This window comes from Rana temporaria, chromosome 2 (assembly GCF_905171775.1).
Source record: "Rana temporaria chromosome 2, aRanTem1.1, whole genome shotgun sequence".
Classification (NCBI taxonomy): Eukaryota; Metazoa; Chordata; class Amphibia; order Anura; family Ranidae; genus Rana; species Rana temporaria.
In genome coordinates, this window is record NC_053490.1 from 390,447,115 (window position 1) to 390,735,472 (window position 288,358).

Genomic DNA, 288,358 nt, shown 5'->3' on the forward strand with positions numbered 1-288,358 from the left:
AATCTGGCCGGGAGACCTGCTCAGTTTCTGAAGAACCCGCGGAATAAGCGTCACAGGCGGGAAGGCGTAAGCCAACCTGAAACGCCAGGACTGGGATAGTGCATCCAGACCCTCCGACTGTGGTTCTTGCGAAAATCGAGAAATACCTCTTTACCTTCCTGTTTTGCGGGTTGGCAAACAAGTCTATTTCCGGAATTCCGAAGCAAACTCTCCAAAAGGACAGGAAAAAGAAATGAAGTGTCCTGGCATGAAGTTGGGCCCAGATTACCGCCGGTATGCTTGCTGACATGAGGCCTAAGACTTTCAGAACATCTCTTCTGGAGAGCCAGGGGTTCTTTATCAGGTCCCCTGCCGCTGAGGCTAGTTTTACTACTTTGTCTTCTGGTAAGAAGAGCCTCTGCTGTCTGGTGTCCACTATGTATCCCAGAAAGGTCTTGACCTGTTCTGGTATGAGGGAGGATTTTTCTGTGTTGATTATCCACCCTAGCCTCTTCAGGACTGACACTGCTTTGTTGGCATCCTCCGTGGCCTGGATGGTCGACTGACCTGAGATCAGTAAATCGTCCTGCTTCCGCTAGGATTTTTGTAAATATCCTTGGGCTGGATGATAGCTTGAACGGGAGCACCCTGAACTGCCAGTGGAGGATTTCTCCTTCCACCACGACTGCAAACCTCAGAAATGCCTGATGATCTACATGAATTGGCACATGAAGGTAGGCATCTTTGAGATCCAGAGTCACCATGAAGGCTTCCTTCATGAGATTCTTCCTTACCGAATAGATACTTTCCATAGTAAACCTCTTGTATGCCAGAAACTTGTTCAGGTTTCTTAGGTTTACTATTAGACGGTATTTTCCGGACGGCTTGCGGACTACAAATACATGGGAATAAAATCCCTGGAAATGCTGATCTTTTGGTACTGGTACTACCACTAGCTGTTCGGCTAGTTCCTGTATACCCTCTAGGAGGGCAGATCTTTTCAGGGCATCCCTGGGAAGATGTGTAAGGGTGATCATAGAGGGGGGTGTTGCCAAGAATTCTAGACGGTAGCCTTCTCGAACAATTTGGAAAATGTAAGGGCTGTTCGACATCTTTACCCATTGAGGTAAGAACTGGGACAGCCGACCCCCCACTCTGATCTTGGCGTCACTTAGTCTGTTTGTCGCTGTTTTTGGTAGAAGGGAAAAGCAAGTTATTCTTTTTGTTCCCTTTACCAAAGTTCCAACGCCTGTAGGGTTCTTTCTTGGTTTTCTGTTTAGCTTGCCCCTGGGGGCCTCGAAAAGTTTTCCTGAAATTTTTTTTAGGTTTAACTGGAAACTTCTTGCCTTTTTCTGATGACCTAGCCAGGACATCATCTAGGCCCTTGCCAAACAGAAGAGAACCCTGAAAGGGGATGCCACATAGTTTACCTTTAGATGTCGCATCACCCTCCCAGGCCTTGATCCAGACAGCCCTCCTAGCTGAGTTAATCAAGGCCGCCGTTTTGGCTGAAGCTCTAGCCGATTCAATTGCTGCATCTGCTAGGTAGGCAATGGCTTTCCTAATTACTGTTAAAGACTCTACCACCTCCTCTGAATCTGAGTTCTGAGACAGGTGCTCGGTGAGTGTCTCCACCCAGATATCAGTGTTCCTGGCTACACAAGCTGCTGCTAAAGCCGGACTCATAGCAGCTGAATTAGCTTCCCAAGCCTTCCTAAGGAGAGATTCTGCTTTGCGGTCCATCAAGTCTTTGATATTTCCCGCATCCTCAAAGGAGAGGTCAGACAATTTAGTGACTTGCGACAAAGCCGCATCAAGTCTAGGGAGATTAAAAAAGATCTCCTCGTCCTCCTGGGAAAAGGGAAACCTTCTTTTCCAGGTTTTTTGTTTGACAATTCTCCTTTCAGGATCTCTCCACTCCTGTAGGACTAATTCCTTAAAGTGGAGTTCCACCCATAAATATAACATTACATCAGTAGTTTTAAAAAAATGTCATTAGTCCTTTACAAATTTTTTTTTTTTTTTTTAGATGCCTTCAAAGTGTTGTTGCTAGGCAGAATAGTTAATCTTCCCACTTCCTGCACCTAGGTGCTTAATGCTTCCTAACCTACACCGCACAGACTCCTGGGAATGTAGTGGGTGTAACTTTCCAGGAGTCTGTGCACTCCCCAGTCTCAAAGAATCATGTGACTTGGACAGCACAGGTGCTGAAACCTGATCTGACACTGCTTGTGCAGCACTAAGCATGTGCGAGATTTGCAAGGCTGAAATCCAGGAAGTCATACAGTCTGGCTTCATGATGCCCACACTTAAGATGGCCCCAATCAATTTCTATTTTATAAAGTGTCTAAATGCTGTAACAACCTAACAAAACGGACCTTAGTTTACAGACTAACTTTACTAGAATACATTAAGCTTGTGTATTACAGGGGTATTTATATTTAAAAAGTGAAATTGTGGCCGGAACTCCGCTTTAAGGGACTGGTGTAGAGGGAATACCCTAGACTGGGTGTCACCCAGGCCCCTATAAACTTTATCCTGTGCTGAGGTTGGTTTAGGGGTCTCTGGGATCTCCTCTGTGGCGTAGATAGCCTGGAGGAGACTCAAGATCTTCTACAGCAAAGAGGACTTTCTTGGGAAGAAGTACCTTCCCTGGGGGTGAGTTCCTCTATGTCAGTCTGTACTGACTGCCCAGCTGCCTCCCGGAAAGCTTTGACAGTTGCTAGCATTTCCGACTGCATGGATGCAAGAAAACTCTTCATCATTGCCGCAGCCTCTTTTCCTGCTAAAGTATTAATACATTTATAGCAGAAGGGTTTAGAATAGGATTTGGGGAGCTTCCTTACAATTCCCACACCTCTTATAGGAACTATGCCCAGTAGCGGCAGGAGACTGAGCTGAGGCCTCCTGGGCTCCGCTGGGGGATTCTGAAAAGACATGAGATGCACCATTACTCCGTCTTCCCCCTAAGACTGCTGGATTGTACTGGGGAGGAAGGATGCAAGCAAGAAGGGATCCAGATCCTGCTCTGGCCGTTCCCTAAAAGTCGGGAACACTCGCTATTCTGAATCGGTTACAAAGGCTATGAATGTATTTTTCAGTAGCACATGGAGCTCATTGCCCTGAAGAGATTATCCATCCCAAATCACCTTTCCAGATAGCTTACTCAGTCACAACTCACATGAAAGAAGATCTGGCGATGTTTATTCGTCGTATGATCCGTAGAATGCAAGTTACAACAGGTAAAAGAACGATTCTTTCATGCAGGTAGAAGAAACATACAGGTCACATGAAGTACAGCATTGAAATGACTGATACAGAAAAGAGGGGGAGGAGACTGAGCAGCATGCAAACTAAGGAATGCCACAAGAGTCAAACTAGATAGGGATTAAAGAGACAGTACATAATAAAAATAATATCATGTAACATGACACTCCCCGCCTGAAATCTTTAGATTTCAAAGTCTATTACATATATAAAGATAAGTCCAACTTGAACCTGTAGGGAAAGAAACGTTAAAGGTAAGACTGGTGTGTAAACCATAGATACGAGATACCCGCAAACACAAGAAGGTATGCAGTAAATGAACAATGAAACATGACGTCCAAAAAACAGATGGCTTGAGTCCTGCAGTCTATCGTTTATAATCGTGGGACTTCAACAGTAGCACAGTCAATAGTGATAGTGATATTCTCCCCGCCATAGCGGGTATAGCCGGTACTCCTGCCTAAGTCACTCATTATGACTTCAGCTATTTCCACTGCTAGCACAGCTGCACAAAGTTCAAGTCTGGGTATGGTATGTGCGGGTTTTGGTGTTAGCTTTGTCTTGCCTAGAACAAAGTTGCAGTGTATGTCTCCATTAACTCCTGAGGTCTTCAAATAGGCCACTGCAGCTATAGCTTCAACTGATGCATCAGAGAAAATATGGATTTCCCTCTGGACAGCGGCTGAGATGGAGACTGGGGCATAGCAACGTGGAATTTGGAGCTGTTCTAATGTCTTCAGAGAACCTCTCCATTTCTCCCATCTTTGTTGTTTCTCAATAGGTAACGGAGTGTCCCAATCTAGGTTATCGGTAGTAAGCTGTCTTAATAACATCTTACCTTGGATGGTGACTGGGGCTATAAATCCCAGTGGGTCGTAGATGCTGTTCACTACGGACAAGACTCCTCTCTTGGTGAAGGGTTTGTCACAGGTTGACACCTGGAAGGTGAATGTGTCTGCCTTGATGTTCCACAGCAGACCTAGACTTCTCTGTATAGGGGGTGTGTCTGACCCAAGGTCAAGGTCTTTCACACTGGCGGCATAGTCCTCAGGGTGAAATGCATTCATTAGCTCTTGGCTGTTAGATATAATTTTGTGAAGTCTCAAGTTTGCTACAGCTAGCATCTCCTTTGTTCTGGTAAGAAGATTAATTGCTTCTTTAGCAGTAGGAAAGGATTTGAGCCCGTCATCTACGTAAAAGTTCCTTTCAACAAATTGACGAGCATCGGATCCATACTCAGCTTCTCCAAGCTGAGCTGTCTTTTTTAGTCCATAGATTGCTACAGCTGGGGAAGGGCTGTTCCCAAAGACATGTACCCTCATTCGGTAATCAATTACCTCTTTGTTGATGTCGTTGTCCTTGTGCCATAGAAACCTGAGGTAATTCCTGTTATCTTCCTTGACGATGAAGCAGTGGAACATTTGTTGAATGTCGGCCATCACCGCTACAGGTTCTTGACGAAAGCGAATTAGGACTCCAATGAGGTTGTTGTTCAAGTTGGGCCCTGTGAGGAGCATGTCGTTAAGTGAGAAGCCTTCATGTTGGGCACTGGAGTCAAAGACAACTCTGATTTGGTCTGGCTTTCGTGGGTGATACACACCGAAGGAAGGGAGGTACCAGCATTCTTCTCCTTCTTTCAATGGGGGTGCGGGTTCGGCATGACCCCTGTCAAAGATATTCTGTATGAAGTCCACAAAATGTCTTTCCATCTCTGGCTTCCTGCTTAAGGTACGCTTTAAGGAGGAGAATCTTTTGACTGCTTGATGTAGATTGTTTGGTAGCTTCTCTCTCGGGAGGCGAAAGGGTAGGGGTGCTACCCAGCTATTGGAATCTTCCTGAAAGAACTCATTGTCCATTACTTTAAGGAATTCTTTGTCTTCTGCCGAAGGAGCCAACTTGTCGTCTTCACTGCTTACGTTGAAAACTGTAGAACCAAAGCTGTCATCGTAGGTGCGGGAAAGGTTTGTGTTGCAATGTCGCAACTTGCAGCTAGTTACCTTCTCCTTTACCCAGTAGTGATGTGGGCATGGCTCAAAGTGAGTATTACGACCATTTGGCAATACATTTGTCTTGAATGAAGAAATGTTAGTAGGCCTTTTCATTTTGCCTATACAGACGTTGCCTATGATGACCCAGCCTAAGTCCAGGTACTGGGCGAATGGGGCCTCTGGAGGTCCGCTGACCTGCCTGTGTACCTTGTGGATCCTTAGAATATCTCTTCCCAGCAGAAGAAGGATTTTAGCATCTTTGTCAAGTGGTGGGATTTCACTGGCTATTGACCTTAGATGAGGGTGGTAGAAGGCAACTTCTGGTGTAGGTATTTCTTCTTTGTTGGCTGGTATCTGGTTACACTCTACAAGTGTAGGTAAGGGTAATTGTAGGTTATTTTCTAGGGAGGACACAATAAATCCATGAGCCCTTCTTCCAAAAACCTCTGTAGTTCCACTACAAGTGCCTAAGGTGTAAGGGTGAACCTCTCCTTTTGTGCAAAATAGATCGAACAGTTCGGATCGTGCAAGCGATCGATTGCTTTGATCGTCTAAGATAGCATACACCCTTAAAGTCCTTTCTGGCTGATCCTTGTGATGAATATTCACTAGGCATATTTTAGCGCAAGATTTGTCACGGTGGTCTTCCCCACAGACTTCAGTGCACGAAGAAAATACCATGGTGGAATTAGGTACGTGATCTGTACTCTTCCCGCTGTGGTTCTGCCCAGGAGGAAGGTCTGCATGTTGTGAAGGATTGGACTCAAGGGGATGGAGTGCTTGCACATGGTCCTCGGAACCGCACTCTATGCACTTGATAGGAGTTTTACATTCCTTGGCAAAGTGATCGGTGGAAGCACAGCATCTATAACATACCCCAAAAGTCTTTAGGAGTTCCTTTCGTTCTTGTAGGGGCTTCTTTCTGAAACCGATACATTTTTTGAGGGGATGAGGCTTCTTGTGGATGGGACATAATCGGTTTGGGTTTTCGATCTTGCCGCTCTTGTTTGGGGCGGGAGTGGGAATAATGTCTGTCTTCCTAACAGACACGGGACCTCTGCGGTTCCTGTAGCTAGTATGTAGGTTGTCACCTTTAGGTGAGGGAGTATTGAACTCGCTGAATGCAAAACTAGGATCGTTCTTGGTGTCAGCAATGTTCCTGACGAAATTGCAGAAGTAGGAGAACGGGGGAAAGGAAACCTTGTTTTCCCGTTTGTATGATGACCCAACTTGGATCCACTTTTCTTGTAGGCCATGCGGAAGCTTGCAAACGATAGGGTTAACTCCTCGAGCAGTGTCCAGGTAACTGAGGCCAGGTAGCTTAGGGTCAGTTTTGGCAAGCTGGACTTCGAGAAGAAGGTCGCTGAGTCTCTGGAACTCTATATTGTCCTTACCAGATATCCTTGGGAAATTTTCCAATCGTTTGAGCAATGCATTCTCTATGGCTTCAGGACTACCGTAAGTCTGTTCTAGACGCTCCCATGCTGCGGTGAGACCTGCAGTTGGATTGTCGATGTAAACTGACCTGAGGCTCTTGACACGTTCTGTTGACTGTGGGCCAAGCAACCCGATCAGCAGATCCAGCTCACGATCGGCAGTAAAACCGATACCGCCTAATGTAGTTTTGAAAGCGGCTTTCCAGCTTCTATAATTTTCAGGATGGTCGTCGAAGTTTACTAGGCCTGACTTGGCGAGCTCATGTCGAAGTAAGTACTTTACTACCTCTGTTGCCTCTGACTTTACATAGGAGGTTGCTGGTTGATTGTTGTGGATAGCATTGTTTATGGTATCGTTGCAAAGAGACGTGGGAAGATATGGTGCAGCAAGGGCATTCAGCTGAATTGTTGGGTGAAGGTCTGGAACAGTACTGTTAGCAGGAGGCTGGCGACTTGCTTGCGGATTAGTGTGCCGTTTTGTGACATATGCGGGATCAGCATGACAGTCGGGAGCTGCACTGGGGTGGGTTTGCATGTAGGAAGTGGCTGGAACAGCTTTTACCTGATGATGTGGTGAAGTCCTTGCGTTGCCGTGAAACGTGGAGGTAATTGAGTGTTCACTGCTGTGGTTTAGAACATAGTTCTTAGTGCGTTCAAAAGGATCTTCTACATCTGCCTTGACGCTGACCCTTTCGCTAGCATCTTCATCTGCACCGATAGCTTGTTCCAAAACCTTTAGTTTTGCTGCAGCTGCCTCGTAGTTGCTCTGTTCCTTTAAAGCTTCAATTGCTGCCCTTTGACGTGCCGTTTGAGCTTCTATTGCTGCCTTTTGATGCGCTGCCTCGGCTTCCATTACTGCCTTTTGATGCGCTGCCTCGGTTTCCATTACTGCCTTTTGATGCGCTGCCTCGGTTTCCATTACTGCCTTTTGATGCGCTGCCTCGGTTTCCATTTCTGCTCTCTTTTTTGCATATGCGGCCCGTACCTTGATAGCCTCTGCTTCGGCGCGGGCATTTATTAGCTGTTCACTAAGCGTTGAGTGCCTTGAACTTCGGGATCTAGAGGAACCTTTAGAACGTCTGGTGGATACAGATTTGTGAGATACAGTGTCCCGTGGCAGCATTAATTTTGCTTCTGCCTTTGCTTTAGTTCGCTGGATAAAGCTTTCTCTTTCCTCATTAAGAAGCTGGGCATTGTTAAGTTGCTCTAAGGACTCCTCAGTGTTGATGCTTTGCAGAATAGTTTTATATTTGTTGCTTGTAGTCTGGTACAGTTCGTATGAGGCAGAGAGATGCTTTATGGCGCCCTCTAGTTGCAGTACCTCATGGCTGGGACATGAAATCACATCAATGTGGGTGAGGATTTTATCCCAAATCTGCTTCAAACTGGTTGCTAGTTCAGTTCTCATGGATTCATAGTTCTCTTTAACCTTCCAAGTGGGTTTCACAGAGCATTTGGTCAATGCAGTGGACTCTGGGTCCTCATCCTGGCTTTCTCTGTGTGAAGCATGCTGTGGTGTTTCATCACACACTGAGCCCTTTCCACTCATGATGGCCTGCAGTACACAGGCTTGGCTGTAGCAGTGAAGAGTGTCTGTATACTGTGAGGAGCTGTAACAAGCTGTGCTGGGGTTGTATGCAGAATTCTCATGCAATACACACAGTTACACTTCCCTATGATCTGTCCTGTGACGCAGTTATCTCTGTGCAGGCTGCTGGATACGTTCTTTTACTATTCTGAATCGGTTACAAAGGCTATGAATGTATTTTTCAGTAGCACATGGAGCTCATTGCCCTGAAGAGATTATCCATCCCAAATCACCTTTCCAGATAGCTTACTCAGTCACAACTCACATGAAAGAAGATCTGGCGATGTTTATTCGTCGTATGATCCGTAGAATGCAAGTTACAACAGGTAAAAGAACGATTCTTTCATGCAGGTAGAAGAAACATACAGGTCACATGAAGTACAGCATTGAAATGACTGATACAGAAAAGAGGGGGAGGAGACTGAGCAGCATGCAAACTAAGGAATGCCACAAGAGTCAAACTAGATAGGGATTAAAGAGACAGTACATAATAAAAATAATATCATGTAACATGACACTCGCTGTCTCCTTCCTCCCTTTCCAGGGGGATAAGTACTCACCGACCCCCGATCTGGATCTGCCAGCAGTCGATTCCGTCTTCCCCTCCTCTTACATGATGGGGGGTTGACTGGGTCCTGGCTGCTGGTACCTCTGCTAGGCTGTCTGCAAGCCGACCCTCCACCGCCAACGCTGCTCTCCACGCTGCCTATGGGTACTTCCAGGTTGCGCCGCCGGGAACCGCCCACTTCCTGTGACGCGGTTCCTGCTCCTTCTCAGAGCGAGGCTTGGAGCGCAGCGTTTCATCCCCAGGAAAAGAGAGAGCGATTTGAAATGGCGGCGGTTTACAGCACTCAGCGATGGCTCGCCTCCCCGCAGCTCAGAGAGCTGGTGCACGCCTGGGGCGACCTGTGAGTTGGACCAAAAGGTCTACAGGTTAGTTCAGCCCTCCCCGGCCTCCCTAGAACCTGTCTCAACAGGGGTACCTTCGACCCTCCCCGGTCTCTAGGTTTTTTGGAAAAAAACAAACATGTCGCTGTGTTCGGAGAAACACAATCAATACTGGGGAACAAGGGGAAGGGTGGGGCTTTTTAATCTGTCATGCGATTGTGTTTCCTGCAGGGAGGAGCCATCATCTCTCAGGTGCCGTCCTGGAAGGTGATAGAGGAAAATCCTATTTTCTTGATCATACATCACGGGACACAGAGCCTTAATTACCTAATGGGATGTCCCATAGCAATGCTAAAATTTGAGGGGAGGAATACACAGATCAGAAAAACACCGCCATTGAGCCAGAGGATCTATACTGCTGCCTGCAGCACACTAAGCCCGAAGGCGGCATCCTCGTGACCTCTCACATCTACCTGGTAGAATTTAGTAAATGTGTGGACTGAGACCAAGTAGCATTCTTACAGATCTGAGGCATGGAAGCCTGGTGATGCACTGCCCATGAAGCACCAACTGCTCTAGTCGAGTGCGCTTTCACCTGAAAAGGATCGATCTTTTCTAAACCATAGGCCTGAATAATGACTTGTCAAATCCACCTTGCAAAAGTGGATTTTGACGCTGCCTGGCCCTTCGTTGGTCCTTGTGGCAGAATGAATAGACAATCAGTCTTCCTTATGAGCCGTAGCTTGCAGATAAACCTTTACCACTCTTACAACATCTAGAGTAGTGTTTCCCAACTCCAGTCCTCAAGGCACACCAACAGGTCATGTTTTTAGGATTTCCCTCAGATGAAACGGCTGTGGTAATTACTTAGGCAGTGAAACTGATCAAATCACCTGTGCAAAATAATGGAAAGCCTGAAAACATGACCTGTTGGTGTGCCATGAGGACTGGAGTTGGGAAACACTGATCTAGAGAGTGTAGACTCTCTTCCTCCGCAGACTGCGGATCTGAAAAAAAAAAAAAAAAAAGGACGGTAGGACTATATCTTGGTTTAGATGAAAACCTGAAACCACCTTAGGTAAGAAATTTGGGTGAGGCCACAGCACGACCCTGTCTTCATGAATAATCATATACGGTTCTTTACACAAAAGAGCCGCCAATTCCTATACCCTCCTAGCCAAGGATATGGCTACAAGAAAAATCTGTTTCTGTGTCAGACTTGTAGAAACCTGGTGTAAAGGTTCAAAAGGTAGCTTCTGTAAAACAGACAACACCAAATTCAAATCCCAAGGGCACACGGGAGACTTAATCGGCAGATTCAACCGCTGAGCACCCTGAACAAAAGGCCCCGACTAGGGAATGAGCAGGGCTGGCGCTAGCAATAGGCGGGTTGGGTGGCTGCCTAGGGTGCCAGAGTAGGGGAGGGGGCATCAAAATCCGGATCCCCAGCCACACGCTGGGGATTCAGATTATTAAAATACCACCAGGACCGGCATTTTTTAAAATACATGCCGTATGGCGCCAGCCGCCAGGCTAGGGGGCGGTTGCGCCTGTGAATAAATCCCAGACGGACCGCTCTATCCCCAGCCTGCAGTGCCGCCCTAGTAGCGGTGGCAGTGAGAAGATGAGGGAAGAGAGCGAGGATGAGAAGCAGCCGGCCGGAAGTGCCGCATGATCAGTGGAGGCAGATGATGAGATGGAAGCCCTGCATGTAGTGTAAGTATGGTGGGCTTGCCGTGATATCCGATCCCCCCTCCTCCTGGGCGCTCTGGGATCTGGTGTGCTAGGACAGGCAGGCGCAGCGCCACTCTCCTGGACCTGGAATAAAGTAATCACCCGTCGCTGGCTCAGGTATAATGAAAGCACAGGCAGCACTCCGTGCTGTAGCCTGCACCCAGTCACAAAAGAGAAGACATTGGCCCGGATTCACATACATCGGCGCAAATTTATGCGGGCGTAGCATATATAATATACGCTACGCTGACGCAGCGCACAGAGGCAAGCAACGCACTTGCCCCCAAATCTACGCTGGGTTTCCTCGGTGTAAGCCAGTGTAGGTGGAAGTGGGCGTGAGCCATACTAATGAGGCATGACCCCATGTAAATGATGGACTGAGCGCCATAAAGATACGAATAACGTATAGTGCATGTGCCGTCCCGTGGACGCATCCCAGTGCGCATGCGCAGAATCACGTCGGAACTACTCCCTAAGATACGACGGATCACTGCCTACGACGTGAACGTAACCTACGGCCAGCCCTATTCACTTAACTACATAAACTACGTAAAATACGACGGCTCTGTTCCCTGGTCCATACCTTTGCATGAGTTGCGCCTCCTATATGGGGAATAACTTTACGCCGGACGTACGACTTAAGCAAACCGCGTATATTATGCGCCGGGCGCAACTACGTTTGTGAATCGGCATATCTCCCTCATTTGCATATGTGCATAGAAAATCAATGGGAGCGGCAAATGCGCCCAGCGTAAATATGCGCCCATGATACGACGGAATAGGGAAGTTACGTCGGTCGTAGGAAGCCTATTTTCAGGCGTATCTCAGATTGTGGGCACGGCACACAGATACTAGGGCGTATCTCGAGATACGTCAGCGTAAGTGCTTTGTGAATCCGGGCCATGGACTCTGCTAAGTTAATAGTGCATTGCACTGTGTACAGAGGGGGAACCAATATGTGGGGGGGGGGGCAGACGTGCAGGGGGGTACCGACGTGTGTGGGGGGGGACAGACATGCAGGGGGGGTACTGATATGTGGGGGGGGACAGACGTGCATGGGGGTACTGATGTGTGTGTGTGGGGGGGGGGACAGACATGCAGGGGGGGTACTGATATGTGGGGGGGGACAGACGTGCATGGGGGTACTGATGTGTGTGTGTGGGGGGGGACAGACATGCAGGGGGTACTGATATGTTTGTGGGGGGCAGATATGCAGGGGGGGTACTGATATGTGGGGGCAGATATGCAGGGGGGTACTGATATGTGGGGGGGACAGACGTGCAGGGGGGGTACCGATGTGTGTGTGGGGGACAGACGTGCAGGTGGGGGTACTGATGTGTTTCGGGGGCGGACGTGCAGGGGGGTACTGAATGTGTGTGGGGGGGAAGGATGGACAGATGTGTGTGTGGGGGGGGACAGATGTGCAGGGGGGTACAGGGGTGTGTGTGGGGGGGCAGATGTGCAGGGGGTACAGATGTGTGTGTGGGGGGGGACAGATGTGCAGGGGGCTACAGATCTGTGTGTGTAGGAGGGACAGGTGTGCAGGGGGAGGGGACAGATGTGCAGGGGGTACAGAGAGGAACAGATGTGTGGGGGGGCAGATGTGCAAGGGTGTTACAGAGGGGTAGCAGATGTGTGTGGGGGACAGATGTACAGGGTGGGAGGGGTGTGTGCAGAGGGGAACAGGCATGCAGAGTGATAAAGTGATGGGGTGAGAAGGTGGAAGAATAGTGGTGATCTGAGACCTGATAATACAGGAATTGGGGCCATTTGAGGTGTAAAGGTTCAAATCCACCTTTCTAAAAAAAAAAAAAAAAAAAAAAATATGCAGATTTTTTTGCAGGTACAAAAATGTGCATTTATTGTTTCTAGTAAGAACCTGTAAACTGTGTCAGTGTATCTGTATGCTCGTACAGACAGGCAGTTACACAGTTGGCCTGTCTGTATATAGCCAGATTCAGGTATAGTCAGTGCTTTAACTGGGCCGGAACGCGGCGGTACTCAGTACCGCCACTTCCAAAAATGGCCCTGGAGAGTACCAGCACCTCTCCGTGCGCCCAGTACGTGGGTTTCCCGTACCGGGACACAGCCCCAGGCCAGGAATATGATGATCAGTGGCGGAACTACCGCCATAGCGACCCACGCGGGCGCTATGGGGCCCGCAGCCGAGTGGGGCCCGCTGATGGGGAGGCAGATCGGTGCGCTTTGACAGTTACAGAACCGATGCTGTGTATCTCTCCCTCCTGTCGGCATCATTTCTGTAACTGTCACAGCGCACCGATCTGCCTCCCTGTTCTAGCCACATGTGATCCTCCTATAGGTGCCTGGTCTCCCCCCAGCGCTGCCTGCTTTCCTCTCCCTAAAAGCTGGGGGACACTGAGAGCGGGGGAGGGCTTTCCTGTCTTAATGCACAGGCACTTCTGTGAACTGCCCAGGGGTCCTGGGTGCATGGGGGGCCTGTGAAGTTTCCTCCCAGCAGGTTCGGGCAGCAGTGGTAACAGGTCTCCTCACGTTGGCTTTACAGGTCAGTTCTGGCTGTGTCTGCAATGCTCTCTCTCTCTCCCTGGCATCTTCCTCCCTTCCTCAGCCACTATCTGGCCGGCCGTCCTGCTCCCTGTCGTCCTCACACAGATCCATTCATCTTCGCCTGTCACACTGCTCCTCTCAGATGGTTGTTATCTCTCCCCCTCCCTTCCCTGACTTTTCCCCTGCAGACACTTTACCTTCACAGGTGCGTGTGTCCCAGGATCTACAAACATTACAAATGTCTGGAACAGTGGCGGCTGGTTCTCAAAATTGGTGGGGGGGGGGGGCGCAAAAAAAAAATTGAAGCCTCACTGTGCCCATCACATGCAACCACTGTGCCATGCCACCAAATGCAGCCACTGTGCCATCAATTGTCACCACTGTGCCATGCCATCAAACGCAGCTACTGTGCCATCAAACGCAGCCACTGTGCCATCAATTGTCACCACTGTGCCATGCCATCAAACGCAGTCACTGTGCCATGCCATCAAACGCAGCCACTGTGCCATCAATTGTCACCACTGTGCCATGCCATTAAATGCAGCCACTGTGCCCCTCAATTGTTGCCACTGTGCCAATTGTCACCACTGTGCCCCATGATGCCACTGTGCCCATTGTCACCACTGTGCCCCATGATGCCACTGTGCCCATTGTCACCACTGTGCCCCATGATGCCACTGTGCCCATTGTCACCACTGTGCCCCATGATGCCACTGTGCCAATTGTCACCTCTGTGCCCTTTGTCACCACTGTGCCCCATGATGCCACATTGTCGCCCCTTTCCCTGTAAAAAGCACTTACCTGAATTTAGCATTTATGTACAGTAGCTCTTTCTACAGTAGCTTTTTTTCAGGGTACTTTCTAAGGGTATTTTCATGTTCAGTATTGGGGGGGGGGGGGGAGCACCGGCGCCTAATAGAGTACCGGCACCTCTTTTGGCCCACTTAAAGCACTGGGTATAGTTACGACGGCGTATCAGTAGATACGCCGTCTTAACTCCGAATCCGCGCCGTCGTACATTTAAGCGTATGCTCAAACTGAGATACGCTTAAATGTTGCCAAGATACGACCGGCGTAAGTCTCCTATGCCATCGTATCTTAGCTGCATATTTACGCTGGCCGCTAGGGGCGTGTACGCTGATTTATGCCTAGAATATGGAAATCCACAAGATACGCCTATTCACGAACGTACGCTCGACCGTCGCAGTAAAGATATGCCGTTTACGTAAGGCATTTTCAGGCGTAAAATAAACCACCAAAAAGATGGCGCAGCCAATGTTAAGTATGGACGTCGGACCAGCGTTGTATTTTTCACGTTTTACGTCATTTGCGTAAGTCGATTCAGAATAGGGCTGGGCGTAGGTTACGTTCATGTCGAAAGCATTGAGTATTTGCAATGTGATTTGGAGCATGCGCACTGGGATACGTCCACGGACAGCGCATGCGCCGTTCGTTCGAAGCATCATTTACGCAAGGTCACGATTAATTTCCATAAAACACGCCCACCTCTTTCACATTTGAATTAGGCGGGCTTACTCCGGCCAATTTACGCTACGCCGCCGCAACTTACGGAGCAAGTGCTTTGAGAATACTGCACTTGCCTAACTTGCGGCAGCGTAACGTAAATAACATACGTTACGCCCGCACAATGTTAAGCCGCCGTATGTGAATCTACCTAATACTGTCCTAGCCTGTGGACCACGGATGGCGTGAGGAAGCGAACTGGTACCATCCACCATTTGTGCTTGGGCCGGGTCCAGAGGCACAGGTGCAAACCTGTGGACCACGACTGAAAAATAGGTGCCGCAAATTTTTTAGTGAGGGGCGGAGCCAATGTGTGTGTGTGTGTGGGGGGGGGGGCAGCAAAATGAGGTTTCGCCTAGGGTGTCAAAAATCCTTGCACCAGCCCTGGGAATGAGGCAAGTGATTTTTGAAAAAATACAGACAAAGCCAAGATTTGGCCCCTGATAGTGCTCAAGGCCAACTTCATATTTAAGCCCAACTGAAGAAAGGCAAGAATCCTTTTAATGGCAAACTTCCTAGGATGCCACTTTCTGGGTTCACACCAGGAAACATATGCCTTCCAGATTCTGTAGTAGATGAGCCTGGAGGCCGGCTTCCTAGCATTAACCAGGGTGGATAGGACTGGCCCCTGGGAGCCCACGTTTCCTCTGAATGTGGGTCTCAACAGCCAAACCGTCAAATTTTTACTTTTTAAAGGCAGAATGGAATACTGGACCTTTCGATAGTAGGTCTGGGCGTAATGGAAGAACCCAAGGTCTTCCTACTGCCATGCTTACGACTTCTGCGTACCAGGGTCTCCTGGGCCAAGCCAGGCGACTAAGATCACCGACCTGCCGTCCTTCTTGACTCTTTGAAGGAATCATGGGAGGAGCGGTACTGGAGGGAACGCATACATCAGGGAATACTGATCCCATGAGATTGTCAGGGCATCTGAGCCTTGAACATAGGGAGCTCTTGTTCTTGACACAAAGCTGTCCAGTTTTGCGTTGAACCTGGTAACCAACAGGTCCACATCTGGGGTTCCCCATTTCTGACATATGATTTGAAACATGTTAGGGTGTAGAGACCATTCTCCTGGACTCAGTTGCCGGCGGCTTAAAAAATACGCCTGCCAATTTTCTACCCCTGGAATGAACACTGCAGACAGGCGAGGAATATGCCTTTCTGCCCAGGCCAACAGGTGATTCACCTCTTTTTGGGCATCCAGACTTCTGGTGCCTCCTTGGTGATTGATATAGGCTATGGCCGTAGCATTGTCGGACTGAGCCCGAACAGGCCAGCTTTGCAGTCTGAAAGACCAAACTTTGATAGCTAAATTAATTGCCCGAATCTCCAGAATGTTGATGGGTAGGAGCTTTTCGGCCCCAGACCACTTGCCCTGGGCAGATGCTTCTTCCAGCACTGCTCCCCAGCCCAGAAGGCTGGCATCCTTGGTCACCACTTTCCAGGTAACTGGAGTGAAGGATTTTCCTTCTGACAGACTTTGGGGGAGCAACCCCCAATTGAGGCTCTGGCGAACCCCTGGAGATAAGATCATAGGAAGATCCAGGGCCTGAACATCTGTCTTCCAAGCTGACAGAAATCAGCACTGTAACGGTCTTGAGTGAAACTGGGCGTAAGGACAGCCTCGAATGAGGCTACCATCTTTCCCAACAATCTCATGCATAGACGGATGGAAGGCCTTCTTTTTGCCTTTACCACTCGGACCAAGTCTCCTATTGCTTTTGCATTCGGCTTGGAAAGGAATACTTTGTTTAGGGACGTGTCTATAATCATGCCCAAGTACTCTAGCCTTTTTTGAGGCTGCAAGGAAGATTTCTAAAGATTGAGGACCCAGCCCATTTACTCTAAATATTCCACTGTGCTGTGGCCCAAGCGTGCGACGGACTGACCTATGATCAACAGATCGTCCAGGTAGGCTGTTATTTCTATGCCTCGTGCACTTAGCCTTGCCAGGGCTGGGGCCAGTTTTTTTTTTGTGAACACTCAAGGTGCAGTAGCCAGCCCGAAAAGTTAGGGCCACAAACTGAAAGTGGCGCTGATTCCTTAGAAACCTTTGGTGAGTGGGAAATATTGGCACATGTAGATATGCACCTCTGATGTCTATTGATGCCAGGAATTCTCCTCCCTGAAGGGTGGAAACAACTGAACAGACAGACTCCATGCGGAAGGAGCGAATGTTCAGAAACTGATTCAGACTTTTTAGATCTAGGTTACGGTTCCAAAACCCGTTTGGTTTTGGAACCGTAAACCGGTATGAATAGAATCCTGACCCCTGATCCTCTGGGGCTAACTCCAAGATTACCCCTTGGGACAACAGGTGTTCCAAGGCCAATAGTAAAGGCCTTATTTTTTCTTGATCTTTGGCAATTCTTGATCTCAGAAAATGGGGTGGCAGAAGTTCTCTGAACTCTAGCTTGTAGCCTGAGGACACTGGCGATGACCCACTTGTCCTTAACCCTCGTTCCGCCAGGAGTTTGCAAAATGCAGCAGCCTTCCCCCCCACTCAGCCAAGCGGGGGCATCCCTTCATAGGGAAGTTTTGGGGGGCTGTGTAGACCTTGAACCCCAAGTTCTTTTCTGCCCTTGGGCTTGGCTCTGGGCTTTTCCCCTAGTGTTAGACTGGGGTGGCCTGTAGGAGATTCAAGCAAAATGCTTGTTGAACAGAGTCCATAATCGCATCAATCGCAAAGCACAAGGCCTTAGGAAGGCTTAATTTGTTCCTTGAGGAACTGACATACACCAATGGTTGTAACTGTAGGTTGTACTACAGCCCCAGCCATGGCAGAGGAGGCTTTTAATATGGACTCCAGCTTTTTATCAGTTGGATCCTTAAACCCCTGTGCATTCTCTAAAGCATAGGTCAGATTTTTGTTTGCACAAGAAATAGCTGCATCAATAGCAGGTACCCCCCATTTCTTGGTGAAACCTTCCTCCATAGGATAAAGGAGGGAGAACTGCTTAGGAGGAGAAAACAGTTTATCTGGGTGAACCCAGTCATCATACATCAGTTTATCCAGCAAGGGATGAACTGGAAAGGCGCATTCAGCCTGTGGGGATTTCCGGGATCCCAAAGAGGAAACAGAGGGCCTAGAAGCTCCTTTGTAAGTGGCACGCACCATCTCTGCATAATATTGCACCTGCATCTTTAGCGACTGAGAAGTCGCAGGAAACCTCTCATCCTCTAAATCATCATCTCTAGAGAGGGATTTTTCACCCTCAGAATGCTCATCTGATGAGAACCAAAGCAGATGAAGGTGATATACCCCATTTTCTGCCATCTTTCAAGGAGGTTGCGACAATATTAGCAATCCTTCCTGCAAGGCCATCTAAAGCAACTTTTAAAGCATCTTCAGTGACGTATACAGGAGCTGTCATAGGAGAGGCTGCTATAAGGCTGACAGAGGGGGATGGTAAACTGCAGGCAAGCTCAGAATCCTTAGCCGTACGTGGGGATTTTCTGGTGCCTCTTTTACTCGCCCTAGACCCTCTTCTCTGGGACATAGTCCTTACTGCAAAGCAAAGGTACTATCCACAAATATAAATGCAATCACTGTTGTGCTATGGTCTTACAATACACAAAAATATCAGCTCACTGCACAACCTGAAGCCGAGTAGGAGTCTTAGGTTTGCCTGGTTCAATCCACAGGGATGCTTACAGTCCACAGCTCTGTGTCCATACCGCTTACAGAAGGCTCTTGCATGCTGGGCTTTTGAACCAGCCTCTTGGCGACTGCACACAGGTGTCTTGCATTGCACACGGGCACTAGCAACCACTTTTGGCCCTCCCCATCCATGTCTTTATTCTGACAGAAAAACGCGCTCCCGACACACGCGCCACTGTCATGGCGGAGCCCAGGAGACGAGGAAGAGGGGGGAGAGATTACTGGGGGGCATCTTGTGGACCCCTGTATGCGTATTGCGGCAGAGCCTGCAGCAGAAGGAGGTGAGTGGTGTTATATTTGACCGACTTCACTGAGAAGGTTATCCTGGAAGGCTATGTAAGAAAACACCAGGTTGCACTTACTCCCACCAGTGGTGAGAACCAGGAAAGACATCCCACTCCAAAGAATATAATACATAAATAAAAATCATCTTCTTACCTGATCCACACTGCAGGAAAGCTACTAAAAGTAGTTCCAGCTTTCACCCATCATAGCGGGGCAAGTTGTGCCAACCTTCAGGTTTACCAAGGGTTTTATTAGAGAAAACCTCATAGCTGGACCTGTAGAAGACTCTGCCAGAAACTTTTAGTGCCACCAAATTAGTACACAAGTCTAGATCCTAGAGCCCAGACCTCCGCAGAGAGACATTACAGGCAAACCTTGTTTCTTCTTTCACGAGGCCCGGGTACCAACCATCTTAGGTCTTTGACATCGGCCCGAGGAATGGATCCGGTTATAGCTCCTAGGTCTCCGCAGCCAGACCATCAAAAGAGCATTTTTCTTCTTAGCACATGTTGAACGTGACCAACACTGGTGAAAAAACTGAGGTACTCTCCATTTGGGAGGGGTTATATATGGGAGGAACTCAATTTTAATTGTGTTTGCCAGTGTCCAATCACCTGTGGTGACTACATAACCCATTAATTAAGGCTCTGTGTCACATGACGTATGATCAAGAAACAGATGTCCCCCCACTCTTAGGAGTGAAGGTGCCCCTTCATTGGAGAGAGATATTTGGAGAAAATTTTGTGGCTTGCGTGGGCTTAGTCTTTTGCCAAATGGAAGGGCTGAACTTGGGCTTTGAGCTTTAAAGGATAAGTTCACCTTTTTGGGCAGAATTTCACTTTTCATAATAAATAGAAGCGTTTTTTTTCCCAATGCCATTTCTGACCCAGGCCTGTCAATGTGCTTGTCTCACTTACCCCATTCACATGATATATAAATAATCTTGTCAGTCTTGTTGTATATTTGAATGATTACATTACTTCCTCTGTAGCTTGTATCATCATTCATTCCTGTTAAGTCATCTCCCAGAAGCCATCACTTCCTTGTTACATCACAAAAGAGGGCATGATAGGATGTGTTCACCACTCTGGACCACACCTCCCTCATTACAATACCACCTTCCAACCACTTCCTATACAATCGGAATGTACAATCTCCTTTAGATCTTCCATCAACCATGTATTGCTGCAAATTGAATGGATTGTTCAGGTGTGTCCTCTACTCCATAGTTCTGGTAAATCTAAAGGCAATTGTACAGAGACTTTACAATTAGATTGCATAGTGTATGGCATCTTTATACAAGTACATAGGAGGGAGTGGACCGAGACACTCAGTCATAAGGCCTCTTTCACATCTCCACCTAACAAAAACTCACATTAGTTGGACTCCAGAGAGAGATATCATTTTGCCCCTGTACAAATCATTAGTAAGACCTCATCTGGAATATGCAGTTCAGTTTTGGGCCCCAGTTCTCAAAAAGGATATCGGAGAACTGGAGAAAGTGCAGAGAAGGGCAAACAAACTGATAAGAGGAATGGAGGACCTCAGCTATGAGAAAAGATTAGAGGAACTGAATTTATTCACTCTTGAGAAGAGGAGAATAAGGGGGGATATGATCAACATGTACAAATATATAAGGGGTCCATATAGTGAACTTGGTGTTGAGTTATTTACTTTACGGTCAACACTGAGGACAAGGGGGCACTCTTTACGTCTAGAGGAAAAGAGATTATCTCCAAATACGGAAAGGTTTCTTCACAGTAAGAGCTGTGAAAATGTGGAACAGACTCCCTCCAGACGTGGTTCTGGCCAGCTCAGTAGATTGCTTTAAGAAAGGCCTGGATTCTTTCCTAAATGTACAGAATATAACTGAGTACTAACATTTATAGGTAAAGTTGATCCAGGGTAAATCCGATTGCCTCTCGGGGGATCAGGAAGGAATTTTTTTTCCCCCTGCTGTAGCAAATTGGATCATGCTCTGCTGGTTTTTTTTTGCCTTGCTCTGGATCAACTGTGGGTATGGAGTTGGGTGTATGGGATTGTATTGTGTTTTTGTATTTTGTTTATTTTTTGTGGTTGAACTGGATGGACTTGTGTCTTTTTTCAACCTATGTAGTTTGTTTTGTGCATTTTCACTCATAATGCATTCACTTGAATAGATTGCCCTACGCACAATCACCCCAGAGATGCTCCAGAACAATTTTTGGAGCACCGTATGGTGCTTTACTACAGTTTTTAGTGTGTTTGCCGCATTTGGGGAGCCTTTAACATGTGATGACAACAGAAACACAATGCACATTTGTCAAAGGTATGGCAAAGCGCACAATTTCTGTGCAATTTTCTACGCATTTGGAAACACAGATGTGCATGAAGCCTCATTGTTCTTCTGTAAACGCACCAATTTCACTTTCAGGCCCCATTCACACCTAGAGTAGTGGGAGCACATGTTTTTTGGCTTGTTTTTCCAGTGACACACATAGGGCAGCCAGTCGATTTCAATGGGCCACCACCTGGCAAAGTAGCTCATAGTAAATATTTGTAAACTTGTTACTGCATTTGTCACCTGTTTTTTCACATGGCAAAAATAGGATTTTTTGTACTCACCGTAAAATCCCTTTCTCTGGAGTCCATGGACAGACACAGCTCCTTAAATCTTGACAAGTGGGTTATGTTCCCTGTTTACAGGAGAGGACTAGGCAGAAACATGTTAAATAGTTAAATACATGTTACATTAACAGAGTTGAACAGCCCCGCCCAGGGGGCGGCCCCTCCAGACATAACCCTCCTCACTGCAGCTTGCAGCCTCAGTTCGTAACAAGCAGTACAAACCTATAAAGGAGGAGTGGGAGCTGTGTCCGTCCATGGACTCCAGAGAAAAGGATTTTACGGTGAGTACAAAAAATCCTATTTTCTCTTATCGTCCATGGACGGACACAGCTCCTTAAATCTTGACAAGTGGGACGTCCCCAAGCAGTGTAAAAAAAATGAGGGGTGGGAAATACGTCAGTAAAACCATATTTAATTTCACCCCAAAAACAAGCAGAGCTCCTCAACGGAGGAGGTGCAACTTCAAACAGCCGCCTGCAAAAAACTGGCAGGCGAAAGAAGCATCAGATGATGCACTCATAGTAACCACGTAAATTCTGGAAGTGAACGGACGACCAAGTCGCCTCCTCGCTTAGCCGTGAACACTGACGCATGATGTTGGAAAAAAAAACCCAGGAAACACCAATTTCCCTGGTCGAAAGTGCCGTGACCGGAAAGGGAGCCCGCCCCTAAAGAGCATAGGCCTGTGTAACAGTCTACCCGATCCACCAAGATATGGTGGTCGACGAGACCGTCAGGCCCTTTTGTGGACCAGACACCGACATAAAAGAGAGTCAGAACTCAGAAACGGAGTCGTAGCAGGCTGGTACACCCACGAAGCATGTACCACGCCTAAAGTATGAAAGACAACCTCCATAGGATGTGCCGGCCGTGGACAGAAGGATGGAAGAACAATGTCCTTATTCCTGCGAAAAGCCGAAACCACCTTCGGAAGAAGGGAAGGTCGCGGGTGAACCACCACCTAATCCGTATGGAGGATCAAGCATGGCGGCCTGCAAGACAAGAACGCCACCTCAGAACCCCTCAAACAGAGGTAAAGACCACTAAAGGGACCACCTTCTGAGATAGTGTCAGAGAATCTCTCTGAGGTTACCAAAAGGAAGGTTCCAGAAGAACTGAGGGCACCAGAGTCAAAACTCATGGGAGGAGAGACGAGCCAAGAGGGGAAGTATATGACAACCCCCCAGCACAAACAAGGGGCCCACCAGGGAACGGGCCGTAAACAATGGCCACTGACAGAACACAGCCAAGGCTGAAATCTGCCCCCAAACGGTGCTTTAAGCAACTCTTAGATCCCCTCCAAGCTGTAAAAACAGCAGGACCCTGGACACCGAGTACGTCCGTAGACGCCACTTCATCTCCTCGCGCCAAGAGATGAAAGCCTGCCAGGCGCGACGGTAGATTCCCCGGAAGAAGACTACTGTGCCCTCAGCATTGTGGGGATGACCGAATCTGACAGACCCTGGTCTCTTAAAGTCCGGCTTCCAATAGTCATATTGAGCAAGTCAGTGACTGTAAGACAGGATGAACCATGGGACCTTGGAATAGAGGTGCCAACCGCCAGGGTAGATACGCCAAGGCCAAACTGGAGCGATTAGAGACATCGGGATCTCCTAAACCTCCACTCAGTGGAGCAGCCGAGGAAACACTACAATGGCGGGGTGGCAAAAAATTGCCGATACAGGCCCCGCAGGATCACCAGCGTGACTGACGTGTCTGTACAGACCTGGCCACTAGCTTGACACCCCTGCGGTGGGGGTGAGCGGCCAGGAGCCCTGTGAGGCTCACCTGCAAGGGAGCTCTGCACGCAAGACCAGAAATTCTGGTCCAGCATCTGGCGAGTCCATTAGCCCGCCTGCTGGTATACCTGAAGGTAGACCAAAGTCACTGCCTGGCATTGTCTGGCCGAAACCAGTTCGGACGACCTTGCAAACTCCTCGACCACGAGGAGCGACATAGTCTGATTGCCAAAAATAGGACAAAGACTAGTAGACAGGGTCCACAACACCTGGTGGATCCAGGCAGACACCCCCCCCAGGCACTAGCCAGGGTTGACCCTGGGTAACAACTGAGAGCGGGCACCTACAGAGAGGTGTGACCGCAGATCCGCGCAAGTCCAGCGATTCAGACCCAACGGGGCCCACAACCCTTGAGGCTGGCATCCGTCGTAAATACCAACCACTGGAAGGAAGTTGGAATCTGAAGATTTCAGAAACAAGCGATCTTTAACACCTGGATAATACTTCCCCCGGAAAATCCGAGTGCGGAGCTGGGCATACGGTACCGCCTCGAAAGAGGCTACCCACAGGCCCGGACCAGCAGGAAGACCGATTGCGTGATGCCTTCACTGCAGACTGAAGAGTCTGCAATTTCTCCAGGGAGAAAAGAACCTTCGCCGCTGAGGAGTCCGGACCAACCCCAGATACCCGAATGCTGAGTCGGAACCTAGGATGCCCAGAATTTGAATCCTGGGTTGCACACATGGAAGGCGGACTTGCCGCCACTGAGCTACACCTTCCGGTGTTTAACGCCCACCCGAGTCTTCGGAGGGACCAAATGGGAATAACACATCCACTAGGTCTGAGACAGAAGTTACTCTCAGAAAAAGGTCGTCCAAGTGGCCAACGAGGCAAAACCTTGCTGTCCCAACAGAGTTAGGACAAGTGCAAGGTCCTAGCTGGTGACCCATGGTGCTGATGCCAGATCGACAGGGAGGGACACAGGCTGACAGAGACCCTCTCTCACCATAAAGCACAGGAAGAACACTGACATGTGCAAAAAAAGGGACATGCATGCATGTATCCCTGATGTCAGAGGGCGCCAGGGCGACCCCCAGATGGAGCGCAACTACCAAACAAATGGTTCCGTGCGGAATCACCCGATGTTCAAAGGTATTCAGGGCCTGAGGCCCCTAGAAAACACCCCCAACCTCTCGTCCTGCAGGAAAATTAAAATTACCCTGCAGTTTAACAACACTGCCCAAGGCAGACCGATGGGCCGGGAGAGGAAGACACGAAGAAAGAACTTAGTTCTGTGGATAGGAGAAAACCCTATCTAGTACTCCGAAGACACCACCTCACAGACCCACCGGTCGGAGAGCAGAAAGGTTTTACCGAATTGTGAACCTGCCAGCTGTCCCCTCACCTAGAGACAGGGAGGGAAGGCTACATACATTGGCCGGCTACAGGGTGCCGGCGTGGTCGCATACGCACCCAGGGACAGATTAGACCTCCAGCTGGGCCCTTGACGGGCTGGGAGGGTTGCCCCTCATCAATACACACACATAGTGCGTATGAATATTATGTAGGTGCATGCACACACCCTTGGAGGAAACCGGAGTGCCCGTAGGAAACACACGCAGATACAGGGAGCGACAATGCAAGCTCCAGGCAGATTGGTGTCAGTGTCCGATTCGAACGAATGGCTCACTTGCTGCCAAGTAATGAAATTAACCACTACACTGCCGTGTGCGTAAAACCATTCTGAAACAGACCTATATGAAGGCCCTGGACCAGCTGGTCCGCTACCCTAATCACTTCGGGAGAGAATCGCTCTCCTCCCCTGTCCAGTGCAAAATGCCACATAGTGATCATCAGTGATTAGCATCAGAATTACACCACCCTGAGTTGTCATTCAAGGCAGTGGGAGAGATAACCAGCACTCATCCTCCTCCATTTATCATTTCTGTTTCTCCAAAAGGGGGAACAGGTCTGTGAGTAAATGAGACCCCAGAGTAGTGGCCCAATAGGCCGCTGGTCAGACCCCAGCAAGAAAACATGGAAAGGGTCAATACTTCGGATCTGCCATCAGTCAGATCCATATAAGTGGGGGTCACGTGCAATAGGGAAAGTATCACCTATACATGCCCGGAGGGTCCACCACCAGAGGGAAGGCCCACCTCTGGAAAGGGCTCCCCTTCTTAACGGAGGGAAAAAAGGAGCAGGGAAGAGGATACTTAAACCCCAGGAATGCTCAGCCATACTACCCCCCCTAAGAGGGAGGGACTGTACTTACCCGTCCACGCGACGACACGCTGACGCATTCCAGACAGGCATACAACCGCAATGGATGTAGCAGTCGACCCGGTCCGCTGTGAATGAGACAACACCACAGCCCAGTCATGTGCGGACCTTGGAGCAAAGCTCACTGGCCTTCCCAGGAGTCATGGGGCATGTCGTGGCAGACCCAGCCTCTTTGCAAGGGTGTGCTCAGGCTCGCTGGCCGAACTGAGAAGACTACAAGGATCTATAATATCCAGCCTTTCTCTCAGCCGACAGAAGTCAAAAGACAAAATAAAAATTAAATCTTTTCCTCAGGGCGCTGGGCCCAAAGGGAGCCATACGTCCTTCTCCTTTGCTAGGCAGAACGAAACTGAGGCTGCAAGCTGCAGTGAGGAGGGTTATGTCTGGAGGGATCGCCCCCTGGGCGGGGCTGTTCAACTCTGTTAATGTAACATGTATTTAACTATTTAACATGTTTCTGCCTAGTCCTCTCCTGTAAACAGGGAACATAACCCACTTGTCAAGATTTATGGAGCTGTGTCCGTCCATGGACGATAAGAGAAATGTCTGTTTTCTTCTGTGTTGGTGTGTCATTAACAATTAATGACACTGAAAGCACAATCAGGTAATTTTAGGTGTATAAATGAGTTCATGCTCTATACAATCTGATTGTACAATCTCCTTTAGGGTTACCAAAACTAATAGGAGGAGACACCCAGGGCCATCTTAATAGCATCATGGGCCCCTGGGCAAAGTAATGCTATGGGGCCCCTACAAGGTTTCCCCAATTTACACACCTAGGGCCAGATTCAGGTACAGCGGGCGTATCTGTGGGGCGGCGTAACGTATCCGATTTACTTTATTCAAATTCGGCGGGTAGGGGGCGTGTATCATTTAAATGAAGCGCGTCCCCGCGCCGAACGAACGGCGCATGCGCTGTCCCTAAAATATCATGTGCATTGCTTCAAATGACGTTGCAAGGACGTCATTGGTTTTGACGTGAACGTAAATGACGTCCAGCCCCATTCAGGGACGACTTACGCAAACGACGTAACTTTTTACGACGACGACAGCCATACTTAACATTGGCTGCGCCTCATATAGCAGGGGCAACTTTACGCAGGGAAAAGCCCAACGTAAACGTCGTAACTTTACTGCGTCGGCCGCGCGTACGTTCGGGAATTCGCGCATCTAGCTAATTTGCATACTCAACGGGGAATTCGACGAAGCGCCACCTAGCGGGCAAAAAAAAATTGCAGTTTAGATCCGACGGCGTAAGAGACTTACGCCTGTCGGATCTAATGCTTATCTATGCGTAATTGATTCTAAGAATCAGGCGCATAGATACGACGGCCCAGATTAGGACTTACGACAGCGTACATGGCGCTGCGCCGTCGTAAGTCCTTTGTGAATCTGGGCCCTACTCTCAAGAATGGAAGTACAATATTTATACTTTACAGTGTGTCACTTGCCCCCGTCCCGTCACCAGATTCAGCGTGTCACTTGCCACCAAATATTGTGTGTTACTCGCCACCTTGTCAACAAATTCAGCGTGTCAATTGCCACCCATCCCCTGCCACCAAATTCAGCGTGTCACTTGCCACTGCTACCTGTCACCAGATTCAGCGTGTCACTTGCCACCGTCACCAGATTCAGCATTTCAATTGCCACCCATCCCCTGCCACCAGATTCAGCATTTCAGTTGCCACTGTCACCAGATTCAGCGTGTTACTTGCCATAGTCACCTGTCACCAGATTCAGCGTGTTACTTGCCATAGTCACCTGTCACCAGATTCAGCGTGTCACTTGCCATAGTCAACTGTCACCAGATTCAGCGTGTCACTTGCCACTGTCACCAGATTCAGCGTGTTACTTGCCATAGTCACCTGTCACCAGATTCAGCGTGTCTGGAAGGGGGGGGGGGAGGAGGGGGAGAAGGATGGAGGGAGGTAGAAGGAAGGGGGGAGGAGAGGGAGAGAAGGAAAGCGGGAAAAAAGAGGAGCGAGGAGGAGGGAGGAGAGAGAGGAGGAAGGGGGAGAAGGAGGGGGGAGAGGAGGAAGGGGGAGAAGGAGGGGGGAAAGAAAGAAGGGGGGAGTGAAGGAAGATGGGGAGAAGGAAGGGGGGAGTGAAGGAAGATGGGGAGAAGGAAGGGGGGAGTGAAGGAAGATGGGGAGAAGAAAGGGGGGAGAGAGAAGGAAGGCGAGGGAGAAGGAAGGGGTAGAAGGAGGGGGAGAAGGAAGGGGAGAGAAGGAAGAGGGGGAGAAGGAAGGAGGGATGTGGGGGGGAGAGAAGGAAAGCGAGGGAGAAGGAAGGGGTAGAAGGAGGGAGAGAAGGAAGGGGAGAGAAGGAAGAGGGGGAGAAGGAAGGGGGGAGAGAAGGAAGGCGAGGGAGAAGGAAGGGGGGGAAGGGGGAAAGAAAGGGGGGAGAGAATGAGGGGGAGAAGGAAGGTGAAGGGGAGAGAAGGGGGGAGGTGGGGGAGAGAAGGAAGGCGATGGAGAAGGAAGAGGGGAGAGAAAGAAGGGGGGGAGAAAGAAGACGAGGGAGAAGGAAGGGGAGGGGGGAGAAGGAAGGGGGAGAGAAGGGGGGGTGGGGGAGAGAAGGAAGGCGAGGGAGAAGGAAGGGGAGGGGGGAGAAGGAAGGGGGAGAGAAGGAAGGCGAGGGAGAAGGAAGGGGAGGGGGAAGAAAGGAAGGGGGAGAGAAGGGGGGTGGGGGAGAGAAGGAAGGCGAGGGAGAAGGAAGGCGAGGGAGAAGGAAGAGGGGAGGTGGGGGGGAGAGAAGGAAGGCGAGGGAGAAGGAAGAGGGGAGAGAAGGAAGGGGGGGAAGGGAGAAGGAAGGGGGGAAGGGGGAAAGAAAGGGGGGAGAATGAGGGGGAGAAGGAAGGTGAAGGGGAGAGAAGGAAGGCGAGGGAGAAGGAAGAGGGGAGAGAAGGAACGGGGGGAGAAGGAAGGAGGGAGGTGGGGGGGGAGAGAAGGAAAGCGAGGGAGAAGGAAGGGGTAGAAGGAGGGAGAGAAGGAAGGGGAGAGAAGGAAGAGGGGGAGAAGGAAGAGGGGGAGAAGGAAGGGGGGAGAGAAGGAAGGCGAGGGAGAAGGAAGGGGGGAGAGAAGGAAGGCGAGGGAGAAGGAAGGGGGGGAAGGGGGAAAGAAAGGGGGGAGAGAATGAGGGGGAGAAGGAAGGTGAAGGGGAGAGAAGGAAGGCGAGGGAGAAGGAAGAGGGGAGAGAAGGAACGGGGGGAGAAGGAAGGAGGGATGTGGGGGGGAGAGAAGGAAAGCGAGGGAGAAGGAAGGGGTAGAAGGAGGGAGAGAAGGAAGGGGAGAGAAGGAAGAGGGGGAGAAGGAAGAGGGGGAGAAGGAAGGGGGGAGAGAAGGAAGGCGAGGGAGAAGGAAGGGGGGAGAGAAGGAAGGCGAGGGAGAAGGAAGGGGGGGAAGGGGGAAAGAAAGGGGGGAGAGAATGAGGGGGAGAAGGAAGGTGAAGGGGAGAGAAGGGGGGAGGTGGGGGAGAGAAGGGGGGAGGTGGGGGAGAGAAGGAAGGCGATGGAGAAGGAAGGGGAGGGGGGAGAAGGAAGGGGGAGAGAAGGAAGGCGAGGGAGAAGGAAGGGGAGGGGGAAGAAAGGAAGGGGGAGAGAAGGAAGGCGAGGGAGAAGGAAGGCGAGGGAGAAGGAAGAGGGGAGGTGGGGGGGAGAGAAGGAAGGCGAGGGAGAAGGAAGAGAAGGAAGGGGGGGAAGGGAGAAGGAAGGGGGGGAAGGGGGGAGAGAATGAGGGGGAGAAGGAAGGTGAAGGGGAGAGAAGGAAGGCGAGGGAGAAGGAAGAGGGGAGAGAAGGAAGGTTGAGGGAGAAGGAAGAGGGGAGAGAAGGAAGGTGAGGAGAGAAGGAAGGTGAGGGAGAAGGAAGAGGGGAGAGAAGGAAGGTGAGGGAGAAGGAAGAGGGGAGAGAAGGAAGGTGAGGGAGAAGGAAGAGGGGAGAGAAGGAAGGGGAGGGAGAAGGAAGAGGGGAGAGAAAGCAGGGGGGAGAAGGAGGGGGAGAGAAGGGGGGGTGGGGAGAGAAAGAAGACAGGGGAGAGAAGGAAGAGGGGAGAGAAGGAAGAGGGGAGAGAAGGAAGAGGGGAGAGAAGGAAGAGGGGAGAGAAGGAAGAGGGGAGAGAAGGAAGAGGGGAGAGAAGGAAGAGGGGAGAGAAGGAAGAGGGGAGAGAAGGAAGAGGGGAGAGAAGGAAGAGGGGAGAGAAGGAAGAGGGGAGAAGGAAGAGGGGGGAGAAGGAAGAGGGGGAGAAGGAAGAGGGGGAGAAGGAAGGGGGGAGAGAAGGAAGGCGAGGGAGAAGGAAGGGGGGAGAGAAGGAAGGCGAGGGAGAAGGAAGGGGGGAAGGGGGAAAGAAAGGGGGGAGAGAATGAGGGGGAGAAGGAAGGTGAAGGGGAGAGAAGGGGGGAGGTGGGGGAGAGAAGGGGGGAGGGGGGGGAGAGAAGGAAGGCGATGGAGAAGGAAGAGGTGAGAGAAAGAAGGGGGGGAGAAAGAAGAGGGGAGAGAAGGAAGAGGGGGGGAAAGAAAGGGGGAGAGAACGGGGGAGAAGGAAGGGGGGAGAAGGAAGAGGGGGAGAAGGAAGAGGGGGATAAGGAAGAGGGGGATAAGGAAGAGGGGGAGAAGGAAGGGAGAGAAGGAAGAGGGGGAGAAGGAAGGGAGAGAAGGAAGAGGGGGAGAAGGAAGGGAGAGAAGGAAGGGGAGGGGGAGAAGGAAGGGAGAGAAGGAAGGGGAGGGGGAGAAGGTGGGGGAGAAAGAAGGGGGAGGTGGGGGAGAGAAGGAAGGCGAGGGAGAAGGAAGCGGGGAGAGAAGGAAGGGGGGGGAGAATGAGGGGGAGAAGGAAGGTGAGGGGGAGAGAAGGAAGGCGAGGGAGAAAGAAGACGAGGGAGAAGGAAGGGGGGAGAGAAAGAAGACGAGGGAGAAGGAAGGGGGGAGAGAAAGAAGACGAGGGAGAAGGAAGGGGGGAGAGAAAGAAGACGAGGGAGAAGGAAGGGGAGGGGGGAGAAGGAAGGGGGAGGGGAGAGGGAAGGCGAGGGAGAAGGAAGAGGGGGGGGAGAGGGAAGGCGAGGGAGAAGGAAGAGGGGGAGAAGGAAGGGAGAGAAGGAAGAGGGGGAGAAGGAAAAGGAAAAGGAAGGGGAGGGGGAGAAGGAAGGGAGAGAAGGAAGAGGGGGACAAGGAAAAGGAAAAGGAAGGGGAGGGGGGAGAAGGAAGGGAGAGAAGGAAGAGGGGGAGAAGGAAAAGGAAAAGGAAGGGGAGGGGGGGAAGGAAGGGAGAGAAGGAAGAGGGGGAGAAGGGAGGGGGAGAAGGAAGAGGGGGAGAGCGAAGGAAGGCGAGGGAGAAGGAAGCGGGGAGAGAAGGAAGGGGGGGGAGAGAATGAGGGGGAGAAGGAAGGTGAGGGGGAGAGAAGGAAGGCGAGGGAGAAGGAAGCAAGGGGGAGAAGGAAGGGGGGAAGAAGGAAGGTGAGGGAGAAGGAAGAGGGGAGAGAAAGAAGGGGGGGGAGAAGAAGGTGGAGAGAAGGGGGGTGGGGAAAAAAAGAAGGCGAGGGAGAAGGAAGGGGAGGGGGGGAGAAGGAAGGGGGGGAGGTTGGTGAGAGAAGGAAGGCTAGGGAGAAGGAAGGGGAGATAAGGAGGGGGAGAAGGAAGGGGGAGAAGGAAGAGGGGAGAGAGGGAAGGCGAGGGACAAGGAAGGGAAGGGGGAAAAGGGGAGAAGGAAGGGGGAGGTAGGGGAGAGAAGGGGGGAGGTGGGGGAGAGAAGGAAGGCGAGGGAGAAGGAAGGGGGGGGGGGGAGAAGGAAGGGGGGGGAGAAGAAGGAGGGGGGGTCTGGTCACAGTGCTCACTTACTTGAATGGTCCCTGGGGGCTCTCAGTCAGTGACTTCTCTTAGTCTTGTAGTCTTTGACTCTAATCTTCCCGCCCCCTCATCCCCTTCACAGACATGCAGGGAGATAGGGGCGGGAGAAGGGGACAGAGCAGCGTGGGGGATCCCTTCTAGGACAGCCACACCTCCCGAACGCTTGTCACTGTACATTGAGCAGTAAGGATGGAGCGGCTCAGCAGGCAGCCTGGAAATGAGGGGGAGGAGAGGAGGAGCTACGGGTTTCCTGGCCATTCCCGGGTGTGCTACGGATGATTCTGAAATTTCTGGTGCTGTGGAGAGCCTTAGTTAGCTGGTATCTTCCAGCTAACTAAGGCTCTCCACAGCACCAGAAACACCTTCCTCCGCTCGCGGAACATCCGCAGCACACTAGTCATTCAGCGCGCACCAACTGACATTCCCCCGGGGGCCCCGGCTAGTGCAATTTGTCCAGTTCTGCTGGGACCCCAGGTGAAGTGGGGCCCCCGGGCTGTGCCCAGGGGTGCCCGCTCAGTAAGACGGCCCTGGAGACACCATTAATCCAATCACTCTGTATCCAATCAGGCAGGCACTTGCACTACATCAGGGATATCCCATTGGCTGCATGTGGCCCCAGGGAATTTAGCATACACCCTGAGCCTGTCTAAAAGGACGCTGGGGAAGTCAGGTAAATTCACACATGGAAGAATGCCAGGGGTGCTGTGAAAACTTAGTTGATGGGGAAGTTGTACTAATGAGGACAGCTGGTAAACTCTTTCCTAGGTCATACTGGTTGGTCTGTCCTGTGTGCCTCAGGGCTCAAGTCCTGCGGGAACGGAGTTCCTGCACTTTTTTCACAGCAGGAACGCAGTTCCCTTTGCAGGACTAGAGCAGCCAAGCCGCCCAAGCCAATCCTTCACTGTCAGGATTTAGAAAGAATTTGCTTCTTTCTAAATCCCGCGATAACTCGCGGCAGACCGCCGCAATGTCTCCTGGAAACAATGACAAAAGCTTCCAGGAGACATTGTGGCATCGAGGAAGTGACGGAATACCCGCACACTACGCGATGAATCCATATACAGGAAGCGGCCAGTAACAAAGGATTACGAAGGTACAGTGGATCGGAAAAAACAAAACCATACGGTTTAGTAATTATGCATATGTGCGTATCTTTTTTTTTTTTTGGTGGGGGAGTGGATCTTGGGTGGGAGTTCCCACACTTTTTTTCCCCCAGGACTTGACCCCTGGTGTGCCTGTACCATGAACATTTTGAAGTGATCTGCAAACTGCAGCCATGGATGGAGGTGAGACCTGGTCTTCAAAACCAAAGAAAACTTGGATTCTGAGGGGAAAAAAAGCCTAGTTAGAGTGGGCAGGTGCTTTGAGCTTCTGGTAGGCTCCATTGTTGGAAGTAAAATCTTACTTCCAATGACCTGTCAAACTGGTCTCACCATACAGGTGTCTTCCTTGGAAGGTCATACATTCTTTGAAGTTTTTTACATACAGTTCACCTGTCCAATATTTAAGACATATTATTCTGGGAACATGAAAATTAGAGCCATTCTGGAAATTTGATATTTCCTAGGGCACGGGGTCTCCAAACTTTCTAAACAAAGGGACAATTTATTGTCCGTCAGAGTTTAGGAGTACCAGACTATGGTTAGCAAGGAGTGTAAACATTCCTGGCATCAGTGGGCATAAACTTTGCCACATTTGGTTATAGGGGGAGAAATAGTGCCCCATCATTGGCATATGAAGGAATAGTGACCCATTACTGGTAGCAGTTGGCAGAATACCATCTCAAAAGAATAGGAGGAATAGTACTCTAAGGGCTGGATAAAGGCAAGCAAAGGGCCACAGTTTAGAAACAACTGTTCTAGGGTATCTACATAAAAGCAAAAGCAGTAGGCAACTTCTATATACAGTACAGACCAAAAGTTTGGACACACCTTCTCATTCAAAGAGTTTTCGTTATTTTCTTGACTATGAAAATTGTAGATTCACACTGAAGGCATCAAAACTATGAATTAACATGTGGAATTATACATAACAAAAAAGTGTGAAACAACTGAAAATATATTACATATTCTAGGTTCTTCAAAGTAGCCCCCTTTTGCTTTGATTACTGCTTGGCACACTCTTGGCATTCTCTTGATGAGCTTCAAGAGGTAGTCACCAGGCGCAGCACCCCATCACTCGCCTTCTTGGTCAAATAGCCCTTACACAGCCTGGAGGTGTGTTTGGGGTCATTGTCCTGTTGAAAAATAAATGATGGTCCAACTAAATGCAAACCGGATGGAATAGCATGCCTTCAATTTTGATTAAATCCCCAACAGTGTCACCAGCAAAGCACCCCCACACCATCACACCTCCTCCTCCATGCTTCACGATGGGAACCAGGCATGTAGAGTCCATCCGTTCACCTTTTCTGTGTCGCACAAAGACACGGGGGTTGGAACCAAAGATCTCAAGTTTGGACTCATCAGACCAAAGCACAGATTTCCACTGGTCTAATGTCCATTCCTTGTGTTATTTAGCCCAAACAAGTCTCTTCTGCTTGTTGCCTTTTTTAGCAGTGGTTTCCTAGCAGATATTCTACCATGAAGGCCTGATTCACACAGTCTCCTCTTAACAGTTCTAGAGATGTGTCTGCTGCAAAAGGTGGCTACTTTGAAGAACCTAGAATATGAAATATATTTTCAGTTGTTTCACACCTTTTTTGTTATGTATAATTCCACATGTGTTCATTCATAGTTTTGATGCCTTCAGTGTGAATCTACAATTTTCATAGTCATGAAAATAAAGAAAACTCTTTGAATGAGAAGGTGCGTCCAAACTTTTGGTCTGTACTGTATACATACACACACACATATACATATTACATATATACACACACACACACACACATATATATATATATATACACAAAGCTGCACAATTCTGGCTAAAATGAGAATCGCGATTCCTTTGCTTAGAGGCTAGATCACGATTCTCATGGCGTAACATCTTTCACATTAAACAAAAAAAATTGGGCTAACTTTACCGTTTTTTCTTTCTTCATTGAAATTTATTTTTCCCCAAAAATTGCGTTTGAAAGACCACTGTGCAAATACAGTGCAACATAAAATATTGCAACAATCGTCATTTTAGTCCCTAGGGCAGTGATGGCGAACATTGGCACCCCCGATGTTTTGGAACTACATTTCTCATGATGCTCAACTACACTGTAGAGTGCATGAGCATCCTGGGAAATGTAGTTCCAAAACATCTGGGGTGCCAAGGTTCGCCATCACTGCCCTAGGGTCTCTGCTAAAAAAATATATATATAATGTTTGGGGGTTCCAAGTAATTTTCTAGCAAAAAAATAAATTTGATTTTAACTTGTAAGAAACAAGTGTCAGAATCCTTTGATCAAAGAAGGAAGAGATACAAGGTTTACACTTATCTACTAGCACAGACGATGTTAAAAACTTGGCAGACTGCCAGAGTGAGCAGAGAACTCTCTATGCCTGTCACATGAAAGATTTAGGAAACTCTGCAATAGAGCTTATTGGGGGGGGGGGGGGGTAGGGGGTTGAATCAAGATCGCAATTTATTAACAATTGTGCAGCTCTAATATATAAATAAACACACACCCGCTAGAACCAAATTTTGACAGGGGCAAATTTAGACAGGAGCCAATTAACATACCAGCATGTCTTTGAAGTGTGGGAATCTTCCACAATTCCCTTCTATACTGCTTCAGTATCCTTTCTATTACCTTATGTGTCTACATCCTTTAGGTCCAGGATATTGGGATACAACTCAGGTTAGGAAACAAAAGTAGGACCCCTGGATAAAGAGGGCTATAATCTTTGCAAGGAGTACGGATGCAGACAACAATTCCTGCTCTCGTCAGGTAGATGGAGCTAGAATCGGATTTAGACATTGGCGTTAGAACCAGGTCCTGCTTTGCTACAAGGCATGCATCACCACTCTGAGGTTGAGTGTTCTGCTGGCCTTTGGCAAAGCGAAGGTTTGCATATTCTAAATTGCCTCCCCTTCACTTGGTCTCCACTATAAGCTACAAGTGAGGGTATGCCCCTGGGGGCTACTCATTGAGCAGAATGCAGGAAATGGGGTAAGCATGTCCAGGAGGAACATGCGGTAACCAAAGTGTAGACTTGCTCTGTAACAAATTCATGTGGCAAAAGGGCAGGAACAAGCATCAAAAGTACCTTACAAAGACTCTAGTTGAAACTAGCTTTAAACTGTGCTACCAGGGGTGTGATTAACACCTAATCAAGTGGTTTAAAGGCTAAAGTTCACTTTTGGGTGGTCCAATATGGACTGTGGTCAGACAGTAACCTGGGGCAAAAATGCAGTTTCCAGGATCCGTGTTGCCAGGGTGTGGGACACAAGAATAAAATCTATTCGGGACAGAGTTGTGTGTAGAGGAGAAGCAGGAGTATGCTCCAGTATGCGGGAAGTTGTGCCTCCATGCGTCCACAAGGCGAAAGGTGGAGATAAGTCTAGAGAATTTAGTCGCATCAGCGCTAATGCCCGATATCTGTGCCGTTTGCAGTCTATCGAGGGACGGGCATAGTGTAGTATTAAAATCGCCCAACCATATTGCCGGTACTGTGGGGTTACGAGACATGAAGGCGAAGCCCTCCAGAACCACAGTGGCGCTAAAAGGGAGGAGGCATGTAAAAAGCCATGAGAAGAAACTGTTCACCATATAACTTAGCATGGAGAAATACATACCGGCCGTTGGGGTCAGTGATGAGGTCACACAATTCAAAATGTACACATTTGGCGATTAATACAGAAACACCCCTAGCGTAAGTCGTGTGGGTGGAACGATACGCCCACCCAACCCAAGGGCGGCGGAGGGCCATTTGAAGTCTGCCCTCAATGTGTGTCTCAACCAACACATCTGCACGTTGCTTTTTGAGGAATGCAAGGGCTGTCGAGCATTTAATTTTCTCGTGCAGGCCCCTCATATTCCATGTTAGGAATTTTATAGTTGCCATAGTTCCGTACAAGGGACATAACCTCGCCTTAGTAAAACATAAATCCCAAGGCCCAGTGAAAAATTATGTATGTAACATGACTGAAATACTTTAAACATTGTGCAAGGTATCCCCTCAACATATACACAATCCCCCTCGATCGGCTCCCGAAACACTGTATGCACACTTAAAAGTTGTAAAAATAACTGTTCAACACTCCCCTCCCCACCTTACACCCACCCCAACTTGTGTAGGCATGATCCCTTAACAACTCTGGACAGCCATCTGAGAAAAACAGGAACAGTCTTAGCCGCTGGGTCAAGTAGTGGTTCCGAGCCAGCTCCCACCAACAAAGATGAAGGGGGGGGTCTAGGTGTGACCCCAGTGTATTAACGGAGGAAAAAAGCATTAAGACCCAGTTTCTCTGTTCATCTGCATAGTCATGTTTCCCAGTGGTTAGTGGGGCGTAAATTCGCTGCACTGTGCATGCGGCTTGTAGGACCAACATGTCCTCGCCGCTCCGTGTGGTAATTCAATTCAAGGGTATGAAAGAGACCCCCATGGAGGGGGCAATGAAATGCATCAAGTCGACTCAACATATACCAGAAGGGGGAAAAGGGAAAAAAAAAAAAATCGAGAAAAAAATAAAAATAAAAAAGGGGCGGTTCACTGAAAGACATGTAGTAGGTTGCCGAACAGCAGTTGTGGCGGTGTGGTTTGCGGAGATACAGGATTCCACCTGCCCCCTTAGACCAGGAAGGGTATATTGACGTGGACTCATCAACACGTGATGTAGGTCAGGGTAGCAATGTCACACGGGTAGTTAAGGCAGGCCAAGTAGTAGTGTAAACCGGGGATAAAAGGTATCTTGCCATATGGCTCACCTGGTGCACAGTCAGTCATCCCTCCCGGGCGCAGGCCTGCGCTCTAGCCAGGAGATGATCTCTGCAGGATCCTCAAAGAACGATACTCGGCCATCATGTTCCACTCTCAGGCACACCGGGAAAAGCATAGAATACTTCAGATGAATGCTGTGCAGCCTGCGTTTGGCCTCCACGAAGCTCTGCCGTCGTTTCTGTATCTCGGCCGAAAAATCTGGGAATATTGGCACTTTGACGTTGCTTACTGGGATGTTACCCTTCTCTCTCACCAGCCTCAGCGGTGCATCCCGGTCTTTGTAATTTAAAAGCTTTGCAATTAAGGTAGGGCGGGGAGCCCCTTGAGGAGGTTTAGCAGGCATCCTATGCGCCCTCTCCACCGTCAGCATGGGGGAGAAGGCCTCCCGACCAAGAGCTGTTCCAGGAATGACATCGGGTACCTACACTCCGCCCCCTCCGGGAGACAGACGAAGCAGAGATTGCACCTCCTGAGGCGATTTTCCATGTCATTTTGCTTGGCGATCAGCTGGTTAATCTGCCTCTGCATATGTTCAGACCCGGCCTGTAGTGGCGGCAGGACGTCTTCCACCGTGCTGATGCGGGTTTCCATCTCCGTGACCCGGTCGCAAAGTTTCTGGAAATCCTGTCTAATTAAAGAAATGTCCACCTTAACCTCCTTGATCTGGGCAGTGAGAGAGGTCCTGCAGAGTGTAATCGCCTCCAACAGTTTGTGTCCCCCTGCCCGCGATCTCCGCCCGATTTCTCATTTCTCAGCGCCGCCATCTTCCTCAGCCTCCTCACCATCATTCCGGCGGTACTGTGCGAGCTTCGCCGCGGCGGATTTTTGACACTTGGGGGGGGGGGGGGGGGGACATGGTATCGGGTGTGAGGAGCGGGAGTCAGCCAATCAAAGTGGGTTAGACAGGGCGGGAAGAGGGTCTTCAGGCTGGTTGGGGTTTAGGAAGTCCGCGGGCCTCTGTGTATAGGCCGAAGCCACCAACTTGCCCGAGTGCTGCTGCCATGCGAGATGGTCACCGTGCTGGATAGCCAGATATCTCAGGAGGCCAGGCAGGCCCAATACAAGAACGGGGCCCAGCAATGGATCCGGAGCTGGGAGGACCAAGATGGCCGCGGGTAGGTCGAAGCTGCAGACTTTCCCACACCCGGCCCCAGGCAGGGTGCGAGGCAGGGCTCCAGACCCGAAGGAAGGCTCCCAGCGCTGGCTCTGGGATCGGGAGGACCAAGATGGCCACAGACCTCCGCGTGTAGGCCGAAGCCGGACTTTACTAGATGCGGTCGCCGCGGGGGTGGATCGCGGCTCCGCTCAGGCCGCCGATTTTCCGGGTAGCCAGGAAGATTAGGCAGGGTACACAGAGGGGCCCTAGGTAGGTAGTCAACTTGATTTCCAGCGTAATTAGCACAGGATCAATCTTTTAACCGGAGTACTGGAAGGACCGTAGAGACCACACATCCTACTCCATGCTGCCTCGGACAACACCCCCCGGCTAAAGTTCACTTTTAACTGTTTACTAAATGTCAGCTCCCCGATGTAACAAATATACCATTAATGAACTTTTGCATAAATAAAAAAGCTATTTATCCTACTATAGTGTATGGTCACACACACCTAAAATTAACTAGTTGCACTTTCAGTGCCATTAATTGTTAATGGCACACTAACAGAAGCAAACATTTTGCCACAGGAAAAAAAGTGACAAAAGTAGCAATTTCCTTTAGTTTTTCCAAAACTATGGAACAGGAGGACCCACCTGAACAATCTTATAAAGTTGTATCAAATTAGGCAGGCCCTTGCACTGCAGCCGATGGGAGATCTAAAAGAGCTTGTACGATCAGACTGCAATGTGTATGGTCACCTTAAGTAGGAAAGTGGGTAGAAATAAAACAAGAGGTGGTAAAGTAATGAGAGGTGTGGTCCAGACTGGTAATAAAAGCCCCATCACACCCTTTTCTGTGATGCAACACAGTGCGAGATGACCTACAGGACGTGATGCAAATACATTTTTTTAAGACTCAGAATATTTCAAACCTTCTCAGGATTAGGCAAGAGACAAGAATGTTGGGCCAGAAATTATATTACAAACGAATTCTATTTTTTATGAAAAGTGAAATTTTGCCCAAAGAGGTGAACTTGGCCATTACGTTTTAGTGGCAAGTTTAAAAAGTTCTCACTGTGTAGTGAATACCGTTCAAACATAGCTAAGTTTTTACAGTAATGGTTAGATACAGGGTGACCCCATCTACGATGCTGGGCTGTATATGAAGGTCAGGCTTCACAAATCAAGATGGGCATGTCCCCGAATTGGTCTTCAGGGACTGGTTACATAGCAAAGGACCACGGTTCTGGACCTGTATAGCACTCTTTGTCTCAATGCGTTCTACAAAGTGAGCACCAATGCAGGATCCAATGCCTGAAGCAGACATAGGCCATGCCTACATAAGGAGTCTAAACAAGTAATCATTGACCACAGTCCAGAAAGTAGAGGATAAAAATGTCTTTATTCCAAATAATCTAAAGTGCAACACTGAATGCAACATTAAAATAGTATGGACTCAGCTGAAAGATCTCAAAGATCTTTGGAGATGGAAACCCCTTCAGGAGCCATATCGTCCTGTTTTTTAGATATATAGATGATCTGATCTTTTTATGCAATAGCAGCATTGATCTTGATTCCTTTTTGAGTTATCTTTATTCTTGTAATCTCCATTTTACTGGATATGAATGTTGATACAGTAAGCTTCTTAAATGTATACTTAATCCACAATAATGGCAAAGTCTCCACTCATTTACATGAAAACCCCAAGTGGCCAATATTCTCTGTGCTTACTCTAGACACCCACACCAAAGGCATCCCGGTGGGTCTATTTCTTAGTCACATTCACAGCGAGCAATCTGCTTTTGAGAGAATCTGTACAGCTGTACAATCGTTTTGTAGCAAGAGGTTATCCAAGGTGGTCTTTGGATAGAGCATACTCTAGCTTCCAATAAGGATAGGAGGGATTTGTTATCTAGACCAGTGGTCATCAACCCTGTCCTCAGGGCCCACCAACTGGCCAGGATTGCAAGATAACTGAAATACATCACAGGTGATCTCATTTGCTGTATTCCAGTCTGCATCTCCCCAAGGTACTACATAAAACCTGGCCTGTTAGGGTTGATGACCACTGATCTAGATGGAGCAAGTGTTGAATAATACAACAAAACGCCCTTCATTAGTACTTGCATACAGTCTGTAATCCAACATTGTTAATAAATATTAGCCTATTATTTACAATGACCAGATTTGTGCCTAAATTATGGATAGTGGCAAAGAAAGCAAAATCTTTGGCCAATTATCTAGTTTAAGATCTATGGATAATCGTGACTCAGTATTTAACTTGGCTGCATTTTAACCCTCCTCTTGTGTTAGGGTCAGAACCGACCCGTTTTCAGGTTTTGAAGGTCTATAAGTATCTCATAAATGTTTATTGCATCAAGATTTTTTTACTTTGTCAGGAACCTCTATTTAAACAATGTATTAGAAAAAGAATTCTTTTCACTAAATTATAAAATACTGTGGTGAAAATTAAGACGTTTATGGTGTTAGGGTCAATTCTGACCCAGTTATAATATAGGATTATAGGACACTAATAAGTGCCAAAACTGAAATCATAAACACTCTCTCTGCTTAGTAACACTGACAGCCAATCACCTCTCAACCCTGTGAGCTGTAGTTAGGGAGGGACCTATCTCTTTGCCTGCTTGTCTGCTTCTCTAAATAAAGTAAAGAAACATAGGACCAATTTATAATATTCTATTATTTATTTTAACATTTAACAAGAAAGATCTAAGGGGGTCACACCAAAAATATTAAAACCAATCTTTTCAAGGATAAAGAAGCCTAACAAGGTAACCAAGAGGTAAGAAACAAATTGGATGATAAATAATTGTTCAGAGGGTATTTTATGGCTGATTTAAGACACGGGTCAAAACCGACCCGTTAACATCATGGATAGTAACAGAAAGCTAACATAAGAGGAGGGTTAAAGGCAATTTCAGATGTGGCTCTCGGAACTGTCAGTGTTGTCCTCACGTGTTGTGTGGTAATACAGTGCATTCCACTGTTGATGACAGAACATACAATATTGATAGTTTTTACAGTTGTAACAAACAATGTGGTTTATGTCATCACTTGTGGAGCGTGCTCTATCCAATATGTGGGGATAACCACTTGCAGGCTCAGGAACAGGTTCCGTGAGCATTTGGGAGACATAAGAGGATGCAAATCTACCAATGTGGCATGCCACTTTAACGCCATGCATGGAGAGGACCCGTCTTTGGTACAGGTACAAGTGATTGAAAAGGTGAGGGTCCCTCTAAGGGGAGAGGGAACTATTTTGGATTTTTAAGTTGCAGAGTAGGATACCAAAGTGGTTAAAGAGTGGGATGTCACACATTATTATGAATACTGATGTGATATCCCACTTGTTTCCTCTTCATAATAGTACACTGCAATTGGTTTACTACATCAGGGTCGTCATGTGCATGAGGGTATTTTTCTTCCTTTCTGCAATTCTTCCTGGTTATGACCATGCTTATTTTAGGTTTTGGTAAACCACAATAGGCATTATATACATTGACTATATCAATTATTTTCATTTATACGTGCTTTTTCTTATGCCTGTGATATGGTTGTTTGCCACAGATCTATGAATACATTAACATTTAATACGGTTGTTATGCGTTTGTTTCAATTAGTATATGGTTCATACACCAGTGGCAAATATACAAAAGGGTTTTTTCTTTTTAAGTACACGTACATTGTTAAATACATGCATTGTATGTCTTTTTTGGTTGAGTAATTGTCTGGTTGATTGCAGAAGCCTAAGACAAGGGTTAATCAGCATAATCAAACACTCACTATGTTCAGCTGAGTCTATACTATTTTAAGTTTACATTCAGTGACGCACTTTAGATTATGATTAAGTGAACCTGATTTGTGAAACGCATCAATCTCAGCTGTTGTCCATTGGTATTACAGTGATGCGTTTATATTTGGAAGAAATATTTCTATCCTCTACATCCTGAAGTGTGGTCAACAATTACTTGTTCTTTTGGTTATCCACGGACTGGACTGGACCTGCACCCGGTCGTTAAGAGGGAGGATTGTTCTCACCTGGAGAGTTACAACCCTGCTTCTCTGCCAGATTACATAAGTCGTTGGCCATGTCCTTAAAAGCTTGCCAGTGTCTAATCACCTAAAAAGGTATGCATGCGCCTATATACCATGGTGTACGACTAGGTTGCCTGTGTCTTGCACAGTATTAGGATAGGTATTTTAATAAACCTGTGTTCTGACTTGTACTCCAAGATATGGAATTTAAAAGAATGTTAAAATTCTTCTCAACTTTACTGTATAGTACAAGCCAAAGGAATCAATTTGTAGACCACTGGAGGTCTCTAAGCAATAAGCAAAGGGTGAGCAACAAGACAGCTACAGCAACAGGCCCACAGTAAAAAAAAACGAAATAAAGTCAAACAAACTTGGCAGTAGAAGTAACTGTTTGGGAGAATCATTAAACAGAAATCCGCTCTAGAAGTGAAAATCTGTGCTGTACAAGCCACAGAACCCGAATTTAAAACAGAAGAATGGGCAACTCATTCCCAGAGGACAAAAGCCCTGTGAAGGGGGGGCAGACTGACCACTTAGGTGGGTGGAAGTGGAGAGCGGAAACCCAAGGGGACCTCTCGGTAAGAAATTGAGAAAAAAGGGGGCAGGTCCTAAGGGAGACATGGCACATAAAAGGGGAGCAAAACTAGCCCCCCAAACAGAAGAATCCAAGAAAAAGTTCTGCTGATGATAGGAGCAGGAGAATTCATGCATATAGGGTGAACCCTTTTACTCTAGGGCTCAACTTGGCCATGAGATCCTGCAGGAATCCCAGCAGGTGACACGGTAGAGCCCCCTTCAGCAGGACGTTGCACAAGAGGTGCAAGATCTCATGAGATAGGGAGGGTGATTTACAAGTTCAACCAGGACTATCATGGTCCTAACAAATGCCAAAGCCAGGGTAAAAGATGTACAGAATGAGTAACAAGTAGAGAACCCGGGATGAGATTTCCTATCAGACCACTGAGTGGAACAGTCGTACTGCAGATTATAGAGCAGAGGGAATCAACATACCTGAATGCAGATGTAATGGGCATTTAAACCAAGGATGGAATGTGCCAATGTAGAGAACATCCTGGAGGTAGGGATCGCAAGAATTTACCTAGCAAGGCTGCTGCACATCGATGGCTTAAGAAATAAGGCTTAAAGTGGTTGTAAAGGCTTGTTAAAAAAAAAAAAACACACACACGTACATTATACTTAATGCCTCTGTGCCATTGGTTTTGCACAGAGCAGGCCAGATTCTCTTCTCGGGTCCCTCTTTGCTGCTTCTGGCCCCTCCCATTCAGACACTGAGCCCCAAATTGGCCCCACCCCCTCTCCCCTGATTGGCTGACTGACAGCCGTGGGAGTCAATGGCGCTGCTGCGGTCTCTCAGTCAATCAGGAGTGTCCCGGAAAATGCTGGATAGAGATGGGGGCTCAGCCAATTAGGGGGGTACTGGGGTGGCCACTACATAAGTTTTGCATAATGCATCAAGATAAAAAAACTTCTGCCTTTACAACTCCTTTGAAGCTATTGTAAACCCATATTTTTTTTAAACAAAACATGTCAAATATTTACTCTGTGTAATGGTCCCCTCCGCTCAGCTAAGTGCATCCTAAAGGAAGTCGCTTGCTTTGGGGCACTCATGCGGGCTCGCTCCCAGGTCACGCTGTGTGTCCGACCTACCAAGACTGGCTGTGATTGACAGCAACGGGAGTCAAGGGCTCCCATTGCTGTATGAGCCTACGAGGAGGGAGAGATGCAGAGAGCAGCTGCTTTCATGCACAGCCCTGAACCAAGATCAGACTCAAGCAATAGGAGGGTAATTTACCCCAATGCAGAAAATATATTAAGGGAAACATACCTTCAGAAGATACCCTTCAAAAGAGGTCTTCAGGGTCTGGGTGCTAGAGAAATAGGACCAAATCCCTAGATCTGTATAGCACCAGGTGACTAACTACACATTTCATCAAGTGCCAGTGTAAAGCGACAAATGTGCCAGAAACCAACATTACAGATGGGGCCTGTTTTGCAGTGGGGTCAAGGAACGGTTCCAAAGGTGTTACAAGAGTTACCAATCTAGAAACTGCTAGTGAGCCAAGAGGACATTAAGCAGTCAGGTAAAAAAAAAAAAAATTGGTAAAAACAGGGTTTTTCTACAAGGAACGGAAACCATCATCCAAGACAAAAAAAAAATAGAGCTTCAGAGTGGGCAAGGTTATATAGGGACACCAAGGGGCAGATAGCAATGCTTTTTGCCAGTGTCCAATCACCTGACGGTAGCAGCTTATAACCCATGGTCTATGATCAGATTCCTGTGTCCTGTACGATAAAGATAATCTTTGTCTCTATTAAGGAACAGAGGAGGAGTACATACACAGGAGGTACAAAAAGCAATCCTAATAAGCAACTGCTACTGACAGGCCAAAATTATTAGACATGTGCATTAGTTTTCGTCCGAATGCATTTTCGTCCAAATTTCAGGTATTTTCCTTATCGTTTTAACCAACGAAAACGAACGCACAGAGTACGAAAACAGAAAGATTCGACAAACAAATGCTTTATTTTCGTTTGACGGTCGAATGTGCCCAACCTTAACTATTAGTCCAAGATTCAACATTATAGAGACAAAAGATTCGACATTATAGAGAGAAAAGATTCGCTGCTGGAATAGGGTGGGGGAAGTAAAATAAAAATAACGATGATGAATGTTATTGGCTGATTGTAACCAAAGAGGAGGAGCAGTAAAATAGCTAGAACTAACTTGACATTTCAACATGGACGAAGATTCAAGAAAGCATCGAAAAACTTATCTGTCATTGAAGGCTTATGGTGTATGTTGATAGTTCCAAGAAGATTTGTCTGAGCAGCTAAACTGTATGACGCTGCAATCATACATTTCCAGTCAAATGCTCGGCCCATAGGCTATAGAAAAATTCTATTGTTGGTTGACTAATAAAATATAATTATTACTAGTCATACATTAGAATTCTACTATAGCTTGTAGGCGGAACATTTAACCGGAAAAGTATGATTGCAGCGTCGTATAGTTTCGCTGCTCCGTCGAATCTTCTTTGGACAGACACCATAAGCCTTCAAGGACAGATTCAACCTTAATTTGTTTGGATTTTTGGACGAATACAATTTCTAACGAAAAATAAATGAAAACGAATTTCGGGAGTAACTAAATTTATTTTTCCGACAAAAACAAAAATCCGAAACAATTTCACATGGATAATTTTTAGACAAATTCTAGAGGTATCTGAAAGACCAACACCCAGTTCAAGGTTAGATGGGGCAATGGCCCTCTGCAAGACAGTAACTGCCAAAACTAAAGTGAGGGCACAGGGGATCAAGATGTTATGGTGTGCTCCTACTCCTTTAAGGAGGGTTGGGCTCCCTCCAGTCATCTGCCCTTCATCTATCCATCAGCATACATGTGCTTCCACTGAGGAGACTTTACATTTTAGAGTTAGGACTGCAGTACACAGGGAGCCTTGATGGGGCCTGCAGCTTACGAATGCATTTGCAAATGCGTGCAACTAAACCCGTTTTTAATGCACTGTTAGACAGGTAAATTTGGTTGGTTGCTGATTGGTTAGTAAGTTGAGCTTGGATATTCTGTGTGTTTTTTTACATGCCTTTGCCCTTTCAGTGCTCCATGCTGTGAAGACCAATCATAGGTAGGGGCAGTGACAGTTTGATTAAGATGGTGCGCCAGAACAGAAAAGAGAATCACGGGCCAAGGAGAAGCTACTACTTGAACAATGGGCTCCCACTGGCGGGCCAACCAACAATACACAAAACACAGGTAGGAAAAATCCACCCAAAGAAACTAAACCAAATAATGAGATGTGGTCAAGAGCAAAAATAACTGGCCCAATAAAAAAAGGTCCCTAAAGGGAAGTTTGGATAAACAAAAATGTTTAAAGACCACCAGCTGGTTAAACAGCAGAAGGCTCAAGGCTAGCATTTGCAGCCCTTGGTAATCAGGGAAAGGAGGATCCATGAAAGAGGTTGCAGATCAGGCAACCAATTTAGCAAGGCGAGTGCAGCGCTATATGTAAACATATTATCAAACAATTGTAAGTAAAACTTGAAAAGTAATGATAAAAATAACAAAAGAAAAAAATGAAAAAAGAAAACTAAGGCAAAGTCCCATTCAGATTCCAAACAGTAAGTCTATGAAAAGTTGATATCCAGAAATTGCAGAAAAAAAAAAACGTTGACACAAATCTTCCCAAAAGATCAAAAAAGAGTGTTAAGGTTGAAAGCAGTGGCTGCCGAAAACAGTCTCACCCAACACAGGGAAATAATGGTCTCCCCAAAACCAATAAGATATCCGGAGCAGCAGTCAATGCTCTAGTACTCAAAGATAAAAAAAGAAAGCTCCCAAAATCCAATATGTTGATACAAATGGTTTAATAAAATAATGGTTTACACTTACAGAAACAATGTGTGAGTCAGCAGTAGTTTGAGTCCTCCTAATTGATATTTACTAGTACTAGCTATATGCCAAGTCTTGGATTATGCTCAAATGTGGTAAATGTGTGTGTGGAATGCGCAGCTGCGATTCCTCAGTTTTTAATATATTCTCCCTTTCTTTGTTATATGCCCATTAGGGCAACCAGGACTGCGTCCGGTGTGTGTTTATGTGGACGAAGATTGATTGAGAATAGCCAATCTCAGTTTATAAGAATTGGCTGATCCAGGCATTCATTTACTTTTACATATGTTCTTTGGCTCTACCGATCCATTTCTTTGCCTTTAGTGATCTCGTGACAACGCTGATTGTCTAGACAATTTTGGTTTAAGACTGAAGGTGTACACCACAGACTATGCTTTGAGTGCACAGATGGCATACATGATCAATAATGATCTGGATAAAAAAAGAGATACAGTCCTGATCAAAAGTTTAAGACCACTTGAAAAATGGCAAAATATCATATTTTACATTGTTGGAGCTTAACAAGGTTCCAAGTAGAGCATCAACATGCAACAAGAAGAAATTAGAGTGAGACAAAACATTTTTTGAGCATTCAATTGAATGAAAACGAATAAACTCAAACAGGCTGTTTTTCGGCTGATCAAAAGTTTAGGACCACACCTCCAAAAAAAAAAAAAAAAAACTAAACCCCCCCAAAACAGAAATCCAACTTTCAAATATGAACTCAGTAATGAGTAGCTCCGCCGTTATTGTTGATCTTCAAAAATTTGTTTCGGCATGCTTGATGCAAGCAATTCCAAAGGTGAGTGGGAACATTTCTCCAAGTGGTGAAGACCATCTACTGTCTGGAACTCATGTCCATTTTTGTAAACTTCCCTTGACATCCATCCACAAAGGTTCTCAATTGGATTTAAATCAGGGGAACACGCAGGATGGACCAAAAGAGTGATGTTATTCTCCTGGAAGACCCTTGTCCTGCGGGCATTGTGTACTGTAGCGTTGTCCTGTTGAAAAACCCAGTCGTTGCCACACAGACGAGGGCCCTCAGTCATGAGGAATGCTCTCTGCAACATCTGGACATAGCCAGTGGCCGTTTGACGCCCCTGCACTTCCTGAAGCTCCATTGTTCCACTGAAGGAAAAAGCACCCCAGACCATTGTTGGGCCCCCTCCACTGTGACGCGTAGAAAACATCTCAGGTTGGATCTGCCAGTAACGTTGGAAACCATCAGGACCATCAAGGTTACATTTTTTCTTATCAGAGAATAAAACTTTCTTCCACCTTTGAATGTCCCATGTTTGGTGCTCTCTTGCAAAGTCCATACGAGCAGTTCTGTGGCGTTCAAGGAGACAAGGTTTTTGAAGATTTTTTTTTGTTTTTGAAGCCCTTCAGTCTCAGATGCCGTCTGATGGTTCGGGGGCTGCAGTCAGCACCAGTAAGGGCCTTAATTTGAGTCGAGGATCGTCCAGTGTCTTGACGGACAGCCAATCCGGCTCAGTGCTGGTGAATTTTTTTTGGGTCTTCCACTTGACTTTTGTTCCATAACCCTCAGGATCATTTAAGAAATTCCAAATGACTGTCTTACTGCGTCCCACCTCAGCAGCGATGGCGCGCTGTGAGAGACCCTGCTTATGAAGTTCAGCAACCCGACCACGTTCAAAAAAGGGAGAGTTTTTTTGCCTTTGCCATCACAACGTGTGACTACCTGACAGAAAATGACAATGAATGCACATCTTTGCACAGATTTGGCCTTTTAAAGGCATGTGGTCCTAAACTTTTGATCAGCTGAAAAACAGTCTGTTTCAGTTTATTCGTTGTTTTCATTAAATTTAATGTTCAAAAAATGTTTTGTCTCACTCTTTCTTCTTGATGCATGTTGAAGCTCTACTTGGAACCTTGTTAAGATCCAACAATGTAAAATATGATTTTTTGCCTTTTTTCAAGTGGTCTTAAACTTTTGATCAGGACTGTAGAAACAGCTTTTTCCAGAGGTGGAGAAAACCTAGACAGAGAGGGAACCTATTAAAAAAACTTTAAAAACCACAAAAACATTTAACAGAAAATGGGACATCTCATCCTTGAATTCACATAACAAATAAATTATTAATGCACAGAAAATTAACTCTAGTGGCTTGAAACTTTAAGCAACAGTACAATGGTAATGCAATATTGTGAAAAACAACCATAACAATAGTCCCAATAGTGGCTGGGTGTGTGCTCATTCACTACACTCCCTGTGTAGGAAAACAAACAATACTGTTTGTACTGACTTGAGTGGGATCAGCCTTCCTGGTCTCAATTCGCTGCCTCACAAGCAGGTATAGGATCCTCCACGCTATCACAGCTCATGCAAAACAAGCAGAAACACAGAAACCCTCCTAGCACAATAATGTAAACACCATTGGGAGACAAATGACAGGTATCTGATAAGAGCACACTCACGAATCCCCCGGACACAACAGGCAACAACAATCCTCCTTTAGCCGCTCAGGTTAGATGTTCTCCTCATTCGGATATGCGATCCGTCATTCCCGTTCGGAGGAGCTACGAACGGGAATGATGGATCGCACATCCGAATGGGGAGAACATCTAACCTGAGCGGCTAAAGGAGGATTGTTGTTGCCTGTTGTGTCCAGGGGGATTCGTGAGTGTGCTCTTATCAGATACCTGTCATTTGTCTCCCAATGGTGTTTACATTATTGTGCTATTAGGGTTTCTGTGTTTGCTTGTTTTGCATGAGCTGCGATAGCGTGGAGGCTCCTATACCTGCTTGTGAGGCAGCTAATTGAGACCAGGAAGGCTGATCCCACTCAAGTCACTACAAACAGTATTGTGTTTGTTTTCCTACACAGGGAGTGTAGTGAATGAGCACACACCCAGCCACTATTGGGACTATTGTTATGGTTGTTTTTCACAATATTGCATTACCGTTGTACTGTTGCTTAAAGTTTCACGCCACTAGAGTTAATTTTCTGCGCATTAATAATTCATCTAATATTCACTATTTTGGTTGGTTCACCTTTTTCATATGCAGTGATTATTATTTGGTTATTTTTTTGGTGTCATATAAATAATTATTTAGCAGCGCTGTAGTATATTATTTTTATACATAACAAATAGTCATACCTAGAAGAGAGAGACACACACAGAGACACAGACAGTCTCAGTCTCTGTGAGAGAGACACACACACACACACACACACACACACACACACACACACAGAGACAGAGAGAGACCCCAGCTGAGCATTTCCATACTCCCAGATTTTTGGAACTATGGAAAGAATGCCTAAATCGATAGAGGTTTAACTTTAATGCGACTAATTGTCTCTGAACAAGAAAAACTACAATTAATCCATGAGGAACTCGAAACTAGTGCCAAACAGCTTGGACCCTACAAAGATGAACCCGAGTTTGAAAAAAAAAAAAAAAAAAAAAGTTTCTCAAAAAAGAATAAAAAAAAAAAATTATACAAAAACAAGAGAAATCTACTTGATTGGGAAAGTGGAGACGTGTTTGATCCAACCAAACAAAACAGAAGTAGGATCCAACAAAACAGAAGTAGGAGCCAATCAAGGTTTCAGACAAAAGACAAGACTGGAAAAAACAAAAAACAAAAAAAAACTGGACGGCCTCATCCTCTGACAGTGACCGAGAAAGAGAAAACATGTAACATCGGTCCCCCCTTTTTTTTTTTTTTTTTTTTTTTTAAGAGTAACTCGAGGGGAAAGCACTAGCCTTAGACCCCAAACAAATATTAAACAAAAAGGTGAGGGAAGGAGGAAAATGCACCACAGAAGAAAAAGGAATGGACAACGAGATCGAAAAAAGCCAGAGTGGGAGATTAAGGAGTCAAAAAAGACATTAAAGAAACTATAGACCAAACACAGGACCTCAAAAAATTGTGAACCTTAGTTCCAATTAAGTAAAGACCATATAAAAAAAAAAAAAAGGGACTATCCTCCCCTGATAAATGAATTTGAGGTCTTTAACGATATTAACCTATTTTTGAGAAAGGTACTATTTAAGCTTTGGCATTCAAAGAAACCAAGCAATTAACAAGACCCTGAAGAAAATCTAGATAGGGAAGAAAAAGAGGCCCTGGAAAATCATCTCTGTTAGATTAGAATATGTGTCGCGATTCTGAGGGTGAGATAAGCCACCCAGTTAGAAGAAATGCCAATTTAAGGATTAGGTCAACTAAAATACCAACGTTATCTAAACATAATGGGCTTAAAGTCTTTCTGGATTTGGTGCAAAAATGACCTCGAGAGAGTTAACTGGGACTGGGTGGGCCTTAACAATTTAACGAACACAGTGAGGAAGGCTCTATGTGAACTAGAAGAAGCGCCCGACCTGGTAATCAAAAAAAGGTGTCAAGGGGGGGCAATGTGGTCTTATTAAAGCAAGGCCCTCTATCCTTCTATGAGGAAGAAGCCCTAAGACTACTTGGTGATAGTTTTGCTTACCAAAAACTCGCCCTGACCCCATTCCCCGCCCTTGTCAAGACATTGACTAGTAAATTGAAACTAGGCCTGCTTACTATTAAAAAAAATTAAAAATAGGATTTTATGCTCACCGTAAAATCTTTTTCTCCAAGTTCATGGACGGACACGGCCTTAATCTTGATAACGTGGGAAATAGCCTTCCTTTAGGAGTGACTAGGCAGGAATTGTGAACTTCAAAGCTTAACCGCCCGCCCAGGGTGCGGTCCCACTGACTTTATCCCCTCAGCCTGCACCAAGCAGTTCAGTTCGTAGTAAGCAGTACAAACCTAAAAAAAAAAAAAAAAGGAGGGGTGGGTGCTGTGTCCGTCTATGAACTCAGAGAAAAAGATTTTACGATGAGCATAAAATCCTATTTTCTCTTTCGTTCATGGATGGACACAGCCTTAATCTTGACAACGTGGGACGTCCCAAAGCAGTGTCAAAATGAGGGGTGGGAACAGCATAAATTTAAACTTCACCCCAAAACAAAAACAGAGCTCCTCAACTGAGGAGTTGAAACTCTAAACAGCCGCCTGCAAAACTTTTCAGCCTAAGAAGCATCCGAAGATGCACTCGCATCAACTTATAAAGTTTAGTGAAAGTGTGACCGGGCGATCAGGTCGCCGCCTTACACACCTGGGAGACAGACACTTGATGTCAGAAAGCCCAAGAGGCACCATTGCCCTGGTCGAATGCATCGTGACAGGGAGGCGCCCGACCCTTTATGGCGTAAGCCTAATCGGGATCTGTCGGATCCACCTCAAAATGGCGGCCGATGAGACTGCTGGGCCCTTCTTGAGACCAGCCACTGAAACAGAGTCTGAACTCCAGAACGGAGCAGTAACAGACAAGTATAGTCATGGAGCTCGGACAACGTCCAAGGAATGCCACGTTGTCTCCTTAGGATTCGACGGATGAGGACACAAGGATGGCAGTACAATGTCTCGAGATGGAAGGTCGAAATGACCTTAGGAAGAAAAGAAGGCTGCGGCCGCAGCACCACCTTATCCTTGTGGAAGATCAGATGGGGAGCCTTTCATGACAAGGCTGCCAGCTCAGAACTTTATCTGACCTAACAGCCACCAAAAGAACCACTTTCTAAGAAATTGTCAACAAGGGAACTTCCCTAATGTTTCCAAACGGTGGTTTCTGAGGCACCTAGAGGTCATGCCGTTAAAGCCATTGACTGTAAAGCAGGATGACCTATGGGACCTTGCGACAGGAGGTCCTCTCATAGCGGTAGATGCCAAGGGACGTCTGCTATTCAAATCCCCACGGAGGTAGTGGAGGACGGACCGAAGGGGCCACATGCCGAACCCCCTGTACAAATGCTCTCACTAGAGAGTGAGTCGCCAGGGGTCGCTGAAAGAAAAACAGCCAGGGAAGATATCTGCCCCTTAATCGTGCTTAAAGCAAGCTGTTGGTCCACCCCGCGCTGTAAGAACAGCAGGACTCTGGACACCAAATAAGTCAGTGGATTCCACTTCAGTTCCTCGCAAAGGGCTAAGTAAGCTTTCCAAATGCGATAGATAACTTCCCAGCCTTTCTCATTGTAGGAATCACAGAATCCGATAGGCCCCGGTCTCTTAGTACCTGGCTTTCAATAGCCATACCGTTAAAGCCAGCGACTGTAAAGCAGGATGGAGTATGGGACCTTGTGACAGCAGGTCCTCTCTCAGCGGTGGACGCCAAGGGACGTCTGCTACTAGCCGCACTATATCGGCGTACCAAGAACGCAGAGGCCAATCCAGAGCAATTAGGATCATAGGAATCCCCTCTGCCTCCACTCTGCGAAGCAGAAGAGGCAGGAGCTTTAGAGGAGGGAAGGCATAGATTAGCCAGTACTGACTTCACGGCACCACTAGGGCATCCGTCGCGTCCGCCCATGGGTCTCTTGACCTGGCCACAAACCTCAATACCTTCCGATTGAGTTGAGATGCCAGGAGATCTACGTCTGGCGTGCCCCATCTTGGGCAAAGGAGCTAAAACACCTCCGGGTGCAGAGACCATTCTCCTTGGTCCAGCATCTGGCGACTCAGGTAGTCCGCCTGTGGAGTGACGACCAATTCTGGGATGTCAACTGCCGCACCGCAGCCTGAAGGGTCTGCAACTTATCCACAGGGAAAAAGATCTTTGCCTCTGAGGAGTCCAGAATCAATCCCAGATATCCTAGGCGTTGAGTCGGTACCATTACTGACTTCTGAATGTTCAGTAGCCGCCCAAAGTGTCTGAGGGTCTGAAAGGTTATAGACACGCTCACCTCTAATTCTGAGGCTGAAGCGGCCCTCAGAAGCAGGTCGTCCAAGTAGCCCACGATAGCGATGCCACGTAGTCTTAGTAGGGCGAGAGTTGGGGCAAGCACCTTGGTGAACACCCTTGGTGCCGATGCCAGGCCAAAGGGGAGAGCCACAAATTGATAGTGGTCTTCCCCGACCGCAAAGCGCAGAAGTCTTTGATGCTTTGTACATATGGGGACATGTAAATAGGCATCCCTGATGTCCAAGGATGCCAGAAAGTCCCCCGGCTGGAGGGCAGTGACGAAAGAGCAAACCGATTCCATCCGGAATCTTTGTACCTTCACAAAGCAATTGAGGGCCCTGAGGTCAAGAATTGGGCGAACGCCCTCCTTCTTTGGTACTATGAACAGATTGGAGTAAAACCCCTGAAACCGATCCTGTACTGGGACAGGAATAACCAACCCACGCTTCAGCAGGTCTTGAACTGCCCAAATAGGGCTTCCCAACGAGTCGGTTGTAGCTGGAATTTGCAGGGAAAAAAATCTGTTTGTGGGCAAGATAGAAATTCTATCTTGTACCCTAAAGACACTACTTTGCAAAGCCACCGGTCGGGGAGCCAAGATGTCCACCGGGTCGCGAATTCGTCCCCCCCACCTGAGAGATGGGTGGGGGCAAACCTTCATGCGGACGTAGCTTTGTCTGCAGGTTTGCGAAACCGGGGACGTCTCTGTCCCTGAGCAGGCGCTTTATCAGCCTGTGGTCTTTTACCCGCCGTACTGGGCAGACGGAAAATACGCTTGTGTGCAGTAAAGAAGGGCCCTTGCGCTTTTACCTCCTGTAGCATCTTTAATTATGTCATCCAGGGAAGTTCCAAAAAGTCTGACGCCCTTAAAGGGCAAGTCCATCAGGGTTTTCTTGGAAGATTGGTTGCCAGACCAACTCTTTAACCAAAGTAGACGGGGTAACATCACCGCCTGACTTGAAGCTCTGGCCAGCAGAGGAATAGTGTCCAAGGCGGATTCACAAATGAATTTTAGGCCTTGTACTAGTTGGTCAGCTGGGGCTACCTCGTTCGAGGAAGCCTGACGTGCTTGTAACCCATTGAGCAGCATCTTTGCCCATTCCGTGAGTGTCAGACACCAGGGCCCCAACTATGGTTGGGCGTGCCGCCGAACCCACTACCGTGCACAGGTTGCGGTTGATCGCCTCAGCCTTTTTGTCCGCAGGGTCTTTGAAGGCAGGAGCCCCCTCTACTGGTATGGTGGTTGGCTTGTTTAATCTGGACACAGGAGGGTCCACTATCGGGGGCGAGGTCCGTCTTTTCAAGGAACTCTTTAAAGAGGGTAACGCACCGCTAGATTTTTAGGGACTGGAAAAACCTTCTGTGGTTTATTCTACTCCTTGTATAAAAGTTTGTCTAAAGACACACAAGGAGACACTTTAGCAGTGCGGGTTGCCCTACGGAACCCAAAGGGGACCGGCGCGTCTGCTGTTTCTGCAGACCACTCTATTTGAGTATCTCGCACTGCATTTATAGGTTACTTACTAGAGCCCTATCGCGTGCTGACCTAAAAAATCCAAAAAATACATTTGAACTAAAAGCCTCCAAGCCTATGGGCCTGAAGGGAGCCATGTCTTCTCCTTAACTAGGCAGAAAAAAACTGAATTGTTTGGTGCAGGCTGAGGGGATATAGTCAGTGGGACCGCACCCTGGGCAGGGCGGTTCAGCTTTGAAGTTGCTAACACTTTCTGCCTAGTCACTCCCAGTGGCGGCTGGTGCTCAACATTTTTGGGGGGGCGCAAACAAAAATAAAAATTGCAGCCTCACTGTGCCCATCAAATGCAGCCACTGTGCCATCAATTGTCACCACTGTGCCATGCCATCAAACGCAGCCACTGTGCCATGCCATCAAACGAAGCCACTGTGCCATCAATTGTCACCACTGTGCCATGCCATCAAATGCAGTCACTATGCCATCAATTCGCACCACTGTGCCATGCCAAACACAGCTACTGTGCCATCAATTGTCACCACTGTGCCATGCCATCAAACGCAGCCACTGTGCCCATCAATTGTCACCACTGTGCCAATTGTCACCACTGTGCCCTTTAATTGTCGCCACTGTGCCCTGTAAAATGCACTTACCTTTCTGCTTCCACGTCCCTCGATGTTCTCTTCCGCCCTCGATGGCGCTTTTGCCAATCAGGTTACCGATAACCAGAATCGGTGAACCTGATTGGCTGAGACGGCTGTCAGTCTTATCCAAGGGACGCACTCCCCGTACGTTCCGAGGACAAGACATCTGGGAGCCGAGGGCTGTACCCGATAGGCACTTCCACACAGCCAACCAGCTGCCGTTATTCAGGTAGCCAGCGCCCTATGTCTGGCCATCTGAATAGACCAGCTATATTATTTGCGAGAGCCAGAGGGGGCGGCGCTGCAGAACGACATTCTTAAAGGGCCTGTTTTTTTTTATGACTACAGGAAAGGGGGGGCGGCGCCCCCTATGGACAGGCCACCACTGGTCACTTCTAAAAGGAAGGCTTTTTCCCACGTTGTCAAGATTAAGGCTGTGTCCGTCCATGAACGAAAGAAAAAAAAAAAGAAGTGTACGTGTCCCCTTAAAGCCGATATTGCATACAAGATGAGATTACTATTTAAAGTAATCTCCTTAACCCCTCCTTGCTCTGAGGAAACTAGCATCCAATGGCTGAAACGCGACAGCATGTCACAGGAGAAATCGCCTGCCTACTGCACGAGTGAAGCACGATTGATACAGCAAGCTGGTGGTGGACCAGCGGCTATTTGTTGCAAAAGAAGTCTGCATGCATGGCACCGTACACACAGTGAGGAAATCTCCAAATGTCAGGAATACCGGTATTCACAGAGAGTGGCTCTTAACCGGATAATCGATGGGTAGAGAATGAAGTGAGTACATCCGATACCGCGGACGTGGTGAGAGTACCTTAATTCCTCTACTTAACTGTATGGATGTGATTATCCTGTCCCTGAAATACCTCCCTACCTGACATCTTTGGGTAATGCACCTGTGCATGTTAATGACTGTATGCAAAGCTGGATCCTGTGAACACACAAACACCAGGCTCATTTAAATATTGGTTTTAAGTAGTGCAACTTGCCCGATCATTACATTTACACTTAAGGGCTCTGAAATCATCCATCATTGGACCTTCTAATTATCCCCTTCAGATGTTAAAAGGACAATATCTTTACACTCTTTCGCCCACGTCCAGATGAGCCATCTGACAGTCTTTATTCTAATCAGGAGCTCGACAGATACTGCATGACTACCTTGATTGCTTTTTCGTGAGTTTGAGTCCTCCTAATTGATATTTACTAGTACTAGCTATATGCCAAGTCTTAGATTATGCTCGAATGTGGTAAATGGGGTGTGTATGTGGTATGCGCAGCTGTGATTCCCCTGCGATGCATACTAGCCCATTATGCTTTTCATTTGCAGGCTTTGCAGCGGGCTAAAGAGGAAGTAAAACCCATCAGGATTTACCTCCTCTTTAAGAGCATTAATAAAAAAAAGGGATAGCAACGGGAGCCAAGTTTGCTCCGAATTTAGCAAACTTATTTATGGCTCGGTGGGAGCAAGAATGTATAGACGCTGACCCCCCCCCCACCCCTAGAGAGTTACGCCTCTGGAAAATATATATTGATGACGTGATCCTTCTATGGGAGGGAGATTTAGAGGCGTTCCTTCTAAAATTAAAATCAGAATGACAGGCATCTCTTTGCAATATGAGGCAAGCCACACTCGCATCCATTTTTTGGATTTGAATATAGCTGTCAAAGATGGTCGTCTTACTACTAGTACTTATTTCAAAGAGACAGACCGTAATGCTTTTATTCCCCCTAACCAGCTGTCATCACAAATCATGGTGAGCTGCTGTCCCTAAAGGACAATTTCAACGTATAAGGCGGAATTGTAGTGAGATTCCAGATTTTTATGAACAGGCATTAGTTCTGAAACAGATTTTTAACCACTTCAGCCCCGAACCATTTGGGTGGTTTAAAGACCTGGCCACTTTTGCGATTCGGCACTATGTCGCTTTAACTGACAATTGCGCGGTCATGCGACGTGGCTCCCAAACAAAATCAATGTCCTTTTTCCCCCCACAAATAGAGCTTTCGTTTGGTGGCATTTGATCACCTCTGCGGTTTTTATTTTTTGCTCTATAAACAAAAATAGAGCGACAATTTAGAAAAAATTCAATATTTTTTACTTTTTGCTATAATAAATATCACCCAAAAATATATAAAAACTAAAAAAAAAATTCCCTCAGTTTAGGCCGATACGTAATCTTCTACATATTTTTGGTCAAAAATAAAATCGCAAAAGCGTTTGATTGGTTTGCTCAAAATTTATAGCGTTTAAAAAATAGGGGATGGTTTTATGGCATTTTTATAAAAAAAAATTTACTAGTTATCAGTGATTTTTTTCGTGACTAAGACATTTTTGGGACCATTGTCATTTTCACAGCGATCAGCGCTATAAAAATGCACTGTTTACTGAAAATGACACTGGCAGTGAAGGGTGCCACGAGGTGGCGCTGTAGGGGTTAAGTGTTCCCTGCCTTGTGTTTCTAACTGTAGGGGGAATGGGCTCTGTCACATGACACTGATCTCCGCTCTGAGTACACAGAGCCGAGATCAGGGTCATTCTCACTAGGCAGAGCAAGGAGATGCTTGTTTACACAAGCATCTCCCCACTATACCTCCGTGAGATTATCGCGGTCCAACTCACGGGGAAGGCGGCAGGGTCACAAGCGTGCCACATGGTAGGCATTTAAAGGGCCACGTACAGGTACGTAATAATGCCTGTCCGTACCATTCTGCGGACGTGTATATATACAGTGGGCAGTCCTTAAAGGGGTTGTAAAGGTAAAAATTCCCTAAATAGCTTCCTTTACCTTAGTGTAGTCCTCCATCACTTACCTCATCCTTCTATTTTGATTTTAAATGTCCTTATTTCTTCTGAGAAATCCTCACTTTCTGTTCTTCTGTCTGCAACTACACACAGTAATGCGAGTCGTTCTCCCTGGTGTGGAGAAAGCCTCTTGAGGGGGCGAGCAGGAGTGTCAGGACGCCCACTAACACAGCTCTTTTCTCCATCTGCAAAGTAGAGTGTCCTGACTTGCCTGCTCACCCCCTCAAGAGGCTTTCTCTACACCAGGGAGAAGGCCTCGCATTACTGTGTGTAGTTAGACAGAACAGGAAGCGAGGATTTCTCAGAAGAAATAAGGACATTTAAAAGCAAGTGAAAAAGGACTACACTAAGGTAAAGGAAGCGATTTGTGAAAATAATCCGTTACCTGAGAATACATTTGGATGGTTTCGATGGTTACTCGATATTCCAATCAGCATTTTTCTATAAGGAAAATTCTTAAACATTGCGGTGTTTTGCGAAATGACAAAGTTCTCAGTCCTTTAGCCCAGATCGGACCGTTATAATATACAGGGGTGCCCCCTCTGTGAGACATAACATTGCCCCTAATGTTATCGACCCTCCAAGGACTAGATCATTCTTTCAGTCCATGAAGGGTTTTCCCCCCCATGTGGCAAATGCAATATTTGCCAAATTTATTTTTTTCAGAGGACGCAAGTGTGAGACCTTCCAATCTACTGTGACAAATATATCATACGACATTGAGTTATTCATAACCTGTTCTACTCAATATGTTGTTAATATGATTCAATGTCCTTGCTCCAAAACACTACATAGGACGTACTAAAAGAGTTGCATGTGCGACTAGCTGAACATATGGGCAATATTAAGCAAGGTTTTAACCACTTCAGCCACGGACCATTTTGCTGGTCAATGACTGGGCCACTTTTTGCGATTCGGTACTGCGTCGCTTTAACTGACATTTGCACGGTCATACGACGTGGCTCCCTAACAAAATGTACTTATTTTTTCCCACAAATAGGGCTTTCTTTTGGTGGTATTTGATCACCTCTACGGTTTTTATTTTTTGCGCTATAAACAAAAATAGAGTGACAATTTTGAAAAAAATATTAACTTTTTGCTATAATATCCCCCAAAAATAAATAATTATATATATATATATATATATATATATATATATATATATATATATATATATATATATATATATATATATATATATATATATATATATATATATATATATATATATATATATATATATATATATATATATATATATAAAAATTTCCTCAGTTTAGGCCGATACGTATTCCTCGATTTTTTTTTTTTTTACAAAAAATATCGCAATAAGCATTTGATTAGTTTGCGCAAAAGTTATAGCGTCTACAAAATAGGGGGTAGTTTTATGGCATTTTTAGTAATTTTTTTTTACTAGTAATGTTGATGATCTGCATTTTTTATCGGTACTGCAACCTTATGGCGGACACAGACAGACACTTTTGACACATTGTTGGGACCATTGCCATTTTTATAGCGATCAGTGCTATAAAAATTCACTGATTGCTGTAAAAAGGTCACTGGCAGTGAAGGGGTTAAAACTAGGGGGCGATCAAGGGGTTAATTATGTTCCCTAAAGTGTGTTCTAACTGAAGGGGGGTGGGACTGACCAGGGGAAATTACAGATCGCTGTTCATACATTGTATGAACATACGATCAGTCATTTCTCCCCCTGAAAGAACCGGGAGCTGTGTTTACACACACATCTCCCGATTCTCGCTCTGTCACGAGCGATTGCGGGTGCCCGCTGGGCACTCGCATCAGTGGCGAGCAGGGGGCGTGCGCGCGCCCCTATTGCCGCAGAGCAACATCACGTTATATTACGTGATCTTGCGCAGCCAAGCGGTTAAAAAACAATCTGTACAGACACTACGATAAAAATCACGACAGACAACTGAAGAGGGTCACTATTTATGGCTCTTGACACTATTCGTCCACACTGGAGGGGGAAAAATATGGTGAGCTCTATTTCGAGACCAGATGTATTTTCAATATGAAATCTTTTGTACCCTTTGGCCTCAACATTGATTGGGAGATTTTTATTAATAATTCTTAAAATTGCCCCCTTTTTATTAATGCTCTTAATTTATTTTATGTATTTTTTATACATACATTTTTATATATTTTTTTACAAATGTGTTTTCATAAAATAATTTTAAGTTTCATTATTGTTGAATTATGAGCACTACAATGCTCTCAAGCAGTATATATCATGGTTATATTTGTATTAAGCTGCTGGCGTCTATTATTCCAATGCTTCTCCTTTTCCATCATCCACTTTAGTTATATTTGCTTCCTCTATTTTGCCACTAGATGGCATGGATACAAATTTAGCCATTTCCCCTATTTTTATTGGTGACCAAACACCAAAAATGGTGGCGCCGACCTATTCATCCATCGTAAATCCTCAGCTGCCAATAGTCAAAATAGCGCTGAGGACATAAAACCACCAGACGTGATGACGCATCCATTCGACCAATCCCCAGACGTTCTCTTGTGACAAAACGTGTAGGTTGGAGCCTCCGATGGTGACGTCATCACGAGACGGTGGTGAGACGAATCATACAGGAAATAGGGAGACGCTAATAGTGACGCCGCAGCTCTATTATGACACTACTGCTGACTAACACATCGCTCCTGTAAGTGTAAACCATTTGAATCAACATATTGCACTATGGGAGCTTTTTTTTTTTATCTTTGAGTAATAGAGCATTGACTGCCACTCTGGATATCTTATTGGTCTTGGGGAGACTATTTTTTCCCTGTGCTGGGAGAAACTGTTTTCGGCAGTCATGACTTTCTGGTAAGCCAGCTACCTTCACTTGGGCGTCGACCTGAACGCACTTTTTTGATCTTTTGGGAAGATTTGTGTCACAACTTTTTCTACAATTTATCTGTATTCGACTGGATATCAACTTTTCAGACTCTTACCGATTGGAATCTGAATGGGACTTTGCCTTTGTTTTCTTTTTTAATTTTCTCTTTGTTGATATTTATCATTACTTTTTTAAAGTTTCACTTACACTTGTTTGATAATACGTTTACATATAGCACTTGTAAATGTATCCCGTTTAAGATTTTTGTAATGAACTTAACTGGCTGCTTTTTTCAATTTCATATGTTTCACTTGAATATTTCACAATTTTTTTTGGATAAAAAAAAAAAATGACCCCCAAAACTGGTGGAAAACTAAAAACGTACCAACCGAAACGTTCACCTAAAGGGGGTAGGGTGAGTGAGCTTTACTTGCACAAAAGGGTGGTAGAGGATAGGATATACTGTAACAAACTGGCACACAAAAATTCCAGAGTCAGCCACTAGATACAGGAGACATTATAATGCTTTGCTAAAACAAAAAGGACGAATTAGCTGCCCTACTCAAAAGAACAGAAACAAAGCCCTCACCTAGATTTACGCAGTCGGATAGAGTCAGTGTGCCTCGAACTGAATGTTTGCCTCACTACCAAGGCAGAAAAACTGCATTGGACGTAGGCCAAATTCTATTCACAAACAGGTAAAGTCCTAGCAACCAAATTGCACTGCCCCCCCCCCCCCGACACCCACCTCCACACGTCCCTAGAATTAGGAAACTGGATGGTACACCAACCCAAAATCTTACCTCCATTCTACAGGAATTCCAACACTTCTGTGAAAATGTATATAGGGCCAAGGTAGCTGCCACTAGCCAATCTGACTGTTTTACAGAACACTTCCCCATCCAAATTTTTAATGATGGAACATAGAGATCTTTTGGACAGACATTACAGTTGAGGAAGTGCTGACGATGGGAAGGGTTTACGATGTGATACTATAAAACATTTGCACCAATTTTAGCTCTCCTTGATACAATGTCTTAGAGCCATACAAAGAGGGAGCCCAATAGACATTCTAATAGAGCCTTTATTACCATTATCCCCCAAACCTCAAAGACCATGGCCAACTTCCAATCTCTTAAACACAGATTTGAAACTATTGACCAAAATCCTTCAGACTGTTAATTCTTAGCGGGTTACATACATTCAGATCAGGTGGCCTTTTTGCCACAGACATGCAGCAGATCACATTCGGAGGGCGATTGATTTAATATCAATTATGCATTCATCTTGGGATAGGGGGACAGCTAGGACTGAGATGCTGTTGTCCATTGACATTCGCAGAGCTTTTGACTCGTTCTGGCCCTTCTTTTCGGGTCCTGGAGAGGTGGGGCTTTGGTCATAAATTTATAAGCTTCGTTACACTCCCTATATAGCTCTCCGCGTCCCAGATTGTATTGCGCGGTCACAAATCAGACCCATTCCCCATCTTTTCGGGGGCTCTTCGGGGATGCCCTCCACCCCTCCTCCTTTTCGTTATAGCCATTGAAACCCTAGTAACAGCATCCTAGAATTCAAGAGAGTGGTGGTAGGAACTACAAGTGCGCCTTATTCTCAGATGACCTACTGTTCATCACCTCCCCTATATCACTCTACCAAATTAACTGTCCCACTTGGGCCACGTCGGGAAAATTTCAGGCTTGCTAGTAAATCAAGATAAATCAGAAGCCATTAATGGTAACCTACCAGAGAGGTCACTGCCGAGTCTTCAGAGTCAATATCCCTTCCTCTGGCAACAAACATCCCTGGCATATCTAGGAATACACCCAACTCCTAACATTTCATTACTCTTTTTGGCACCAGTTCTCAAAAAGGATATTGGGGAACTGGAGAAAGTGCAGGAAGAAGGGCAACCAAACTGATAAGAGGCATGGAGGAGCTCGGCTATGAGGAAAGATTAGAGGAACTGAATTTATTCACTCTTGAGATTAAGGGGGGGGGGGGGGTAAACTTAACATGTACAAATATATGAGGGCCATATAGTGAACTTGGTGTTGAGTTATTCACTTTACGGTCAACACAAAAAACAAGGGGGCACTCATTACATCTAGAGGAAAAGAGATTATCACCAAATACGGAAAGGTTTCTTCAAAGTAAGCTGTGAAAATGTGGAATAGACTCCATGCAGAGGTGGTTCTAGCCAGCTCAGTAGATTACTTTAAGGCCTGGATTCTTTCCTAAATGTACATAATATAACTGGGTACTAATATTTAAGTTATTGATTCAGGGAAAATCTGATTGCCATCTCGGGTGATCAGGAAGGTATTTCTTCCCCTGCTGTAGCAAATTGGATCATGCTCTGCTGGGTTTTTTCCAGGGCTGTGGAGTCTGTAGATAAATGTTCCGACTCCTCAGTTTTATGTACTTCCGACTCCGACTCCTCTGTATTAATATGCGAATGTATTTTATACATTCCTTGAGGGAAAGAAACGCAACCTACCACAGGACTACTGGCTGGGAAGCCAACAGTCTACTGCAGGGGTCTCAAACTCAAATTACCTGAGGGCCACAAGACAAGTTTCCATATCCCATGGGGGGCCGCATGCAAACTTTCAAACTTCAAAAACAGTACTGGTGTCAGCGAACGCATTATTAACCCTGACCACTACACTGCACACTGACCACTACACTACACACTGACCACTCACCATCAGGGTACAGCACATCAGGGCACAGCACACATGAGTGCACATCAGGGTACAAAGCCCAGCACATCAGGGTACAAAGCCCAGCACATCAGGGTACAGGGCACATCAGAGGACAGCACATAGGGGTACAGCACAACAGGCCACATCAGGGTGCACGGCACATTAGGGCACGGCATATCAGGACAGGGCACATGGCACAGTGCAGGACATGGCACATCAGGGCACAGCACATCAGGACAGGGCACATGGCACATCAGGGTACATGAAACAGCACATCAGGGTACAAAGCCCAGCACATCAGGGTACATGGGGCACATCAGGGTACATGGGCCACATCAGGGTACATGGGGCACAATCAGAGCACATCAGGGCACATGGGGCATATCAGGGCACATGGGGCACATACGAGCACACCAGGGCACATGAGAGCATATCAGGGCACAATCAGGGAACATGGGGCACATGAGAGCACATCAGGGCACAGCACATGGCACATCAGGGTACAGGACATGGCACATCAGGGCACAGCACATCAGGACAGGGCACATGGCACATCAGGGTACAGGGCACATGAAACAGCACATCAGGGTACAAAGCCCAGCACATCAGGGTACCCCATGTACCCTGATTTGCTGGGCTTTGTACCCTGATGTGCTGTTTCATGTGCCCTGTACCCTGATGTGCCATGTGCCCTGATGTGCTGGGCTTTGTACCCTGATGTGCCGTTTCATGTGCCCTGTACCCTGATGTGCTACTCCCCGGCAGCCCCCCTCTTCTCGTCCATCTCAGATGATGTCACAAGCAAATGGGGATGGACGAGAAGAGAGGAGGGGCCACCGGGGAGTAGCAGTGTGACATGAGACAAGTGAACTTATGACAGACACTTCCTGCGCTACTCTTCATGCACCTCGATCTACACTTCCGCGGGACACGCCCTGCCTGCGGGCCATTTAAAACCGGTCCGCGGGCCGGTACTTTGAGACCCCTGGTCTACTGTATTGCACAGTTTAAGCAAAAGACAAACACAATGAAAACAAAGTTTTTTATTCTAAAACATGATTTTCCTAGGAGAATCCCATAGTCATGTTTAAAGTTTAAGCTAACAATCGGAGTTTACAAGTTTTTATAGCCTTAGCTAAATGACAGCAGTTTTTCCAATGGTTTACAGCTTCAGTCTTGAACTATTGGCCCTCCATTCCCTTCACTTATACAAGTTTCTCACTCTCTAGTCCTGCAAAAAACATATTTATTTAATCCCTTATCAGTGAGAGGCTAGGTTACACACGGACGCTGCGTTCCCTGTAAAAGCAGAACACAACACTATGGAAAGTATAAGTACTGCAGCTCCTAATTGTGCGTTGCGTGAAGCACATGAAAAGCATGCTTCTTCACGGTCACTTAACGTGTTCGTTTTGCGGTTACGTGAGGCACTGCATGCAATGGTCTTTATTCTTACAGTAGAGAAGTCATTAATTATAACTTTTTGTGAATTGGGACATTTAAACTTGCTTTTTTTTTTTTATTCCAATCTAAATTTAGTCGGAGTCGGTGCATTGTTTGCCGACTCCAGGTACACAAAATTTCCCCCGACTCCTCGACTCCGACTCCACAGCCCTGTTTTTTTCGCCATCCTCTGGATCAATTGTGGGTATAGAACTGGGTATATGGAATCATATGCTTTTTTTTATGGTTGAACTAGATGTGTCGTTTTTCAACCTATTTTACCATGTTATAAGGCAAACAACCCACCATTATTCACTAAACTTTTGGAGGATGTGAAGGCATGGTCTGATAGGAGTTTGTTTTAGATGGGGAGAATTTCCGCAGTAAAGACAACGGTCTTGCCCAGGCTATTGTACCATTTCAAAAGTTAGTCCAGCCAGGTCCCTGTTGACGCAACGCTGTAATTTCAAATCAAAAATCTTCCGGTGGGGTTCTAAGGGCAGCAGAAGAGCTCAGCCCACAATGTTATGCTTCTAAGGAATTGGGAGGTTTGGGAATGCCAGACTTTAATATCATATAGCAGCACAACTCAACTGTATCAACTACACGGCAAACATAGGCCAAATTGGGTGTCCTTAGAGGCCCAGGCTTGTTCCCTACTAGCAATAAACGCAACGTACAGTGGACTCCCTCCCGCTATCGTAAAGCAATATATGCCATACGCTTTTCCACTCTATTCGTCTATGGGACATGGCTTGTAAAAGATGGCCTTGATGTTTGTCACACACACCAGCAGCTCCTCTTTTTGGCAACCCATTGATTCCACCAGGGCTGTAGGCTTTGACTGGTGGTTAAATAAGGGTCGTTACCGCATTGGAGGCTAAATTGATTACATCCTCTATCACACTTTAACAGTCTAGCGATGCCCCACCCTGAAAAATTACATCTACAGCAAATCTTTTTCCATAAATCGCTACAGCAATCCAGCCCAGACCCAGCAAGATGCACCATGTTTGAAAATAGGTGCATGTGGGAGATCTCTATGTGGGGGGGGGGGGGGGGTTCTCAGTGAGTAACAAGTCATGAAAAGTAAAAGCTCAAAGCAGCAGACATTTTCTCCACCAGCTCTATAAAACTAGGACCTACCCCAGTAATGGAGGGAACCCTCTAAAGACAGCGGTCGCCAAACAGTGGTCCGTGGACCACTTATTGTTCACAAGAAAAATTTGTGGTCCCCAGGCGTTGCGCCACTATTAAACATTGTGACAAATACTGTCAGCGTGCATCGATAGCCCATGCCTCCTCTGTAGTTCTGGCTCCTGTGAACACAGGAGGCACCAGGAGTAGTGCAGATGGTGAAGGAGGGAACTTCTAATGGCACGATCACATGGCTGGATAAAGAGGCAAGAGCCAATGAAGAGTCTGCAAGGCAGCAGTGTAGTGTGGGGGGTAGGTAGAGAGCCAGAGCTACCAATTGCGACACAAAACTGACATCTGAAAATCACCAACACGTTCATTGCATTTAATTTAAACAAGGATTAAAAGATCTCTCACACACACACACTCTAATCTCATTGTGTACACACACACACTAATCTCATTGTACAATCACCTTTAGATCTACCAACTACTATGTAGTTCAAGGGTCTGCTTGAATGGATAGAAATTGAATACATTAGATTAGGTCTAATATTACATAATGTGTGTAATTGCCAAGATGCAGTGGTAAAATTTAACAAAATGTGGGACAATTGTGTGTGTCATTATAAACACCAATCCTACTGAAGTGAACCTAAATTTACACAAAACGTTATGAGAATAAAATCGGTTATAAAGTGCAATAATAAAAAAACTAAAGTGCCCCAATTGTACTGAAATGTTAACATGCATGTCACCTTATTTTGTAAACCTGTTACAAAGTGCCATAGTGCTAATAAAACCAACCTTAAAGGGGTTGTAAAGGTATTTTTTTTTTTACCTTAATGCATCCTATGCATTAAGGTAAAAAAAAAAAAAAAAAACTTACAGCACCGCCCCCCCCCCCCCGTTTTACTTAACTCACCCCTCGAAAGTCCCAGGCACGTTCGTCATCCTGTTCAGTTTCCAGCCTGGCCGTTGATTGGCTAGGCTGGGCGGATTGATAGCAACGCAACCATTGGCTGGCGCTGCTGTCAATCACAGCGGAGGACGCTGCTCGCCGGGGCCGAGTGATACAGTTGGCGGCTATGGCCGACGCTGTATCACGGGAGCGAGCTCGCAAAAGCTTTCCACCATGCGAGGGAGCTCGCATGAATGTACAAAGCTTTTGCGAGGAGGCAGAGCCAGCCGCCGAGGGACTCCAGAAGACACGGATCGGGGCCACTCTGTGCAAAACAAACTGCACAGTGGAGGTAAATATAACGTGTTTGTTATTTTTAAACAAAAAAAATCTTGCCTTTAGTGTTTCTTTAAAGTGGTTGTAAACCTCAGACATGAAATATGAATTAAGCATATCACACTATAGTGTGTACTTGCCTCAATTAGGGAGCACTTAGAAGAAAGAAACTGAAGACAAATGACAGTATCAGAATAAATCACCTGACAAGTTTTCCTGACACTGAGAAAAAAGGTAACAGGGAGGGATCTCCAGCTGATTGTCAGCCTATGCTCTGTTCTTGTGTACTGTGTGAAGGGAGGGGGTCTCTTCTCTCCAACCGGCTCGCAGAGCTCTTTACTGAGCTCTGCAGATAACTTCAGCTCTGCCCCTTTTCTGAAAGCTTAGACAAGCTTTATAATTTCTGGACTTTGAATGGATGCAAGGAAGAGAAACTACAGATAAACCGGTACAACTTATGTAGGTGGATTTCCATCTCTGTAAAATCACCTGAGGCTAGTCACCACACTGGGTAGATTAACAGCCACGTTGAGTTTTTTTTTTGTAAATTAATGATGTGCACCCATTATAAAGCACTGAACTGCCAATACAGTGCGCTAAATCTAACAAACGTGGTAGCATTAAAGACTAGTGAATACACTAAGAATAATTTTCATTGCAAACAAGTCCAGTGAACAGATGCCCAATATAAGCAGGTCCAGTGACTAGTGTGCTTTCCAAAGAGTGGAAATGTCACAATCCAAAGCCTTGCTCAATATATTTTAGCCTGCAGCTTGGATGGCATAGGCCCGATTCCACAGGTCACAGCAAGTACCCAAGGGGTGGCCTCTGGAAGATGGGCCTCAAGGCTCGTCTATGTGTTATCCGCTGAATTGTAGAATTGCATTCCCAAGGCTGTGCTCTTACTATGTATCGTATAATGCGGATGTCTACCTATGTTGGTCTTTGGACATTCACTTGTACTAATATATGTATAACTACAACATGTTTTCCATGTATGTTTATATCTTATAAAACAATAAAAAACTATTGAAATTAATATATTTTAGCCCTGGATTTAATTTGGTCCCACAATTTCACGTGCAACATCGTGGATTTGATCTCAACCTTCTGTTTGCACATCTGGCACTTTCCCTACTGTCTCCACAAACCAAAGTCAGCCCAACATCTCTGGAAGAGATGTCATTTATGCCCTTTAGAATGCATGCTCTCCCCTGCATCAAAATGGTGGAGCAGCATTCTCAAAGTAAAGGTTATCCTGGGTGCCAGGCACTAGAATTTGCGAGTAATGCTTGTAGAATTTTATGCAAATTTAACCACGGTAAGCAATGAACGTTCTGTCTGCTTACATATTAAAATGGTTGTAAACCCTATAATTAGGCTTACCTGTAGCTGCACTGGATATCTCCTAAACCTACACGGTTTAGGAGATATCCCTGTATTTGCATGTGCAGATGTCATGCGGCACATGCGCACTTAAGGCAACTGAAGCAATGGCACGTACGTGCCGTTGTACTGTGCCGTTCCGGGGGCCCCCGCGCGCATTCGCGGTAGTGATGACATTGCTACTTCGGCCAATCACAGCGCCGGAGCCGCGATACCCGGAAGTAACCTCCGGAATAGATGTCGCCAGCCGGAGGAGACGAGGATAGCTGCAGGGGCTTTGTTCTCGGGAAAGTAATTTATAATGAGCTAGTATGCTATCCATACTAGCTCATTATGCCTTTATCTTGCAGGGTGTTTACCCCCCCCCCCCCCAGGATTTATAATCACTTTAACCAGTGTAGAGAGGAGCAGACAGAGGGACTCAAACATCCTGTCTATAACCACAAGTGCATGTATAGACCTACTTATTAATTTAAATTGTCAACATATTTGGGGAGTACATGTAGAACAAGAAAGCATCAGATACTGGCACTTGAGTGTGGATTGCAAACACAAATGTTAACCATTTTGTCCCTAGTGCAACCGTGCGGAGTGGAAATGACATTAACGTGCCACCCAGCATCTTTAGAGTAGGCACAATGAGGAAAGCACAAGACGTGCCAAAAAATAGGATTTTTGTACTCACCGTAAAATCCATTTCTCTGAGTTCATAGACGGACACAGCCTTCATTGACATTAGGGTTATGCTTCTTCCTACCAGGAGAGTTTAGGCAGAATTTAACAGCACTTAAAGTGTTAAAACCTTTCCTTCGTGCCGCTCCTCCCAGGGGGCGTGGCTCCCCCAGGCATAACCAACACCCTGCTCTAGGAGCCTCAGTCCGTAACAAGCAGTACAAACCAAGGAGGGGTGGGTGCTGTGTCCGTCTATGAACTCAGAGAAACGGATTTTACGGTGAGTACAAAAATCCTATTTTCTCTTCCGTTCATAGACGGACACAGCCTTCATTGACATTAGGGACGTCGCCAAGCAGTGTCAAAAAATTAGAGGGGTGGGAAAGTAACACAGCAAACCAGGTTACACCCCAAACAAAAAACGGAGTTGCTCAACGGAGAAACTCCAAACAAACAGCCGCCCGTAACACCTGCGGCTGAGGAAGGCATCAAAAGATGCACACACATCCACCTCGTAAAAGTTTGAAACAGCGTGGATTGACGACCAGGATGCATCCGAACACCGCTGTAACACAGAGGCATGATGCCGGAAAGCCCAAGAGGCCCCGATCGTCAAATGTGACATTAACCCGAAAGGGGGGCGCACGCCCCTTCAGGGCATAGGCCTGAAGCACAATCCGTTGGAACCACCTAGGAACGGTGGCCAACTAAACTGCCAGGCCCTCTTGTAGGGCCAGCCACCGACACGAACAGTGAGCCAGATTTCCGGAACGGAACCGTAACATATAAGTACACTCGTAGGGCCCGAACCACATCCAGAGGATGCAAAGTGGCCTCCTCTTGGCATTTCGGCCGAGGACATAAGGATGGAAGAACAATGTCCACATCCAAGTGAAAAGCAAAAACAACCTTCGGGAGAAAAAAACGACTGCGGCCGCAGCACCACCTTACGGATGACCAAGCAGGGAGCCTTGCAAGACAAGGCCGCCAGAACAGACAGACACCCGTCTGATCGAGGCAATTGCTACCAGAAATAAAATCACCTTTTGTGACAACAAAAAACCTCCCGAATGTCCTCAAAGGGAGCATCCCGAAGCACTGAAAGGACTAAATTCAAGTCCCATGGGGGTAATCGAGGGCGCACCGGAGGGGCCACCTGCCAGACCCCGTGACCCAACGTTGGCACCCAGGAGTGCGATGTCAAGGGTCGCTGCAAGTAAAAAAAAGCCAGAGCAGAAATCTGGCTCCTAACCGTACGTAAGGCGAGAGCCTGAACCACTCCCTGCGGCAAAGACAGCAGAATCCTGTACACAACGCATGTACGAGAGTGCCAGTTCTTCTCCCCACACACAGAGAAGTAGGCCTTCCATGTATGAGGAAAAAACCTACGTGAGGTAGACTTCCGTGCAGGCAGCACGGTAGAGACCACCGAGCCCAATAGGCCTCGGTCCTTAAGCCCCTGGCTCTCAACAGCCACGCCGCTAAGGCCGGTGGCTGTGAAACAGGGTGGAAGATTGGACCCTGTAACAGAAAATCAATTCCCAGGGGAAGACGCTAGGAGGCGTCTGCCACCAGACGCATCAGGTCCGCGTACCAGAAGCGACGCGGCCAATCTGGGGCAATCAGGACTGATAGAATTCCTACAGCTTCCACTCTGCGCAGCAGGCGAGGAAGAAGCTTCCGAGGAGGGAAGGTGTAAAGTAGGCGACAGTGACCCCTAGGAGCCACCAACGCGCCCGCCCACGGGTCCTTAAACCTGGCCACGAACCGTGGCACCTACCGATAGAGACGGGACGCTAGAAGGTCCACGTCCGGAGTGCCCCACTTTCGGAACAGACCCCAAAACACCTGCGGGTGGAGAGACCACTCTCCTTGGCCCAGTGCAGTGCGACTTAGGTAGTCGGCTAGCCAATTCCGTATTCCCGGAATGTACCCGGCCGATAGAGCCGGAACGGACCCTTCGGCCCACCGAAAGGATGTGCGCGACCCCCGTCGCTGCAACAGAACTCCGTGTGCCTCCCTGATGATCAACCTACGCCACGGCCGTGGTGTTATCGGACAGGATCCTGACCGGTCGGCCCTGTAGATCCAGGGACCACCTGGCAAGGCAAAGCTTGATTGCTCGGAGCTCCAGAACGTTGATCAATAGGCAGGACTCCACCTGAGTCCAGTGCCCCTGGGCATCCGTCGTGACCACTGTCCAGTGGCCTGCAGAAAAATTACTTTCCGGCCCGAAGCACCGGAAACGCCAGCCACCACACCAGGGGAGACATGATCAGATGACTCAATTGAATCTGGTAATCCAGAGATGACGGAAGCTAGTCCCATCGTGACAGCAGTTCCCTCCGTAGTACCCTGGCGTGGAATTGGGCATACGGAACCGCCTCGAAAGAGGCTACCAACTGACCCAGAACCTTCCTGCAGAATCGCAGAGATGACCGCTTCTGGGTCGGCAACTGCTGCACAGCAGATAGCAGAGTCTGACGTTTTTCCGTTAGGAGAAAAACACTCCCGCCCTGGCGGAACCCAGGACTAGTCCCAGGTATTCCAGTCCCTGAGACAGAATCAACCCTGATTTCAGGACAATCCAGAAACCAGCCGAACACTCGGAGAGCCTGACACGTGATAGACACGGCTCCACCAATGCAGAGCTCGAAGAAGCTCGTAGGAGAATGTCATCCAGACATCCCATGATAACAAACCCCCGCTGTCACAGCCGGGCCAGTATCGGGAAGAGCACCTTGGCGAAAACCCGCCGAATGGGAAGGACACCAATTGAAAATGGTCCCCCCCCCCGACCGCAAAGCACAGAATCTCCGGTGGTTTGAGGATATGCAGGTACACGTTCATGATATCCAAGGATGCCAGAAAATCCCCCTGATGGAGTGCCGCTATTACCAAGCGAATCGACACCACCTAAAAGTTTGCACCTTGACAAAACAAACGAGGGACTTGAGGCCCAGGATTGACCGGGCCCCATCCTCCATGGGGACACAAACAGAATGGAGTAAAAACCCTGAGACCGTTCCAACGAGGGAACTGGCACAATCACTCCCCTGACCAGAAGATCCTGGACAGCCCCTGACAGAGCCAACCGGCGAACTGGAGGAGGCCAGAGGCCAGGAGGGAAAAAACCTGTTTGGCAGACAAGAGAGAAACTCAATCTTGTACCCCAAGGAAAACACTTCGCAATGCGAAACCAGTCTCCCACCCGAGACACGGGCGGGAGCAGACCTTCAGGTGGAAGCAGGTATGTCCGCAGACTTGTTAGGCATGCGGTATCAGGTGCGCTGCTACCCCGCAGCGGGGATTCAAGCACCATGTAGACCTACCCCCACCGCACAGGGCGGGCGAAAAAACGCTCGGAGGTAGGCAAGGAGGATCCTTGCAGAGGGCGAGGTCCCTAGCCCTTCCCAGACCGTGGGAACAGCATGCGCTTCCCACCCGTGGCATCCTCAATGATGCCATTCAGGGAAGTCCCAAAAGGACCGTTCACCCTTAACGGCCATCACCAAGGCCACCTTAGAGGACTAGTCCGCAGACCAGCTCTTCAGCCACACAAGGCGGCGCAGAACCACTGCATAGATGGAAGCCCCGGATCGTATCCATGGCCGCCTCGCAGAGAAAATTCTGACCCTGAACCAATTGTTCAGCCAGGTCCCTAGAGGATTCGGAAGCCCCTTCTTCCAGCTCCTGCAGCAGGAGCTTTGCCCTTTTAGTCGGGGCCTGACCAGGGCCCCGGCCAGAGCCGGCCTCACCACCGAACCCACCACCGTGAATAGGGAGCGGGCCACGGCCTCCACTCTCCTATCAGCGGGATCCTGAAATGCAGGAGCCCCTTCCACAGGCAACGTGGTGGCCTTGCGCAGTCTGGACACAGGGGGGTCCACTGGCGGAAGAGAGCCCTACTTTTTTTTGTTCTTTTTTTTTTTAAAAGCCCCCCTCAAGGGGGTAACGGGTTGCAAAGTTTTTTGACAAACTTTATGCGGTGCATCCCATTCCTTGTAAAACATATTGACCAAATAAGGAACACAAGGAAACACTTTAGCGGTGCGTGGTAGTCTGCTGGTACTGACACGGAGGTGTCACCGCCACATCCTCAATTTTTAGAGTCTCACGCACCGCAGAAACAAGAGCTCCAACAAATTCTTGCCAGCAACTGACTGCAGCAGAGTCATCCTCACTATCCATAAGGGTTAAACCCGCAGCCTCTGACATAACAGAACCAGAAAAAAACAGCGATTCTGTGTCAGAGACATCCCCAGAAGCAGGCTCAAGGAGGGGGCGCTTTTTACCCCCCATCCAGGCACTAGCTGCTTCAAACCTGGCAAGAAACCCAGGACAGCCAACATAACAGATGTGGCAGGGGAAGGGGCGTTAAGGGTTAACTCAGGCATAGCTTGAGAGGGAGACCTGGCTCAGGTTCCATAGTGTCAGCGCTGATTCACCCACCCTGCAAGGCAGGACAAAAAAAAAAAAAAACCCCACTGGTCACCTCCTTGCTGCTATTGCAGAGCATGGGGGCCCCTGGTATTCACCACCCCACCCAGCTGCAGAGAGAGCTGAAAAACCTGAGGCGTGCTCTGATATGTCCGTCACCTCAAGGAAGATTCACAGCACTAAAACTGTTACAGCACTAAAACTGGTACAAGATAACAGAGGCTGTGCTGTGTCTGTCACCTCATGGAAGAATCACAGTGTTACCAAGGAGATTTCCAAGATGGCCGCCGTCTGAGGTAAAAATTACCTCATAGAACACAGCAGCACCCCCCAGAGTAACAACACAGTCCCCCAACAACACACGGGTACCCTCAGTCGACCTCCCCAGGGAAACATTCCAGCCAGACCACTTACCTGAGTAAGGGGCCACTACTTACCCATCCTGCGACTACCCGGCTGGAGGTATCCCAGACAGAACCAACGTCCGTAAACGGCATGGCTGTCGGCCAGACACACTGACAAAGCCATAGAGACCGGTCATATGTGTGCCCTAGAACCAAAGTTCCCCGGCCGCCCCTGGAGCAACGGGGCCTGTCGTGGACGTCCCAAAGCTGAGCTAAGGGCCGGCACACGCTCGATGGCCGAACATGGGGGGACTACAAGAGTCAAGACCCAGCCTGTCACCCAGTCGGCTGTTGATAGAAGAATCATAGGATTCAAAAATGCAGGAACAAAATAAAAGCGAGAAAAATCGCAAGAAAAAAACTCCAGAGTACAGGACTCCAGAAGCACCTGACTCCTCTCCTGTCGTTAGGCAGAAAAAGACTGAGGCTCCTAGAGCAGGGTGTGGGTTATGCCTGGGGGAGCCACGCCCCCTGGGAGGAGCGGCACAAAGGAAAGGTTTTAACACTTTAAGTGCTGTTAAATTCTGCCTAAACTCTCCTGGTAGGAAGAAGCATAACCCTAATGTCAATGAAGGCTGTGTCCGTCTATGAACAGAAGAGAAATGTTGCTTGGGCTAAAACACATTGGGGGGTATTTAATAAAACTGGAGTGCAAAATCTAGTGCAGATCTACATAGAAACCAATCAACTTTCAGGTTTTATTGCCAAAGCTTAATTGAACAAGCTGAAGTTAGAAGCCAACTGGCTACCATGCACAGCTTCTCCAGTTTTAGTAAATCTCCATGGGGCGGGGCTTTGGCTCATAACATATCTGTTCTTTTGGAATGCACACTGGTCACTGGAAATGCTTACATTGAACATCCATTCACTGGACTTGTCTTATAGTATATTCACTAATGTAGAAGTATTTTTATTGGACCAAAAAAAAAAATGGGGATATGTTTGGGGTTCTTGCACCCTAGAGAGAATAAAATGGCAGTTGTTGAAATACTTTGTCACACCGTATTTGCGCAGCGGTCTTACAAGCAGACTTTTTTGGAAAAAAATATTTTTTTAAATTGAAAAATAAAACCGTAAAGTTAGCCCAATTGTTTTTTAGATTGTGAAACATGATGTTATACTGAGTAAATTGATAACCAACATGTCACGCTTCAAATTTGCACCGCTCGCAGAATGGCGATAAACTTACTCTTAAAAATCACCATAGGCCAAAAAAATTCTAAATGTTGCATGTTTTGAGTTCCAGAGGAGGTCTAGGGCTAGAATTATTGCTCTCACTCCAAAAATCACAGGGATACCTCACGTGTGGTTTGAACACCGTTTTCATATGCGGGCGCTACTCAAAAATGCGTTAGCTTCTGCACGTGAGCTCGGCGAGACAGGACGCTTAAAAATAAAAAGGTTTGTACCCCCGTAAAATCCTTTTCTCTGAAGTTCGTTGACGGACAAAGCAACTTAAATCTTGACCTTAGGGTTATATCGCCACCTTCATGAGAGGACTAGGCAGAACATGTTAAAACTGCACAGTACCGCCCAGGGGGCAGTCCTACTGGCTATAACCCCTCACACAGCATCCAGCAACTCAGTTTGTCAAAAAGCAGTACAAACATAAAAAAGGAGGGGTGGGTGCCGTGTCCGTCAGTGAACTTCAGAGAAAAGGATTTTACGGTGAGTACAAAAATACTATTTTCTCTTTCGTTCATTGACCGACAGCAACTTAAATCTTGACCTTGGGGACATCCCCAAGCAGTGTCAAAAAACAATGGGTGGGAACAGAAAACAAACTCAACCCATAACCAGCGCACCTCAACGGAGGAGTTGCAACCTTAAAGTGGAGGTTCCACCAGAGAAAATAAATAAATGGAAAAATAAAAAAAATGTTACTTACCCTAAATAGCTGTTGCTATGCGGAAGTGCCGAATCTGCCTCTTCATCCTCCGTGGTGGATTCTCTTCCTCCTCCTACACTCGGTGTCTTCTTGTGAATGGGGCGCGCTGCATTCTGGGAACTGTGTGTCCCAGAAAGCAGCCGGTCCATTCACGCTCGCGCAGTAGGAAACGGGCAGTACGGCTTCACTGCCCGTTTCCCTTACTGTGGATGGCAGCGATTGGAGCTGCCAGGATCGGCCTCGGCGGGGGCCGACATCGCTGGCGGCTAGGACAGGTAAGTGTTATTAAAAGTCAGCAGCTCCAGTGTTAGTAGCAATTAGTAGAATTTTTATTTTTAAATGGAACCTCCGCTTTAAACAGCCACTTGCAAAACCTTGTGCCCGAAGGAAGCAGATGCGCTCACATCAACCTTGTAAAACTTAGTGAAAGTGTGAACGGACAACTTGCACACCTGGGAAACTGACACTATGTCGGAAAGCCCAGGAGGCACCAATTGCCCTGGTCGAATGTGCTGTGACAGGAAAGGGAGGCGCCTGCTTTTTTTTCCCCAAATAACGTTTTATTGAATAGATGAAAAAATTAGGTAGCATACAGGAACATATGTCACAGCATAAGGGTAGACAGTAATATAAGGCACGCATCTGCCTGTGTGGCATGTATTTAAATAATGAGCAACACAGGTCTTTTTCATGTGTTTAGGCAATAGCCAACACAAAGCCGAAGGCGAAAATACCATAACACATCAATATGCTTATATGTACTGCAAAACATAGAGCATGGAAGGGGCCTCAGGGGTACCCCCAGAAGAGAGGAAGAAGAAAAGAAAGGATAGAAAGGAAGTAAGGGGGGGGGGGTAGAGGCAAGAAGAGGGAAGGGTCATCGAGTTAGCTCAATTACCTGATCACGGTGGATCCTCCCGAAGACGCCCAGGTCATGTCGTGGGCTTCCAACCTGTCCTGTATCCTGGCCGTCATCCTCTCCATCAGCTCCACTTTTTTAATTCTAGCGTACAAGGCCCCCGGGTCAGGGGGAGAGCGTTTTTTCCAATTTAGAGCTACTAGGCATCGGGCAGCTGTGAGGATATGGTGCGTTAGCTTTCTACAAGGCAGCGGGGTTCTCAGGGGAGACAGGCCCAGGAGGAAGAAGTTGGGGGACATGGGGATCTGTGTTTCCAGGAGGCGGCCCAACAGTTGTTGCACCTCAGTCCAGTAAGGGAACAATCAGTGGGCAGTTCCAGTAAATATGGAAAAGGGAGCCTATGTCTCCCTGACACCTCCAACACCGATCGGAGCTAGCAGGGTATATAGAATGAAGCACATCGGGGGTCATATACCAAAACAGGAGAACCTTATATGCATTTTCCTTGTATAATGTACATAGTGAACTCTTTGCTGCCTGAGACCAAATAGTCCGCCATTGCTCTATGGATAGTACCTCATTGAGGGCCTTTTCCCATCGAATCATATAAGTGTTTACCTAGAGATTCCAGGGGATAAGCATTCAATATTTTGTAAATATCAGAGCTCAAGCCTTTTTGGGCCGATACGGCCAGGACCAGCCTTTCAAAGCTCCTGCCTTTTTAAAGGCATAAGCCTGGATCACAATCTGTCTAATTCACCGAGAAATGGTGGCCGACAGGCCCTGCTAGGCCCTTATTCAGGCCAGCTACCGACACCAAGTCTGACCTCCGAAACAGAGCCGTAGCAGACAGCTACACCTACAGAGCCCTGACCACGTCCAAGGAATGTAAAGTAACCTCCTTCGGGTGCGAAGGGCCGAGGACACAAGGACGGAAGCACAAAGTCCTCACTTAGATGAAAAGCCGAAACAACCTTGAGAAGAAATGAAGGCTGCAGGCGCAGCACCACCTTATCCTTGGAGGATCAAGTAGGGAGACTTGCAAGACAAGGCCGCCAACTCAGAAACCCTCCTGGCAGATGTAATAGCCACCAGAAAGGCTACCTTCTGAGAGTGTCAATAAGGGGATCTCCCTAATGTTTTCAAACAGCAGTTTCTGAAGCACAGAGCACTAAATTCAAATCCCATGGAGGCAGCGGTGGCCACACCTGAAGGGCCACATGTCGAACCCCTTGCACAAACGTACTCACCAATGAATGAGCCGCCAGGGGCCGCTGACAGAAGACAGCCAAGGCTGAAATCTGCCTCTTAACGGTGCTCAAGGCAAGTTTTTGATCCACTCCGCTGCAAAAATAGCAGGATCCTGGAAACCGAAAAGGTACGCGGACGCCACCCCATCTCCTCACACAGATGTAGGCATTCCACGTGCGATGACAACTCTGAGATGATGACTTGCGCACCCTCAGCATGGTTGAGATTACTGAATCAGACAGGCCTTGGTCCCTTAGCACCGGACCTTCAACAGCCATGCCGTTAAAGCCAGCGACTGTAAAGCATGATGAAGTATAGGGCCTTGCGACAGGAGGAACATCCACCACCATCTGAACTATGTCGGCGTACCAGGGACGCCGAGGCCATTCTGGGGCAATTAGAATCACCTCGGTCACCACTCTACAAAGCAGACAAGGGAGAAGTTTTAGCGGGTGGGAAGGCATAAATCAGCCAATAATGCCCCCATGGGGCTACCAACGCGTCTGCCGTGTCCGCCCAGGGATCTTTGGACCTGGCCACAAATCAATACCTTCCGATTGAGTTGAGAAGCCAGGAGGTCCACGTCTGACGAGCCCCATCTCGGGCAAAGGAGTCCAAATACATCCAGATGTAGCGACCATTTCCCTTGGTCCAGCATCTGACGACTTAGGTAGTCTGCTTGCCATTTTTCCACGCCCGGAATGTACACAGCCGATAGAGCCAGCACGCGCCGCTCTGCGCACCGCAGGATGTGAGCTACCGCCAATGCTGCAGCCAAACTCCTCGATGGTTGAAACATGCCACCATCGTGGCGCTGACTGGGTGTCCCTGCAGCCTCTGTGACCATGTGGAGAGGCACCGCCTGATCCCATGAAGTTCCAGCACATCGGCAGGCGGGATTCTTCCTGCATCCAGCAACCCTGTGCCGACTTAACGTCCCAAACACCCCCCAACCGGTCAGGCTGGCATCCGTCGTGATCACTGTCCAATGAAAAAGGAAGGAACGACCTCCCGGACTGAAGGGCCGGAGACCTCAGCCACCAGACCAGGGATTCCCTGACTAGGTGGCTCACCCAAATCGGACAATCCAGAGACAACAGAGACTTGTCCCATTTGGACAGGATTCTCTTTTGCAAGACTCGAGTGTGGAACGGAGCATACGGTACCACCTCGAAAGTGGCTACCATGAGACCCAGGACTTGCATTCAAAAGCACAGCGACGACCACTTGTGGGATGCCAACAGCTTCACCGCAGCCTGAAGGGAGAAAAACTCTTGCCTCTGGAGGAGTCTAGAATCAAGTCCAGGTACTCCAGGCGTTGAGTCGGCGCAAACATCGACTTCTGGAGGTTTAGTACCCAACCAAACTCCCGAAGAGTCTGACTGGTGATCGCCACATCCTCCTCTAATTCTGAGGCGGAAGCTGCTCTCAGAAGGAGGTCGTCCAGATAGCCCACAATTACGATTCCTCGCTGTCTCAGCAAGGGCAGAATCGGGGCGAGCACCTAGGTGAAAACTCTTGGTGCCGACGGCAGGCCAAAAAGGGAGAGCTACAAAATGGTAGTGTTGTCCCCGACCGCAGAAACTTCTGATGCCTGTCGCATATGGGGACATGCAAGTATGCATCCTCGATGTCCAAGGACGCGAGAAAATCCTAGATGGAGTGCAGCGACCACAGAGCAAACTGATTCCATCCTGAACCTTTGTAACTTTACAAAGCAGTTGAGGGCCTTGAGGTCCAGGACTGGACGGACCCCGTCCTTCTTTGGGACTACAGATTAGAATAGAAACCCTGAAACCCTTCCGGCGGTGGTACAGGTACTATCACCCAGCATCTCAGCAGGTCTTGCACTGCCCCAAATAGCTTAATCTTCTTCCGGCGCGCCTAGATGCCCTATCTTGTATCCAGATGACAACAGTTTGCAAACCCACTGGTCGGAAAGGAGGGAGGTCCACCGAGCTGCAAACTCCCGAAGGCGATCCCCCCACCCGAGAGTTGGGCGGGGGCAAACCTTCATGCAGTCGTAGATTTGCTCGCAGGCTTGCGAAACCATGGACGCTTCTGTCCCTCAGCTGGCGCCTTGTCGGCCTGAGAACGCTTACCTGCGGACCCTGTCGGGTGAAAAAAATAAAAGTGGAAAAAGGAGGGCCCTGGCCTATGGCGTGGCTCTTTACCTTTTCTGGATTGTGGGAGCAGCGTACATTAATAATGTTGTATAGTAAGGCTCCAAATAGCCTCTCTCCCAGGAAGGGCAAATCTGCCAGAGCCTTTTTAGATGCCTGGTCCGCACAGCAGCATTTTAGCCTAATCAGACGCCGAAGCACCACAGCAGATACTGAGGCTCTAGAAAGCAAAGGAGCCGTATACAAGGCCGTATCACACACATACCCAAGGCCCTGCACCAACTGGTCTGCCAGTTCTACGCAGATTGGGGAAGCCTGTTGCTTTTCCAACTCACGGTGCAACAATTTTGCCACGACTGGCTGCAATGCTGACCCCACCACCGTAAACATGGCCCGGCAATCACCTCGGCCCTCCTATCGGCGGGGTCCCCTCCACCGGAATCGGTTGCCTTATTTAACCTGGAAACCAGGGGTCCACAATCAGGGGAGATGTCCATTTTTTCAGGAAATTCTCCTCGTTTTGGGACCGAAAAGGCAGGCAGGCGTTCCCATTCTTTGTAAATAAACTTATCAAAGTAAGTTAGGTAGGGAAACGCCTTAGCCGTGCGCGCCGGCTTGTGGGACCCAAAAGGGACAGACACCTCAGTAGATGCCCTCGCCTTATCCTCCATTTTCAGGGTATCCCGCACTGCTGTGATAAGTACTCCTACAAGCGCCCTTTTCTGTGCTGACCCGGAGTCATTTTCACTGCCCGAACGGCCCTGGTCCGCATCCTCTGAAACAGCAGAAAAGGGGTCGTTTGCCACAGCAAGGCCCGAGTCTGAATCAGAGCTTTCCCCAGAAGACGGCGGGGGCGTTTACGCCGCTTGCACCCACACACCGCTAAGGTACACAAAAAGTCCACCCTCCTGGCTGCCACAGACTGAGGGGCCCCCCCGCAGGACCCAGGTACCGCTCTATGCTGCTGTCCGCTCTCCCTCACAAGGTGCTCTGTGTGAATTTGCGCCATTCAGATACTAGTCTCCCAGCGCTAGAGGCAAAACATGCTGAGACTACTAGAAAATGGGCGCCGCTAGAGGCAAAAACCAGCCAAGACTACAAGAAAATGGCCGCCCCAGCAAAGAAAACACCTGAGGGCGCTGGGAAAATGGTCGCTGCACTCCCTGGCCACGAACACTGGGAGAAGGCCGCTACGTGGCGCCCCCCACAGCGCACCTTACCAAACACCCCACAGTGCTCAAGACAGACAGATGGGGACAGACGAGCAGACCAGCACACCCAGTGCAGCCCCGTCAGGACTCTGAGCCCACCAGAAAATCCCCAGCCAGGTAGGCTCCAGTCACACAGCGCACATAGCATGGGGAGGAGGGAAGGGATGGGGAGAGAGGAAAGGGAGAGTAGAGACCCCCTAGACAACCTCCCAGGGAATGCCCAGCTGTTCCATCCTGCCAGAACAGGTGGAACCATACTTACCCCTCCTGTGGGGACTGCTGGACGCATTCCAGACAGTCCCATCACCCAAAACGGTAAGGGGTGGCTGATGGCCACGGCACACTGACACGGACAGCAGCAGCCCAGTCATATGCGTGCCCCAGAGCATATAGCTCACTGGCCACCCCTGGATCAGACTGGGTATGTCGTGGCCGACCCAGCGTGTAGCTGGGGCCTGCTTAAGCTCAATGGCCAGGCTGGGGAGACTACAGGATCTCTATTAACAGCCAGGCTGGATAATATAAGATCACAGGAATCAAAAATCTGAAAAAAAAAAAAAAAATCCCCAGGACCAATGGTCCCCACCGGGAGCCAGGTCCTTCTACACTAGGCAGAAAAAAAAACCTGAGTTTCTGGATGCAGTATGAGGGGTTATAGTCAGGACCACCCCCTGGGCAGTACTGTGCAGTTTTGCTGTTTTTAACATGTTCTGCGATATAACCCCAAGGTCAAGATTTAATTTCTGTGTCCGTCAATGAACGATAGAGAAAACAATTTTTACATTTATATCAGAGCTAGATTAACTCTGAGTGCTAATATTACACCTATGTGGCATAAAAGAGCATACAAAAGAAAATTCTTATGTAATAAGTGATTATAAGTGTGAATAAACACAAATAAAAAGTTCTGAAAAGTGGGAAGGGGGGAACTTCCAGAGCTTCCCCAGAGCTGACTGTTCGTCACTTCAGTTGGAAACACTTCAACAAGTGTTTCCAACTGAAGTGACGAACAGTCAGCTCTGGGGAAGCTCTGGAAGTTCCCCCCTCCCCCCTTCCCACTTTTCAGAACTTTTTATTTGTGTTTATTCACACTTATAATCACTTATTACATAAGAATTTTCTTTTGTATGCTCTTTTATGCCACATAGGTGTAATATTAGCACTCAGAGTTAATCTAGCTCTGATATATATGTAAGACTGTTTCACAGAGTTTGTTTCCTTAACACAACTCTCACTATAGAGGTCACATCCTCAAAACCACTCAGTGGTTACCCTTCTTTTTATAGTTTTGGCGCTACATTTATTTTCTTTTTTCTGCTTACACTTATCCACTGGTATGTTGGCTGCCTATTTACACTATATACACACTTAGATTTGTTTAGCGCAATATATTCTTTTATATATAATTTTTACATTTGTTCTTTAAAATTATATGTATTAGAGCTGCACGATTAATCGAGATAAGATCCCGATCGCAATCTCGAGTCTTACCCCCCGATCTCCAGGCTGGATGACCCGCGATTTTCGTATCTCCCCGCCGGTTAAACGTAACCAGCGTGGAACGCAAATGGCGGATTTCGGAACTGACGTTAGCAACCGGAACCGACGTCAGTCATCAGAGCATGATGCGCCGCTAAATGTCGATGATGATGTGGGCGTGCCAGGGTACAGAGTCTCTCGGCCGGGAAACAAGTGCGCAGGATCTGATTTCCAACACGTGAGTGAGCTTCCTTCCTTGTGCCACCAACTGACTGTACAACAGAGAACATAATATATACACGTCATATTATGAACACCACACACCGCGTCAGCTTCCCCCAGGCCCAGCTTGTAGCAGATGACAGTCACGGCTATTAAATGGCTGCATGTGAGCCTGTGAGAGTGAGCCGAGCGAGGAGTGAACCACTTTCAATATTACCAGACCAGTCTGAGTCAGCTACCCCATATTATGAATATTACCAGAGTCAGCTAGTGCTACTACCCAGAGTCTGGGGTAGCTGACTGGTAATATTCACAATATGGGTAGCTGACCCAGACTGTGGTAATATTCCTAATATAAGGGACAGTGGTTGCCACACTTGCCAGTATTTTAAGTCCACGCCAGCCCTCGCATGCCCCCCTTTAATAGACTGACAGTCAGACAGGCTGTTAAAGGGGGGCATGCAAGGATTTGGAGTGGACCTAAAATCAAAGCACTGTCCCTTATATTATGAATATTACCACAGGTAGTGGCACACACAGTCTGAGGCAGCTACCCATATTATGATTACCACAGTCAGCTACAACAGACCTTGCTTGCAGATGACAGTCATGCTATTAAAAGGGAAAAAAAGATGGGAGTTGTGGCGCTACAAAACAGTAACACATTAGTGGAAAAGTCCGCTGTACAGGTTATAAGTCCTTGTTGCAATGAAGAGAAAAATGGATGGGAAATAAAAATAAAAAAAGATATAAATAAAACCTGGGGATGATGAGTGATGAGGAAAGGAACGGAGGGAGGACACTGTTCTATGATAGGCTGATCGTTTCAAACGCTGTTCCGGGGCAAGCCTTCCAAAAGCAGGGGAGACCAGAGCAAAGACTCCAACATGTACAAAAAAGAAGAGAACAGAGGGCGCCTCCTGGTTAAGCGTTATAAAGCTTTAATAATACATAGATGACAGTGTAAACTTGCATATAAAATAGTAGAATCCAATGTAGAGATTCGATCGGTAGGTCCTGAGGGGAATGTGACGTCTAACCGAGCTAGTTGTCAGGAGGTTCACCCAGGAGCACGATCGGCTTAACAACTAGCTCGGCTAGACGTCACATTCCCCTCAGGACCTACCGATCGAATCTCTACATTGGATTCTACCATTATATATGCAAGTTTACACTGTCATCTATGTATTAAAGCTTTACAACGCTTAACCAGGAGGCGCCCTCTGTTCTCTTTTTTGTACATGCTATTAAAAGGGGGGCATGTAAGCTTGTGAGGAGTGGACTTAAAATACCGGCAAGACGGCAACCGTACCCATGTTAATATTACCACTGTCAGCTAGGGGTAGCTGACTGGTAATATTCATAATATGGGTAGGGTTGGGCATGGTAGCCGACTCAGACTGTGGTAATATTCATAATATATTATAAGGGACAGTGGTTGGTATTTTAGGTCCACTCCTCACATGCCCCCCTTTAATAGCCTGACAAGTCAGGCACTCAGACAGGCTATTAAAGGGGGGCATTGTAAGGAGGACTTGTCTCGGAGTGGACCTAAAATACCAACCACCGTCAGTGTTCCTTATATTATAAAGGGACAGTGGTTGCTGGTATTTAAGGCTGCATTCACACCTAGGCGACAAAACGCCTGAAGCGCGACGCTACAATACGCAGGAGGGGAGAAATAACATGATTCTCTATGGAGATGGTTCACATCTCCACGCCGAACGCCTGAAGCTCAAACAAGTCCCGGACCCTTTTTTGTCGCGGCATATCGGGCGGCTTCGGCGTTCTCCATACCCGACAATGACCTATACAAAACCGTGGTTAAAAATGCAGCGTTTCCACGCGGCAAAAACGCCTGTCTGACTGTCATCTGCAAGGTCTGGGGCCCATGACAGCGCCAGGTTGTGTGCGACCAACAAAAAAAACACCACACTGTTTAGTTGCCTTTTAAATGTCAGTACAAATGTGCATAGACTGCAACTCTCAATTTGTTTCCTCTAGGTACATACATCTGTCTGCTTCAGTCCACCACACCCAGTTGATAACGGAAAGGGCTGCACCAGCACCTTAGTGTCGGTGATTGGAGAATACACACACAGGATTCTTTAGCCCAGCTGGAGTCTTATGTAAGCGCACAATCACTGGTGCCTGCCTGGTCACGGTGCTTGTGTTTGTTGGATTTTCTAATGGAAGTTCAGTCCAGACAATTATATTTAAGGACACTCAGTCTCAGAAGTACTGAGAAGCATACGTCTCATCTGTTCACGATTGCGAGATAAACCACAAACACTCCTTGACAAAGTCACATCGGGTATAGCCGGGCGCGAGCCAGATGTGCTTATGTTAACTGCATCAGAACAGCAGAAGTTGGTTGAGCAGTCAAACAAACTAAACCGAGAAGAATAATGAGTGAGGCAGAGGCCAGTGTAGAGGCTGCCGCAGAGGCAGAGCACTGCGCAAGTGAGTCTGAAAAACCCAGATGTTTTTGTTCCAAAAAGGAGCTTACTCCGAAGTGTCGGCTTATTTCGGATTCAAACCAAATGAGGACACTCCGCAAACCATCTACTGCATTTGTGCACCAAAGAGTAACACCGATAATCTGTTTAATCACCTAAAACGTAATTACATACAATATGAGACCGTACAAAAAAAATAAAATGCTCAATCACAAAGTACCTGCAACCAGACAAAACAAATGTCAATTAAAATAAAATTATTTAATGCAACACACTCAGGAGCAAAGAAATAACAGAAGCAATCACATTCCACCTGGCTAAAGACATGGCTCCTGTGACCACGGTTGAAAAAGACAGGTTTAAAAAAAACAAATTCAAACCCTTGATGAGCGTTTTCAAGTGCCCTCTCGAACTTATTTTTCACATGTTGCAATCCCTGGTCTGTACGTCAAATGTCATGAAACAGTTGCAACAGAATTGCGAGATGTACTAATTTTGCAGCAACTTCAGATTTGTGGTCCAGCAAACAATGGAACCACACATGAGCTTAATCCATTTCATTAATGATGATTTTGAGATGACAAGTCGGTGCCTACAAACTGGGTTTTTCCCTAATGATCACACTGGCGAAGCTTTGGCGCAGGGATCTCATCAACTGGAAATTGGAGAAGAATCTTGTGTGCATCACTACAGACAACGGAAGCAACATTGTAAAGGCCATATCCATAAATCACTGGACACGACTGCAGTGTTTTAGCCATAGGCTTCATCTCGCAATAGAGAATGCAATGAAGGACCCACGGATTGAGCGTACTATGGGTTTGTGCAAAAAGCTTGTCGGGTGTTTTAGCTACAGTTGGAGGAGGAAGAGGGAGCTTTCTGAGGCACAAAAACAACTCTGTTTACCAGACCACAAGCTCAAGAGAGTGCCCAACAAGGTGGGGATCTAGGCAGGCTATGGTGAGGATGATACTTGAGCAGCAAGCTGCCATCACCCATGTCCACTCTTCGGACCACAAGGCTAGGCACCTCTTGCCAACGTGGCAAGACCTAGAGGTCCTGGAGGCTGTGGACAAGACTCTCACCCCACTGGCAGACTTCACAGATGCTCTTTCAGGAAAGCAGTATGTCAGTATCTCTTCTGTGAAACCTGCTCTACACCTATTTCAGTCTTCTGTTTTGGCTGTTAAAGAAGACGACTCTGATCTTATTTGCACAATGAAATCAAAGATCATGGGGTATCTGGAGGAAAAATATCAGGACCAAAAAACACAAGACCTTCGACATAGCCACAACCCTCGTTTCCAGGTTTAAGATGACTTATGTTAAGATAACAAAACTGCTCTCCAGAACAGACAAAGAGGAGATGTCAAAGCTAACAGTTAAGGAAAGCCCCCCTACTACAGCCAATAGTGGTCCTGCAAAGAAGGCTCGAAAGAGCTTGGGTAGCTTTTTCAAATAAGCACAAACTGAAGGGGCACCAGATCCAGCCTCACAGCAACAACAATCCGAAAGCTTGTCCTTGGAGCTACACTCTTATCTGTTCTTAGGCAACACTGACAGTGAAGATGATCCGTTCGTCTGGTGGAAGGTTCACAAGGAGCAGTATCCTAGATTGTCTGCACCGGCCAGAAAATATCTTTACATTCCTGCAACCAGTTCCCCTTCTGAAAGGGTTTTTAGCACAGGGGGCAACATTATCACTTGTCGCCGTTCTGCACTGAAGCCTCAAAATGTGGATAGGCTTGTGTTTCTAGCTAGAAATCTTTAAATCTGTTTATCTTTATCTGACATGATAGTTACTACCTGAATGTTTTTTCATTGCATTAACATTGCGATTTCTTTAAAATGTGTTTGAAGCCAGAGTTCAGTATTATAGCTTATTTTAGAACAAAGGACTGTTCCACAATCCCCCTTGGATGGGACTTTTAAGGCCACAAACACTGAAGTGCTTTAGAAAACATTGATTTTTACATAAAAAGATAGATCGCACAACAATGATCAATGGTTAAAGGCATAAACCACGAGCTGTGGTATAATACAATACACGTAACAAAGCAAAAACGAATTATGCTTTTTAACCATTGATTATTGTATGTGATCTATCTTTATGTAAAAAATTAACCAATTTGCTAACACACTTCAGTGTTTGTGGTCTTAAAAGTCCAATCCAAGGGGTAACAGTCCTTTGTTCTATACAATGAATCCAGGGATGTGGCCACTACATTGCATTCACATTCATGTTTAATCCAGTTGTAATCATAGTGATCATCTCTCTTTTATATATGGCTTATTTTATTGCCATTTGGTTTATATATATATATATATATATATATATATATATATATAGTCACTTATTCCCTATTACAAGGCATGTAAACATGCCTTTTAATAGAAGAAAAAAAGAGCATGGCAGGAGTCTCTTAAATATGACATCTGGGCTCAAAGACCTCAGATGGGGGGGGGGTGTCTCTAAGAGCTTTGGGCGGAAATTACATTTTGATGTGGTATGGAGTTGGGTTGGGGCCATCTTCCCCTCACTCAGCTCCATACCCAACACAAAAGAGGACCCGGCGGAGGGCACCGGAGATTGGCAGGAGCCCCTCTCCTGCTGCCGATAAAAGTGATCTCGTGGCGAATCAGCCGCAGTGACCGATTTTATCGGAAAGCGGACACCAGGGTTATGGCAGCTAGTCTTCCTGTCAAAATGCATCGGCTTCCTCGTACAAGGAAGCCAATACACTGAAATCTGTAGATTGCTTGTGCAATGCTTTACAAGCTCCTGCAAAAAAAAAAAAAAGCAAAAAAAAAAAAAAATGCACTTTATACCTGCAAAATATGTTTGCATTTAATATAACCACTTCGAAACCGGGCCTATTCTGGCACTCCTCTCCTACATGTAAAACATATTTTTTTCTTAGAAAATTACTCAGAACCCCCAAACTTTTTTCCAGGGGACACCCTAGCTGGTTGCTAAAGAGGGGGCCGGGAAGCTGGCCACCGCGTCCTTAACCGATGGGTCATCAGCAGGCTTCCCGATGAATGTATATAAAAAAGCGCAGCGTGCCCCCCACCCCCCGGTCCATACCAGGCCCTTGGGTCTAGTATGGATGCGGAGGGGACCCCCCCAGACCAAAATTTAAAAAATGGTGTGGGGGTCCCCCCAAAATCCATACCAGACCCTTATCAGAGCATGTAGCCGGGCAGGTCAGGAAAGTGATGAGCGAATGCCCCCTCCTGAACCATACCAGGCCGCATGCCATCATCTGCACCCCCCACCCCGAAGCACATTAACGGTGGGGATGTGGCTATCGGATTAAGGCATCCGGTGGCCACGCCCCTTGTGACATGACAGCCCCATCATGCCCCGGGCTGTGACGCCACAAGGGGGCATGGCCACCGGATATCATAATCCGATTGCCACGCCCCCACCGTTATTTAAGTAAGGCAGGACATCGGCGCCAACAGATCGGGACACAGCATTGGAGGAGGAGCGTAGGCTGCAGAGAAGAACACCGGTGGAAGGAAGGAATTTAATAAAAGACTTGTCAAAAACGGTGTCTTAAAATTACACTACTTTGTTTTTTGGTGAATGGGTAGGGGGCTTACTCATTCACATGGGGGGGCGGGATCTGGGGGCCCCCTGTTAAAGGGGGCCCTTCCAGATTACAATAAGGCCCCCGCCCGCAGACCCACGACAACCAAGGGTTGGGTTGTCGGGAAGAGGCCCTTGTCCCCATCAAAATGGGGGCAAGGTGCTTTGGGGTGGGGGGTGCAAAGCCCCCCTGCCCCAAAGCACTCATCCCCCCATGTTGAGGGCATGCGGACTGGTATGGTTCAGGAGGGGGGCCGCTCGCTCGACCCCTCCCTTTCCTGACCTGCATGCTCGGGTTTATATTTTGGGGGGACCCCCCGCCTTTTTTTATTTTGGTGTTGGGGTCCCCTTCGAACCCATACTAGACCCAAGGGCCTGGTATGGACCGGGGGGGAACCCCACGCAGTTTTTTTAGCTAGCAAATCTTTTTTTTACATTTAGCGGGAAGCCTGCCGACAACTGATGACTCATCGGCTGTTAAGGACGCGGCATCCTGCTTCCCGGCCCTCTCCTTAGCAACCAGTTACATACAGTGTTGAAGAAAAAAAAAGAGCAAAATCGCAGTAAAAAAGCGTGTCGAAAAACGCGGCAAGCACCGCAAAAAGCACTGCAGAAACGCTCAAAAGCAACATGCATAGGTATGAATCGAGCCTCAGACCACACATCTCTCCTCCAGGCTGGAAAGCACAAAAAAAGTCCCCTTCCATCACCTGCAAGAACGATTAAGCGGCTGAACTGCCGATATGATCATTCTTACGGATAACAGAATCACCGGCTCTAAAAGATGATATCGTTCAGATGTCTCCAATGAAAGTGAAGGACGTCATATGACATCCTTGGGCTGGAAGTGGTTAAAGTGTGACCTTATCCTTAAAAGTTTAGTTGGCTTTTGACTGGACTTCTCTACTTTGACTGTCAGAGAAATCCCAAAGGGTGAGAGCATCACCACCTTTTCGGTAATATGCCTGTTAACATTGATCACTGGAGCATTTACTGGAGTAATTTTTCCTCTTATAAGGAGAAAGGCTCCAACAACTTAGGAGGGTCCCAGGATCCTAGAGTGTTTCCAATCCTAAAGGCCCATACACACAATCTGACTTTGACAACAAATCCGACACACTTGTTTGGACAATCCGACCGTGTGTATGCTCCAGCGGACAATTGTTTTCGCTTTTTCAAACGGACAAATGTTCGCTGTGAATGTGCTCAAACTGACAACAAATGTCCGATGGATTATAATCCGATCGTGTGTACACAAGTCCATAGGACTTAAGCCCAAAGTTCAAACATGCATGCTCAGAACCAATGCTAAAGATCAGACAAAAGCAAAAGATGCCCAAAGGGTTACGGTAAAGAGCTGAAATACCACGTGATTTGATGAAAGTTGGCTGAAAAAGTCCTGCCGTGTGTATGCAGCACAAGTTCACAGCAAACGCCCATTCAGAGCAAAATCCACAGAAAAGTCAGATGAAGTCCGACCGTGTGTACGAGGCTTTAGAATGACAAACCTGCATGTGTACCAGGTGGTATATGCAGCTGTGGATGTGCTAAAAGACCTCTAGATGCCGTGTACAATGCATACAATCAATCTGACTAGAAACATCCCTTTGTTATGGAAAGACTATCATTGCACTAAAGTACAATGACATTTTATTTATACCACTAAAATCGGTTCTTTAAAACCATTACACAAAAAATATCATAAAATAAAAATAACGTACATAAATTTACCAGCCTACTTCCAAATCTCCTGTATAGAGGATCAACTCAGTTTTGTTATTCCTGAATACATTTATAGCCATGGGTAGCAGGTGTAAAAATGTTTGAAAATAGCTTGGCCGACGACCAATAATTTCAGTGTTAAAGTGCGGTGATAAGCGCGGCTTGCTCTCACTGCCCGCCCACCTCCGACATCCAGAAGCCTGGGATATCACTCCAGGGTTGCTAGCTGCAGTTATGAACTCTCTGCTCTGCGCCTACTCTGTCACACTGCCCAGACCCCGCACCCCCTCCTCGTACGGACACTCAGACAGGATAAAAGAGAGCAGGATCTTCTACTCCTCCTGTGTGTATCAGCAGCCCCGCCCACATTTCAATCCCTGGCAGCTCCGTGCCTCACAAAGGGAAAGTCCAGCAGCCTGCAGCTAGATAGTGGATGAAAGATCAGCGTGTATGTACCATGGATGATGCAAGTTTGCAACCCTCCACAGGGGATACACAGCTCTCCAGGACAGCCTTCCTTCAAACATCACAGTGATTGAAAAGAAAGCAGCACACAGGTGGGCCAGTCATGAAGAGAGTATGTTGTCACCTCCAATGCCCCTCTACCAACACAGCAGCCTGCTGGGATTTCCCTGGTATGGTGCACTACAAGCCCCAGCATGCTGTCAGCCTATGTGTATGTATAGCACAGGCGGGTAGGCCTGCTTGCTGATCACAGTGCACAGTGACAGAACTCCACTGCCCAAGTTATTGGCGGCTGGTGCTTAATTTTTTTTAGGGGGCGCAAACAAAAAAAAAAAAACAAAAACAAAAAAAAAAAAAAACATCAACTGCAGCCTCACTGGGCCCCAAATGCAGCCACTGTTCCCCATCAAATGCAGCCACTGTGCCAACACAGCCACTGCCTGTCAGTGCCAATTAGTGCAGCCTATCAGCGCACATAAGTGGAGAAAAATAACTTATTTGCAAAATCTTATAACAAAAACAAGTTGTCTTTAAGTATTCTGTCTTTTTCGCTCAGGATCAGGCGTGAGCAATTCTTATTGCCCAACGACCCAGACATGCAGTTCTGGGCGCTGGTTTAAAAAACTGGCTTAACATTTTCAGTTGGCTCCTAGATTCTAAGCAAATTTGTCAAGCCCTGCATTAAACCTTTGCTCATGTGAAAAACAAATCGGAAAATGTATGCTTTTAATTAGGGTTGTGCAGATACCGAGCATTTGCCCGAGTACTTGTACTCGGGCAAATGCTCCGATGCCTTAGCCGATACTTGGGCAGTCAGGGGTGCTCCTGTCCCCCTATCAGGATTGAGAACGGAGGAAGGAGCCCTTTTCCAAATGAACAGTCAGTGATCACCGACTGTCGTCTATTCATAACAGGGCATAGTAACTGTGTAACATAGTAAAATGCCTCAGCTGATGAATGGAGAGGAGAATCGGTTTCATTTCCATTCATCTTCAGTGCAGAGAAAAGGGACTGGGGAATCTGAGGCCTTAGTCCCTTTCTCTGTCTCAAAGGGTAGATGTTCGGTGTCACTATTACAATTCTAAAGAATAGGTAATATAACCGTTTTGAAAGGGGAGGGGTTGGGCATTTGAACATTTCTTTCCTTGCTTTAGTGACCCCCCAATTGTAATGCTAAATTACGGTTTCAGACACAAACAGGAAACTTAAAGCCCGTTCCAAACAATTATAAAAAAACAGTAACTAAGCATTTCCAGATTAAAGGCCAGGATCTAAGAAATACCAGGGTACAGCAGTTGGATACACCTGTGAGGAGGTCACACTGATGAAATTAAGCATGCTGGCTGGTCTTAAGTGGGACGCCAACTTTCCATAACTTAGCACATCACAATAAATCTCTTCACAACTCTATTAACAAGATTTAATGTACATTTATTTTTAACACGGGAACATAGAGTATAAAGATTTCATACTGAATAAATGATATATTCATTAAGCAAAATAAAAATAAAACAAATAAAAAGGAATAGGCTGAAATTTACATTTTTTTCAGAGCTACAAATATGCAGAAATCGCTGGAAAAAAAATTGTCAAATTGTTTCTGGAACTGAAACTTAAAAAAAAAAAAAAAAAAAAAATGAAAACCTCACACCTTGATTGGAAATGGAAAAAAATAAGTTGATAGGATTGCTGGATATACAAAGGGACAAAGAGGGAAAGATGGTGGAGAGCCTGTTGCTCTTTGGATCAAACAATCTGCAAAATGTTCCTCCTCCTGGAGGGTAAAGGAGGACTAGGGATAAGTAACCGTGACCCCATTTTTCTTCAGATCCAGGGAAAAGAGCATGTGAAAGTGGTGAAGGTCAAGTGAGGGAAAAAGTTGAGGGAAAATACAAGAGGTGTGTCTTTAATGTACATCATCATATATATACAGACATCGCAGCTTGCAACCTACAAGCTAAAGGTTAAAACCAGTTATAAGAGGCGATCTCCGATTATTACAATCTAAGTTTAAAGAGGTAAGGGTGTTGCTTCACATGAAACTTTGGGGGAAAAGCGACTTCTTTGCGTCTGTCTCTCCTCCGGAAACTAAAAGCGACCTTTGTCGCTCTCTCCATTTAAAAACCTACATCTGGAGTCTCTGAGGTTGTGGGTTTTTTCCAGCTCCAATTGGATTCTGCAGGGTTTCTCAGCACAGTTAAAAAGGTAATGTCTTTTCGGGACTTTTTTTTTTACGTTTTCTTCTCTGTTTAAAGGTACAGGGCACACAAACTATTCTAAAGATTGCAAGGTGAGAAGGGCAAGTTATTTTTTTTTTTTTTTAAGTATAGGGAGGAAATTCTTCTCCTTTCTTGGTGGTTTAAAAGTCTTTAACTCCTTAGAATATGGAGCCCGTCCCTTGGCTGTTGCAGGGGGCCAACAAACAGTAAAGGTGGGGAGGGTAATTAAGTACAGTGGAACCCATTCCCCCAATTTAACAAAAAAAGAAAAAAAAAAAAGGAAAAAAAAATATTCACCGAAATACAGTAGCTTTGGTTCTCACCAAAACAGAGAGAGGAAGAGAAGGGGTAGGGGAGGTCCACGACGGTGACCAGATCTCCTCTCTGGGGCAGACAGTGGATTGAAACAGTTTTTGCATAAATAAAAAGGGAGGATGGGAAGAAAGGGGGAAGGATTCAGTCAGGGAGGATTTCATTCTACTGTGATGAGAGGAGCAAACTATCTGGAAAGATGTCCACTGTAGCCGTCATGACTGACCAATCAAAAAGAGGACATCGCAGATGACCTGTGACACAGAGCAGTTCATTAGTGGAGACACCGAGATGTCCAGCAGACGGGACTCGTACAGCGTGAACTCTGAGTGATTTTCCTCAACCTTGGCCAAAGCCAGCAGGGCACGTGAGGCTCGTCTCATCATGTCCGTACTGGTGGGCTCAAATGGAGCAGAGGGTCCATGTAAATGTGCAGCCTGGCTCTGTTGAAACTGGGTGGCTGCCAGACTATCTTCAAGAAAACCTAATAGGTTACCAATGCTGCCTTTCTGTAAGGCAATAGACCTTGCTGCTAAACTATCCCCCTGTGCCAAGTTTGCCAAAAGCACCACTGCCATTTCCCTGCACACGTGGTTTTTTCTGTCACTTAAGAACCTCACCAAGGTTCCATAGAGCTTCTCAAGACGACTGAACGGTGGTGTAGCTAATATTAGGTCCACATTGCTGTCTTGAATACTCAGTTTGCTCAGTGCTTCCAGTACCAGTCTCTGGGGTGAAAGTACTGCATTAGGACCCAATGTTACAAATGGATCCTGCGCTTCCGCTGATGGACAAACTGCCCAGTGTAGCAGACCATCAAGAATGGGTAGACAAATGCTCTCAGGAAAAGGGGAAAGGTCCAGCTGACCAGAGATGTTGGCAAGAGTGACTAGCGCGTTCTCACGCAACATTTCCAAACAGTCCCACCACCATTCAGCCTTGTTGCTGCTAACTCCTTGATCTCGTTCTTCCTCTTTTTCGTAAGTAAGAGGTGCTTGTTTCCGTTCTGGGTGCTTATGATGGAGCAAAACTAGTTTCCCAAGAATCAGCAACAACCCTGGGTGCTTGGACATTTCCAAGTCATTGCCTGGCACAAAAGACAAGCTGCGCAGGATATTCGATATGCACACGCAACGACGAGAAAGAGCATCTTGCCAATCTTCCAGTGTGCACAAAGGGGTTTCATCTTTACTACGTGGCTCATCTTCCAGAATTTTAAGACATTGTCTGTTGCGCGGTGGGGGACTACCACCTAATGCAAATTCTGGGTCCTCCCCTGGAATCTGCCCCCCTTCGGATGGCAAAGAACTTGACCTGGAACACAGCACATCATCTATTGTAGGAGCAGTGTCCTCTGCCCCAGTTACTTGATGTTCTCGCGATCTGCGTTTTCCCTGGGAGCGTTTACGAACCGGGTGATCAGGGCGTCTCTCAAAGTGAGTCTGGATGTGTTCTGTTGTATCACCCCCTCCTATTTGCCAGTGCAAGAGGCCACTATCAAATTCTTGTCTACGACCCAACCTATGAGAACAGTCCAAAACAAAAGCATCTTCTCGCTGTACAACCTTGATTGGGAGTTTGTCAAACTTGCTGGCATGCCGCTGGTTATCCTCATTGTCTACACAAGGAGCCAAGAAGGCTTTCCTTTCCTCTTCTCCTTCATCCTCACTTTGGAGATCATTAAGTGACTGGCAGCCCTCTCCATCACTATATTCAACATCACTAATAAGTGGACTTTCAGAATTTCGAGAGGAAGGACCGAGCAGATTCTTTTGCCCAGGCTCTCCAACTTCATACTCGCGAAGGATCCCAAAGATCTCAATTAGGCAGCGTCTGAAGTATTCCACCAGCAGCTCTAGCAATCCAGGTAGCTAGAAGTAGAAAAATGTGTGTGTTAGGTTACAAAAAAAAAAAAAAAAAAAAAAGAGTAGGTGGTGAAAAACAAAAATTATTCCGCAGACATGCAATCTCACCTGGCTAAGATTAAATGTCATGATGCTGTTGTCATCATAAAGGAGAATATTAATAGTATCCAGTGCCCAAGAACTTTCTGCAAGAAGACCAGATTTCAGAGACATCATCACACGCCAAGCCTCAGGTGTACCTGAAAAATTATAAAAATATTTCAAAAGATACATCATTGGTCATTGCTGAAATAATTAAAGTGATATTAATCCCACAGCTCCCATTATTTTCACCCGAGGATATAACCAGCATGTTAAAATAAAAAATAGAGAATTTAACAGTCCAAGCTGTGTAGCAAAAGCAGCAATTAGTTGAGACACGCCATACAAGACCGACGGGTATTTACAATGATCAACTTTAAACAATTTTACACCAAAATGGGGGGGGGGGGGGGGGGAGACTGCTGTTGTAATTCCATGTTAAGCTAGATACACATTTGAATATCGTATTTAACCAAGAAAAACTGACAGATTGCCGATGGGTTTAATGCAACTTTAATCTTGCTAGAGTTACAAGATCCTCACATTTAAAGCGTTCGTAAACCACAAAAAATAAAAGTTGGGTCCCTGTAGGATAATGCCATTATGTGCTAGTATGCAATAAATACTAGCACACTGACAGACTTCCCTTATACGAAGCCCGCTTTCAGCAGCGTGCTGTGACCGCTGACATTTTCACTCTGTATTCCTTCCAGGTTAGTGGGGTTCAGCCATTTGAATAGCTGAGCCACGATGACATCACTCCCTCACATGCGAGTCACAGCTCTCAATGGATGGCATGCTGTCCATTGAGAGAGCAGTGTACATTCACAAGTGATGTCACCGGCTACTACAGACGTAAAGGTTTCCTAAATGGTGTATGTTTAGAAGATATTTAGTGTACCTACAGGCAAGCCTTATTGGTCTACCTGGAGGCAAAAATCAAAAAACAGATCTGGAATTTGATTTAGAAGTCTCACCTTAAAGCGGGGGTTCACCCTATCGACGGGAAAAATTTTTTTTTTTTTTTCTTTTACCTTTAAATCAGGCATTGTAGCGCGAGCTACAGTATGCCTGTCCCGAATTTTTTCCCCCCATACTCACCTTGTAGTCGTCCATCGAAGATACCGGGGAATGGGCGTGCCTCTGGAGACGGAGGATGATTGACGGCCGGCTCTGGCGCGTCGCGCTTCTCCGGAAATAGCCGAAATAGGCTTGGTCTTCACGACGCGTGCGCATAGCCTGTGCGCACGCGCCGTGAAGAGCCGAGACCTACTCCGGCTGTCTTCGGGGAGAGTGACGTGCCAGGGCCGGCCGTCAATCATCCTCCCTCTCCATAGGCACGCCCATTCCCCGCGGGAGACGAAATCTACGATGGACGACTACGAGGTGAGTACGGGGTTAAAAAAATCGGGACAGGCATACTGTAGCTCGCGCTACAATGCCTGTCTCGATGGTAACATCAAGTACGAGAGGGTGAACTACCGCTTTAAGGCTAGGCATCTTCATAGTAAAGTTTAATTTAAAGGCAGTGGCGGGAATTAAAATTATATATTAGGGCTGCAACCAACAATTTTTTTCATAATCGATTAGTTGGCCGATTATTGTTTCGATTAATCGAATAATAGCCGTAAAAAAAAAAAAAAAATTGCCGCAAAAACACATTACAAGCTTTTCTGCAGCTTCTCCATTCAAGTATATTGAACCAAAAAAATAAATAAAAAAAATAGCACCGTTTTGCGTTAAAAAGTCCTTGCCCTTTCCAAATACGCAGCAGCTGAAAAAAAAATCATGGATGTGAACGTGCCCCATAGGAAAACATGTAAATGTACTGTAGTGTGTTTCTGCAAAAAGCACCAAAAAAACTGAGGTGTGAACACAGGCCTGAGATGTTTAGTAACATAATGGGGTTAAAAACAAAACAAAAATAAAGTACAAAAAGCGCAAATAATCGCTACTGTTAGTGGTTCATTTTTTTTTTACTGTGGGACAGTGAAAGTAATATTTACAGTAGCGATTTGTTTTGTACTATAAGGCTGCATTCACATCTAGACGGACGAAATCGCAGCGTTTTGTCGCCGCAAATCGCGGTAAAAATAGCGGCGTTTTGTACCGCGATTTGCGGCGTCAAAAAGCCGGTATTGTCCGCCTAGATGTGCCCCAAGATGACACCCTCTATGGAGATGATTGCCATCTCCTAGCCGAACGCTCGAAGACGCCTGAAAAAAAGGTCCGGGACCTTTTTTCACGCGACAGGCGTTCGGCGTGGAGATGTGAACCATCTCCATAGAGGGACATCTGTTTTCAGCCCTCTGGCGGCAGCGGCGTAGCGCTACAGGCGTAAAAACGCCTAGGTGTGAATGGGGTCTAAAGGGCTAATTTTAGTTTTAACCCCATTATGTTACTGCCCGATTAATCGATTATGAAAATTGTAATCGATTAGTTGTTTCGGCCCCAATTATATATACACATACACACAGTTCAGCCAAGGACAGCAAAATGAAAAAACGGGGATGGAGGACCTCCGCTATGAGGATCGATTACATAGATTACAGTTATGACTACATTGTACAAATACTCTGAACAATTATTAGGTAAGTATTTTGACCAAATACTAATTTTTATGCATATTGTCTCCAACAGGGCTCAAGTCCTGCGGGAACGCGTGGGAACGGAGTTCCTGCACTTTTTTCACAGCAGGAACTCAGTTCCCTTTGCAGAACTAGAGCAGCCGAGCAGCCTGAGCCAATCCTTCACTAAGCGGTGATGCCCAGCTCGAGTCACTGTCAGGGGCAGGCAAACCTTAGTAATCCTTTTTGTTACTGGCCGCTTCCTGTATATGGATTCATCAGGTAGTGTGTGGGTATTCCGTCACTTCCTCAATGCCACAATGTCTCCTGGGAGCTTTTGTTATTGTTCCCAGGAGACAATGCGGAGTTCTGCCGTGAGTTATCACGGGATTTAGAAAGAACTTGATTCTAGAAAAAGCATGCGGTTTAGTATTTATGCATATGAGCGTATCATTTGTTTTTGTTTTTTTTGGTGGGGGAGTTGATCTTGGGTGGGAGTTCCCACACTTTTTTCCCCAGGACTTGACCCCTGGTCTCCAACTCCAAGCTGTATAAACGTGAATGCTTATTGGATTTAGCGCATGTTCACACTGAGCTGCGGGAACGAAGCCATGCAAGTTCAGCTGAACTCGCACAATTTCACTCCCGCATGTCGGTTGTGATTTCAAAGACATCTGTGCAGATGTCAATGTAAATAGCAGCCCGAAATTGCAAAAAGTAGTACAGAAACTTTTTTTTTTTTAAATTGAAGTGCCGCAGATGCAACGTCACAGCGATTAGGATGTGCCATTGATGACAATTCCCAGCCGATCTAACATGTCAAAAGCAAGCTTAGCTGCACATGTCAGTAAAAGGCTAACTATACACAATCAGGTTGAACAGGAACAAGTTAAAAAACATTTTTTATGTAATAATAATAATAATAAAAAAAAAAAATGATTACACACACACACACACACACACACACACACACACACACACTCTAATAGGATCTTAGAATTATAATTTTCTTACTTTACATGCTTATATTTTCGAGTAATAAGCTATAAAATGTACACACTGCTACCTAACCACTTACCAATCTCTTTTGAAGTTAATCTCCTTCTTGGCTTCAGTATGGGCTGTGTGGCTTCCACAGAACCAGGAGGGAAAGTTATGTCCCTGCGGATAAGTGGTGGCTGAGAAGGGGTGGGCACAATGTGGGATGCAGGCACAGGTGGTCCAGCTTTCTGCATCTTCAAGAAAGGAGACTTGCTGGGTGAAGTGTGGGCTTCCAAAGGCCGAGGGGTGGCTGGACTTGCTACCTGAGGCAGATGGTTAGGCATGCTTGGGGAGGCCTGGTAACCGGACTGTGGTGGTGGTCTGGTTAGAGGTGGGCCAGCGGCAGGCACATAAGGTGGCTGCTGCCTGTTGACATGAGGTTGCCACTGACCTTCGTGACTAAGTCGCTGTTCTGAAAGCAGCATTTCTTCACCACGGGGTGGTCCAGAATGGTAGTTAGGTCCTTGTGTACTGGATGTAGGTGGACCAGGCCTACCCTGGTAGTTATAACCCATCTCACTTCGACCTTGCCACATGGCCCCAGGTTGTGACGTCTCTGCGGATCCTGCCATTCCACTAGGAGGCAGAGGGGGCTGTGAGTTGCTGCCTGGTGCTGCAGGCACTCTTTCACGACCAAACTGAAAAGGGAATTGATTCTGCCCAGAGGGTGGTGGCCTGCGCTCCCCAGCACCTTGTGGATAATTGCTCCCATATTGCCCATAGGGATCCTGTGTCTGCTGTGAGCTAGGAGCTGGGGAGGGCTGTCCAGGGGTGGGTGGAACTCCAGACCCAGGTGTCTGTTGTTGCTGAGGTTGTGCCTGTGGTTGACCTTGTACACTTTGTGGTCCAGCATATGAAGCACTATATATTTCTCCTTCATGGCGTTTAGACGATGGTCCATAACTACCATCCATTGGCCTCTTGTAGTTCTAAAAAAAATATATTATATATAAATATATCACACACAACCAAGTTGAGCTTAAGGAGAAAAAACAAAAAAACAAAATCAAGAATAAGCTCAAAATGTATTTTTAATAAAAACTAAAAAGTGATAAACAGATTCAGACCCTGGCAAAGTACAGTCACAGTGCAAATAACTTCAAAAATCAGAATCGCAAGCCTTTAAAAAAAGAGAAAAAAAAGCAGTACAATTCAAGGATGGATTCCAGTAAACACTAGATTTTTAAAAAGCATTGGCATAATTTGAAAAAAAAAAAAAGCTGACTAGATTAGAAACCTCTTCCAAAATAGATGCGTTTAAACAAAACTGAACTCCCAAAAACGACTAGTTGGGCAAAAACCGAATCGGGGAATATTCCAGGAAAAACTTGCCAAAAGGCATTAAAAACCAGGTGCTGAATCAGTCCATTAGACCAGTGTTTCCCAACTCCAGTCCTCAAGGCACACCAACAGGTCATGTTTTCAGGATTTCCCTCAGATGAAACGGCTGTGGTAATTACTAAGGCAGTGAAACTGATCAAATCACCTGTGCAAAATAATGGAAAGCCTGAAAACATGACCTGTTGGTGTGCCTTGAGGACTGGAGTTGGGAAACACTGCGATTAGACTATACTTTTAACATCTTGGTGGTGGACTGATATTATATAAAGGGTGGGAGTAACAAAAAAATAAAAAATGTAATAAAAAAAACTTCATACCAATGCATAAGCTGATCAAGGCAGGATGTTAAGTGAAAACACAAACTAACCACCATATGGTAATTACAGAATAAAGTGGTTCTAAAGGCTAAAAGAATGCAGAGAATGCATTAAGGCAAATATTTTTCACTCCCTTATACCTGAGCCCGATCTCAATCTAACAATGTGCTCTTGGCACTCTCCCTCCTCACAGGTTTAGACCGCAGCGCAAGCCACTGGCTCTCAATCATAGCCAGTGAAGAGGGAGCAGGGTCGAGCCGCTCTGTCAATAGACACACAGAGGCAGCTTAGGAACAAGGCCGCATAAGTGCCCCCATAGCAAGCAGCCTGGTACAAGGCACACCAGAAGGAGAATTTTTAAGTAGAAATTACCTGTTGCTGATACATTGGGTTCTGCTGACTTGGATAGGGGCTTCCAGAGGATGTACCCTGTGTTGGATACTGATTACTGTAAGTGTCATGTCTGCTGAAGAGAGAGAGGAAGAAAAAAAAAAAAAAAAAAAAAAAAAAAGAGCTTTACGTACGGTTCCATTTTCCCCCACCACAAATTTCTACAATGTTACCGTTAACCTTTTTCTCACCTCTGCTGTGGGTAACGTCCAGGAGAGTACATGCCACTGTCTGTGTTGGAAGGCATCATATTTGGCTGAGTCCCACCACTTGTCATATTCCCTTCTGGACCAAGACCAGGTTCTGGCCTACAGAAGCAAAAAGGAATTTCAAATGGCTATAATATATTTTTTCCCTTACTGTTAAAATTCCTTTTTCTGAGTTGATTGAGGAACACAGGATTCTTAAAAATGGGACATCCAAAAGCTGTCCAATAATGAAGGGCAGTCAAAACAGGCTAAAAACCTCCAACAAAAAAAGTGAACAACTTAGAACCCCCTATAACGCCTTACAAACAAAACTGGTGCCGGAAGAGGCCAAAGATAACAATCTTAATTTTTTAGAAAAAAGGTGGCAGCCTTTCAGATCTGAGAAAGAGGCCTAATACCAAGATACGGGAAGGGTGCTCACAACCCTAGTGGGAGGAGTGAGCTTTTAAAAAGGAAAGGGGGGCAGTCTGAAAGAGCCAGAGTAACCACACTATTTTTAGTATACCATGCTCTCCTAGGCCAATCTGGGGCTGCAAGTACCATTGGAACATGTGGCACCTTGGGGGGGGGGGAGGAGGAGTGGGTACCTGCTTTTGACAGGTACCTGTCCCCACTTCCAAGGGATCGTGGCACGATCTCCTGGAAGTTTGCCCCCCCCCCCCCCCCTGGACAAAAGCGCAGCACATGGGCAGTAGGGTTCCCTTACTACGAATGGCAGCTACAGCACCTGAGAGCCAATGGAAACAATGGCTCTTGGACAGGCAACTGTCCAAATATTAAAAGTCAGCAGCTACAGCATGTGTAGATGCTGACGACTTAATTTTTTTGCTGGGGGGATGAAGTGGAATGCGCCAGGGGACATGTTACTGAACAAGGTATTGAAATCAAGCCCTGCATGGCCAATTTGGCACTACCAGGAGTGCCAAAATGACCCAGTTTCAACCTCCTGTCCCACTACTACATTTACTATAGAGGCCCAAGGATTCTTTGTTCTGGTGAAAATCTGGGACATTTCTGGTTAGATCTGGAAGGAAACAGGTCCACATCAGGGGTGCCCCAGTAAAGGCAAACCTGATGAACGACCCCCAGATAAAGGGCAAATGCCCCTTGGATATAGGCACAGATTACAGATGGTACACCTGCCAGTTGTCAACTCCCAGAATGTGAACCGCTGACAAGGCTGAACATGCGGTTCTGTCTAATCCAGAATCCAAGCAATCTCTCGTGCGTCAGTAGGGGAGATGCACATGCAGTAGTTATGTTTGGTTAGCATTGCACTGCATATGGAATTCACAATGAGGAAAAAAAGACAGCGTCAAACAGAAGCTTATAAGCAGCAGCCAAGTGTTTGTGGAATACCGCTAGCAAGACTTTAGATTTAGAAAATAGAACATGAACAGTTCAAACTTTGGTGGAAAAAGTGACTTTAGACCACTGCAGGTAAGGCTGAATATTTAAAAAAGGGGAAGAGTAGTGCCTTCATAAACATCCAACGATGCCCTAAAATACAGGAAAAAAGGGCCAGAAGCCAGTAAATAGGGGTAGGAAATGTGCCACTGTTACTTCCCATAAGAGGAGCTGTGAATTGGATCAAATGAAATAGTGATGACTGAGTTTAACTGGTTCCCGATCAGCTCACGCAGATATAACGGCGGCAGAATGGCTCCCCTGGCGAAATCCCGTACATATAATGGCTTCGCCCAGAGAGCCACCAGAGGGCGTGCCCAGTGCACGTCGGGTGCGATCGCCGCCAGCTATGCGCGATCGCGAGCACAAATAAAAATAAAAAGACACGATTTGTCATCTTCTATAGAGTCCCCTTTCCCAGTTAAAACACCATAGGGAACACAATTAACCCCTTGATCGCCCCCTAGTGTTAACTCCTTCCCTTGACATTTACATAGTCATCAGTGCATATTTGTAGCACTTATCGCTCTGAAAATGCCAATTGTCCCAAAAATGTATCAAATGTGTCCGACCTGTCCGCAACACCGCAAATTTAAATAAATAAAAACAATTATATATTTAAAAAAAAAAAGCCATATAAATGCCATAAATCTTTCCCATAGGTTGTAGACGCTATAACTTTGAAAACCAATATACGCTTATTGCGATTTTATTTTTACCAAAAATATGTAGAATACATATCGGCCTAAACTGAGGAAAATGTATTTTTTTTTTTTTACATTTTGATATTTACTAGCGCAAAAAAGTAAGAATTTTTCTCCAAAATTGTCATGCCAAATGTGGCATGTCAGGGGGTCACCTTCACTTAAAGCAGAAGTTCCATTTTTGGGTGGAACTCCGCTTTAAGCGGTAAAGCATGCACTCTTCCCAGTGTCGCCTTCTGACTATAGCCATGTAAAAATTGTCCAAATAAATGTTAATCTTTAAAAGGCAGACTCTCAAATTTCTTCTTGCTTACACAAAGTTATATTGCCTGGCAACTAGATGGACTTGTCTTTTCAACCCAACTATGTAAATGAGTCTTCCTGGTGATAATGTTTTTAGAGCACATGCAACACTTTGCCTTGGATGTCAGTGTCCATTCCTGCTGGGCTAACACTTTTTGCACTTATGCTGGCAGTAATAGGGGACTTAAATACACAAAACATGGTGTGTCTTGGCGGTTGATGAACAAGATGCCCAAAAAGCAAAAAAAAACAAAGTGAACTACCAACAGCACTCAGCCTCCACAGTCCATTCACATAAAAGTAGTGAGTCTTCAGAAAACAGGTCAAGCAAAAGCATACCACAGCTCAGGACCTGGAGAGCAACTCATAGCAAAAGACTAAAAACAGGCATTATGAAGCAGGATTAGGGCACTTTCTTGTCTGGCAGAAATTGCTCAGCAGGGCAGTTTCAGGGAATGGCTGAGCTGGTAGGACTCCTAGACTAGCAGACCTGATTTAAACCAACCCAACGCTGTTAAATTAGTAAAAATAAATAAAATAAATGGGTTTGGTGTCCAAATCCTCCTGAAAGTCACAGTATAACCCAGTTAAGAATCCTGTGACCTTCAATGCACAATAGAGAAATAAACATTTTTTTTATCAGTCAAAATATACGCACCTCACTCGATCATAACCGCTATAGGGATAATGCTGACGCTGTGCCATGTTTGACATAGCAGGACCAGGTGCTCGACTATATGGATCACCCATTGCTCCGCTGGGTCCCTGCCCAGATGACATGAAAGGATCTGTTCCTGAGAGAGGAGATTATTCATAATGCAAAAAAATACTTCTAGTACATGAGTTTAAATAAAATAAAAAAAATGTGTCACCTACCTTTTCTCATTCCCCCATAGGGATCTTTATTGGTCTCATAGGGCATCCTGCCCATCATGTCTGCCTGATATCCAGGATTAGGAGTCATTGAGTTTCGTTTCTGGTAAGAAGGATCTGATCCATCATATGCATCCTGGAGACCCACCGAGTTATTCCTATGAGAGTGAGTATAGAAGAAAAATATTGTAAGAGACTAATAAAATTCTAAAAGGCAAGGAAAGATCATTTGAAGAGGGAATAGATACAGTTTCTGGTGCAATTATGACCTACATTTACAACCATTGTTACGAAGCTCACCTCATGCCTGGCATGGGAGGCATCTGACTATGTGGCGTGGATGCTGGTGTGGGAGGCTTCAGATCTTCTCCTCCTGCCATAGAGCTGCTAGTGGACTGAGGAGTCTGTGGTCCCTGCATAGAGCCTGAGCCAGCTAAATGTAATGAAGATGCAATATTAGGAGACGGTATTTTTCATGGCAACAAAAAAACAAACACACATAAGCAATGACAAATGCCCTTACCAGGAGACGGTGGTTGGATTTTCGCCTGTTTTTTTGCGTCTGCTGAAGAAAATATATCAGGTGGTGGGTCCTCTCCCCTTTCAATTTTGCACTCAAAGGCATAAAGACATTGTATATATTGCTTTTTTAGGGAGCTAGCTGCACTACTTGATGTACCCACATTTAAGTTTGTTGCAAGCTCTCTCCACTTCTTGTTCTTATTAACCTGAGAGGCAAAAAGCAGTTAGCGATGCATCACAATGAAAATTCCAAGTTGAACATGTCCTTTAAAGAAAATATGCCTAACCTGGGTAAGTCCCCCAATGTCTTTGACAGACATGTAAAGACGGTACAAATCAAGGGGTTTCCTGCCCACAGCTGGTAGGTTGGTCATGCCCATTGCCTTCTCCTCTGTGAATGAAAGATAACGATCCACCCACATCTTTCTCTCTGGTTCGCCACCCAATTCATACAGTTTTGTTATCTTTTCGTTTGTAGTAGTAGAGGAACTGGATTTCTGTTAACAGAAAAGTGAAAAAATGCTCAAAAGGTTAGAAATCTGTAACCCAAAATTTTGTAAAGATCACTACCACATCTCAAAACATCAGTTAAATCTCACAAAATTTTGAATATTTAGAAAGCGGTGTTCATGTATACAACCAAGAAGTGCCACTGCCAAAAACATATATACTTAGTTATGAGTTTAAAAAAAAAAAAAAAAAAAAAACACAGGACACCAGCTAACCACTTCAAGACTAGACTGTTTCACCATTTCAGAACACAATTGCTTGTGTTAGTACAGCAATAATTTTTTTGTTCCGCCCGCCAGGTTGGGGGGGGGGGGGGGGACACACATGTGTGTAACCCACAATAGTCATGCAACACTGTACGTAAATTTTATATCATTTCAGGCAAAAAACTTTATTTTGCCGATATTTAAAAATCGTCAGTTTTTTTTTTGCTATAAAAATGAAAAAAATCCAGAATTTCTTTCCGTTTTAAACCACTTCCCTTCCGAGTCATTGTAAAGTGACGTCGGCGGGAACCTTTCCCATTTCAGACTGGACATCATATGACATCCTTGCATACCCGGCCGCTAGGGGGCGCGCGGTCGACGGCTATCGCTGCATTGTTTGGGACCCGGTGCGCATGCCCGGCGGCCGCGATGTCCGCCGGGCACCCGCGATTGCCCACAATCACGGCAGAACCATGGATCTGTGTGTGTAAACACACAGATCCATGTCCTGTCAGCGGTGAGGAGACTGATGTGTGTTCCCAGCACAGGGGGAACACACATCGATCTCCTCCCCTTGTGAGTCCCCCTACAGTTAGAACACACTTTAGGGAACATATTTAACACCTTCAGCGCCCCCTAGTGTTAACCCCTTCCCTGCCAGTCACATTTACACAGTAAGCAGTGCAGTTTTATAGCACTAATCGCTGTGTAAATGTGAATGGTCCCAAAAATGTGCCAAAAGTGTCCGATATGTCCGCCGCAATGTCACGGTCACAATAAAAAAAAAAAATAAATAAAAAAAAAAAAAAAACACACGCAGATCGCCGGCATTACTAGTAAAAAAAAAAAAAAAAAAAAAAAAAAAAGCCATAATTCTATTCCCTATTTTGTAGACGCTAGAACTATCAAATACCCTTATTGCGATTTTTTATTTTTTTTGTAAAATTATTTTTATTGATTTTTTCAAGACACATATACAATAACAGACCACAAACGCGACCAACAGTTACCGGTCAAAACACAGGGACCGGTGTACAAAACAAAAAACGCAACCAAAAGAAAAAAGGGGAAAGAGGGGAAGGGGGGAGGGAAAGGGGGGGGGGAGAGATGAGGGGGGGGGAGACAAATGTTTGTAGTAGACATATTCAACATTGGTCAAATGTAATGAGATGGACCGTAATGAAATGAAGTCCAAGCATGACTGGTCCCCCCTACACAATATAAATAAAACCTTCTTGCCGACTCCCGACCCCAGTGCTGAGCTAAGAGACGGGTGCTCTCACTCCCTCCCAAAGGACCCAACCACAGTATAATAGACAACAACTAGTACCCCTTCCAAAATGGACAATTATCATGAGGCATGCCGTGCAGTGCTCGGTCATCCCCTCCAAAGATTTTCCTGACCCTCTCAGCTGTCGGACCACATATGCCTCCACCTACCTAACTTAATCTGACACCGTATCCACGGAGGCCATCCAGCCCCCCCATACCTTATCAAACTTGGTCAATGCCCCTCTATTCAAGTAAGTTGCCTTATAGAATGGGATGGCTTTGTTGACTAACCTTCCAAGCTGTCACTGTCGGGGCTGAGGAGCTTTTCCATGAAAGGATGATTCTTTTCTTGGCATAAAAAAGCAAAAGAAGAGTCCTTATAGCCCTGGTCGTAGCCAGGGGTTCTATTGCGATTTTTTTTACCAAAAATATGTAGAAGATTACGTATCGGTCTAAACTGAGGAAAAAATACGTTTTAAAAAAACATATTTATTTAATAAAAAAGTAAAGGATAGTGTTTTTTTCAAAATGGTCTCTTGTTTATAGTGCAAAAAATAAAAACCGCAGAGGTGATCAAATACCACCAAAAAGAAAGCTCTATTTGTGGGGAAAAAAGGGCGTCAATTTTGTTTGGGAGCGACGTCGCACGACCGTGCAATTGTCATTCAAATTGCGACAGCGCTGAAAACAAAAAATTGGTCTGGGCAGGAAGGGGGTGAAAATGCCCTGTATGGAAGTGGTTAAAACTTTGCAAATCCTCAGAAATTTAGCTCAAAGGGTATTCTGCTACATTTCTGTGTAAAAGATATAGGATCTACAAAAAATATATAATATATAAATATATATATATATTTTCTCTCAAGTACGGACTTCTCATTTGAGGCCCTAAAATGCCAAGACATTAAAAATACCCCACAGGTGACCCTTTTTGGAAAGTAGACAGGCATTTAGCAAGCCATTTTGTGGGACTTTCACAGCCTGGATGCATAGAGGGGCCCAAAATCCAAGGAACATCTTTGAGCTTCCAAAGAGCATACATTACACATGCAATTTCCTGACTATCTTTCATATTCGAGTCCCTGAAGTTCAAGGAATGGAGAAACCCAACAAAATGACAACATTTTGGCAAGCAAACACCCCAAGGAATATTCTGAAAGGCATAGTGAGTCTTTTGAGACATGTTTTTTGAAAATGCAGGAATTGTTATTTTTTTAATACAAAACTGGCAAAGAGATGGGGAGAAAAACTTTCACCTCTTAGCCACATAGAGGGGCCCAAACAACCAAGGCGCACCTCGTCAGACGTTCCAGGGGCATAAAATTTACACATTAATTTCCAAAACTACCATCACAACCCAAAATACATTCTACTACACCTCTCGAGTATGGCGATACTACATGGGAGACACTTTATAGTTTGGACTGATTATATACTGGACATTGCATCTCATGTACCATACAAATTAACCAATTGTATCAAAATCAATGTACTATAAAAATTGTTGCCTCTGAGTGGTCTGGGAACATGGCTTAATGTAGCGTCACCTATAACAGTCAATCCCCGGTTCAGATGGACTAGTTCAGGCTGCATGCAAAGGCAATATTGTGGCTGTGTGCAAGAACACTGTTGCTGTTTGCATTGATCTGAAGGGGCTTGTGTGGGGTCCAAGCAGACGATGAGGAGGTGATAAAAACACCTCATCAACATCCGATATAAAAACAGCATTACACACGCGAGTCCTCATGGTGACACTGATTGGTGTGTCAATGATCAAGGACATTAGTGTGGGCGCGATAACAGACAGTGACTGGTGGGGGGTGATAAAGGACACTGACTGATGTGGCCTGGAGGAATGGCCTGGAGGAATTGTACTGCTGTGGTGGTGATCAGAGAAAATGGTTAGTGGCACTAAAAGAGTGAGAGCAGGGGGCGTGGCCTGACACCACATGGAGTAGGATGCTTTCACGAGGAGCTCCGTCCATTAATCCTGATTTTTAACACTCCTGTGACCCATAGACTCTGTAGGTCCTGACTTACCTCTCACAACATCCAGGACCACTGGCATCATGTCCCCATCGAAGGTGTAGAAATCTGCCGCCGTGGCAAAGCTTGATAAATACCACCGGCACGACAGTGAGGAGACGGAGTAAGATGGCGGCGCTGTGAAGACGGGGGAGCAAACAGCTGGAGACTATTACATTCTGCTGGACCTCGCCAACAGCTCAAAATCGAGGTGGTCAAGGTGGACATATCCCTGAGAAGACAAGACCTCCACAAGCTCCGAGACCAGATTGAGCAATGTGGAGAATGCCATTCCACCGCCGCCGCTGCAGGAAGGATCGGGCTGCATGCAGCGACAGATACGACTTTTCTCCAAACAGGATAACATGGCGAACAGGCTCAGTATGTGTATAATCCAAAATTCATCAGCCTCCCCGAGGGAGCAGAGGGTAAGGATCCCACCATGCTCCTTGAGCAATTGATCATTACCACCTGTGGCAGAGAGGCCTTCTCCCCCATGCCAACAGTGGAGAGAGCCCATCGCATGCTGGCGAGACCATCCCCGCAGGGGGCTCCAACCCGCACATTTACAGCCAAGCGCCTCAACTACAAGGACCGGGACACGACCCTGAGAATGGCCTGAGAAAAAGGAAATATCTTCCCTGGGGAATATTAAAGTCGCCATCTTCCCGGATTTCTCGTTAGGGGTCCAGCGCCGTCAAGGTTTAATGGAGGCCAAACGCAGGCTGCGTGACCACCTGCTTCTTTGAAGATCCTGAAGAGGTGATTACCTGGTTGGAGCGCCGAGCAGCCCCCAAAAGAGCAGACTGACGCCATTGTGAGCAAGCCTACTGATGCCCTCTTCTCATACACATTGCAGTATATTCTGCCCCTTTACTGTTCCATAGCTGAGTGGGGCCTTTGCACCATGTTCCGGGGGGACCCATTACCCACCTGTAGTTCCTAATGTTCAGTTGTGAAAAGAAAAAAAACTGCGCTAAACCCACGTGCAAAAAATAATAAAAACATAAGTGAACGAGCTGCCAACACTCCAACAAAGTAGATCAATGGTAGAAACAGTTAGTGCAGCGCTAGATAATTCAATCAAATATTGTGTGACTGATACAGTAACATCAAAGCAAATGGCGAGTGAAAAAAAAATCACAATGAAACGGTGGTATGGAAGTCCATATATGTGTAGCGACCACGTGATGTGGAAAAACTCCTTCCAAATAGAGACACTGGATGTTGAATGGCCAATAGCCAAAGGGAATCAAGATTACTTCACACTAAGAGGATGAAATACTCTGACCCTGTGTTGTGGACTCATCCGTTTATAAAACAGTGGGTCTGATGAGCTTGTGGTCTTAAAGGACCTGAATCAACGTAGCAGGATCTCCCAGGAGAGCGATGCAATCTTAGTAACTCCTATGAAATGGATCTCGAGGACTGTAGTGACAAAGCCAGTGGACCCTCTGCTACAGGCCGAGTATGGACCAGTTCATATAAACTCCAAAAAAAAAAAAAAAAAAAAAAAAAGATGCTCCAAATGGTGCAGGTCACGAAAACCACTAAAGGGTTATTATAATAAAAGAAGAGGTCATACAAAAATGACAATAAAAAGTGCTCACATGAATGAAAAAATAAAAGCAGTATGGGGTGCAATGAAGAAAAGACCCAACGCATTTCGGCTCAGAAAGCAGTTACCAGGGGCAAGGCAAGTCCACTGGTGGCGGCTTTGAGCCAAAAAGCGTCAGGTTTTTGCTTCATAGCACCCCATACTGCTTTTATTTTTTCATTCATGTGATCACTTTTTATTCTTGTCATTTTTGTATGACCTTTTATTATAATAAACCTTTAGTGGTTTTCGTGACATGCACCCATTTGGAGCACTCTTGTTTGTTTAATTTTTTTGAGTTTATATGAACTGGTCCATACTCCGCCTGCAGCACAGGGTCCACTGGCTTTGTCGCTTCAGTCCTCGAGGTCATTTCATAGGAGTTACCGAGATTGCATCGCTCTCCTGGGAGATCCTGCTACGTTGATTCAGGTCCTTTAAGACCACAAGCTCATCAGACCCACCGTTTTATAAAACAGATGAGTCCACAACACAGAGTAAGAGTATTTCATCCTCTGTGTGAAGTAATCTTGATTCCCTTGGCTATCGGCCATTCAACATCCAGTGTCTATTTGGAAGGAGTTTTTCCACATCACGTGGTCACTACACATATATGGACTTCCATACCACTGTTTTGTGATTTTTTCACTCAGCATTTGCTTTGATGTTACTGCATCAGTCACACAATATTTGATTGATTCATCTAGCGCTGTACTATTTGTTTCTACCCAATGTAGTTAGTTAACCGTACCTTGGCCCACTGCACTATACCAATCCTTGTAGACCACAAGAGCAGGTGAGGAAGGGGGAAAATGGTCACTTTTTCTACGAGCGTCAAGTTCGCACTTTTTTTTCTACCCACCTGGTGTCTTATGCAGCCCAGCATGTTGCATAGATGGCCAGAGCCTCGTGATCGCAGTAGTCCTACCAACCACGTGCAAAGTGCGGCGAGACTTTCCCCTACTTAGCACAAGGAAGCACGGTTGTAATGGTTAGAGCTTCTGCAGAACATTGCTATATGTCGTTCCCCCATTGAGGAGGGCAACACTACCTTATACTCCAGTGACTTCATCCGTTTAACCTTTTTTCTACACACCAAGCTACTTTTTTTTTCTTGTTTGACTTTTACAATTTGTTCAGGGATTATGCCCACACCAGTTGGAAAGGGTGTAGGGTGGGGAAATGTATTTGTTGAGTAGAATTGTGCATGATGTATTCCAAATACAGGTAACACAGCAAAGTTTAACATTGATTCAGTTCTTATATAATATACATTTTTACTGTCTATGTTGTATGAGACCCGAGAGACCCTTGGGGACCTGCCCGCAAGCACCAGACCATTTAGTATTGATGAAGCATGTTAATTTTGTCAAAAGTGATCTATGGCATCTTTAAAATGTCTCACCTGGAATGTGGGAGGCCTGCGTGAGAAAGTCAAGCACTCTGCAGCTCTTACATTCCTTAACATGCAGACGTGGTGGTGTTGGTTGGAACTCATATTGAAGGGAGACTGCAGATGGCCCTCCGTCCATGGGTGGGGTAAATTGGAAGAAAATAAACTATCTTGAGGCTAATCCAGAGAACCCTTACCACATCCCAAAATACTTGGAGAAAATGGAGGGAGTACCCCAGGGATAGTGCGGGCAAGGGAGTGTCCATGGGTGGGGTGGGCGTTCCTTACTCGCTCTACCTGTACTGAATGTGTCACCCATCTCATCAAGAATGAAGTATGTCATATCTACGAATCCTTTGTTGAACATGTATGCACCTCTTTTACTCAAAAAAATTAAAAATAAAAACTTTGTTCAATGAGAAAGTGAAAGCATCCAGCTTTTGCACATAAATCACTTTCACAGCAGTACAATGTTAAATTTCTTTAACTCTGTACCTTGTGATCGCTGTGAGCAGATACAAAAATCACAATGGTAAAAAAAGGCTTCATAAACGAAAGCTTTTTTCTCCTAAAAAGGATTGCTGCGAATAGTCATATGGTAACAGGGCCAATGATATTGGCCCTATACTCTGGTCCCTCATTTGTCTGATGGCAACTAAAGTTTTGGATTTACCCTTTCATAGGTGCAATTGCAAACTTTGTGAGAAGTTGATTTCCTAGCTTTGAAAAAAATAACATAGTAGAAAACAACCGAATCAGGCAAGCCAGTCTTTTTAGGATCTGGGCTACAACAGCCAGGCCATAAAAGCCAGTAACTAGTCCGATATCTGGATATTAGCCCAGGCAGAAGTACCACTTCTGCCTGGGCCAATTTAGTATGACAAGTATCAATCAATAGGATGCCATCCTCCCTGAACCTACCAGGGTGTTTCAGAGAAGGAAAAGCATAGATCAGATTGAACTGATCCCATCAGTCAGGAAAGCACCTACTGCCATAGCTAGATTCCTGGACATGGAGAAAAACCTGCCCAGTTTGTTAACCTGAAGATGGGATGCCCACGTTTGGCCTGTGACAGAAGTCTCAGGAACACCACTGTGCACCATTTTAATCAGTGTAGATACCGTGGACGGAGAATGCTTTGAAGGTCAATTTTCCACACCTGGAATCTGCATGGCATGCAGCGCTGAAGTGTGAAGGTCTGTCCAAGCCAGAATTTATACATCTTCTCTGAGCTGCATGCAAGACTTCTGGTTCTTTCTTGACGGAAAAATTTCCAACTGAATCTTGGTCAGAGGATCACGATACTGAAAAGTCCAGCATTGAAGGGATAGCCTTATCAATCATCTCCATAATGTTGACTGAGCTTCCTCCTGTGACCAAGTCCTCTGCGCCAAGATGACCAGTTAGGTTGGCAATCATTGTAAAAATTCACGTAGGAGGAAGGGTTTCCCTAATAAAAAGGCAACAAATATGTAATGATGCATGACCACAGCAAAACATGAGCATTGATGCACTAGAAAGATGCTGAAATGAAAGTAAGCATCTTTAATGTCCATGCAGGCCAAAAAGGAGAGAAGCCAAGACTGAGGTTATAAATGAGATTATGTGCTGAAATTTTGTTCCCGGTGTTGAGAACCTTTAGATCCAGAATTGGCTAAATGCTTATTTCACTTTCAGAATAGAGAACAGTTTTGACTAGAAACATTGAAGTCAATTCCTGTTCTGGAAGCAATGGATATGACCCTGGAAAAAACAGCTGTACCAGAGCACTGCAAAGGTACGCTAGTTTTTGTGGTGACCTTGGCAGGTTTGATGAACTGAAGAGGAAGATTTAAAATTTCAGCTTGCGGACCCTGGATAACATATTGACCTAAGCCTCCAAAACATCTGATCCATGCAGTCACAGACGAAAATGCCTACACCAAATAGATGGGGTAGCCACTCATTGACTTAACGACTTGTTTACAGGTTTGAAGGACATAGGAGTCTAGCGCTTGGGAATGGCAGAATATCGATGAATGTGTGGCTGTCCCTGTTCAACAGAAGTTGATTAGACATCTGTTGAACATTCCAAGTTGGAAAACCTTTGCTGTGCAGCAATCTGTAAAAAAAAAAGTAAAAAAAACCCACACACAAAAAAGGTTTCCTTCTCTCACCGCGACATTCTCTTTGAATTCCAGGCATAAAATAGCCAAGCTTAAAACTGCTCACACTCCCCTTCTAACTACCCTCCTGTGAAGGGAATATGCATATACACTACTGTACAAATTTTTTAGGCAGAAGTGGAAAAAATAAAAATTTTGTAAATTAACAATGCAGAAAAAGGCGCGTTGAGAATTATTTTTAATCAACAAAATGGAAAGTAAATTGACCGAAGAGAAATTCAAATAAATTTGGTGTGACCAACCGTTTGCCTTCAAAGCAGCATTAATTGTTCTGGGTACACGTGCAGTTTTTGAAAGAACTCAGCAAGTAGGTTGTTCCAAACATCCTGGAGAACCAACCACATTATCTGGATGTAGGCTGCCTCAAATCTTTCTGCCTTTTCATGTAATCAGACATACTAGATGTTAAGACCAGGGCTATGTGGGGGCCAAACCATCACTTCAAGGACTCCTTGTTCTTTATGCTGAAGATAGTTCTTAATGACATTGGATGTATGTTTGGGACCATTGTCCTGCTGTAGAATAAATTACATGCCTTCTTGATTATATGGTATGATGGATAAGATGAGCGTCTGCCTGCATTTCGGGATTCCATTGACCCTAACAAAATCTCCAACTCCATTTTGAGGAATGCCCAAACCTGCAAGGAACCTCCACCATGCTTCATTGTTGACTGCAGACACCAATAGTACTGCTCCCTAGCCCTTCGGCAAACAAACCGCTTCCTGCTACAGCCAAATTTCACATTTTGGCTCATCAGTTCAGAGCACATGCCCCCATTTTCTGCACCCCAGTTCCTATGTATTCTTGCAGCCTTCTTTCCACGTCAGAAGTACGGCTTTTGGCTGCAAATCTTCCATGAATACCACTGCTGGCCAGACCTCTCCGGACAGTAGACAGGTGTACCTGGGCTCCGCCAGTTCTGTGCCGATGGCACTGCTGGACATCTACTGATGTCGAAGGTAAGTAAGCATGTCGTTTATCTGCTGCATCGAGTTTCCTTGGCTGACCACTGCATCTACAGTACTCAAAGTTCCCATTTCTTTGTGCTTCTTTAACCACTACCCATCCACCCTATAGCAGAATAACGGCCGGGCGGTGGTACAGTTATCCTGACTCGGCGTCATATGACGTCCAACAGAATAACAGCCATCGCACATTAGCGCGGGGGGGGGGGGGGGGTGGGGAAGCATTGCGGTGATCAGTGGTGCGGCGTGTCAGTCTGACACTGATCTATTACCATGTGAAGAGTGTCCAATCATGGCCTCTCGCGTGTCTGACAGACTGAAGGAGAGCCGATCGGCTGCTCTCCTGACAGGGGGTGTTTGTGTTGATTGTTTATGACCCCTGAACCACCAGGTATGCCACCCTAGACAACCAGGCAGCTGCCAATCGGTGCCTATCCCCAATGTCTGCCCGTGCCGCCTATCAGTGCCCACCCCAATGTCTGCCCGTGCCACCTATCAGTGTCTCCCATGAGTACCCATCAGTGCCTATCCCCAATGTCTGCCTGTGCCGCCCACCAGTGCCCAGTGAAGAAAACATACTTAATTTACATTTTAGAACAGAAACAAAAAGAAAAAAAACTTTTTCCTTAAAATTTTTGGTCTTTTTTTATTTATAAAAAAAAAAACCACAGGTGATCAAATACCACCAAAAGAAAGTGGGAACAAATTTTTTTTGGGTACAGTATAGCATGACCACGCAATTGTCAGTTGAACAGCAACAGCACTGAAAATGGGCTTGGGCAGGAAGGGGGTGTAAGTTCCCGGTATTGAAGTGATTAAACCAGTGTTAATTTTGACTATAATGCCATTTTAGTTTTGGTCAATGAAATTATCTTAGACAAGGAAATCAACACGGCTTCAAAACGGGCTTGAACACATCTTGAAACCCCAGTCAGCTTTGAAATCTTTGCTTGGGAGAGACCTCGCTGATGCAGTACAACTACTTTGTGTCTTGTTGTTGTGCTCAGTCTGCAAAAATATAATTATACCTGTGCATTGCATGGGACCTCTCTCCTTGGTTTCTACAAACAAATCTTAGCACATAGTGAATTAAATATTCCACATGGTTTCCTTGGATAAGAGGGTTTGGCTTTGCTTTTGGCCTAGAGTTGGGCTTTAACAAATGCCCTTTCATGGTGGAATCGTTTGAAAACTCTGGCCCGGTACCCTCCAGGATGCTTCCAGATCACATATGGAATACCTTGAATAGAGTGTTCACACAAAGTTCAGTACAGCAGTAGCAGGTCTAAAAGATCAAAGGTTGGAGACGGGCAGCAGATGCTCCAAATACTGGGTATTATACACTGCAAAAATCAACCCCCTATAATTATGGTGTGACAAAAGACTGCAGTGCCACTAAAACAGTGTCTTCAGAGATGCAGTTCAGACTCTGAATCAGAAATGGTCAAAGCAACTGGAGGGCTGGCCTAAGGAGTCAAGAAGTTCAGAAATGGACTCTGAAGGGGTGATGTTGGCTTACAGTGGCTTGAAAAAGTATTCATACCCCTTGAAATTTTCTACATTTTGTCATGTTACAACCAAAAATGTTAATTTATTTTATTGGGATTTTAGGTGATAGGCCAACACAAAGTAGCACAGCATTGTGAAGTGGAAGAAAAAAAGCATCCCACAACATAATGCTGTCACTGCCCATTTAACGGTGGGATGTTCAGGGTGATGTGCAGTGTTAGTTTTCTGCCACACAGTGTTTTGCTTTTAGGCAAAAAAGTTCTATTTTGGGCTCAGACCAGAGCACTTTCTTTCACGTTTGCTTTGACCCCCACATGGCTTCTCCCAAACGGGACTTCCCGGGACAGATTCCCCCACCTGACCTGTGGATCTCTGCAGCGCCTCACCTTATCTGATTCTCTGATTAATGCCCTTTGTCCAACCTGTCAGTTTAGGTGGGCGGCCTTGTCTTGGTAGGTTTGCATTTGTGCCATACGCTTTTTATTTCCATACGTTAAGAGTGCTCTGTGAGATATTCAAAGCTTAGGATTTTTTTTTTATAAATTGAACCCGGCTTTAAACTTCTCCACAACTTTATTCCTGGTCTGTCTGTTGTGTTCCTTGGCCTTTATGATGCTGTGTGTTTTCACTAAGGTTCTCTAACAAACCTCTGAGGGCTTCACAGAACAGCTGTATTTATATCGAGATTAAATTACACTCAAGTAGACGCTATTTACCAATTAGGTGACTTCTGAAGGCAATTTGTTCTACTAGATTTTAGTTAGGGGTATCGGAGTAAAGGGGGCTAAATACAAATGCACCCCTCACTTTTCAGCTAATATCTAAAAAAATATACCCTTTCACTTCACAATTACGCGCCATGTTGTGTTGGTCCATCACAAAAAATCCCAATACATTTACTTTTTTGGGTGCAAAATGAGAAAATTTGGAAAATTTCAAAGGATATGAATACCTTTTCAAGGCACTGTACCCACAGTGAAGGCCTCATGCTCACTGGACATTATAAAAATAGCAGTAGCGTTGGCACATTAAAAACCTGTTTTTCCACTTTTCCCCCATTACTGTTTTGCCAGTTTTTTTTTTAGCAAGAAAACCCAAGCTATGGAATCAAAAACAGCAGTAAGCCACACTTTACAGGCATTAGCTAATTTTTCCAGCTCAAAAACGCCTCTCAAAACCCACTAGTTCTGGGGGGTTTTTCCAGCCACAAAACGCTCCAGCCAAAAAAAAAAAGATAACAGCCCGTGTGTGCATGGACACACAGGATAACATGCTGGGGAGTTCACTGGCTATAGGTGAAGAAAAAAAAAAAAGCCAAAAACGGCAGCTGTAAAAACATCCAGTGTGCATGAGGCCTAAAACCTCTGAAGTCAGTATAAGCAAGAAATTGGGTGAAATTCTAGAGTGACTGTAGTAGAGGTCCCTGCCAGGGAAGGGGACTTTGTCACACGACAGAGCTGAAGGGGAAGCCGATAATGCAGACCATATACCAACAGGGCTGATGAAATCCAGATTTAACCACTTAAGACCCGGACCAAAATGCAGCTAAAGGACCTTGCGACAATTTTGAAAAAAATGCAATATTTTTTATTTTGCTATAATAAATATTCCCCAAAAATATATAAAAAAAATATTTTTTTACTAAGTTTAGGCCGATACATATTTTTCTACCCATTTTTGGTAAAAAAATAAATAAATCGCAATACGCGTTTATCGGTTGGTTTGCGCAAAATTTATAGCGTTTACAAAATAAGGGATAGTTTAATTGCATTTTTATTAAGTATTTTTTAATTACTACTAATGGCGGCGATCAGCGATTTTTTACGTGACTGCGACATTATGGCGGACACTTCAGACAATTTTGACACATTTTTGGAACCATTGTCATTTTCACAGCAAAAAATGCATTTAAAATGCATTATTTATTGTGAAAATGACAGTTGCAGTTTGGGAGTTAACCACAAGGGGGAGCTGATGGGGTTATGTGTTCCCTTTAGTGCGTTTACAACTGTAGGGGGGTGTGGCTGTAGGTGTGACGTCGATTGTGTCCCCCTATAAAAAGGGATGACACGATCGATGCAGCCGCCACAGTGAAGCATGGGGAAGCCGTGTTTACACACGGCTCTGCCCGTTCATCTCCGGGGACCGATTGCGGGTCTCAAGCGGCGATCGGGTCCGCTGGTCCCGCAGTCCTGGAGCTTCGGACCGGGTCGCGGGCGCACGCCCCACGGCTGGGTACTAGTACAGAACATACATGTGCCCAGCCGTGCCATTCTGCTGACGTATATGTGCAGGAAGCGGTCCTTAAGTGGTTACGATAACAAAACAGGGCCCTGCGCCACCCCCTTCCCTCCATAACCATTATGAGTATTGGCAGGGGTCACCCCTAGTTGTGGGCCTGTCCCATCTGTCTATACAAAGAGATGCGGTGGCTGCATATCAGCAATGCAACTGGACCAAGAGGCAAGATAAAGTCTCAGGCACTCGCAAACCCAAGCTGCTAGTGGTGATGAGTTGGACAGCTGGAGTTAGGTTTCAACTTTACTCTAAATTTAAAAAAAAAAAAAAAAAAAATGTATGTATACGTTTTTAACTGGACACAACATTTCCAAAGCTGCAAATACAATCATTAATAATACCAGAACAGCCTGTATCATTTTAACCAAAATATCTTAAACTTGCAAAGTACCTTTGATTTGGTCTCTGTTTTAGGTGTCCCGTCTGCTTTGTTGTTCATTTTGGGAGTCGGAGTCAATTTAACATCAGAAAGTCCCATAAGCTCTGGGCTGCCAGCCATGCCTGAAATATACATATTGACAAACCTCAGCTTAGCAGTCAGAAACAAAGGTGCACACTAGTAACAGCACAATGCCAACATTTCAGACAATGGAACCATAACATACCCGAGTTGTTGGCCATATTGCCTCCCATATATGGGGGTCCCTGCGTGTTCATCATTGCCGCCATGCTATTCATTCCCTGGCCATATGGTGGTCCTGCTCCCATCATCCCTCCCTGGTTCATGCTGGGATATCCTGGAGACCTACAAATTATAGCAAGCATCACAATTTAATAAAAGGTACTAGCTTTTTTTTTACACCTGAAAAGTAAAAGCCATAATGAGCTAGTATGCACTGCATACTAGCTCATTATGAAATGCTTAATTAAAACGAGGTGTAGGGAACTTACCTGGTCCACGCCGAGCGAGATGTCATCTTGCTCCGGCGTGTCTTCCGGGTATCGCCGCTCCAACGCTGTGATTGGCTGGAGCGACGATGTCGTCACTCCCGCGCATGCGTGCGGGGGATTTCATTCCGGCAAGGGCCGGCCCTTTAGCCGAAGATCCCCCCTGCAATCAGCTGCGCATTGCAAGGGGAATATCTCCTAGACCTGTACGGTTATACCTACAGGTAAGCCTTATTATAGGCTTACCTGTAGGTAAAAGTCAAAAAATGGGGTTTACAACCACTTTTACATTTAATGTTTGTGCTAAAACTAAAGTCAGGCATAAATCAGTATACACAAATGTCAAGACACTTAAAGTGGTTCTAAAGGCAGAATGCATTAAGATAAACCTTCAGTGTGCAGCTGCCCCCTAATACTTACCTAAGCCCCACCTCGATCCAGCGATGTTGCACAGAGAGACTCGGCTGTCCGGAACTCTCTCCTTATTGGCACCATTGGCTTACTGATTTTGAAAGCAGAGTGAAAAGGGGGGGCAGATACCATGCGCAAAGAAATACCAATTACAATAAAAATAAAGCAGCAGCTAAAATTGTGAGATGCACACAAAAAGGGAATGGAGGAAATGGTAGCTAGCCACGCTAAAATATACAGTGAATACAGTGAAGATAAACTTAAAAAAAAATACCGTTAAATGTTGAATATCACCATAAATAAGCAATAATGAAGCAATATTGTCTATTGAAAAACCAGGGAAATGGACTCCTGATTTCAAGTGGATAAATCTACAGAATACAGTGAAACATCCAGTCATCAATACAAAAATCGGATTATATAGAGATAGTCCGTAAATCGCACAAATGGGTATATAGGTAAACAATCCTGGAATTGGTGTGTGTGTGTGTGTTCCACCACCAACTGTGAGCCAAACACTGAATAAAATACACGCTTACCAAAAGGCAAGCCGAGTGAGCTTGCGGCTAAAACCCAGCCAGGGCCTTATCCAGGGGGTTCCGGGGCAGCAGCTCCAAGATGATCTAGGCTAGAGGGAAGATATAGAGCAGATGGCTAGATTGAGCCAATCGTGCAGCAGTCACAAATATTGCTCGGATGTCACCCAGTTCTTAGATGTGGTGGCTGCATTGTTTTTTTTTTTTTCGCCCAGCGATTTGACCAGTAGCACACTGTCTTAGCCAATGTTTACACTATTGCGGGTGCGTGTGTAAATCGCACTCATTCCCATATACACCGCTTTAACACACCGCTCTTTAGCAGAAACATCACAGAGACCAAGCTGTCAGACAGCTCCTGCTCCCCACCATCGATAGCTAGTCAGTGGAACTGACTAGCAATCGATAGTGGGGAGCAGGAGCTCCCCCAATATCCAGTCCAGTTGTCAGTCCACTAGCAACCAGTGGACCGACTAGCAATTGATAGTGGGGAGCAGGAGCTGTCTGACAGCTTGGTTACTGATGTGTCTGCTAAAGAGCAGTGGCAAAGCGGTGGATATGGGAATGAGTGCAATTTAAACATGCACCCGCAATACTGTGAACATTGGCTAAGACAGGAAGTGTGCTACTGGTCAAAAATAAAGGAAAAAAAAAAAAAAAACACAACAATGCAGACACCACGTCTAAAGAACGATCAATATTTGTGACTGCTACACAATAGAGCCAATCTAGCCATCCGCTCTATATCTCCCCTCTGTCCTTGGAGCTGCTGCCCGTAACCCCCTGGAAAGGCCCAGGCTGGGTTTCAGCTACAAGTTCACTCGGCTTACCTTTTGGTAAGCGTGTATTTTTATTTATTACTTATTTTTATTTACTTATTTATGGTGATATTCAAAATTTTTGACTTTGACAGAAATGGGAGCCAATGAGGAGAGAGAGGGGGTGGGGCAGAGCCAAAGCTCCCTGACTAAATGGACACAGTGCAGCGGCTCAGGTGCCCCCACAGGAAGCTGCTTGCTGTAGGGGCACTTGGCAGGAGGTAAGGGGCCAGGAGCGCCGGCGAGGGACAGAAGAGGGGGATCTGGGCTGCTCTGTGCAAAAACGATTGCACAGAGCAAGTATAACTTGTTCATAAAACAAAAAAGACAAAGGACTTTAGTATCACCAAGTTTTCTTACCTGTTTTGTATGGAATTTGCAGTGCCATGCATACCAGCAGCATCTTGTGCTTTGCGATTCATACCGCCAGGTGGAGGACACATTCCAGATCCAACTTGCGGTGGCATGCTTCCCATGTTTGGCCCATATTGGCGGTTGCCGATTGCAGAATGAGCCATACGCCCTGCATACTGTGGCATACCTCCCTGCCCATGCATCTGTCCGCCTGCAACAAGTGGGGCCATGCCACCTCCAGAATATCCTGCATTAGGCATGGCATTGTAGTTTGGCTGTCGGGGATACCCTCCTATTTGGAAGAGAGACATGTAAGCACATTATTCAAAGATAAAAAATAAATAAAAATTATATCACCTACAACAAAGAGAACCAACAAATAAAAAAAAGTATGTATAAATTATACAACACATGACCAATTTATCTCATCGAGATGACTCGTTTTATGGCTCTTGCACACAGGTGCCCAAGCCCAGTCAAGTCAATTCCAGCTTTTCCCCAGGTGCAACATAAAGCCTCCTACAGACATAAATAGCTGTGCATGGCTGTATGTCAAGTATATAGTGTACAGGTGAAGCAATATTCACGTTTTTACACAAGTACTGTTCTTTACCCCCAACCAGCCATATCCAGAGGTTGTACTCTTGGTTTGGAACCTCGTTGATACAGAGCTGTTGAAATCTTGTAGGAAGAGGTTGTCCTTGGTTTTTGCCAGGTACCTGCTCCAACTACCACTGGGGAACTACTCTGCAGTATTAGCCCCACATTTCTTCCCCCCTTCAGGCAATTTCATGAGAAAGGCCGACCGCTCTTACCCAGGTCCCTCTACCGGCAAAGATCGGTTCTTGGTAACTGTGCAGCCTGCCGCTTCTACTCCAGACTCAAACAAGATGGTGCTCGCTCCTGCTGTGCACACCAGCCTGGATCTCTGCAGCTGACATAGTGAGCCTATGGGCTCAGGGCATGATCTGCCACCCTTCTCTCCACCCAGTGATCTTGGCAGCACCTAGGCTTTGGATGACAATCCACAGAAAGCCTCCAGCAGAGCACACAAAGCAGCCAGGACACTGCTATATCACTTCAAGGAGTGTGGCTGGAGAATACAACCAAGTTGGAGCTCATCCTGCTACTGTCTGACATCAGTCCATGTCATATAGGCAGCCATCCCAGCAAAGCCCGTTAATTTTACAAAAATTGCCCACAAAAAAAAAAAAAAAAAAAAAAAAAAAAAAAATTTGGAGGCCCTAGCTTTAAGGATGGAAACTTCCCTGTGAGGAGAACTTAAAGTGGTAGTAAACCCTGCTTTGTTACCTGTAGGTAAAATGAATATCTCCAAAAACATGCACCATTTAGGAGATATTCACCCTGCATGCAGCCACCGTCGGCGGCGCATGTGCTCTGAAGGTCCAGCATACCATACTGGACCTTCTTGCTGGAACCAAGGGCTCCCGCATGCATGTGACTGAGTGATGCCGTTCCAGAAGAGAGGATGGAAGATGTCACCCCTCTCAGCCGTGAGCAGGTGAGTATTTTACGATTAAGGATGAGCTCAGCTCAGGCATGTTCGCAAACCGCACGTGCAGAGCCCGCCAGGAAGTTGGCACGGTGTTGTGGTAAGCACAAGCAGTGAGACATTGTCCAAATGCGCGGGTGTAGAGATCGGGAAATGCCTCATTGCCTGTGATGATCACTGTGCAGACTCCCTAGCGGGCTCTGCACTTGCCGTTTGCGAACACTCCTGATCTCATCCTTATTCATGATGAGCTAGTATGCGATGCATACCAGCACAATATGCCATTGTCTTGCAGGCTTTTTTTTTTTTTTTTTTTTTTTAAGGATTACTGCCGCTTTATGCAAGAAGTGGCAGAAGTTGCTGCTCAGGTATTCACCATCAAAACTGAATACCATCACCATTAACCAGTCGGTCTCCCATTTGCAGTCCACACAAGTTGATTTCACTGATCAAAATAACTGAGCTGCTATTACACACGACTTGGAAAACCACAACCGCCGGCGAACCAACAGAATAAGGAGCCTTCCAGAGCCTACTCCCCAGGCGGACCTCAAGGACACAGTTACGGCCATATTTAATACATATCTGGACTGCACTCCCGCACACAGCAATTGCTATGGACAGAATAGCAAATTTGATGGCGCCCAGATTTCCTTGCTACCTGATGTATCCTAAAGGACTCTCCAATATGTGTAGCTGTATGAAACCGCTTGTGGAGAAGTTTGGCCACCAGGGCATCACATAAATAGGGCCATCCTTTTTATCCAATTGCCCGCAAAGGTAACCTGCTATGAAGTTACACATGTGATCAGTTAGGACACCAGCCATGATGGTTTGACAGTTTGGTTGAGAGCACAACTATTGTGACAGTTACAGTCCACGTGTGGGAATGTAACTTTTTGAAACTTAAATTGATGGGTTTAGTTACGCTTTAAGGCTGGCACTACATACGCTCCGACTTTGGGAGACTTGTATAAATCAATGATTCCCTAAGAGAGCCGTCTTAACTGGTCCGACAAGTCCAGTTTTATTCACCAGCCACTACTGCAGTTGTGTAGTGATAGGGGTCCATGGATGGAACCAGTGTTTCATAGTAGGTTGCTACTTGTTTGACACCAGGAAGTGTCGAGACTTTTCAGGCTCCATAGCTCTTCAAGGGGGCAGAGATCAGAGGCAAGGGTAGTGGGGTAGGTCGAGTAATTCTTCCAGAGGCACTTTCATTTGGGAAGCAACATTCACTATAAACATTAGGTACGCTTTAACAGCACACTTCCCTCATCCTGACCAAAGTCTTGTAAGATGGGCAAAAACAATCTGACAGTTTGCCAAGCAAGCCCATCCAGCAATGAAGATTATTTCGATGCAAGAAGCAACTATTCTACTCAGGATAGCGAAGGAATTGGGAAGTTTGGTGAGGAAGGCTTAAAAAGGTAAAAACACACTTAAAGTAGAACTATCGGCAAAACTCAAGCGCCGCCCCCCCCCCCCCCCCCCCCCCCCCCCCGTTTGGAGAGGGGAGAGTTATAACTCAGATTATTTTTCCCATCCATGTCCAATTTCAGAGATTTCCTTTCACTTCCTGTCCTAAAACCAAAAGGGAAGTGAGAAAATCCCTGCAAATTCAGGAAATTTCTTGGGAACCCAAAGGTCACCAAAACTTGTGTGCCCATTGAAGAATTTCCCTTCTATTACTTTTCTGTGAACAACCCAAAATTTTAGATTTTCCTTACGTTCAACGGTAACCAGGACAAATAGAGGTGGTTAATCTCCTCAACGAAGGTACAGACTGCCATAAAAACAAAGGACGTTCTAATCCCTCTCCACTCTACCCAAAACAAAGTTTTGCCTTTAGTTACACTTTAACCTTCAAGGCTGTGAAAAGTCTTTTACGAGATATACAGTTGTGCTCATTCATATTCTCTGAAAAAAGGCCAAGAAATCAAATTCTGCCAGGGTAAACTTATGAGCACAACTGTAAACACACTACAGGTAGCTTTTAAGTGTGCATACAAAGGCAAAGTCAGGTATACACAGATGGTTACAAAAACATGGAGATTCCTGAAACAAGGTATGGTTAATGTTTAAATAATTTCAAGGGAGTGCATTTTGTTTCTTCACACATTTTTATTATGGTGTGGACCAAATATGATTTTGGTACCTACCATAAAATCCTTACAAGTACATTAGGGACACCATGTCACATTCTTGAAGCATGGATGTCCTCTAAGCAGTTAAATACAGGAGGGGCAGAAAGACCCCAGCGACCCAAACTTCCAATATATTGACATAGTAAAGGCAAGGCTCAAGCCCAAAGCTGACTTGACTAGGCAGTAATAACTGGGAGAAAAAAAAAAAAAAGGAGAGGGGGAAAAAAACAGAATGAAAAAAGGAGCCAAGCATGCCACAAAACTTGGGTAACCAAAAGACAGACTGGGCAGTGAATGGCCCCCTCAGGGCCAAGTTAAGACTTTGAAATCCAGGGGCAAGGGTGTGTAAACTACTGACTCCAATTCAAAAATGAAATATGGAAGTGTGGTTTAGAGCTTCTTTAACCATTTGCTGACCACCTCATGTATGAGTACGTTGACAGAGTGACTCTCCTGTGCCGGATCAGGCACCTAGTACATGACCTGCCCCTCCTGGGTAGGGGGTTTGCATGCTGTGGCTGTGCTTTAATTAGTCAATACATGCTGATCAGCGAGGAGGAACACAGAACAGAGATCTGCCTATGTAAACAAAGCAGATCTGTCCTGGAGGTGCTGGATTTTGTTTCCCTGCAAAGCAGAGAATAAAATCCTGCTCATCCCTTGGTGAAAACAGCACATCGTAAAAAAACAAAAACACTGGCTAGGCACATATTTAAAACTGCTCGCCCTAGATGTTTAACAGCTTCCCAGTCAATGTCATTAGTATGGTGACCGTGTATATTTTTATCATGATCACTGTATTAGCATCACTGGCGACGTCAGTTACTCAGTTGAAATTAGACAGAAGCAATATCGCAGTCCCGCTATAAGTCGCTGATTGCCGCTATTACTAGTATAATAAAAGTTTTATATATATTTATATATATATTTTTATATATATATATATATATATATATATATATATATATATATATATATATATATATATATATATATATATATCACACACACGTAGATGCTATAAAACTTTTGCGCAAATCAATCAATAAGCGCTTGATATTTTTGTTTACCAAAAATATGTAACAGAATAAATATTGGCACAAAGTTAAGAAATCATTTTTCTTCTGGATATGTTTTTAGCAGAGTTATAAAAAAAACTTTTTTTTTTAGTGCAAGTGGTGCTCAAATACCACCAAAAAGCCACACAATTGTCAGTTAAAAGTAATGCAGTGCCAAAAAGCAAAAAAGGCCTGGTCAAGAGGAGGGGGGGTTTAATCTTCCAGAGGGCAAGTGGTTAAGAAAGACACTCAAACATGAGGTATGGTGGAGGGAACATTATGATTTGGGCTTTCACTGCCTCAGGGCTCTAGATGCTTGCCATTGAGTGGAAAATTCTCCAAGTTCACCAAAGTATTCTACAGAATGTCAGGGTGGCTGCCTACCCGCTGAAGCTTAGCAGAAGTTAGGTGATGCAGCTGAATGACTAACAAAATAAGTCCACCACAGACTTCAGAAAAATAAAGTGAGCCTTTTGAAGTAGGCCAGACGCTAACTAGATAGAAATGCTGTGGAATGACCACAAGAGAACTGTTTACATCAGATATCCTACAAATGTGTGAGCTGAAGCAGTTTTTTAAAGATGAATGGTCAAAAACTCCTCCTGAAAGCTGTGCAGGTCTAATCCAGAGCTACCGAAAAGCGCTTGCTTGAAGTCATTGCTGCCAAAATGATGTTCAAGCAGTTAACTCCAAGGGTTCATTCATTTACTTCTTCCTCCAGCACTGCGAATGTTTAATGGATGTGTTCCAATAGCAAGAAATTAAATGTTAGTATATCAGCTTAAGTACATTTTTTTGGGAGTTGGATGAGATCAAATTGGGGTTCACATACTTTATGCTACTGTAGATGGAATGGATCAAAAAGGCAGAGGACCCTTAAAACAATCAGGGAACAGAAAGCCAAAATTAAAGTGGATGTAAACCCCCCCCCCCCCCCCCCCAATCACCCAGTGAAGTGAACAGCCTCAGATGATACACTGAGATTAACCAAATCTCCTTACATAGCAGATATACATATAAAACCTGTCTTCACATTTATATACTGTTTAGAATGTTGAGATCCTGTTAGATTCTCTTCCTAGTTAAAGCGGATGTGCCACTAAACAAATATATTAAAAGCCAGCAGCTACAAATACTGCAGCTGCTGACTTTTAATATAAGGACACTTACCTGTCCTGGAGTCCAGCGGTGATCGCAGCAGATGACGAGCCGATCGCTCGTCACCCTGCTGCTCCCCCCTCCATCCACGGTGAGGGAACCAGGAAGTGAAGCGCTCCGGCTTCACTGCCCGGTTCCCTACGGCGCATGCGCGAGTCGCGCTGCGCCCGCCGATTGGCTCCCGCTGTGTGCTGGGAGCCGAGTGTTCCCAGCATACAACGGGGGACGGACGGGAAGGGGAAAAAAAACCCGTCCTTTGCCCGTATCGTAGGGCCGGAAGTGGGTGCAGATACCTGTCTGTAGACAGGTATCTGCACCCCCCTCCCCCCTGAAAGGTGTCAAATGTGACACCGGAGGGGGGGAGGGTTCCGATCAGCGGGACTCCACTTTAGAGTGGAGATCCGCTTTAACAGAGTGTGATGTCTGGGCATACAGCCAAGACAGTTAATATTGCTGATTGGAAGAAAGGCACACACCCCCTCTCATCATAGGCAGAGGCTGAGCTGTTTTGTAATATGAGCTGCTCTCTGCTACTCTATTTTAGCAACCTCCTTTGACAAAAGATTCAGGCTGCTTTTGTCTAAAAAGTAAAAAAAAGAAATATGCCAGGAGTTCTGAGGCTGATAACAGAGGAACTGTTCAGAAGAGAGCTACAAGACTTAGCTCATTGAAAAAGACAAAATACTGCAGATATACGCACCCAGCTCAAATTTCATGAATCGGGTTTACATCCACTTTTAAGCTGGAGATTTCAGATAAACTTGAATGGCTCCAACAACCTTATGAACACCCCCTTAACCAAGCCCCAGACCATGAACTAAGCAAACACCACTGATCGCTCACTGCTCGGTCTTCAGGCTGCAAAGAGCTGGTGAATGTTATTTGCCATCTCTCGGCTCTGCCTCTCTAGCGCCTACTGAAGCAATGTGTTGTGGAGGGGTGGGAGCAACTGGTTCAGGGTCTCCGCAGCTCACCAAGACTGCTACCGCCCCTTTAAAAGGTGACAAGCAAACCAATGACACACACATTATCTCCCTCTCTATATCTATTTATCTATAACTCATAAACCACGTTAATGTGCAAGCTCAACACAGATGTTAATAAATTGAAAATGATTATGTTCCTTGAATTACAACACTGGACAGATCAAGGAAGAAGTTGGAACTACAATATACTTGGGTCAACATTTAGTACGCACCTTGGGGACCATACTGGCCACCCTGAGGTCCATAGCTCCCCATAGAGTTTTGTTGATAGGGTCCCATCGCAGCATGCATCTGTGCCCCTGTAGACTGGCGTGGTGAAAGTGCTGGACCAGGCTGTGGGGATCCGTACTGAGGTATTTGTGCATTCCTCTGCATGTACCCTATTGAAAACAAGCATTATAAATATGGCACACTTAGAGCATAATGGTTTAATTCACCAACTCCTTTTCTACATATAACTGTTCTTACCTCTCTCTTGCCCAAGCCCAGCCTGGTTCATTGTAGGGTGAATTAAACCATCTGACTGTCCACTAGGAGGGCGTGGAGGCATCTGTGTCCCTGATAATTACAATATTTAACACACCAGAAATTTAGGACAACCGGAATGGAGATAAAAATCAATGACAAACTTCACAATCAGTTATCAATGGGAGGCAACTACATTCTTTGTGAATACAAACCGATGTCAATATGGAAAGACATTTAGAAAATATTCCTTACCTGGAACAGATGTTGGGGAGAGCGGGCCAGATCGAGATGGTGCAACACTGGCTGGAGAGCCTACTGGGGAGGGCGAAGGTCCTCTAATACCAGGAAGGTGGGGTGACGTATGAGGAGAGAATGGAGACTGGGCTGGGTTGCTTTGCTCGCCCTGACTGCTGGAAATTCCTGAAGTGCTGACACCTGGACTAAGAGCACCCTCAGCACCCATAGGGAGATCATCAATGGAACCAGAGAGATCCTGGGGAAGAAAACACAAAATTAAGACTTGATTAAAAGGCACATTCAAAAAGGTGCTGCTCAGATATATTTCCTTTCAAATCAATGAACAATTTTGTGACCCAGCTAGAAGTAACAATTTTACCAGGCAACCATTCATGACCAATGGTCAGAGAAAATCTGTACTAAGAACATCAAATGGGTGGAAAAACCTTGCTACATATCCGACAATTCAACATAACTCTACGCTGCCTTCTGCTGGCCTCCATTTTTTACAGAAGTACATTTCATTTGGTAAACACCTGTTCAAATGCTGGACTGCTTACACTGTCGTGTCACTACAGAGTAGAATGAGTATGTCTTGGCTAGAACATGCATGTACATAGTAAAAAATCTTAAGTATTTTGTGTACAGCTAATAGAAAATGAATCTTCCCCCCCCCCCCCCCCCGGAGGCAGTGGGGGGGTCGCACCGGAGGGGCCACATGTCGAACCCCCTGAACAAAACGTACTCACCAGTGAGTGAGCCGCCAAGGGCCGTTGAAAGACGACAGCCAAGGCTGATATCTGCCCCTTAATAGTACTTAAGGCAAGCTTTTGGTCCACTCCACTCTGTAAAAACAGCAGGATCCTGGAAACAGAGTATGCACGTGGACGACACTTGAGCGCCTCACAGAGATGTATGCCTTTAAAGTACGATGATAAATCTTCCTAGGAGGAGGACTTCCAACAGGCCTCAGTCCAACACCTGGATTTCAATAGCCATGCCATTAAAGCCAGTGACTGTAAAGCAGGATGAAGTATGGGACCTTGAGACAGAAGGTCTTCACGCATCGTAGTCGCCAAGGAACATCCGCCACCAGATGCACTAGGTCAGTTGGACGCCGAGGCCAATCTGGAGCAATTAGGATCATCGGGATTCCCTAGGTCTGTACCCTGCGAAGTAGACGAGGAAGACGCTTTAGCGGGGGTGAAAGGCATAAATCAGCCAATACTGTCCCCACGGAGCCAACAACGCATCTGCCCACAGACCTCAACACCTTCCGATTGAGTCGAAGCTAGGAGGTCCACGTCTGGCGTGCCCCATCTTTCACAAATGAGTTTAAACATCTGGATGTAGTGACCAGGTCCAGCATCTGACGACTTAGGTAGTCAGCTTGCCAGTTTTCTACGCCCAGAATGTATACGGCCGACACGCTCAGTTCTGCCCATCGCAGAATGTGAGCGACCTCCGAGGCTGCAGCCGAGCTTCTTGTCCCCCCTTGATGGTTGACATCCGACTGGATCCTGGACGCTCCTGAAGTCCAAGACCACGCGGAGAGGCAATGCTTGATTGCCCGAAGTTCTAGCACATTGATCGGTAGGCGGGATTCTTTCTGCGTCCAGCGACCCTGTGCCGACTGGATACCCCAACCGGTCAGGCTGGCGTCTGTCGTTCTCACCGTCCACTGAAGGGGAAGGAACGACTTCCCAGACTGAAGAAATGGCGATCTCAGCCACCAGACCAGGGAAGTCCTGACTAGATGGCCCACCCAGATCTGACAATCCAGGGACAACGGAGACTTGTCCCATTTGGACAGGATCTCCTTCTGTAAGGCACGAGTGTGGAATGGAGCATACGGTACTGCCTCAAAAAAGGAGGCTACCATGAGGCCCAGGACTCTCATGCAAAAAATTCAGTGACAACCATCTGCAGGATGCCAGCAATTTTTACCACCGCCTGAAGAGTTTATAATTTGTCCAAGGGGAGAAAAAACTCTCGCCTCCAAGGAATCTAGAACCAAGCCCAGGTATTCCAGGCATCAACACCGACTTCTGTAGGTTCAGAACCCAACCAAAGTCTTGAAGGGTCTGGGTGGCAATCGCCACATCCACCTCTAATTCTGAGCTTGAAGCAGCTCTCAGAAGAAGGTCGTCCAGGTAACCCACGATAGCAATGCCTCGCTGTCTCAGCAAAGCCAGAATCAGGACGAGCACCTTGGTGAAAACCCTTGGTGCCGATGCCAGGCCAAAAGGGAGAGCCACAAATTGGTAGTGGTCGTCCCCGACCACAAAACGCAGAAACCCGATGTCTGACAAATATGGGGACATGCAAGTATGCGTCCTTGATGTCCAAGGATGCCAGAAAATCCCCCAGAGCGCACTGATTCCATCCTGAACTTCCAAACCTTCACAAAGCAGTTCAGGGCCTAGAGATCCAGGATCGGTCGGACCCCCTTCTCTTTTGGGACTACAAAACTGGTTTGAATAAAACCCCTAAAAACCTTTCCCAGCAATGGCACGGTTACGATCACCCCGCGCACCAGCAGATCCTGTACTGCCCCAAACAGGGCCACCCGATGAGTCGGAGGAAGCTGAAGGTTTGAGGGAAAAAAAATCTGGAGGGCAAGAGAGAAACTCTTGTACCCTGAGAAAACTACTTTGCAAACCCACAGGTCAGTGAGCAGTGAAGACCACAGAGCCACGAATATGCGAAGACGATCCCCACACCCAAGCTCTTACCTGCAGCTCCGGGCGGATGAAAAAGTCGCTTATGAGCGGAGGAAGGCCCATGCCAACGACATGGCTCCTTACCCTTCCTGGATTGCAGGAGCAGAGTACTTACCTCCCATGGCATCCTTGATGATGTCACCCAGCGAGGCTCCAAAAAGCCAATCACCCTTAAAAGGTAAATCAAGCAAGGCCTTCTTAGAAGCCTGGTCTGCGGACCAACATTTTAGCCAAATCAGGCGACACCAAGGCCACAGCCGAACGCACTGTTGACCCCACCACCGTGAACAGGGAGCGGGCCACTGCCTCAGCCCCCCTGTCCACAGGGTCTTTGAAAGCAGGAGCCCCCTCCACCTGATTGTCTTGTTTAACCTGGACACCGCGGGGCCCACAACCGGTGAAGTCCATTTTTTCAGGAAATCTTCCTCAAAGGGATAACGGACCGCTATACACTTGGGGACCGAAAGGGTCCTCTGCGGACGTTCCCATTCCTTGTATAAAAGTTTGTCCAGATAAGGAACACAAGGAAACCCCTTTTCAGTGCGGGTAGGCTTGCGGAACCCGAAAGGGATAGACATCTCTGCAGATGCATCTGTCCTAGCCTCCAATTCAAGGGTATCCCGCACCGCAGTGACAAGTGCTCCGACAAGTGCCCCATTGTGCGCTGACCCGGAATCATCCTCACTGTCCGAATGGTCGTGTTCTGCATCTTCTGATACATCAGAACCCGGGCCGGGAGCAGTAACTGGGCCCGAATCCGAGTCAGAAACATCCCCGAAAGATGGCGTAGGCTTTTACCCCCCTTTTCCCCTGCACACCGCAGCCACCCTGGCAACAAAGGCCTCCAGGACTGCTGACATAGATTCAACAGCAGGGGCACCAGTTTCCATCACAGGTATGTCTTCGGACACCATGTTGACCCACGCGCCTGACCCTCTTAAGGATGTAAGCCAAGGCACACAGCCCACCCTCCTAGCAGGCACTGCACCGCTGCCGTCCGGCCTGTCCCAACAGAGGAGCTCCCTGTACACAACCGCACGTGTCAGTGTCTTCTTGTGGTGCGAGTCAGGCTGTTCGCACCGTCCAGATACCAGAGAACACTGCTAGAGGCCAAAACCCACAAGAAAAATGTCCGAACGGCCGCCCTGTAGGAAAAAAGTGCGGGGCTACAAGTAAATGGCGGCAGCTGACCACCAAAGGGCACGCAGGCTACAGGAAAATGGCGGCTGACGGTAAAAACCACAGTATAAGCGGCGGACATGGCCAAAATGGCAGCTGAGCAAGAAAACAATGCAAAGTAAAAATCACAGGCGGGTGCCCCGGCGAACACCCAAAAAGCGGTGGCCCCCCCACACCACACCTCCAGGAGAGTGAACCCGCAGTGCAGCCCCCCCACTAGAGAGCGGCGCGCCCCCCCCCCCCCAGGCAGACCCCCGGCTAACGCAGCAGGCCTAACTCCGAGCATAGGGAGGAGGGAGTGAAGAAAGAAAGGGTGGGGAAGGAAAAAAAAAAAAAAAAATATCGACCTTCCAGGGAATGTCCAGCCGTTACAACCTGCCGAGGCAGGGGAGGGCGCTACTTACCAGTCCTGCGTGGCTTGCTGGAAGCATCCCTGTCAGATCCACCACACGAGCAGTACGGGGGTAGCTGTCAGCCCAGCACACTGTGACAGAGACAGCAATTAGCCAGGTAAGATGTGCGCCCCGGAGCGCGTAGCTCACCGGCCACCCCTGGAGCAAACAGGGTCTGTCGTGGCCGACCCAGCACACGCTCGATGGCCGAAACTGGGGTGACTACAAGGATCCAGGACATCCATCCTGTCGCCCAGTCAGCAGTTGATAGTAGATCTCAGGAACAAAGAGAAAAAAATAAAATCTCCAAGACCAAAGGGCCCACAGGGAGCCAGGTCCTACTCCTATGCTAAGCTGGAAGAAAAAAAAAAAAAAAAAAAAAAAAACGAGCTGCTGCATGCAGGGAGAGGGGTTGTACCCAGAGGGACCGCCTCCTGGGCAGTACTGTACTGTTTAAAGTTGTATTAACACATTAACATGTTTCAGCCTAGCCCTCTTCTGATGGAAGTCCATTACCCTACTGTCAAGACAATGCTGCCGTGTTCATCCATGAACAAGAGAAAACCGTTTTCCATGTATCATGTTCACACCAGAACGCTACCTTTCTCTGCATTCCATAAAGGTGTGATATCATTGCACATTACTGGCTGGCCCAACATGTCACCACAAAGCCAAGCACAACATACGGGACTTCAGATTTTGTGTAAAAATGAAAAAATATGCTCTATAGAATAATTGGTTAACACCACATCAGGGTCAGCCTGCAGAGGCGATTGGGCAGCTGCCTGAAATTACTTCTACCTAAAAGCTGACAGTTGGCAAAGTACATACTCTCCTGGCTGAATTAGAACCCAAGGGCGTATGTAAACGCCACTAACGAGCCTTAAAAGTAAATGTTACCCTAAATAATTTTCCTGTGTGTGTTCAAATATTAAAGTCCATCATTGTCATGTACTTTTTCCATTTGAAGTACCCAGTTGATCCTGACAGTCACTTTCCTGCCTGGTTCTAAATGGACTAGATACAGCACATAAGCTGATCTGTGTTAGTCTGGTCAGTGGTACAGGACACTGTGCAGACTCAGCTTGCATGTATTGTTCAGTTACCATGGCACACAATCAAGCACAGCCTGCCTTTGGTACACAACCCCTCCCAATCACAGCTCGTCTCAGAAGCATGCCCTCTGCTCAAGCACCGCCTGCATATTGACACAAATTTTCTTAAAAAAAAAAAAGTTAGAAAAATAAATTTTTGAAACTAAAGCCTGGTACAGATTTTTAATTTTTTTTTGTTAAACAAAAACTGTCAGCTCCGGTCAGAGCAAAGTTATGCAAAGTTAGTATAGCGATCTACCCCGCTAAGGTGTTGTGTTCTGACAGGAAAATGCTGGGGGGAACCGAGACAGTTCTTTTAGAACCGACCAATGTCCCCTGACATTCGGCACGTGTGTACCAGACTTAAGGCCAACCATACACTGTTCAAGTCTGGTTCAGCAGGATCGGCTGAGATTCAAACCGTTAATAGGCATTCTAAATGTACCAATTTGATCGATCAACTTGGTTACATAACCAGCCTGCCAGATTCTCTTACAATTATCACTAGCAGCCGCCTGCTGGGCAAAAGACAATTGCCGATTCCCCTGTCAACATTGTGTATTTAAAGGGGAGTTCCAGCCATTTGTATGTTTATTAAAAGTCAGCAGCAACAAAAAGTGTAGCTGCTGGCTTTTAATAAACAGACACTTACCTGCTCCAGCGCTCCAGCGACGCGCCGGGGCTCCGCTCCCCCCCCCTCCCCGGCCGGCGTCTTCATTCTCAGTGTGGGCACCCGGCCGTGACAGCTTTCGGGTTCACGGCCGGGCACCCACTGCGCATGCGCGAGCGGCCCGGCGCCGTGTAATTGGCCAGGAGATCGCCTAGGACCTGTGACGTGTCCTAGGCGATCGCCTACAGCAGCCCCTTCCAGAAGGCGATTAAGCTTAGTCGCCTACAGGAAGGAGGAAGTGGGACAGGAAGTCCCACTCTTCCTGAAGCCCCCACTCCCCCCCCAAAAAAATTACATGCCAAATGTGGCATGTAAGGGGGAGAGGAGTGGGTTAAGAGGAAGCTCCAAATTTGGGTGGAACTCCTCTTTAAGACCTGTATTTGCAGCAAAATGTGTGTATGTGGGACCTGTATTTGCAGCAAATTTGTACGGTATATGGCCCGTCTATGCAAAAATCAGTTATAACCATTAGGAAGTGTCGAAAATGTATGTTCACAACTACTTTAAAGTGGTTGTAAACCCATTACAAACCACTTTAACCTACAGGTAAGTCTAGATTAAGGCTTACCGTAGGTGCAACAAATATCTCCCAAACCTAAACGGTTTAGTAGATATTTTGCAGACTAAGCGCCACTGATGTCTACAGCGCATGGCGTCCTGAGCGTGCCGCTTCTAACGGCACCCGCGTAGGAGTGACGTCATCGTTGCTCCGGCCAGTCACAGTGCCTGACAAGCTATACCCAGAAATCACTCTGGGTATCATGGTGGCGACGGAGCCGACAGAGGACCGCTGCAGGGGCTACGATCGCAGGTAAGTAATTGCTATGCAATACTAGCTCATTATGCCTTTGTCTTGCAAGGTGTTTTTTTATTTTTTATTTAATTTTTTAAAGAGGGTTTACTTCCTCAAAGTCAGTGGCAGCAAAAAGGGTTAAACATGATAACTCTTCTGCACATATGTTTTAACTTTACACACGAAAAGGACTAGGATGAGACCTTAGGCCAAGGTAAAAGGTTAGGGCACCCAGTAAATACACAGCAGTTTTTCTTTTGCATAAAATTAGTTCTTTCAATTTTTTCCCCCATCATTACAAGGTCAAACTAAATTCCTATTTCTCTCAGCAAACATGTTCAAAGCCTTAGAAATTACCCCAGGGTTCCAAGTCCCCCCACCCCAAGTTTCTGATCTACTCCACGCTGTAGAAACAGCAGGACCCTGGAAACCGAATACGTCCGTGGACGCCACCTCATCTCTTCGCACAGAGATGTAGGCCTTCTAGGTGCAATGGTAGATCTTCCTGGAAGAAGACTTCCAACTATGTTGAGGGCACGGAATGACTGAGTCGAAAAGACCTCGGTCCCTTAGTACCTGGCTTTCAACAGCCATGCCGTTAAAGCCAGCGACTGTAAAAGCAGGATGAAGTATGGGACATTGAGACAGAAGGTCCTCCCGCATTGGCAGCCGCCAGGGTATATCCGCTACCAGGCGCACGAGATCGGCGTACCAAGGACGCCGGGGCCAATCTGGAGCTTTTAGAATCATCAGGATTCCCTCGCCTCCACTCTGCGGAGCAGCCGAGGAAGCAACTTCAATGGGGGGAAAAGGCATAAATAGCCGATACTGACCCCACGGGGCCACCAACGCGTCTGCCCGGGGATCTCTGGACCTGGCCACAAACCTCGCGGTTGAGGCGAGAGGCCAGGAGATCCACGTCCGGTGTGTCCTACCTCCTGCAAAAGAAGTTGAAACACCTCCGGATGCAATGACCATTCCCCCTGGTCCAGCATCTGGTGACTTAAGTAGTCTGCCTGACAGAGCCGGCACGCTTCTTTCCACCCACCTTAGGATGTGAGTGACTTCAGACGCCAGAGTAGAGCCCAGTTATTCCCCCTGATGGTTGACATAAGCCACCACCGTGGCGTTGTCTGACTGGATCCTAAATGGGCAACCTTGCAACCTCCTCGACCACGAGGTTAGGCACAGCCTGATCGCCCAAAGTTCCAGGACATCAGCAGACGGGATTCCTCTAGAGCAGGGATATGCAATTAGCGGACCTCCAGCTGTTGCAGAACTACAAGTCCCATGAGGTATAGCAAGACTCTGACAGCAACAAGCATGACACCCAGAGGCATGATGGGAATTGTAGTTTTGCAACATCTGGAGGTCCGCTAATTGCATATCCCTGCTCTAGAGTCCAGCGACCCTGGGATGACTGGACCCCCCCCAACCTGTGAGGCTGGCGTCTGTCATAATCACCATCCACTGTAAAGTAAGAAACGTCTTCCCTGACCGAAGAGCCGGGGATCTCAGCCACCAATTCAGAGAGACTGACTAGGTGGCTTACCTGAATCTGGCGATCCAGAGACAACGAAGATTTGTTCCATTCGGACAGGATCTCCTTCTGCAATACTCGTGTCGAACTGGGCATAGAGGCCCACCATCAGACCCAGGACTGGCATGCAAAAAACAGAGACGACCATATGCCAACATCTTCACCGCAAACTGAAGAGTCTGCAATTTTTCCAGGGGAAGAAAAACTCTTGCCTCCGCGGAGTCTAGAATCAACCCCAGGTATTCCAAACGAGTCGGTACCTGGATGTTTAAAACCCACCCGAATTCTCGGAGGGTCTGGTTGGCTATATAGACACATCCACCTCTAATTCTGAGCCAGAAGCTGCTCTCAGAAGAAGATAGTCTAGGTAGCCAATGACGGCAATGTCTCGCTGTCTCAGCAAAGCTAGAATCGGGGTGAGCACCTTGGTGAAAACTCTTGGTGCCAACGCTAGGCCAAAAGGAAGAGCCACAAACTGATAGTGGTCTTCGCCAATTGCAAAGCGCAGAAACCTCTGGTGTCCTGCGCAAATCGGGACATGCAAGTATGCGTCCTGGATGTCCAAGGACGCCAGAAAGTCCCCCAGATGGCGCGCAGCCACCGCCGAGCGAATGGATTTCATGCGGAACTTCCGTACTCTCACAAAGGCATTTAGGGCTTTGAGGTCCAAGATTGGACGGACTCCGTCCTTCGGGACCACAAACAGATTCCAATAAAATCCCTGAACTTCTCATCCTGCGGAACAGGTAAAATTACCCCAAAACTCAGCAAGTCTTGCACTGCCCCCAATAGGGCAGGCCGACGAGCCGGAAGGAGAGGGAGATTTGAGAGAAAGTATCTGTTCGGTGGACAGGAAAGAAACCATCTTGTACCCCGAAGAGACCACCTCGCAGACCCACTGGTTGGAGAGCAGGGAGGTCCACCGAGCTGTGAACCAGCGAAGCCATCCCCCACACATGAGTCGAACAGGGGCAAAACTTCATGCAGTGGCGGGTTTGGATGCCGGTTTGTTCGGCTTACACACCCAGGGATGTTTGTCCCCCAGCTGAACCTGAGCCTGGGAGGGTCTAGCCGCAGGCCCTGACTGGCGAAAATACAGATTCTGTGTGGGAAAAGGACCCGGCTTACGGCGCAGCTCCTTCCCCTTGAGAGGTCTTCCTCACCAGTGCCGACTCAGCCCTGTCCAGAACCCAGGGCTGAGTCAGCATTCCCCAGGAGATGGAGGGGGGCGCTTTGTACCCCCTTACGCCCGCATGCCGCTTTCACCCTGGCAACAAATGTTTCCAGGACTGTTGACATAGTGTCCATGGGAACCGCAGGTGCAGGAGCACCAGCTGCCACCTCTGGTCTGTTTGGGGGAAGAAGGACCAGATACTGACTCCATAACAGACAGCTCTCAGGGACCTATTCAAGACCTGAAAGTCCACCCTCCTTGATGCGCTGACCAGGGGGGTTAGCCAGGGGACTCACCAACCCAGCAAGAGACTGCTCAGTGCCGTTACCCGCCCTCTGTACACCGCGTGTGTTGAGGAAAAACCGTGAGGAACAGATCTTTGAGGAGAATCGTGCTGCGTGCCGTTCAGAAGCCGGCACTAGAGGCTAAACCCCCACACAAAAATGGCCGCCAGATGCCTCAGATAGCAGAGCACGACCACAATAAAAAGGCTGACCGCAATAACCAGCTGCGCCGTAGCGCAGCCATGACAAAATGGCCGCCAATGGGAAATTCCAATGTAAAAAGCAGACTGCAAAAAAATGGTGTCGCCAAAATGCCAGCGAAATGCCGCGATGTGGATGAGAAGGCTGAATGGGGCTTCCCTGAGGCAGAACACACCCCCACAGATAACAGGCCCAGACACCCCACAGTCCCCCAGAGGGAAATGGAGCCCCTCCACAGGTCCACCCCGGTAGAAGGGAGAGTAAAGCAGCATAGGGAAATGTGACAGAGCAGAGAAAGGGAGGATAGGAAAACCCCCTAACCCCAGCCGTTCCGACCCGCTGAGGCAGGAAGGACTGTACTTACCCGTCCATGAGAGGACCTGCTGGCGCATTCCTGACAGGCATACAACCACGTAGGAGTAGCTGTCGGCCCGGTCCACTGTGAGCGAGACAACCCAACAGCCCAGTCATGTGTGGACCCTGGAGCAACAAGCCCACCGGCCACCCCAGGAGTCATGGGGTATCTCGTGGCAGACCCAGCCCTTAGCCAAGTTGTGCTCACGCTCGATGGCCGGACTGAGGAGACTAAAAGGATCTATATATCCAGTCTGTCACCCATTCGGCAGTTGATAGAAGAATCTCAAAAAAATATATAAAAAAAAAATTTTTAAATTTCTTCAGGGCGCTGGGCTCAAAGCGAGACATGTCGTCCTCCGCTAGGCAGGGAAAAAAAAAAATCTAAGGCTGCATGCTGCAGGGAGGAGGGTTATGTCCGGAGGGATCGCCCCCTGGGCAGGGCTGTTCAACTCTGTTAAAGAAACATGTATTTAAATAACATGTTCTGCCTAGTCCTCTCCTAGGAAAATTTCTCTAAAAACGGTTTTGGAGGCACTCAAGGATCTTGCAGAGGATCAAGTTCAAAAACCAGCAGTGTTTCTATTGTCAATGGGTCTTTTAGTGGCTTTCTGCAAGGCTGTTTCCATGCTCCCAATTTCATTTGAGACCCCTCCAACACGTCATCTTTTTGGCATGGAACAAGCATGCTGCTTTTCTAGACCTTCATATGCTCCTGCCATAAGTACCGATTTATGCAAAAGAAAAACCTTTCATGAAGCATCTCACAAAGGGGTGCCTATGACCACAAGTCCACAGTGCGAGTCGAGAGAGTGCATTTTTTTTTTTATTATTAGGAAGACTTGTTTGGACTAGGTGTAAAATTAGGCCCAAGTATTCCAGGCGAAGAAAAGATTGGATTTTTGGAAGTCAATCACCCAACTGAACGCCTGAAACATCCGAATTGTCCTGTGGATGTTTGCAGATAACTGGGAGACCAGTCCTTTAGAAGGCAGTTTTCAAGATAACCTGTGACCTGGATGTCCTGAATGCTTAGACGAGCAAGAGGAAATGTGTTAATATTCTGAGAGCAATGGATAAGCCATATGCAGTACAACAAACTGGAAATTATTGTCTCATACTGCAAAGAGTATGCAGTACAGATTGGGTAGCGAAATGCGAATATGCAGGTAGACATCCTGGAGGTCTACAGATAGCAAGTATTCTTGTCTTAGATGGGCAACTGACCTTGCAAATTTCATGCAAAGTATATTATAAATATTATTTAGGAATTCTAGGTCTAGGATACCCCATTGGGTTTTAATACTTTGAACAGTTTTGAATCTGGCATCTAGGAGGTGCTGGCACAACTCCCTGGGACAAGAGATGTTCAGAACATTCTGGAAATCCGACTGTCCTTGGGCAGATTTGAGAGAAGTAAAACTATTAAGTACCCCATCGAAACCCGGAGGTTCAAAGTACATCTGTGACTTCGCAATAGGCAAACAGGGAGAGAAGAGACTTGGAGGAAAAAAACATGGTTGGCCATGTCCTATGCCAAAAAATAAGGTCTGCAATTCAGCATAGACATTGAGGTTTGGGTATAGAGTTGAGGTGCCCTGATGAAGGGGATTTTCTCCCCCCAAACTTCACCAGGGAAGAAGCTTTCTTCCTGTGATCTGATGAATTTGCCAAGTGCCCAACCTAAAAGACATCATGTGTGCAAGGCCCAACATCAGGTGCAGAGAAAGATCGGGAACCCTTTAGCGGCCCCCAAACACTGCTGCCTTATATTCCTTTCTATGCCTCTTCTAGAGCTGGCATATTCAATTTGGCTAGAGACAGTGGCACTGGAGAAGGAACAAGGGTTTTTTGAGCCATGACAAATGATGGTTGTAATAAAAAGCCATTAGTTGTTTGAGGAATTGTGGCATAGTTGCAGCAAAGTCTGCTTTAGTCAGCTAGGCCGCTGCTTGTTGTGTGCCTGAGATTGATTCTTGCTCTGATGCAACTACCTATGATAAAATAAGAGTCCTGCTCCAGTGCAAGAAAAGCTTTCTCGCTTTGAGAATGGTGTGGGCCTTTCTGCAGAACAAATTTGCCTGAGCTTTTGTCATGGATTTCTTTCATTGCTACGAGTGAGGGTATTCCTCTGTGGGGAACTCAGAGTATGGTGTGTGTCTGAAGAGTACACTGCAACCTGGATGCAGACCATCCTGTAATAAAGTTCTCAAGGCTAAAAGGACCGTAGGATGTGCCCAGGCACCTTATAAGGGGTTCTAGGCAAAAGTGGTGGTAAAGTAAGCGACCTGTGGTGTGGTGAAAAGCCTGGTCATTCACCCAAGACTAAGCTCTGAGTGGTTGAATTCTAGAGAGAGACAGGTTACAGTTGTACACTATAAAAGTGATTAAATTAAAAAAAAATAGTCCAGTTTCCTGATGGGTGCATACCAAACAGAATTGTGGGCAACAGTCACAGATACTAAGGAACCATGTCTCAAATGTCCACATCAGTTTCCTACATAGGGTTGAGGCTTTGCCCGTATTGGTGGGCATAATCCCAGAGTCATCAGGGTATGAGTTCCATAGGAATTGACTAGTGGCCTGGACCTGGATAGCACCATGTGGCCAACTACACGTTACACTAAATGCTGAGATTAGCAGCCATGCAGAATCCAGTGCCTGAAGCAACATTACAAGCTGCCCACACATCGCGGGTGTTTGGATCCTGGTACAGTGCTTAAGGTTTTACAGAGATCGCACCATTTCTTTTGTTGGTATTTGATCACCTCTACAGCGACAATTAAAAAAAAAAAAATCTTACTTTTTGCTATAATATCAATTTGTTTCCCTCAGTTTAGGCCAATTGTATATTGCAGGGATCGACAAATCCAGGGCGCCAGGTCGCCATGGCGACTAGAAATAGTGTCCTGGCGACTTGGCTTGGAAGGTGGGCTTTTGGGAGCTGGTGCCATCTGGTGGTGAGCCGTTGGTATTACAAGTTATTGCCACCAGATGTGAGCTGGCGCCATCTGGTGGTGGCCGTTGGTATTACAAGTTAAGCATTACACGTTAAACAGCAATTCTAATGTAATTTTTCACTATTTTCACTGCCATCTTCTTCCCTCTAATTAGAACCCCCAAACATTATATATATTTTTTATCCTAACACCCTAGAGAATAAAATGGCGATCGTTGCAATACTCTGTCACGTCGTATTTGCGCAGCGGTCTTACAAGCGCACTTTTTTGGGGAAAAAAATTACACTTTTTTTAATTAAAAAATAAAACAGGAAAGTTATCCCCATTTTTTTAAATATTATGAAAGATAATGTTACGCCGAGTAAATTCATACCCAACATGTCACGCTTCAAAATTGCGTTTGAACACCGTTTACATATGCGGGCGCTGCTCACGTATGTGTTCGCTTCTGCGCGCAAGCTCGTCGGGACGGGGTGCGTTTTCTGGCTCCTAACTTTTTTAGCTGGCTCCTAGATTCCAAGCAAATTTGTCAACCCTGGTATATTGGTTTACAGCGTTTACAAAATGGGGAACAGAATTATGGCATTTTTATTATTTATTTTTTACTAGTAATGGCGGCGATGTGCAATTTTTATAGGAACTGCGACATTATGGCAGACAGATCAGACACTTGACATTTTTGGGACCATTGACAATTGTACAGCGATCAATGCAATAAAAAGGCAGATTACTGTAAAAATTTCACTGGCGGGGAAGGGGTTAACACTAGGGGTGATCAAGGGGTTAACCGTGTGTTTTCTAACTGAAGGGAGATGGGACCGACTATGGGAAATTACAGATCACTGTTTATACATTGCATAAACACACGATCAGTCATTTTTCCCATGAGAACTAGGATCTGTGTGTTTACACATAAAGATTGCGGTTCTCGCTGTGTCATAAGAGATTGCAGGTGCCTGGCAGACCCCTAGTGGCCACAGGATGAAGCGACGCAACATAATGTCATTTCGCTCAGCCGTGCCATGCTGCCACAGTAAAACTGCGGTGGCTGGTTGGCAAGTGGTTAAAGCGGTGGTTCACCCTTAGAGGGCATTTTTTAGGCTTAGATTCCTGCTCGTTTTTACTAGGGGAATCAGCTATTTGTTTTAAAATATGAGCATTACTTACCTGTTTACGAGATGCATCCTCTCCGTCGCTTCCGGGTATGGGCTGCGGGAATGGGCGTTCCTTCTTGATTGACAGTCTTCCGAGAGGCTTCCGACGGTCGCATCCATCGCGTCACGATTTTCCGAAAGAAGCCGAACGTCGGTGCGCAGGCGCAGTATAGAGCCGCACCGACGTTCGGCTTCTTTCGGCTACGAGATGGATGCGACCGTCGGAAGCCTCTCACTCAAGAAGGAACGCCCGCTCCCGAAGACCCATACCCGGAAGCGACGGAAGAAGATGCAGCTCGAAAACGGGTAAGTACGGATCATATTTTAATACAAATAGCCGATTCCCCTAGACCGAACGAGCAAGAAGCTAAGGGGGAAAAAAAAAAGAAAAGAAATGGTTGAACTCCCGCTTTAACATAGTAAAAACAAAGTTTCATGAAAAATAGATTACAGAGCCATTAGACAGATGTATATGGCTTGTTGTTGGAAATGGATATCTTTTAGCGTAACCAAGTATTTTACTCACTGGAAGGCTAGAAGGTCGTGGTTGCATCCCCATACTAAGTTCATCTTGTCCTTTGCTGGAACCCATAGAAGGAGTTGATGAAGCCTGGGATGTAAAGGAATCCTGAGAGAGCTCCTAAGCAACGAAACACAAATATTAAAGTTTACAAACAAAATAAATTGGTACTCCCGTGGCATCACTTTAATATAATTGTGACCATGACTGCCTTAGTACAATAAAATTACATAATTGTGCACATACAACAGATGCTCATAAGATAAAACAAGCAGACAATCATTACTTCTAAAGTGTCCACAAATAAGGTGCCAATATTAATAGTAAAAAAAAGTCCAAATGAATAAAATGCCAAGCCAAATGTGCAGCTACAACCAAAACGGTGAATGTGATTGCCGTCTCTTCCTCTAGTAATTATGACACCTCAGTGCTCACAAGTCTCTCATCTTACTGCTGTAAGAGGATATTTGGTAGAATCCTAGGATCTTTTTGAAGGAGGCATTATCGTCAATCCAGTCCCAAGGGCCCATTACAGAGAGATTCCCAGAGGCAGGTTGAGGCATAATGATCCCTTACAAGAGGTAGCTACATCTAATGCTGTAGCAAATTAGATGTAGCCAACTCCGGTAAGGGATCCTTATGCCTCCACCTGCCTCTGGGGATCTCTCTGTAATGGGCCCTTGGGGCTGGATGGACGATAATGCCTCCTCCAAGAAGATCCTAGGGTTCCACCTAATATTAGGGCTGCGCATCTTCACCGGTCTCACGATTGGATGCGATTATCAAGTCCACGATTCGAAGATGCATCACGATTGCAGCGCAAGTACGCATGGCTTTCATCCAAAAAAAAAATGTACGTACTCCATTTTTTTTTATATCTGTTCTTAAAAAAATAAAAAACACACAATAACACTTCCTGCATGTAGCAAAGTCTAAACACAGCAGACATGCTACAGGAGATGGTCAGAGACTGCAGAACTACTACAGGAGATGGTCAGAGACTGCAGAACTACTACAGGAGATGGTCAGAGACTGCAGAACTACTACAGGAGATGGTCAGAGACTGCAGAACTACTACAGGAGATGGTCAGAGACTGCAGAACTACTACAGGAGATGGTCAGAGACTGCAGAACTACTACAGGAGATGGTCAGAGACTGCAGAACTACTACAGGAGATGGTCAGAGACTGCAGAACTACTACAGGAGATGGTCAGAGACTGCGGGCATAGCACAGGAGATGGTCAGAGACTGCGGACATAGCACAGGAGATGGTCAGAGACTGCGGACATAGCACAGGAGATGGTCAGAGACTGCGGACATAGCACAGGAGATGGTCAGAGACTGCGGACATAGCACAGGAGATGGTCAGAGACTGCGGACATAGCACAGGAGATGGTCAGAGACTGCGGACATAGCACAGGAGATGGTCAGAGACTGCAGACATAGCACAGGAGATGGTCAGAGACTGCGGACATAGCACAGGAGATGGTCAGAGACTGCGGACATAGCACAGGAGATGGTCTATATTTCTCCTCCATACAGCCCAGTCCCTGCCTGCAGTGACAATGACTTCTCACAGGTGACAGTACATCAGATTCCACTACATGCCCGTACCCTGTGTCCCCGGATCCTCCTCTGTACTTGCATGCTGTTCTGCGCAGAGGATGATTAGAGGGAACTTCCTTGTGTCATGGCAGCCTTGTAGTGAGATGGGCGATCTGCTAGCTCACCATCCCCCGATCTCCATTCTCTCGTCACTGTCAGCAGGGAATTCTCAGTGTTTGTATAATGCCGCGCTAATGTGACCGACTGCCCGGCTCGCCTCTCTCCAGTCTGTCCTCACGTCTCTCCTGGTGTTAGCTCCGCCCACTGACTAACTTTAAGATCAGTAGAAAGGCGGGAGGGTAGCGTTTGTATATATGCCGCGTTATTGTGACTGACTGCATGGCTCGCCTTTCTCCTACTCAGTTTTATGGTACCTTTTTTTTTTACAGCGCTCATGTGACTGCCCGGCCCGGGGCTCCTCGCTCCTATGTCCAGATTAGTAGAGGGTAGTGTTTGTATATGCCACGCTGACTACACGGCCCACCTCCCTCCTATGTCCACTCTGCTCTTCTCTCCCGGCGTCAGCCCCGCCCACCGCCTTTCTATTGGTCTGATAGTTAGGCGGTGGGCGGGGCTGACGCCCGGAGAGAAGAGCAGAGTGGACATAGGAGGGAGGCGGGCCGTGCAGTCAGCGTGGCATATACAAACACTACCCTCTACTAATCTGGACATAGGAGAGAGGCGGGCCGGGCAGTCACATGAGCGCTGTAAAAAAAAAGCGCTCTCCCGGGAGGGGCGGGGCTAGGCATCGATTATTACGGTCGCATGCATCGGAATCGCATCAGGGACACCCGAATCGCGATGCACCGATGCAGCAATTAAATTTGACACCCCTACCTAATATCCTCTGTTGATGGTGGTGTATAAACAAAGGGGGGCCCCCGATAGCTTCACAAAACGTATCTTATAAACAGCATGGTTTTACATCAAAAAACGTAAACAAAGAACGCAATCCACGAGCAGGGAGTTCGTACTCCCAAGCCACTTCTGGTCTGTTGCTCAATCCGGACACGTATTGTCACGCCCTATGCCAATATAAGCAATGGCACACCGCGGACCTAGCATTAGCGCGTCAGAGAGTCAAAAGAAGAAGATAGGAGGAAAAACAGAGCTGAGAGGCGACTCGGCAGAAGGAGAAGACAGCACAGAGAAAAGAACTGGAGAGGAGAGAAGAAAATCGTAGGAGACGCTGGAGCCGATTTAATAAATGAAATTAGTCAAAAACATGTGCATGGTTTTTAATTTTTGATACTTTAGCTGAATGGGTAGGGGTACAATGTACCCCATACTCCTTCACATAGAGTGGGTGGCCAGATGTGTCTTAAGATACATGCACATGTTAAACTGTATTAACCACTTGCCGCCGAGCGTACACAGATATGCAGCTGCAGGCATCATCCCAGTACCGTTGTTTAGAGCGGGCGATCGGCTTTACAGTGATAACCAATGCAACTAAAAGCCGCTCGGTTGTTATCTTAGAGAAGCGGGAGGAGACCTCCGCCGCTCTGAACGGGCCTCCCATCCCACCGAAAGATCCGATCCACGATGCGCCTCTTCCAGCACCTAGCCACAGACTGGAACGAAGCCGTAAACGGCCTTGTTCCAATCTGACAGTAAACACAAAAGCGTTGTCACTTCCGGTTTACTCGGCTGCCAATGGCGCCGTATTTAAAGAAATATGCAGTATTCAGAATAGTCATTTTCGGCGATCTGAATACTTTGAAGTGTAAAGGAGGGATCAGACCGTAAAGAGTAACCTGTCGCCGCCCATTACTGTCACAAGGGATGTTTACAAAGAAAAAACGCATACGGAAGTCGCAAGTGCATATGTAAAATGTGACACGTGAGGTATCGCCGCGATCTTTAGAGCGAGAGCAATAATTCTAGCACTAGACCTCCTCTGCAACTCTAACCTGGTAACGGTAAAAAAAAAAAAAAAAAAAATGTTTTAAAGCGTCGCCTATGGAGATTTTTTAGGTACCGTAGTTTGTCACCATTCCACGAGTGCGTACAATTATAAAACATGACATGTTTGGTATCCATTCACTCATCATAACATACGTAACATCATACAAAAAAATTGGGCTAACCATTTTCATTTTTTTAATTCATGAAAGAAAAATGTTCCCACAAAGTTGCGTTTAAAAAACACTGCTGCACAAATAGTGTGACAAAAATTTATATATATATTAGTGCTGTCAAGCGATTAAAATTTTTAATCGCGATTAATCGCATTAATGTCATAGTTAATTCACGATTAATCGCGCCAAAAAATTTTTTTTTGTTTTCTTATTTATTTTTAATTTTTTTATAATATTAAATTGTGTTTTTTTAATTTTTTTACATTTTGATCACTTTTATTGCTGTCACAAGGAATGTAAACATCCCTTGTGACAGCAATAGGTGGTGACAGGTACTCTTTATGGAGGGATCGGGGGTCTAAAAGACCTCCGAGCCCTCCTTTGCACTTCAAAGTATTCAGATCGCCGAAAACGGCGATTCTGAATACTGTGTACTTTTTTAAATCCGGCGCCATTGGCAGCCGAGAAACCCGGAAGTGACGTCATGACGTCGCTTCCGTGGTTTCAATGCGGAGACTGAATCAAAGCCGCTTACGGCTTAGTGTCAGTCTCCGCCGCCTGGACACAGAAGGCGCCGGATGGAGGATCGGGTCTCCCGGTGGGACGGGAGGCCCGGTCAGAGCGGCGAAAGGCGGCGGGAGGGGGGGGATGTCCCCTCCCGCTCCTCCGGCATAACAACCGAGCGGCTTTTAGCCGCATCGGTTGTTATGTTTGGATAGCCAAACGCCCGCTCTAAACAACGGTACCGGGATGATGCCTGCGGCTGCAGGCATCATCCCGGTATAACCCCCGAACGCCGCCTCATTAATCGCGCGATAAAAAAATTGACGGCGTTAACGTGGGTTTGCGTTAACGCCGTTAATAGCGCGTTTAATTGACAGCACTAATATATATATATGTTCCAAGTAATTTTCTAGCAAAGGGGGCAGTCCCTCTGGTCATAACCCCTCACACTGCCCTCAGCAGCTCAGGTTTGTCAAAAAGCAGTACAAACTCAAAAAAAGGAGGGGTGGGTGCTGTGTCCGGCCATGGACTTGAGAAAAGGATTTTACGGCGAGTACACAAATCCTATTTTCTCTTATGTCCATGGACGGACACAGCTTCCTTATACTCTGACTGTAGGGACGTCCCTAAGCAGTCTCAGAAATGAGGGGTGGGAACAGCAATCAAAAAACAAACTTCACCCCAACACTCTAAAGCTCCTCAACGGAGGAGATGCAACCTTAAACTGCTGCCTGCAAAACGTTGCCGAAGCAGGCCTCTGAAGATGCACCAACATCAACCTTGTAAAACTTGGTGAAAGTGTGAGTTAACGACCAGGTCGCCGCCTTACACACCTGTGAGACAGATGCTTGATGTCGGAAAGCCCAGGAAGCACCAATTGCCCTGGTCGAACGCGCCATGACAGGAAAAGGAGGTGCTCAACCTTTCAGGATGTAAGTCTGAATCACGACCTGTCTGATGCACCGAGAAATGGTGGCCGACAAGACTGCCAGGCTTTTCTTTGGACCAGACACCGACACAAACAGCGAGTCTGACCTCTGAAACTGAGCCGTAGCAGACAGATATACCCGCAGAGCACGTACCAGGTCTAAGGAATGTAACGCAGCCTCCTTGGGATGTGACAGCCGAGGACAAGGATGGAAGTACAATGTCCTCATTAAGATGAAACCACCTTTGGAAAAAAAGGCGGCTGTGGGCGTAGCATCGCTTTATCTCTATGGAGGACCAAGTAGGGGGACTTGCAAGACAAAACTCAGAAACCCGTCTGACAGGCGTAATGTAATGGCCACTAAAAAGGCAACTTTCCGAGAGAGCGTTGAGAGAAATTTCTCTGATGTTCTCCGAAGGAGGTTTCTAAATCACTGAGAGCACCAGGTTTCAAATCCCACGAAGGTAGTGGTGGTCGAACCTGAGGAGCGACATGTCGAACCCCTTGAACAAACCCACTCACTGGCGAGTACGATGCCAAGGGTGAAATCTGCCCCTTAAATGGTGCCTAAGGCAAGCTTCTGATCTACACCCCGCTGTAAAAACAGCAGGATCCTAGAAACAGAATATGTGCGTGGATGCCACCCCATCTCTTCACACAGAGATGTAGGCCTTCGACGTGCGATGGCAAATCTTCTGAGATGATGACTTCCGTGCCCTCAGCATGGTGGAGATGATGATGAAGATGAAGAGCCCCGGCTTAACTTTCCTGCACTGGGGGAGGAGTGTGCTCTTACACCCCCCCCATGGCATCCTTTATGATGTTGTCCAGGGACGCACCAAACACCCTCCTGCCCCAGAAAGGCAAATCTGCTAGAGCCTTCTTGGAAGTCTGGTCTGCAGACCAGACCTTAAGCCAAATCAGGCGTCCCAGAACCACCGCAGATACTGAGGCTCTGGAGATCAAGGGAGCTGCATCCAGGGCATAATTGAGGCCATGCACTAACTGGTCAGCCAGTTCCACGCAGCCTGGAGAAGCACGACGCTCTCAACTCCTGGTGCAATAGTCTTGCCCATTCAGTAAGTGTCTGACACAAGTGCCATAGCAAGATAGGCCGTGCAAGCTTCTAGAAAATGAACGCCCGCTGTAACTGCCTGCATCACTATGTGGCTACAAGAAAATGTCCACCAGCCACAATGCAATAGCAGCAGTGCGGCCACAAGAAAATGCAGCAGTTTTAAAGAAAATACAGCGCCGACACCGAGGTGGACGAGAAGGCCTGAAAAAATAGCGGCCCCCGAGCGGAGGACCTCCCATGGCAGACCACCCACACAGAGCGGGCCTAGAACACCCCGCAGCCCCCAGCCAGGATAGGGAAAACAACCCCTCAGGAAAATCCCAGGTCAGTCACAGCATGGTGGAGGAGGGAAGGGACGGGAATAGAGGAAAGGGAGGACACAAGACCCCTAACCGACCCCCCCCTAGGGTGACAGACGCAACTGCCACAATCACATCCAACTCCTGTCCACAACATGACAATAGTCGGGCAGGTCCAGAATACATGAAGAAAATCTCCTGGAACCTGTCCGCATCTCCAGCAGTTCTGAGAATTTGATGGACTTATTTTATGTAGTCTATATGGTGTAGAATAAGCTCTATGTTGGCTTACATCAGGGGTCCTCAAACTACGGCCCGCGGAGGACTTTAAACCGGCCCACCCGACCCCGACAGGCAATGCCGGTTACACAGTGATCCCGCTGTGTCAGATCACAGCGTTAACAGTTCGGGCGCGCTGTGATAAATGTCCCGCCCTCCTCCTCCTAGAAGACTAGCTCGTGTGATAGAGCCAGTGTGCTGTCTGTCACACAAGCTGGTCTAGGAGGAGGGCGGGACAGTTGTCATAGCGCGCCAGAACTAACACAGTGTGAGCATCGTGACAGAGCCGGACCGTTGCACAGCACCGTAAGGAGAAAGGCTGGGAGAGAGGGGGTGGGGGCTGGCTTGCGATGGTGAGGGGAGCTGATTTTGTAATGATGATGATGGTGAGGGGGGCTGATGATTTTGTAATGATGATGATGGGCTGATGGTGATGTAATTAATGATGGTGGGGCTGATGATGTAATGATGACGATGATGATGATGGGGGGGGGGGGGCTGATGATGCAATGATGGTGGGGGGGGCTGATGGTGATGATGTGATGATTGGGGGGCTTGCAATTGATTGTGAGGGGGGGTTGCAATGAGGCGCTTACAATGGTGATGGCGAGGGGGGACTTGCAATAAGGGGATGTTTTTTTATAGTCCGGCCCTCCAACGGTCTGAGGGACAGTGAACCGGCCCCCTGTTTAAAAAGTTTGAGGACCCCTGGCTTACATTGTATGAGTTTATCCAGTACAGAGACCAATGTCAGATGAAGGAAGATCTATGGGCATTTCCCTTTCAAACTGATCTCTATCCCATCTTGACTGGAGCTCCCTCATATCTGATAGAGCAGGGGTCGACAATATCCGGGCGCCAGGTCGCAATTGCGACAAGAAATTGTGACCTGGCGCCTGCCGGTATTTGAGGCCCAGCTTTGCGGCCTCAATTACCGGCCGCGTGGTGGGGGCGCACGGAGGCACAGGATCTTGTCTCCGTGCGCCCCCAACTCCCCCGCCACGCGATCGCAGTGGGCCCGCGACGGCCGGTAATTGAGGCCGCGGATTTGCGGCCTTGTGAAGTCCCAAGCTCTTCCTTCTGTGAGCTGGCGCTATCTGGTGGTGGCCGTTGGCATTACAAGTTAAACAGCAATTCTAATGTCATTTTTCACTACCATCTCCTTCCCTCTAATTACAACCCCAAACATATACATTTTTTATTTTAACACCCTAGAGAAATGGTGATCGTTGCAATACTTTGTCACGCCATATTTGCGCAGCGGTCTTACAAGCGCACTTTTTTGGGGAAAAAAAATATAGGATTTTTGTACTCACCGTAAAATCCATTTCTCCAACTTCATGGACGGACACAGCAGCCTTTGACTGTAGGGTTAGATCCGCTTCCTTCCAGGAGAGTTAGGCAGAAATACAGCAAAGTGTTAACTTTTCTCCAGTGCAGCTCCTCCCAGGGGGCGTGGTTCCCCGGGTATAACCCACACCCTGCTCTAGCAGCCTCAGTTCGTAACAAGCAGTACACACAGAGGGGTGGATGCTGTGTCTGTCCATGAACTTAGAGAAATGAATTTTACAGTACAAAAATCCTACTTTCTCTTCCATTCATGGACGGACACAGCAGCCTTTGACTGTAGGGACGTCCCCAAGCAGTGTCAAAATATTCGAGGGGTGGGAAAAACAACAGCAAACCAAGCTTCACCCCAAACAAAACCGGATTTACTCAACGGAGAAACTCCAACCTTAAACTGCCGCCTGTAACACCCTGTGGCCGAAGGAGGCATCAGAAGATGCACTCACATCCACCTTGTAAAACTTTGAAAAAGTGTGGACCGACGACCAGGTCGCTGCCTTACACACCTGCAACACAGAGGCTTGATGTCGGAAAGCCCAAGAGGCCCCGATCGCCCTGGTCTAATGCGCCGTGACCCGAAAAGGAGGCGCCCGCCCCTTCAGGGCATAGGCCTGAAGCACAACCTGTCGGATCTACCTAGAAATGGTGGCCGACGAGACTGCCAGGCCCTTTCTAGGACCAGTCACCGACACGAACAGTGAGTCCGACTTCCGGAACGGAGCCGTCGCCGATAAGTACACTCTGAGGGCCCGAACCACATCCAGGGAATGTAAAGTGGCCTCCTTCTGGGTTTTTTGGCTGAGGACATAAGGATGGAAGAACAATGTCCTCAATGTGAAAAGCCGAAACAACCTTCCGGAGAAAAGGCTGCGGACGCAGCAGCACCACCTTATCTTTATGGATGACCAAGTAGGGGGCCTTGCAGGACAAGGCCGCCAGTTCAGATACACGTCTGATCGAGGTAATCGCTATCAGAAAAACCACCTTCTGCGACAGTCAACAAGGAGATCTTCCGAATGTCCTCAAAGGGAGCTTGTTGAAGCACCGAGAGGACCAAATTCAAAGTCCCATTGGGGCAGTGGAGGGCGCACCGGAAGGGGCCACATGCCGGACCCCCTGCACAAATGTGCGTATCAAGGAACGCTGAAAGTAAACAGCCAGAGCAGAAATCTGACTCTTGACCATACTCAAGGCGAGAGCCTGTTCCACTCCCCGCTGTAGAAAACAGCAGAATCCGGGACACCACGTATGTACAGGGGTGCCACTTCATCTCCTCACACATAGAGATACGATAGTAAATCCTACGTGAGGTAGACTTCCGTGCACGCAGCATGGTAGAAACCACCGAGCCTGATAGGCCTCCGTCCTTCAGTACTTGGCTCTCAACAGCCATGCCGTTAAAGCCAGCGACTGTAAAGCAGGGTGGAAGATCGGACCCTGCGACAGAAGCTCTTCTCTCAGGGGTAGGTGCCAGGGGGCGTCTGCCACCAGACGCACCAGGTCCGTGTACCAGGAGCGGCGCGGCCAGTCTGGGGCGATCAGGATTGGTGGAATCCTCTCGGCTTCCACTCTGCGCAGCAGACTAGGAAGAAGCTTCAGAGGAGGGAAGGCGTAAATCAGGCGATAGCGACCAAGGTGCCACCAACGCGTCTGCCCATGGGTCCCTTGACCTGGCCACGAACCGTGGCACCCTCCGATTGAGACGGGACGCTAGGAGGTCCACGTCTGGAGTGCCCCATTTTTGGCACAAACTCTGAAACACCTCCGAGTGGAGAGACCACTCCCCTTGATCCAGAGTTGTGCGACTTAGGAAGTCGCCTTGCCAATTTTGAACTCCCGGAATGTACACGGCCGATAGAGCCGAAACGGACCTCTCGGCCCACCGAAGGATGTGTGCGACCGCCGTCGCCGCAGCTGAGCTCCTTGTGCCTCCCTGATTGACGTATGCCACGGCCGTGGCGTTGTTGGACTTGATCCTGACCGGTCGGCCCTGCAGATCCAGGGACCACCTGGCAAGGCACAGCTTGATCGCCCGGAGCTCCAGAATATTGATCGGTAGGTGGGACTCCTCTTGAGTCCAACGCCCCTGGGCTGACTGGGTGCCCCAAACGCCCCCCCAACCGGAGAGGCTGGCATCCGCCGTGACCACTGTCCAGCGGCACGGTAGAAAAGACTTCCCGGTCCGAAGCACCGGAGACGACAGCCACCACACCAGGGAAGACTTGACCAGATGGCTCAACTGAATCTGGTAAACCAGAGAAGACGGGAGCTTGTCCCAACGAGACAGAACTTCCTTCTGTAGCTCCCTGGTGTGGAATTGGGCATACAAGACCGCCTCTAAAGAGGCCACCATCAGACCCAGAACTCTCATGCAGAAACGAAGAAAGGACCACTCCTCTGTCGACAACTGCTTCACTTCAGATTGCAGAACCTTCAGTTTTTTTTGTCGGGAGAAAAACCCTCGCTTACGCGGAATCCAGGACTAGTCCCAGATATTCCAGTCTCTGGGACGGAACCAACACTGACTTCTGGATATTCAGAGGCCAGTCGAACTCTTGGAGAGTTCGACACGTGATGGACACGTCCTCCTCCAATTCTGAGCCTGAGGAAGATCGCAGGAGAAGGTCGTCCAGGTATCCTACGATAGCGATCCCTCGCTGTCTCAGCAGGGCTAGTATTGGGGCGAGCACCTTGGTGAAACCCCATGGTGCCGAGGCCAAGCCGAACGGGAGAGCCACAAATTGAAAGTGTTCCTCCTCGATCGCAAAGCGCAGAAATCTCTGGTGCTTTGCACATATGGGAACATGTAGGTACGCGTCAATGATATCCAGGTACGCCAGAAAGTCCCCCTGATGGAGTGCCACTATTACCGAGCGAATCGACTCCATCCTGAATTTTTGCACCTTGACAAAACAGTTGAGGGCTTTGAGGTCCAGTATTGGGCGGACCCCGTCCTCCTTGGTGACCACGAACAGATTGGAGTAAAACCCCTGAAACCGTTCCTGCGAGGGAACTGGCACAATCACTCCTGGCCCAATAGATCCTGGACAGCCCCTGCCAGAGCCTGCCGGCGATCCGGAGGAAGCTGGAGGTTGGAAGGAAAGAATCTGTTTGGCGGACAAGAGAGAAACTCTCTTGTACCCTGAGGCAACTACTTTGCAAACCCAATGGTCGGAAAGAAGAGACCATCGAGCCGCGAATTCGCAAAGCCGGTCCCCCACCCGAGACCCGGGCGGGGGCAGACCTTCGTGCAGAAGCAGGCTTGTCCGCAGGCTTGCGGTACCAGGTGCGCTTCTGCCCTGCAGTGGGGGCCTTAGCACCTTGCAGACCTTTTCCCGCCACCTTGGGCGCATGGAAAAAAAAAAAAAAAAAAAAAAAAACACTTGGGAGCAGTAAAGGAGGGCCCTTGCTTACGGCGAGGCTCCATTTCCCTTCCCAGATTGTGGGAGCAGTGTGCTCTTACCACCTGTGGCATCCTTAATGATGTCATCCAGGGATGCCCCAAAAAGCCGCTTACCCTTAAAGGGCAAACCCACTAAGGCCTTTTTTGAGGATTGGTCCACAGACCAGCATTTCAGCCACACAAGGCAGCGCAATAACACCGCATAGGCGGAAGCCCTGGAAAGCAAGGGGAGCATATCCAGGACCGACTCACAGACAAACTTCAGACCCTGAACCATTTGTTCAGCTAGGTCCTTACAGGTCTCGGAAGCATCCCGTTCCTCCAGCTCCTGCAGCAGAAGCTTCGCCCTTTCGGTCAGAGTCTGACACCGGCCTCACAGCCGAACCCACTACAGTGAAGAGGGAGCGGGCCACAGCCTCCACTCTCCTATCAGCAGGGTCCTTAAATGCAGGAGCCCCTTCCACAGGCAACGTGGTGACCTTGCTCAATCTAGACACGGGAGGGTCCACAGACGGAAGAGAGACCCACTTTTTTAAAAAAAATCCTCCTCAAAGGGATAACAGGTTGCAAAGTTTTTTGGAACGGCAAAAACTTTTTGCGGCGTATCCCATTCCTTGTACAATTTGTCCAAATAAGGAACACAAGGAAACACTCTTGCGGTGCGTGGCGGTTTGTGGAACCCAAAAGGGACTGGCACATCAGGTGCATCCGCCATATCCTCAAGTTTCTGAGTATCACGCACCGCAGAAAAAAAGTGCCAACAAATTCCTTATCAGCGACTGACCCTGAGGCAGAGCAATCATCACTGTCCGGTTAAGCCCGCATCATCTGACATTACAGAACCAGAGGCAAAAGCAATAGCGGGGCCCGATTCTGCGTCAGACATCCCTAGAAGCAGGCTCAGGGAGGGGGCACTTTTTACCCCCCTTCTGGCCAGCAGCTGCTTCAAACCTGGCGAGAAACGCCTCTAGGACAGCAGACATTGCCTCAACAGATGTGGCAGGGGGAGGGGCACCAAGGGTTAACTCAGGCATTGCTGGGGCAGAAGTACCCGGTTCAGGCTCCATAATGCCCCACCGCTGTGTCACTCTGAACTGGAAGGCAGAACCACCCACCGGTCACCTCCTGGCTGCTAAAAAAACAGAGGCCCCCAGGGGAACTCACCACCCCACCCAGTGTAGCGTGAGCTGAGACAGAACTGAGGTGTGCACTGTAGCCAGCTGCGCTGCGTCTGTCACCTCAGGGAGATTTGCGGTCTTTTAGCAGTGCTAAAAAGACCGCATGAGGCCAAACGAAATCCAAGATGGCCGCCATATGGAGAAACACCATAGGTCTACAGGAAAATGGCCGCCGACCATATAAAACCGTGACTACAGCAAAATGGTGGCCGTTGCGCAGTTTAAAACACCCACAGTGACACAGCATCCCAGCACAGCACACACAGCGTCAGCCCACATAACCTGTATGTAAAACACACATCACACAGCCCCCGCTATACACACCGGTCCTGTGGTAACCCAGAAGGCCCCCCCTCACAGCCACCACCCAAAAGGGGAAGGTGGGAGAGGAAATAAGGGAGTGAGGAAAGCAGGGTGAACCCTCAGTCGACCTCCCAGGGGAAAATTCCAGCCATACCACCTTACCTGAGCAAGGGGCCATACTTACCCGTCCTGCGACCACCGGCTGGAGGTGTCCCAGACAGAACCAACGTCCACTAACGGCATTGCTGTCGGCCAGACACACTGTGACAAAGCCATAGAGACCGGTCATATGTGTGCCCTGGAACAAGAAGTTCCTGGGGCCCGTCGTGGACGACCCAAAGCCGAGGGCCAGCACACGCTCGATGGCCGAACATGGGGGGGGGACTACAAGAGTCAAGACCCAGCCTGTCACGCAGTCGGCAGTTGATGGAAGATCACAGGATCCAAAAATGCAGGAACAAAACAATAAAAAGCGAAAAAAATAAATAATGACTCGAGTGCCTGTCCTCTGACGTTAGGCAAAGAAAAAAATGAGGCTGCTAGAGCAGGGTGTGGGTTATACCCGGGGAACCACGCCCCCTGGGAGGAGCTGCACTAAAGAAAAGTTGTTAACACTTTAAGTGCTGTATTTCTGCCCAACTCTCCTGGAAGGAAGCGGATATAACCCTACAGTCAACAAAGGCTGCTGTGTGTCCATGAACGGAAGAGAAATACACTTTTTTAAATTAAAAAACATAAAACAGTAAAGTTATCCCAATTTTTTTGTGAAAAAAATTGTGAAAGATAATGTTACGCCGATTAAATTGATACCCAACATGTCACGTTTCAAAATTGCGTCCGCTCGTGGAATGCCGACAAACTTTTACCCTTTAAAATCTCCATAGGCGACGTTTAAAAAAAAAAAAATCTACAGGTTGCATGTTTTGAGTTACAGAGGTCTAGAGCTAGAATTATTGCTCTCGCTCCAACGATCGCGGCGATACCTCACGTGTGGTTTGAATACCGTTTACATATGCGGGTGCTACTCACGTATGTGTTCGCTTCCGCGCGCAAGCTCGTTGGGACGGGCGCGTTTTCTGGCTCCTAACTTTTTTAGCTGGCTCCTAGATTCCAAGCAAATTTGTCAAACCCTGTGATAGAGAAACTGTCAAAAGGTGGCTATATATACCAGCTATGGGTTTCTTTATTGATTTTGTTCAAACTACCTGCTATAGACTAGACTAAGTTGGGGGAAGATTTTGGCAACCACATTTTTGAAATATAGAAATATCTGTAAGAATCGTCTTTTATTCTCCCTAGTAACAAAGGTAGTGTCTCCCATGATTACATTTTTTCCTAACCTAGAGATTTGCCACTACGTTTGTTTTACTATAGAAAAATAAAGAGAAAATTATAAAAACACCCCACACCTAATAAGTGTATGTAATCTTTGTAAACATTATTGTATCCACAACATTTTTTTTTAAAGTCAGCAGCTAAAAAAAATTGCAACGGCGTAGATACCTGCGGGTGGCTTGGGTATCTATGCCAGGAAGTGGGAGCAAAATGCCTGTATTACACAGGTATCTGCTCCCCCTGAAAGGTGTCAAATGGAATTTTGTGACTACCTCACATTTTTGAAGGCCCTGAATTGTCAGGACAGTAAACATCTGCAAAATGACCACACTGTGGGGAAACAAACAGCCAAAAAGGTATTTGACTAGTTTTAGATTTTTTTTAAAAACACTTTGAAAACTGTGAAACAAAAAAAACAGCTTCTTTAAATTATAACTTTGAAGAAATACATGTCTCAAACATCCGGCTACTCCTGCGTATGGGGATAGCATTTGAGAATTTATCATAGTAGAACTATAGGCAAAAAAAATAAAAAATTCACATTTTGGATAGAGCAAGGGAGGATTATAACCCCGTCTCCAACCACCCCCCTTCGTCATCTGTGGCCCATTGCAGAGATTTCCCCTCACTTTGTCCCATAGCCAAATGGGAAGTGAGGGGGGAAACCCCTGAAAATGAAGGTAATTCCTTGGGGACCCCCAGGACAACAGAACTAGTGTCCTCATTGGAAGATTTCCCCTCTTACTTTTCTGGGGACAATACAAAATTCTTTTTTTTTCCTACTTTAAATAAATGGCAAACAGGACCAATAGAGAGGGCGAATCACCTTTACAAAAGGACAGGGACTGCAATATTAAAAAAAAAAAAAAAAAAAAAAATTTAAAAAAAAAAGCGTTTAATCCCCCCTAAAAAAAAAAAAATAAGTATGCCTTTTAAATGTATGGACCAGTCATTGTATCTTGTGCATCACAAATCACTATCGAAAATTGGTGTACATTGAAACGTGGTGCGTGGTATAACAAAACAGCAAGAAAACAGGTGTCCAAAATAATAAAGTTCAAGTTTAATAAATAATCCATCACCGGAAACTAGGGATGCACCATCAGTGCCGATTGAGTACTCGCGAAAATAATCTCTCTCGAGAAAATGTATCGGATATCCATATCCAAAAACAGATAGTTTGTGGTGCGATTTGCGTCCATACAAAATGAATGGGCGCAAATCGCACTGCTAACCATTACATGTGATTTGAACAGGAATGCTGTGTGATTCCTGTCCAAATCACATGCGGTTTCCCACACCTGCTTTTGTGTGAACCCAGGCTTGTCAATTTTGAGCCAGGTTCACACAGGAGCAGTGTGGGAAACCTCCCTGCATAAGGGGTTTCACCAGCTCCGGGTCCAACTGTGGACATCTGCGGCCTGGGCTTCTCTAGCCTCTTCCATGGCATTGTTTTCTGCATCTCCAGCTCCCATGGGCTCCCCTCACAGTACAGACTATAGGGATTTTAATTGGTCAGCACTATCACATAGATGGTGCTGACCAATCGCAAGCCATCTAGCCCATTCTATAGGCACTGCAAGGAGGGGAGAGAAAGCCATGGGGATTGGGGAAGCAGCTTTTCAGAGTCTCGACAGTGGGGGATCGCTGCAATCTGTTACAGAGGGGGTGGGGGGTCCAGTTGATTGCTCAAACTGCTGGAGGGAGAAAGATACTGGAGATGCAGGGAACATTCCTGTTCAAATTGAATGCAATTCTTTGCAGTGCGAGGGGCACCGGTGCATCCCTACTGGAAGCACTGGCTGTGATCAACAATACTTAAAACACTGGTCCCAATATCACAGTGAAGCAACATAGCAGCGGAAGCAGTCCTTTATGCAGAGACCCAGGTGGTTGTGAAGGTCAGTAGCGACAATAGTAACATGCATCAAGCCTTGCCAGATAGGGCTTAGTCTGGTCATTTAGATAAATCTCTCACACAGAGATTGTAGTCATGAATCCAAAGACATTTTGGACCAGACCAGCACTTCCCTGAACATGTACTGTGGTATATGGGTGGATAAACTAAATTACGTCAGACCATTTAGGTGTCAAAAGATCCTCACTACACAAAACGTGACAAATTTCCCCCTTTCATGTTTTTGTTGACAATTCTTTGAGGAAAACCCTTACAATTTGTACCACAAGTTAAAGCTGATCTCTAGGTTGTTACTTTAAATTTGTTCTGATCAAGCTGATTGAAACTATTTTTCACCAAGTGTTGCAGTGGCTCTAAGCAATGCATGTACTCCATGTAGCATCTGCTATATACAGCACACAGTGCTGTATTCTGGCTGTGATACAGACTTCCAGTCTCGCACCTGGAACAAAAATAAAGACTAAGCAGCGTTCAGCCACTCATATGCAGCTTTATAGTCTAAGTACAAAGCTTTCTCTAATTGGCTGAGGAGAGGTGGGCAGATGAGGTCACGCTCTCTAATTCAGCCAGAGGAAGTTTTGTATTCATTTACAGAATAGCTGCCTATGAATGGCTGAGCGCCACTCAGACTATTTTGTTCCGGGTGCAAAATGGGAAGTCTGTTGGAACCCAGCACAGTGTACTGTATGTAGTTGAAACTACATGCAGTACACACAGTGCTTAAAGTAGGTGCAGCACTTAGTGAAGGAAAACGTTCATTTGGACCAGCTTGGTCCAAACAAACTGAAGTGACAGGAAACATGGAGGTTGGCTTTAAAATAAGGGTGACCATAAGGGCCCATGCTATCTTTTGGTTGCTACCCATACAAGGTGGGCCATTGAGGGGACTCCAGCTGGCTCCCTTTCCCATTTATAAATGCAGAAGACAAACGTAACCTGTGTGTCTGTACAACTTCACCCTATACCTGACATTTAATGGGGTAATACTGCTTTACATTAAAAAGGTTGTTAAAGCAGAAGTTTATCTTAATGCATCAAGATAAAAAAAATAAAATAAAAAACACCTTGTGTGTAGCAGCCCCTTAATTACCTAGCCGATCCCCTTCTCTCTCTCTAGCGATGTCCATGATCCCCTCAGCCATCCAGGACACGCCTCCCGATTGGCTGAGACAGAGCAGCGGCGCCATTGGCTCCCACAGCTGTCAAAGCCAATCAGGGGAGAGGGGTCAGGGCCAGGTCCGGGCTCCATGTCTGAATACACAGAGATCTGACTCAGCTTGGGTGCCCCCTGTAGCAAGCTGCTGGCTGAGGGGCATTCAAAAGGAGGGAAGGGCTAGGAGCAGGGGAAAAAAAAGGGGGGACCCGAGAAGGGGCGGATCCCGGCTGCTCTGTGCAAAACCAACTGCACAGAGAAGACAAAGGTATAACAGGTACGTTATAAAGAAAAAAAATAAAATAAAAACTTCATCTGGGGTTTAAATGTTTATGGAAAGGTTTTCATTTTAAAGAGTAACTGATAAACAGCCTAATTTTGAGGAGCATATCAAGTCACTTCTGGGAAGGTGCAGAGCTTTGTCACTAAATACAAAAATCTCATTTGATTGCATGTCCAGGACATAACTGGAGGGAGGATAAATGGGTATGCTGGAGGATATCAGGTGCATGGACCAACATGGTGGGATTCAGCTTTTTTTCTGCTTATTTTCATTTGTAGTGACTCTACAAATGAAAATAAGCAGAAAAAAAAAGCTGAATCCCACCATGTTTGTTCATGCACCTGATATCCTCCAGCATACCCATTTATCCTCCCTCCAGTTATGTCCTGGACATGCAATCAAATGAGAGATTGAAAGATTATAAAATTCAGATACAGCAATAAGCCTCCACTGACATGGCCTGGCATATCTAGAATGAACAGTTGGACATATCATTTGAAAGTGCCTCTAGGAAACCTTTATGGAGGCTCTCTGGGACTACATTTTTCTACTGCATTTCTCTTGCCTGTTAAATGCTTGGTAAGGCAGTATGCCCGACTTAACAGGGAACTTTTCATCCTCTAAGAGTCCCAGAGAGTCTTGCACTCAGATTAACCACTTGCCGACCGCGCACCGCAGTTATACGTCCACAAGGTGGCTCTGCTGGGCGAGAGCACGTAATATGACGTCCTCTCTTCCAGCCGCCACTAAGGGGCGCGCGCGCGCCGCCCGCTCGCCCCCGACTCCCGTGCGTGTGCCCGGCGGGCGCGATCGCCGCCTGGCACACGCGATCGCTCGGTACAGAGCGGGGACCGGGAGCTGTGTGTGTAAACACACAGCTCTCGGTCCTGTCAGCAGGGGAAATGCTGATCTTCGGTTCATACAATGTATGAACCGAGGATCAGTGTTTCCCCTAGTGAGGCCACCCCCCCCCCCCCCACAGTAAGAACACACCCAGGCATACTTAACCCCTTCCCCGCCCCCTAGTGTTAACCCCTTCACTGCCAGTGGCATTTTTATAGTAATCCAATGCATTTTTATAGCACTGATCGCTATAAAAATGCCAATGGTCCCAAAAATGTGTCAAAATGTGTCAAAAAGTGTCCGAAGTGTCCGCCATAATGTCGCAGTACCGAAAAAAAAAAAAAAATCGCTGATCGCCGCCATTACTAGTAAAAAAAAAATATAATAAAAATGACATAAAAATACCCCCTATTTTGTAAACGCAATAACTTTTGCGCAAACCAATCAAACGCTTATTGCGATTTTTTTTTACGAAAAATATGTAGAAGAAAACGTATCGGCCTAAACTGAGGAAAAAAAAAGTTTTTTTATATATTTTTGGGGGATATTTATTACAGCAAAATTTAAAAAATATTCATTTTTTTCAAAATTGTCGCTCTATTTTTGTTTATAGCGCAAAAACTAAAAACCGCAGAGGTGATCAAATACCACCAAAAGAAAGCTCTATTTGTGGGAAAAAAAGGACGCCAATTTTGTTGGGCGCCACGTTGCACGACCGCGCAATTGTCTGTTAACGCGACGCAGTCCCAAATCGCAAAAAGTACTCGGGTCTTTGGGCAGCAATATGGTCCGGGGGGTAAGTGGTTAAAGTGGATGTAAACCCACTCCTCTTTTCTAAACTACTGCCATAGTGCTGATCTACAAGGACAGACTTGCCTCCTGCAAGTATCCTTACTTGTCAAATGTCTCCCCTCTGTCTGTTATAAGAACTGAAAAACTGCAGATTGTGGGTGAAGTCTTGATGTCAGTAGACTTGCCGCCTCCCTCTACACTCCCCTTGTCAACATACATTTTTTCCTGTGTATTCCTTAGACTAAATTCTGCTATGATCACGAACATCCAATCAAAATTCAGAAAAGTAACCACATGACTTCAGAAAAAGGGTGGGGGGTGGGAATAAATGCCTGTCTCCAGGCTAGTGCATGAGATATGTAAATAACCTTTCACTCACAGCAAGGAGGCGGAACGGACTAAAAAGTTTTACTCTGCAAGTCCGTTTTATTTCACTGAAAAAAAAAAAAAAAAAAAAAAAAAAAAAAAAAAGATTGCTCAGTGCTGAATTTACTCTGTGTGGAAAGATTGGGCATAGATGATAGGAAATCTTATACTGTACATTGTAACAAAAAAAAATAAAAAATAATAATTTCGGGTTTACATCCACTTTAAGTCATCCTAAAATTTTAGGTGCCTTTTCACTACATTTGTTGTACATTCTTTTAGACCTAAAGGCTGTAATTGCACTAGCTGTAAGCAGGCAATGGCACCGGCTGCAACTTAGGCACATTCAAAAACCGGTTGCGAACGGCATTATGATTTTCACAGCAATGACATAGTACAGAATCACTCAACACTACAATTTGCGCCTGTGATCTGCACTGTCCATTCACAGGCACAAACTGACAAAAAAAATTTTTATAAAAATTTTACAAATACCACTCTGAACAGAGCCAATAATGACAATGGAGATATTTTCCTTGCCGTTGTTACCACCTACTCCAACCAATATTATGCCATCAAAACAAAATAGTCCATAGACATGTTTTTACAGAATGATAGGATATCGGGGCCAATCTTACCTGGGAAACCCCAAAGTAGTTTATAGAGGTGTCCCATCTCTAAGAGATGGGGTGGCCCCTAATGTCTGATCCTCGATGCAATAAGCCTGCATTTTTTTTTTCAAAACCTAACAGATTAAAAAAAAAAAAAAAAAGCTACGTCTCCCATCAATGCAATTGTAAACAAGAGAACAGATCAGCTTATGTTCAATAGTAGGTCAGGTAATTTCCCCATCACTCTATTACATGTTCCACTTCAAATGTGTTTTACATACCAACTTGAGTCCTACATTTGGAGAACCAGGCGAGGTTTGCTTAGGTGAACACGTAGGTCATATTAAAAAGGGGCTTTAAAAGGCCACTCAATATCAAGACTATGCAGAGACACATAAAGACACACCTTTTTTGGGGTATAAATTTAAACATTGAAGAGGTTCTAGGAGACGAGAAATATCCAAAAGTTAAAAAACAAAACACAAAACCAAAAAGACACCCGTCATTCTCCTTTGGGCTTAATGTAGATAGAAATGCCTCTATTGATAATGGCAGGAGTCAAAATGATTGCTTTTTTTTGTTGTGAAAATTTTAAAGGCAAACAAATTAAATCTCTTTAAGGATAGGGAACATATGTTAATGATGGTTATGGAGTAACATCTTTACACAAACAAAAATGTTTTTTTGTAAATTAGATTTGGAATGACCTGAGCCACGTTTATGTAATTTAATGCAATAATGCTTTTTAACCACAAGATGGCCTCAATCAGGATAGGTATGTTTATTGATACGGATATAAAATATAACCAAGTTTTGTTAGGAGTTTATTTTATTTTTTTGGCCACTGTCGTGGCTGAATTTTTGGTATTTTCAACATTCGTTAATATAAATATTTTACACTCCTCTGATTCTGTATTTTATGGCTTGATTAACATTGAAAGAGGGATGAGACTCAATGCAAGGCTTGGGTATTGCATAAGAGGGCCATATGCCATTTTAAAGCTGGAAACTCACTATACAACTTTGTTTGGTTTCCTTTCAAATCTACCAAAACCATGTAGTGCAAGGGACTGCCTGATTGCATACAAATTGAAAGCGTTTAGGTTTGACCTCATATGGTTTTGGTAAATCTAAAGAAAGAAAAAAAAAAAATCCTTAGGAAAATTGTATAGTGTGTATCCAGCATAAGGCTCGATTATGCATAAATTTGGTCGTGACTCAAAATGGGGCCTGGTTATTCCATACTCTCAAAAAGCGGTGGTGCAGCATGGCACCCGTGACCCGGAAGATGCAATTTATAATGAAACATAAGGCGTGCTGACGTCATCGACTCCCCATCGATTCCCAAAGCGTGGGTTTAATTGGTTGTCGTCAAATACACTGTACAGTTTGGACTTTTATCCATTTACTTGTGCAAAAGCAATTCTTTCAACAAAAAATAATTTTACACTATTGGAAAAAAATTCCTTTCATATCGGTCTTCGGTGTCTGGCGTGGCCGGTCCGGAGGAAACTAGTGGTTTAACTACAATAAGGAGTGCATCCCTATCTGCAAAATCCCATTGATGGTCTTGATCGTTTCTCAATTGACCTCTAGAGATAGGAGCATCAATGATATCTGGCAAGCTCCATTAACAGGTGGAGGCTTCACACAAGGTCTATATTGATGCTGGTGTTGGATTTTTCTCAATTAACTTTTAAAGAAGAAGAATTTTCATTCCACTTATTCACATACTTTATTACATTTCACTGAAGTGTACAGTATTTCATTGCGCATAAGCTTAGAAAAAAAATGTGCTTGTGGTGTAGCCGACACTGAAAATTATGAACTATAAAAGCACAGATCTATCCATTGGGAAGTTTGCTGTACTAATCATTCTGCTCCCAGGACACACGGTTGTAAAGTACTGACACACTATGCCTGGTAAGTACACCGTATATAATTAACCACTTCAATCCAGGCACTTTCGCCCCTTACTGCCCAGGACAATTTTCAGCTTTCAGTGCTGTCACACTTTGGTTACAGTGTTGCATGACCATGCAATTTTCATTCAAACTACATTTTTATAATTTTCTTCCAACAAATAGAGCTTTCTTTTGGTGGCATTTGATCACCTTTGGGGTTTTTATATTTTGCTAAAACTAGAAAACCCAAATTTATGGGGAAAAAAAGTTTTAGTTTGCCATAAAATGTTGTTCTCCCCTTTACTGGCAGGCACTGATGAGGAGTGTCTGATGGGCATTGATAAAGTGGCACCGATATGGAAGCACTGACCTGTAGAATTGATGGGCACTGATAGTGCCCATCACGGCTGCCTGTCGGTGTCGCCTGACAGGAGGCACAGATTGACTGAGGTGGGCTCTGGCAGACTTTAATATTGGGACACTGCTGGGCACTGATTTGCACATCTAAGGGGGCTGTGCTAATCAGCAGACCCCCACCCCACAATGTCAGGGAGAGCCACCAATCGGCTCTCTCTGTCAGCGCAAACCGAGGAATGCCATTTACCAGAACTTCCTGGTTCAGACGATCAGCAGTGATTGGTCACAGCTGATCACGTGGTAAGAAGCCTCTGACAGAGGCTCCTCATCAAGATCGGAGATGCGGCGTGTCACACTGACAGACCGCACTCGTGAAAGTTCAGCTTTATTAAAGCACTACCTCAATACCCGGCGTTGCCCGGTCTTCCTATCTTAACCTTTTGGGGAGGAAAATCATAGTAATATAAATATACCCATCTTTTATATAAGGGTGTAGGTAAGGGTTAATTTAACTGTCATATATTTTTATTTGGCATATAATTAATATGTGTACCAGGTATTATTGAAATATCTCCAGACGTACAGAAGTTATGTGGGAACATACATTTCCCATTGATTTGCATGGGACTTTAAACAAAAACCCCGACCCTCACAAATGGGGGTAGTTAATTTATCCCTTAACTATCCTATAGTTTAAGAGGACATATAAGTAACATGTGACCAAGTGTTATCGAAATATCTACAGCCGTTTGGAAGTTATGAAGTAACATGTATTTCCCATAGAGTTGAATGGGACTTTAAAGGAAAACCCCGACCATGGCAAATGGGGGTGGGTAAGGGTTAAACCACCTATCCTATGTTTGTTGCTGACATAAGTAACATGTGTGCCAAGTTTCATGTTAATATCTTTAGCCGCGTTAGACGTGATGCTGGAACATACATACACGTTGAGTATATATATATATATATATATATATATATATATATATATATATATATATATATATATATATATATATATATATATATATATATATATATATATATATATATATATATATATATTTGTTTCAACATGATTTTCAGTTAAATCCTGCAAGTACCCATGATGATCTTGAAAAGTATTGTTGGAGCGCATTCAGGTTCGCATTCCGTTTCCCCATCTGCAGTCTATTACATTCTTCAGCCCCATATTCTTTGATAGGGATACCTGAACATTCTCTTCTTTGGGTGCAAGGACCCGTGGTCTTTACCATCGTTTAGAAACCAGATTGTTGCCTGATCATGTAATTAAAATGTGTCAGAGCTGCACGATTAATTGTAAAAAATAAAATTGTGATCTTGATTCAACCCTCCTATCAATCTAATCCAGCATTTCCACTATTCAGTGCAGAGCCATTCTCTGATCACAGCTGATATACACTCAAAAAATAGACAGCCTGCCAGTTTAATCACATGGTTTCTTTTTTATCTCAGCACTGAACAATGTATGATCAAAAGGGATAAACTTGGACAGGGTTACATGGGTCGAATTTCGAAAGTCTTATCTAAGTTTTCGTTTGTATTTCGCACCATTAGTGTGCTGCAGTAACAGTCGATTTTCGTGCAGCCATTGAATTTTAATAACCGGACATGTTGTAAATTTTTGGAAAAACTATTTTAGAATTATGAGAGAATCCTGCAAAAAAAGTTTAAATCGAAAAGAAATGCGCAAGAAAAGAAAAATCCAGGAAAAGGAAAAGATTCCCAGACACGAAGAAAAAAATTTCTGTAGTAACATGAGGTGCAATTAAAAGGTTTGATTGTTCAAATTTCGAAATCAATGGTGGCACCATCGGATCCCAAAACACAAATATTCCGATTTTCAAAAGAAAAAATTATTTTGAAATTTGACCATGTATGGTCAGCCTAATGCTGGCCATACTCTATATGAAGAATCGGCTGAACTAATTTTCAAAAACGATAGTGCCATCATGTAATGACTGATAGATCGTTCAGTGGACATAAATGAATACATTTTTTGTTCGTTTTTTTTTTACATATTCCTAGTGCAGATAGTTCGGACGGGAAAACACAAACCTTTCAATTTATCATTTGGCAGGAAATTTCCAAAATTGTCTTTCGTTTTTTCAGTTCAAAAACGTCCCAACTATTATCGATTTTGTGCCCATTAACTGTTTGAAAAATGAACAAACTGTCTAAACGACCAAATTTCAGCAGATTTTTCATATAGTGTATGGCGGCCAGCATAAGTCTGTAAATGAGGTCAGTTTAACCACCTAAAGACTAAGCTTTTTTTTTTTTTTTTTACATTTATTGCTTGCAGGTTAAAATCAATAATTATTGCAAAAAGAATTACTTGGAACCACCAGGTACCATAGAGAATAAAATGGCAGTCATTGTCAACCGATCACGGTTCTCACTAATCAGTAACAGTGATCTATCGCCTCTAGTCAGTCTCTCCCCCATAGTTAGAAACACGCCTGAGGGAACACATTTAACCCCTTGGATCACCCCCTAGTGTTAACCCCTTCCCTACCAGTGAAATGTACACAGTAATCGGTGTATTTTTATAGCACCGATTGCTGTAGAAAATGTCAGTGGTCCTGCAAAAATAAAAATAGAAAAAAAAAAAAAAAACCCACACAAATGTATTCATTATTTTGTAGACACCACAACTTCTGCGCAAATCAATATACGCTTAGTGTTTTTTTACCAAAAATATGTAGAATATATAGCTGCCTAAACTGATGAAGACATTTATTACATTTTATTTTTGGATATTACAGCAAAAAGTAGAATCCTTTATTTTCCAAAATTGTCGCTTTTGTTTATAGCGCAAAAAAATTTAAACCCCAGGAGGTGATCAAATACCACCAAAAGAAAGCTACGTGTGGGGAGAAAAGGGGACTACAAGTTTGGGTACAGTGTCGCTCGGCTGCGTAATTGTCAGTTAAAGCAAAAGTGCTGTATCGAAAAAAAATGGTTCTGTCCTGCTCATTTATATTACAAGGGATGTTTACATTCCTTGTAATAGGAATAAAAGTGATCAATAAAAAACAAACATTTTTGAAAGAGTAAAAAAAAAAAAAAAAAGCTTGAACGCAGAAGCGAACACATACGCAAGTCGTGCCCACATTTGTAAGCCGTGTTCAAACTACACATGTGAGGTATTGCCGCAATCGTTAGAGGAGATCTAGCACTATAATTATTGCTCTCGCTCTAACTCTAAACTGGTAACATGTAGAAATTTTTTAAGTGTCATCTATGAAGATTTTTAACCACTTCAGAACAGGGCATTTTCACCCCCTTCACGCCCAGAGCAATTTTTAGTTTTCAGCGCGGTCGCATTTTGAATGACAATTGTGCAGTCATGCAACACTGTACCCAAATTAAAACTTTGTTGTCGCTCTATTTTTGTTTATAACGCAAAAACTAAAAAAACCGCAGAGGTGATCAAATACCACCAAAAGAAAGCTCTATTTGTGGGGGGAAAAAGGACGCCAATTTTGTTTGGGAGCCACGTCGCACGACCGCGCAATTTTCAGTTAAAGTGACGCAGTGCCGAATCTCAAAAAGTGCTCTGGTCTTTGACCAGCAATATGGTCCGGGGGTTAAGTGGTTAAAGCAGAAAAATATTTCTAGTTACAACTGGTAACTATGCTACATAAAAGAAAAACCTGATTTTTTAGAGAAAATTTTGTACATTTTTAAAAGTGCAGTCATTCACTGTGCATGAAATTTCACCTTTGAAGTTTTCTTACCTGTGGGGGAGGGAAGCGTTGCTGAGAATAAGTACTCCCCTGCTGTGAGCCTGACGACGAATAGGATGATCCTTGCTGTTGTGAAGCTGCTGGGTACTGAGGAGCTTGTTGGGAATATGGTGACTGGCTTTGTGAACTGGTGGGGGGACCCTGCTGCTGTTGCTGTGTGTAGGGTGAAGGAGATGGAGACTGCTGCTGTTGGGTGAAATTGGGCTGCACAGGCTGGCTGGAAGGAGGCTGGGACGAAGAAGTCTGTTGTTGGCTGTAAGACTGGGGAGCTGGTTGCTGTTGAGAATACTGGGACTGTGGTGGTGTTTGCTGCTGTGGAGGGTGAAGGCTCTGTTGGTTGTAGTATGGAGACTGGCTCTGCTGAGAATAGGGCCCTGGGCCCTGTTGCCCATATGAAGACATCTGAGAAGATGAAAGAAAAAAAAAAAGGGGGGGGGATTTAAAAACATGCCTGGCAGGACCCCAACATGTACACAAGCAAAAAACTTTAGGTCATAAACAGTTTTTTTTTCCTCCCCAGCAATGCCTTCAAATCAGTCGAGCACCGATACCAGCAAGAATGGATTTCTAGCAATTACAAAGCTATAAGAAAAAAAATTCACTGTTGCCTCAAGTTTATCCATTTGAAGGGATTATTCACATTATGTCCATGCTCTACACACCAATGCAGATATATGGCGTGAACAAGGCATGTAAATAAACTTTGTGCCCAGTTCACACTGTATGTGTGGTGGTAGGCACAAAAATGTAGCTCAATGAACATGTGAACAAGCCCTCGTTCACACCCCGAGTAGAGCGATTTTCAGGCAATTTTTATTTGACAGTTATCCATGCATATTACAAGTGCTTTTTATAAAAGTATTACAACCATTTTACATGCGTCTTAAAGCTGCCGGTGTTTTTATTTTGGCCAATAGAAAGAGATTAGGGGTGGAGGGCTGCCGTTTTGCCAGAAAACATGCAAAACACTCGTAAAATGCTCATGTTGAGCGTTTTTCAGGTGTTCCTATTGAAGTCTAATGTGGCCACTCTAAAAGATGCTCATGTACTTTGAGGGACAAGGGTTTTCCACAGGCATAGAAATTAATGGGATTTTTTGTTGAGCATATTAGAACTACAAGCTTTAAAACAAAAGTTATTCAGGTGTGAATGGGGCCTTAAAGTTAGACCCCTTTCACACTGTGTGGTTTGCACGCACTATAAATAGCGCCTGTAAACAGACCTGAAACAGCAGCTGCTGTTTCTCCAGTGTGAAAGCCTGAGGGCTCACACTGGAGCGGTGCGCTGGCAGGACAAAAAAAAAAAAGTCCTGCTAGCCGCATCTTTGGAGCGGTGTGTTGCAAGCAATGGGACACCGCAGCTATACCGCCGGCAAAGTGCCTTTGCAGTGGTTTTTTAACCGCTAGCGGGGGTAAAACCGCCCCAATAGCGGCCGAACACAGTGAAATTAGCGCTAAAAATAGTGGCGCTTTACCTCCTGCCCCAGTGTGAAAGGGGCCTTAGACTTATATAATTTACACAAGCTAACTTTTTCCCACCGTTGTCACAATGTAGCATCGAAAAAGGAAGTTCTCCTAAAGTAAAATGTGTATGTTCACGTTGAGTTTTGTTATTTCCCTACATTACATTAAAAAGGCGATAATTTTAAAATACAGAGATTTTATTTTCACTTGTAGCAAATATATGAATGTGTTCAAATTACGCAAGCTTTGAGTTGTAAAAAAAAAAAAAGGTTTTTCTTTACCATTTCCAATAAAAACTATTGGAAAAACATATGTATCCAAATTTGCTACAAATGTAAAGCTCCACCTATCCAGAAAGAAAATCTACTAGTAACAAGATGGTTGTGTACATTAAAAGCAGCCCAGAATTGGCCTTTTAGTGTTTCAATTTACAGGAAGAATATTTACTGTACCTGTTGTCCATACTGTATGCCCATTGCCCCTTGAGGTCGACCCTGAATAGCCATTGGGTATCTCTGTGGAGTTTGTGAAGAATAAGGCTGCACTGGATAACCAGTGTGTCCTTGCTGAGGTCCTGGCTGCTGACTGTAAGGATTTGCGGAACCATATGGTTGGGGTCGCATCTTCCCCATTTGATCCATGGGACTGGCAGGCTGTAAAGACATACCATTGAGAATTTTCACACATTTCATCCTTATGAATCCATTACATTTCACTACCACCATAGTGGAAGGGGATCAGAAAAAACAGCTGCACATACAATCACATGTTTGTGGTCATCTATACATTATACTTTAGATTACATGCATCCCAATAGCCCTTTCATCAAGTTTTGCTTTCCAAAAAACAGCATGGTGCTTTGTAATCTGACAGGTGCAATCTGTTACTGCTCTCTTGCAGAATTTTGTGCAGGCAGTGTTGGAGGGTGACTACATGGAAGGCCCGTGTTCCCACAGTAATTAACCTGCTTATTACTTCTGGGACTATCCTGATGAAGGCTGGCGGTAAGAGCTATTTATAACTGGAAGGGCAAACTGCCGAAGTATAACAGGTCCCAGCTGTACACCCATCTGAAGTGCGGCCAAGAGCCGGCTGTCTGGTATTGAGCATTGGCAGGCAATGAATGACAGGATCTGTGCTCTGGGGACACGAGGTAAGGGGGGGGGGGGGGGACTGGGAGCCATAACTGCAACACTATTTGCCCTACTGAACTAGCCACACCTAAAGCCATGGCCCTGTCCCACACAAAGAGGAAAGAAAAAAAAAAAGGGAGGAAGCAAACTCTGGCACTGATAGTTGGACACATGGCTAATTTGCATTAATGCCAAGCTTGGATCTAGTGTGCATGTGAAAAACAGCTAGGAAAACCAAGATCGTATCATTCACATGTATAGATGAAACTACAATTTCACTAGGGCTGGCCACACACAGATGACAGAAGAAAGAAAAAAAAAAAAAGATTGCTTACACAGGAGCTGGCAGGCAAGGAGGGGGGGGGGGGGGACGACGACATGTAAACTGACCATGGTATCATGGATCAGCAGCCATGATTACTGTGGTCAACACACACACAATCAACTTTTCTTTTTACACAGCATAGAAAGCGATGCCGTTAAACCCCTTTAAAAACAGTACCTATAGACACAAGATGAAATCTACACAACATAGCAATATTCTTTCAGATCATAAAACTGACATATGTACGGAGGTACAACTAGCCTTCAGCTATGGAGAGAAGGGGTGGTGGGGCAGGAGAGAAACTCAAGACAGGATGGTTATTGTCCGCTAATAAAGCAGAACTTGAGCCAAAAATAAAAACCCCATGAAAAGATTTTGCAGCACTATTAAAAGCAGAAGTTCCCCTTTTTTTCACCACCACTCTTTTTGGGAGCGGGTACCTAGTTTTCAGAGGCATACACTCCTGCTCTGACCACCTATGCCAGTGATCTCCAAACTATGGTCCTTTGGTTTTATCGGGCCTTGGGACGCCGATTCCTCCTACAGACACCAAAGATGGGACATTGTTTACTCCAATTGATGTCAGGACCTTTACTCTCAATGGTCACAGTCTAGCCCCCCCCCCCCCCCCTCAAGTCTGGGAACAGTAAACTGTCCCTTTAGAAAGTTTGGAGACTCCCTAACCTAGGCAATCGGAGCGAAAGTTAACCCACCCTCCCTGCAACCTTCTTCTGAGATCCACTCAACAGTACTTTGTTCTGCAGCTAGATGACCTATGACCGTAAAAGAAGAATCTTTTACACTGCTCTTATTGCTACTTCTTGCCAGCACATAAATTGATTCACTACGTTGCACTTCCGCTCCCACTTTAGATATTCTATAAAGGCAGGGGTTGACAAATTTGCTTGGAATCTAGGAGCCAGCTAAAAAAGTTAGGAGCCAGAAAACGCACCCCGTCCCGATGATCTTACGCGCAGAAGCGAACACATACGTGAGCAGCGCCCGCATATGTAAACGGTGTTCAAACCACACATGTGAGGTATCGCCACGATTGGTAGAGCCCTCCTCTAACTCAAAACATGCAACCTGTAGATTTTTTTTAAACGTCACCTATGAAGATTTTAAAGGGTAAAATTTGGTCGGCATTCCACGAGCGGATGCAATTTTGAAGCGTGACATGTTGGGTATGAATTTACTCGGCGTAACATTATCTTTCATAGTATTAAAACAAATGGGGATAACTTTACTGTTGTCTTATTTAATTAAAAAAAAAAAAAAGTGTAATTTTTTTCCCAAAAAAGTGCGCTTGTAAGACCGCTGCGCAAATATGACAGAAAGTATTGCAACGATCGCCATTTTATTCTCTAGGGTGTTAGGATAAAAAATATATATAATGTTTGGGGGGGTTCTAATTAGAGGGAAGAATATGGCATTGAAAAATAGTGAAAAATTACATTAGAATTGCTGTTTAACTTGTAATGCTTAACTTGTAATACCAACGGCTCACCACCAGATGGCGCCAGCTCACCTTCCAAGCCAAGTCAGCAGGACACTATTTCTAGTCGCCATGATGACCGGGATTTGTCGAGCCCTGTATAAAGGACACATCAAGAGGCCGATACCAGATCACGTTTAGGTACTTACATGTTTGCATTAAGAGACTTATTGATTACAGAGTTGCATTAATGCACATCTACCTAGAGTTCAGCTTTTAATCCCTGCAAGTGTCTGCACAGGTATGACTAATGCCCCGTACACACGATTCGAAAATCGTATGAAAAATTCCGCTTTCAAAGCAATCGTACGATAATCGAATCGTTTGTACAGAGCTTTCGAGAGCCGATCATGACAGTTCATCCGATATTTTATCGGACATGCATGGAATTTTTCGTACGATTTTCGTTTAATCAGTACAGCTGTCGTCGTAATGCATTTGTATTGCATTTTCAAACACATGACATCACTTCCGAACTTTTATTCTTTCGTACAAATATTTGTGACTTTACTAAACTCAGATTCGATGCGAGATTAGCATGCCAAAAAAATATGCATGTGGTTGCTACCTTAAAGCGGAGGTTCACCCTCAAAATGAACTTTCCAGCATCCTTAAAGCGGAAGTAAACCCATCAATTTAACAGTTTGAAAAAGCAGTTACATTCCTGGCATGCCGGGAATGCCAACTGTCACATTGGTTGTGCTCTCAACCAAACTGTCAAACCATCCAATGGCTGGTGTCATAACTGATCACATGTGCAGCATCATGGCAGTTGAAGATTAAACAGAGGCCAAGATGTGCCTTAGCAGCCGTCAATCAACTCCTCTTCGCTTAGAAACGCCCATTCCCCGCTCGGAGCCGGAAAACAAGTGCTCATATAACGATAAGTACAAGTAAAAAAAAAAAAAAAAAAAAAAAAACACAACAGCATACTGCAGATGTTAGCAGTATGCTACAGCTAATGTCAAAAAGTGGATTTGTGGGCGAACCTCCGCTTTAAAGAGGAGGTTCACCCTAATTTACAACTTCCCTTAAACAAAAGTGCTCTGGCTGTCTATTCAAAGTTCACAGTTTAAAATTTTTTAAAAAACGATTCCATACCTTATTTCTGGCTCCTGAACCAGGCACTTCCTGGTTTCAATCTTGCGTGACTGGGCGTGTCGCTTCGTCTGCGATCGCCCTATTGATTCATGGGATTGATGAGCAGTGTCATCACGCTGACCAGGAGAATATAGTTTTGACCAGCAAGAGAAATTCTCGCGAGATTTGACACGTCACATGACACAGCAGCCGGACATGTGACGAGGGCATTTTAACTCAAGGAAAACCATTGTAAACGCCATTACACACCTGGAGGGCTTCAGAGTGCCCACAATTAAGATGGAAATGTCCATCTTACATTTTTATAAAATATCTTTTTCGGGGAAATGAAAATCCTGGTGGCTGCAATAATGGGACTGGTGAGTAAATGATATGCCATCTGAACAGCGGGAGAATAATATTTAAAAAAAAAAAAAAACACGTATTTGCGTGGAACCCCCGCTTTAAGGAGGTCACACACAGCTTGATTCTTTCAGCTCATGACTGAATGAGAGAAAAACCAATCTATTCCACACCAACAATGAATATAGCAATTTCCACTTCTAGCTATTGTATTCAATCACCTACTATAAACAGGGGACTCAGAAGTCCCAAGTTATCAAGCCAAAAAAGGGGTGGGGCAACACAGCAAACAAAACACTAACAGGCCATTAGAACAGCCTGAAGGACCGTACGCCAAAGCTGGTATTGGGGGGAGGCCTTAACAGTCATCCAGGAGAATGTGAAAACTGAATAAAGAGCAGGTGACAGACCTGAAAATCTTGGAAATAGCCTGATGCTGAAGCACCCAAGAGGCACTCTCAGATCTAGTAGAGTGTTTAGACAAGAAAGGGTAGAAACCTATTGCCAAGACCACACGTTTAGATAATGGTCTTCCTGGGCCACCAAGAAAATGGAACAAAAAGTAGGTTCATTTTTACAGGGATCAGAAAAGCCTTTCTAAAAAGCAGCAACTGTAACGATAGTTCACAGCCTAAACCACATTCAGACAATGGAGGAAATGCTCTCGGTGAACTGGAGCTAGAGGGTTGGAAGAACAATGTCCAGATGAAAGGCTGAAACTACCTTCCATAGAAAGGAAGTACTGAGCCACCTTGTATGGGATCAGAAAGTGTTCTTTACAGGATAAAGGAAAGTGAACAGTGGGAACCACATGGGTGACCCAACAAAAGTCTCAATCAAGGAATGGGAAGCCAATGGTGTGTGGAACAAGAAATTAATAGCAGAGATCAGACCTTTAATGGTGCTGGGGGCTAAAAGTTGGTCTCAACTATAAGGCTCCATGCACACTGAAGCTGATAAACTGTAGTTTGACGATTTGGCTTTTTTTTTTTTAAAGCCCATAAACTTAACTCTGTTAGCCTATGTGCCCATGCACACCTGGGCGTTTTTTAGTGTTAATGAGCTTTGGAGTTTATTGACTTTTTTCTGAACGCCGAAAATTTGCGTTCAAAGTGCTGTTTTTGGCGGGAAAAAACGCTAAAAAACACAAAACGCTCAAAAACACTGGTGCTAGTGTTTTATCCATTGATAAAACGTAAAAAAAAAAAAAAAAAAAAAAAAGCTACACTGAAAAACGCAGATTAAAGCTATTGCAAAGCTACTGGCGTTTTTTTATAGCTTTTTTTAGCTTCAGTGTGCATGGAGCCTAAACAGGAAAACGGGATTGATCCAAACAAACATTTCCTGGGAAAAAGCCTAACAAAATGTGTGTAACTTAATATTGTGGAAATAAATGATTCAGAGATTTCCTTATCAAATCTGGCCATCAACCACCATGCAAGTCGGAGTTTGCAACTGGAGGATGGCAAAATAGGCTTCAAGACAAAAGATCTGGATAATTTGAGCCCATGAGTCTTCTCAGGTCACAGTACTACATCCTCCTGGACCAATCAAGCTTTGAGGATCAAGAGAATGCCATCTTGATCCTGCAATGCATACAAGGTAGTGGTTAAAATGGGGAAGGCATAGAGGCCATGGTGCCAGCAAAGCATCCACTAGACCAGAGATTTTCAACCATGGTGGTCAGGCACAGTGGGATGACTTAAGGTTTCTACTCTACAGGAGTGTCTTGGCAAAATGCCTCAAAATGTATAAAAAAATTGTACATAAGCCAGCAGGTAGATCAAGCCTGCCTTTTAGTTACACAAAGCCACAGGTTTTCATTATGCACCTTTACGACTTTCTCTGGACACTGGCATCCTAACAACCAATAAAGTCAGTTAATAAGGAGAATGTCTGTTGCCTCCACAGCATCCTTGTTAGACCCTCCTGTGCCTTTCTCCCTCAGCACTGGGGTAACATTAGCTGACTGATGGAGAGAAACTGGAGAAGGAGAAACATTGGAATATTGGTCAGCACCAGTGTTTAAAAGTGTATTCACTTTGGTAGAATCAATTCTCTCTAACTTTAAAGCGGGGGTTCACCCTATAAACCCAAAAAAAAAAAAACAATTTTTCTTCTACCTTAAAATCAGGCATTGTAGCGCGAGCTACAGTATGCCTGTCCCGATTTTTTTATCCCCGTACTCACCGTGTACTCGTACATCGAAGATACCGAACTCCCCTCGGGGAATGGGCGTGCCTATGGAGACGGAGGATGATTGACGGCCGGCTCTGGCGCGTCACGCTTCTCCGGAAATAGCCGAAATAGGCTTGGCTCTTCACGGCGCCTGCGCATAGCCTGTGCGCAGGCGCCGTGAAGAGCCGAGACCTACTCCAGCTGTCTTCGGGGAGAGTGACGTGCCAGGGCCGGCCGGCAATCATCCTCCCTCTCCATAGGCACGCCCATTCCCCGCGGGAGCCGAAATCTATAATGTACGAGTACACAGTGAGTACGGGGGTAAAAAAAAAAAAAAATCGGGACAGGCATACTGTAGCTCGCGCTACAATGCCTGTCTCGATGGTAAAATCGTGTCACTGAGGGTGAACCACCGCTTTAAGTGTCCCATGTGTGGATGTTGCTGCATTGTGTAAAGCTTTTAGAACAGTATTTTACATTTTAGAAAGGGGTGCCTCGAAACTGTCTAAAGTTTTAAAGGGTGCCTTGAGATTGTCTATAATTTTAAAGAGTGACTTGACTGAAAAAAGGTTGAGATACACTGCACTAGACAGTCAAAGACTGTTGTCTACCAGAACCTGAGAGCAATTTCCTCAGGAGGCAGTTATCTAGGTGTAGCACAAGGGCCAGCACATTGAACATCCAAGTGTGTAGTAGATGGACTAAATGGAAGAGCCACAAACTGAGGATCCAGTGTAGAACATAGAAAAATCACTGAAAAGATGGGGAACATTATATTATGCCTCTCTGGTGTCCAGAAGTTTGCCTAATGGAGGAAGACTCTGGACTGAATTGTTGGACTATGTGGAATTTTCTGGGACCAAATGAAGACTTGAGGGGGGTTTCTCAAAAAAGGACACTTGAAACAGCAGGTGCATGGGAAAGGTCTAGGTGGTCTGTCCAAGCACAGCCAAACACAGCATAGTATCTAGGAGCAGAGAACACAGATTACAGGCATCAGCCGCTATCAGTAAGCAGCACCAAAAACAGTCAATGGAATGCAAGCTGGGGCTCCTGATCAAAAAAAATAAAAAAAAAAAAAAAAAAGTTACGTTTCACTTTAACCACTTAAGCCCGGGACCATTATGCAGCTAAAGGACCAGGCCCTTTTTGCGAATCGGTACTGCTTTGCTTTAACTGACAATTGCGCGGTCGTGCGACTTGGCTCCCAAACAAAATTGACGTCTTTTTTTCCCCACAAATAGAGCTTTTTTGTGGTATTTGATAACCTCTGCGGTTTTTATTTTTTTGCGCTATGAACAAAAATAGAGCGACTATAATAAATATCCCCCAAAAATATATAAAACAAAAAACTTTCCCCAGCCCCTGTTTAGGCCGATACGTATTCTTCTACATATTTTTGGTAAAATCGTAATAAGCGTTTGGTTTGCGCAAAAGTTATAGCATCTACAAAATAGGAGATAGTTATGGCTTTATGAAAATTATTATTTTTTTAAATATAGAAATGGCAGTGATCAGCGATTTTTATTGTGACTGCGACATTATGGCGGACACTTTTAAGTGTGACCTAGGGAGTGCTTCTGTTAGAGGCTTGGCTTGCCGTGACACGTCACTAATCACTGTTCCCGATGACAGGGAACAGACAATCAGTGACATGTCATGGGAAGGACAGGGAAATGTGTTTACACTGACATCTCCCCGTTCTTCAGCTCTGTGGCCCGATCACGGGACACAAGCGGACAGAGTCAGTGGGTCCCGCAGGCACGGTGAGCGTGGTCGCAAGCTCAGTGCTTGCGACCACGCGGCTCACAAATTTAAGACGTATATATACACACGCCCATTTGCGCAGCCGTGCGATTCTGGTGACGTAAAAGTGCGTGCGGCGGTCGGGAAGCTGTTAAACAATAACTAGTTACAGATATAAAATATTGGTGCTCTGTGTAATGAAAAATTAAACCCATAAGCCAACAAGAGCCTTGACCTAACATAAGTATGGCTTGAGTTAAAATTGTGTTAGATCACAAATCCGAGAATCTATAGCAACCCCCCTCACCCCATATCAGGCAGGGCTGATCACAGAGCGAGGTAAAGGGCCAACCACAGCAGACCTTTACCATGTGATCAGCTGTGCTTAATCATAGCTCATCACATGTAAACAAATGTGGGTTATCAGCATTACCTTTCCTCGGTGCTGTCACTGAGGAAAGGAAAGCCAAATATCAGAGATTCTGTGACAAAGAAATAAAACTCAGCAAATAAGTAATTTTAACAGTAATGTTCACTTTCTCTTCCCCTGCACAGGCTGGCTTTGGCACCAAAAAATCCATTCGGTGCACCCCTACCCAAAAGTGTCACGGCCGGGTGCCCACAGTTATGACGACGGCGCAAAGGAGAGGAAGAGGAGCGAGCCTCCAGGCCATTGCAAGGAATGTAAATATCCCTTGAATAGCATGACAGGTTCTCTTTATGGAGAGATCTGGGGGGGAGGGAGAAATAATTTTTATCTTTTGTTTTAAGAACAAAACCCAATAAAGTTCACATGGCCCAAGAACAGGAAAAGCCATCACTCATCTTTGGGGAGACACTGCTGACGCCAGATTGTTCCTAGGCTCGCTGATCAGTAACGCAAGCCCGGGAACCGGGGGCACATCTCCCACCACTTCTCAAAGTGATCCCGTGGCAAATCCGCAGCTGGGGAAAAAATATGTTCCCCCAGAAAGCCAGCTGCTTAAGTCCCCTTTCACACTTATACGACTTGGCTCACGATTTTGCAGTACAAAATTGCATGACAAGTCATTCTCCATGATTTTCAATGAACACCATTCAAACTGGCACGACTTTAAGTAGACCCTGCACTACTTTGGTCCAACTTCCATGCGAGTTTATGTCCATAGACCTCAATGTTAAACCCTCAAGTAGCATGCAAATGGTACCTGAATAATATAGACACGATTTCAGTACAAGTTTGTAAGCACAAGCAGCTTTTTAATTCTTGTCCCACCCAATCCTTTCAGCATAGAAGCCCCTCTAAAGCACATTTTTCCACCACACATTCACTTCCTGGTTATTCCCCCAGGGACAATGTGCTCCAAACAGGTAAAAAAAAAAAAAAAAAGAAGGACGTCATTCGATTTATCCGTGAGTGCCCAGCTATTTATGATTTGTGTGACCCAAACTACAAAGACAATATCCCACTTACCATCAATGTAAGGAGCATTCTTCCCACTGACCACCAATGTAAGGAGCATTCTTCCCACTGACCACCAATGTAAGGAGCATTCTTCCCACTGACCACCAATGTAAGAAGCATTCTTCCCACTGACCACCAATGTAAGGGACATCCTTCCCACTGACCACCAATGTAAGGGACATCCTTCCCACTGACCACCAATGTAAGGGACATCCTTCCCACTGACCACCAATGTAAGGGACATCCTTCCCACTGACCACCAATGTAAGGGACATCCTTCCCCACTGACCACCAATGTAAGGGACATCCTTCCCCACTGACCACCAAGGAGCATTCTTCATTATAGAGGACCCAAAATTGACCCCTATCTTCACAATTGGCAATGATGGGATGTACCCAATATCAACGTCTTCTCCGCCTCTCCTCCTCTTCTTCATGCACTGCTACTGCCACAGCAGCAATGACAACTGCGGTGGCAGGAAAAGGAATTGCCTCACACCATGCATGTTTTTATTGGTTAATGCCAAAGTCGAAGTTGTACTGATCCCAAATCGCGGCCGCAAAATCACGCGACTTTGAAGTGGTATAAATGTAAAAGGGGCCTAAGGGAAGATAAAATACCGGGCTTATGGCATCTAGCTGCAGCTATGACTTTGGTATTTAATATGAAAGTAATGATGTAAATTCCCAGTTAGGTCGACAAGTGGTTAAAGTGGTGTTTCAACTACAAATTGATTTTTTTTTTAACCCTTTCAGAAGCTTTGAAAATCAGCATTTGAACACTCACATCTTTTTTAAAATGTGTCCCCCGATGTCCAGGTTTATCTCTTTTTTGTCAATCGTTTCTTGTACGTTTTCATTTTGCTTATGGGCATGTGAAGCCCACAAGCATCCTGTTTCGGGATACGGTGCCCGTTCTCTCCCTGATGTTGCGCATGAAGTCATTTTCGCAGCGCCATTCTGACAGTAAATGCCCCCTGTCAAAGCCCTTTATTCTCCCACTGCCATTTAGCTTGCATTATCTCCAAATGTTTTTTGTTTTTTTATTTCATGCGCAAGAATGCCCTTTTTTTTATGTGAAACTCCACTTTAAAGATATTAACCTCATGCAACAAAATAATTTTTTTTTTTTAATATTAATTCTTTATTATATTTATACCAAACCATTAAAAACCAGAATATATATATATATATATATATATATATATATATATATATATATATATATATATATATATATATATATATAAAATTCTATTAGTCTTAGTGCAAATACAAAAAGTGAGACCACTTTAACTTCTTCAGAGCCGCGCTATAGCCGAATGACGGCTACAGCACGGACCTGAAAATCCAACTGGATGTCAATTGACGTCCGCCCCTTAGGGCGTTCTCCAGAGCGCGCGGCGGGGAAACTCTGTGTTGGCCGTGTCCCTTGGACACAGCCAATTACAGTTTGCCGCGAACGGCCAATCAGAGTGGCCGTTTGCGATGCGATCTGTGCGGCCAATGAGATGATCTCATATGTAAACATATGAGATCATCTCTCATTGCCGTTTTACACAGTGACAGCGTCCTGTCTCTGGAGAGACCGATCTGTGTCCCTTGTACATAGGGACATAGATCGGTCACCCCCCCTCCACCTACAGTTAGAACACAAAGCAGGGAATATTTAACCCCTTCCTCACCCCCTAGTGTTAACCCCTTCAATGCCAGTCACATTTATACTGTAATTAGTGCATATTTATAGCACTGATCGCAGTATAAATGTGAATGGCTACAAAAATGTGTCAAAAGTGTACGATGTGTCCGCCATAACGTCGCAGTCCCAATAAAAATTGCAGATCGCCGCCATTTCTAGTAAAAAAAATTAAAAAAAATAATAATAATCCTGTCCCCTATTTTGTAGGCGCTATAACTTTTGCACAAACTAGTCGCTTATTGCGTTTTTTTTTTTTTTTTTTTTTTTTTAACCAAAAATATGTAGAAGAATACGTATCGGTCTAAACTGAGAATTTTTTTTTTTTTTTTTTTTTTTTTAATTGGGATATTTATTATAGCAACAAGTAAAAAATATTGTATTTTTTTCAAAATGTCGCTCTTTTTTGTTTATCGCGCAAAAAATAAAAAACTGCACAGGCGATCAAATACCACCAAAAGAAAGCTCTACTTGTGGGGGAAAAAGGACGTCAATTTTGTTTGGGAGCCACGTCGCACGACCACGCAATTGTTAGTTAAAGCGACGCAGTGCCGAAAGCTGAAATTTCACCTGGGCAGGAGGGGGGTACATGTGCCCAGTAAGCAAGTGGTTAATTGGCATACTGGGAAGCTAATAACCTTTACTGGAGTTGAGGGGCCCACCAGGCCAGGATTTCCGTATATTATTTTACCCCCTTTCGGTATTCTAATTATACCATTTCTCCACCCTCTGTTTATTCCTCCCCACTTAATACTACTCCATTAACCTGTTTACTGTTGATTTTGTAAGTAAATTCCATCACCCGGTTGTCTCCCTTCCCCTATCTAGGTGCAGAGGCTACAATAATCGTAACTCTACCAAGATATCCCACATGTGGCTTTTCAGTCAAGTACTATATTTGGTTATTCTCTAGAGCACCCTTTTTCTCCAACCATGGCTTCCACATTTCCTCAAAGTCCTTAAAGTGAAGGTTCACTCTAAAAACGATTTTTTAACATTAGAGCCAGCATAGTAAGGGCATATACTTTTGGCAGGTTTTTTTTTCTCCGTACTTACCTTTATATTCTGATTTGGTCCAGGGTTTCCGCGTTCTGATGACTCCGGGACTGGGCGTTCCTATCCCTGCCTCAGGGTTCTGATGGCTGCGGGACTGGGCTTTCCTATCCTTCGGTTCGATGATTGACGGCTTGTGAAACAGGTGACCCGTCGCACAACGCGCGTCACCAGATTTCCGGAAATAGCCGAGCTGCGAGTCGGCACTATACGGCGCCTGCCCCCGCCGTGTAGAGCTGACTGAGCAGGTGCCGTATAGTGCCGACTTGCAGCTCGGCTATTTCCCGACATCTGGTGACGCGCGTTGTGCGACAGGTCACCCGTTTCACAAGCAGTCAATCATCCAATGGAAGGATAGGAACACTCAGTCATCGGGCCCTGGACAAAAAACAGAATATAAAAAGGTATGTACAGAGGAAAAAAAAAAAAAAAAAAACGCTGAATGTAAATGCCCTTACTATGCTGGCTCTAATGTGTGTAATATTAAAAAAAAAAAAAAAAAAAAAAAAAAAATTGGGTGAACCCCCACTTTAAGATTACCTCTTTTTATATAGACTGCTCTTTCTTTACAGATTGACTCGTTTATTACCCTGGTCCATTCTCTTACTGCCGGTGGCGTTGTCGCCTGCCATCTTGTGGTTATTAATTTTCTGGCTTGAAACAAACATCTCAATATTGCAACTGTAATACTCCTCCTCCCGTTCCTTCCTGTATCCCAGTACACATAGTGTGGCCTCCATCTCCAAAGGTGTTCCAAATATAATCGCTTAAAGTATTGAGCACTCCCTCCCAGTAGCGAAACCGCTTCGGGCAGCGCCACACCATGTGCACTAGGTCTCCAGGCCCCTGGCATCTAGGACATTTGTCATCTAGTCTTCTTCCATACTTGAATAAGCGCTTAGGCGTATAATAAGCTCTATTCATCAACATCAGGTGGGAGATTTTATGGGGGGGGGTGAAACTGAAACCTTTGATCCCATCTCTAGGATTCTCTTCCATTGTTCCTGTGTTATTTCCCCTATATCTTCTTCCCATCTCTCTTACTTTAAAGCGGGGGTTCACCCAAAAAAAAAAAATTGAAATTGCATCTAGCAGATACAGCATATTAAGGACAATACATTTCAGCAGTTTTTTTTTTTTTTTTTTCTTGGTACATACCTTTATATCCTGATGTTATCCAGGGCTTCCGGGTTCCGATGACTGCTTGACTGGGCTTTCCTATCCTTCCGTTCGATGATTGACGTCTTGTGAAACAGGTGACCTGTCGGACAACGCGCGTCACCAGACGTCGAGAAAGAGTCGAGCTGCGAGTCGGCACTATACGACGCCTGCACAGTCAGCTCTACACGGCAGGCGCCGTATAGTGCCGACTCTTAGCTCAGGTATTTCCGGAAATCTGGTGACGCGCGTTGTGCGACAGGTCACCCGTTTCACAAGCCGTCAATCAACGAACGGAAGGATAGGAACGCCCAGTCCCGCAGTCATCGTAACCCTGAGGCTGGGATAGGAACGCCCAGTCCCGGAGTCGTCAGAACGCGGAAGCCCTGGACAAAATCCGGATATAAAAAGGTAAGTACAGAGCAAAAAAAAAAAAAACCTGCCGAAATAAAATGTACTTACTATTGCACTTTTTAATGTAAAAAATATATGTTTTTAGGGTGAACCTCCACTTTAAGAAGGTTTGACCCTGTGTTGATCTTATTGCTTTATATTTCAGATATAAGTCCCTTAGTTGGACTAAGTTTTGGAATAGGGGCATTTTATGTCACTCTAGGGTTTGTGTCCTGAATTGGGCTTCAAGGGCATGCCCTACCTGGAGATAAGTAAAAAATGAGTGTTGCAGGATATTCAATTCCTCCCTCAAATCCAGGAACTTCCTATACCTGTTGCCCTTAAACAGTTGTCTCAGCCTTTTTATACCATGCATTTCCCATTCCCCCACCTTTCCTATCTGGAGGATTTCCTGTAGATTGATATTATTCCACAGAGGGGTGTACTCAGTAACACAAGATAAATTTGAATGGAAAGTTATCCAGTGGGACCGTGAAGGATTCTACATGCTACAGTCGACTGATCTGTTGGCTGTAGACAGGCATCACAGATAGTCACCAAGCACAACGCAAGGACAGCCATACACTGTCTGAACCATTAGCGGGCAGGCTGAATGTACCAAGTTGATCGATCAACTTGGGTACAACCAGCCTGTCGGATTCTCTTGAGACCATCTGTCTTCTCTCAGCAAGGGACAGCTTCCCCCAACCCCCCCCCCCCCCCCCTCCAGGAGGAGACAATGACCCGGCAGGAGGGATTGCCCAGTCAGCACTGTCTGCTATAAGGGAACCACGAAAACTTCATTCCTGCATCAATTTGAAAAACAATTACAGAATGAGAACCTGACTAAATACGCACTCTTTTCATCATATATGCTACTTACAGAAGCCTCTGTCTTCGCTACGATTCCTGGATCGTAGAGAGACCTACAAGCTACCTTCTCCCTAAAGTCAGAAGTTTTTTTTTACCTTGTTATAGGGGTCCTCTACATAACACTTTGCAGCTTGCTATTGGGGCACTCTAAAGGCGCCAGGAGTGTCGGTGGGAGGACCCCCAAAGAGGAGAATCAGGACTTTTCTGTGCAAAACCATTACACAGAGCAGGAAAATATAACAAGTTTGTTTAAAGTCTTTCTGTTTAAGACTCCGTGCAGGGAAAATCAGCATCTAAACCCAGAGAAGGTGGAGGCTCATAGATTGGGGGGAATAGAAGGCATTACATTTAAAGTAAACCTTTACCAACATTGTGCATTATTTAAAATCATAACAAAAAGTCTCAGCTCTTGGTATTACTTCAATATAAAAGGATTTAAATCTCCCCTCACATACCGTCATGTCTGACGATATTTGGCCGTTTGGAGAAATCGGCATCGGCCCGATTTTTCTCCAAATTTGGCCGATATTTAACATGGCCACTAGCGGTGGCCGCGGCTCCGGAGCTAGGCCGAAGCCGCGGCCTTTCCTGATGCTGTGACCGCGGCGGCAATCCGCGGATTGCCGCCGCGGTCACAGCATCAGGGTGTCCGCGGCCATCTTGGTACACCCAGCGCGGCGGCCCTCCTCTGTTTACACCCACAGAGGAGGAGGGGCCCGCGCTCGTGGGACAGACACCGCTCTGGTGTCTGTACTACGGTGGGAGGGGGGGGTCTGTATTGAGGAGGGGGGGGTGTGTATCCTGAAGGGAGGAGGTCAGTTGTACTGAGGGTGGTGACACTATTTTTTTGCACCAGTGCCCCCTGACCGTGACAATAAGTGCCACGTGCCGTCCAGTACCATCTGCCAATGCCAATACCAGTGCCACTACCAGTGCCAATACCAGTGCCACCTTCTATCCAGTGCCAACTTCTATCCAGTGCCAATACCAGTGCCACCATCCAGAGCCAATACCAGTGCCACCTTCCATCCAGTGCCACTTGCCAGTGTCACCTGTTAGTGTCAGTGCCACCTGCCAGTGTCATATGCTAGTACCATCTTTCAGTGCCATCCAGTGCAACCTGCCAGTGCCGATAAGTGCCTTCTGCTGGTGCCATCTTCCGGTGCCAATCGGTGCCACAAAAAAAAAAAAAAATAATCGGCCTAAAATATCGGCCGCCCCGATTTCTAAATATCGGCATCGGCCAGAGAAAAACCCATATCGGTCGACCTCTAGTTATAATGCAACACACACACACACACACGAGGCATCGGCCGATTATCCAAATGTGGCAGATAAACACACCTGTGTCAGCAGAGTGTGGAGAAGGAAGGAGGAACACACTGACAGCACAGCGTGTTTGAAATATTAACTAGAGAGAGAAGGGAGCTGTTTTTAGCGATGTTCGATGTCGGGTGGGCGGGACCCAGCTATCCAACACAAGCCAATGGGATGAGGTCTGGGCGGACCAGGGGAAGGACCCGCCCACCCCAGGTCCCGCCCACCTCCGACATCACACTGAATCTGAGCTTCTCTCCATACAGTTTCATATAGTGCTGCAGAGAAGTTTCACACAGCTACATTATCGGCTGTGCCACCCAGTGCCACCCGCCAGAGCCAACTAGTGCCAATTAGCTACATCCAGTGCAACCTGCCAGTGCCAATTAGTGCCACTTGCCAGTGTCACCTGTAAGTGCCACCAGCCAAAAAATAATAAATCAGCCGCAAAAATCAGCATCATATATCGGCCGCTCTGATTTCTAAATATCGGCATCGGCCAGAGAAAAACCCATATCGGTCGACCTCTAATACATACACACACAAAATTAATCCCTTAAAGTAGCGATTAGCTGCTCTTTTCGTACTATATATAAAAAAAAAAAATAATAATAATAATAATAATAATAATAATAATAATAATATACATGCTGCTGCCAAACCTCTTAGGCTTGGTTCACATATGCGTTTTTTTTGCAGAAACGCACTACACTACCATGGTTTCCAATGGGACACGTTCACATCCGTGCTTTTTTTCAGCCGTTGCACATTTGGAAAGGGTCAATGACTTTTCAATACAAAACTACTTTTTTTTGGTCCAATAGACTTTAATGGAGAAACTGTAGAAAAGCACGTTGGGCAGATAAAAAAAAAAAATTACGCAAAGCGCTGCAAAAAATGAACACATTGGCCAAAAAACACCAAAAACAAATCGCAGCAAAATCCCATCCCATGTGCATAAAATGATCAAAAGAAAACTGCATAGGTGTGAAGCGAGCCTTATGCCAATCATAAACATTGATTTTCATACGAAAAATCTTTGTTACAAATCGCTAAAAGAATTTAGATTAAAAAAAATTCTATTTGCTTTTAACATTCAGTTTTAAAATAAATAATTTGAGCAAAAACCATATACACAGTCTGAAAATTCCTGTGACCAAGAAGTTTTCCATGCTGCTCCTTCAAATTTTCCCATCACTGTAGTAGAAAACGAACATCGAAATGTACCCCACTGACGATTAGAAAATTTAACGAACGTTCTTAACCACTTCCCGCCTGGACTATAGCAGATTGACGACCAGGCGATTGTTGCATTATCCTGACTGGGAGTCATGACGTACAGCAGAATACCTAGCACGCACCCGCAGCGATAGGGGACGGTGTGTCTCCCTCGGACACAGCACGTTTCCACGATCAAGGTAAACCGCCAATAAAATTGGCTGTTTACCACGTGATCGGCTGTGTTAAAATCACTGCCATCATAAATAACAAAGCAGTTACTATCTGATCCCTGCTCTCTCCTCACACACAGCCAGTGTCTTGGTCTGTACAACAATAAAGAGGACCTGTCCCACAGCCCATCTGTACTGTCACACAGGACCACCACACCAGTATCGCCATTGGTACCACCACCACACCAGTATCGCCATTGGTACCACCACCACACAGGCCCGCCAATAAGCACTACCATGTCTCGAAGGGTTTACACACCCGAGGAGGCACATGCCATTCTTACCATGTCAGATAATGAGAGCAGCGGGGAGCTCATCCGATTCTGGTTCGGAACAAGATCCAGTGCAGGATAGTGGACCAGAGTCTAAGCCAGCGGAGGAAACCATCCCTTCCAAAAGAATAAGGAGATCAGGACCAAGATCAGAAGATCTATCCAGCACCAGGCCCCAAGAAAAGAGCCCAGTACAAGTACTGGAATTGCACACCCAACCCAAAGAATCCAGCCCCAGCAAACCCTTTATGGTTGCGTGCCAACTCAGGATCCGCCATCATCACTGCACAGCCCAACGCTAAATTTTTCCCCCCAATTAGTCCCAAGACCAAAAAATGTGTGTGGACGAGTCCATCATACATTTTTCTGTCCGACTGCACTTCAAGCAGTATATCCCAAGTAAGAGAGCCAGGTATGGGTTGAAATTAAATTGTGCGATTGAACCACTGGATACGTGTTCACATTCCGGATCTGCAAAGATTACCAGCTCCAGCCCCGTGATTGCCCCACATATTGGAACCAGTGGGAAAATTGTCTGGGAGCTGGCATACCCCCTGTCCTCTATGAACTGGGGGTATGAAAAACAAAACCCCCGGACTGCGGTACTTTTATTTAAAAAAAAAAAAAAGGCACAAATGCTCCCGATGCCTATCCCGATACTTGGTCGGCGTCAGTAGGCCGAGTGGGCAAAGTCAGCAGGCTGGAGAGTCCTCACCTGCAGTAGGGAAATAGCTAGGTAAACTGTCAGGGTGCAGCCACTTCAGGATCGGTGACCAGACCATCACAGTCGGTCGCCGTCGGCTTGGACATACCGACGCCCATCTTGGCACACCCTGCACTTGGCCACAGTAAGCCAGCAATTGACATCTTGTTTCACCCAGCCCATATAGTTCAGGCTGGGTGTAACAAGAGGTCTGCTGATACTTACTGATGCCGAGTGCAGGGTGTATCATTTATTGCTGAATTTCAGTGCCAACCACCCATCAGTCAAACTGTCACATGGCATAAAAAAAAAAATTAAAAAAAATTGGTAAAATCCATTTCTCTGAGTTCATGGACGGACACAGCAGCATTGACCTTCGGGTTATATAACTTCCTTCTAGGAGATACTAGGCAGAAAAAAAAACAGCACTTTAAGTGTTAAAAACACTTCTCCCAGGGGGCATGTCCCCTGGGTACATCCCACTCTCTGGAACATCCAGCCTTAGTTCGTAGACAAGCAGTACAAACAAAGGAGGGGTGGGTGCCGTGTCCATCCATGAACTCAGAGAAATGGATTTTACGGCGAGTCCAAAAATCCTATTTTCTCTTCCGTTCATGGACAGACACAGCAGCATTGACCTTAGGGACGTCCCCAAGCAGTGTCAAAAAAAAAATAAAAAAATTCGAGGGGTGGGAAAAAACACAGCAAACCAAGCTTCACTCCAAACAAACCAGAGCTCCTCAATGGAGGAACTTCAACCTTAAACTGCCGCCTGTAAAACCTTGCAGCCAAAGGAGGCATCCGAACATGCACTCACATCCACCTTGTAAAATTGAGAAGGTATGGATTGACGACCAGGTCGCCACCTTACATACCTGTAAGACAGACGCTTGATGACGGAAAGCCCAAGAGGCCCCAATCGCCCTGGTCGAATGTGCAGTGACCTGAAAGGGAGGTGCCCGCCCCTTTAGGGCAGGGTTTGACAAATTTGCTTGGCATCTAGGAGCCAGCTAAAAAAGTTAGGAGCCAGAAAACGCGCCCCATCCCGACGAGCTTGCGCGCAGGAGCGAACACATACGTAAGCAGCGCCCGCATATGTAAACGGTGTTTAAACCGCACATGTGAGGTATCGCAGCGATTGGTAGAGCGAGAGCAATAATTCTAGCCCTAGACCTCCTCTAAAAAAAATCTACAGGTTGCATGTTTTGAGTTAAACGTCGTCTATGAAGATTTTAAAGGGTAAAAGTTTGTCGGCATTCCACGAGCGGACGCAATTTTAAAGCGTGACATGTTGGGTATGAATTTACTCGGCGTAACATTAGCTTTCATAATATTTAAAAAAATGGGGATAACTTTACTGTTGTCTTATTTTTTAATTAAAAAAATAAATTTTTCCCCAAAAAAGTGCGCTTGTAAGACCGCTGCGCAAATACGGCGTGACAGAAAGTATTGCAACAAATTTTTTTTTTTTGCCCCCCTGCCAAGTCGCCAGGACCCTATTTCTAGTCGCCATGGCGACCTGGCGCCTGGGATTTGTCGAGCCCTGCTTTAGGGCATAGGCCTGGAGCACGACCTGTCTGATCCACCTAGAAATGGTGGCCGACGAGATGGCCAGACCTTTTTTAGGACCAGTCACCGGCACGAACAGTGAGTCCGACTTCCGAAAAGGAGCCGTAGCAGACAAGTACACCCGTAGGGCTCGAACCACGTCCAAGGAATGCAAAGTGGCCTCCTTCTGGTTTTTCGGCCGAGGACATAAGGATGGCAAAACAATGGCCTCATTAATGTAAAAAGCCGAAACAACCTTTGGAAGGAATGATGGCTGCGGCCGCAGCACCACCTTATCCTCATGGATGACCAAGTAAGGAGCCTTGCAAGACAAGGCCGCCAGTTCAGATACTCGTCTGACCGAAGTAATTGCCACCAGAAAAACCACCTTCTGAGACAAAGTCAGTAAAGGAATCTTCCGAATGTCCTCAAACGGAGCTTCTTGAAGCACCGAAAGAACTAAATTCAAGTCCCATTGAGGTAGTGGAGGACGCACAGGAGGGGCCACATGCCGGACCCCCTGCACAAACGTACGCACCAAGGAGTGTGCCGCCAAGAGTCGCTGAAAGTAAACAGCTAGAGCCGAGATCTGACTCTTAACCGTACTTAAGGCGAGAGCCTGATCCACTCCATGCTGTAAAAACAGCAGAATCTGAGACATCACGTATGTAGGGGGGTGCCACTTCATCCCTTCACACAGAGATGTAGGCCTTCCACGTACGATGGTAAATCTTTCGTGAAGTAGACTTCCGTGCTCGTAGCATGGTAGAGATCACCAAGCCTGACAGACCTCGGTCCTTCAACACCTGGCTCTCAACAGCCACGCTGTCAAAGCCGACTGTAAAGCAGGGTGAAAGATAGGACCTTGCGACAGAAGGTCTTCTCTCAGGGGTAGACGCCAGGGAACGTCTGCCACCAGACGCACCAGGTCCACTTACCAGGGACGGCGCGGCCAATCTGGGGCAATCAGAATTGTTGGTATTCCCTTGGCTTCCACCCTGCGCAGCAGGCAAGGAAGAAGCTGAAGGGGAGGGAAAGCATATATTAGGCGATAGTGACCCCAAGGCGCCACCAGCGCGTCTGACGCGTCCGCCTACGGGTCCCTCGACCTGGTCACGAATCGTGACACCTTCCGATTGAGACGCTAGAAGGTCCACGTCTGGAGTGCCCCATTTTTGGCACAGACTCTGAAACACCTCCGAGTGTAGCGACCATTCTCCTTGGTCTAGCTTTTGGCGACTTAGATAGTCGGCTTGCCAATTCAGCACCCCCGGAACGTACACTGCCGACAGAGCTGGAACGTAGCTTTCGGCCCACCGGAGGATGTGCGCGACTTCCGTCGCTGCAGCCGAGCTTCGTGTGCCCCCCTGATTGACGTATGTCACAGCCGTGGCGTTGTCAGACTGGATTCTGATCGGTCGGCCTTGCAGACCCAGAGACCACTTGGAGCTCCAATACATTGATTGGAAGGTGGGACTCCTCCTGAGTCCAGCGCCCCTGGGCTGACTGGACCCCCCCCCCCCAGCCGGAGAGGCTGGCATCCATTGTGATCACTGTCCAGTGACACATCAGAAGCGATTTCCCGGTCCGGAGTACCGGAGACGTTAGCCACCACACTAGGGAGGACTTGGTCAGTCGACTCACGAAGGAAGTTTGTTCCAACGTGACAGAATCTCTTCCTGTAACACTCGAGTGTGGAATTGGGCATACGGAACTGCCTCAAAAGGAGGCCATCAGACCCAGCACTCATGCAAAAGCGAAGCGACGCCCATCTCTGGGTCGTCAACCGCTGCACCGCAGATTGCAGAGTCTGCTGCTTTTCCGCTAGGAGGGGAAAAAAAAAAAAAAAAAAACACACACACACACACACACACACACACACACACACACACACACACACACACACACACACACACACACACACACACACACACCTCTCCTCCAGGACCAACCCCAGATATTCCAGCCGCTGAGACGGTACCAGCACTGACTTCTGGATATTCAGCAGCCAACCAAATTCTGGGAGGGTCTGACAGGTGATGACACGTCCTCTTCTAATTCTGAGCTTGAGGAAGCTCTCAGAAGGTCGTCCAGGTATCCCACTATAGCGATCCCGTGCTGCCGCAACAGGGCCAGGATCGGGGCGAGCACCTTGGTGAAAATCCGTGGTGCCGAAGCCAGTCCGAATTGAAAGTGGTCCTCCCTGACCGCAAAGCGCAGAAACCTCTGGTGTTTTGCGCATATTGGGATATGCAGGTATGTGTCCTAGATATCCAAGGATGCTAGGAAATCCCCCTGATGGAGCGCTGCCATTACCGAGCGAATCGACTCCATCCTGAATTTTTGCACTTTGACAAAGCAATTGAGGGCCTTGAGGTCCAGGACTGGACGGAACCCATCCTTCTTGGGGACTACAAACAGATTGGAGTAAAACCCCTGAAACCGTTCTGTTGAGGGAACCGGTACAACCACCCCCCTGCCCAGCAGATCCTGGACAGCTCCTTCAGGCGATCCGGAGGAAGCAAGGAAAAAATCTGTTTGGTGGACAGAGAAACTCTTGTACCCCGAGGAAACTACTTTGCAAACCCAACGGTCGGAAAGAAGAGACCTCCACCGAGCTGCGAATTTGTGAAGCCGGCCCCCCACCTGAGATGTGGGCGGGGGGCAAACCTTCATGCGGAGGCAGGCTTGTTGGGCTTGCGGTACCAGGGGCGCTTTTGCCCTTCAGTGGACGCCTTAGCACCATGGAAACGTTTTCCTGCCGCACTTGGCGGGCGAAAAAAACGCTTGGGAGCAGTAAATGAGGGCCTTTGCTTACCGCGAGGCTCCTTAACCTTCCCAGATTGCGGGAGCAGCGTGCTCTTACCGCCTGTGGCATCTTTTATGATGTCATCCAGGGATGCCCCAAAAAGCCGTTCACCCTTAAAGGGTAAGTCCGGGTAGAGGACTGGTCCGCAGACCAACACTGTAGCCACACAAGGCAGCGTAGTACCACCGGGGAGGCCCTGGAGAGCAAGGGGAGCGTATCCAGGGCTGACAAATTTCAGACCTTGCACCAACTGGTCGGCCAGGTCCACACAGAGCTCAGGAGCATTATGCGCCTCCAGCTCCTGTACCAGGGACTTGGCTTAGCCCGTTCGGTAAGTGTCTGCGACACCAGAGCCCCGGCCAAAACTGGTCTCACTGCCAACCCCACCACTGTGAATAAGGAGCGGGCCACAGCCTTGGCTCTCTTATCTGCGGGGTCCTTAAAGCGGGAGCCCCTTCCACAGGCAACGTGGTGGCCTTGTTCAGCCTGGACACCGGAGGGTCCACAGACGGAGGAGATACCCTTTTGAGGAGGATTTCCTAAAAAAGTGGGTAATGGACTGCAAAGTATTTTGGTACTGCAAAAACTTTCTGCGGCCAATCCCATTCCTTGTATAACAGTTCGTCCAGATACGGAACACAAGGAAACACTTTTGCGGTGCGGAGTGGCTTGCGGAACCCAAAAGGGACCGGCATGTCCGATGCCTCCACCAAATCCTCACGTTTTTGAGTATCCCGCACCGCAGTGATAAGAGCTCCAACAAATTCCTTATCCTGCTTCGACCCTGAAGCAGAGTCATCCTCACTGTCCGCGTGGGCCAAGTCTGCATCATCTGACACGACAGAACCAGGGCCAAATGCAGAAGCAGCACCTGATTCTGCGTCAGAGACATCCCCAGAAGCAGGCTCAGGGAGGGGGCGCTTTTTACCCCCCTTCTGGCCACTTGCCGCTTCAAACCTGGCAACAAACGCCTCCAGGACTGCCGTCATAGCACCCGAGGCCGCAGGGGCACTAAGGGTTAACTCTGGCATGGTTGGGGTTCAGACTCCATGCTGTCCCACCTAAATATGCCACCTTAGTACTGTAGAAAAAAACGGGACCCACCGGCCACCCTCCCGGCTTTCACAGAGAGCAGGGGACCCCCAGGGACTCGCCACCCAGAACCAGGCTGTACCACTGTGCAGAGCTGAGAGTGCTGTGTCGTTCCCTCAGGAAGAAAAAACTGCGGTGTTGGCACCGTTATTCCAGACACTAGAGGCCAAAATTTTCAAGATGGCCGCCGACATGCAGAAAAGCAGCATGCGGGCTACAAGAAAATGGCCGCCGACATATAGAACCGCGGCAAAATGGCGGCCGTACACGTGTTAAAAACACAGCAGACACTGTCGCAGCACCATCACAATAAAAACACACAGCACAATAAAAAAATACAGTACCCCACAGCAGCACAGCCCCCTGGCAGTAGCAGAGCCCCCCACCTCACAGCCGCCACCCAGAATGGGGAAGGAGGGAGAGATAAGCAGGGCGGACCCTCAGTCGACCTCCAAAGGAATGCACAAGCCGAAAACACCCTGCCGAGGATACTGCTTACCCATTCTGCGACCACCGGCTGGAGGCATTCCAGACAGACCCAACGTCCGCATGTAGATACCGGCATGGCTGTCGGCCCGGCACACTGACACAGCCATAGAGACCGGCCGCCCCTGGAGCAACGGGGCATGTCATGGACGGCCTAGCTAAAGACTGGCACGCGCTCGATGGCCGAACATGGGGGGGGGGGGAACTACAAGGATCAAGATCCAGCCTGTCACCCAGTTGATAGTAGATCCCAGGATCCAAAAAAATGCAGGAGCAAAATCAAATAAAGCGAAAAAACGCAAAATATCTCCAGAGCACATGGGCTGCAGAAAGGCCATGTCCTCATGACGCTAGGCAGATTAAAACTGAGGCTGGATGTTCCAGAGAGTGGGATGTACCCGGGGACACGCCCCCTGGGATGTGCTGTACTGAGAGAAGTGTTTTTAACACTTAAAGTGCTGTTTTCTGCCTAGAAGGAAGGTATATAACCCTAAGGTCAATGCTGCTGTGTCCGTCCATGAACGGAAGAGAAAAGTACTTGTACTCGGTCCTAAAAAAAAAAAAAAAAAAAATGGTAACGGGGCAACCCTAGTTTTGAAAAACCTAGAAATCGGCATTCATAATATACAAGGTGGTGTTGGCCATGAAGTGGAGAAACAAGAAAGATGTCCACATCCGCTCTACCATCCACAGTTAAACGATCAGATGCTACAGCCCTATTTGTCAACCAGAAAGTCCCATTTACAAGAACAAAGTTGCATTTCACCCGTTTCATATGGCCCAGTTTAATTAGTTTGTCTGCTACCAAAAAAACTCAAATCTAACAAATCACCTAAATCAAGAATATTCAAGATATTGTCACTGCCCTCATTTACCAACAAGGTCCCGCCCCAGGAAGAATTCACTCGGATCGTGCCAGTCGACTTCACGAGCAACATTTTCCCTATAACATTCCCCCCACAGAAACTGGAAGACTCCGCCAAAAGAAATGCGGTGTATGCAGCAGGAGGAGTAGTAAGAAGAGATACCAGCTGTTACAGTAAAACCTTGGTTTGAGAGCATTTTGCAAGACAAGCAAAATGTAATTGTGACTTGATATACAAGAGATTTCTTGATATAAGTAGTGTCATGTCACAACTGAGTATAAAAGAGGCGGCTCCAAGTGTAGCAATATGGTTACATTCAATGAAGGTACAACATTTAGAAACTCACATGGTTGAGGATTAAAAGAGGCACATCCAAGTATGCAGGCATCTGGGGTAAAGCTGTCCACATAGACTGTCCTCTGCACCGACATTGACGTCTTCCCTTCCACTCTGAACTCCATGCGCGCTTCAAGCCTTGCTTTCCATATCGCTCCACTGCAGGGTAGTCTTCCCGGTCATGATTGCAGACTGCCATGGGTGCGAAGGATAGTCTATGTGGACAGCTTTACCCCGGATGCCTGTATACTTAGATATGCCCCTTTTAAGCATCAACCAATTGCTAAATGTTGTATACCTTCATTAAATGTAACCATATTGCTACACTGAGGCGTCCCTCTTTTCTTTTAAACTCTGTAGCTCCTGCTGGATTTTGCTTCCAATACCCTTGTGGGGGCTTCCATTTGTGGATGGACATTTTGTGATTACACAACCTGGTCACATTGTAAATTTTTGTTATATGGACTAGGGCTGCAACCAACGATTATTTCCATAATCGAATCGTTGGCGGATTGTTTCGATTAATCACGTTAATAAAAATTTGCGGTGATTTGCATTTTTTTTGCCCAATTTGTTGTTGGACAGATTACAACACACAAATTTCCGCAAAAACGCATTACATGCTTTTCTGCAGCTTCTTCATTGAAGTATATTGAACCAAAAAAACAAAGTGCTTCCCTTTCCAAATAGGCAGCAACTGAAAAAAAAAAAAAATCATGGATGTGAACGTGTCCCATAGGAAACCATGTAAATGAACTGTAGTGTGTTTGTGCAAATAGCACCAAAAAAACAAACAAACAGAGGTGTGACCCTGGCCTGAGATGTTTAGTAACATAATAGGGGTTTAAAAAAAAAAAAAAAAAAAAAATTAGTACAAGAGAAAATAAACAGCAAATATTTGCTACTGTAAGGGGTTATTACTTTCACTGTCCAACAGTAAAAAATTATCTACAGTAGTGATTTGCTCTTTTTGTACTATAAAGGGACAATTTTTTTTAACCCCATTATGTTACTGGCCGATTAACCAATTATGAAAATGGTAAATCGATTAATTTCATAATCGATTAGTTGCTTCGGCCCGAATATGGACTATAAACAAACAAAAAAAAGTAGTATTTTTTTTTTAATAAATGGAACAATTGTGAAACAAATCATTTGAGATTCCATTATTTATGGGGAAATTTGCTTTGATATACAAGTACTTTGGATTACAAGCATGTTTTCGAAAACCAATTATGCTCGCAATACAAGGATTTTCTGTATCGTCCCCAATGTCCTTCCCAACCTGGCCATCGGAGATTGCTTCAAAAATCATCATCCATCAGTTATTAGTTCCCCTTATATACAGACTACCATTTCCCCCCCATTTCAAATACCTCTGTGGATTATTTGCCTGCTACAATGTTACTACCTTCCATGTTAATTAACTGACCGTGGCCTATTTACCAACAATGCCTCTGCCTGCTGATTTAAACCACATTTCTGACTTCAATGTGCACCATACTCAGCCTGTTAAAGGGGTGGTTCCCCCTAAAACAAATTTCTAACAATACATTCGTAAGACCCGTTACACTGCGGGTAGGCTGGCTTTTGTTTTGTTTTTTTAGTACATACCTCGATCTCGGCGTTTCGTCCCTTGGCGGTGGGCGTTCCTAGTTGATTGACGTTCCTCCGACGGGCGCATACTGCGCATCACGACTTTCCGACAGAAGCCGAACGTCATTGCGCAGGCGCCGTATAGAGTCGGCTCTATACGGCGCCTGCGCAGCGACGTTCGGCTTCTTTCGGAAAGTCGTGACGTCACGTATGTGCCCGTCGGAGGAACGTCAAACGTCGCTGCGCAGGCGCCGTATAGAGCCGACTCTATACGGCGCCTGCGCAATGACGTTCGGCTTCTGTCGGAAAGTCGTGATGCGCAGTATGCGCCCGTCGGAGGAACGTCAATCAACTAGGAACGCCCACCGCCAAGGGACGAAACGCCGATATCGAGGTATGTACTAAAAAAACAAAACAAAAGCCAGCCTACCCGCAGTGTAACGGGTCTTACGAATGTATTGTTAGAAATTTGTTTTAGGGGGAACTACCGCTTTAAGTGACCATGTTTTTGCCTGCCACTTGGACTAATCTTTTGACCTACTTTAGTACGCATGCGTCTTGCATATGTGAAGGGCTTCAGAATTGCGTTCCAAGTAGAGAAAAAACAGTTTTTCGTTTTCTGTGCTCTCAGAACAGGGTCTGGTTGCCCAGAGGCTTCAAAGATATTTGGGTGGGAGAAGCCTCTACCCCTGTCCCCAAGCTTGATGGTCCTCCCTGCTGCCTGGACCAATACCTTTGGCTGTGCTGACCATGTTGCTGCCTCTGACTATGGACAGTATTTCTGCCTGGACACCTCTGCCTTGGCTGTACTGACAGCATCTCTGCCTGTAAGAACTATAGACAGTATTCCTGCCTGCATAATTGCTTTTGCGGTCCCTGACCACATCCCTGCCTGCTGCCTGGACTGATGCTCTCCTCTGGACCACTGCACTTCTAAAACCACAGGTAATCTTATGTTATTTGGTATGTACCTGCTACGAGTTATAATTTTCTACCAATGACATTTTTGCAGGCCCTTCAAATTTCTATGTGTAATTTATGCTGCTACTTGGATGTTGGGCCTCTGTATGTGGCCAGGCTGTGTAAAACTCTCAAAAAAATGTGGTATCGTCAGACTCGGATGGAGTGGCAGAATGTATTTTGGGGTGTCATTTTTGTTATGCACAGGCTATGTGTTGGAAATATCTTATAAATGGACAACTTTGTGCAAGAAAATAAAAACAAACATCTTCTGGAAAAAAAATTAACCATTCAAAAGACTCATTATGCCCCATAGATTATACGTTGGGGTGTTTGCTTTCCAAAATGGGTTCATTTTGTGGACAATTCCATTGTCCTGGTGCTCCAAAAGTGTAATAGGTGGTTGAGAAATTAGATATGCAATTTATGCTTGTAGAACGCCTGAAGGTGCTGCTTCAATGTTGGGCCTCTGTATGTGGCCAGGTTGTGTAAAATATGGTATCGCCATACTCAGGAGTAGCAGCAGAATGTATTTTGGGGTGTAGCTGCAATTATGCATATGCTGCGTTAGAGAAATAACCTGGCAATATGATCAGTTTGTGGGGGGAAAAAATAAAAATAAATCACCATGCCTCTTAGTGAATACATAAATGGGTCATGGGGGGGGGGGGGGGGCATTTGTACTTTCCTTGTTTGTTAGTGTCTCAAGAAATGAGATAGGCCTTCAGTACACACAGAAAAATATATGTGTTTGGATACAGTGTAGCATGACTGATTGAAAAAGTGTGAGAGCGATGAAAGCAGAAAATTGGTCTGGGCAGTAAAGGTGCATAAGTGCCTGATATTTTATTTTTTTAAAGGAAAATATTGCCAGCATATAATACATTACAGGTCTGTCTGTGGCGCTTTAGGAGCGGTGTACAAGTCGCTCCTAAAGTGTCCTGTCCATTGAAATCAATGGGAAGCACCTGCAAAGTGATTTGGCAGCAGCGCTATATGGGCACTATTAACCCCTTCATCGGCCGCTAGCAGGGATTAAAATCATCCCGCTAGAGGACGAAAAGCACCGCTAAAACTACAGAAAAGCGCAGCCCCGCTTTACCGCTGATACCCCTACCGCCTCACTGTGAAAGTGCCCCAACTTTCTTTGAAAAAAAAAGAAAAATGAGATCCGAGTCTGATATTAACCAGATTCAACCTCTAATAGTATCTACAGTATATATTGTCTGTTATTCTCAGGGTGGATTAGACATTTTTGCTCCCTAACCATATAGTTGGTTATTTATATTTACCACTGCATATAGATATTTAATAATTGCCCCCCCCCCCCATTACAGGTCATCCAAAACGGTCCCAGGGCTCTCAGAAGAAGTGTTTAGGGCCTGCATGGAGCTCGGGTTCATAACACACACAATTTTTTTTAGATCTGTTGTGCTGGTACAGGACACCTACTGCCCTCATCAACTTGTTTGCACAGCAAAAGCGAGACCCATAAGGGTACTCTAGTGTATATTTTTTTGGAAGTACCCAATGCTACACCCATTATGGTAATAGGTCACGCAAATATTGCAACTCCCAGGCATATTTTATGGTGTATAAAAATATGTTTTATGTGTCACGGCAAAAAAAATATATAAAACCCTATTTTTAAATGTTGTGGTCTGCTGCGGTACAGTGTGCACTTCCAATATTGTAAAGTGTTAAAACAAAAATAGCAAAAAATATGATACTACGCCAACCCTACAATATTGTTGCTATGCAAATTTTATAGTGAACCAAATATATATACAAAGTAACCCCAACCTGTGAATCGTTTAAACTGTGCTTATAACAAAATCCAACAACATAGATGCAGACATATATAAATCAATAAAATGTGCCCATCACAAAGTCCCTGCCCATCACAAAGTCCCATCACAAACCTCTTCCAGGGTGTCTATTACAGTCCACTTATATATTACTCTGTATTGAAAAAGAATGTGTAGCTGCTATTCCACCAATTCGTGCCACCACGAACTTCTGAAGTGGGCACTCACCAGAACTAGACGTTATAAACGCCTTTAATTTGTCTTAGGGTTGACCACTTCACTCCCCGGGATCAATCTGCCAATATTCCTCTCATGGAGTTCCCGATTAGTGTTTTGTCACACCCTCATAAAAAGCAAGGTACCGATCATTGCGTAATATGTTAAGCTTTTATTATAAAAATATAAAATCAAACACTCATTTATAAAAGTCTTTCCAGCCGTGCTAAGCAAAAAACTCTACAGTGCATGGATCACCGCGGCTGGCGTGCGCTGCACACCTCAGTTTCGTGCGGGTCAGTGGCAGGAAGTGACGTTTGACGTTTACCCAGAAGGAGGCTTCTGGGTAAACGTCAGAGGTCACATCACTGCCTGCCGCTGACCTCTATACTATATTATGCATCAATACATGTATGCTGAATTGTTTCTATGACTGAATGTAGTCATTCAGCATATTACGCTATTTTTTTTATGCCAAAAATGAAAGATTATAAAAATAACTATGGGTAGATTCGCACCACTGCATTGCAGTAAAGTGTGTTATAGTGGTTCACTGCTATTTATTTAGATGCACAAATACAATATGAATTGCACATGTACACCTTAACACAAATATGAATAATGTTAGCACTGTGTTGGAAAAATAAATAAAAAAGTACATACTTTGTGCACCAAGGTGCTTTTTCGGCCTTACCTTTCTTATAGGCCAAAGAAGTCAAATTCGTTCTGCATGCCTGCTAAAGCCTGTTGTCAGCTGATGTCACTTGGCACACAGTAATACAAAGCTTCTGGAAACCCTGGTGTGGAGTGTCGTTCTCGCCCCCTCCCTTGGACCACAGACGAGTCAGGACGCTCACCAACAGCTCCTCTTTATCTGCAATGTAGAGAGCGTCCCAACTCTCCTGTAGTCCAAGGGAGGGGGCAAGCATGACACTCCACACCAGGGAGAAAGCCTTGCATTACTGTGTGGAGTTACAGACAGAAGAACAGGAAGTGAGGATTTCTCAGAAGAAATAAGGATGAGGTAAGTGGAGGACTGCACTAAGGTAATGGAAGCCATTTAGGAAATATTGTAAATTTACAACTCCTTTAACCCCCCCCCCCAACTCATCTTGCCCAGCCCCCACCTCTCCTATCCTTAGAGGAGAAAGAACTTCCCCATCTTCACAGCCTCATTTTGGTTACTAGCTGCCTGAGACAGAACAGGCAAGCATGTTCTACTCACTGCACGTGGCTAAAGCAGCACATGGCACGCGGGCACACACCTTACAAAACGGTTACATGGTTTCAACTTTAACCACTTGCCGACCGCCCTCTGTCATACATCAGCTGTCTAAAGAGGAATATCGTTACAGTAGCAGCTAGCCGCCATAACCCTGCTATTCAACCGGGTGGTCAGCTTTCAGATAAGTGGTCTTTGTGGCAGATCTCTTTTATATCGGTGGTGGAAGCACCGTCAAAAACCTTACTTCCGCCCATAGCTCTTATTGCATTTTAGAGTAAATGTGAGATCTGAGGTCTTTTTGACCCCAGATCTCATATTTAAGAGGTCCTGTGATGCTTTTTTTCCCCCTATTACAAGGGGGTGTTTACATTCCTTGTATTGGGAAAATTAACATTTTGGGTCACTTTTTTTTTATACAAAAAAGTGGGGAAAAAAATATCCTATACAGCCAAGGAAACTGCTTCTGTTTGATCTGCAACTGCCATGGGGCTGCACATGTAATCAGTTATGACAAGAAAATATTTACAGATAGCAATTTAAGCAATGTAACTTTTTGGAAAGTATTAAATCGATGGGTTTAGTTACGCTTTATGATTTGCTGTTCAGTGGCTCAGAGCTTCAGCAAAATATCAGCATCAGGAAAAAAGCCATGCTGAAGGTAATGTTACAGCACACACTAATTTTGGGAGCTTAATTATGCGGAATGTATATTCCTTTCTAAAGAACATTTGGTATTAGCTTTAAAGTGGTTGCAAACTCCCCCTTTCACCTACAGGCAAGCCTAGATACCTGTAGGTGCAAGAAATCTCAACCTCCACGGTTAAGGAGATATTTGCATTAAAGAATGCACCGATGTCTTTAAGGTCATCAGCAGATCGACCTCTACAAACGAGGGTGGGAAAAAAAATAAAAAGCATCTTAACCGCTTCAGCCCCAGAACATTTTGGTGGTCAAAGACCAGGCCACTTTTTGAGGTTCTGCACTGCGACAGATTTACATACAGGAGAATCTCCTCTTTAATACAATGTCTCGCTTCCAATGATAGACAGAACAGTCTAATGGCAGCCCAGGAGATGGGACTTCCTATTACAGATGACGCCAAGTAAACAGGAGATTCTCCTGTATGGAATCTGACAGTGCTCATCCTGTCCCCTCCCTGTCCCCTCTGAGGCAGCGCCGATAAATACAATAAAAATCTTTGGTGGTCCTAGGGGACCACAAAACATGTGGCTTACCAGGGGGGCCACATTAAACCGAAATGCGGGCTTGACTTGACATGCCTGGTTTAGGCCTATACATATTCTAATTTTTTTTAACACCAAAAATTAAATAAGCGTTTGATTTGGTTGGCGCAAAAGTTATAGCGTCTACAAAATAGGGGACCATTTTATGGTATTTTTAGTAAAGGGGTTGTAAAGGAAATTTTTTTTTTTTCATAATAAGCATCCTTTACCTGCAGACATTCCTCTTTTCACTTCCTCACTGTTTGTTTTTGCTCAGAAGTTGCTCTATTTCTTCTCTGTTCTGTTTCTTTTCCTGCTTGTCCGATTATTACTCACCACAGTGAAGGGACGCTTTACTGCGGTGGTCAGTGACGTGCTCACCCCCTCCTGGGAACTACATCTGTGCGGCAGAACACTCTCTACGTGTTAGAGACTTTAAGGAGGTGTGAATTACTGGGCGTGCCGCAATGCATACTGGGAAATGTAGTTCTTACATGAATGAGCCCCGCAAACCAGGAAGTGAATGAGAACAGAAACTAGAACGCCGGAGGCGATATAGATGAAGGAATGTAATAGGCATTTACTCGTTTAACAGAATCATTACACTATTCTGTCTATCTTGCAGACATTTTAGGCAAAAAAGTGTTTTCCTTTTACCCGTTATGGCAGTGATTAGAGATTATTATTGGGACTGCGACATTATGGCGGACACTAAACACCATTTTGGGACCATTGTCATTTTTAAAGCGATCAGTGCTATAAAAATGCACAAATTCCTGTAAAAATTACTCGCAGTGTGGTGCTGCAGGGGTTAAGTGTCCCCTAGGAAGTGATTCTTACTGCTAGGGGGGCAAGGCTACACGTCACTGATAATCGTTCGCAATCTGCCTGCTCGTGCCATTCTGTCGACGTAAATAGTCGTGCGGCGGTCGGCAACCGGTTAATAAAATGCTTTGAGAAAGGGGGGGAACCCCTATCTAAAGACCATTTTTTTATTTAAGATAGATTAATAATTTAGTTTATTCAGCATGAAATGGAGGTTATGTAGCATGAGGCTGTATATTCTGCAATATTTATGGTAAATGCAATGAATCCAAGCTCTGCAAGCTGAGATCACACAATTTCACAGTAACCATATGATAAAACAAAGTTCAGGAATATTACTTTATCCCATTGTTTTGCAAATCTATGTACACTACAAACTGTATGATTGAATCGGTTCCGATATTGCCATTTTACTAACCCGACAGTTTATTCCAAATGGGAAACCTTAATTTTGTCGTTAAGCAAATATTAAAGATTCTTACTACCAGCAAGAATACGTCCTTACATTAAAAGAGCACTTGTCATTTCAGATCTATCTCGGCAGCGCCGGTTAAAGTGGTAGTCAACTCTGTACTACCACTTTTACCTACAGGTAAGCCTATAATTATTCTTTTTACCTACAGGTAAGCCTATCTCCTAAACCTATACGGTTTAGGAGATATTCCCCTCGCAATGAGCCGCTGATTGCAGTGGCGCATGTGCAGGGGGGGGGGGGTCCTCGGCTAAATGGCCGGCAGACCTTGCCGGAAAGAAGTCTCCCGCGCGCATGGGTGGAAGTGACGACATTGCCGCTCCAGCCAATCACAGCACTAGAGCGGCGATACCCGGAAGTCAAGCCAAGGCAAGATGATATCTCGCTCGGCCTGGACCAGGTAAGTTACCCATGCCTCGTTCCAAGGTAAGTATTTCATAATGAGTGGTGCATACTAGCTCATTATGCCTTTTAGGTATGGATTAAAAAAAAAAAAAAAAAAAATTAGATAGAGATATCTATCCATCTCTATATCCTGCGGTGGGTTTACTACCGCTTTAAAAATGGGCATCCACTCACCTGCTGCCGCCACGTCCCTCACCTTGTTGACACTGCCGCATCACCAGTCGTTCCATTAAAGCGAATGGGACTTTTTCGGTGAGTCAACATCAGGTCAGAATCAGTTTTTATAGCGATTAAAACCCTGCTACGAACTCAGAAGTGCCTAAAAATAGAGAGCAACTGAGCATGTGCAGAACAGGGTGAGACAGTCTATTATTGGATTTTAAACAGTGTAGGCACTTTATTTATGTTTTACATGGCTATACATGCAAAAGGGGGCCAGCCTGAAGTGATCTAGCAGGATTACATTTTCTCACTAACGTTCCATTTTAAGTGTTAACCACTTTAATACCGGGCTTTTATACACGCCTCAATACCGGGCCTATTCTGGCACTTGTCTCCTACATGTACAAATCATTTCTTTTGCTAGAAAATTATTCAGAACCCCCAAAAATTATAAATGTTTTTTTTTAGCAGACACCCTAGGGAATAAAATGGCGGCCATTGCAATGTTATCTTATCTATCTTTTTGGGAAAAAAGTTGTTTTATGAATTAAAACAGTAAAGTTAGCCCAATTTTTTTGTAAAATATGAAAGATGTTACATCGAGTAAATGGATACCCAACATGTCACGCTTTAAAATTGCACACACTCATGGAATGGCGCCAAACTTCAATAAGACCCCACATCTCTCCTCCAGGCTGGAAAGCATGGGATCAGTGAAAAAAAGTCACCGATCTCATGATCAGTGTTGCTCACTAGCCGCAATCGCAGCTTTGTTTACTTACGGGTACCCGGGCGTGACGTCATCACATCGCGCCCGGGCCTCCGACGGTCAGAGATGACTGGTGACCATCTGGTCACCAGTCATCTCTATGCTTCTCTATGCTTCCTGCCTGCGCAGGACGATTCCTTCTCCCCCCTCCCTCCTATAAAGAACAATCAAGCGGCGGAACCGCCGCTATGATCGTTCTTATGGTGCGCAGGATCGCCGGCTGAAGACATGGATATCTGAATGATGCCTCTAGCTGCATCATTCAGATATCCCCCCGCAAAGCCCAGGGTGTCATACCGTGTTTCCCCGAAAATAAGACCTACCCCGATAATAAGACCTAGCAGGATTTTCGGGGAGGGCTGCAATATAAGCCCTACCCCAAAAATAAGCCCTAGTAAAATGTGTTAAAAAAAATGTAATCCACCTTGGAGGTCTTCTCTCCTCCTGGCTGACACCCGACCGATGCCTGCAGCCCCTCCCTCCTCAGCGCACAGATGCCAGCGGGACACCGTCTCCCCCCTTCTCCACTCTCCTCACGCCCGACGCCCGCGACCCCCCTCTCCCAGTGCACGGAGCGGGCCAATGCCAGTAAGACAGCGGCTCCCCCCTCTGCTCTCCTCCCGCAGCCCCTCCCTCCTCGGTGCAGAGACCGGACAGATGCCAGCGGGACACCGGCTCCTCCCACCCGACGCCCACGGCATCCCCTTCCAGTGCACGGAGTGGGCCAACACCAGCGGGGATCCCGGAGCAGAGAAGAGCCCAAGGAGACCATGCGACCGCCAGGTCAGCTGAAAGAAAGGTACCGGTAATGCCCACAAAGAAATCACAAAGGGAGACACACTGCACCCCACATTCCTGAAAATGTAATTTCATACGTTAATTCTATGAGGATGGATTTTAGGATGCTTTTTAGGTTCTGACCTGACAGGGAGGGGGGGATAAGACAGGGGACCCACTAGATAAATGACACAGCAGAAGCACTATGCAATCTATTATGATTTAAAGGAAAAGGATTTTTATTTTTTTATTTTTTTTGTTTTAGGGTTACAACCACATTAAGATCATTGTACATATCGTAAAAAAATAAGACATCCCCCGAAAATAAGCCCTAGTGTGTTTTAGGTTGCCAAAATTAATATAAGACCCGGGCTTATTTTCAGGGAAACACGGTATGACGTCCACCCAGGATGGGAGATCCCATCTGTGGACGTCATAAGACGATTGGCCGGTATTGAAGTGGTTAAAAACTACTGCAAGCAGGGGACAAAATGACAGCAGGTGCTGCATCACTGGAAGGTAGAGGCGCTTATGAGAGTTTAGCTCCACTTTAAGCTAGCCATGGACTTGTGTTTTTGTTCAGCCAGAAGGTTCAAAAAAAGGGGGGGGGGGGGGGGATTGTTGATTTTTACTTCATTATCCAATCATGTGAAAAGCAAGTCAGTATTTGATTTACTCAAGTTTGAAAAAAAGTGAATCCTCTCAACTCTGTAAATCAGCCTCAATCATTGTTAATGGCAGCAGAATAGAGCAGCAGCAGAGCATTTTCTGCTGGGGTGGATGAGATTAAGCAAAGCACAGGTTTGCTTTAATGCTCTAGAAGGAAATACAAAGGCTTACCCGTTTCATCTTACTTCATCAAAAGAGGCCAGAATATACAGGCAGATCCCATGAGCCCCCCCCCTTTCTGAAAACTGTAACAAAAGTCTAACTTTATGAAGCCTTTGCTGCTGCCCCTGTACTTTGGGTCCTAGCTTGGCCCAACTAGTCTGAATTCTGCATACAGCCATGCATAAAACTAGTAGGTAGTGATAAATTCAATGTTCCATGTATTCGCAACAACTTGGAAACAGCCAAAAGTCAAAACGGTCGATCAGCACTAAAAACAGTGTTTTTCAAATTGAGCCTGCCATTAAACTGGTAATAGGCTTTTGGGGGGGGGGGGGGACGCACACAGTGTCCCCTGCTGAAAACAGGGATGAATTCATGTCTAAAGTTATTACACTGCTGCAAACACCAATTATAAGGATGTGGATCACATAGCTCTTGGCCACACTGACATTCATCCCCCCCCCCCCCCCCAGTGCTGGTCAATCTACCTTCCCACCAACAATCCAAACAAGTTCACGAGAAGATGAAACCAACATGTGGAATCTTACCTTGTCTACCTGCCAAGTTTCAAAAGGTGTTGCTAAATGACATCACCGTTGTATTTACAGTGCCTTGAAAAAGTATTCACAACCCTTGAAATTTTCCACATTTGGTCATGTATTATAATGGGATTTTATATGATAGACCAACACAGCGTGGCACATAATTGTGAAATGGTAAAAAAAAAAAAAAAAATGATAAATGGTTTTCCAAAATTATTTACAATATATGTGAAAATATGTGAGCCCCTTTACTCTGATACCTCTAAATAAAATCTAGTGGAACCAAATTCCCTTCAGAAGTCAATTATTAATTAGAGTTCACCTTTGTGTCATTTAATCTCAGTATAAATACAGCTGTTCTGTGAAGCCCCGAGGTTTGCTAGTGAACCTTAGTGGACACACACACACACACACACACACACACAGCATGGTGAAGGCCAAGGATAAAGTTGTGGAGAAGTTTAAAAGCTTTTTTTATCCCAAGCTTTGAGATTAGTCGTGCACTCTACAAATCTGACCATTATGGAAGAGTGGCGAGAAGAAAGCCATTGTTAAAAGAAAAGCCATAAGAAGTCCCATTTGCAGTTTGCGAGAAGCAATGAGGTGGACACAGCAAACATGTGGAAGAAAGTGTTCGTCAGATGAGACAAAATTGTAACTTTTTGACCTAAAATTAAAATGCTGTGTCAGAAAACTGCACATCACCCTGAACACACCATCCACACTGTGAAGCGTGGTGGTGGCAACATTATGTTGTGGGGATTTTCTTCAGCATGGACAGGGAAGCTGGTCAGAGTTGATGGTAAGATGGATGGAGCCAAATACAAGCCAATCTAATATGAAAACCTGTTGGAGACTGCACGAGACTGGGGCGGAGGTTCATCTTCCAGCAAACATCTGGTATTAGGGGGAGGAATAGTGCCCCATTGCTAATATCATAGGGAGGAATAGTGCTCTATTAGTTGTGTCAGTGGGAGAAATGGTGCTCCATTGTCGGTGTCAGATGGCAGAATAGCGTCTTGTATCAGTGGAGGGGGGGGGGGGGGGAAAAGTGCTCCAAGGGCCAGATAAAGGCAAGCAAAGGGCCGCAGTTTGGAGACCACTGGTCTAGGCAGTAGGGGAGGGACTGGGCTACATAAACACCATGCAAGCAATAGTCCGCTTTAAGGAAATTGCAGCTGTCAATTTTTTTTTTAACTTTCCATCTATTAAATCTTCTACCCCTGTGGTTTTAACTTTGAATAGTAAAACATTGTTTTTTGCTAGTAAATACCTTATACAGCCCACTTCCTGTTGGTCTGGTCATTAGCCTAGGCTTAGGACATCATGCACAGAGTTTGCCGGGAAGGGAGGAGGATTAGTCATAAGCGAGAGACAATGAGAGCTGTAGCGATGGAGGTGTGCCTCTGTGGAAATCCAGGAAGTCAACAGGCAGCAGCTTCAGATGCCCACAGTAAAAAATTGTTGCAGCCAGACTCAGTGGAGGGAGATTTCTGCAGCATATTTGGTACAGGATCACATAAAATATGAAAAGTGGTTGGAGGGAAGCTTCAGAACAGCAAAGATGCTTTTATTACAAATGTGAGCAGACTACCCTTTTTAAAGCTGGAATCCCTTTACTACCACTACCACGTTTGAATACACAGATCAGTGCTGCAACAGCAGGATCAAATGCTGGTTTTCCAGCAGGACCAGTCAAAAGAAGATGGTCCTGCCATAGAAGAGAATGGACATCAGACCACTTTGACAGATCGCTGTACAGTGTACTAACATGTTCATACACTAATTTACCCCACTGTGCTATTGTGTTCCGATAGGGGGGGGGGGAGCACCCCACCATCTAACCAGAACACACCGGTCAGCACTCAGCCATTGGCTGCCAGGGTGCATCCCAATTGGTTGCTGGTTTTCCAGAAGCTGGTCATGAGAATGACTTGTCGTGCAAGAAGCTGTTCACATGGGACAAAAGTCGGCTGGCTCCTGCCGAACCGACCCGTGTGTACTCAACATTAAAGTGGTTGTAAAGGTTCAATTTTTTTTATTTTTTTTTAACTTTCAAGCATGCTATGCATGAAGGACCCCCACCCCCAAAAACTACATGAGCCTCAAAGCAACCATTGGCTCCCCCTGCAGTCAATCACAGCCAGTGAGCCAATGAGGTAAGGGGTTTCATGTGTGAAACCACTGCACAGAGGTAAGCAAGACTTTTTTTTAAACAAAGCCTTGAATACCACTTTAATCGCGCATGAATACAAACCTCACTGGATGCTTTAACAATTGCCTGGAGGACTAAAACACAGCTTACAATTCATTTAGTGCTCCTAACAATGCAACAATTAAAGCGAAGGTCCACACAAAAATGGAACCTCCACTTTTCGGAACCGGCCCCCCCTTCCGGTGTCACATTTAGCACCTTTCAGGGGGGGGGGGGGCAATGCGGGATTGCAGGTATTTGCACCCACTTCCAGGCATAGACTCCAACGGGGGGGGTGCCCCTTTCCGTCCTCCGCTGTCTGAGAAACACAGCTCCCAGAAGACAGCGGGTCATGCCCCTTTCCCCCCCGCTGTCTTCTGGGAAACACAGGTTCCAGAAGACAGCAGGGACCAGTTAGAACATGCAGCGCGGCTCGCACATGCGCAGAAGGGTACCAGGAAGTGAAGCCGCAATGCTTCACTTCCCGATTCCCTCACCAAAGGTGGGGGCAGCTGCCGACATCGCGGGCACCCTGGACAGGAATGTGTCCATTTATCCAAGTCAGGAGCTTCAGCATTTGTCGCTTTAACTGACAATTGTGCGACGTGGCTCAAAAACCTCTGCGGTTTTTATTTTTTTGCGCTATAAAAATAGAGTGACAACTTTGAATAAAATGCAATACTTTTTTGGGGTAAAAATCGCAATAAGCGTTTATCGGTTTGCGCAAAAGTTATAGCGTCTACAAAATGGGGGATAGTTTTATAAATACTTTTTTTTTTTTACTAGTATTGGCTGCGACTGCTGCTGATGGCTTGTAGTTCTCATTGAGGGCACTGGCGATTGTCTTCATAGTTCATTGGCTCTTCCTGCTTTCAAGTAATTGCCTACCCGTACGAGATACAGGCACACAGCCATCTTGAGTGTCTGCAGGAGCCCTACATTGCACCCATGATCGGCCGATTGTGGGTGCAATGCTCTGCAGACTTTAGAAGAAAAAAAAACGTTTTGGATAGATAACCAACACCCCTGTAGTGTTTGTTTTGTTGTCTGTGCCCGTTTGGAAGATTTCAGATATGATCGATGCTGCAGTCACGAGCACCGATCTCCCTGTATAGCTTTTCTGACAGCCGAGTGAGAGACTTGTAACTGGCGGCCCTGGATAAAATGGACTCTTACAGATACTGACTGACTGAGGGCAACCATAATCATGAAATGGAGTTTGACACCCGTGTTCTAGAAGCTAGAATTCACTATGGTAAACACTGCTAACCTAGTGATCACCACTTACTGTAGTTTTCTGTCCTGAGTAGCTGCCTTGCTGTATTCTGAACACAGGTCAACCACCACAGGTGCGATGCAGAGAATATTTTGCACTCTCAAAACACAAAGCATTTTGTGAAAAGAGTGGTGAAGAAGCAGGGTGGTATCATCATACTCTCCACTACTTTTTTTGGGGGGGGGGACGGGGACTCAACAGGCTCGCGCTCCCACTTGCGGGTCCAATCACTGCGGCCACTCACAGCACACCCCAAAAAAAAAGGGTTCAAGTTGCGACATACCCATACATCACCTACCCTGCAATAAATGTACGATGGGCAGATGGCAAGAGGTTAAAGGTCATATGTGAAGAGCCAGACTGGGTCATACAATGGATTCTTGTGCTACTGTTAAAGCGGATGTCCGCTGAAAAAATATATTAAAAGCCAGCAGCTACAAATACTGCAGCTGCTGACTTTTAATATTAGGACACTTACCTGTCCTGGAGTCCAGCGCCGTCCGCAGCAGAGGACGAGCGATCGCTCGTCAGTCTGCTGCCCCCCCCCCCCAGTGAGGGGACAAGGAAGTGAAGCGCTTCCAACACAATGGGGGGGGGGGGGAACGACATGGGAGGTGACGTCACACACACACACATATATATATCCATTTTTTTTGTGGTAAAATTAGGTGCCTCGGCTTATACTCGAGTATAGACGGTATACATCAGTTAGTCTTCCACCCTTAGCAAAATATGTGACTGAACCGGTGAAGCCCATGTGAAAGAACCTTAAGCACTTGATCTCCAGAATAATCACCCCCCCATAACCAAGCCATTTTAGCGATACGACACGTTATTTTTGACTATTGCGCAGTTATCAGGGTGGATAAAGATCAATAATTTAATATGATACATTTTTTAAAGCAGATTTATTTTGGATTATAAAAATGTATTTTAATAAGATCTAAAGTACCAGGAAGAATAAGGCCTTACATTTAAACAGCACCTGTCATTTCAGATCCATCATGGCAGTGCCTGTTAGTGGGCATCCAAACACCTGCTGCTGCCACGTCCCTTACTTTGTTGTGTCACTGCCACATCACCAGCCGTCCCAATAAAGTGAATGGTACTGTTGGTAAGTCAACAGCGGGTCAAAAGGAGAAGCCGCTGCAGGACAGATGCCCTTTAAAAATTATGATTTAAATCAAGCTTTTTTACTAGCGATTTAAATAATGGATTTTAATCAAATCCACCCTGGCGGTCATGCAACGCTGTACCTGGGGAAAAAATAAATAAATCCCCACAAATAAAGTCTCCTTTGGTGGCATTTTATCACCTCAGTGTTATTTTTTTTTGCCCCATTAACAAAAAACACCAAGGAAAAAAGAAGTTTGATTGTAGACGCTATAACTTTTGCGCAAACCAAACTATGGGCTATTTGTATTAGCAGTGATCATCAATTTATAGCAGGACTGTGATATTGCGGCAGACATTGACCACCTTTTGGGGGACCAGTGACACAAATACAGTGATCAGTGCTTTGAATATGCACTGTCACTGTACCAACACTGGCTGTGAAGGGGTTACCATCAGGGGCAATTAAAGGGTTAACTGTGTGCCTAGCCAGTATTACTATACTGTGTGAGGTGCTTTTACTAGGGAAAGAGGTGGCATTTATTGCCTGCCTTGCAGGGACACAAACTATTCCCTTCCCTCCTGTCAGATTGGCAGTACTGCGTCTGCCCTACAATTGGCGGGTGCTGGAGGACAGAGTACCCAACACCCGCTGATGAGCTTCCAATGTGTGTACTCAATGAGGAGGTGCGCCCTCTACCCGGAAGTGTCGGAACACACACACACACACACACACACACACACACACACACACACACACACACAGGTGCATGCGCTCTGAAGGAATGGCTCCTGCGCGCATGTGACCTCATCGTGGATCTGGCCAACAACAGTGCCAGAGTCCGAGAACCCGAAAGAAGGGCCGGCAAAGATGACAGCAGTGAGCGGGGAAGGCTGCAGCAGCTTCGTTTTAATGTAAGCATTTCATAATGAGCTAGTATGCAATGCCATTATGCCTTTGTCTTACAGGTTTACTTTTTGGGGGGGGGTTTCAGGAATTTACAACCTCAAATCTTCTCAAAACTATTTTGACTACACTTTAAGCTTGCCAGACTATAGACATATACTTATCCATGGCATGTTTAGCTGTGTCAGGTCTATAGGATGTATGTCCTTGGGAACAAGCTGTTATGTCATGAGCCTGGTATCCAAAAATTTGCCATAGGCAATGAGCTTTCCTGTAAGTGATTAAGCGGCTCTATAGCTGCCTAATCATTTTTACATGGCATGGAAGAGGCCACCACTTTTTGGAATCTCCAGTGCAATCAAAGAGCCCACAACTGCGACATCCTGTGTGGTTGGGCAGGAACAAAGATTGTCTCTGGACAGCCGCACACTGAACAAATTATAGCCTTTATTGAAAAAAGGACAGCACTACAAGTCACAGCAACATAAAATAAAACCCAACGGCTGCCGCGTTTCGCACTAACACTAGTGCTTAGTCATCTGCTATGACTAAGCACTAGTGTTAGTGCGAAACACATCAGCAGCTGGGTTTTATTTTATTTAACGTTGCTGTGACTTGTAGTGCTGTCCTTTTTTCAATAAAGGCTATAATTTGTTCAGTGTGCGGCTGTCCAGAGACAATCTTTGTTCCTGCTTTGCCTGCACCGGTGGATATTCGTCTGGGTTCCCATCTGGAGCGGCTATTCACTTTCCCCATCCTGTGTGGTTGGCTTATTACAGAGGAAAGGAAGCGCTCAAAGAGCCTCTGCACTGTTGCTACCAGTGCACATGATCCCTTTCATCCAAGTAAGCCACATCTACTCATGATTTAGTGTGCAGGAAATCCATGTCTATATTCACCAAGGCCCATATTGCAGTCAGGGCTAAGCCAAAACAAGCCAAAAGTTTTGTGACGTAATTTTCAGGCCCAACCCCTAGGCTGTGCAAAGTTACTGGGAGCCGTCAGATTGAGTTTTTGACTGACAGCTCCAGTCCGCATTGCATGGCCTGTGGAGAGGGGAGTACCTCAAAAATAGGAGCCGTCACAGGACATGGAGACCGGCTTCAGCTTAGTCCCACCCCCAGTCAAGGCTGTGCTGCAGTTAAAAAAAAAAAAAAAAAAAAAAAATGCATGACCCAATTAAACAAGTCATGTTATTTTTTTTATGCCAAAATGTTAACCTGGTAATACCACCATAAAGGCAACAACTGTCTCTCACCTGTGCTTCTGCATTTTCACAAGCATGTGCCATTCAGTACAAATGTCAATGTATCACAATACATGCATACCATATAAAGAAAGCTGTAAGGCCCCTTTCAAACGTCCGTTCCGCCTGTCCGTTCATTACAAGTCCGTTAACGGACTTGTAATGAATCCCTATGGGAACGCGTCCGTTAGCGGATGGAGCATCCGCTAGCGTCCGTCGGGATCCGGTTTTCGGACGGAAGAAAACCCTATTTTTCTTCCGTCCGGCGGAACGGAACTGATGCAGACGGACAGACGGTCCGTCTGCATCCGGTTCCCCATAGGGCAGAGCGGAGCTCAGACAGGGCGGTCCCTGCACTGTGTGCGGGGACCGCCCTATCCGCCAACAGCTCAACGGGGATCCCCGCTGAGCCGACGAAAGAAACTGAAGGGACGTGTGAAAGAGCCCTAAGAGTACTGATGGCTTTATTAGCCAGCAAGTATTTCTTCAGGTTTATATTCCAATGTACTGTGCAAATTAGAATTTTGATCAGATAAACTTACTGAGCCAAAATATGACTGCAACCTTCTTACCAAACATCTCTTTAACACCAACTGTAGTCCGTTGAGATGCACCCACAACATTTAACAGATTAAAGTGGCATTTACTGGCGGTTTAAAATATTTATATCTACAGTTTTTATCCTTTGTGATCCAGTCATGAAGCTGCTCCTTTGTTCAGGCTCTTACAATAAGGCCCCTTTCACACTGGGGCGTTTTTCAGGCGCTTTGGCGTTAAAAAAGCTCCCTCAATGGGAAGGGGGCTTTAGGAGCGGTGTATTCAATGCTCCTAAAGCGCTGCAAAGAAGCTGCTTGCAGGACTTTTGACACGCTGCCAGCGCAGCGCCTCAGTGTGAAAGCACTCTGGCTTTCACATTGGGATTGCAGATGCAGCTTCTTTCAGGCACTTTACAGGCGCTTTTTTTTTTTTTAAAGCTAAAGCGCCTGAAAAACACTCCAGTGTGAAAGGGGCCTTATGGGGGTGACAATTGCGTGGCATCAACCAGTCACAGGCTTCCACTGAAAGCTACAAGTGGACGTTGCAACATAAAATTATACAGGCATTATCCACTGTTGTCACCATCAGGGGGACCTGCCCCGAGAAATTCCGTGCAGCCATCCCTGCAGCTCATGCATGTAGAAGGGAAGTAACTGCAAAGCAGCCACAGAGATCTGCAGTGCAAAGCTGCAACAAAAGGATAACTTTTTTTTTTTTAAGAATACATGCGTTGGCAATTGAAATGTCATTCAGCAAGGATGCATTCTCCTAGGCCAGTGGTTCTCAACCCTTTAGTGCCGTGACCCCTTGATACAATTTCCCAAGTTGTGGGAACCCCCAACAGTAAAATTTCTCATAGCGTGCGTTGTCAGCAACCGAAGCAAGTAATTTGCACCCCTGACCCACCAAAATTTTGCGCTCCCTGAGTCCTCCCCCCCCCCCCCCGAGTCCCATCCACTCATACAATATTAAAACCTCATATGGTACATTTTCAGATGTACTACTCTTTCTCTTTGTTCTGCTTTCTTTACCTTTTATCTCTCGCTATCCTAATTTCTTGTTTTTTCCCCCGTCCCTCTCTAGCCGTCTTTCTTGTTTTTTCTCTTATTCTTTCTCTCCTTTTTTTCCCCCCCCTTTTCCTCTCCCTTCCATGTATTCTGTTTTTACTCCTTCTTACTCCTTGGGGGGGGGGGGAGATGGAATGAGGGGGTTGTGCTGGGGGGGGGGGGGGGGAGTTCTGATCAGCCAACTTAGGTGCTCTTGATTAAGGTCATCTGCTGATCTGAGAACTGTAGTGGGGACTTTTAATAGCAACCATAATCACTTTGTGGTGTCTCGTAGCAGTGACACCTATGCTGAAATCAGGAGATAGGGTCTCCTCCAGTCCCACCCACTTCACAATCCTCACCAGTCAGCAGAAAAAAAACATAGTATCAAGCGCACTCCCTATAGATATCTCTGTAGACGATAAACAAAGGGTAAAAGGTGGGAACAATAGAACTCCAAACTAATTTTGTGAGTATCAAAAAGTGAAAAATATAGTGCTCATATGGAATTACTATAGTCCATCAATAAAATGTCCACAGCACTAAATAACCAAACGATGCCTTGCTTAGACGGCTGCCAGCTGACAGATGAAGCAATCTGTGAAACAACAAGAAAGGAGACACAAAGCAGGGCCTTCTGAGCGTAGCAAGTGTATTTAATATTGGAAATGTATTGAAACATATAAATCACCTACTCACATGTCTGATGTAGGTAAAAACATAGTCAATTGTAAAGGGTTCATCCGCGGGGGTCCCGGAGAAGACGAGATGTCCTCATGCTGGCATGCAGTGTCCTGGTCTGTACTGCAGCGGCGATGGGAACCAAAAGCGCCCTCGGAACTGAAGTGTGCGGTACAGGTCTCCACTGTGTGCTGCTGTTGCTGCCGACTTCACATCCGGGCGCGGGAGGTGCACGCGTTCGAGGCTTTCAAGTCTCTTCTTCAGGCATAGTCCGACTATGCCTGAAGAAGAGACTTGAAAGCCTCGAACGCGTGCACCTCCCGCGCCCGGATGTGAAGTCGGCAGCAACAGCAGCACACAGTGGAGACCTGTACCGCGCACTTCAGTTCCGAGGGCGCTTTTGGTTCCCATCGCCGCTGCAGTACGGACCAGGACACTGCATGCCAGCATGAGGACATCTCGTCTTCTCCGGGACCCCCGCGGATGAACCCTTTACAATTGACTATGTTTTTACCTACATCAGACATGTGAGTAGGTGATTTATATGTTTCAATACATTTCCAATATTAAATACACTTGCTACGCTCAGAAGGCCCTGCTTTGTGTCTCCTTTCTCACCAGTCAGCAGACCTCTAGTCATTTCCCCCCAGCCATGCCGTGAACTGAATGGGCGGCTGGGAAGAGGCTAAGTGGGCGGCTGTGGGCTCCAGGAACAGCCCAGCTGTACCAGTACCAGCATAAATCACTTCTCACAAGTATTCCTGACATCAAAATAAAAATGGTGACAGAGGGAGCTCCAGCTGATTGACAACCTCAGGGGTGGAGGTGGGTGTGTACCTTCCCTCCAATCAGCTCTGCAGAGTGTAAGTTCAGCTCTCCGCCCTCTTTCTCTGGAACTCTCAGACAAGCTTATAAATTCTGCACTTTGAACTTATGGAGAGGGTGCTACAGAGGAAGATCCGTTTATTCTCCATCGCCTGAGGATAGTTACTAACTCGCTTCAATGGGTACATTACGAGTTTTACAGCCACTTTGTAAAAATCAAAACCAAGTTCCATTCTTTCTACCTGGCCTTACTCATAACTCTTGCCATTGAATTGTAACAATTTCAATTGGTGCAAAAGTGTGGTAGTGGTCAATATCACTGTAACAATTTTTTTTTTTAGGGGAGACAAATACATCATATTGCTCAATGGCTAAAACTAGAATGTCGCGATACAGAAAGTACAGCATTTTCTGAAATTATTACAACAAATCCTACTAATTATTCAGTGCAATACTTCTCATAGGGACAGACAAGGAATAACTATGTAGATCAGATGTTCTGACTTTACTGCCTAAATGTTGTCACTGTACTAGATCAGATCACACTCCGACCATATTGAGCCAGAGAGCTAGCATTTTTTTGGGAGGTGGTCGGCTATAGCAGCCTCCATATTTTTCTCAGTATTGGTTCCATTTACGGTTGAATGCCAGGGCACTTAGAACAGAAATAAATTTGCTTTTTGAATTTCCTTTAAAAGTAAGCAGTGCAAGTATCTAGATTTTACACTAGCATCTTGGAGTCCTTGTACAGAAGACCTTAGATCAGGGAAGGGAAAGGCAGCATAAAAGGAGCCAATCGGTTGTACTACAGTGCAAGGAACATGCTAATGGAGAAACGCTTAGATGAAGTCAGCAGTTTGCTTTTTCTCCTTTGAGCCTAGGTTCACACTGCTGCGAATTCAAAATCGCGGTAAAATGTGCGATTTTACTGCGATTTCGCGGCTGCGATTTTGCCGCGATTTCAGCCGCAATTTAATGTAAATCGTGGCCCAAAATCGCAAAAAGTAGTACAGGAACTACTTTTTGAAATCGCAGATGCGGCGTCGCACTGATTAGGACAGTGCCATTGCCGCCGATTTGAGATGTGATTTGACATGTCAAATCGCATCTCAAATCGTTCCAAATCGTACCCAGTGTGAACCAGGGCTCAATGTTCATTCACAGAGGGAGGAGAAGACCTGTATGTTACTGAGCAGCAGAGAAATCAGGTCTTGTTCCCTGCCAGATTCAGGACTGTGTTGTGTGGCAAGGCTGTGCAAATAAAACAGAATTGAGAGCAAATTAGAAATTTGTAGGTAGAATAGCTCCCTTACACGTATCCCATGTGTGTAGCCTTTGAAAAAAAAAAAAAAAAAAAGTATACACATATAAAAGCTGCAGTTTGAGATCTCTAGCATTGTACCGTTTGCCAAGTGCCATGTAGTGTAACATTTTTTTTTTTTTTTAAGTTGCAGGTTAAGATTTCATGTGTAAGAAAACTTTAGTACAAATAAGGGAATGTTTTGACAGATTGGTGCTGTACAATACCTATGAAAGTTTAGCAGCCAATGGAATCAAAGTACATTGTAAAACTGCCCGCATAGGACAGTTAAATTGGATTTACAAAAACAAATATATACAAATATAAACACACACACAAAGGTTTGATGAAGCCGAACACGAGTATGTGCAGAAAATGTGCTTATTATAGTTACATACACCAGCACAAATTTTAAACTACAGTACTAGATAAATATTTGGATTTTAAATTCTTTTTTTTCCCCCAGTTTAAATCCTTCAACAACTCTTCTAAAACATACAAATCATAAGATTCTGCTACATAATATTTGTTTTGTTTTTTCTCTACACCACATTTCTGTAACCCCCCCCCCCCCCGATCAAAAATACATGGAAAGTGGGTTATATGGGTTCCAAAGCCATAGTATACACCAGTGGGAAAAAAAAAAAAAAAAAAAAAAACACATGCTGCTTTTTCATGCACAGAACTGTACTGGAATATGGTAAAAATAATTAAAAAAAAAAATCTGTAATGCATCCGGACACATTAAAAAGCACCAAAAACATACATGCAGGAACCGTTCCACCCGGAATGGATCTGAATTATGTTTTTGTGCTGTGAATGAGCACTAAGGTGTTTGAAAAAAAAATAAAAACCCCATAGCAAATTTTGTGGCTCTAATGACAATAGTGTTAACTGAAAGGTGGAGCTAGCATATATTGTGCTTTTGGGACACAAAAACCTATGCTCACCTGTATCATAGAAATATCAAAGTATTGTGCATTGTTACAGGAGACTGCACAAACATAAAAAATGTAAACATTGCGAGTCACTCTTCATGTCCTCAAATCGTGATGTGGAATACAGAACCAATCTGTTGCTAATCAATAACTTAATGATGGAATATGTTCAAATGAAAGTTACTTGCTATGGGTACTACTTATTAAAAGGGTCTCCCTCAGTCTGTTCTACATTGCAATGTGGCACAAGGAAAGAAAATTAACTGGACTCCTGGGACAACAGTCGGCCATGTTCACCAAAGAAGCCCACTAAGGCCAGACGTACTATACAAAAACAGTACACTCTTTAAAGAGCCAGCCAAAACATTAAAAGCTTGCTCCTTGGCGTTTAAAAAAAAAGTTTATACAGCACTTAGAAGACTACATGTATCCAATGCAGAATGACCTCTAAATAAAAAGGTTTGTCAAAATACAATTTAAATCAAATCTACAAAATATTTCCAGCATGCCCCTAGGTGGCTTGGTATCCTGCAAGGATCAGAATAGGGACAGGCACATTTCATATTCCAATTGGGAGGAGAGGATGCACATGGTGTGTTAGGGTACCAATGTTGTTCTCACACAATAGAGGTGTACCTTCTGAAACTTAGTTCAGTGTCAGATTTGCTGCCATAGCATTTACACACTACGTACAAAGTCACCTACCACTGACACTGATCTCTCTATGCAGCAAGGCACTATTACCCCCCAGTCTTTAAATGTCAGGTCACATTTATTCCTTCCAAACATCAATAACTCCTCCTGTACTAGGAATATCCAAGTGACAACAGACATCTCCCCTCTGATCATCACAATGGTACTTCTCACAAAGCAATGGGGTGATGGCCTGGTGAGGCCCTGTACACAGTAGCGATCTCATTGTCTATGTAACCTGGCTGACCCTCGCACAGCATAGCTCTCACTTCCCCACCTACAACCTTCCTCTTTTAACTGTGCCATCATGGCCTTTTTTGCCCCATTTGTGAGCCTCTTGGAGGGACTATAACGCCCAGCCATCGATGTGCCCCCCAATTCACACAATGGTCACCCCCCCACGAATGATTTGATGTAGAGCCGGTCCCCAGGACAAAACAAGCCCAGATCGTGTAGACAATAATCAGGCAGAGATGTGCTCACATGGCAGTTGGTAGGACTCCCCCTCCCCCACCATTATTCTCATCGCCCATAGAGCCCCGTCTAGCCGATTACCTGAGACGTCCTGGGTATGGCCTGCCCGCTGCTTCCTGGGCTCCCGGGTGGGTGAACCACCCCTCTCTGACCTGCGGCCCAGCCGGCTGCATAGCCCTCGGGTCCTTTGTGCTGCTCTGAGTAGTCTCCTCCCGTGTAGGCCGGATACCCCCGTCCGGGGCTGGGGGCGGTGAGCAGTTGATTCAGGGTCGGGGTAGCAGCTGCCGGCTGCGCGGGGCCGAACCGAGGAGGGGGAGGGTAGGCCGGAGCCGGGGGTTTGCCTGTGGTAGCGGTAGGGCGAGGCGGGGGGTAGCCCGGTTGGTAGGCCCGATTCGGGTAGGCCGTATAAGAGTTGTAGGCCTCGTTGGGAGGCGCGTATTCCAGGCCGAGGCCGGGCTGAAACACCCCTCGGTTGTACGAGGAGAAGCCGAATCCACCGGGCGGGTGTGAGGAGGCGGCGGAGGCCGCGGGCGCATCTCCGGGCTCCTGAAGCGATGAGGCCGAGGTCGCTCGGGTGCCGTTGGCCGCCTCTGGCGGCTCAGAGTCCGTTGAGGCCGGAGCCGGGGCCTCGGATTGAGACTCGACCGAAGAAGGAGGTTGGTCCCCGGGGCTCTTCTTTAATTCGGGACCGGCGGCTGCGGGCGGGGTTCCCCCAAGGCTGGGGCCGGAGGCCGGGGCTACCTGGGCGGCCATGAAGCGCTGTGAGTAAAGACGGTATGGAGGTGGCCTCCCCCCCCGGGGTGTCGGGCTAGGTTCGGACAGGAGGGGAGGGGGGGAGCCGCTTAGTCGGACACGAGGCGGTGGAGAGGAGGAGGAGAGGCCATTTTACCGAGAGAGGAGGAGGAGAGACAGGCCGCAAAGCGCGGAGCTGGGTGTCCTGGACTGGGGGGGAGGATGAGGCCGCAAGACCCGGCTAGTGGAGCACGAGGAGGGAGCCGGGCTGGCAGCTTCCTGCACAAGAATCACATACACAAAAAAACCCGGACCGGATCCGCGCGGACGGGACGCAAAGGCCGGACGCTGGATGGCTGTTCTATTGCGGGGGGGGGGGGGGTGCTGCAAGTCCCGGAAGTGGATCACACACAAAAACTGGAACCAGATCTGTGACCAGTCTTCTGGAAGGGTTTGGAAAACCCGGACTAGGGTGTCTGATACACAGTCATGGCGCTGGCAATACCCGTGGGGTGCATTATAGGTGGGAGCTGCATGGTGGCTCCATGTTCTGGGTACAAGATGAGCACAGCCCTGAAGCATGCATAGAGCAGCGGCGGCTGCAAGACCCGGATATGGGCCGTTCTCTTACATTGGGGATGGCACAACGGGAAAAAATGGGAGCCGGGTCGCAAGGCTGAAGCGCTTTTCAGATTGGTACAGATAGGGGAAAACACGGAGTTGGATTCAAGATGGCAGGATTAACGCTTTATCGGGCTCAGTAAAACCCGGAATGTGGAGTCAGGCACAGGTAGGGCCAATACAATGCTAATGGGGGGGGGGGCCCGGAGCACAGAGAATGAGCCGTATCTTTAGCGCCGGACACTAAGACCTGGACGTGGAATTAGGGCATGGATTTCCCCGACTGTCTTTTATGAGCCGACATGAAAGGCAAATTAAGGCAGTAAGACCCGGGGAGGAGCGCGGGAACCCGGAGGGAGCTGCATCACGTGACGTCGTAGGGCGTCTGAGAACGCGAGGACGTCACTAGGTGTGTGTCCTCCAGCCTGAGCTTGTTGTGTTAGCCTTGCTGCTAGTGTGTGAAGGTAATGTGCGGAGGAACATATGTGTACATGTTCGGCACCACAGCACAAGGCGCGCTTTTTGTTCACCTTAAACACACACACGCACGGTTATACGGTAATTGCCGTGTCAGCTAGAACCTAACCACATATTTCTGTGGAAAAAAACAGCGTTGTGCACACGCCCAGTGACGGCGTACTGCACCCCCCAGAGGCCAAATGGCAGTGGCGCTGCTAGTTTTCAAGGCATATCACAGCTCCCCTTTGACCCCAGACGCAGGCACAAAGAAAAGCCAGATCTCCGGGGGGAGGGGCCCTTGTGTTGCCCGGACCCTCATTCTACAGCGCACTGACTGACCGGGGAGACCCACAATGCACCGGGGCTGCCAGAGCTTTGTGCAAAGCCCGAAGTGGAGCGGTGGCAGCAGTGAGCAGGGGCGGGTAAATAGGTCTCTAGACAAAGGAGGGAGGAGGCATTGGCTGCCAGGAGAATCAAGAGGGCCGCGCTAGTGGACAGGAGAGCTCTCACGTCTGTCTACAGAGGCAGCGCGCGCTGTGTACACACTGCTGACATGTGTCTGCTAAGGGAAGGCATTGCACATAGTAATACAGCACACAGCTCAAATTATTTTATTTATAACTATTATAAAAAAAATACTAATTTGAAAACTTGATTTCTATATAAGCTAGAAAACAATATGACTTTTTGTAAAGTGTCCATTTATTACAGGGGGTGTTATATATATATATATATATATATATATATATATATATATATATATATATTGAGTTGTCACTAATATCACCAATGCTGGTTTTTCACAGCACACTGGCAAGGTCACTTTCTTATCCAGGAGTGCTTTCTGTAATGATGTGTATGCTTTATGTTGTAATTGAAGTTCAATTGTTATGCCTAGTTCCTTATGTATGTTAGGAAATGGTTAACAGTTTTGGTCATGTGATCTGGGGGTGGGGAGCTGTGGTTAGTTCTAAGATGGAGGCTACTGAATAAAGACCAAGCTCGTGTTCAAGTTCATGCAGGCTGCCTATCCTTCATGCTAAATCGTTACACTTCCTACTGAGTGTTTCCTTTACAGAATCTGAAATCGTGTAAAACAGTAGTCTCCAATGTGCGGCCCCTTGTTTGCCTTTATCCGGCCTTTGGGGCATCATTCCTTCTACTGACACTAACAACGGAGAGCTGTTTCTCCCACTGACAGGGTACTATTTCTCCCACTGACACCAGTGAAGGGGCGCTGTTCCTCCCACTGACACCAGTGACGGGGCGCTATTTCTCCCACTGACACCAGTGAAGGGGCGCTGTTCCCCCCACTGACACCAGTGAAGGGGCGCTGTTCCCCCCACTGACACCAGTGAAGGGGCGCTGTTCCCCCCCACTGACACCAGTGAAGGGGCGCTGTTCCCCCCCACTGACACCAGTGAAGGGGCGCTGTTCCCCCCCACTGACACCAGTGAAGGGGCGCTGTTCCCCCCCCCACTGACACCAGTGAAGGGGCGCTGTTCCCCCCCCACTGACACCAGTGAAGGGGCGCTGTTCCCCCCCCACTGATACCAGTGAAGGGACGCGGTTCCTCCCACTGGCACCAGTGACGGTGTAGTGTCACCGTTTGCTCCCTATCGCAGAATGCAGCCTAAGTCACGTGGCGTCGAACTGCGCATGCGCAATGCGTTCCAACGCCAAATGCGATGCGTTCCAGGGGATTCACGACACTACCGTTCAGTGAACCCATCACAATTTGTGACGAGAAAGCATACACAGAGCGGGGGGGGGCGGAGATAAAGACTAAGGCCCCGTACACACGAGAGGATCTATCCACTGGAATTGATCTGCGGATCAGTTCCAGCGGATAGATCCGCTGGTGTGTACAACCCAGCGGATCTTTTTCCGCGGATTTTTTTCGGGCCGACCGATTTCCAGCAGATAAAAATTTCTTAGCATGCTAAGAAATCTATCCGCTGGAATCGGCTTCAGCAGATCGATCCGGTAGATCCGCCCCCCCCCCCCGCAGCTCTGTGTATGGTTCCTCGTCACTTCCGTGACAATTTGTGATGGTTCACTGAAGGGTAGTGTCGTAAATCCCCTGGAACGCATCGCATTTGCCGTTGGACCGCATGCGCAGTTGGCCGCCACGTGACTTCCGCAGCATTCTGCGATAGGGAGCAGAATATGACACTGCAACGGCGCTGTTCCTCCCACTGACAGGGTACTAATTCTCCCACTGACACCAGTGATGGGACGCTGTTCCTCCCACTGACACCAGTGATGGAGCGATGTTCCTCCCACTGACACCAGTGACGGAGCGCTGTCCCCCCCCCCCCCCCCACACCGATACCAGTGAAGTGACGCTGTTCCACTGATGGAAAAAAGAAATGATCCTGGACTGCCGCACTCTGATAGGCGATTTATTGAAACAAAATGAACAAAGGATAAAATCCAAAGCTGTATGACATCCAAAAATTCATGCAACACTGCAATCAATAGTTGGAAGTGGACACAGGGCACAAAAAGGCTAACAGGTTTCACATCATGAATAGATGCTTACTCATAGCTGCATTCTGTTCCTCCCACTGATACCAGTGAAGGGGTGTGGTTCCTCCCAGTGACAGGGCACTGTTCCTCCCACTGACAGGGCACTGTTTCTCCCACTGGCGGGACGCTGTTCCTCCCACTGACACCAGTGAAGGAGCACTGTTCCTCCCACTGACACCAGTGACGGGGTGATATTCCTCACACTGACACCATGCGTGTTGGGACCCTTCGGGGTAAGACCACGCTATATTAAGATACCTCTCAACACCAGTGACGGGGCACTGTTCCTCCCACTGACACCAGTGACAGGGCGCTGTTCCTAAAATATAAAGAGTCCTGTGAGCCTCCACTAATCCAAACTGCCTTATTTATCAAAAATAAGCTACAAGCGTTAACCATGCCTCATATATCATGCAAATGTGGATAAATAAATATATATGTAGCGCTACCCCCATAAAAGTTCTGAACTCTGCCGCTCAACCCCAAGAACTGTCTCAACCCCTCTGGCGCACCTGCTTAACAATGTTAGTGTAGAACCCAGAAACAGAAAATGACACAATGATGAAATAATATAGTATAAGTATAATATAGTATATTTACCAAGACCCTGGGTACTATCACTTCATCAGTTGTGGCAGTAAATAGAGACTCACATAAGATATCAATGAACAACTTGTAAAAGTTTACTATGATGAAAAATAGTGAAGAATAACATAAAGAAATGGTGTGAATAACAGATAAATAACACAAGTATTGATTGGCAGAGATATTTGTTCAAAGCAATAACGTCACACCGCTGTATCCAATAGCAATTTGATAAGGGTATATGTGAACAGGTGCACAGTGGAATAGTCTGTATAGCAGGCAATCACTTAATAATAGTACAGTCACTACATGGCTAGGCAAATGCCTTCTCACCACTCTGGATCCCAGCTGGCTGTGGACTTCGTCTGTATAGATGGCACCTCCGCGCCGTGCTGCTCCTCCCGGTAAGCTGGAAGGTAGGTGGCTTCAAAAGCTCTGAAGCGATGGCTGGTTCTCCTGCTCGATCGGCAGGGCTGCTCACAAGGATCCCTCTGAGGCAGGTGATCCGCTCTCTCTGCTGTAGGCCGCAGGCTCTCCCAGCCCTGGGTACACACACAGGCCTCTTGCTGGATGTTGAATGGCATCCAGAGAGAGAGAAAGCCGGCCATGCCTGTCCTTTTATCTGCTTACCCAGCAGGCTGTGCTGTGACTTGGCATTGTGGGTTTGTAGCTTGGCATTGTGGGTTTGTAGTTCCCAGCCTGATTTAACAACAGTGCTTCCTCATTGTCCTATATATGCCACAATGCATAACTGTTTTTCTTAACCAGAAGGAAATATCCTGATAAAGTTTCAATGGCCACTAGAAGGAGCCAAATCCCTTTCTAAAGAAACAATACATTTCGTAAATGATAACTTTTGGTAGTATACGCTGCGCTTTCCAAAGTCATACACTATACCGGTGTAAAAAGAAACAAATAAAAACCTCAAATAGTGTGGGGAAAAAATGCCTTTCCTAACTGTGGAAAGTGACAATAGTGTAATAAATGAACACATATATTAAATATAAAAAATAAATATATAAAAGATTTGTATATAAAAGCATAAACAATGATGATAATTAATAAGTGCTACTGTGCAAAGAAGTGCAATTCCCACTTTTATGATCCTGTATAGATGATCAGTGACCCACTGATGCATAAAAAAGTGCATAGCAGGAGTGCGCATGTGCGGGATCCCGGAGTCAGTCGTGCTCTGAAGGAACTCCGCACCCCCCGGCCGATTAAATCTACATAAAGCCCAGGCAGCAGGAATCTGGCTCCGTGGAACCATCCGGTTAGCAGCCCGAGGCGGTTATGAACAGGAGGGCGCAGGGCCAACCTAAAAAAGGTCAGAAACAACAAGTTAAATCCCACAGAGGAGCAGGACCCTCCCCCAGACACAGGCCGAATTCAAAGATGGCGCTGGGATGCGTGGATACACGAGGCAGCCAGGCCTCCAAGGCAAATAAATCCCAGCAGAGGGACGAGGAGCAGAATCAGCCTGACCATCCCAGGGATCCCCTTTTCTTGCAATCGTCAGGAGACCTAAAGGCAGAACTGCAGGGTGAGTCTCTCTTACAGCCCCCATCACCTGCCACATACAGGGACTTGCAGGAGACAGTGGATTCCCCTATGTCATCCATGGATAGGAATATGGCTGAGCTGACAGAGGCCATATATAGCCAATCCAGCCCAGATATCACAACACCTAAGCCAACATCTTACTCTGGTGACGCAGTATTGCTAGCCCACTTCTCAGTTATGTTGCAGAAAGAGCTTTCTAAAGCCTGTACCTTGATCACCACAGACCTTAAGGCCCCTTTCACATTCAGGCGTTTTTCATGCGGTACAGCGCTAAAAATAGCGCAGCTATACCGCATAAAAAAACCTGCCCTGTAGTCTTCAATGTGAAAGCCCGAAGGCTTTCACACTGAAGCGGTGCGCTAGCAGGAGTGCTCCAAAAGTCCTGCTAGCCGCATCTTTACCGGGAATGGCAAAGCGCGGTAATACCGCCCGCTAGCGGGGGTTAAAACCTCACTGCTAGCGCCCGAATATCGCGGTAAATACGCCGGTATAGCCGCGCTACAAATAGCGCGGCTATACCGTCACCGCAGCTGCACGCCTCAATGTGAAAGCAGCCTTAGATCCACAGCTTGGAAGAGAGATTTGAGCTGATTGAAACAAAAGTGGACAGTACAGTTAAAAAAGTCAATCAGAACTCTAATATGATTACTGACCTCCAAGACAGGTTAGAGGAAGCTTATACTAAAATAGAGGATTTGGAGAACCGCTCTCGCAGATATAATGTGCGCATACGCGGCCTCCCTGAAAACCACACTGATTTGGAGGGGGACATGAGATTCCTGACATTAAGACGCACCACATGGAGATTGACCGCATCCATCGCGCCCTGAAAGCCCCAAGGAAAGATGGCCTGCCGCTCAACATTATAGTTAAGCCGCACTATTACCGAATAAAGGAAAGACTGATGCAGGCCGCCCACAATAGACAGGACTTGTCATTATTTGGAGCACCGATCCAACTTTTTACTGATTTAGCTCCCTCCAGGGTGCAAAAGCGCAGGAGCCTGAAACCCCTCCTACAGCAGCTTGCAAACAAACAGATAAAATATCATTGGGCATTTCCCTTTAGGTTGTCTTTCACATTTAAAGGAAGGTCCCATTCCTTTTCAACGTTTCCAGAGGGCGAGGAACTTTGCTGAGTCTTGGAATCATCACACGGGACTCCCACGCCTCCTCCACCTCACGCCAGCACCTAAAGCCCCTCTCCCCGCTGTGGCAAGATCGACAGAATTCGCGGATGGGAAGATCTCCTCAGATTACCTGAATATGGATACAACCACTTTCCCCAGATGGGGACAACTGTTATCCCTCGAGGTTGAATTGATTGAGGTTCATCAGTGGCTGTAGCCTAGACTCAGTCACCCTGGTTGCATGTGAGATGTGCAGTTCCTGGTATAACCAGAACAGTTGTTCTGGAGTTTTTTTTTTTTTTTTCATTTTTATATTTCTTGTATTTTTCTCTGGTTCATCGTTGCCTGTGGCCGGCTGGAGAACTATAAAACGATAGCATGGTGCTGTGTTGGCCCCCTCCAAAGGGGGAATTTTTTTTAATTTTTTTTGTGGTTTTGTTTTTTTACCGGACTATATTACGTAATATTTATTCCTTGTTGACCTGCTTTAGAGGTTTTAATCATTTGGGTCGGGGCGGCTATACATGCCACCCAGTTGCGAGACTACTCCTATACGGAGGAGGGTACCCTTGCAAACACGAATCCGGCATTGTATCCGGTTGTGGCTATTCCCCACAATGTTGCTAACTGTCTCAGGTTAATTGAGAGTAGTCTTACAGGCCTATGACCGAATGTTTATTTTTCTCATGTTCATCTGTTTTTTTCTTTCCCTTTTCCTCCTGCTTCCACCCTGCCCCTCCGAGTTTTGGCTCCGTGCAGAACTATGACTATCTGGTCCTGGTTTAGGATGACGCTGAGGTCGCTTGCCCCAGCAGCTTCGTGCTCGCCCTGGTTGACACAAGGTAAGAGTACTCTGCCCTACCACGATGGTTAACAGTTATCCCCAAGACTATTCAATCATCACTCATAATGTGCATGGTTTTAATTCACCCATTAAAAGAACCAAGGCTTTCCAATTTTACCAAAAACAAAAAGCAGATGTCCTCCTATTACAGAAGACCCATTTTTCGAAGACATCGGCCCGCAGATACTTAAATGTGAAATATCCACATCTCTACTTGGCCTGCGGACCTGACAAGTGGGGTGGGGTGGTGGTCTGATTCTCTAAGCGGACTCCCTTCACGCCCCTCACGATGTTAAAGGACAAGGGGGGCAGATATGTGATGGTGGCAGGTTGCCTCCATGATCAGTTGGTCTCCTTTAAATCATACTATACCCCAAACACGGACAGACTGAATTCTTTAGCAAAATGCTTAGAGTGTTGATGCCCAAGTTACAGGGACAGGTGATCCTGGGGAGAGATAGCAATATCCCGTTAGATAGGATTATGGACAAATCAGACCCAGCCAAACCAATCCTTAAAGGGCCACCGACTGGCAGCAGCAGGGTCGCGCGCCTACTTCACCTCTATAACTTTATAGATGCCTGGAGAGAAAGTAATCCCACAGCTAGAGACTACACACACTTTTCACAGGTACATCACACTTATTGCTGGATAGATCACATCTTAGTGCGTACCCCCTTACTTCCATACATGACGTTGGTTAAAATACTGTCCACCCCTTGGTCTGACCATTCTCCAATTAAACTATCTGTAAAGGGAATTTGGACTAAACCTAGCCCCTCTCCATGGAGACTCAATGCAAGCTTATTGAATGACCCCTTACTCTACGCTGAAATTAAAAAGGAACTACAGGATTACTTTAGGACTAACAAATCATCAGAAACCTCTCCTGCAATTAATTGGGTGGCTCACAAAGTCACGATACGGGGTAAATTAATTCAACTGGCTGCCAGAGTAAAAAGGAACCGTGAGCAAACAGTTAAGCTATTAGAAGCAGACTTGGACAAACTAATGGAGGAACAGCGTAGAACTCCCCAGACTTACATTAGACATAAGATTGACGAGGTAAAACTGGCACTAAAGCTTAGTCTGACCACCCAGGCGGAGCAACATATTAGCTGGTCCAAGCATAAATACTACACAATGGGTGACAAGCCCACCACTATGCTGGCTAGGAAATTAGTACCCCGACAATACATATCAACGCTACCCAAATTAAGACTACTGGACACCCCACCCAGAACCCTAAATCCATTCTCTGGGAATTTAAACTATGCTAAACTTTATAGCCCACAACTAATTACGCAACATCTAAAGCGGAACAGTTTTTCAGTGATATACAACTACTCCAACTTACCCAGGCTCATATGGAACTAATGGATAAGGAATTTACGTAATCGGAAATTCGGATGGCCAAAAAACTATCCATCCCTCTAAAGCTCCGGGACCTGATGGCTTCACCGGCCATTATTACAGGAAATACACTGAGATTCTTGCACCTAATTTATGTTCCTATTTTAATGACCTGAGAAGGGGAAACGCAATTCCCGACCACGAAAACGTTGCGTATCTGCATGTAATACCAAAACCGGGAAAGGATCGTGGGGATTGTGCTAACTATCGCCCAATCTCCTTGATCAATACAGATCTAAAAATATTGACTAAAGTGTTAGCCTTGAGATTGAATACCTTCCTTCCAAACTACATCCAGATCAGGCAGGTTTCGTTCCACATCGTCAGACCTCAGGTCAGACTCGCAGGATTATAAATTTAATTTCGGCAATCCCATCAGAAGGCGTTCAATTCGCTCTCATAGGAATATTTATTTGACGTACTACGTCGCTTTGGTTTTGGCGAGCGCTTTCTGGTCCTACGAATGCTGTCTGATTCTCCTTCAGCGTTGTTAAGGCTTAGAGGTTATTCATCCCCACCTTTTGCTATTAGAAGGGGAACTAGGCAGGGATGCCCATTATCCCTGCTGCTATTCGTTCTTGCAATAGAGCCGTTGGCAATCAGGATCCGCATGAGCCCAGATGTCCGGGGCATCGTCTGTGTAGACGACGAGCATAAGTGCTTACTCTTCGCTGGCGACCTTTTACTGGCACTGTCATCGCCTATTACTTCCCTCCACAACTTGTACGCAATCTTACATCCATTCTCGGAGATCTCAGGTCTGCAAATTAATCATAACAAGTCTAGGGCACTTAATCTCTCATTACTGAAATCCACCCAGGAGACTCTTGAGCAAACGTACCAATTTCGGTGGAAGCCAGAAGCTCTTCCATATCTTGGAATACGTTTGACCTCATCTATTCAAACGTTATATAGAAGGAACTACCCTGCCTTGTTCAAATGCCTGACTGAGGACCTAGCTAGGTGACAGATTCACCCCCCATCGTGGTTCGGCAGATTGCACTCAATAAAAATGAATATATTACCAAAGGTTTTATACTTATTTCGTACCTTGCCGTATCACTAGGTTGATCTGATCTCCAAACATTCCGAAATAAAATTCTTCAGTTTATATGGGGAGATAAGAGGCCTAGGGTGAATAGGGGAACACTGTACACTCCAAAACAAAAAGGGGGTCTGGGACTGCCTGATCTGATAAAATATTTCCAAACGGCCTAGCTGGCCCAACTCACGAGGTTCCATTCCCAAAAACCCAAAGCCATATGGATGACTTTGGAATCATATTCCTGTCGTCCTGAACCAATTTCTCACATTATGTGGCTCCCTATGAAAGAGAGACCGATCATACTCTGCCCTACTCTTTCCTTTTCACTAGAAATTTGGGACAGACTTTCAAGGTCCCGGAAATTTAAATCTCCCCACAATCCGCTTGCCCCTCTGTTGAAAAATAGGGATTTCACTCCTGTGTTTGAATAGTGGACTAACAAGGGCCTAATACAAATAGCTGATCTTTGTGACCATAAAGGGATACTATCGGAACGATCTTTAGTAGAGAAATATCAAATGCCAACTACTGAACGTTTTAGATATACTCAATTATACAATTTTCTACAAACTGTAGCTCGTAAAGGTGATCTAGTAATTATGACTTCCATGGAGCATATGTGAAGGCAATATGATAAAGTCAGAGGTCACATTTCCACTATATACACTATCCTGACATATGTCTCGATAAAATTGAGCTATATGCTTCAATGGGAGCAGGATCTTCAGGAAACTCTCGAAATCGATGAGTGGCATAGGCTGTCAGAAACAGCGCCTTGATCGCTCATAAACACCTCTATTATAGAAGCTAACTACAAGGTCTTACTGAGATGGTATATGGTTCCGGCCAGACTGGCCACCTTTGTGCTTGGTTCCACTTCGGAGTGCTTTAGGAGATGTGGCCAGATGGGATCCACCTACCATGTGTGGTGGACATGCCCCAAGGTCAGGAGATTCTGGATCAGGGTGTACAATTTTATCTACATCCTTACTCAGATTAATTTGATTAAATCTGCAAAACATGCGCTCCTGGGGGGCAGGGAACCTGAAACATCCAGATCCCAAAGACGGCTCATTACATTTATTTTTATATCAGCAAAAATAACTATAGCCAGAAACTGGAAGTCTGCAGCCTTACCATTTGATCAACTTAAACATAAACTGTCTTGGCTTATGTTGAACGAACGGTTAACAGCAATTGCACAAGACAAGATGAAGTTGTTCCACAAAGTCTGGGACCCATGGATCGGATATCTGACCAACGATACCAGGATGACCGCAACTTAGATGTAGTCTCGTAGACTGCTTTAAGAGGCACAGAGCCTCAACCCCCTCCCCCTTCTCCCCCCTTTTACTGACTCTTTTCCTCTTCCCCCCTATGGTTTTGATTCTCTTTTTAGTTCTATCTTTCTCTCTTCTACTTACTTGAAGTCTTACTGAGAGACATCAATTTTTGTCTATTGCTTGCTAATGGGTTACGTATGCTATGGGAGGAGGTTTCCTCAAATGTAACGGTTCACTACCATGTAACCCTGATGATATAGCTTATTTCATGTTGAAAAGACGATATCTTTGTGAGTTATACTGCAAAACTTTAATAAAAATGATTAAATCATAAAAAGTGCATAGCATCCAGTATTCTATAGTTTATCAATATTGCATTACTGGGTTGTTCAAAGAAGTGTTCCTGTGCACGTATATGGTATCCAAAAAGAGTCTATGGTGTAATAAAGTTCATGCGATTATAAAACTGCTAGGTGTAATAAAGTTCCTGCAATTATAAAACTGCTAGGTGATCCAGAACATGCCATGGTGTTCCTCACTCTGGTACTCCCCTTAGGTATTGAATGCTCACCTCAGAGCGTGTGACTTTGCAATTAAGCACATTCAAAACACGCATATGAACCACCTTTGGGCTCTTGTACGGAATCCTTGACTCGTCAGTATGGTAAGTGTATGAAATAAAGACTTGATAGTGTAATAGAGTTTTAATGGTTTAATAAACAGAAAGCAAAAAAAACTCCAACTGGGGTACTCACATAGATTAGGTAAAACAATGGTAAATATCTGACTGGTATCGGGATGGTATGTTGTTCCTCTCTGACAGATCACCTGTGCAAACGTCTCGTCCTGTCCCCTTCCCCTACGTGTCTGGATACAGGGGTTTCTGTATCTTCTTAACCTCCCTGGCGGTATGATTCTGTCTGGAATTACGTACCAAAAGCGGTACATTTATTTTGCAAGGAAATTGGCGTTTTATACTGTAGGCCTGTAATTTTTAGAAATAACTCACTTAAATCTGACCAAGCAAGAGTCTTGTAGGCATCCCGGGTATGATTTTTTTTTTTAAAACAAAATTATAAATTATAATATAATAAATAATTATAAATAATTATAACAAATAATAATATAATTATAATAAAAATTATTCAATAATGTAATCAACTCAAAATCACTGAAATTTGCAGTTGCAGAATTGTCGCTGTCATTATTTTATTTTTTTTTATGACGAATTTCCCCGCAAATCGCTATCGCACATTTCTGCAAGTGATTATAATTTATTATCGCTGTTTTCTAGCTGATCTAAAACCATTTTTGACATAAAGGGACACTTTTGGACAATCTACAGTTTTTAGGCAGAAATGAAATTTTTTATTATATAAAAGTACATGTAGGACACTGGGCAGACCACTAGGGACAAGGGGGGTGTGTATTTTTTACATACAGTACTGTAATCTATAAGATTACAGTATACTGTATGTAATGTGTTTGTTTACTTTTTTGAATTTGGCGCCGTTCTCCGTCCCCGTGCGTCGTAACGTCGCAGGGAACGGAGATCGGCGTCACACGGGGACTGTGAATCGAGCGAGGAGGTCCCGCTCGCTCACACAGCGGGTGGCATCGCTGGATCCAGGGACAAGGTGAGTAAACCAAGCCTGTGGATCCAGCGAAAGGTAAGCCCGTCCAGCCCGAGTGTGACTCGGGTTTGCCGATCCTAACATGTAAAACCAACCCCGAGTCACGCTCGGGTTTACCGTCAGGGGGGTTAAGGAGGAAATCTGTTCCTCCCATTGACACCAGTGACGGGGCACTAGTCCTCCCACTGACACCAGTGAAGGGCGCTGCTCCTCCCACTGACACCAGTGACTGGGCACTGTTCCTCCCACTGATGCCAGTGAAGGGGCGCTGTTTCTCCAACTGACACCAGTGAAGGGGCGCTGTTCCTCCCACTGACTCCCCCACAGCTATTACCTTTTGTACCACCCCCTCCCTTTAGAATATAAGCTCCACAAGCAGGGCCCTCCTGTCCCTTCTGTATTGAACTGTATTGTAATTGTGCTGTCCCCCTCTACATTGTAAAGCACGGCACAAACTCTTGGCGCTATATAAATCCTGTATAATAATAATATAATAACTACTGCCATTGTTCTCCTTATGTTTCCGGTGTAAGAGATGCTGCATCATTTAGTCCCCATTGACATCTAGCCGTGTGGGATGGCGGGCCGAATCTCCGCGATTCTGCTTGCAATTTCAAAAGGCATTGTAATGCTGTAAAAAAGCAGAACACATTTTTTAATGGCACCAAAATGCGGTGCAGTTTTGCTACAATTATCATGAGGCTAATCGCATTCTGCGAAGCTTGTTGCCCAAATGAAGCCCCTGCTCCTTTTTGGGCAACAAGCTAGTGCGATTAGGTTTGCCGCACCGTGTTTTAGCAATTCTGCCCATGATCTCAAATTACTGAATGTGATCCGTGCCTGAAGTGTAACTTGTGCTGGGATCTGGCTGTGCTGCTTAAAGGAGTTGTAAAGGAATGTTTTGCCTAAAATTAATGTCTGCAAGGTAGACAGACAGAATAGTGTAATGATTCTGTTAAAAAACGAGTAAATACCTATTAAATTCCTTTTATCTATATCACCTCCAACGTTCTAGTTTATGTTCTCTCATTCACTTCCTGGTTTGCGGCGCTCGTTCATGTAAGAACTACATTTCCCAGTATGCATTGCGGCACGCCCAGTAATTCACACCTCCTTGAAGTCTCTAACACGTAGAGAGTATCCTGCCGCACATATGTAGTTCCCAGGAGGGGGCGAGCACATCACTGACCACCGCAGTAAATCTTTACTTCACGGTGGTGAGTAACAATCAGACAAGCAGGAAGTGATCAGAACAGAGAAGAAATAGAGCAGCTTCTGAGCAAAAACGAACAATGAGGAAGTGAAAAGAGGAATGTCTGCAGGTAAAGGATGCTTAATATGAAAAAAAAGTTTTTCCTTTACAACCCCTTTAATGTACCAGAGTTATTTATGTTCATCAATTTCTTTCTCTTTGTGGCTGGATTAGAATCCGCAAAGGGAGGAAATAAATAGAGTGGAGGGTCTGAGACCACATATACTATGGAAGGAGCTGCTTCTAATCCAGGCCAGAAGCAGAGATTATTAGGCTCAGTTTCAGGTCCAAATTCAGGCAAAAATTTGGGCCGGATTCGTCCCTGAAACAGAGAACAGGGACGCACTAAACCCCTGCTGTGAGCCGCATGTATCTGCACCCAGCCTAATAGTTTATTATTGTTGCCCATAACATCTGTGTGTGTGTGTGTGTGTGTGTGTGTATATGTGTATATATATATATATATATATATATGTAGCACTACCCCCGAAGGAGCTGCTGGTTTGTTTTGGGTGGCATGTTACCTCGTGGCTCCTCCGCCGTATTAGGGGTGTATAGTGAATATAGCAGTAACAGAATGTCCACGACAGGTGTCCTTTTCTGTGCTCTTTATTACCCAGCTGGGTAAAAACATTTCAACTTGTGATGAAGAGTAGAGGTGAAGTAGAAGGAGAAATAGCAGACTCAGGCTTAACAACAGGGAAACAGTCCTGCTCCAAATAATACTTTGTATTCTTCGCCACTCCAGCCAGAGTGGGTATAGCGTACCTGGACAGGCCTCTCTCACTGGCCTGGCAGCCAGAGTATCACTCGGAACTTGAAGGAAAAGTCTCTGCCACAGACCCTCCTGAAATGGACTCAGGGAAAAGCCTCTGCCACAGGCCCTCTCTGTGATTGTAATTACAGAGGTGATCCTCCTTGATAGAATTGCGCCTGGATCTCCTTCAGATAGTTTTCAGGTACCGACTAACAGGTGACCAGCCTCTTAGGGTACCTTGATCCCGGTGGTTTGTCACGACCCTATTGGATCGCCAGCCTCTCATTGGCTCTCCTCAGATGGACTCCCCACCGAACAGCTATCTCACTTGGGATCTTCAAGATTGGGAACCCAGTCGACCACTGGGCTCCCTGCCACAGCTCAAATGTTCCGGACCAACATGGTCCCGGAACCAGGAACACCGGAACGCCATTACGCCGGGGGGGCCGAGAAGCAGTCACCTTGAAGGTGGGTGCCGCACTCCGAAAAAGAACCCAGACCAATGGCGTCTGCCCTATAAATACCCTCCCCCAGCATACACAGCGAGGCTCAACCCTCCTGATAGGCTGCTGGGGAAAAGCACCCAAACCTCGACTCCACTACTGCCACCAATCGTCCTGGGGTAGGAACTACACCCCAGTAACAATAGACAGCCCATAACACAGCCAAGCTGAGACAGAGACCCAGTTTTGAACATAATAATTGGATCAGAGTCAGTTAACTCTGATCCCTCTCTAAATTTAACTAGCACCGGTACTTTTTAAGTAACCAGGCGCTACACATATATATATATATATATATACACACACATACACACACACACACACACACACACACACTCTATATGACTGGTATCAGAAGTATATCTGTCCTATTGTTCTTACAGTGCCTTGAAAAAGTATTCATACCCTGTGAAATTTTACACATTTTGTCATGTTACAACCAAAAATGTAAATGTATTTTATGTGATAAATCAACACAAAGGGGCACATAATTGTCACGTGGAAGGAAAATGAGAAATGGGTTTCAATTTTTTTTTACAAATAAATATGTGAAAAGTGTGGCGTGCATTTGTATTTAGCCCAACCCCCCCCCCCCCCCCCCCGAGTCAATACTTTGTAGGACCAACTTTCACTGCAATTACAGCTGCAAGTTTTTTTGGGGTATGTCTCTACCAGCTTTGCACATCAAGAGTGACATTTTTGCCCATTCTTCTTTGCAAAACAGCTAAAGCTCTGTCAGATTGGATGGATAGCGTCTGTAAACAGCAATCAAAAAGTCACAGATTCTCAATTGGATTTAGGTCTGAACTTTAAGCTGGGCCATTCTAACACATATTCCCTGTTCCTGCTGAAGAAAAGTATCCCCACAACATGATGCTGTTTCTTGGTGGGGATGGTGTGTTCAGGATGGTGTTCCGTGTTAGTTTTCTGCCACACATAGCATTTTGCTTTTAGGCCAAAAAGTTGAATTCTGGTCTCATTTGACCAGAGCACCTTCTTCCACATGTTTGCTGTGTCCCCCACATGGCTTCTCGCAAACTGCAAACGTGACTTTTTATGACTTTCTTCTTGCCACACTTCCATAAAGGCCCGATTTGTGGAGTGCACAACTAATAGTTGTCCTGTGGACAGATTCTCCCACCTGAGCTATCGATCTCTGCAGCTCCTCCAGAGTTACCATGGGCCTCTTGGCTGCTTCTCTGTTTAATGCCCTCCTTGCCCGGCTTGTCAGTTTAGGTGGACGGCCATGTCTTGGTAGGTATGTAGTTGTGCTATACTCTTTCCATTTTCGGATGATGGATTGAACAGTGCTCCGTGAGATGTTGAATGCTTGGGATATATTTTTTTTTTTTTAGCCTAGGCTTATGGCATCATGCACAGCTCTCTCTCTAACTCTCATGAGGGGGGGGGGAGTCAAAAGAGGGCCAAGCAGAGCTGGAGGTGTGCCTCTGTGTGTGTAAATCCAGGAAGTGAATAGGCAGCAACTTCAGCTGCCAACAGTTAAAATGGCTGCAGGCTGCAGAGTGGAGGGAGATTTCTGCAGCATATTTGGCAAGTACAGAATCACCACATATATAAAAAAAATATATGCAACGTTGTTGGAGGAAAGCTTCAGAACGTCAAAAATGTTTTTATTACAAATTATGTGAGCAGACTGCAATACCTTTTTAACCCTGTCACTTCTGGGCTGGGATTCTACCGCTAGTTTTCGCTCAGAACTCAATAACCAGCATAGGCTAGAGCCAGGTTAGTCATCTGATGGCCACTTCTGGTAGTTAAAGATCCAGTTGCATGAAAAATTAGAAGCTACTAGGGACTTAACAATTGTGTGATGCCAAGGTTTTTGTCGGATAATCCGACCGTTTGTACGCTCCATCGGACAATTGTTGTGGGAATTTCCGACAAGAAATGTTGGATGGTCATGCTCTTAAACTTTCCGTAAACAAATGTGTTCCGTCGGATTATGCGATCGTGTGTACACAAGTCCGTTGAAATAAAATCCAAAGTACAAACACGAATGCTCCGAACCAATGCTAACCATAAGGCCCCGTACACACGGTCGGACAAAACCGATGAGAATGGACCGAAGTTCAGTTTCATCGGTCCAAACCGACCGTGGGGTAGATTCAGATTAGCGGATGTTTAAATCCGCGTAATCTATCTGATTTACGATCCGCCGGCGCAAGTTTGAGAGAGACTAGTGCTGTATTCAGAAAGCACTTACCTCGAAACTTGCGCCGGCGCATCGCAAATCCCCCGGCGGAATTCAAATTCCGCGGCTAGGGGGAGTGTAGTATTTAAATCAGGCACGTCCCCGCGCCGATTTAACTGCGCATGTGCCGCCGGCTAAATTTTTCCAGCGTGCATTGCTCCAAATGACTTCTAGTCTTCCTTTACAGCCTTCCTTCCAGGCTGCCTTGCAGCTGAACTTCCACGGCCCCTTGCAGGTGGTGAAGGTGGGGCAGCAGGAGTCAGAAGATGAGCAGCAGGCCGCGCCGGGTCACTCAGCTCAGTGTCCCTGGTCAGCCAGTCCCTTCAGGCCCACCACATGACCTGATTCATCATGTCTTTTGCAAGCCCTCTTTGCTCCTCTCCCAATTCCTGCAGGTCATTTGAGAGAGAAGAGCTAAAGCTCTCCGTGGGGTTCAGGGGGGCCCTCATTATCTCTGCAGCCTCCCTCATGACCTGCATGCTCTCCTCCTCCATCTGCCTCAAGCGCCTCCTTTGGCCTGGTCGGCGCATCTGGAGGGGAGACACTTGGGAGATGGTGCTGAGCCTGGGGACTGGCTGACATCCACTGGGCACGGCCTCCTCCTGGCTGCCACTCACCCCTTCCGCCTGGCTGACATCTTGGGTATCTGCCGCCTCCTGGCTGGTCTCCTTCTGTGTAGTAAAAAGGGACATGTTTTAATATTTTGCACAATCAATCACACACATTTTCATGCGCTTGACAGTTTTCTTTTTACGAATAGAAATTGAACAGACTCTCATTGGCATCCCTGACACAATTGTTTCTGCCCCCAACTTTTGTTTGTGTTTACAAGCTTTCCTTGTTGCTAACAAATTCATCTCAATAAACCCACAAGATTTTGCAGCCAAGAAATTTGTTGTAAACTACTATACCTCACTGAAGCCCGGCAGATCTGCGTCCTCAATGTCAGCCAGCTCTTGCTCACACTCTGCAGGGGTGGGGGGAACCGTGGAAGTTCTGGTGCAACGACGCCTGGAAGGAAGGGTGGAAGGAAGACTGGAAATTGAAGCCCGTCCCTCCATTTGATCCTCCAAAAAGCTGAGCTCCATGTAGTACCACAGCTTGGGCTCCTTTGCAGCACGTGCTGCTGCTCTTGACCTCTGTGATTTGTGTTGAATCCAGTAGGCCTTTCTGTATGTGCCCCTGATGTTGTTTATTTTCTCCCTAATCATGGCGCCTGTGCACTCCGGTATCCAAGTCTGCATGTATGTTGCAATTTGGTTGAGTGTTGCCGTTCTCACATTTGCCTTATGGTAGGCAGGGTTCCTTGAATCCCAAAGACAGGGCTGTTCCCGATATTTTTCTATGAGGCGTGCTAGGTTTTCGTGCATGTTTAGTTGATCCATGCTTTTCTAGAATACCAAAAAACAAAAATTAGAACCACTTGGCTCAGCTTTGACATTGTCAGAATCTGCGCCCAATCTTTTGAGCCTCAAACACACGGGCCCGGATTCAGATACATTGGCGCATATTTACGCCGGCGTAGTGCATCTTATTTCCGCTACGCCGGACCAGCGCGGAGAGGCATGTACTGTATTCAGAAAGATATTACTCACCAAGATGCACCAGCGGAGCGTATTTTCTACGGTGTAAGTGGGCGTCACCCCATGCAAATGATGGTCCGACCGTGTCGCAGAGAGATACGTCGGGCGTATCTTAAACGGCGCATGCGCTGTGACGACGACGGATTGTCTGCTCCCATCTGCGCATGCGCACAACTGCGCCCGGCGTAACCCCTAAGATACGCCGGCCCACTGCCTACGCCCAGTGCATAAATACACCCAGACATGCGCCCATCAAGTGCAAAAGTACACAAGCATTTTTGGGTGCTAGTACTTTTGTATATTTGGAAATATGTCTGCACCAGGGACTTCGAGTGACTGAAGGATGACCAACTTTAGCCCTGAGGAGAAGGCCATAATTATTGATGGCCTCTCCCAATACGGTGCCCGCCTCTATGGGCCACAGAGTGGCACCACGGGCAAGGACGACAAAACCTGCATATATGCAGAGATCACCACCCAGGTGAATGCCCTCGGCGTGCGGCTAGGGAGCCAAAACATATAAGAAAAAAGATCAACGATCTGCGGAGACTGGTCAAGGAGAAGCTCGTGGCGATGAGGAGGCATGCCACTGGCACAGGAGGAGGACCAGTCGCAAACATCTCCCTGATGGCAGAGGAGATGATCGTTGCCAGGTGCCTGGATAGGCAGCTGGTGGAGGGCCTGGAGGGCTTTGATTCTGGGGAACAGCCCTTGAGGACAGGTAAGTGTGTTTCATCTTCTTTCTGGTGTGTAGCATGTGTGGGGGGGCAAGGGAACATGTGACAAGTGTGTGGGTCCACCAACATATGAATGTTTTGTGTCATCCACAGATGTGCAGGAGGGAGCTGGGCCGTCATCGGCTGATGTGCGACCCACGCCATCCGTGGTGGAGAGTGACCCCTCCTCACCTGTTGAGGAAGTGGAGGAGGAGCACGTCGGGATAGAGGAGGATACGTTCTATCTCATGGAGGAGACCCCCATACCTGGTGCCTCCCAAACATCCTCTTCCATCAGGGACACCATCCCTATCAGAGATACCCCCTCAAGGGACACCATCCCTATCAGAGATACCCCCTCAAGGGACACCATCCCTATCAGAGATACCCCCTCAGGGGACACCATCCCTATCAGAGATACCCCCTCAGGGGACACCATCCCTATCAGAGATACCCCCTCAAGGGACACCATCCCCTCCAGCCGGCCCCAAGCCTCTCCTGCCCCTAGGATGGCTACCCGAAAAACCAGGGGTGAGCCTGAGGAGTTTGAGGATAATCTGGCCAGGGACCAGACCAGACAGACCCGCCATATGGTTTCCCTAGCGGGTGATCTGCACCGAGTTGCAGATAGCCTGGCCTCCTCGACCGAGAGCCTGCCTGCACTGTGGCTGTGCAGGAGGCGCTCACCCAGCAGGCTGGCCAGAATGTTACCATAAATGAGAGCCTGCAGGATGTTGTGGGCAACGGTGCAGCCCTTCTGAACTGTATGGTGGACCTTCAGGCCACCACATCTGGCCTGGTGACTGAGGTCCGGAGCCTGGCAGCTGCTGTCCATGAGGAGGGGAGGCAGACAAGGCGACAACAGCGCAGCAACACCACCCGCCGTCTGCGGATGCAGGCTGCCACCAATAGCTACCTCCACAGGATAGCCGTGGCATTGGAGGGCAGCCAGGGAGAGACCGGGGGATGTTCCACCACCAGCCCCCCCCCCAGCACCCGCACCTGAGGCTCGCCCCAGGAGCCTAGGGACCAGGCGTAGCCCACGACAGGGCCGTTGATTTTTTTTTTTTTTTTTTTTTATACTCAAGTGCTGAGTTTTGTCTTTTTGTTTAGACTCAGGTGATGAGTGTTATTATTTATGCTCAGATTATGAGTTTTTTTTTTTTTTTTTTAATCCCTGCACACGGGGAGTAGTGCAGACTATAGTGTGACTGGTGTGTGAATGTGGGGGGGTGACACTCCTGCCGGCAAAGGGGTGTCACCCTCGGTCGTTGGAGAGAAGTTATCCCCACGACCCGTGTGAATGGTGTATGAATGTTCAGCAAAATAATTGGAGCCTTGGCGCGGCGTTGCTGCTCCCAAGTCCAGAATGGGCTTGGGCTAATTCCAACATGATGAGGATGTGAGGTGTGTGTGCTAGGGACCACAGTGGTGTGCATGCGTGCATTCTCCTTGTGCCATGATGAATGTGTGTGTTTAACTTGTAAAGAAGCCTACCACGAGGCATCTCCTGACTGCTCTTCCCTCAGCAGACGGGGGACCCTCGAGCAGGGGGGGGACTGTGTGGTTCGGGGGTCAGGTCATCACGTAGGTCAATCTCCAGGCCCTTTCTCATGGCGTAATTGTGCAGAATGCAACATGCCCCGATGATCTGGCACGCAAAGTTTGGGGAATACAACAGGGTACCCCCAGACTTATCCAGGCATCGGAAACGGGACTTCAGGAGGCCAAATGTGCGTTCCACCACTGCACGGGTACGTGCGTGTGCTTCATTGTATCTTCTCTCTCCTCTGGTTTGGGGATTCCGGAATGGAGTCATGAGATGGGGTCCAAGTGCATATGCCGCGTCACCTGGAAGGGAAAAGACAGGAGGATGTTAGTCGTGCATGTGCCCCTCGTGATGTCTGCATCATGGGGGCGGACAGTCATGCCTGGCTCCCATGTCACTCACCAACCAGCCAGCTGTTTCCGTACATGTTCTGTTCGAATTCTGTTGGGATGGTGCTTTGACGGTATATGAAGCTGTCATGGCTGGCCCCTGGGTGTTTGGCACGGACATGCCATATGAGGCATTGGGCATCGGCTATCACCTGTATGTTGATGGAATGCCAATGCTTCCGATTGCAGTATATGTGCTCTGTGTCACGGGGGGGCCCTAGTGCCACATGTGTGCAATCAAGGGCCCCCACGGTGCGTGGGAATTCGGCAATTCTGTAGAAATCTGCCATTGCCTTCTGCCGCAGATGCTCATGGGTGGGTTTGATGAAGTGGTGGGACATGCGTCTGAGGATTGCGGGGACAACCTGGTGCGCGCATCTGCTCATGGTGGATTGTGACAAACCAGCCACGGCTCCACTTGTTCTTTGAAAAGATCCACTGGCAAGGAAATGCAGTGTTGCCAGTACCATGACCAGTGGCTGCACTGCATGTACGCGGCGTGTCTTGCTGGTGATGTCATCATGCAGGGTTCTGGCTAATTCCAGGATGGCATCAGGGCTGAATCTGAAGATACGATACACCTCCAATTCCCCCATGCTAAAGACGTCAATGCACGTGTGGAACATCCTCTCCCGTGCCCTCCTACGTGCCCGTCAAGTGCTATGACCACGGCTGCCCCTGGCATGTTGGCATACAGATGTGTTGTCGTGCAAGTGTTATTGCTCAGGTCGTCTGTAACGGTGCTGCTGTAGCTGCTCTCCAGCTGACCTGTGCAAGTCTGGTGCAAAGTTATCCCTGCTTTATGAAGGGTAATTTTCCGCCGGACTTTCCACTTACGCGCACCACGCGTAGACTGCGCCGGCCAAACGTACGTTTCTGAATCGGCGTATCTCACTCATTTGCATATTTGAATACAAAATCCATGGGAGCGGCAGATCCGTCCAGCGTAAATATGCGCCTACGCCGCGCCGGCGTAGAAAAGTTACGCCAGTAGGAAGGAGCCTATTTTGAGGCGCATCTGGTTCTGTGGGTACGGCGCATAGATACGACGGCGCAAATTTACACTTACGCCGCGCATCTCGAGATACGCCGACGTAAATGCTATCTGAATCCCGGCCATTGTCTCATGCTGCTAAAATGATGCCCAGCTCTGCCTCATTGTTGGTGAAAATGCTGACTTTACCTGCAAACCCTGTGTTTTCATTTCACTAAATAAGTGGCATAATAACATTACAAAGTAATGATAGCATTCATCAAAGCACTATTCAGTGTAGATATCATGCCCCTCTCAGCATTGATGAGATGATACACTGGCTAATTACCTCTGTCCAACATCAAAATCGTTGCCTGATGTGATACACACTAAAATAATGATGTTTTTAAATCTCACATATATATTTGAAGCAGTCTCCAAGCAAAAGGAGTGCAAAAAAGCATGGTGAGCCCCAAGCTAAATAATCGTGCAAGGGTGCAATCAACATATAAACCCCACATCCCATTATACTCAAGTCTCTAGGCCTCTGCTGGTTCTAGTTTCAAAAGTACCTTTGTTTCTGCCGTGACAAACTTCCGCTCGAGCAGACTCCGCGTTAACTCACGTAATCACGTTGTTCTTGTTATATACCCGTGCATGCGTGGAGCGCCGCCCTCTTCGCCCGCCCATGACTGACCCTTCCCTCTTTTTCACGCCCTTTAAAACATTATGTTATGAAAATATGGCGGGGTCACAGGAGCGTGAGTTATCCTTTGCCGACGAGGAAAGGCAGGAGGCGGGAACGTCACAATCCAGGCCCAGGCGCTACAAAGCGACAAATATGTCACTAGAAGAGATGGTGGACATTCTGCGGAGGAAAGACTATGATGGGGATTATGGCCCATACCACACCCCTAATCGGAGGAAGGCCAAAATTATGGATAAAGTGGCAAGGAGACTTTATGCCATATTTGGGGGTCACAAGGTCCAAGGAGCAGCTGAGAAAGAGATGGTCAGACTTGAAACTGCGTGAGCCAGAGCAGTTTAGGAGGATCAAGCGAATTCCTGATAAAAGTAGGTAATTAGAATGTTTTATTTGCAATTGACTTTCTAATTTGTGAACATGTTTTTCTCCATGTGCTTCTTTGGCCTGGTAGTACTTTTGAACATGGCAAAGTAATTTGATTGTTTTAGCAAAGTGTAATATTTTTCCGTTCGTATTAGTGTCGTTCCTCCACATCGTTCCTCACAAATCTGATGTTTTCCGTTGTTCCAGGAAAAGCACACCTGTGAACATGCCTATTTGGTGTAAAACATTGTTTATAAACAATGTTGACAAGATGATGTGTTTGTTCAACTTTACTAGAATGTGAAGGGCAAACGTGAGGTATTCATTCACACAGTGAGATAATAAACAGCTGGTTTTACATCTGGACTCAAGAGCACCTGTGTGTCCCCCATAACTGACTTTTTTAATAGGGTCACCCACAAATATTTTTTTGGGGGTGCATCCATGTGTGTCACTTTGTCAAAAAGGGGCAGGATCACAGCTTGGGAGAAGTCGGACAAACAAAGTTTATGTGTGTAGGAATGCTTCTAAACACGAAATTAGAGCCCACTTATAAACAATGTTTGCTCTTTCTGACCTCAAAGCTCGGTGTGCTAAGTCTACCTTTTTTTTCTTGTTATTAGGGGAAAGAAGAGGACACCATTCGGAGGAGGCAAGGAGGGCCAGACCCAAGAAACCCCACCAACCACAGCATGTGGAGGAGGCGGATGTTTAAGAAGGAGTGGTGAAAGAAGGAGTGGTGGAAGAAGGAGTGGTGGAAGATGGAGAGGTGGAAGAAGGAGTGATGGAAGATGGAAAGGTGGAAGAAGGAGTGATGGAAGATGGAGAGGTGGAAGAAGGAGTGGTGGAAGAAATCGAGGAGGAAGGAGTGGTGGAAGAAGGAGTTGTGGAGATTATCAGCACAACAGGTCAGTGTCCCCCCAGCCTCACAGGGAAAAAGAGATGTAGGTAGGCCTGCTCATTACTTTTTTTTTTTTTAGGGGATGAAGATGGTGGTATCCCTGCATCTGTAGTACACATTTTTCCAGGGCTAGTGCCCAAATTGTCATCCAACAAATTATGGAATGCAGTACTTAAATGGACATGATGAGGAATAGGATGAATGTCATGGAGCAAAATTTCAAAAAACGGAAAATTGAATACTTACCTTTCCGTAATTTTCCTTTCCTGGTGCCTACCCATGGCAGCATACCAATGGTCATGGCTCCGCCCCCGACCGACCCACAGGACCTATTAACTCTCTAATAAAAGGAGTAATCCCCCCCAGTTAGGCATTCAAATAACTCGCTTACAGGGAGGGTACTGCTCAAAATATTTTTTAATGAATTACAGAACGGATCACTGTAGCACCTTCCTCCCAAAATCGCGGGAGGTGAGAGCTGCCGGATCTAGGCTATAGTGAGCCATAAATGTGCTGAAGGAGGACCAGCTTGCCGCCTTGCAGATCGTTTCCGGAGAGACCCGAGCCAAGGCTGCCCAAGATGATGTGATTCCTCTCGTCGAGTGGGCGTTCACCGCTTTGGGAATAGGGAGACCACTAGCCCGATAGGTGTTTTGAATAAGTTTCACAATCCAGTTAGCTACTGTTGTTTTGGAGGCCGCTTCCCCTTTTCTTGCCCCTCTGGGGATGATAAAGAGTCGTTGGTCCTTCCGGAACCCATGTGTGAGTTTTAGGTAATGTTTTAAGGACCTGGCCACATCTAGCTCGTGTAGGTTCGAGGAGTTTTGATCTTCTTCAAATGCTGGAAGGACCCATTCCTGATTAAGATGAAAGGCCGAAGGGACCTTGGGAATGAATTGATGAATGGGCTGCAAAACCACCCTGTCTGGGAAGAAGGTGATATAGGGTTCCTGAGCACCAAGAGCTTGGATCTCCGATATTCTGCGTCCCGACGTGACAGCAATTAGGAAGGCCGTCTTCCAAGTGATGTCCTCCAGTGAGCATTCCTCTGTAGGGGCGAAGGGTGGACGTGCCAACGCCTCTAAGACTACAGTGAGATCCCACTTGGGATATAGCGTCTTCCTAGGGGGGCGTAATCTTAGGACCGCCTTCAGGAAACGATCGACTAGAGGGTCATGGGCCCATCTGGTATCCTTTAAGGCTGAGATGGCCGACACCTGGACCTTTAGTGTGCTGTGGCCCAGGCCCAGGTCCAAACCTGATTGAAGAAATAGCAGCACATTATGGATCCCGGGAACTAGAGGGTTGAATTGGTTGGAATCTGCCAGGGCTACAAACCTCTTCCATATCCTGTAATAAGTGGCATTTGTGGAAGACTTCCTTGCCTGTAGGAGAGTTTGAATCACCTCCTGAGAACATCCTAAGCTGCCCAGCCTCCTCCGTTCAATCTCCAGGCCCTCAAACTCAGGATCTCTGGGCGTGGGTGAAGGAAAGTTCCTTGTGACAGCAGGCTGCTCTTGTGAGGTAGAGGAAGCGGATTGCCCAGTGCCAGACTGACCAAGAGCGGGAACCAGGGTCTCTTCGGCCAGTATGGAATTATCGCTAAGATGGTGACATCCTCCTTCGTCAGCCGTTGGAGAAAGCGTAGTATTAAGGGTGTTGGGGGAAAGGCGTACCCCAACCAGAATGACCATGGCTGTATCAGGGCGTCCACCCCTGCCGAAGTCGGACATGGACCCCTCGAGAAGAATCGTGGGGTCTTCGCGTTGAGGGGTGAGGCAAAAAGATCTATTTGGGGAGTCCCCCACTGCCGGCATACTGCATTGAAGACTTCTTGGTCTAGCGACCACTCGTTGTTGCTCACAAACGACCTCGATAGGCGATCGGCTAGTTGGTTTTCGGGACCTGGAATATAGGATGCTCTCAGGTCGCATAGGTTCTTCTCCGCCCAGGAAATTATTGGGGTCACCTTGCTGAATAGTGATCTGCTGTGAGTGCCCCCCTGGTTCTGGACGTAGGCCACTGCTGCTCTGTTGTCCATTTGGAGAAGGATTGATTTTCCTCTGAGGAGAGGAGCTAAATGTAGGAGCGCCATCCAAGCGGCCCTGAGCTCCAGGACGTTGGAGATCACGCCCTCCGCACTGAATGGCCACTTCCCTTGAACTAATTTGCTTTGGGAGTGAGCCCCCCAACCGAGCTGACTGACATCTGAGGTAAGAACAGTCCAGGCAATCGGCCCGAGGGACCGAGGTACTAACAGATTGGATGGCCTTGTCCACCACCAGAGGCTGGACTTCATAGAAGAGGTAACAATTATCCTCTGCCTGAGGTGTACTTTCCCCCACTGTGCCAGGAAACCCAGTTGGAAGTCCCGCAGGTGCCATCTGGCCAACTTTATCATTGGGATGCACGACGCGAGGGAGCCTGTGAGGCTCAAGCAGTCTGATGCTGACATGCTGTGGGATTCTAATGCCCTCTTCACCTTCTGGATTAATGCTGGGATTTTCTCAGGAGGAAGAGAGACTGCTCTCTCCGGGGTGCTGAATAAGGCTCCCAAGTACACCATCCTTTGTGTTGGCGCTAGTTGGCTTTTTGCAAAGTTGATCAGCCAACCGAACCTGGTCAAGGTGTTTAGCACTGTTTGAGTGTGTTCTTCCAAGGTACTCTTGTGTTGTGACAGAACCAGTATATCGTCTAGATAGTGCAATACTCGTATCCCCCTTTCCCGGAGGGGGGCCAGGATGGCTCCCAAGACTTTTGAAAAGGTTCTGGGTGCTGACGAGATTCCAAAAGGGAGGCATTGGAATTGTAGATGTAGATTGCCCACTTTGAAACGTAAGAAATGTTGGAACTGGCTGTGGATGGGGATGTGGAGGTACGCATCCTGAAGATCTATGGAAGCCATCCAGTCCCCAGGCTGGACTGATAGAATCACCATGTTTAGTGACTCCATCTTGAAGTGTTCCAAACGAATATACTTATTTAGTCTCTTTAGATCTAACACAGGTCTCCACCCTCCCGTCTTTTTGGGCACTAGAAAGACTGGAGAGTAAAATCCCGAATTTATCTCTGACTCCGGTACTGGTAGAACTGCCTTTTGCTGCAGGAGTATCTGAATGTATTGAAGTAATACTTCCCTTTTCTCCTTGGAGGCCGGGATTTTGGTGTTTTGAAAGGAAAATGGTGGAGGACGTGTCATGAATCTCCAAAAATGACCCTGGAGAATAGTGGACACTACCCATTGGTCTGTGCAGCCCTCCACCCAGATCTGCGCATTGGATCTTAGTCTTGCTCCCACTACGCTGGTCTGGGCGGTAGGGAAGTCAAAAAGACTTCTGGTTATCCCCAACTGAAGTTGCGGGTTTTGGCTTTCCCAGCTTAAGGAAGGAAGCTTGTGAGCCCTTCCAGCCCCTTCTGTATTCTCTACCTGGGCGGTAAAATCTTGAGTCCCTTCCCCTCTGCTGGGCCGCTGGTCTAGGAGCAAACCTCTTTCTTCTGCTTCTGTCTTGAGGGATCAGACCACTCTTGCCCCCCGTGACTCTGGTGATTGCGGAGTCCATTTTCTCCCCGAACAGCGCCTTCACGTCGTACGGGATGTGACACCATGATTGTTTAGACGATGCGTCTGCCGCCCATGGTTTCAGCCACAGGGCCCTTCTGGCGGTAATAGAATACAGCATGGCTCTAGATGAACATCTCAGGACGTCTATGGCCGCCTCTGCCATAAAATCTGAGGCCAGTTTCAGCTCATCCAAGGCCTTTATAATTTCTTCGGAGTCTATGCCAGCCCTGAGGGCTGTCTCGATGTTATCCGACCATACTTTGGTAGCTCTAGAAATAGAAGATAAGGCTACTGCCGGCTTGCAAGCCCCTCCGGTCGCCTGGTAAATCCTTTTGAGATCCGTGTCGATCCTTCGATCTAAGGCATCCTTGAAGGAGACTGCGTCTTCTAACGGCAAGGTCGTATTTTTGGCTAGTCTCATGACTGAAGCGTCTACAGAAGGGATAGAGTCAAAGAGTTTAGCATCCGATTCGGCTAATGGGTATAATTTCTGAAGACGGTTAAAGGCGACCGGCCTCTTGTCTACCCTTTGCTATTCTCCTACGATAACCCCCTTAATCTCTTCCATTAGGGGAAAGTTAGAAACTTTTTTAGTCAAATGAGGGAAGTATTTTTTTGCTTTGGACGGAGGTTCAGGATCTTCCTCCCATTGAATAGCGTCCTTGACTGCTACCACAAAGGGCTCCACCAGGCCAAAGTCAAAGGTTGAAGGCTCCTCCTCATTCGGGATTGACTCATCCTCTGAGATGCTCCCCTCGGGGTGAGGGGTAGATGTCCCTGCAACCTCCTGATCAGCGGGAGGGGAGGCGGGAGTGTTCTGTACTGAGGCCAATTTCCTGATCGACTCCTTGATTAGATCTTTAATGGAACTAGAGGAACCTTGTCTTTCTGCTGTGGCTTCCAGAAAGCACTGGCCACAGGCTAATTTTCCAGGAAGGGCTTTTCTGCCGCACACCCAACAATCATCCCTCTTAGGTCTGGAGGAAGCGTGGTGGGAGGAACTCTGGTGACTACTGGAATTGTGGCCTGAGTGTCCAGAGCTTCTGTGGCTCCTTGAGCCTCTATCTTGGGAAGATCTGCGAGATGAGTCTCGTTGCGGGCTGGGAAAGACAAAAAATACAGGATGCTAATTTTCCCACCTGCTGTAGTGCTCTTTATTTTTTAAAAAAGCTTACCTGCTGTTGCAGCCCTTACCTAGTGGAATGTTGAGGATCTTTTTGTAGCGGCATGACTATGTCCAGGGCAGCTAGGGGTAGATTTTTTTCAGAAATTACTACTTTTTTTTTTTTAAAACACCTATATATATATATATATAAAAATAAGAATGGAGCTATATACCTATATACACATATACATACATGCACGTATGCACATATATATCTCCAAGCACCGCTCACAGCTAACCCTTACCACAAAGAAAGCCACACATATATATCTATATATAAATATATAAGCACAGTGATCCACTACAATAAAAAATATTTGTTCCCAGGCAAGTGAACCATAAAAAAAAAAAAACAACAACAGTTTTTTTCCCTGTTTTCTTTCCCTTTCTGTTAAAAAACAAGCCTTACCCTGGCAGGGATCCATGGTCAGAGCAGGAGAGGTAGAGAGCAGAGATGCTTCTCTCAAGGCAGCCTGTCCCCAAATGAGGCAACAGGCTGCCTTAAGTAGATGGGAGTACCAAGATGGCCGCCCGCGATGTACTGCACAAGCGCCGCCGCGCCGACGGAGCCCCGCCCACCGAGACGACGAGACTGAGCTCCGTGACGCGCGCGAAGCGCCGACAGCATGTGAAGCCGCGAGCAGGGGAAACAGCTGACCCGCTCCCTCTCTCCCCCCCCCACACCGAGCGACGAGCGTGCCTAGCGGAGGCTGGGGTGGTGGGGGTCAGGTAAAGCACCTCAGATGAGGCTGCGCTCCTGCACAGTGCTGTAACCTGTACTGGGGAAAACGGGAGATGCTTAGGACAGTCAGCCTGTGTACCTAACGAGGAGAGGGGAAGCTCCTGGAGGTACTAAGTGTGTGTATTTGCCGAAAAAAGATCCACAGAAAAAAGGGCTCCTGTACTTATCTGGTGCCTTTAGCAACCCAAGCGATAGGACTCCATCCTGCAGGAGAGCATGAACCTTCAACGGTACACCATAAGACGGTGAGGTAGGGCTGACGCGTGATCCTGCGGGGATGAGGACAGAAAAAAGAATGCCTAACTGGGGGGGGATTACTCCTTTTATTATAGAGTTTATAGGTCCTGTGGGTCGGTCAGGGGCGGAGCCATGGCCATTGGTATGCTGCCATGGAGGCACCAGGAAAAATCATTGACATGATGGGCCGTATACAAGATTAAACCCCCCCCACAAAACAAGGATATGTTTTGCACACCAATTTGTATTGAAGAATCCACACGCCAAAATTTTAAGATGCACACCATGGGGTAGATTCAGATAGATCAGCGGATCTTTAGATCCGCGTAATCTATCTTATTTACGTTCCGCCAGCGCAAGTTTTTAAGGCAAGTGCTGTATTCAGAAAGCACTTGCCTCTAAAGTTGCGCTGGCGGATCGTAAATCCCCCGGCGGAATTCAAATTCCGCGGCTAGGGGGAGTTTACTATTTAAATCAGGCGCGTCCCGGCGCCGATCGTACTGCGCATGCGCCACCGGCTAAATTTCCCAGCGTGCTTTGCTCCAAATGACGTCGCTAGGACGTCATTGGTTTCGACGTGTACGTAAATTACGTCCATCCGTATTCGCGACCGACTTACGCAAACGACGTAAAAAATTCAAAATTCGACCCGGGAACGACGGCCATACTTAACATAGGATACGCCACATATATCAGGGGTAACTATCTGCCGGAAAAAGCCGAACGCAAACGACGTAAAAAAAAAGCGACGGGCGGGCGTTCGTTTCTGAATCGGCGGATCTCCTAATTTGCATGTTCGTTGCGTATACAAACGGAAGCGCCACCTAGCGGCCAGCGGGAGAATGCAGCCTAAGATCCGACGGTGTAAGTCACTTACACCTGTCGGATCTTAGGGAGATCTATGCGGAACCTGATTCTCTGAATCAGCCACATAGATCCGACCGTCGCAACTCAGAGATGCGATGGCGTATCAGGAGATGCGATGGCGTATCAGGAGATACTCCGTCGTATCTCTATCTGAATCTGGCCCAGTGTGTCAACATGTGCTATCTGCCATCACAGGATATCGATTGGCTTTGCTTTGTGGGTTCAAGCCCTTCCTCGCTACTCAAGTAGGTGAGAGGAAGGGTTTACCCCCCAAAACACATCCATTGATCACCCATGATGGCAGATAGCACATGTTGACAGTTGGCATGGTATCAGGAGAGAATTCCCCATTTTGCCAGTCAAAATGTGTGCATCTTGAAATTTTGGCTTGTTGTGGGGTGACATCACCCCATCACATGTGTTTGGAATAAGGTTGAACTTTGTAAGTTCCATTGTTTGGAGATCTTGTTTTTTTTTAAAAAACGCATGGGTTTTGTACAACATGTAAACATATATTTTTAAAAAAAAAAAAACCTTGTGCAGAAACAAACACTTGTCTATTTTGTTACCAGAAAAAAAAACAAAAAGGGAGGTTGAGCACAGAATAAAAACCCCCGAAAAAGATACAAATGGAGTGGCTTCTTCTTTCTATGCTCAATACCAGTATGTACATGTGTGACTACTCTGCAATTGTGTTTATTTACTAAAACTGAGAACTACATTTGGCACTAGAAGGAGAACCAGGGAGACAGAGAAAATGAAACCAAAGCAAGAATGACAAACAACTGTATAAATTCCAATGGTCAAATTATTTATTAGATAATTAATATTTCTTTCTTTTGGGCGCCGAATTAGAAAGAAATATTTTCAGGCATAGCAATGGCCCCCCGACTCATGAAGTACTCAACATATTTGTCGCGTGCCTCACAAGCAGATTGGGGGCCAAGCCAGCGCGACCAGTGTCCATGCCAGGAAAGGTATCTGAGGGTAGTCCTGCCTCAGCACCAATGTTGGCTAGGTACAACTGGGAGTGCCTGCAAAAAAATTGTGCAAAATGCAACAGGCATAAACAACGGTGTTCAATTTACATTCCTCTCCGGGGTGAGGGTCCTCTGGTGAAAAGGCAGCATGAGGTGAGGTCCAAGCCCAAAAGCTTCATTCGTGAGAAAAACAAACGGAAGTCCCTCCAAATTGTCTTCATCCCGTGGCAGTTCCAGACCACCAGATTGTAGATGCTTGGCAAACTCCGTCTGCGCGAACACTCCCCCATCAGACAGCCGGCCGTTCTTCCCCACGTCCACATACAAAAATTCGTACTGTGCCGACACCACCGCCATCAACACGATACTATGAAAACCTTTGTAGTTAAAATAGTACGACCCCGAACGGGGTGGCGGCACTATACGGACGTGTTTCCCATCTATTGCCCCTCCGCAGTTCGGAAAATCACACCGCTGGGCAAATTGGGAAGCCACAGTCTGCCATTCCTGTGGCGTGGAGGGAAACTGTGGGGAGAAACAAAAAATTACAATTAGAAATTTTCAAAATAAACATTGCAATCACAATTCCAAAAACATCCTTGTGCCACATCATTGTAATACTCACTCCAATACTAGTAAATGTTATAAAGATATAGGCCCACTTAAATCAGACTCCTCACCCCTCTGATGGGGCATTAAACATTTTTAGGGGGGGGGGGGTCTAGCTGAGTGTAGGCCCTAAAAATTCTATACAGGTAGCACTATGCCTAAAAATATTACAAAAATCAAAAAAGACTAAAAACAAAAAGGGGGGGGGGGCAGAACTACAATGGAGCAGACAAAAATAAGGTTGAAAAAAGACTAGGCTAGGTGTGTTTGGCCCTAGGATAGCATGCTGGACAGGTTTAGTGAAGGGAAAGATGCATGTAGGACGAAAAAAGACAATGGAAAGCTTCAAACAGGCATGGGGACAAAAGGGAACATTCACAGCATAATACAATCATGGGAAGTAGGGAAATCTGCTAAAAATAAAGAGATATTAGCATACATTAAAAAAAAAGAGATTGTGATGATTAAAGGAGGAAGCTTACCTTAATATACTCCTCCTGCATGACTTGAACGATAGCAGAAAACGTCTCCGGTATGATCATTCCAAGCGCCTGGGGAGAGATGCCTGTCGAGAACTTGAGGTCCTGCAGGCTCCTCCCAGTCGCCAGGTACCGCAACGTGGCAATAAGCCTCTGCTCGGCCGTGATGGCTTGGCGCATCACAGTGTCCTGCCTCGTGATATAGGGGGACAGAAGATCCAATAGACGGTGGACGGGTCGGTGTTTGGTCGTGTGTATGAGGCCTTATAGCTGCAAAGGGTGTGGCTGCACTACTGCTATTCTCCTGAGCTCCAGTGAGGCCTACTGATCCAGGGAGCTTGATTACTCCCTATACCCAGAGTGGATGCAGGAACCTGGGGTGGATCCCCTGGATGGCCAGAGTACCGGCCTTCCCATACCAGTGTTTGAGGACCTGGGAAATGGCCCAGCTAAAGGGGAAAGCCTGGCAACCTACAGAAAGAAGGTTTGTGCTAGGATTGCGAGAATCGCCAAGGCAGAAGAAGTACTGGCGAAGTTGAAGTTTGACTTCAAGCACAAAAAAATTGCAAGTGATCGGCTGCACAGTTTCAAGAGGAGACAGATGCGGCCTGAGTTAATGGCTTTGGAGGCCAAAGTGGAAAAGCAGAGTCTGCTGGTGGCCATATTGAAAGAAACCAGTGGTGCTTTAAAGGAGAAGTATGGCAATGAGGATCGCTTCAGTGCAATACGCAGAGGGGCCATAGAGGCCAGTGAAGGACAGGCATCACCAGAGTGCGAGAAGCCAAGGTCAGTGCAAAGAAGAAAAGCTTCTGTGGGCTCGGATTGTGTTTCTGGCCAGCACGCTGGAAAATCTTTGCATCCCGAGCCAAGTACCATTATGCCTGCAGACAGTGGTGAAAGCTCTGGCGCACAGGCTGCGGGTGATCAGCAGGCAGGTGTTTTGTCTGGCAGTATGTCATCGGGCCAAGGAAGTTCTGTGCCCGTACCACCACAGCAGGAGGCTATGGAGCAAGATGATCCATCTGAGTCTTTGAAGGAAGTAGGTATTCTACAGTTCATTACAGAAATGGAATCACCTTTGCATGGTCGCAAGTTTGCAGTGTCTGGATCATCTGAAGATGAAGAGGAGGATAATGATGTCCCCCCAAAACCTTTAAAACATCAGGTGAAAGAAAAAGCAGTTTTTGTTCAAGACTTGCCTATACAACACAATGGAGGTGTAGTTCCTATGGATGGTGCAGTAGAGGGCAGCAGAGAGAAAGCTCATCTTCTGGCTGAGACTTCCACCTGTGTACAGCCAGCCAGTGAAGGGTTTGTGGAGGACTCTGCTATGAAGAGTGCTGATAAAGACATCACTGTTTGTAACCCTTCAGTTACTGGTAATGAAGTAAGAATTACCAAGGGTAATGTAAATGACATTTCTGCGTCAGAAGTCTCTGTTCCTGACAATAATGTTGTTACTGCTTTATCTAAAAAGGGGTCTGTACCTAAGAGTGATGTGAGGGATGTTGCAAGGAGTGCAGTTATTTCCTATGCTGTAGCAGTGGCTGCACCTGTCCCAGGGGTGAGTAGGGCCAGTTATTCTGCGGTTGCTAGTGTTGTGAGTGAAGGTCCGACCAATATGACACATAGTTACATAGTTACATAGTTAGTCAGGTTGAAAAAAGACCATCCAGTTCAACCACAAAAAATAAAAAAACAAAATAAAAAACAGTAAAATCCTATACACCCAACTCCATGCCCATAGTTGATCCAGAGGAAGGCATCTGGTAGTTCCTTTAAACGCCACAATGTGGTCCAATTGAGGTGGACTGGAGAAGCCCCCCCCCCAAATAGGAGAGATGTGGTGGACTGTATTCTGGGAATGGGTTTTAAAGCGGAGGAGATTTTTGCCCTTATCAGCCCAGTTGGGTCATATGAGTATGACCTCTCCCGCCAGCCATTATATAGTCCATTCCTACTTGCGGATCTGGTGGTTGGGGAGATATGCAGATGTCCAAGCCCCCTTGAGGAAGGTTGTAGATGACAGAGGGTTATGGACAGGAGAATGGACAGTGTTAGTAAAGCTGCATGTCACCGGTAATGTTGTTAAGCACATCCCTTCATCCGCCTTTATAGGTCGTGACAGGAGCATTACTTTTTATACAGGACAACCAAAGTTATGTCATCGCTGTGGTGAAAAGGGACATTTTTAGAGCTCATGTTCTGTGCAAAAATGTTCCCTCTGTCAGGGCTCAGGGCATGTTGCAAAGGACTGCAATAGTATTCGTTGTAATCTTTTTAACAAGTTACGTCACCCCTATAGCCTTTGCCCTGAAGCCCTCCATAATCACAACCAGCCTAAAGAGGGGTAGAGCAAGGAAGCGCCACCTAAGTGCAGTATTAAAGAGGTTCTTTTTATGACACATTGTACAAAACACACTTACAAGAAGGTAAGGAAAGAAGGCTCATCTGTAACATCCTGTAGTCCTCGTCCCGGATCCATGGGCTGCTTAGAAGTGAAGATAGCAGAATGTGTGGAGTCTTCAGGCTTGTCCTGTGGCCATCAGGATGAGGCCTGTTCCAGCCTCACGGGTCACGTGATTACTTCCGAGGAACACTTCCAGGAGGAGGGTCAGACAGGGAGAACAAATGCTGATTGGGCTACGCGCTCGGAGCCACTGCTCCTTCTATTGGCCTGATGGTGAGCTATAGAGGCTGGTGCTTTTATGCTTATGTCGGTGCCGTGGGACTACAGGTCCCAGTGCGGCCCAAGATAGCAGCAAACTTAGGCCCCTTTCAGACTGGGGCGGGAGCCGCGGTGGCGGTATAACGCCGCTAAAAATAGCGGTGCTATACCGCCGGGATTGCCGCGGGAATCAGCCACTAGCGGTGCGGTATTAACCCCTGCTAGCAGCCGATAAAGGGTTAATACCGCCCGCAATGCGCCTCTATAGAGGCGCATTGCGGGCGGTATTGCCGCGGTTTCCCATTGTTTTCAATGGGAAGGAGCGGTATACATGCCGTATACATGCCGCTCCTCTCACCGCTCCAAAGATGCTGCTGACAGGAGATTTTTTTGTCTCCCGCCAGCGCATCGCCTCAGTGTGAAAGCCCTCTGGCTTTCACATTGAGTCTGCAGTGAAGGAGTTTTTCAGGCGGGATAGCAGCGCTATTTTTAGCGCTGTACCGCCTGAAAAACTCCTCAATGTGAAAGGGGCCTAACAAATAAATACGATGGCATAAGTAGAAAAGCTGGATAAAATACTATAAAAAAAGTGTATATATAAAAAAAGAAAAAAAAACATGTATATAAAAACTGGGGTGTATAAGAACCAGGATAATTAAACATATGTATGTCATAAAACTATAGAGAAATATATATATATATATAATGTATAAAACACGGGGCCAACAAAGAATATATGTAAAATATACATTGTGGCAGCAGGCAGGTTAAAGTCCCTGGTTGCATCCAAGATGCAGTCTCCCCTAGGTTCAGGCTTTATGCCACTTTATACCTCTAGGGGGAGTGCTGGAGGACTTGATGGGCCCAGCTGATTTAGGTGAACTCATTAGGTCCTCTACAAAAGCTCCCAGCATGCACAGAGAGATGCTCCAACCTGGAACCAGATTTGTGTGATTAGTCTGGGAAGTGTGATCGCTGTGCGGTGAGACCAAGCCTGTGTGGCTAATGCTAAGAGATTTAAACAACAGGGAGTCAGGGACTGGGGAAGCACAAGGCTGTACCCAGTTGTTAGTTAGGGACACCAACGTGTATAGCGAGCAGGTCAAGTTGACCAGGATTTATTTTTGTATTTCTTTTGTTTTCTGTCATATTTTTATTTTGTATATAGTTCAAATAAAGCCGCACCTTTTTGTTTTCCTCCTACCACTGTCTGCTGTGCCTAGTGTTTTTGTGTGCTGAACCCTTGCAGGGGGTCACACAAACCCGCTGCCGGGCTAACCCCTCACAATATATATATATATATATATATATATATATATATATATATATATATATTTTGAAAATGCATATCAGAAATCACATAATGGGAGATGATTAAAAAAAATGTTTGCATGGATTATTAGAAGGGACCCATTCAAGAATATATATATATTTTTATAACACATAGGGAGGACGCTCAGAAGCCTACAGCACCTGGTATTCCCAGGCGGTCTCCCATCCAGGTACTAACCAGGGCTGACTCTGCTTAGCTTTCAAGATCAGGTGCTTTCAGGGTGACGTAGCCATGGGCAATCATGTACCCAATTAATGCATGATTAATATCAGCTGGAAAACGGACAAAATATCACTATAATTGGGTAATACCAAAGGATTATAAAATATAGGCAAAATAAGGTAAAAAGAAGAAATGCTAAAACCGTAGTTGTAATTATTACAGCTAATCAGTGGCGGCTGGTGCTCAAAATTTGGGGGGGGGGCGCAAACGTAAAAAAAAAAAACAAAGAAATTGCAGCCTCACTGTGCCCATCAAATGCAGCCACTGTGCCATCAATTCGCACCAATGTGCCATGCCATCAAATGCAGTCACTGTGCATTGGCAGCACCACAAGGCCCAGAACATAAATGTCCACAGAGCTACAAGTCCCAGCAGAGCCAGAGGCAGAGCATAGATGTCCACAGCACTACAAGTCCCAGCAGAGCCAGAGCATAGATGTCCACAGCACTACAAGTCCCAGCAGAGCCAGAGCATAGATGTCCACAGAGCTACAAGTCCCAGCAGAGGCAGAGCATAGATGTCCACAGCACTACAAGTCCCAGCAGAGCCAGAGCATAGATGTCCACAGCACTACAAGTCCCAGCAGAGCCAGAGCATAGATGTCCACAGCACTACAAGTCCCATTAGATCCAGGACATACCACAGCACTACAAGTCCCATCAGATCCAGAACATACCACAGCACTACAAGTCCCATCAGATCCAGAACATACCACAGCACTAGAAGTCCCATCAGATCCAGAACATACCACAGCACTACAAGTCCCATCAGATCCAGAACATACCACAGCACTACAAGTGCCATCAGATCCAGAACATACCACAGCACTACAAGTGCCATCAGATCCAGAACATACCACAGCACTACAAGTGCCATCAGATCCAGAACATACCACAGCACTACAAGTCCCATCAGATCCAGAACATACCACAGCACTACAAGTCCCATCAGATCCAGAACATACCACAGCACTACAAGTGCCATCAGATCCAGAACATACCACAGCACTACAAGTCCCATCAGATCCAGAACATACCACAGCACTACAAGTCCCATCAGAGCAGAGGGACTCGCAGGTCTCGTGGCTGGTTGCTGTCCATACCATCTAGTAAGTATCCAATTCATTCCACATATGAACAGCAGCTAGGAAAAGGAGATTACACCCTGGCACTTACCTTTCTGGGGTCAGCCCAGCCGTGCTTCTACCGTCCCTCGATGTCCCTCGTCCCGCCCTCGATGACGCTTCAGCCAATCGGTAACCTGATTACCAGAATCAGATTACCTGATTGGCTGAGACGCCTGTCAGTCTTATTCAAGGAACGCACACACCGTGCGTTCCGAGAATAGACTTCCTGGAGACGAGGGCTGTTCATGGAAAGCCTATCAGAGCCGCTGGCTCTGATAGGCACTTCCGCTCAGCCAACCAGCTGCCGTTATTCAGGTAACCGGCGCCCTAAGGTCCGGTTATCTGAATAGACCAGGCAGCTGGTAACCAACAATAACATAGATTCGTGCAATACAATGCATGAATGTATGTTATTTGCGAGAGGGGGTGGCGCTGCAGCTCCCTCTATAGATGGCCGCCATCACTGCAGCTAGAAATGAGTAAAAATTACATTTTAGGAAAAATAAAAATTCTTAAAGGGCCCGTTTTTTTAATTTATTTTTTATTTTTATGACTACAGGAGGGGGGCGGCGCCCGGGCGCCCCCTATGGACAGGCCGCCACTGCAGCTGATGATTACGATACTTACTATGGTAGCAAATTGGACAGAGGAACTCTGTACAGGTAAGGGACATGGGGTGATTAGGTGATTTACCACACATAGAGGAAAAAATATATATAAATAATATACTATGCTGTGCAAGGGATACACGTAGTGGGTGTGCATACACATATGCATGCACGTGTACACATATAGGTATGCATCTAATGTGTAGAAGAGGCGTGAGAAAATGCATAAATGCACACTTACATATATAAAATACACACATTAGCATATAAGGGAAGGAAGGAGGATAAGACATATCTACACAAAATAAAAATTCACAACCCCCCAGAGGCAAGAGTGCTCAGGAAATATATCCAATAAGTTTCTTGCTGACACAGGCGTTTGTACCGTTCAGCGGCAGTGTAGATGGCAGGGATGGACTTAACCACCCACACCTTGAGACCAGCTGTGGATTGGTCATGGTGGGTGAGGAACACTGTGGTGGTCACGGCCCTTTTCGATAAACCGCCTGTGCTCGCCGAAACGCGCCCTAAGTGCCCTAATTGTCCTGCCGACATAAAAGAGTCCGCACGGACAGGTGAGGCAGTACACAACAAACTCTGTAGAACAATTATAAAATTCCTTAAGGGTATAACTTTTCCCTTTAACGGAAAAAGTTTTTTGACCATGGTGTATAAACTGACAAGTCAAACAGAGTGTTTTTTTACATGGGTACATCCCTCTAAGGCAGGGGTCCTCAAACTTTTTAAACAGGGGGCCAGTTCATGGTCCCTCAGACTGTTGGGGGGCCGGACTATGGTTTAAAAAAAATATGAACCTATGCACACATCTTATTTGAAGTACAAAAAAAAACAGGAAAAAACAATACAATATTTAAAATAAAGAACAATTTTAATCAACATAAACTTATTAGTATTTCACAGATTCCCCTCATCACAGAACCCCCCTATCACAGAACCCCCTCCCTATCACAGACCCCCTTATCAGGGAACCCCCCCATCACCGATTCCTCTCCATTACAGATCCCCCCATCAAAGATTCCCCCGTATTAGGTCCCCCCATCACAAAGCCCCCCAACACAAACTTCTCTCTGAGCCCCCAATAACAGGCTCCCCCCATCACACAGACCCCTAACACAAAGGGAGGGAAGAGGATAGGACAGAGAAGGAGCAGTCAGGTGGAGGGTAGGACAGAGTGGGAGCAGCCAGATGAAGGGGAGGACAGGGTGGATGCAGCCAGGTGGAGGGGAGGACAGGGTGGATGCAGCCAGGTGGAGGGGAGGACAGGGTGGATGCAGCCAGGTGGAGGGGAGGACAGGGTGGGAGCAGCCAGGTGGAGGGGAGGACAGGGTGGGAGCAGACAGGTGGAGGGTAGAATAGAGTTGGAGCAGCCAGGTGGAGGGTAGAATAGAGTTGGAGCAGCCAGGTGGAGGGTAGAATAGAGTTGGAGCAGCCAGGTGGAGGGTAGAATAGAGTTGGAGCAGCCAGGTAGAGGTAGAATAGAGTTGGAGCAGCCAGGTGGAGGGTAGAACAGAGTGGGAGCAGCCAGGTGGAAGGAAGGATAGGGTGGATGCAGCCAGGTTGAGGGGAGGACAGGGTGGGAGCAGCCAGGTGGAGGGTAGAATAGAGCTGGAGCAGCCAGGTGGAAGGAAGGACAGGGTGGATGCAGCCAGGTGGAGGGTAGAAAAGAGTTGAAGCAGCCAGGTGGAGGGTTGAACAGAGTGGGAGCAGCCAGGTGGAAGGTAGAATAGAGTTGGAGCAGCCAGGTGGAGGATAGAATAGAGTTGGAGCAGCCAGGTGAAGTGGAGGACAGAGTGGGAGCAGCCAGGTGGAGGGTAGAATAGAGTTGGAGCAGCCAGGTGTAGGGTAGAATAGAGTTGGAGCAGCCAGGTGGAGGGTAGAACAGAGTGGTAGCAGCCAGGTGGAAGGGTAGAATAGAGTTGGAGCAGCCAGGTGGAGGGCAGAATAGAGTTGGAGCAGCCAGGTGGAGGGTAGAACAGAGTGGTAGCAGCCAGGTGTAGGGTAGAATAGAGTTGGAGCAGCCAGGTGGAGGGTAGAACAGAGTGGTAGCAGCCAGGTGGAAGGGTAGAATAGAGTTGGAGCAGCCAGGTGGAGGGTAGAACAGAGTGGTAGCAGCCAGGTGGAAGGGTAGAATAGAGTTGGAGCAGCCAGGTGGAGGGTAGAACAGAGTGGTAGCAGCCAGGTGGAAGGTAGAATAGAGTTGGAGCAGCCAGGTGGAGGGTAGAACAGAGTGGTAGCAGCCAGGTGGAAGGTAGAATAGAGTTGGAGCAGCCAGGTGGAGGGTAGAACAGAGTGGTAGCAGCCAGGTGTAGGGTAGAATAGAGTTGGAGCAGCCAGGTGGAGGGTAGAACAGAGTGGTAGCAGCCAGGTGGAAGGGTAGAATAGAGTTGGAGCAGCCAGGTGGAGGGTAGAACAGAATGGGAACAGCCAGGTGGAGTGGAGGACAGGGTGGATGCAGTCAGGTGGAGGGGAGGACAGAGTGGGAGCAGCCAGGTGGAAGGTAGAACAGAGTTGGAGCAGCCAGGTGGAGGGTAGAACAGAGTGGGAGCAGCCAGATAGATGGGAGGTAAGTTCTTACCTTGGAGGGTAATAAAATAATCACTGGCTCCCTCCACTCGATAGCCTCATGGCATTTCTTCTCCTCTCTTCCTATTCCCCCTCCCACTCGGCATGTTGGGGGCTGAACTCCTCTCAGGGAATCATCATGGGGCCTGCTGGTATCCAGGACTACTATTCCCATAATGCTCTAGTTTCCCAGCTATTGGCTCTGAATGTAGCCAATAGGAGCAGGCATTGCCAGGTGAATACTCTGCTCAAGGAGAGGGAGGGGTGGAATTCCCCCGCTGCTGCGGCTCTGCCTGTGTCCCTTCTCAGAAACTGTCAGTTTCATCGCCACTGCCCTGTCACTAGTTTCAGTCCACGGGCCGGGTAAATCACACTGGCGGGCCGGATACGGCCCGCGGGCCGTAGTTTGAGGACCCCTGCTCTAAGGGGTATGAGTACTAGTCGTGATGAGATGGGTTGGACTGACTTATTTTTGCTTTTACTGGGTGCTCTATTTGTGGTAAAAAAAAGGACGCCCATTTTGTTTGGGAGCCACGTCGCACGACCGCGCAATTGTCAGTTAAAACTACGCAGTGCCGAATCGCAAAAAGTGGCCCAGTCATTGACCAGCAAGTGGTTAAAAAATAACAAAACAGTAAAGTTAGCCCAATTTATTGTGATAATGTGAAAGATGATGTTACACCGAGTAAATAGATACCTAACTTGTCACACTTTAATATTGCACACACTCATGGAATGGCGCCAAACTTCAGGACTTTAAAATCTCCATAGGCAACGCTTGTTTTTTTTTTTACAGGTTACCAGTTTAGAGTTACAGAGGAAGTCTATTGCTAAAAGTATTGCTCTCGCTCTAATGCACGCGTCAATACCTCACGTGTGGTTTGAACGGCGTTTACATATGTGGGTGGGACTTGCATGCGTGTTCGCTTCTGAGTGTGAGCTACTAGGGACAGGGCGTTTTAATTATTATTATTTTTTTGTTTTTTACGTAATAATTCAATAAGACCTCACATCTTGTCCTTCAGGCTGAAAAGCATGCGATCGTGAAAAAAATAAACACAGATCTCATGCTTTCAGCTGCGATTTCAGCTTTGTTTGTTTCTGCCTCTGCATTTCTATTGAACAGAGCATGCCCAGGGACATAGAATTTTTGAGGTTGCTTTTTGTGTCTCATAGAGCGTGTTTTTTGGGTAAGTAATTTAAAGAGATAGTTAACAGGTGTACCCACTTACAAGCGCACCCAATGCAGAGACTGAACTTTGTCCATGTGTTTTCAATTGCATCATTATTAGCACACACAAGCCTATGTTATATAAAGCACATAGAGCATTTGTCAGCTGCCCTGAAAAAGGGGAAGGTTGTGTGTCGGGGGCCGGCTGGCAAGAATGTCTTTGCCAAAAGATATGATTTTGATCAAGGTTTTATTTTTGTCAATGTATGTTTTTTGTTTTTTTTGTACGGTGTTCACTCACTTTGATGTCTTTGTACTGCAATATTTTGCTGAATATTTCTCAAGATGTTGTGACTAATATTTCAATCCTGTGTATGTGGCTCTATTGTGTTATTTCAAAAGCATAAACCATATGCTGTTACTGTCTCAAATGAACCTGTTTATTTTTTATATTTATTTATTTTTGTTTATATATTTTTTTTGCTTTCCTTGTTTTGTTGACCAATAAAATTACTTTCAATTTTTGAAGTTTTTTTTCTGTTACTTTTTCATGCTACAGATTTTGACAGCTGCAGCTGAATTAGGGCAGATTGGTTGTTGGTTATTGTCTGGAAGCTCTTTTCCTGGTGTGTATGCATGAAATGTTTGTCATGTTTAGTCACCAGGAAAGGAAATACAGCGCGGTAAGTATTATTTCCTTTTTCCTCAGTCAAGTACCCCTGACAGGACATGTTTTGTGGATTTATCTTATCAAGAATTGCTGTCCAGAACCCCTGCTTGTGTTTTTTTGGGTTGAGCTTTGTGTCCCTTTTCTTAAAATTGGCTTCACTTCCTGTCACACAGCTGAACAGGAAGTGAGGTTAAAACTAGGGTTGTCCCAATACCGATACTAGTATCGGTATCGGGACCGATACAGAGCATTTGCGCGAGTACTTGTACTCGCGCAAATGCTCCCGATGCTTCGCCGATACTTTTTTTTTGTAGAGTGGCCGGGAGGAGTCAGTGGCTGGGGAAGGCAGGAGAGGGCAGGGGGAGTGCGGACAGAGTTTGGCTGGAGAGGGGGTGGGCAGCACACGCTGGGGGGTGTCAGGCCGGCACCCCCCTTCAATGACTGAAGAGAATGGGCGGCGTGGCATGGCGATGAAAGGAAGGTAGGAAGGACACACAGGCTGAAGTCTTGGGCGGCAGGAGAGATTCAGGAGAGGGCGGACAGAGTTTGACTGGAGAGGGGGTGGGCAGCACAAGCTGAGGGGTGTCAGGCCGGCACCCCCTTCAATGACTGAAGAGAACGGGCGGCATGGCATGGCGGTGGTAGGAAGGACACACAGGCTGAAGTCTTGCTTTGCGGGAGTCCGGCCGCAGCTCTGATAGGTCTCGGCTGTGTGACTGTCTCAGCGGGTCCACAATTGGAGTTATCAGCAGAGGAAGCCATCTCGGTCGCAGATGTATGACCTCATCCATTTGGCTAGGAAATGGCTGCAGCCAGAAACTCTGTCCGGACCAAAAATTTTGGAGCGAATAGTCATGGACAAATTTCTTAGGTCTCTTCCTAACACCCTGCAGAAATGGGTGAACCATGGTGGTCCGGAAACTGCAGACAAACCTGGTCGAAAGGTACCTAACAACAGAGAATTTGTCCTCTTCCACCAGAGACGCACAGACTTTTCACCCCAAGACCAGTCCCTCCCCACCTATAGGTAAGACTGCATCAAGGGATGGGGGTACCAAGGAGCAACTAGAGGAATTATCGGGACTACTGCTAATGCTTGGCGAGAGCGGCCTGGAAGACCCATCCCACAGGAGAGGAACAGAAGGTTAATTTGTTACCGTTGCCGGGAAGAGGGACATGTAGCAGCGGTTTGCCCATGCAGTGTGACTTTCTGACAGAGAGACGACAGTCCCTTTTTGCAACCACATGCACTGCAGTAAAGGGAAATGAGAAACCTTTATATAGAATGTGCTTAGATGGTAAAAATGTTGTGGTATTGTTGGATTCAGGTAGCGTGGTCACCTTTATGAAAATTGACCTAGTGGTGGGAAAAACCTTGCATCAGAGGAAAATGGCTGTAGTTTGTGTACATGGGGACACTCGAGAATATCCGGTGACTATGGTTTCCTTTGAAATCTCCCTCGGTAACTTGTGTCACCAGGTGGGTTTAGTTCCCAAACTGCCACATGACGCCATTGTGGGAAGGGATTTCCCAAAATTCTGGGAACTCTGGGACTGCCCAGATTCCCCAGAAGGTGGTTCTTCTGAGTCTGAACCATCTACTCCAGAAACCTATAACTGTGAGGATTCTCCTGAGTTTCCATTCTCAGTATTAGCAGGGGAAACACCAGTCCCCAGGGAGGAGCCTGCTACCTCAGAAGAGGAACAGCGGCCGATAGGGTTTGATGACCTTGAGGTGCACAGAGAAAATGTTGTAACTGAGCAATTGAGGGACCCCACATTGCTAAGAGCCCGGGAGAATGTAGTGAAGATAGATGGGGAGTTAGTTAAACCTGACGAGAGGGTTACCCTCCCTTACTTCATTATTGAAAGGGACCTGTTATATCGAGTGTCACAGAGGATAGAGGACACCATTGAGCAACTGGTAGTGCCTAAACCATACCGCAAGATGGTTTTGGAACTGGCCCATGGGCACATTCTTGGGGGAAATTTGGGAGCAGAAAAAACCTGGGAGAGGATCACCCAGAGGTTTTATTGGCCTGGGATCACTAAAGAAGTGGAATTGTACTGCTCTTCCTGTCCAGTGTGTCAGATTACTGCACCCATGCCACATTTCCGCAGTCCGTTGGTACCCCTGCCCATTATCGAGGTCCCTTTTGAGAGGATCGCCATGGACTTGGTTGGCCCCTTACTGAAGTCCACTAGAGGGCACCAGCACATCTTGGTAATAATGGACTATGCCACCCGGTACCCAGAAGCAATTCCTCCCCGAAACACTTCTGCTAAAACCATTGCCAAAGAGTTGTTTCAGGTTTTCACCTGTGTGGGTCTTCCTAAGGAAGTCCTAACTGACCAGGGCACCCCATTTATGTCTAGGGTGACCAAAGAACTTTGTAAACTCCTGAAAGTGACCCAATTACGTACATCAGTATATCACCCTCAAACAGACGGGTTAGTCGAAAAGTTTAATAAAACCTTAAAACAAATGTTGAGGAAGGTGGTGGATAAAGACGGAAAGAATTGGGATTATCTGCTCCCTTATCTGATGTTTGCAATAAGAGAGGTTCCCCTATCATCCACAGGGTTCTCTCCGTTTGAGCTATGGGAGGCACCCCCGGGGCCTACTGGACATTGCCAGGGAAACATGGGAGAGTGAGAGTTAGGGTTTGATGACCTTGAGGTGCACAGAGAAAATGTTGTAACTGAGCAATTGAGGGACCCCACATTGCTAAGAGCCCGGGAGAATGTAGTGAAGATAGATGGGGAGTTAGTTAAACCTGACGAGAGGGTTACCCTCCCTTACTTCATTATTGAAAGGGACCTGTTATATCGAGTGTCACAGAGGATAGAGGACACCATTGAGCAACTGGTAGTGCCTAAACCATACCGCAAGATGGTTTTGGAACTGGCCCATGGGCACATTCTTGGGGGAAATTTGGGAGCAGAAAAAACCTGGGAGAGGATCACCCAGAGGTTTTATTGGCCTGGGATCACTAAAGAAGTGGAATTGTACTGCTCTTCCTGTCCAGTGTGTCAGATTACTGCACCCATGCCACATTTCCGCAGTCCGTTGGTACCCCTGCCCATTATCGAGGTCCCTTTTGAGAGGATCGCCATGGACTTGGTTGGCCCCTTACTGAAGTCCACTAGAGGGCACCAGCACATCTTGGTAATAATGGACTATGCCACCCGGTACCCAGAAGCAATTCCTCCCCGAAACACTTCTGCTAAAACCATTGCCAAAGAGTTGTTTCAGGTTTTCACCTGTGTGGGTCTTCCTAAGGAAGTCCTAACTGACCAGGGCACCCCATTTATGTCTAGGGTGACCAAAGAACGTTGTAAACTCCTGAAAGTGACCCAATTACGTACATCAGTATATCACCCTCAAACAGACGGGTTAGTCGAAAAGTTTAATAAAACCTTAAAACAAATGTTGAGGAAGGTGGTGGATAAAGACGGAAAGAATTGGGATTATCTGCTCCCTTATCTGATGTTTGCAATAAGAGAGGTTCCCCTATCATCCACAGGGTTCTCTCCGTTTGAGCTATGGGAGGCACCCCCGGGGCCTACTGGACATTGCCAGGGAAACATGGGAGAGTGAGAGTTCCCCTCATCGAAGTGTGATTGAACATGTGGCCCAAATGCAAGATAGAATTGCCCAAGTGATGCCGATTGTGAAGGAACATTTAGCCCAAGCCCAATTGGCTCAACAAAGGATTTACAATCGTGGGGCCCAGGTCCGTTCCTTTGCACCTGGTGATAGGGTGTTGGTGCTGGTCCCCACGGTTGAAAGTAAATTCCTAGCCAAATGGCAGGGTCCATATGAAGTGTTGGAAAAATTAGCTAACCGGGAAGACGAAAACCTGAGCAGCTCTATCACGTGAACTTGCTGAAACCATGGAAGGATAGAGAGTCCTTGGTCGCTAAGACTACCCAATTTTCTGCTTCATTTAACCTGGCTGTCCCTGAAGTTGGGATAGCGGAGACTATCCAAAACTCAGAAACAGGAGGTTAAAGAATTTGTGCTCCGTAATAAGGAGAAGTTTTCAGACCTGCCAGGTTGGGTCTCCGGAGTTGAACATGACATTATCACCACACCAGGGGATAAGGTCAAGTTGAAGCCTTATAGAATTCCAGAAGCCCAGCGAGAGGCAATTCGCCAGGAAGTAAAACAAATGCTTGAGCTAGGGGTGATAGAAGAGACAAATAGTGATTGGTCCAGTCCCATTGTCTTAGTGCCCAAACCAGATGGAAGTTGGCGGTTTTGTAATGACTTTCGCCGCCTGAATCAAATCATTAAGTTTGACACATGTGAGGTATTGACACGTGCGTTAGAGCGAGAGCAATAATTTTAGCACTAGACCTCCCCTGTAACTCTGAACTGGTAACCTGTAAAAAAAATTCAAGCATCGCCTATAGAGATTTTTAAGTCCCGAAGTTTGGCGCCATTCTATGAGTGTGCGCAATATTAAAGCATGACAAGTTAGGTATCTATTTACTCGGTGTAACATCATCTTTCCCATTATCCCTAAAATTGGGCTAACTTTACTGATTTGTTATTTTTTAATTCATGAAACCGTTCGTTTTTTTGGCCAAAAAAAAGCGTTTGAAAAATGATTGCGCAAATACCGTTGGAAATACAATAACAAATGACCGCCGCTTTATTCCCTAGGGTGTCTGCTAAAAAAATATATATAATGTTTGGGGGTCCTGAGTAATTTCCCAGGAACAAAATATAATTTTTACATGAAGGAGAGAAGTGCCAGAATAGGCGCGGTATGGAAGTGGTTAAAGTGAAACAATAAAAGTGAAATATTCCTTTAAATTTCATACAGGGGGGGTATAACATGCCTGTGAAGTGCATGTTTCCCGTGCTTAGAACTGTCCCTGTACAAGATGTCATTTCTGAAGTAAAAAAAAAAGTAATTTAAAAGTACTCATGGCTATAAAGAATACAGTCATTGCTCATATAAAAAAAAAAACGTGGGGGTCCCCCCAAATTCAATTACCAGGCCCTTCAGGTCTGGTATGGATATTAAGGGGAACCCCGCCGTCAAAAAACAAAACAAAAACATTACGCGGGGTTCCCCCTAAATATCCATACCAGGCCCTTCAGGTCTGGTGTGGATTGTAAGGGGAACTCCACCCCAAATTTTAAAAAAAAATGGCGTGGAGTCCCCCCAAAAAACCACACCAGACCCTTATCCGAGCACATCAACCTGGCCGGCCGCAGAAAATAGGGGGGGGGGGCAGAGTGCGGCCCCCCCCTCGCCTGAATTGTACCAGGCCACATGCCCTCAACATGGGGAGGATGTCCCCATGTTGATGGGGACAAGGGCCTCATCCCCACAACCCTGGCCGGTGGTTGTGGGGGGCTTATCGAAATCTGGACACAAAGGGGACCCCCAGATCCCGCCCCCCCCCGTGTGAAATGGTAATGGGGTACATTGTACCTCTACCATTTCACCAAAAAAAAGTGTCAAAAATGTAAAAAATTACAGTAGCAGGTTTTTGACAATTCCTTTATTAATATCTTCTTTCCGCGCTTCTCCTTCTGCACTTGAAATTGAAGTCCCTGCCGCGTGCCGCTCCTGTGACCCCGCCCCCCTCTGATGCCACAGGTAAACTCATAAGAAAGTCAGCTTGTGGTATATGTGTGTCAGTGGGGGGCGGGGTCACATGAGCGTCACACCGCGGAGAATTCAAATGCTCGTCCGCATCTTGCGCTGCTTCTTCTTCTCCGGACGGTGCGCTTGAAATTGAATTTCCCGCCGTGTGCCGCTCATGTGACCCCGCCCCCTCTTGACGCACATGACTTTCTTATGAGTTTACCTGTGGCATCAGAGGGGGGGCGGGGTCCCAGGAGCGGCACACGGCGGAGAATTAAATTTCAAGCGCAGCGTCCAGAAGAACAAGAAGATGCAGGACGAGAAGGCCAACAGAAGGAAAAGAAGATGGGAGAAGATGCCGGGCAAGATGCGGATGAGAAGACCCAAGAAAGAAGCAGAGGAAGAAGAAGATGCGGGACGAGAAGGCCGACGGAAAAGGAGAAGAAGATGGAAGAAGACACCGGGCAAGATGCGGACGAGAAGACTCAAGAAAGAAGCAGAGGAAGAAACTCGAATGAAAGAAGAAAAGAAGAAGAAGCACGGAAAGAAGATATTAATAAAAGAATTGTCAAAAACCGGCTACTGTCATTTTTAACATTTTTGACACTTTTTTTGGTGAAATGGTCAAGGTACAATGTACCCCATTACCATTTCACACAGGGGGGGCCGGGATCCGGGGGTCCCCTTTGTTAAAGGGGTCTTCCAGATTTCGATAAGCCCCCCGCCCGCAGACCCCCACAACCACCGGCCAGGGTTGTGGGGATGAGGCTCTTGTTTTTTTTTTTACGGTGGGGTTCCCCTTAATATCCATACCAGACCTAAAGGGCCTGGTAATTGAATTTGGGGGGACCCCCACGTTTTTTTAAATATTTTTTTAATGAATGAATCCTCTCAGAATCGGGAGCCGACAATTCATTATTGCCGCGAGTGAATTTTAAATGTCTTTTTTTCTTTCAGAATGTCATTTTGTGCAGGGACAGTTCTAAGTACGGGAAACATGCGCTTTTTCACATGCTGACTTTACACCCCCCTAGGTACGAAATTTAAAGGAATATTTCACTTTTATTGTTTCACTTTAAGCATTATTAAATTCCCGAAAAAAATGCCGTTTTAAAAAATAAAAAAAGCATTGATACATGTCCCCTGGGGCAGGACTCAGGTCCCCAAACACTTTTTAGGACAAAACTTGCATATTAACATTTAAAATGAACACTTTTGATTTCTCCCATAGACTTCTATAGGGAGTTTGGCGGCGGCTTTACATATTACTTGCATTTCGCCCGCTGCTACGCCGGTTCATGTGCCTAATTAAGGCTTCATCCAGCGCACTAATTAAGCCATGAACCAGCGCAGCGCAGTGATAATAGTAAATCAGCCCCTCTGTGTTTACAATCATATACAAAAATATATATTAAAAAAGACATTTTATTACATTTCCATAAAACCTTTTTTTTATTGTCAACCGTGTCGCCTGTGTATTATTTCTATTTTTCTTTTTCCTTCTACCCCTCCCCCCTCCACCATCACCTTATTTATTTCCTCTTGTGGCTATGTTACATATTTCTTCTACCCACAGGCTTCTCCGGGGTCTAGTGCATGTGCTTTTCCCTTCTCTTTTTTCCCTTCTCTAATTTCCGCCTTCCCCTTTCTTTACCCCTCTAGGCTCCCTATCTCCGGAGTCTATCCATTACCAATTGGGGTAATGCGAGACTGGCATCCTCTAACCATGGTTGCCATATAAGTTCAAATTTGCTTGCTTCCCCCCTATGGCTATATGACAATCTTTCTCTTAGGAGTAGGGAATTTACATATTGGATCCACTGCTTCCCTGTGGGTACCCCCGGTGCCATCCAATGTCTTGCAATAAGTTTTCTCGCCAGGTATAACAGTCTAGTTATCATAAGATATTTTCCTTTTGAAAATAGCTCGACATCTATGGCACCAAGTAGGTACACCAGGGGATCTAAAAGTACTGGTACCTGAGACAATCTATTTATGCACTGGGAAATTTCTTCCCAGTACCCATGTAATTTTGGGCATCTCCATATTAGATGTATAAAATCCCCCTGGTGTGCGTTACACTTTGGGCATTGGGGGGAATCTCTTTCTCCCCACCTGTAAATTTGTAGTGGTGTTCTATATGCCCTATGCAGAATAAATAGTTGTGATAATCTATGTGACGCAGATACCGATACTACCGGGATGGATTCTAAACCTCTGTCCCACTGATTCTGATCTATATCCCCTATATCTTCTACCCATTTACTACGGCATCTCAGGGAGGTATGTTCCTGCACCGTGGCTAGCAGTTTCATATACATTTTTGATATTAATCCTCTCCGGTCATCTGTTCCTAGGACTTCCTTTATCAAGGTTGATGACGCTATTGCTAATGGTTGTGTTTTTTGTTGTGCCTGCAAAGCGTGTCTAATTTGGAGGTATTGATAAAACCCCCTTTTTAATACCTCCCCCTCATATAGTTGTGCAAAAAATAAATCCCTTTCTCTTTCCATGGGGTGACTTCCCTTCGTTCCTGTAGCTCTGGGTATCTTGGATTGTGCCATATCGGCGTAAACGGCAGCACGCCTGTTATGCCCAGAGCTTTCCGGGTCTCCCCCCCATACCCTATTTAGTAGCGTACGAATCGGGGCAGAGTATGGTAAACTAGGCAGATCCATTTCCAAAAGTGCTGCTGCCTCTAATGTAGGGACAGATATAGTCACCAGCTTACATATTGGGTCCTCACTCATTTCCCGCCCCCAACCTGCCAGCTGCTGGAGCTGAGAAGCCAAAAAGTACATTTTGGGGTGAGGGACTGCCAGACCCCCTCTATCTTTTCTATACTGGAGGGTAGCTAAGCTTATCCTGGCTACCTTCTTCCTCCAGATTAAATCCCTCATTAATGTATCAATTTGTTTAAACCATTTATTTGTAATCCATATGGGTGAGTTGTGAAAAACATATAGAAGCTGTGGCGCCCATACCATTTTTATTAGGTTTGCCCGTCCTACCACTGACAATGGGAGTTTGCACCAACTATTGCATTTCTCATTCTGTCTGTCCAGCAAAGGGCCCAGGTTCAGCCAAAGGTACTCCACTAGATATGGGGATACCACCATCCCCCAAATACTTAAAGCTATCGGCTATCTTAACCTGTCCTGCTCCGACTGGCAGGGGCTCCCTTAGCTTGTCTATAGGCATCAGAATTGATTTTGACCAATTGATGCCAAAACCCAAGAAACTTCCTCTGTCCCCTATTATCCCCATCACTGCCCGCAATGAAGCGGCCGAGTCACCTAGATAGATAAGCGCATCATCCGTGTACAATGATATTTTATCTTCCCTCTGTCCCCTACAGAACCCCACCACCTCGGTGGCAGTGCGGATCAGAATGGCCAGCGGCTCGACCGCTAATACGAACAGTAACGGAGACCATGGACACCCTTGCCTATTCCCTCTGTGTAAATCAAATACAGGCGAAAGTTTATTATTAATACGCAGTTTGGCCCTGGGTTTAGAGTAAAGCACCTTTACCCATTCTATGAACTTACTCCCTAGTCCAAATCTTGCCAGTATCTCTAGGAGGTAGGGCCACTCCACACTATCGAACGCCTTTGCGGCGTCCAGTGACAGAATGGCCCTACCTCGCGGATTATCCACCGGCATCTGTATATTCATATATAATCGTCTAATATTGTCTGCCGTGGAGCGATTGGGTATAAAACCGGACCTGTCCGGATGGACCAGTTTGTTAATTACCCGTGATAACCTCATGGCCAGGATTTTAGCCAGGAGCTTAACATCAGCATTCAGTAAGGAAATCGAATGGTATGAGTCCAACAGGAGCCTATCTTTTCCCGGTTTTAATAGTACTATGATTATTGCCTCCTGCATACTGTCTGGCAAAATACCTGTTTCAGCTACCTCCTGTAAGGCCTGTAGCAAGGGTGGCAAAAGTATCTCTCTATAATGGGAGTAAACTTCTACCGGTATATCGTCTGGTCCGGCGGATTTATGATATGGGGGCCCCATCCAGGGCTTCCTTCAGCTCAATCATGGTTATGGGTGAATTCAGCATTTCCCTATCTACCTCCGATAACTGTGGGAATGGGCAGGTTTGTAGGAACAGATCCATATCTGATAGACTGTAGCTGGCTTAAGAGGAGTATAGGTCCTTAAAAAATTGTTGAAAATTCTTTTAAAATGTCAACCCCATGGGTATGCGTCTCCCCCGTTTTAGCCTTTATTGCCGAAATATTGGATGATTCCCGCTGCTCCCTAGCTATAAGGGCGAGAAGTCAGCCTGTGTTTTCCCCCTCCTCAAAAAAACTTTGCTGTTGGAAGTATCTACTTTTCTCTGCTGCAGACAGCAAAACGGAGTTATACAAAGATTGCGCCTCTATCCAGGAGTCATGTTTAGCTTGAGAGGGATCTGCTACTAATGCCTGTTCTCTGTCCTTCAATTTGTCCCGAACCCTATTTTCCCATTCCCTAGAGCGAGTTTTAATACCAGATATTTCTTTAATAAGGCATCCCCCTCAGAAATGCCTTAAGTGTATCCCACACCATCCCTGCACTGGCGGATCCTTTATTAAAATGTAAAAACTCCCGTACTGCCTCTCCCGTTCCATCCGATGGAGAGAGCAGGGTCAGCCAGTATGGATTTATTTTCCACAATGTGCAGTCTGATGTCACAGAAACATCGAGCTGTACCCAGAACGGTGAATAATCTGATATTAAACGGAGTTCATAACCCGAGTCTTCTACCCACTGCATTAACACCTCATTTCCCAAGCCCAGATCTATACGGGAGAGACCATCATACGTGGTAGAGTGGCACAAGTAGCATCTATCAGCTACATGCCTCTCTCACCAAACATCGTGGAGTCCTATTTCCGAGAGCAGGGAGGCAAAAGTTGTTTTACCAGTTGTCCGCCTCGCCACTCTGGGTGAAAAAGATATTCTGTCCAGGACCCTATCCAAAGTATTATTAAAACCTCCCAGTGCTAATACTGGTACATCCGGAGATGAGGCCATGAATTGCGCTAGATTTCTAAGTGGCGCTGCTGTAAACGGTGGGGGGACATATATTGAAGCAATAATACACATTAAACCATTCAGTTTACAAAGCAAGAAAACATATCTGCCCTCTCCGTCCACCTGCTGTTGAATACAGTCAAAAGTAACATTAGCAGAAACCATCACACTTGCACTCCTAGAATATGAGGTGTGCATTAAGTGGTATTGCATTGGATATTTACGCAAATTCAACAGGTGGACAGTATCAGGCCGCATATGTGTTTCCTGTAAGCATAATACCTCGGGTTTCATTTTATCAAAATATTTAAACATCGCGTTCCTTTTAACCTTATCCCCCAAGCCCCTGACATTCCATGTCATTAATACTATACCCTTATTATCCCTGTTAACCATTACTGTTGACATAAAAACAGCTACATATATACCGACAGGCAATAAGCCATAGAACTTTTACCCCCCTAGGTAACCTACCCCTATAGAGCTTCTCTTTAACAATACATTTTCCCACAAAATATGTTACCATTCTCACCACTCCCATATAATAATCCTTCCTCCTCTAGTGAACCTGTGTTTCCTGTATATCCTGTGTAATTTCTTTTATATTTATGACTTTTTCCAATAATTTTTTGTGGTGTGGCCCCGTTATAAACAATTTCCCCCTTTTCTCTGACCTTTTGAAGCAGGGTCGCCTTGTCTCTATAACTAAGCATTTTTATAAGCAAGGGTCTTGGATATTCACTTGCCTGAAGAATTCTAAGAGGACCCGATGAGCTTGTTCGATGCAAAAAAAAAATGAAAGCGATGTAGCCCCAAATATCTCCCTTATGCTGCGTACACACGATAGGTTAAACCGATGAGAATGGTCTGATGGACCGTTTTCATCGGTCAAAACCGATCTTGTGTGGGCGCCATCGGTTATTTAACCATCGGTTAAAGAAAAGCAAACTTGCTTTAAATTTAACCGATGGATTCCTAACCGATAGGTCAAAACCGTCAGTAGGCACAACCATTGGTTAAAAATCCACGCATGCTCATAATCAAGTCGACGCATGCTTGGAAGCATTAAACTTAGTTTTTTTCAGCACGTTGTTGTGTTTTACGTCACCGCGTTCTGACACGATAGTTTTTTTAACCGATGGTGTGTAGACGCGACGGACCATCAGTCAGCTTTATCGGTTAACCGATGAAAACGGTCCACTCTCATCGGATGGACTGATCGTGTGTACGCGGCATAAGCAATCCCTCCAGGAATGCTACCAGATCAGCTTCCTCACTCCGTTCCGGCATACCTATTATTCTAATATTACTTCTACGATTTCTGTTCTCTAAATCGTAAATTTTGGCCTGTTTATCCATTTGTTTCTTCAGTTCCAAAACTTATTTTTTAGGCAGGAGTAAAACATCCTCCGCTGCGCTTACTCTTTCTTCTAGAGCAGTGGTTCTTTCCACTGTCTCCCTCAACTTTCCTCCCATAGAGACTAGTTCTTCTTTAATGCCCTTCAGCTGCATGTCCATGCCAGTCACCATTTCCTTACATGCGTTTATAGCATACAAAAGGTCCCTCAATGTGGGCTCTCCTTCGCTTCCCACCGAACTACCTTCCATGTTCACCTCAACTATATTGGGAGGACTTATAACGGTGGTTACTGTGTTCGATTTTCCTGCCCCCCCTAGCACTTTTGTATTTGTTTTTTTAGAACTTGATGCCATTGCCGGGCTCACTGGTATTTGAATGGTACCTTGGCTTTTTCTTACCGTTGAGGTTCCTGTTTGAGCCAACTGTTGGAGTTTTGCAGGCGACAAGGTAGTTCGGGCAAAGCGTTCTAATTTTGCTGCTGCCTTTGCTTGATTCTTTGCTGCCCTTGTTATCTGAGCTCCTTCCTGTGGTAACTGGTGTAGCTGGTGATGTATTATCTGTTCTTCTGCATCCTTCTTCCCGGGCATATTAGGAGGGCCCCTTTGTTATTGACTCCTTGGTTACACTGCTTTGGGTATGCCATGGTTAAAGACTAAAGATCTTGTGTACTGTATGACTAATAAAACAGGATTTTTGACTCCCTATTTTTTTGGAGTACAGTACAGGAAACGCTCTATACAGGATAAGACCAGTAACTTAGATACTCTGCACGGAGGGGATGGCAATGCAGAATATCCCAACTAGGTTCAGCCTCTGAGGACCTGAAAGAACCAGGTTAAGGTCCCAGAGAGTCACAGGGAACATACAAAGGAAGAAATGTGGCCAGAATATCCAAGCCCGAGCTTTGATGATACCTAAAGGGTCACTAAAGGAATTTTTTTTTTTAGCTAAATAGCTTCCTTTACCTTACTGCAGTCCTGGTTTCATGTCCTCATTGTTCGTTTTTGCTCTGATGTTGCTGTAATCCTTCTCTGTTCTGAACAGTCTGTTTCTTGATGAAAAAAGTCATGGGAGCTTTCTCTCTGTGGTCACTAATCAAGGAGGTGTGATTACTGTGTGTCTAAAACCCCTCAACACCAATCAGTTTCGTTTTCCAAACCATCACTGCCCTGTATTGGCTCTTTGTCTCTGTTCATCACATAAGCATGAAACAGCATGCAAAAACAAAACATTATATGATTGATTTTTATCTATTTTTAATCATTTTTAAAAGGAACCAGTTAACTATTGTGTCTCTATACCCTGTAAACCGTCATTTCAGCAAAAAAAAAAAATTCCTTTACAACTCCTTTAAGACCAGGTAATGATCTAGATCAGATTGAAGGGAGGACAGGATACATCTATCTAGTATTACATTTTCCTGTCTCACACCACACAAATAGGCTTTCCGGGTCTTGTGGTAGTTTTCCATCTGGGATGTGGATGGCAGACAGGGCCAGAATGTGCAAGTAAAGATCAAGTCTGCTTGGCTTCAAGTAATGTGATTTCTGGTGCTTCACCGATGGTTGATGTAGGCCAGAACTGTGGTATTGTTTGACTCAATACTTTTAGGGTAACCCTCGCAAATGAGGGTTTAGCGAACAGGGGGCAAACAAAATACCCCGAGTTCAAGGATGTTGATGGGAAGTACGGCTTCTTCCAACAGGAAAGCCCCTGGTACTGAAAGGACAGCTAGGCCTCCTCCCCAGCTTGGCATCAGTTGTGAGAAGTTTCCATAATTTTTTTTTTTTTTAATCAAAGTCTTTTTATTGAATACAAGATATGGTACATATAAAAGTATAATCATACATTGGTACACGCAGTCGACAAATTCTTCTAGCAGTATCATCCAACAACACACCACTAGGTTATACACATATACAGAAAATCAGTATTACCGGTATCATTAGCAGGCATGGAATATGCCATCATAATACACCGTACCACCGGAGGGTCCCTCCACCCTATCCCACCGCCAGACCCCCCCACCTGAACAACATTAGAACTCCCAGAGAAAAAAAATTAAAATAAACCATAAAAAAAGGAAACAGCATTCTAGACATCCTGACAAATCACATACAGGTATCAGGAGCTTTAAGCCATCTGTCCCAAACTTTTTCATATTTGGATGGGCATCCCCTGTGGGTGTATAAAAGTGTCTTATATGGCAATACAGCATTGACCTCCGCAATCCAATGCGATACCACCGGAGGATCTGGTCTCATCCACACTCTGGCAATTACTTTTGGGGCTGAAAAGAGCATCTCATGTAGGAATAGCTTAATAAATTTATTACAGTCTGGATTTGGGAAAATTCCCAGAAGACATAGTTTCGGTTGGAGCGTTACAGGGGAGCCCATCTTGTCATGAAGGAATCCCACCACCTGCGACCAGAATGCCTGTATTTTGGGACATTTCCATAAGAGATGGAAAAAGTTGGCCGCCGGCTGAGCGCACATGGGGCATGCAGTGGAATAATTATGTTTATATTTTGAGAGTCTGAGAGGTGTGAGGTATGATCTATGCATTATAAAGATCTGGGTTAACCAGTCTGACAGCTTGGGGGAAACTAGCTTACATGTGTCTAGAGCATCACTCCACTCGTCATCCGCGATGGGGCCCAAGTCATCCTCCCACCTAGCCTTTACAGCATACGCCCCCACAGTTGCCGAGGGGCGCAACAGCATGGTGTAGAATTGCGAAATGAGTTTCTTAGGGTCAGGGTACTTTATGGCTGCCATCAATGGGCTGACATCCAAACAGAGATTATCCAGAGGGAACTGCGTGCGGAAGGCATGACGTAGCTGTATGTATCTAAAGTGCATTCGGTTAGGTAGTGCAAACTCTGACTGCAGAACAGGCAGGGATTTCAGATTCCCATTAGCAACTATGTGGGACAGATAGAAAATGCCCCTAGAGCTCCACCACCCAGTATCTGGAATCTGAATAAATTCAGGAAGGGCCGAGTTATGCCACAGGGGGGTGAAGGTATGTAGGAGTGGTATGTGCAATTTTGCAGAGGCCACACTCTCCTGTAATGGTGCAGAAGAGTCTTACAGTCAGCTGACCCGCCTCCCCTTTTCTATCCCTCCTGCAATCGCCACCAAGGGGTCTAAGATCAGCCCAGCCCACCCCGGGCACAGAAAGCTTAAAAACCTGTCTCTGTCTGTTTTGTCTACATGGAATATTTGTGAGAGTTGAGCTGCAAGATAGTAGAGATTAAAGTCAGGCAGAGCGAGACCTGCCAGGTCAGTAGGGTTTTTGAGTTTGTGCCACAGGAGTTTGTGCCTATTGTTGCCCCAAACAAAAGGTTTCAAAAGAGTTTTGATCGCCATGAAATGCATAAGAACAAGATACAGGGGAATGCCAGAGCATATAGAGAATTTTGGGTAACAGGACCATTTTGATGAGGTTTACGCGGCCCAGTGGAAGACGAACCCAAATCTGTGTCTTCTGCTTAAGCATATCCAACAGCGCGGTTATGTTGAGTGAAACGTAGTCTCCTGGGTCTCTAGATACCCTGATGCCCAGGTATTTAATAACATTAACTCTCTGTAGGGGGAGTAAGGCCCTGTCTCTGGTGGGTGAGTATCTGTCCAACGGGAGTATCTGAGACTTGTCCCAGTTGATCCGTAGGCCAGAAAATGTGCCAAATCTTTCTATAAGGGCTAAAGCCAAAGGCAATGAGCTGTCTGAGTCATCCAGATAAAGGAGAGTGTGATCTGCATATGTGCTATTTTTTTCCACCACCCCTCCTCTCTGTAAACCCACAATCCCTGTGTGGGCACGGATTGCTATGGCGAGTGGCTCTGCCGCCAATGCATACAGCAGCGGCGACAGAGGGCACCCCTGTCTAGTACCCCTGTGAAAAGAGAACTTATACGAGGGCCAGCCATTCGCCAGAACCCTGGCCACTGGGCTTTGGTAGAGGAGCTGTACCCATTTGATGAACCTGGGCCCCAATCCAAACCTACCCAGGCAGGTCCATAGATAGCGCCACCCAGACGATGCTAGTTGTAGCGAAACTAGTCGGGACTCTACTGCTGCCATGCACTTTTCCACATTGATGTCCTTTTTATCAACAAAATTGTAAGTGTTTTTATCCGGCATTAAAACTTACCCGTTTTTACGGTATCACGCTATGTGCCTTTCATTTTCCTCCACATACTTTGGGCAAGCTCTCCAATTCCCATGAGCCATCTCCCAGCTGAGGTTATCCCTTCCACCTGCCACTAAGTGAAGACTTCATTGTTATTTGCTGGTCGTTCGTTTTGGTGTGTTCTGGTATATCCTTCAATCCATCCCAGTTACAAAGCATTACTGATCCTTTGGGCATAAGCTCACTTGGATCCATCACATCTGGTAAGCCTTCCCTTCAGGTGGCGGGCGTTATCACCAACATTCCAGTTTAATCAGAATCACTGTGGGTGTTTCATCACTGTCAATTGATTGATCATCTTGACTCTTGATTTCACGTTCACTTCTATGGACTTATATTTTTATATTTTTTCAGGCATCTAGACTTAGGTCTATAGTGTCTCATCACACTAACCACCATTATTATTTTTCACCATTTATCTACACATTTTTTTGTTTATATTTATGTGTGTTTAACATAGACATCACTGTCCTTTCACCAGTTATTTCTCAGCGCTGCATTTTTTGGATTTTTTTGTTTGTATTTCTTTCCTTTTTCACTGGATTGTATGTAGCTGCTTGTTTACCCCGATAGCGCAGATTTATTTTTTATTTTTTTAACAACTATTCTCGATCCTGAGTTATCATGGGGAGCTTAATAAATAACCTCCGGAGGTTGAAAGATGTGTTTCTGCCAGGCATGAACCCCGCCTGATCTCTGTGTACTAATGAAAGGATAACCTTGTTAAGGCGGATGGCAAGCACCTTCGCAAGTATCTTGACATCCACCTGAAGCAGGGAAATGGGGCGATAAGACTCTGGGAGGTGAGGATCTTTACCTGGCTTGGGAATAAGAACAATGGTAGCCTCTCGCATGGAAACTGGCATATCAGAGGTCTCAAAGATGGAGTTGTATAGATCTAGCAACCTAGGTATCAACAAGTCCGAGTATGAGGAGTAAAACTCCACCAGTAGGCCGTCGGAACCCGGGGCCTTGGATGCAGGGAATTCTGCTATGGCTTTAGTAATCTCTTCCAGTGTCAAAGGCTCCTCCAGTTCCCCAGTCTGGGCCTCAGTCAGCTGTGGGATTTGTATCTCAGCCAAAAAGGACTCCATCAGAGAGAGGTCATCCGAGACAGTGGTGGCGTATAGGGAGGTGAACAAATCGCGAAACATTCCTGCAACCTGAACAGGCGCATTCACTAGGGTGTTGTCAGGGGAGTGCAGGGAGATCACCACCAGGGGTCTCTCCTCGCTGTGGACAAGATAAGCCAGTAACTTCCCCGCTCTTTCACCATGCTCAAATGACCTCTGTCTAAGAAAGAACATTGTGCGTTTGGATTTCTCAGAGTAACTGGTCTAGTGCCCTAGAACATACCTTAAAACTACCAGTCCTGTCCTCTGTGGGATCATCAAGGAATTCCCTTTCCGCTATCTCTAAGGCACGCGTTGCAGTGTCCACAGCCATTGCAAAGGTTTGTTTAATTTGGTTAAAGCGAGCTGTAAGGGTCATCCGGGCATGTATCTTAAACGCTTCCCATACTATCTGCGGTCGTGCTGAGCCCTCATTAGTTGTAAAAAAAGTGTTCCCATTCGGCCCCAAGATCATCATCTTCTGGTAATTAAGTCAACCAAAAGGGGTTCAGTCGCCACGACATTGGTGGAAGTGCATGGGGTAGGGACAATTTAACCCAGTAGGGGCAATGGTCAGATAGTGACCTGGGCGAAAACCCCATATCAATCAGCCTAGGGAGAAGTGATCTGGAGAAAAGAATAAGGTCTATGCGGGACAGAGTGGTGGGACGCAGAAAAGCATAAATAGGCTTGTGAGGTAGGGCACTTATATCTCCATGTATCAACCAGATTAAAGTCACAGAGAAGGCACGCAAATCTCGTTGGGTGTGGGCGTGTCGGGGGCTGCAACGGCCTGGTCAGCCTGTCAAGGGTTCTATCCAACACGTTATTGAAATCACCCAGCCATAAAGTGGGGTGCAATGCCATAAAATTAAATCCCTCAGTCAGTACATTAAATTAAAACGAGGGTGGTACATAAAATGCCAGTAGAAGGACCATATCCCCATGCAGCTTTGCCTTTACAAAAACAAATCTACCCATTGGGTCCAATACCAAGTCCTGGAGTTCGAAATGGGCTGTCTTGGCAATCAAAAGTGACACTCCTCTGGAATGTGTAGTGTGGACAGAGTGATAAGCCCAGCCTATCCAAGGCCGTTTGAGTGCTCTCAATACTGAACCCTCTGCGTGTGTCTCCCTGTGCGGCGCCATCTTGTTCCACAGGATCAGCCTTCGCATGGCGGTACTGCGACAGCTTAGCGATCGCCCCAGAGGGTTTTTTAAGGTGGCGACATGGTCCCCTGGGGTGCCCGGTCCGGGAGGTGTTTGTGAGGTTTTAGGGTCTCAGGATGTCCGTACAGGATATTCAGCCGGCGGAGCTCAGCTCACTCGCGTCCTTTGCCATGCCGCTCCACAAGTTTCCATAACTTTTGAAGAAAAAGTTTGCTTGATTGCTGGGTTATAAATCCACCATGCCCTTGCAGGTCAGACACATGGGGTGGTCCTAGAGTTGGTTTGTCCTACTGTTGCTATATAGTTTTAAGACTAAACCTTGTTTTAAAAAGCTAAGGCGCCCCCTATCTATATGCAAATGAACCAGTTGGACTGGTTTATGAGCTCAGCAGAAGAAGCTCCTTACAGGATATGATGTACAAGAAGTTAGGGGGAGGGGAGGACTTTGGAACAAGCATGTGTGAGACAAAGAAGAGTTGTTCTTGAAGACATAAACGCAAGACTTGACATAAGGACTTTGGAGAAAGCAGTTGGACTCTGAACAAAGAACCATGAAGAAGATTCCATCTCCAAGTTGAGTAGCTGTATTTATTGCATGTTGTAGGCATATTTTCTTATACTGTGAAGCTTTTCTGTTTAGTAAAAGTTTTAATATCGTTGTTGGCGTTGTCACAGGGATAAGGGTACCCTCTTACATAAATATTTGAGAT

The 288,358-nt window shown here is 46.3% G+C and overlaps 1 protein-coding gene across 2 annotated transcripts; it reads right to left on the reverse strand.

Moving 5' to 3' along the window:
* Nucleotides 1-93,445: 93,445 nt before the first annotated feature.
* ARID1A (AT-rich interaction domain 1A) lies at nt 93,446-225,483 on the reverse strand. Of its 2 annotated transcripts, none has more exons than XM_040338006.1 (20): nt 224,478-225,483; nt 173,991-174,191; nt 172,067-172,477; nt 145,741-145,854; nt 130,712-130,952; nt 130,460-130,549; nt 130,204-130,371; nt 123,136-123,421; nt 120,728-120,867; nt 120,514-120,623; nt 106,469-106,678; nt 106,183-106,387; nt 105,960-106,092; nt 105,663-105,817; nt 105,445-105,580; nt 102,355-102,471; nt 102,146-102,236; nt 100,153-101,044; nt 96,535-96,665; nt 93,446-96,432 (listed from the first exon to the last, which is right to left on the reverse strand). In XM_040338006.1, exons 1-20 carry the CDS (start codon nt 225,147-225,149, stop codon nt 94,777-94,779), a joined length of 6,159 nt encoding a protein of 2,052 aa, XP_040193940.1. In that variant the 5' UTR covers nt 225,150-225,483; the 3' UTR covers nt 93,446-94,776. The 2 variants fall into 2 exon arrangements, with proteins under 2 accessions (XP_040193940.1, XP_040193939.1); XM_040338005.1 differs by having other exon boundaries at nt 102,146-102,239; nt 224,478-225,482.
* Between the last annotated feature and the right edge of the window lie 62,875 nt (nt 225,484-288,358).

Coding starts and splice junctions, on each gene's coding strand:
- ARID1A (XM_040338005.1), bottom strand. CDS start 225,149: ATGGCCGCCCAGGTAGCCCCGGCCTCCGGCCCCAGCCTTGGGGGAACC. Junction 145,855..172,066: donor AACGCTTCCCTCCCCCACAG/GTAAGAAAACTT, acceptor TTCGTTGCTTAG/GAGCTCTCTCAGGATTCCTT. Junction 102,472..105,444: donor AGCGGTTATGATCGAGTGAG/GTGCGTATATTT, acceptor TTGCTTCTGTAG/GCCAGAACCTGGTCTTGGTC.